The sequence below is a fragment of the Argopecten irradians genome, chromosome 3 (assembly GCF_041381155.1).
Source record: "Argopecten irradians isolate NY chromosome 3, Ai_NY, whole genome shotgun sequence".
Lineage (NCBI taxonomy): Eukaryota > Metazoa > Mollusca > Bivalvia > Pectinida > Pectinidae > Argopecten > Argopecten irradians.
This window is the reverse complement of record NC_091136.1, coordinates 55934827-56204733: the sequence shown is the minus strand read 5'-3', so window position 1 is coordinate 56204733 and position 269907 is coordinate 55934827. Positions and strand designations below refer to the sequence as shown.

At 37.6% G+C, this 269907-nt stretch overlaps 7 protein-coding genes across 7 annotated transcripts; 3 read left to right on the top strand and 4 right to left on the bottom strand.

Annotated features, from left to right (window-relative positions):
* The first annotated feature begins 23968 nt into the window (after positions 1–23968).
* LOC138319749 (300 kDa antigen AG231-like) lies at positions 23969–25287 on the top strand. Its single transcript, XM_069262882.1, has 2 exons — positions 23969–24034; positions 24580–25287. Exons 1-2 carry the CDS (start codon positions 23969–23971, stop codon positions 25285–25287), a joined length of 774 nt encoding a protein of 257 aa, XP_069118983.1.
* A 22481-nt stretch (positions 25288–47768) lies between these two features.
* LOC138319158 (peroxiredoxin-5, mitochondrial-like) lies at positions 47769–61058 on the bottom strand. Its single transcript, XM_069262101.1, has 6 exons — positions 60784–61058; positions 52012–52146; positions 51614–51745; positions 51332–51370; positions 50824–50882; positions 47769–48834 (listed from the first exon to the last, which is right to left on the bottom strand). The coding sequence occupies exons 1-6, from the start codon at positions 60877–60879 to the stop codon at positions 48729–48731; spliced, it is 567 nt and encodes a 188-aa protein (XP_069118202.1). The 5' UTR covers positions 60880–61058; the 3' UTR covers positions 47769–48728.
* Positions 61059–64412: 3354 nt separating this feature from the next.
* Positions 64413–84624, bottom strand: LOC138319157 (endoplasmic reticulum aminopeptidase 2-like). Its single transcript, XM_069262100.1, has 19 exons — positions 83419–84624; positions 79128–79713; positions 78525–78798; positions 77632–77752; positions 77151–77305; positions 74045–74158; positions 73767–73901; positions 73404–73532; positions 72865–73016; positions 71944–72032; positions 71538–71668; positions 71130–71185; positions 70880–71027; positions 70256–70329; positions 69830–69934; positions 69262–69429; positions 68483–68623; positions 68229–68310; positions 64413–66466 (listed from the first exon to the last, which is right to left on the bottom strand). Exons 1-19 carry the CDS (start codon positions 83453–83455, stop codon positions 66305–66307), a joined length of 2859 nt encoding a protein of 952 aa, XP_069118201.1. The 5' UTR covers positions 83456–84624; the 3' UTR covers positions 64413–66304.
* Positions 84625–90846: 6222 nt separating this feature from the next.
* On the bottom strand, positions 90847–135400 carry LOC138319155 (endoplasmic reticulum aminopeptidase 1-like). Its single transcript, XM_069262097.1, has 19 exons — positions 135070–135400; positions 133021–133687; positions 132543–132822; positions 129862–129982; positions 128457–128611; positions 127986–128099; positions 124132–124266; positions 123910–124038; positions 123174–123340; positions 122863–122951; positions 115940–116070; positions 115200–115255; positions 113812–113959; positions 111575–111648; positions 106205–106318; positions 101578–101745; positions 100365–100505; positions 99718–99799; positions 90847–95910 (listed from the first exon to the last, which is right to left on the bottom strand). The coding sequence occupies exons 1-19, from the start codon at positions 135104–135106 to the stop codon at positions 95749–95751; spliced, it is 2970 nt and encodes a 989-aa protein (XP_069118198.1). The 5' UTR covers positions 135107–135400; the 3' UTR covers positions 90847–95748.
* A 75-nt stretch (positions 135401–135475) lies between these two features.
* LOC138319154 (uncharacterized) lies at positions 135476–182855 on the top strand. The gene is made up of 23 exons (XM_069262096.1): positions 135476–135547; positions 139319–139354; positions 139574–139625; positions 143345–143395; positions 144456–144535; positions 148304–148347; positions 150053–150080; positions 151616–151677; positions 153429–153459; positions 153767–156936; positions 157353–157612; positions 158242–158370; positions 158832–158941; positions 172875–172971; positions 173289–173493; positions 174696–174809; positions 175248–175287; positions 175687–175836; positions 176311–176483; positions 178914–179026; positions 180529–180629; positions 181143–181265; positions 182186–182855. The coding sequence occupies exons 2-23, from the start codon at positions 139335–139337 to the stop codon at positions 182310–182312; spliced, it is 5280 nt and encodes a 1759-aa protein (XP_069118197.1). The 5' UTR covers positions 135476–135547; positions 139319–139334; the 3' UTR covers positions 182313–182855.
* On the bottom strand, positions 182592–225273 carry LOC138319156 (DDB1- and CUL4-associated factor 15-like). The gene is made up of 13 exons (XM_069262098.1): positions 225190–225273; positions 217943–218061; positions 217311–217455; positions 215843–215949; positions 194332–194435; positions 191247–192491; positions 190703–190800; positions 187747–187872; positions 187384–187472; positions 186947–187002; positions 184074–184134; positions 183598–183710; positions 182592–183466 (listed from the first exon to the last, which is right to left on the bottom strand). The coding sequence occupies exons 1-13, from the start codon at positions 225244–225246 to the stop codon at positions 183411–183413; spliced, it is 2376 nt and encodes a 791-aa protein (XP_069118199.1). The 5' UTR covers positions 225247–225273; the 3' UTR covers positions 182592–183410.
* Positions 225274–225580: 307 nt separating this feature from the next.
* Positions 225581–269653, top strand: LOC138319152 (nuclear pore complex protein Nup133-like). The gene is made up of 34 exons (XM_069262095.1): positions 225581–225754; positions 239382–239503; positions 240527–240630; positions 241298–241522; positions 241664–241729; positions 241927–242037; positions 242163–242273; positions 243003–243062; positions 243866–243927; positions 244204–244271; positions 244631–244710; positions 247556–247658; positions 247778–247834; positions 248136–248217; positions 248468–248519; positions 251002–251106; positions 252455–252599; positions 252896–253005; positions 253277–253383; positions 253638–253740; positions 254155–254274; positions 254395–254544; positions 254671–254884; positions 255533–255666; positions 256183–256222; positions 257236–257360; positions 257758–257817; positions 257935–258004; positions 263430–263491; positions 266509–266565; positions 267156–267236; positions 267475–267542; positions 267914–267999; positions 268985–269653. The coding sequence occupies exons 1-34, from the start codon at positions 225615–225617 to the stop codon at positions 269119–269121; spliced, it is 3417 nt and encodes a 1138-aa protein (XP_069118196.1). The 5' UTR covers positions 225581–225614; the 3' UTR covers positions 269122–269653.
* Positions 269654–269907: the final 254 nt, after the last annotated feature.

The following is a 269907-nucleotide window of genomic DNA, read 5'->3' as shown; positions in this document are numbered from 1 at the left end:
GCCAATACACTCAGTATACCATATACAATGTACATCACAAATGTAATGGAAGAATATCGGACTGTCTGCTGTTCGTCGATTTAAAAAACATCAAGGTGATTATATTGCCTGGTACAATGTCAATGGATTTTGTTTAGATTTTTACTAACATTTTAAGCATATCTCTTATACCACTACCAAAACTAAAATGGTTCCCAATTACTAAAGGAAGAAAGCAATATATATATATATATATATATATAATCAAGACGTTCAATAACATACTGAGTCCACTGTCGGGAGACCATCCAAAGGGAAAACGTAACAACACTTGCCAGAGTCAAGCCTGATATTTTGGTAAGCTTCTGGGCTTGTTTGATGTACGTTGATACTTTCTTCAACTGGTATAGTACTATACATCAATGGGGACAACCTACGTCATCGGAAGGGATATCGGGCACACAAAAACAATGAAAAAACGCCCGCTTCAAGATGAAAATCGGCTGAAATTATGACATAAAAGCAATGCATCTTCTAAATCTATCGTGCGTCAAAGACAGTGTATTGTTAGAGATTCTATGAAGCTATTAAATATCGTCAAACTAGCTCAGATAGTGCAAACACCTCGACACAATATTTTTCGACAGCAGGGATATCGGTCACATTTTATTCAATAAAACGTAACAAGTTGTAAAAAAATAAATTTTGCTGCCACAAAACCGTCCCATTTACTAATATGTAATATATGACTATTGAAAGAAAATATTTCATTCATTATATCTTCTAGTGGAGAAACATAGACGGTGCTTAATTAGAAATTATGAAAGTGATATCGGTCACACTTAGAACTTTAGGGGTAACGGTCACATCCAAAATTACGAAAACTGAATATTACAGCATTGTACATGTAGTCGTTATTTACGCATTCATGCAACTCCAGTGGAAAAGCGCCAATACACTTTTATTGAATTTATCTGATCTTGAAAGATGACTTTTTAACCGATTATCAGCAAATGGTTGGCGAGCTATAAAAAACCTTTCCCCCCATTGTCATCCATCCGTCTTTTGTTTCTGTTATTTCTCTGAAAGTACTGGAGGGGTTTCATATGTAGATCCAGTTATGTATAAAATATTTCGGGATCAATCAGAAATCGAGATGGGAAACAAGAAAACATCATTTGTTTCGATACAAATACATGTATTTGCCAGAGAGTATTAAGGATCTATTTTAAATTCCATGTTTAGAAAATCATCTTTCTTGATTCTAATAGTTGAACTTGCTGCTATGGTTCAAATTCCACATGTGAGCATAGTTATGCATATTTCATATTGGGACCGATCCATTGACACAATGGCCAACTGGTAGTCATCTTTGGTTTTCATATAGGAGTTATTACCCATATTTATGTACTTAATGGACCTTTCTGGAATTTTATAAGTACTATCTCTCTCTTTACCATTGTTGTGCATAATGCACAAATTAAAGCACGGTAGTCGACAACTTGAAGTTCGTTACCATGTAGACATACAATTATCAAATATCTTGTCTGATATAGATATTTTGATATTCATTTATGTCATAGGGTTGTATTTATTAATGCTCATTTTTGGGACAGATAATATTACAAAATAATGAATATTTGGCTATCTTGGAAATTTTTGACTACCACGGTGCTTAATAGCATTCATATACATGTAGATATATTTACTTTTTCACTGCAACCCCACTATTTATACTTACCAAGTGCATTTGACATTCAGGGGTGCATGATCTGCTATCCGCCTATTTTCATGTAACGTCATAATTTTTGTGCCATCGATCACATAAACTATAGTTGTTTCGTCCTTGACGATATTGCTTTTTTCCTTTACAATTGTTATCAAATGAAAATGCGTCCAGTTGACAATTAGGGGAGCATGAATGCCAACTGGACATCGGCTAATTCAACATGAAGCGCTAAAGATATTGGACCCACATATCAAAATGACTAATTTGCAAACCAATGGTAGACGTCACGATGTTTCCTGGGCCTCTTGTTATCGATTGATTTGCTTTTATAATTTGTTTGCGTATGATCATTTGTGATATTGTTGTTAAGATATATTCTATTTACCTTTTCAACCGTTATAGTGTGTTAATTTGTATAAAGCAAATTATTGAGTTGAAAATCTTTGGAGAAACTATCAGTGAACTGTCATGAAGAACTGTACAAACGCTATCAGCTAAAAACCCTCAGTGATCCTGTCTATCTTGTATTCACGTATTTTTGTTTACATCGGATGCCTTTACATCTTTAAGTTTTATGTAGTTTCTTATATATTGTCACTGCGAAGTTTTTAAATTATAATTACTTTAACACAGAAACGTACTTCAAAATAGTACAATGGTACTACATGGAGATGTAATTTGTCTTGGTAAGGGTTGCCCCAGTTCCACTTTGCTTCAGCAAGCATTCCACGCAAAGGCAATGCAAGAACAAATGGGTATGTACAAATACATGTATAGACAAAAACAAAACAATATACAGTGTACGAATAACCAAAGTATTCAGCAAAAAATAGTTACGATAATAGTTAATGATGTTTCATGTATCTCGGTAGTATTTCCTCTTGAATGATTAGATAAGGAAAACCAAGCTGCAATATTTCAGCAATCTTTACGAAGCGACAAACCATTTCAAAAACTTTGGATTTGACCGTTACCATGTGAACGACATTCTTTCAAAAACAAAACGCCAATTATACAGGTACGTCACTTTTGAAGCGGATAAAAATGAACTATAGTTACTACTTGAAATATAAGGTAATTTATATCAGTAAATAACAATAAAGTTACGAAATTTACACTTGACATATTTTCAGTGAATAAATTGTGACCGATAGCCACGCTGTCAAAACAAAAAACGGACGGATGACGAGCAATGGACGAAAGGCGATTTCAATAGCTCGCCAACCATTTGCTGATAGTGGGTTAAAAGTCGTCTTTCAAGATCAGATAAATTCAATAAAGGTATTTTTTGCGGCGTATCCACTGGAGTCGCATGCTGCTTAAATAACGACTACATGTACAATGCTGTTATATTCAGTTTTAGTAATTTTGGATGTGACCGATACCCCTAAAGTTCTAAGTGTGACCAATATCCCTTTTATAATTTCTAATAAAGCACCGTCTATGTTTCTCCACTAGCAGATATAACGATTGAAATATTTTCTTTCAACATTCATATATCACACTTTAGTAAACGGGACAGTTTTGTGACGGCAAAATTTGTTTATTTACAACTTATAACGTGTTTGTGAAAAAATGTGACCGATATCCCTGCTGTCGAAAAATATTGTGTCGAGGTGTTTGCATTATTTGAGCTAGTTTGACGATTTCTAATAGTTTCACAGAGTCTCTAACAACACACTGTCTTTGACGCACGATAGATTTAGAAGATGCATTGCTTTTATGTGATAATTTCAGCCGCTTTTCATCTTGAAGCGGGCGTTTTTTTATTGTTTTTGTGTGCCCGATATCCCTTCCGATGACGTAGGTTGTCCCCATTGATACATGCGCGTACTATTTGTTTAAAACTTCCGGTTGCGTTAAAAGGTGTCTATATTTGACGCTTGGTAATCGTTCGTTGATTCCTGTAATGTTGATTTTGTACATACATGTATACGGTACATCATGGTGACCCTATTGGGTGTTAAAAAACCTCTCCATTAAATAGTATCAAAGGTCGGCGGGAGTATATTCGAAGTTATGACCAATGCATGGAGCGGTATTATTCCCTGATTGAATAGAGCATTCGCCTATATGATGTAGATGGTGATTTAATCTAAAGGCAAATTGAATTCCTCGTCCCACTGAACAGAACAAAACAGATGAAATGATATGTAAAATGTATACACTTGTGTGGTAAACAGGTTTAATCATTTGATAGTTTATGGGCCTTTGGACGAGTCCTGTACAAAATCATAACACGCGCTTCGTAGATTTCGTATTTCAAAGCCAAAGTTGGAAAAGTCAGTTAACATGCGGGGATTGATTTACGTATCATGGTATCTAAATGAGGTTTGTAATAGGACCCTATCACAAGCTAGGGGACTTGCGTTTTGTTTTAACATTTGTATATTAGGAAAGCTTTCAGATTCCCTTGGTTGTGCGTGGTGATGTAACGTAGATCGACATCAGCGGCCATTGATCAAAACATTATTTTATAATATGACGCCGAGAGGCATTGTTGGGTAAAGTCATAATGGTTTTGACTGATAAACCATTTTTGTATCGTTTGCTTCGTCATTACATGTGAAATATATAACTGGTTTATGAAAATACTAATCATATAAAATTAATGTCCATTGATATAGATCGCTAATACTAATGATAAGCAGAATCAAAGTTTGTTTTTGTTTGACTTAACGAGTCAATCATTATGTTAGGAACCAGCTCCCAATTACGATCATACTGGTATCTTTCTACAGTGTAACCTTACTGTTAGTGACACACACTTATAATACTTATAGACACCAATCTGAAGTAAGTCACAATGACTTATAAACACCAATCTGAAGTTAGTCACACTGACTTATAAACACCAATCTGAAGTTAGTCACACTGACTTATAGACACCAATCTGAAGTTAGTCACACTGACTTATAGACACCAATATGAAGTTAGTCACACTGACTTATAAACACCAATCTGAAGTTAGTCACACTGACTTATAAACACCAATATGAAGTTAGTCACACTGACTTATAGACACCAATCTGAAGTTAGTCACACTGACTTATAGACACCAATATGAAGTTAGTCACACTGACTTATAAACACCAATCTGAAGTTAGTCACACTGACTTATAAACACCAATCTGAAGTTAGTCACACTGACTTATAAACACCAATCTGAAGTTAGTCACACTGACTTATAGACACCAATCTGAAGTTAGTGACACTGACTTATAAACACCAATCTGAAGTTAGTGACACTGACTTATAGACGCCAATATGAAGTTAGTCACACTGACTTATAGACACCAATCTGAAGTTAGTCACACTGACTTATAAACACCAATCTGAAGATAGTCACACTGACTTATAAACACCAATCTGAAGTTAGTCACACTGTCTTATAAACACCAATCTGAAGTTAGTCACACTGACTTATAAACACCAATCTGAAGTTAGTCACACTGACTTATAGACACCTATCTGAAGTTAGTCACACTGACTTATAAACGCCAATATGAAGTTAGTCACACTGACTTATAAACACCAATATGAAGTTTGTCACACTGACTTATAGACACCAATCTGAAGTTAGTCACACTGACTTATAGACACCAATCTGAAGTTAGTCACACTGACTTATAAACACCAATCTGAAGTTAGTCACACTGACTTATAAACACCAATATGAAGTTAGTCACACTGACTTATAAACACCAATCTGAAGTTAGTCACACTGACTTATAGACACCAATCTGAAGTTAGTCACACTGACTTATAAACACCAATCTGAAGTTAGTCACACTGACTTATAAACACCAATCTGAAGTTAGTCACACTGACTTATAAACACCAATCTGAAGTTAGTCACACTGACTTATAAACACCCAATCTGAAGTTAGTCACACTGACTTATAAACACCAATCTGAAGTTAGTCACACTGACTTATAGACACCAATATGAAGTTAGTCACACTGACTTATAAACACCAATCTGAAGTTAGTCACACTGACTTATAAACACCAATCTGAAGTTAGTCACACTGACTTATAGACACCAATCTGAAGTTAGTCACACTGACTTATAAACACCAATCTGAAGTTAGTCACACTGACTTATAGACACCAATCTGAAGTTAGTCACACTGACTTATAAACACCAATCTGAAGTTAGTCACACTGACTTATAAACACCAATCTGAAGTTAGTCACACTGACTTATAAACACCAATCTGAAGTTAGTGACACTGACTTATAAACACCAATATGAAGTTAGTCACACTGACTTATAAACACCAATCTGAAGTTAGTGACACTAACTTATAGACGCCAATATGAAGTTAGTCACACTGACTTATAAACACCAATCTGAAGTTAGTCACACTGACTTATAAACACCAATCTGAAGTTAGTCACACTGACTTATAAACACCAATCAGAAGTTAGTCACACTGACTTATAAACACCAATCTGAAGTTAGTGACACTGACTTATAAACACCAATCTGAAGTTAGTCACACTGACTTATAGACACCAATCTGAAGTTAGTCACACTGACTTATAAACACCAATCTGAAGTTAGTGACACTGACTTATAAACACCAATATGAAGTTAGTCACACTGACTTATAGACACCAATCTGAAGTTAGTCGCACTGACTTATAGACACCAATATGAATTTAGTCACACTGACTTATAGACACCAATCTGAAGTTAGTCACACTGACTTATAGACACCAATCTGAAGTTAGTCACACTGACTTATAAACACCAATCTGAAGTTAGTCACACTGACTTATAAACACCAATCTGAAGTTAGTCACACTGACTTATAAACACCAATCTGAAGTTAGTCACACTGACTTATAAACACCAATCTGAAGTTAGTGACACTGACTTATAAACACCAATCTGAAGTTAGTGACACTGACTTATAGACGCCAATATGAAGTTAGTCACACTGACTTATAGACACCAATCTGAAGTTAGTCACACTGACTTATAAACACCAATCTGAAGTTAGTCACACTGACTTATAAACACCAATCTGAAGTTAGTCACACTGACTTATAGACACCAATCTGAAGTTAGTCACACTGACTTATAAACACCAATCTGAAGTTAGTCACACTGACTTATAGACACCAATCTGAAGTTAGTCACACTGACTTATAGACACCAATCTGAAGTTAGTCACACTGACTTATAAACACCAATCTGAAGTTAGTGACACTGACTTATAAACACCAATCTGAAGTTAGTCACACTGACTTATAGACACCAATCTGAAGTTAGTGACACTGACTTATAGACACCAATCTGAAGTTAGTCACACTGACTTATAAACACCAATCTGAAGTTAGTGACACTGACTTATAGACACCAATCTGAAGTTAGTCACACTGACTTATAGACACCAATCTGAAGTTAGTCACACTGACTTATAAACACCAATCTGAAGTTAGTGACACTGACTTATAAACACCAATCTGAAGTTAGTCACACTGACTTATAAACACCAATCTGAAGTTAGTGACACTGACTTATAAACACCAATCTGAAGTTAGTGACACTGACTTATAGACGCCAATATGAAGTTAGTCACACTGACTTATAGACACCAATCTGAAGTTAGTCACACTGACTTATAAACACCAATATGAAGTTAGTCACACTGACTTATAGACACCAATCTGAAGTTAGTCACACTGACTTATTAACACCAATCTGAAGTTAGTCACACTGACTTATAGACACCAATCTGAAATTAGTGACACTGGCCTATAGACACCAATTTTAAGTTAGTGACACTGATTTATAGACACCAATCTGAAACTAGTAAATATCTTTAGCTTCCCTGACGTAAACCAATTGTTTACTGGTTTTGTAAGATTGTGCATTTTCTCCACTCAGCCGCTTACGGTAGTCATATACATTATTTTCATATATTCATGTTAAAAACTAATATAACCCAGTTGCTAAAATTTTGGTATTCGTTCTTTTTAAGAACCGAGTGCTTGAGTTTTAAAGGACCCAAACAGAACAAAGGTATCTTTACTGACATATAATAGATAAACCGAAAGTGCAAACGAAGTCTGTTTTTCATTTGTGTTATTAACTGTAGACCCCAGACAAGTATCTTTTATAATCCATGATTGAGCATTTCTTAGCTGTGTGATAGTCTAGCGGACAGATAATCGCTGTATTTATCTATAGGAAACACCTAGCTATTATCTTTTTTCATACTGATAGTGTCTACACATGTAGAATACAACGTGTCACTTAAAAAAAACTGTACAAAATCCGCAGATTTCAACAGCTTGGTTCACAATACGAGAAACCATTCGGCGGTGAAACCTCACTCACTGGATAAATGAAAGCATTACAGTTTGTCCATGTTTGATGATCATCCACGACTAAGGAATGGTGAAAACATCCTAGCCTTCAGTAATATTTTCGTACTCATCTTTACAATTTATATTCGAATCCTATTACAAGGAGACACAACACTGATATACCATATCCTTCAAAAACATACAGACTCATAGGAGGCTGTCCATAAATGACCCTGACTGTTAGTAAGAGGTTACACACAAGAGAGGCTGTCTGGTTACACACAAGAGAGGCTGTCTGGTTACACACAAGAGAGACTGTCTATAAATGACCCTGGCTGTTAATAAGAGGTTACACACAAGAGAGGCTGTCTGGTTACACACAAGAGAGGCTGTCTGGTTACACACAAGAGAGACTGTCTGGTTACACACAAGAGAGGCTGTCTGGTTACACACAAGAGAGGCTGTCTGGTTACACACAAGAGAGACTGTCTATAAATGACCCTGACTGTTAATAAGAGGTTACACACAAGAGAGGCTGTCTGGTTACACACAAGAGAGACTGTCTGGTTACACACAAGAGAGACTGTCTATAAATGACCATGACTGTTAATAAGAGGTTACACACAAGAGAGGCTGTCTGGTTACACACAAGAGAGGCTGTCTGGTTACACACAAGAGAGGCTGTCTGGTTACACACAAGAGAGACTGTCTATAAATGACCCTGACTGTTAATAAGAGGTTACACACAAGAGAGGCTGTCTGGTTACACACAAGAGAGGTTGTCTGGTTACACACAAGAGAGACTGTCTATAAATGACCATGACTGTTAATAAGAGGTTACACACAAAAGAGGCTGTCTGCAAATGACCCTCACTGTTAATAAGAGGTTACACACAAGAGAGTTTGTCTGGTTACACACAAGAGAGACTGTCCATAAATGACCCTGACTGTTAATAAGAGATTACACACAAGATAGGCTGTCTGGTTACACACAAGAGAGACTGTCTATAAATGACCCTGACTGTTAATAAGAGGTTACACACAAGAGAGGCTGTCTGGTTACACACAAGAGAGGTTGTCTGGTTACACACAAGAGAGGTTGTCTGGTTACACACAAGAGAGACAGTCTGGTTACACACAAGATAGGCTGTCTGGTTACACACAAGAGAGGTTGTCTGGTTACACACAAGAGAGACTGTCCATAAATGACCCTGACTGTTAATAAGAGGTTACACACAAGAGAGGCTGTCTGGTTACACACAAGAGAGACTGTCTGGTTACACACAAGAGAGACTGTCTATAAATGACCCTGACTGTTAATAAGAGGTTACACACAAGAGAGGCTGTCTGGTTACACAACAAGAGAGGCTGTCTGGTTACAAACAAGAGAGACTGTCCATAAATGACCCTGACTGTTAGGAAGAAGTTACATACAAGAGAGGCTGTCTGGTTACACACAAGAGAGACTGTCTGGTTACACACAAGAGAGACTGTCTATAAATGACCCACAGAGACTTAATAAGAGGTTACACACAAGAGAGGCTGTCTGGTTACACACAAGAGAGACTGTCTATAAATGACCCTGACTGTTAATAAGAGGTTACACACAAGAGAGGCTGTCTGGTTACACACAAGAGAGACTGTCTGGTTACACACAAGAGAGACTGTCTGGTTACACACAAAAGAGGCTGTCTGGTTACACACAAGAGAGACTGTCTATAAATGACCCTGACTGTTAATAAGAGGTTACACACAAGAGAGGCTGTCTGGTTACACACAAGAGAGGCTGTCTGGTTACACACAAGAGAGACTGTCTATAAATGACCCTGACTGTTAATAAGAGGTTACACACAAGAGAGGCTGTCTGGTTACACACAAGAGAGACTGTCTGGTTACACACAAGAGAGACTGTCTGGTTACACACAAAGAGAGGCTGTGTGTAGACGGGTTACACACAAGAGAGGCTGTCTGGTTACACACAAGAGAGACTGTCTGGTTACACACAAGAGAGACTGTCTGGTTACACACAAGAGAGGCTGTCTGGTTACACACAAGAGAGACTGTCTGGTTACACACAAGAGAGACTGTCTATAAATGACCCTGACTGTTAATAAGAGGTTACACACAAAAGAGGCTGTCTGCAAATGACCCTCACTGTTAATAAGAGGTTACACACAAGAGAGTTTGTCTGGTTACACACAAGAGAGACTGTCCATTAATGACCCTGACTGTTAGGAAGAAGTTACACACAAGATAGGCTGTCTGGTTACACACAAGAGAGTTGTCTGGTTACACACAAGAGAGACTGTCTATAAATGACCATGACTGTTAGTTACATACAAGAGAGGGCTGTCTGGTTACACACAAGAGAGACTGTCTATAAATGACCCTGACTGTTACATAAGAGTGTTACACACAAGAGAACTGACTGTCTAAGTTACACACAAGAGAGACTGTCTGGTTACACACAAGAGAGACTGTCTGGTTACACACAAAAGAGCTGTCTATAAATGACCATGACTGTTAATAAGAGGTTACACACAAGAGAGGCTGTCTGGTTACACACACAAGAGAGGCTGTCTGGTTACAACAAGAGAGACTGTCATAAATGACCCTGACTGTTAATAAGAGTTACACACAAGAGAGGCTGTCTGGTTACACACAAGAGAGGCTGTCTGGTTACACACAAGAGAGACTGTCTATAAATGACCCTGACTGTTAGGAAGAGGTTACACACAAGAGAGGCTGTCTGGTTACACACAAGAGAGACTGTCTATAAATGACCCTGACTGTTAATAAGAGGTTACACACAAGAGAGGCTGTCTGGTTACACACAAGAGAGGACTGTCTGGTTACACACAAGAGAGACTGTCTGGTTACACACAAGAATGACCCTGATGTCTGGTTACACACAAGAGAGACTGTCTATAAATGACCCTCACTGTTAATAAGAGGTTACACACAAGAGAGGCTGTCGTGGATACACACAAGAGAGGCTGTCTATAAATGACCCTGACTGTTAATATGAGGTTACACAAAAGAGAGGCTGTCTGGATACACACAATGTCTGTTAAAACACTGTCTGGTTAGAGAGACTGTCTATAAATGACCCTGACTGTTAATAAGAGGTTACACACAAGAGAGACTGTCTGGTTACACACAAGAGAGGCTGTCTGGTTACACACAAGAGAGACTGTCTGGTTACACACAAGAGAGACTGTCTATAAATGACCCTGACTGTTAATAAGAGGTTTACACACAAGAGAGGCTGTCTGGTTACACACAAGAGAGACTGTCTGTTAATAATGAGGTTAGGACACAAAGAGAGTTTGTCTGGTTACACACAAGAGAGACTGTCTATAAATGACCCTGACTGTTAATAAGAGGTTACACACAAGAGAGGCTGTCTGGTTACACACAAGAGAGGCTGTCTGGTTACACACAAGAGAGGCTGTCTGGTTACACACAAGAGAGACTGTCTGGTTACACACAAGAGAGACTGTCTGGTTACACACAAGAGAGGCTGTCTATAAATGACCCTGACTGTTAATAAGAGGTTACACACAAGAGAGGCTGTCTGGTTACACACAAGAGAGACTGTCTGGTTACACACAAGAGAGACTGTCTGGTTACACACAAAAGAGGCTGTCTGCAAATGACCCTCACTGTTAATAAGAGGTTACACACAAGAGAGGCTGTCTGGTTACACACAAGAGAGGCTGTCTGGTTACACACAAGAGGGCTGTCTGGTTACACACAAGAGAGATGTCTATAAATGACCACGACTACTATTACACAAAGAGAGACTTTTGGTACACACAAGAGAGGCTGTCTGGTTACACACAAGAGAGACTGTCTGGTTACACACAAGAGAGACTGTCTATAAATGACCCTGACTGTTAATAAGAGGTTACACACAAGAGAGGCTGTCTGGTTACACACAAAGAGAGGCTGTCTGGTTACACACAAGAGAGGCTGTCTGGTACACACAAGAGAGGCTGTCTGGTTACACGACGAGAGGCTGAGGTTACACACAAGAGAGACTTCTGGTTACACACAAGAGAGACTGTCTGGTTACACACAAAGAGCTGTCTGGTTTCACACAAAGAGAGGCTGTCTGGTTACACACAAGAGAGACTGTCTGGTTACACACAAGAGAGGCTGTCTGGTTACACACAAGAGAGACTGTCTGGTTACACACAAGAGAGGCTGTCTGGTTACACACAAGAGAGGCTGTCTGGTTACACACAAGAGAGACTGTCTATAAATGACCCTGACTGTTAATAAGAGGTTACACACAAGAGAGGCTTGTCTGGTTACACACAAGAGAGGCTGTCTGGTTACACACAAGAGAGACTGTCTGGTTACATGACACAAGAGAGGCTGTCTGGTTACACACAAGAGAGGCTGTCTGGTTACACACAAGAGAGGCTTTCTGGTTACACACAAGAGAGGCTGTCTATAAATGACCATGACTGTTAATAAGAAGTTACACACAAGAGAGGCTGTCTGGTTACACACAAGAGAGGCTGTCTGGTTACACACAAGAGAGACTGTCTATAAATGACCATGACTGTTAATAAGAGGTTACACAAAAGAGAGGCTGTCTGGTTACACACAAGAGAGACTGTCTATAAATGACCATGACTGTTAATAAGAGGTTACACACACAAGAGAGACTGTCTATAAATGACCATGACTGTTAATAAGAGGTTACACACAAGAGAGGCTGTCTGGTTACACACAAGAGAGACTGTCTATAAATGACCACGACTATTAAGAAGAGAGTTACACACAAGAGAGACTTCTGGTTACACACAAGAGAGACTGTCTATAAAGACAGACTATTAAAAGAGGTTACACACAAGAGAGACTGTCTGGTTACACACAAGAGAGACTGTCTGGTTACACAAAAGAGAGGCTGTCTGGTTACACACAAAAGAGAGGCTGTCTGGTTACACACAAGAGAGGCTGTCTGGTTACACAAAAGAGAGGCTGTCTGGTTACACAAAAGAGAGGCTGTCTGGTTACACACCAGAGAGGCTGACTGGTTACACACAGGAGAGGCTGTCTGGTTACACACAAGAAAGATTGTCTATAAATGACCCTGACTGTTAATAAGAGGTAACACACAAGAGAGGCTGTCTGGTAACACACAAGAGAGGCTGTCTGGTTACACACAAGAGAGGCTGTCTGGTTACACACAAGAGAGGCTGTCTGGTTACACACAAGAGAGGCTGTCTGGTTACACACAAGAGAGGCTATCTGGTTACACACAAGAGAGGCTGTCTGGTTACACACAAGAGAGGCTGTCTGGTTACACACAAGAGAGGCTGTCTGGTTACACACAAGAGAGGCTGTCTGGTTACACACAAGAGAGGCTGTCTGGTTACACACAAGAGAGGCTGTCTGGTTACACACAAGAGAGGCTGTCTGGTTACACACAAGAGAGGCTGTCTGGTTACACACAAGAGAGACTGTCTATAAATGACCCTGACTGTTAATAAGAGGTTACACACAAGAGAGGCTGTCTGGTTACACACAAGAGAGGCTGTCTGGTTACACACAAGAGAGACTGTCTGGTTACACACAAGAGAGGCTTTCTGGTTACACACAAGAGAGGCTTTCTGGTTACACACAAGAGAGGCTGTCTGGTTACACACAAGAGAGGCTGTCTATACACACAAGAGAGGCTATCTGGTTACACACAAGAGAGCTGTCTGGATACACACAAGAGAGGCTTATCGTCTGGTTACACACAAGAGAGGCTGTCTTGTTACACACAAGAGAGGCTGTCCATAAATGACCCTGACTGGTTAGTAAGAGGTTACACACAAGAGAGACTGTCTATAAATGACCCTGACTGTTAATAAGAGGTTACACACAAGAGAGGCTGTCTGGTTACACACAAGAGAGGCTGTCTGGTTACACACAAGAGAGGCTGTCTGGTTACACACAAGAGAGGCTGTCTGGTTACACACAAGAGAGGCTGTCTGGTTACACACAAGAGAGACTGTCTATAAATGACCCTGACTGTTAATAAGAGGTTACACACAAGAGAGGCTGTCTGGTTACACACAAGAGAGGCTTTCTGGTTACACACAAGAGAGGCTGTCTGGCTACACACAAGAGAGGATGTCTGGTTACACACAAGAGAGGCTGTCTTGGTTACACACAAGAGAGGCTGTCAGGTTACACACAAGAGAAGGCCTGATTAACTGGTTACACCACAAGAGAGGAAGTTCTGTTACACACAAGAGAGGCTGTCCTGGTATTACACACAAGAGAGGCTGACTGGTTACACACAAGAGAGGCTGTCTGGTTACACACAAGAGAGACTGTCTATGAATGACCACGACTATTAAGAAGAGGTTACACACAAGGAGAGGCTGTCTGGTTACACACAAGAGAGGCTGTCTGGAAACACAAAGAAGTTACACACAAGAGAGGCTGTTCTGGTTACACACAAGAGAGGACTGTCTGTTAATGACCACAAGACCTGTTCCATAGAGGTTTTCAGGTTACACACAAGAGAAGCTGTTGGTTACACACAAGAGATAGACTGTCAATAAAAAGACCCTGACTGTCTAATAAGAGAACGTTACACACAAGAGAGGCTGTCTGGTTACACACAAGAGAGGTTGTCTATTTACACACAAGAGAGATGTCTGGTTACAGACACAGTGACTGTCTATAAGAGGTTACACACAAGAGAGGCTGTCTGAGTTACACACACAAGAGAGACTGTCTGGTAAATGACCCTGACCTGTTAATAAGAGGGTTACACAAAAGAGAGGCTATCTGGTTACACACAAGAGAGACTGTCTGGTTAACACACAAGAGATGCTGTCTGGTTACACACAAAGAGAGACTGTCGACTGGTTACACACAAGAGAGACTGTCTATAAATGACCCTGACTGTTAATAAGAGGTTACACACAAGAGAGGCTGTCTGGTTACACACAAGAGAGACTGTCTATAAATGACCATGACTGTTAATAAGAGGTTACACACAAGAGAGGCTGTCTGGTTACACACAAGAGAGGCTGCCGGGTACACACACATGAGGAGAATGTCTGGTTACACACAAGAAGATATGTCGTGGTTACACACAAGAGAGGCTGTCTGGTTACACACTCAAGAGAGATGAGGCTACATTACACCAAGGATAGGCTGTCTGGTTACACACAAGAGAGACTGTCAGGTTACACACAAGAGAGGAGCTGTCCCTGGTTACACACAAGAGAGGTGTCTGGTTACACACAAGAGAGAGGCTGTCCTGGTTACCAATCACAAGAGAGACTGTCTATAAATGACCCTACGACTGAAAGAGAGGTTACCCCAAAGGAAGAGGCTGTTACACACAAGAGAGGTTTCTGGTTAACACAAAGAGAGGCTGTCTGGTTACACACACAAGAGAGACTGTCTGTTACACACCACAAGACCCTGACTGGTTAACCACAGAAGAGGTTACACACACTAAGATTAGGTTATCTGGTTACACAAAAGAGAGGCTGTCTGGTTACACACAAGATGAGGCTGTCTGGAGGTTACACAAAGAGAGATGCATAAATGGTTCAGACTGACTGGTTACACACAGGAGAGGCTGTCTGGTTACACACAAGAAAGATTGTCTATAAATGACCCTGACTGTTAATATAGAGGTAACACACAAGAGAGGCTGTCTGGTAACACACAAGAGAGGCTGTCTGGTTACACACAAGAGAGGCTGTCTGGTTACACACAAGAGAGACTGTCTATGAATGACCACGACTATTAAGAAGAGGTTACACACAAGAGAGGCTTTCTGGTTACACACAAGAGAGGCTTTCTGGTTACACACAAGAGAGGCTGTCTGGCTACACACAAGAGAGGCTGTCTGGTTACACACAAGAGAGGCTGTCTGGTTACACACAAGAGAGGTTGTCTGGTTACACACAAGAGAGACTGTCTATAAATGACCATGACTGTTAATAAGAGGTTACACAAAAGAGAGGCTGTCTGGTTACACACAAGAGAGACTGTCTATAAATGACCATGACTGTTAATAAGAGGTTACACAAAAGAGAGACTGTCTGGTTACACAAAAGAGAGGCTGTCTGGATACACACAAGAGAGGTTGTCTGGTTACACACAAGAAAGATTGTCTGGTTACAGACAAGGGAGACTGTCCATAAATGACCCTGACTGTTAGTAAGAGGTTACACACAAGATAGACTGTCTATAAATGACCCTGACTGTTAATAAGAGGGTTACACACAAGAGAGGCTGTCTGGCTACACACAAGAGAGGCTGTCTGGTTACACACAAGAGAGGCTGTCTGGTTACACACAAGAGAGACTGTCTGGTTACACAAAAGATAGGCTGTCTGGTTACACAAAAGAGAGGCTGTCCGGTTACACACAAGAGAGACTGTCTGGTTACACAAAAGATAGGCTGTCTGGTTACACAAAAGAGAGGCTGTCTGGTTACACACCAGAGAGGCTGACTGGTTACACACAGGAGAGGCTGTCTGGTTACACACAAGAAAGATTGTCTATAAATGACCCTGACTGTTAATATAGAGGTAACACACAAGAGAGGCTGTCTGGTTACACACAAGAGAGGCTGTCTGGTTACACACAAGAGAGACTGTCTATGAATGACCACGACTATTAAGAAGAGGTTACACACAAGAGAGGCTTTCTGGTTACACACAAGAGAGGCTTTCTGGTTACACACAGAGAAAGGCTACTGGGTTACACACAGAGAGGCTGTCTGGTTACACACAAGAGAGGACACACAAGTTAATACTGAGGTTACATACAAGAGAGGCTGTCTGGTTACACACAAGAGAGGGCAAAGAGGTTACCATACAAGAGAGACTGGTCTATGAATGACCACGACTATTAAGAAGAGGTTACACACAAGAGAGGCTTTCTGGTTACACACAAGAGAGGCTGTCTGGTTACACACAAGAGAGGCTGACTGGTTACACACAAGAGAGGCTGTCTGGTTACACACAAGAGAGACTGTCTATAAATGACCCTGACTGTTAGTAAGAGGTTACACACAAGAGAGGCTGTCTATAAACACCCAAGAGAGGCTATCTGGTACACACAAGAGAGGCTTACTGGTTACACAGAAGAGAGACTGTCTATTACAAACAAGACCCTCTATGAGCGGACCACGACAGATTAAGAAGAGGTTACACACAAGAGAGGCTTTCTGGTTACACACAAGAGAGGCTTTCTGGTTACACACAAGAGAGGCTGTCTGGTTACACACAAGAGAGGCTGTCTGGTTACACACAAGAGAGGCTGTCTGGTTACACACAAGAGAGACTGTCTGGTTACACACAAGAGAGGCTGTCTGGTTACACACAAGAGAGACTGTCTATAAATGACCCTGACTGTTAATAAGAGGTTACACACAAGAGAGGCTGTCTGGTTACACACAACAGAGGCTGTCTGGTTACACACAAGAGAGACTGTCTGGTTACACACAAGAGAGACTATCTGGTTACACACAAGAGAGGCTGTCTGGTTACACACAAGAGAGACTGGGTTACACACAAGAGAGGTCCTGTCTGGTTACACACAAGAAGAGAGGCTGTCTGGTTACACACACAAGAGAGAGGTCTGTCTATAATTACACACGACTATTAAGAGAGGCTGTTAATATAGGTTACACACAAGAGAGACTGTCTGGTTACACACAAGAGAGACTGTCTGGTTACACACAAGAGAGGCTGTCTGGTTACACACAAGAGAGGCTGTCTGGTTACACACAAGAGAGGCTATCTGGTTACACACAAGAGAGACTGTCTGGTTACACACAAGAGAGGCTATCTGGTTACACACAAGAGAGACTGTCTGGTTACAACACACAAGAGAGGCTGTCCCATAAACAACCCTGAGGTTAACTGGAAAGTTACACACAAGAGAGGCTGTCTGGTTACACACAAGAGAGGCTGTCTATGTTACACACAAGAGAGACTGTCCTATAAATGACCCATAGAGACACATAAGAGAGGCTGGGTTACACACAAGAGAGGCTGTCTGGTTACACACAAGAGAGGCTGTCTGAGGTTTACACACAAGAGAGGCTGTCTGGTTACACACAAGAGAGACTGACTATAAATGGTTACCATGACTGTTAAGGGCTGACATGAGGTTACACACAAGAGAGGCTGTCTGGTTACACACAAGAGAGACTTGTCTGGTTACACCCAAAGAGAATGTCTGGTTACACACAAGAGAGATCTGTCTGGTGTTACACACACACACAAACAGGAGAGACTGTCTATAAATGACCATGGCTGTTAATAAGAGGTTACACAAAAGAGAGGCTGTCTGGTTACACACAAGAGAGCTTTTCTGTCTACAAATGACCCTGATTGTAAGTAAGAGGGTATACACACAAGAGAGGCTGTCTGGTTACACACAAGAGAGAGACTGTTATAAATGACCGCTGACTGTTAATAAGAGGTTACACACAAGAGAGGCTGTCTGCAAAGGCTGTCTGGGAGTCTACACACACAAGAGAGGCTGTCTGGTTACACACAAGAGAGGCTGTCTGGTTACACACAAGAGAGGCTGTCTGGTTACACACAAGAGAGACTGTCTGGTTACACCCAAGAGAGAATGTCTGGTTACACACAAGAGAGACTGTCTGGTTACACACAAGGAAGACTGTCTATAAGTGACCATGACTGTTAATAAGAGGTTACAGAAAAGAGAGGCTGTCTGGTTACACACAAGAGAGGCTGTCTGGTTGGTTTACACACAAGAGAGACTGTCTGGTTACACACAAGAGAGGACTGGTCTATGAATGAACCACGACTATTAAGAAAGAGGTTACACACAAGAGAGGGCTGTCTGGGTTACACACAAGAGAGACTGTCTGGTTACACACAAGAGAGGCTGTCTGGTTACACACAAAAAGAGACTGTCTGGTTACACACAAGAGAAGCTGTCTGTCATACAAGAGAGACTGACTGTTAAAAAGAGGTTACACACAAGAGAGACTGTCTGGTTACACACAAGAGGGGTTGTCTATAAATGACCCTGGCTGTTAATAAGAGGTTACACACAAGAGAGGCTGTCTGGTTACACACAAGAGAGGCTGTCTGGTTACACACAAGAGAGACTGTCTGGTTACACACAAGAGAGGCTGTCTGGTTACACACAAGAGAGACTGTCTGCAAATGACCCTCACAAAGAGGTAAGAGGATGGTTGTACACACAAAAAGAGAGGCTGTCTGGTTACAAACAACAGAGGACTGTTAGGAAGAAGGTTACACACAAGAGAGGCTGTCTGGTTACACACAAGAGAGGCTGTCTGGTTACACACAAGAGAGGGACTGTCTATAAATGTTACCCACAAGAGAGGTTACACACACAGAGAGGCTGTCTGGTTACACACAAGAGAGGCTGTCTGGTTACACACAAGAGAGGCTGTCTGGTTACACACAAGAGAGACTGTCTGGTTACACACAAGAGAGGCTCTGTTACACAAATGACCTGGTTACACTGTTAGTAAGAAGTTACACACAAAGAGAGGCTGTCTGGTTACACACATGAGAGGCCTGTCTGGTTACACACAAGAGAGGCTGTCTGGTTACACAAGAGAGAGGCTGTCTGGTTACACACAAGAGAGACTGTCTATAAATGACCCTGAACTGTTAATAAGAGGTTACACACAAGAGAGACTGTCTGGATAAAAGAACCCTGACTGTAAATAAAGAGGTTACACACAAGAGAGACTGTCTGGTACACAATGAGAGACTGTTTAATAAGAAGTTACATACAAGAGAGACTGTCTATAAAATGACCCTGACTGTTAAAGAAGAAGTTACACACAAGAGAGACTGTCTGGTAATGGTATCACCCTGACTGTACAACATAGAGGCTGTCTAAGTAAAGGGCTGTGCTGTTACAGAAAGAGAGGCTGTACACACAAGAGAGGCTGTCTAGACCCTGACTGTAAGTTAAGACTGTTTACATAAATGAGGCTGGCTGTTAATGAAGAAGTTACACACAAGAGAGACTGTTGGTTACACACAAGACCCTGGCTGTTTAATTAAGACACACAATGAGAGGCTGTCTGGTTACACACAAAAGAGACTGTACTGGTTACATACAAGAGAGGCTGTCTATAAAAGACCCTGGTTTAGGACTGAGAGACTGTCTGGTTAACAACAAGAGAGGCTGTCATAAATGACCCTGGCTGTTAATAAGAGGTTACACACAAGAGAGACTGTCCATAAATGACCCTGACTGTTAGAAAGAGGTTACACACAAGAGAGGCTGTCTGGTTACACACAAGAGAGGCTTTCTGGTTACACACAAGAGAGGCTGTCTACAAATGACCCTGATTGTTAGCAAGAGGTTACACACAAGAGAGGCTGTCTGGTTACACACAAGAGAGGCTGTCTGGTTACACAAAAGAGAGACTGTCTGGTTACACACAAGAGAGACTGTGACTGTCCATAAAGATGACCAAGAGAGGCCACGGCTGTCTATAAATGGCCCTGGCTGTTAGGAAGAAGTTTACATACAAGAAGAGGCTGTCTATAAATGAGCCCTGGCTGTTAGGAAGAAGTTACATACAAAGAGTAGAGGCTGTCTCGGCTAACACAAAGAGAGGCCTGTTTGGCTGTTAGGAAGAAGTTACATACAAGAGAGGCTGTCTGTCTATAAATGAGAGGGCTGTTAGGAAGAAGTTACACACAAGAAAGACTGTCTATAAATGGCCCTGGCAAGAAGGAAGTCTGGTTACATACAAGAGAGGCTGTCTATAAATGGCCCTGGCTGTTAGGAAGAAGTTACATACAAGAGAGGCTGTCTATAAATGGCCCTGGCTGTTAGGAAGAAGTTACATACAAGAGAGGCTGTCTATAAATGGCCCTGGCTGTTAGGAAGAAGTTACATACAAGAGAGGCTGTCTATAAATGGCCCTGGCTGTTAGGAAGAAGTTACATACAAGAGAGGCTGTCTGGTTACATACAAGAGAGGCTGTCTATAAATGGCCCTGGCTGTTAGGAAGAAGTTACATACAAGAGAGGCTGTCTATAAAAATGTGAGAGGCTGTTAGGAAGAAGTGGTATACATACAAGAGAGGCTGTCTATAAATGGCCCTGGCTGTTAGGAAGAAGTTACATACAAGAGAGGCTGTCTATAAATGGCCCTGGCTGTTAGGAAGAAGTTACATACAAGAGAGGCTGTCTATAAATGGCCCTGACTGTTAGGAAGAAGTGAGAGCTGTCATAAATGACCTGACTGTTAGGAAGAAGTATACATACAAGAGAGGCTGTCCTATAAATGGCCCTGGCTGTTTTAGGAAGAAGTTACATACAATAGAGGCTGTCCTGGTTACTACGAGAGAGGCTGTCTATAAATGGCCCTGGTGTTAGGAAGAAGTCTTACATACAAGAGAGGCTGTCCTATAAGATGGCCCTGGCCCTGTTAGCAAGAGATGTTACATACAAGAGAGGCTGTCTGGTTACATACAAGAGAGGCTGTCTATAAATGGCCCTGGCTGTTAGGAAGAAGTTACATACAAGAGAGGCTGTCTATAAATGGCCCTGGCTGTTAGGAAGAAGTTACATACAAGAGAGGCTGTCTATAAATGGCCCTGGCTGTTAGGAAGAAGTTACATAGAAGTTACATACAAGAGAGGCTGTCTGGTTACATACAAGAGAGGCTGTCTATAAATGGCCCTGGCTGTTAGGAAGAAGTTACATACAAGAGAGGCTGTCTGGTTACATACAAGAGAGGCTGTCTATAAATGGTCCTGGCTGTTAGGAAGAAGTTACATACAAGAGAGGCTGTCTATAAATGGCCCTGGCTGTTAGGAAGAAGTTACATACAAGAGAGGCTGTCTATAAATGGCCCTGGCTGTTAGGAAGAAGTTACATACAAGAGAGGCTGTCTGGCTACATATACAAAAGAGGCTGTCTATAAATGGCCCTGGCTGTTAAGAGGAAGAAGTTACATACAAGAGAGGCTGTCTATAAATGGCCCTGGGCTGTTAGGAAGAAGTTACATACAAGAGAGGCTGTCTATAAATGGCCCTTGCTGTTTAGGAAGAAGTTACATACAAGAGAGGCTGTCTATAAATGGCCCTGGCTGTTAGAAGAATTACATACAAGAGAGGCTGTCTGTTACATATAAGAGAGCTGTCTATAAATGGCCCTGGCTGTTAGGAAGAAGTTACATACAAGAGAGGCTGTCTATAAATGGCCCTGGCTGTTAGGAAGAAGTTACATACAAGAGAGAGAGTCTGTCCCTGGCTGTTACTTACATACAAGAGAAGAGAGGCTGTCTATAAATGGCCCTGGCTGTTAGGAAGAAGTTACATACAAGAGAGGCTGTCTGGTTACATACAAGAGAGGCTGTCTATAAATGGCCCTGGCTGTTAGGAAGAAGTTACATACAAGAGAGGCTGTCTATAAATGGCCCTGGCTGTTAGGAAGAAGTTACATACAAGAGAGGCTGTCTGGTTACATACAAGAGAGGCTGTCTATAAATGGCCCTGGCTGTTACAAGAAAAGCTGTCTGGTTACATACAAGAGAGGTCTGTCTATAAATGGTCCTGGATGTTAGAAAAGTTACATACAAGAGAGGCTGTCTATAAATGGCCCTGACTGTTAGGAAGAAGTTACATACAAGAGAGGCTGTCTGGTTACACACAAGAGAGACTGTCTATAAATGGTCCTGGCTTTTAGGAAGAAGTTACATACAAGAGAGGCTGTCTATAAATGGCCCTGGCTGTTAGGAAGAAGTTACATACAAGAGAGGCTGTCTATAAATGGCCCTGGCTGTTAGGAAGAAGTTACATACAAGAGAGGCTGTCTATAAATGGCCCTGGCTGTTAGGAAGAAGTTACATACAAGAGAGGCTGTCTGGCTACATTCAAGAGAGGCTGTCTATAAATGGCCCTGGCTGTTAGGAAGAAGTTACATACAAGAGAGGCTGTCTATAAATGGCCCTGGCTGTTAGGAAGAAGTTACATACAAGAGAGGCTGTCTATCAATGGCCCTGGCTGTTAGGAAGAAGTTACATACAAGAGAGGCTGTCTATAAATGGCCCTGGCTGTTAGGAAGAAGTTACATACAAGAGAGGCTGTCTGGTTACATACAAGAGAGGCTGTCTATAAATGGCCCTGGCTGTTAGGAAGAAGTTACATACAAGAGAGGCTGTCTATAAATGGCCCTGGCTGTTAGGAAGAAGTTACATACAAGAGAGGCTGTCTATAAATGGCCCTGGCTGTTAGGAAGAAGTTACATACAAGAGAGGCTGTCTGGTTACATACAAGAGAGGCTGTCTATAAATGGCCCTGGCTGTTAGGAACAAGTTACATACAAGAGAGGCTGTCTATAAATGGCCCTGGCTGTTAGGAAACAAGTCTATACAAGAGAGAAGTCTGGTTACATACAAGAGAGGCTGTCTATAAATGGCCCTGGCTGTTAGGAAGAAGTTACATACAAGAGAGGCTGTCTATAAATGGCCCTGGCTGTTAGGAAGAAGTTACATACAAGAGAGGCTGTCTATAAATGGCCCTGGCTGTTAGGAAGAAGTTACATACAAGAGAGGCTGTCTGGTTACATACAAGAGAGGCTGTCTATAAATGGCCCTGGCTGTTAGGAAGAAGTTACATACAAGAGAGGCTGTCTATAAATGGCCCTGGCTGTTAGGAAGAAGTTACATACAAGAGAGGCTGTCTATAAATGGCCCTGGCTGTTAGGAAGAAGTTACATACAAGAGAGGCTGTCTATAAATGGCCCTGGCTGTTAGGAAGAAGTTACATACAAGAGAGGCTGTCTGGTTACATACAAGAGAGGCTGTCTATAAATGGCCCTGGCTGTTAGGAAGAAGTTACATACAAGAGAGGCTGTCTATAAATGGCCCTGGCTGTTAGGAAGAAGTTACATACAAGAGAGGCTGTCTATAAATGGCCCTGGCTGTTAGGAAGAAGTTACATACAAGAGAGGCTGTCTGGTTACATGAAGGCTGTCTGGTGAGGATGGCCCTGGCTGTTAGGAAGAAGTTACATACAAGAGAGGCTGTCTATAAATGGCCCTGGCTGTTAGAAAGAAGTTACATACAAGAGAGGCTGTCTATAAATGGCCCTGGCTGTTAGGAAGAAGTTACATACAAGAAAAGCTGTCTGGTTACATACAAGAGAGGCTGTCTACAAATGGCCCTGGCTGTTAGGAAGATGTTAAATACAAGATAGGCTGTCTGGTTACATACAAAAAGAGCTGCTCTGGTTACATACAAGAGAGGCTGTCTATAAATGGCCCTGGCTGTTAGGAAGAAGTTACATACAAGAGAGGCTGTCTATAAATGGCCCTGGCTGTTAGGAAGAAGTTACATACAAGAGAGGCTGTCTATAAATGGCCCTAGCTGTTAGGAAGAAGTTACATACAAGAGAGGCTGTCTGGTTACACACAAGAGAGGTTGTCTGGTTACACACAAGAGAGGCTGTCTGGTTGCATACAAGAGAGTCTGTCTGGTTACACACAAGAGAGGCTGTCTATAAATGGCCCTGGCTGTTAATAGGAGGTTAACGCGTACGTTCTCTCAGACAAAAGTTCGTGTTTTATTGACAAAGCAGAATATCAACCCGTGATACAATCGACCGCGGAATTATTACAAAGCAGTGTAATCCTCTGTAAAACAGGCCATTCTGTGACTACGGTTAACCCATTAAAACAGAATGACTCTGTAACCACGGTTAACCAAGTAAAACATAATGACTCTGTTACCACGGTTAACCCAGTAAAACAGAATGACCCTGTTACCACAGTTAACCCAGTAAAACAGAATGACCCTGTAACCACGGTTAACCCAGTAAAACAGAATGACCCTGTGACCACGGTTAACCTAGTAAAACATAATGATCCTGTGACCACGGTTAACCCAGTAAAACATAATGACTCTGTAACCACGGTTAACCCAGTAAAACAGAATGACCCTGTGACCACGGTTAACCCAGTAAAACAGAATGACTCTGTAACCACGGTTAACCCAGTAAAACAGAATGACCCTGTGACCACGGTTAACCCAGTAAAACATAATGACTCTGTAACCACGGTTAACCCAGTAAAACAGAATGACCCTGTGACCACGGTTAACCCAGTAAAACAAAATGACCGGTACCCTGTGACCACGGTTAACCCAGTAAAACAGAATGACCCTGTGACCATGGTTAACCCAGTAAAACATAATGACTCTGTAACTACGGTTAACCTAGCTGCAATATTGTAGCTCAAAAGACTTTTTGACAGAAAATGGTGTCGTCTTTAGAGCTACAATTGGTGCCTATTACTGCTAATGGAGCAAAGTTATGATTATGCAAACCATTATAAAACGTTTGTTTGCATTTTTATCGTACTTGTCTGATATCGCTTACCTACTAGGCAATAAAACGGGACCACATAAGATATCAAATTTTCATCGAGGGATTATTATTTTTACATAATACATATGAAGGTCTTTCTGAAGGGAATTTATACGGCAAGTCCACAAATTGTGAATTTGACGTCATGTGAGCGGTAGGGTAGATATTCAGAATGGTAGTTATGTTTGTTTTAGAAAAACAAAAAATATGTAAATGCATGTATACGCATAAAATAATTGGAAACCTACAAAAAAGTATAGAAAACTATGCCCGAGTGATTTTCGGAGGCAGTGCTCCACTACGACACATAGGGACCAATTCGTCCTCGGCCGAAAGGTATAGAAGGCCGGGTACGTATATTCGTTCAACGGTTAACCCAGTAATACAGAATGACTCTGAGATTTCGGTTAACCCAATAAAACAGAATGACCCTGTGTCCACGATTAACCCAGTAAAGCATATATTTCGCGTTTTCTGCTTACAACAAAAAATCGAGATATTTAATGTCTATGTTATTGTTATATAACACGTTATCGATAGCACATATTGTAAACACTCCGAGATACCCTATGTTTGATCAGGCCACTGTCTGACATGTCTCTTGAGAGAGAAATTGGGCTATGCCATAATCACAATGATTATACAGATTCATTCAACAGCAGAAGTATAACGAGTAGTAATATGAATCTTTTTCACGATTTAAATATTTGACACCATAGAGCATTTAAATAGAACGCAATTTCTGTTTAATGATTTTATCGAATTCTATTCACAGTATGATATTGCATAGCTAGGAATGAAAGACTTTACAATATATATACAGGTAACTTATATCTAAGAAAGTAGAAACATCAGTGTCTTTCTTAGCTGCTGTCAGAAAGATTCCAACCATCGAGATACTATGCTGTTTATCAGGTTCATTATGATAACAAGGTACTCGTATTTGTGACAAGACAAGTGATGATTATCCCAAAGTTATATGAATGTATCCTAGTATATGAAATGGTCGTCTGATATGGCAGATGATTTCAAAGGAACTTGCCTACAATCCATCTGATGACACAGAAATCTTCAGACTAAACTGATAACTCAGGTTCTGTTGTCAAGTAATATAAAAAGCAAGAATAAGAAATGTCATGTCAGGTTGTCAGAATGGTATCATTAGCATATTTTATCTGCAGCACCGATTAGATCACAAGGAAATGATATAACAATAGGAGATATGAGTTATCACCCCTGATAAATCATCGTTTTATAGCAATACCTGGTAATTAATGTTTTGTACCAAAACTATGTCATTGTATCGAACGTTTTATTGGTGAAGCATTGCAAGTCCTGTACTGGTCATTAAAAGTACAGGATGTTATTGCCATTTGATATCATACCTTCATTGTAATATATATATCACTTGTCCGCAACGTCACGTATATTTTGGTTTATTGTAATATATATGAATGTTATCGCGTATCGTTAAATCTAAATTACACTTATCTATTACATAGTATTAACAAGGCTTATATGTTATCAAACCAAATTTCTTTCATATAACAATATACAAATAGCATTGTTATCCTACCAAAAGAAGTATGCATTACCAACGTAATTAGCTTCGTATATTAGTTAATGCCATCCGATCGACTTGATCTCCAAATATATCTTTTTCTCTAACAACGACTTCCATTTTTTCATCACTTGTTCTTCTTTTGGAGCCAAATAAATTATCTTTAGCCTTTAAATGTTCTCTCCTGGATCAGTGCTACAAATTAGTGAGACATGATGTTGATTTGTGGTATTTGCGGATGGTATAATGAACATTAAAATAAGAATGAAACGTTACAAATTACTGCTGATTAATAAATTAAGACCAATTATTTAACTGAATAAAGAAGCTTGAAAAGATACAAATAACTTTTCATTTTTTTCATCAGTCATCACCTCTCATACTCTATCAATACCAGAGGCGGCAATCCGCACCATTTATTATACACATCATAACACATCCGGTTACTGTGCACGCCAGATGGCGGTATGGCAGTAAACAAATTACACGTTACCGGCGCTTGTCAAAGTAAACACGTGGAAAATGGACGATAATTGTTCATTCGGATTATCAGAAATAAGACGAGAATGCTGTAGTTTTGGGATTTATAACAAATGTGTTCAGCATTCTCACGGTATTAATTTAGCGTTTAATGTTTCTGATGGAATGTCAGATATTTATGTTAAATAGCACAACATTTAGATCTATATTAACATATTTCACCATTTCACCCAAGTCTTTAGCTTAAAAAAAATTGCTGGTATCGTAATCACGAAAAATACAGACTCATTAGATGAAAATGAACAGGAATGTAAAAAATATCGTAGAGGAAAGTAGTCAAATTTCGGACACCTTAATAGGAAAACCTTTGTATGCTTGAAACCTACTCCAACAATGTTAGAGGTATAGCACGACGAGACACTTTTGGAACATTACGTCGTGTCTAACCTCTAACTTCCGATAGGCCATTTACCCGATGCTGAGGGTAACATTTTCAAAGTTTGGATTGTGACAATATAAAACGTTTAAATCATATTTAAATCGTCATCAATGTCAAATACCTACCTCTTTTTCATAAATCAACATTTTTTTTTTGACAAAATCAGCTGTAAAATCCATCTAAAACAAATATTTACATCTCCTAACGTAAACTTTCATGACCCAGACAAAACTTCATGATGAAAGCGATCCGCCCGGTAAATAGAAAAAACGAATTGCAAAGTCCCCAAAACGCTTGATTTGCCTTTACTTTTACTTGCGTTCTGCCCGCTTGAATTCACGTTCCGTTTTTTGTAGTAACCAGCCGCCATATTTAAAACTAGGTCAAAATGTTACGGAAGAGATTCATCATATCTAATCCGCTAAAATACTATTTTATGAGGCCACAAATTATGGGTTTCCTTGATAAATGGGATAATTAATACCTAAACTATAAGTACACATCAATGTTATCACTGTTAGAGCAAGAAATATTGATATTATTGCACTTTTCCTTCCGCCTTCATCTGACGTCGGAAGCTGCATCAAAGAAATGGGCCTTCGGAAATGAGAGTCGACAGTCAGCAAAGTAACGTCCGATGAAAAAACGGCTGACCAGTCGACTCTCATGTTATGGGAGTAGCTTGAAACCTAGCCACATACCCCCATAACTGAGGTATGAGCAGAAAGAGAATTTTCTTTTCTTGCATTTATCACGTGAAACTCGACACAGATACTAAATTTGTGTTATACCAGGCAAAAGTAATCAGCAATGTATAGCTGTTCGAATTTCAGACAGGGGTGTTCTTAATTCGGACATAGGGTGTTCAAATTTCGGACAGCAATTAAAAACCAATTAAAATAAGTATGATTTTCATATAAAACATATATATTGTTACATAATCATGAATTTCATGTGAGCAAATGTATATGCATTGAAATAAAAAGTTTGTTGAGTTTGTTTAGTTAATATAATATATATCTTTTGTAACTTTCATCATATATACCCAGATTTTGGGCTCAATGTGTAAGAACCCTTAAAGGTTTTAGCTGATAAACATGTTCCCTTGTCTACTTGCACTTTTATTTCTAGGATATAACTGGTTACCCTAGTTACTACTTCTACTTTAATTTTTACTTTTAATTTTATAACTAAGGAAAGCTCTGAATTACTAAAATCCATTCAGAACTTTACAAATGTTACGAAAATTGAACAATATTTAAGTATTTATCGATTAATTTGGACTGTTCCAAATAAGGAAATTTTCATATTAGTAATGGGTGTTCAAATTTCGGACACCAAACTTTATATAGGTATAGTGATACAATTTCCACTGTATTGTTTATTTTTTACTCAAAATACAATAAAAGGATGTGTTTAAACAAAACAAAAACAAAAGTTTAATGAACACAATGAATAAGACATGTTTGACATGGAGTTCCATATTGTGTCACTTGACCAGTTCATTTTTGTATATTCAACCGCAGGAAAGGTCGCAGTCACATATTCACATTCAAACTTACCATACAAAATATAATGCTCACATATCTGTTCTTCAATCTTGTTAATTTCCAATTTGAAAGTAAAGCATAGGTCAGTTACAATGACTTTTTATTAAATATCTGGACTATTTCATGAGTTTTTAAGTATTTTCTAATTACTGTCCGAAATTTGAATCCGTCCGAAATTTGACTACTTTCCCCTAACAAAGATATTTTTTACAGATGCAAAAATTAAATGTGAAAATTTGAAATAAAAAAGGAAATGCACAAGATAAAATTAAGTCAATCAAATGCAAAACGAGATTCTTTTTATATTTTAAATTATTTTCATTTAAAATAGTGTGATAAATGTATCGTGTCCCGAAATGAGGAAAAATGAAAGAATGGAACGCTACTACTGAATTTGTGCCTTCACCTCACCTATATTCATGGCATTTCATATACATGTAGATCAGGAAAAGTTTTTTTTAAATGTTTTAAAAGTATTATCAAGATGACAACACTTCTAAATATGTAGTTATGTATTAAGAAGTTGCTGTGAGTAATGTAGCAACTGTCAAACAATTTTGAAATTGCCTTGATTTTTCAGAATGAACGAGATCAGTACAGATTTACCACTGAACTGAATTACTAGGACGTGAAGTTTCTTTGTGTTGATATCAAAGCCATATTGATTACAAAAGAACTTCAGAAAAGATAATTCTCTATGTAAAACAGACTATATCCGACTCCGAGGATAAACTCTTATATTGACAATATCAACAAGCAGAAGTATGTCATCAATGTGTATCAGTTAAGAGGATATTGACAGACTTATCACACAAAACAGGAACCTTTTTCCAATTGTCACATCAAAAGTCTTGTACTTTTACAACCATTTGTCATTTGATTTGAAGAATTTTCTGGCAACGTTTAAAAGCTGTTAAGATACCATCAATACTGTTGACGCTGCGTTTATGTAGGAGCATTTGGAACTCATCTATCAACAGATTGGTTATTTTTCCACAAACTCTGACAAATATCACAGCGCAAAATGCTCAAATTGAAATCTAGATCACGTAGTTAGGAAATCACCAGTTACATATTGTCTTATACCCACGAACGAAAACCAATATTTTTGTAACGGTACTCTCACACAGCTCAATGTTTAAATTGTTAATGAGCTCTTTCTACCTCAACCCAGCACTAAGTGTGTATGGAGAGGAGCTCTTTCTACCTCAACCCAGATCAAAGTGAATATGGAGAGGAGCGCTTTCTACCTCAACCCAGATCTAAGTGTGTATGGAGAGGAGCTCTTTCTACCTCAACCCAGCACTAAGTGTGTATGGAGAGGAGCTCTTTCTACCTCAACCCAGATCTAAGTGTGTATGGAGAGGAGCGCTTTTCTACTCAAACCCAGATCTAAGTGTATATGGAGAGGAGCTTTTCTAACCTCAACCCAGCACTAAGTGTGTATGGAGAGGAGCTCTTTCTACCTCAACCCAGATCTAAGTGTGTATATAGAGGAGCTCTTTCTACCTCAACCCAGATCTAAGTGTATATGGAGAGGAGCTCTTTCTACCTCAACCCAGATCTAAGTGTGTATGGAGAGGAGCTCTTTCTACCTCAACCCAGCATTAAGTGTGTATGGAGAGGAGCTCTTTCTACCTCAACCCAGATCTAAGTGTGTATGGAGAGGAGCTCTTTCTACCTCAACCCAGCACTAAGTGTGTATGGAGAGGAGCTCTTTCTACCTCAACCCAGATCTAAGTGTGTATGGAGAGGAGCTCTTTCTACCTCATCCCAGATCTAAGTGTGTATGGAGAGGAGCTCTTTCTACCTCAACCCAGATCTAAGTGTATATGGAGAGGAGCTCTTTCTACCTCAACCCAGCACTAAGTGTGTATGGAGAGGAGCTCTTTCTACCTCAACCCAGATCTAAGTGTATATGGAGAGGAGCTCTTTCTACCTCAACCCAGATCTAAGTGTGTATGGAGAGGAGCTCTTTCTACCCCAACCCAGCAACTAAGTGTATATGGAGAGGAGCTCTTTCTACCTCAACCTTGCTATAAGTGTGTATCAACCAGATCTAAGTGGTTATGCTCTTTCTACCTCAACCCAGATCTAAGTGTGTATGGAGAGGAGCTCTTTCTACCTCAACCCAGCAACTAAGTGTATATGGAGAGGAGCTCTTTCTACCTCAACCCAGCACTAAGTGTGTATGGAGAGGAGCTCTTTCTACCTCAACCCAGATCTAAGTGTGTATGGAGAGGAGCTCTTTCTACCTCAACCCAGATCTAAGTGTGAATATGGAGAGGAGCTCTTTCTACCTCATCCCAGATCTAAGTGTGTATGGAGAGGAGCGCTTTCTACCTCATCCCAGCACTAAGTGTGTATATTGCGAGGAAAGCTTTCTTACCTCAACCCAGATCTAAGTGTGTATGGGAGAGGAGCTCTTTCTACCTCAACCCAGATCTAAGTGTGTATGGAGAGGAGCTCTTTCTACCTCAACCCAGATCTAAGTGTGTATATGGAGAGGAGCGCTTTCTACCTCAACCCAGCACTAAGTGTGTATGGAGAGGAGCTCTTTCTACCTCAACCCAGATCTAAGTGTGTATGGAGAGGAGCTCTTTCTACCTCAACCCAGATCTAAGTGTGTATGGAGAGGAGCTCTTTCTACCTCAACCCAGCATTAAGTGTATAGGATGGAGAGGAGCTCTTTCTACCTCAACCCAGATCTAAGTGTATATGGAGAGGAGCTCTTTCTACCTCAACCCAGCAACTAAGTGTGTATGGAGAGGAGTGCTCTTTCTACCTCAACCTAGATCATAAGTGTGTATGGAGAGGAGCTCTTTCTACCTTCAAACCAGATCTAAGTGTATATGGAGAGGAGCCTTTTCTACCTCAACCCAGCACTAAGTGTGTATGGAGAGGAGCTCTTTCTACCTCAACCCAGATCTAAGTGTATATGGAGAGGAGCTCTTTCTACCTCAACCCAGATCTAAGTGTGTATGGAGAGGAGCTCTTTCTACCTCAACCCAGATCTAAGTGTGTATGGAGAGGAGCTCTTTCTACCTCAACCCAGATCTAAGTGTATATGGAGAGGAGCTCTTTCTACCTCAACCCAGATCTAAGTGTGTATGGAGAGGAGCTCTTTCTACCTCAACCCAGATCTAAGTGTGTATGGAGAGGAGCTCTTTCTACCTAAACCTAGATCTAAGTGTGTATATGGAGAGGAGCTCTTTTCTACCTCAACCCAGCACTAAGTGTGTATGGAGAGGAGCTCTTTCTACCTCAACCCAGATCTAAGTGTGTATATGGAGAGGAGCTCTTTCTACCTCATCGCAGATTTAAGTGTGTATGGAGAGGAGCTCTTTCTACCTCAAACCAGATCTAAGTGTGTATGGAGAGGAGCGCTTTCTACCTCAACCCAGATCTAAATGTGTATGGAGAGAAGCGCTTTCTACCTCAACCCAGTACTAAGTGTATATTGCGAGGAGCTTTTCTACCATCAACCGGATCTAAGTGTGTATGGAGAGGAGCTCTTTCTACCTCAACCCAGATCTAAGTGTGTATGGAGAGGAGCTCTTTCTACCTCAACCCAGATCTAAGTGTGTATGGAGAGGAGCTCTTTCTACCTCAACCCAGATCTAAGTGTGTATGGAGAGGAGCTCTTTCTACCTCAACCCAGCACTAAGTGTGTATGGAGAGGAGCTCTTTCTACCTCAACCCAGATCTAAGTGTGTATATGGAGAGGAGCGCTTTCTACCTCAACCCAGATCTAAGTTTGTTTGGAAGTGTGTATGGAGAGGAGCTCTTTCTACCTCAACCCCAGATCTAAGTGTGTATATGGAGAGGAGCTCTTTCTACCTCAACCCAGATCTAAGTGTGTATGGAGAGGAGCTCTTTCTACCTCAACCCAGCACTAAGTGTGTATGGAGAGGAGCTCTTTCTACCTCAACCCAGATCTAAGTGTGTATATGGAGAGGAGCTCTTTCTACCTCAACCCAGCACTAAGTGTGTATGGAGAGGAGCTCTTTCTACCTCAACCCAGCACTAAGTGTGTATGGAGAGGAGCTCTTTCTACCTCAACCCAGATCTAAGTGTGTATATGGAGAGGAGCTCTTTCTACCTCAACCCAGATCTAAGTGTATATGGAGAGGAGCTCTTTCTACCTCAACCCAGCATTAAGTGTGTATGGAGAGGAGCTCTTTCTACCTCAACCCAGATCTAAGTGTGTATGGAGAGGAGCGCTTTCTACCTCAACCCAGCATCTAAGTGTGTATGGAGAGGAGCTCTTTCTACCTCAACCCAGCACTAAGTGTGTATGGAGAGGAGCTCTTTCTACCTCAACCCAGCACTAAGTGTGAATGGAGAGGAGCTCTTTCTACCTCAAACCAGGATCTAAGTGTGTATGGAGAGGAGCTCTTTCTACCTCAACCCAGCACTAAATGTGTATGGCGAGGAGCTCTTTCTACCTCAACCCAGATCTAAGTGTGTATGGAGAGGAGCGCTTTCTACCTCAACCCAGATCTAAGTGTGTATGGAGAGGAGCTCTTTCTACCTCAACCCAGCACTAAGTGTATATGGAGAGGAGCTCTTTCTACCTCAACCCAGCACTAAGTGTGTATGGAGAGGAGCTCTTTCTACCTCAACCCAGATCTAAGTGTGTATATGGAGAGGAGCTCTTTCTACCTCAACCCAGATCTAAGTGTGTATGGAGAGGAGCTCTTTCTACCTCAACCCAGCACTAAGTGTGTATGGCGAGGAGCGCTTTCTACCTCAACCCAGATCTAAGTGTGTATGGAGAGGAGCTCTTTCTACCTCAACCCAGCACTAAGTGTGTATGGAGAGGAGCTCTTTCTACCTCAACCCAGCATTAAGTGTGTATGGAGAGGAGCTCTTTCTACCTCATCCAGCATATCTAAGTGTGTATGGAGAGGAGCTCTTTCTACCTCAACCCAGATCTAAGTGTATGGAGAGGAGCTCTTTCTACCTCAACCAGCATATAAGTGTGTATGGAAGAGGAGCTTTCTACCTCAACCCAGAGTCTAAGTGTATATGGAGAGGAGCTCTTTCTACCTCAACCCAGCACTAAGTGTGTATGGAGAGGAGCTCTTTCTACCTCAACCCAGCATCTAAGTGTGTATGGAGAGGATAAGCTCTTTCTACCTCAACCAGATCTAAGTGTGTATATGAGGAGCTCTTTTCTACCTCAAACCCAGCTAAGTGTGTATGGAGAGGAGCGCTTTCTACCTCAAACCAGATCTAAGTGTATATGGAGAGGAGCTCTTTCTACCTCAACCCAGCATCTAAGTGTGTATATGGAGAGGAGCGCTTTCTACCTCAACCCAGATCTAAGTGTGTATGGAGAGGAGCTCTTTCTACCTCAACCCAGCACTAAGTGTATATGGAGAGGAGCGCTTTCTACCTCAACCAAGTACTAAGTGTATATGGAGAGGAGCGCTTTCTACCTCAACCCAGATCTAAGTGTATATGGAGAGGAGCTCTTTCTACCTCAACCCAGACCTAAATGTGTATATGGAGAGGAGCTCTTTCTACCTCAACCCAGATCTAAGTGTGATATGGAGAGGAGCTCTTTCTACCCTCAACCAGATTCTAAGTGTGTATAATGGAGAGGAGCTCTTTCTACCTCAACCCAGATCTAAGTGTGTATGGAGAGGAGCGCTTTCTACCTCAACCCAGATCTAAGTGTGTATGGAGAGGAGCTCTTTCTACCTCAACCCAGATCTAAGTGTGTATATGGAGAGGAGCTCTTTCTACCTCATCGCAGATCTAAGTGTGTATGGAGAGGAGCGCTTTCTACCTCATCCCATATCTAAGTGTGTATGGAGAGGAGCTCTTTCTACCTCAACCCAGATCTAAGTGTGTATGGAGAGGAGCTCTTTCTACCTCAACCCAGATCTAAGTGTGTATGGAGAGGAGCTCTTTCTACCTCAACCCAGATCTAAGTGTGTATGGAGAGGAGCTCTTTCTACCTCAACCCAGTATCTAAGTGTGTATGGAGAGGAGCTCTTTCTACCTCAACCCAGATCTAAGTGTGTATGGAGAGGAGCTCTGTTCTACCTCAACCCAGCACTAAGTGTGTGAATGGAGCACTCTTTCTACCCAACCCAGATCTAAGTGTGTATGGAGAGGAGCTCTTTCTACCTCAACCCAGCACTAAGTGTGTATGGAGAGGAGCTCTTTCTACCTCAACCCAGATCTAAGTGTGTATGGAGAGGAGCTCTTTCTACCTCAACCCAGATCTAAGTGTGTATGGAGAGGAGCTCTTTCTACCTCAACCCGATCTAAGTGTGTATGGAGAGGGAGCCTCTTTCTACCTCAACCCAGATCTAAGTGTGTTGGAGAGGAGCTCTTTCTACCTCAACCCAGATCTAAGTGTATATGGAGAGGAGCTCTTTCTACCTCAACCCAGATCTAAGTGTATATGTGTAATGTCAATCTACAACAGACAAAAAACGATTCGGCCCCCCCGTCAACAGAACAAACGCGGGAATGTGTAGGGGGGCAGCTGACAGTTTCTACTGCTATAAATGTTGATAGACTTGAATTAGAACTTGAAAAATACCCAGATCGTGCGTTCGTACATAACCTGATTTCAGGCCTTCGCGAAGGTTTTCACACAGGCATTTCAACTCTCCCAGCAAATTCTATAGAATGCAAGAACTTGTTTTCCGCCAGATCTCAACCAGACGTGTTTACAGAATTAGTTTCGAAAGAAGTCAACAAAGGATTTCTCGCTGGCCCATTTCCTAACATTCCTTTCGATTCGTATCGGATTAATCCTATTGGTGTAGCAACTGGCAAATATTCGCAAAAGAAACGATTAATTGTCGACCTTTCGGCGCCTCATGATGATCCAGATAATCCTAGTTTAAATGAACTGATCAACAAAGAAGAATTTTCTCTACAATATGTTACTATCGACCATGCCGTTAGAATTATTAAAAATTTGGGAGCTGGTAGCTTGTTGTGCAAAACAGATATTTCCGACGCTTTTAAGCTCATACCTATTCACCCTTCGCTCTGGCCTTTTCATGGAATCAAATGGAATGGAAACTATTATTTCTACACCAGACTAGTGTTCGGCAGTAGATCAAGTCCGAAGATATTTGACCAGTTATCTATAGCAGTATGTTGGATCGCGCAATATCGTTACAACATCACCAACATCTTGCATTTACTGGACGATTTCCTCACTATTGATGCCCCTAGTTTCCCGGCTCAAAAGACCATGGATAGACTTTTAAAAGTATTTAAAAATTTAGGTATACCAATTGCGATGCACAAAACTGAAGGTCCAACTATTTCCTTAGAATATTTGGGAATTGTGCTAGATTCCAAATTAATGCAAGCTAGGTTACCTGAGGAGAAAGTTATCCGTATTAGAGAACTTTAGGTGAATTTAAAAGCAAACCGTCTTGTACTAAGAGAGAACTGCTGAGTTTACTAGGGCACCTAAATTTTGCTAGTCGTGTTATTCCACATGGACGTTCATTTGTCTCGTATCTTATTAGCTTGTCTACCAAAGTTCGTGAATTGCATCACCACGTCAAGATGACTAAAGAATGTCGTTTGGATATAGATATGTGGCATGTGTTTGTGGAACGGTGGAACGGAGTGTGTCTTTCTTTCTACACGACAACATTACTCTAGCGGCAGACATGCATCTTTTTACAGATGCCACAGACAAAGCTTTCGGTGGATTGTATGGGAACAAGTGGTTTCAGGATACATTTCCAAGTGACTTAGCTAACAATAAAGAGAAAATATCTATGGCGTTCTTGGAATTATACCCGATTGTTATGGCATGTGTGCTATGGGGACATGAGTGGTCAAGACGCAGAATACTTTTCCATTGTGATAACATGTCAACAGTAGAGATTATTAATCGGGGTAGATCAAAAGTCAATCTTATCATGAAACTTATGCGTAAACTAACTTTACAGTCTGCTTTGTGTAATTTCACGGTACATGCTGAACATATTCCTGGGAAAAATAACTCTATAGCAGATGCTATATCTCGTTTTCAGATGGTGAAGTTCCGTGGCCTGGCTCCAAAGACAGATTCTCTTCCTACTCCGTGCCTGAATCCTTCTCACCTGATGACACTATGAGAGAGGAGGTAGATAGACTGTGGGACATGTCAATCAGCCCCCAAACAGCACAGACTTACCTCACAGCAATACACCATTTGTTGCGTTTTGCTGCCTTATGGGGCATTATATTCGTTGGACAGCTTCCACCACTGACTGAAGACACTCTTATATACTTTGTGTCGTATTGTCATCACAGACTTGGTAAGTGTACAGTATATTTTAGATACTTGGTAGGTATAGAGTATATTTTAGATACTTGGTAAGTGTACAGTATATTTTAAATACTTGGTAAGTGTACAGTATATTTTAGATACTTGGTAAGTATACAGTATATTTTAGATACTTGGTAGGTATAGAGTATATTTTAGATACTTGGTAAGTGTACAGTATATTTTAGAAACTTGGTAAGTGTACAGTATATTTTAGATACTTGGTAAGTATACAGTATATTTTAGATACTTGGTAGGTATAGAGTATATTTTAGATACTTGGTAGGTATAAAGTATCTTTTATATTCTTTGTAAGTATACTGTATATTTTAGATACTTGGTAGGTATAGAGTATATTTTAGATTCTTGGTAAGTGTACAGTATATTTACGATACTTGGTAGGTATAGAGTATATTTTAGATACTTGGTAAGTATACTGTATATTTTAGATACTTTGTAGGTATAGTGTATATTTTAGATTCTTGGTAAGTGTACAGTATATTTTAGATACTTGGTAGGTATAGAGTATATTTTTGATTCTTGGTAGGTATAGAGTATATTTTAAATTCTTGGTAAGTATACAGTATATTTTAGATACTTGGTAGGTATAGAGTGTATTTAAGATTCTTAGTAAGTATACTGTATATTTTAGATACTTGGTAGGTATAGAGTATATTTTAGATACTTGGTAGATACTTGGTAAGTATAGAGTATATTTTAGATACTTGGTAAGTATACAGTATATTTTAGATACTTGGTAGGTATAGAGTATATTTTAGATTCTTGGTAGGTATAGAGTATATTTTAGATACTTGGTAAGTATAGAGTATATTTTAGATACTTGGTAAGTATACTGTATATTTTAGATACTCGGTAGGTATAGAGTATATTTCAGATTCTTGGTAGGCACCGTAGTATAGAGTATATTTTAGATACTTGGTAAGTATACTGTATATTTTAGATACTTGGTAGGTATAGAGTATATTTCAGATTCTTGGTAGGCACCGTATACAGTATATTTTAGATACTTGGTAAGTATACAGTATATTTTAGATACTTGGTAAGTATACTGTATATTTTAGATACTTGGTAGGTATAGAGTATATTTTAGATACTTGGTAAGTATACAGTATATTTTAGATACTTGGTAAGTATAGAGTATATTTTAGATACTTGGTAGGTATAGAGTATATTTTAGATACTTGGTAAGTGTACAGTATATTTTAGATACTTGGTAAGTATACAGTATATTTTAGATACTTGGTAAGTATACAGTATATTTTAGATACTTGGTAAGTATACAGTATATTTTAGATACTTGGTAAGTATAGAGTATATTTTAGATACTTGGTAAGTATACAGTATATTTTAGATACTTGGTAAGTATACAGTATATTTTAGATACTTAGTAAGTATACAGTATATTTTAGATACTTTGTAAGTATACAGTTTATTTTGGATTCTTTGTACTTATAAGTATATTTTAGATACTTGGTAAGTATACAGTATATTTTAGATACTTGGTAAGTATACAGTATATTTTTAGATACTTGGTAAGTATACAGTATATTTTAGATACTTGGTAAGGTATAGAGTATATTTTAGATACTTGGTAAGTATACGTATATTTTAGATACTTGGTAAGTATAGAGTATATTTTAGATACTTGGTAAGTATACAGTATATTTTAGATACTTGGTAAGTATAGAGTATATTTTAGATACTTGGTAGGTATAGAGTATATTTTAGATACTTGTAAGTATACTGTATATTTTAGATACTTGGTAGGTATAGAGTATATTTTAGATTCTTGGTAAGTGTACAGTATATTTTAGATACTTGGTAGGTATAGAGTATATTTTAGATACTTGGTAGGTATAGAGTATATTTTAGATACTTGGTAAGTATACTGTATATTTTAGATACTTGGTAGGTATAGAGTATATTTTAGATTCTTGGTAAGTGTACAGTATATTTTAGATACTTGGTAAGTATAGAGTATATTTTAGATACTTGGTAGGTATAGAGTATATTTTAGATACTTGGTAAGTATACAGTATATTTTAGATACTTGGTAAGTATAGAGTATATTTTAGATACTTGGTAAGTATACAGTATATTTTAGATACTTGGTAAGTATAGAGTATATTTTAGATACTTGGTAAGTATACTGTATATTTTAGATACTTGGTAGGTATAGAGTATATTTTAAATTCTTGGTAGGCACCGTATAGAGTATATTTTAGATACTTGGTAAGTATACAGTATATTTTAGATACTTGGTAAGTATAGAGTATATTTTAGATACTTGGTAAGTATACAGTATATTTTAGATACTTGGTAAGTATAGAGTATATTTTAGATACTTGGTAAGTATACTGTATATTTTAGATACTTGGTAGTATAGAGATATTATAGTTAGATATATTGATACTGGTAAGTGTACAGTATATTTTAGATACTTGGTAAGTATAGAGTATATTTTAGATACTTGGTAAGTATAGAGTATATTTTAGATACTTGGTAAGTGTACAGTATATTTTAGATACTTGGTAAGTATAGAGTATATTTTAGATACTTGGTAAGTATACAGTATATTTTAGATACTTGGTAAGTATAGAGTATATTTTAGATACTTGGTAAGTATACAGTATATTTTAGATACTTGGTAAGTATACTGTATATTTTAGATACTTGGTAAGTATAGAGTATATTTTAGATACTTGGTAAGTATACTGTATATATTTTAGATACTTGGTAGGTATAGAGTATATTTTAGATACTTGGTAAGTATACTGTATATTTTAGATACTTGGTAGGTATAGAGTATATTTTAGATACTTGGTAAGTGTACAGTATATTTTAGATACTTGGTAGGTATAGAGTATATTTTAGATACTTGGTAAGTATACTGTATATTTTAGATACTTGGTAGGTATAGAGTATATTTTAGATACTTGGTAAGTATAGAGTATATTTTAGATACTTGGTAAGTGTACAGTATATTTTAGATACTTGGTAGGTATAGAGTATATTTTAGATACTTGGTAAGTATACTGTATATTTTAGATACTTGGTAGGTATAGAGTATATTTTAGATACTTGGTAAGTATACAGTATATTTTAGATACTTGGTAAGTATACAGTATATTTTAGATACTTGGTAAGTATACAGTATATTTTGGATACTTTGTAAGTATACTGTATATTTTAGATACTTGGTAAGTATACTGTATATTTTAGATACTTGGTAGGTATAGAGTATATTTTAGATACTTGGTAAGTGTACAGTATATTTTAGATACTTGGTAAGTATAGAGTATATTTTAGATACTTGGTAGGTATAGAGTATATTTTAGATACTTGGTAAGTATACTGTATATTTTAGATACTTGGTAGGTATAGAGTATATTTTAGATACTTGGTAAGTGTACAGTATATTTTAGATACTTGGTAAGTATAGAGTATATTTTAGATACTTGGTAGGTATAGAGTATATTTTAGATTCTTGGTAAGTATACTGTATATTTTAGATACTTGGCAAGTATAGAGTATATTTTAGATACTTGGTAAGTATACAGTATATTTTAGATACTTGGTAAGTATAGAGTATATTTTAGATACTTGGTAAGTGTACAGTATATTTTAGATACTTGGTAAGTATAGAGTATATTTTAGATACTTGGTAAGTATAGAGTATATTTTAGATACTTGGTAAGTATAGAGTATATTTTAGATACTTGGTAGGTATAGAGTATATTTTAGATACTTGGTAGGTATATTTTAGAACTTGGTAGTATAGAGTTATATTTTAGATACTTGGTAAGTATACGTATATTTTAGATACTTGGTAGGTATAGAGTATATTTTAGATTTGGTAAGTATACTTGGTATATTTTAGATACTTGGTAGTATATATATTTTGATACTTGGTAGGTATAGAGTATATTTTAGATACTTGGTAAGTATACTGTATATTTTAGATACTTGGTAGGTATAGAGTATATTTTAGATACTTGGTAAGTATACAGTATATTTTAGATACTTGGTAAGTATACAGTATATTTTAGATACTTGGTAGGTATAAAGTATCTTTTATATTCTTTGTAAATATACTGTATATTTTAGATACTTGGTAGGTATAGAGTATATTTTAGATTCTTGGTAAGTATACTGTATATTTTAGATACTTGGTAGGTATAGAGTATATTTTAGATACTTGGTAGGTATAGAGTATATTTTAGATACTTGGTAAGTGTACAGTATATTTTAGATACTTGGTAGGTATAGAGTATATTTTAGATACTTGGTAAGTATACTGTATATTTTAGATACTTGGTAGGTATAGTGTATATTTTAGATACTTGGTAAGTATACAGTATATTTTAGATACTTGGTAGGTATAGAGTATATTTTAGATTCTTGGTAGGTATAGAGTATATTTTAAATTCTTTGTAATTATAAAGAGTATATTTTAGATACTTGGTAAGTATACTGTATATTTTAGATACTTGGTAGGTATAGAGTATATTTTAGATACTTGGTAGGTATAGAGTATATTTTAGATACTTGGTAAGTATACTGTATATTTTAGATACTTGGTAGGTATAGAGTATATTTTAGATACTTGGTAAGTATACTGTATATTTTAGATACTTGGTAGGTATAGAGTATATTTTAGATACTTGGTAAGTATACTGTATATTTTAGATACTTGGTAGGTATAGAGTATATTTTAGATTCTTGGTAGGTATAGAGTATATTTTAGATACTTGGTAAGTATACTGTATATTTTAGATACTTGGTAGGTATAGAGTATATTTTAGATACTTGGTAAGTATACAGTATATTTTAGATACTTGGTAGGTATAGAGTATATTTTAGATACTTGGTAAGTATACTGTATATTTTAGATACTTGGTAGGTATAGTGTATATTTTAGAATTCTTGGTAGAGTATAGAGTATATTTTAGATACTTGGTAAGTATACTGTATATTTTAGATACTTGGTAGGTATAGTATATTTAGATTCTTGGTAAGTATACTGTATATTTTAGATACTTGGTAGGTATAGAGTATATTTTAGATACTTGGTAAGTATACAGTATATTTTAGATACTTGGTAGGTATAGAGTATATTTTAGATACTTGGTAAGTATACTGTATATTTTAGATACTTGGTAGGTATAGAGTATATTTTAGATACTTGGTAAGTGTACAGTATATTTTAGATACTTGGTAAGTATACTGTATATTTTAGATACTTGGTAGGTATAGAGTATATTTTAGATACTTGGTAAGTGTACAATATATTTTAGATACTTGGTAAGTGTACAGTATATTTTAGATACTTGGTAGGTATGGAGTATATTTTAGATACTTGGTAAGTGTACAGTATATTTTAGATACTTGGTAAGTATACTGTATATTTTAGATACTTGGTAGGTATAGAGTATATTTTAGATACTTGGTAAGTGTACAGTATATTTTAGATACTTGGTAAGTGTACAGTATATTTTAGATACTTGGTAAGTATACAGTATATTTTAGATACTTGGTAGGTATAGAGTATATTTTAGATTCTTGGTAAGTATACTGTATATTTTAGATACTTGGCAAGTATACTGTATATTTTAGATACTTGGTAGGTATAGAGTATATTTTAGATACTTGGTAAGTGTACAGTATATTTTAGATACTTGGTAGGTATAGAGTATATTTTGGATACTTGGTAGGTATAGAGTATATTTTGGATACTTGGTAAGTATACTGTATATTTTAGATACTTGGTAGGTATAGAGTATATTTTAGATTCTTGGTAGGTATAGAGTATATTTTAGATACTTGGTAAGTATACTGTATATTTTAGATACTTGGTAGGTATAGAGTATATTTTAGATACTTGGTAAGTATACTGTATATTTTAGATACTTGGTAGGTATAGAGTATATTTTAGATACTTGGTAAGTGTACAGTATATTTTAGATACTTGGTAGGTATAGAGTATATTTTAGACACTTGGAAGGTATAGAGTATATTTTATATACTTGGTAAGTATACTGTATATTTTAGATACTTGGTAGGTATAGAGTATATTTTAGATACTTGGTAAGTATACAGTATATTTTAGATACTTGGTAGGTATAGAGTATATTTTAAATTCTTGGTAAGTATACTGTATATTTTAGATACTTGGTAGGTATAGAGTATATTTTAGATTCTTGGTAAGTATACTGTATATTTTAGATACTTGGTAGGTATAGAGTATATTTTAGATACTTGGTAGGTATAGAGTATATTTTAGATACTTGGTAAGTATACTGTATATTTTAGATACTTGGTAGGTATAGAGTATATTTTAGATACTTGGTAAGTATACAGTATATTTTAGATACTTGGTAGGTATAGAGTGTATTTAAGATTCTTAGTAAGTATACTGTATATTTTAGATACTTGGTAGGTATAGAGTATATTTTAGATTCTTGGTAGGTATAGAGTATATTTTAGATACTTGGTAAGTGTACAGTATATTTTGGATACTTGGTAGGTATAGAGTATATTTTAGATACTTGGTAAGTATACTGTATATTTTCAAACTATGTTTTATCCTCATAGGACCACGTTGGAACCCACTTTGAAAAAATGACGTTCTTTGAAAAACAAGTGCGCTAAGTATGGTGCAGGTTTAACTTACCTTGAAAAACATTTTTATTTCACTTTGGGTTATTATGATACATTCCAACGCACTTTGAAAAAAAATGTTTTACATGTATGCACAAATCAAATTTCACAACTATAATACTTCGTAAATGTACTAAGATAAACAATATTTTTTTACAAATCCTACAGATTTATGAGTTCATGCAATACATGTAGTATTTAATAACTGTTATGAAATATAGTGTTTTGTGGTAATGTCTAAGGCAGTTGCCTTTATAAAGCAATACGTTTGTAATATCACAGGAAATTGTTTGAAATAATGTTACAAATTTAGATAACTTCATCTTTTAGTCATAATGCATGCAAACAACTATGATAATTTTAAATGATGGGCAATTGATGAAGGTAATGCAAGCTTTGTACTCATAATGCACACTTTGTATGTTTGTCAACTAGACAATTAATTTAGGTATTTGTTGAGGTCAATGTTGGACACCCTAGGGACGTAGTTCATTATTTTATCGATTTAATTACACCATATTGAGCAAATCAAGGATTCTTGTTTTTAAGTCAACGCAGTTTGAGAATACTTTTTCGAAGTGCAATGAAACTGCGCCATATTTAACGCACTTTGAAAATATTTCTTAAAGATGCTCCACCGCCGACAGAGCATAACTGATACTCATCATTTGGACAATAATTGGCGTTTAATCGTGTATATGTATGTCTTATCAACACAAAAAAATAATATAATTTATTTTGCTTTTAGTGCATGCACAATCAGTACTTCATTCCATACAGGATATAGTGCCACGGAATTTTTTCGGGATGCAATTAATTAGTTTTTATATTTTCAACTTGAAGTAAAATTAGAAGCTCAAACTTTTCAATGGTGGTTATAGTGTAAAGTAAGTAACTTTTGTAACTGAAGAAAAATACTAAATCACCTGCTCCTGTTTTTGATAGTGAAAAAAATGCCATTTGTCAGCTGTGGAGCATCTTTAAAGTGAATAGTCGGGCAAAGAAAACCAGTCTAAATGCGGTCATTGGCCTTCCAAAAGTTCTCACATATTAATACGACGGTCAAGTTCTGCTTAGTTTCCCAGTTCTGGCCATTAAAGTAAAGAAAAGTTGAAAGCATTGAAAGCGAGGCTGCGTGGAAATGAAACCACGGACATAGTGAGCCGGGAGGATGTTTTAGAATTCACAAACTTTAAATCAATTTCTTCGTACGCAGACAGATTTTGACGAGAGATTTTATTTTTCCATTTCATAAGAAATTATACTGGATACATTCACACCATTTTTACCGACTTTAGCCATCCTCTCCCGACTGTTCACTTTAAGTGCGTTATTTTTTCAAAGTGGGTTATAAAACAGATCAGAACAAATACTACCTACGATTTTTTATATACAAAACATTATTAGGAGTAAGATAAATCTGGCAATGATCTATTCAGTGTGTGCTATAGTTTTAACCATATTATTTTAAATACTTTCCATGGTCTTGAAATGGTGTCCGACTTTTGTTTGATTCCATTTTATCTTTACGGCTAAAATAAAGCTTTTTAAGGGAGTAGTAGATAGGTGAAAGTGGAATAAGGCAAATCAACAAACATCACCGTGTGAAAAGTTTAAAGATATAAGTTGAATACACGTGTAAAATAATAATATACCAAGAGATATAACGAGTTTTCATAGTTCATACTAAATGCAATTGAAAATGTACATTCAGAATGACCAAATCCAAAAAAACCAAGAGATCCAAGAGAGATCTTGGCGCCAACCAAAGAATGATCTATGTCTAGCAATGGAAAGATGGATCTTTTCTCTTTGGCTAGTTGGCGGCCATCTTGTTGATCGATTGGTCCCAAGTCGCAATATGAACAACTAGGGCCCTAGGGGAACCTACATATGAAATTTGAGAAAGATCACTGTAGTACTTTGTGAAAAATTGCGATAACAAACTTTAACTATCAAAATCCGGGATGGCTGCCTGGCGGCCATCTTGTTGACCAATCAGTCCCAAAACGCAATATGCACAATTAGGGCCCTAGTGGAACCTACATATGGCTTTTGAGGCAGATGACTTCATAACTTTGTGAGAAATAGCGATAACAAACTTTAACTATCAAAGTCCAAGATTGCTACCTGGCGACCATCTTATTGACCGATCAGTCCCAAAATGCAATATGCATAACTAGAGCCCTAGGGAAACCTACTTATGAAATTTGAGACAGATCCCTTCGGTACTTCCTGAGAAATAGCGATAAAAACTTTTAACTATAAAAATGCAAGATGGCTGCCTGGCGGCCATCTTGTTGACCGATCGGTCCCAACACGCAATATGCATACCAAGGTCCCTAGGGGAACCTACATATTTAATTTGAGACATATCCCTTCTGTACTTTGTGAGATATAGCGATAAAAAACTTTAACAATCAAAATCCAAGATGGCTGTCTGGCGGCCATCTTGTTGACCGATCGGTCCCAAGTCACAGTATGCACAACTAGGGCCCTATGGGAACCTACATATGAAATTTGAGAAAGATCCCTGCAGTACATTGTGAAAAATTGCGATAACAAACTTTAACTATCAAAATCCGGGATTGCTGCCTAGCGGCCATCTTGTTGACCAATCAGTCCCAAAACGCAATATCCACTATAAGGGCCCTAGTGGAACCTACATATGAAATTTGAGGCAAGTGCCTTCATAAATTTGTGAGAAATAGCAATAACAAACTTTAACTATCAAAGTCCAAGATGGCTACCGCACGACTATCTTATTGACCAATCAGTCCCAAAATGCAATATGCATAACTAGAGCCCTAGGGAAACCTACTTATGAAATTTGAGACAGATCCCTTCGGTACTTCCTGAGAAATACCGATAACAATTTTTAACTTTCAAAATCCATGATGGCTGCCTGGTGGCCATCTTGTTGACCGATCGGTCCCAAGTCGCAATATGCACAACTAGGGCCCTATGGGAACCTACATATGAAATTTGAGAAAGATCCCTGCAGTACATTGTGAAAAATTGCGATAACAAACTTTAACTATCAAAATCCGGGATGGCTGCCTGGTGGCCATCTTGTTGACCAATCAGTCCCAAAACGCAATATGCACAACTAGGGCCCTAGGAGAACCTACAAATGACATTCTATCCATTTCTTCAGATAGTCGTGGTGTTTTTACTTTCTAGCGACTGTCTTCAGATAGTCGTGGTGTTTTTACTTTCTAGCGACTGTTTGTGAAACTTCCACTAAACACACATTATCACTGTAGAGTATGCAGCATTACTTGGCAAGTACAATATCTAAACTACATCTATATTATGAACAACAGAAAATCACAACTTTTTATTACTGTTTATTCTTTTTCACACAGATAATACTTGTAGTGTAGAACAGGTACACTCTACAATGTGTGCGATTTCCGCTTTTCACATCTAGTTCAAAACAAAATATAGATTTATTTAATATCATGCTTGCGTATAGGTAATTGCCTAAAACAAATCTCTACTGAACGTTTGATTTGTACATTGTTCAACAAGTCAATACAAAACAAAACATTGAACACAACAATGTACCTAATAGTGGTGGATGCCCACGATTTCATCAACTCAACAATAAGTAGGACTGATTTGCTAGAGTCAACATGACTCTGCCTTCACCTTACACATGCTTGTCTGCATGAGAAATGATCTTGGCAAGAACATTGATATATAATCTCAGAAGAAATCGGTTTTACACTTACCAGGCACAGTTAGAAAACTGAACGGTCAAGACACATTCACAGTTGCCTCAAAGGAGTATTAGAATGGGCAGATGTTAGTAGAGTATAATCATTAATTTACAATTGTACATTAACTGTCAGGTTCGAGGTGGCTGATTAAACATATTACTGTTTACCTATAGGTGAGCTTTTTCTGGAAGTTATATTTGTTTCCAAAACAAAGGAGAAGTGTGTACATGTTAAGGTTTATTACTCTACTCGTTAACTTTTCACTCTCATATTACATTCTTTTCTACAAAATTTTTCAAGCATGTGTTAAAGCCATCGGTAGTATACATACATTAAACATATATCTGATTTCTCACCATATCCAGTATGATAATCCATTCATATACTTGATCAAACACCATAAAATAGTAAAAATGTCCTTTTTTTCTGGTTTATCAAATTCTGTCGTATTATTACATGGTTCTCCTTAACAGTCAAGAAAATAACAAATTTGACAAACATGTAAAGCTACGGCAAATGAAAATACAATCACACACTAGTCGCATGACCATGTAGTCCAGTGTAGGGCGGTCACAGTTCATCGCACAGACTGGTAGACAGGCTACAGGTCAGCCCCGTACCATCAGGTTCAACATTCAACTTCTCAATCTTCCCGTCATTCACAACCATTGCAAACCTGCATTTAGATAGAGCAGATGTATACAGTATCATACTGTAGAGTTACACTTTCCTGACTAAATACTGTCACTATACAGACTAAATACTATCACTATACAGACTAAATCATGTGACTTTACAGACTAAATACTGTCACTATACAGACTAAATACTATCACTATACAGACTAAATCCTGTCACTTTACAGACTAAATACTGTCACTTTTCATTCTAAATACTTTCACTTTACAGACTAAATACTGTCACTATACAGACTAAATAATGTCACTTTTCATTCTAAATACTGTCACTTTACAGACTAAATACTGGCACTATACAGACTAAATAATGTCACTTTCCATTCTAAATACTGTCACTATACAGACTAAATAATGTCACTTTACAGACTAAATACTGTCACTTTACAGACTAAATAATGTCACTTTTCATTCTAAATACTGTCACTTTACAGATTGAATACTGTTACTTTACAGACTAAATAATGCCACTATACAGACTAAATACTGTCACTATACAGACTAAATAATGTCACTATACAGACTAAATACTGTCACTATACAGACTAAATACTGTCACTATACAGACTAAATACTGCCACTATACAGACTAAATACTGTAACTATACAGACTAAATAATGTCAATATACAGACTAAATACTGTCACTATACAGACTAAATACTGTCACTTTACAGACTAAATACTGTCAATTTACAGACTAAATACTGTCACTTTACAGACTAAATAATGTCACTTTTCATTCTAAATAATTTCACTTTACAGACTAAATAATGTCACTATACAGACTAAATACTGTCACTATACAGACTAAATACTGTCACTTTTCATTCTAAATAATTTCACTATACAGACTAAATAATGTCACTATACAGACTAAACAATGTCACTATACAGACTAAATAATGTCACTATACAGACTAAATAATGTCACTATACAGACTAAATACTGTCACTATACAGACTAAATACTGTCACTTTTCATTCTAAATACTGTCACTTTACAGACTAAATGCTGTCACTATACAGACTAAATACTGTCACTATACAGACTAAATAATGTCACTATACAGACTGAATACTGTCACTATACAGACTAAATACTGTCACTAAATACTGTCACTATACAGACTAAATACTGTCACTTTTCATTCTAAATAATTTCACTTTACAGACTAAACAATGTCACTATACAGACTAAATAATGTCACTATACAGACTAAATAATGTCACTATACAGACTAAATACTGTCACTATACAGACTAAATACTGTCACTATTCATTCTAAATAATGTCACTTTACAGACTAAACAATGTCACTATACAGACTAAATAATGTCACTATACAGACTAAATAATGTCACTATACAGACTGAATACTGTCACTATACAGACTAAATAATGTCACTATACAGACAATAAAAACTGTCATTTAAACAAACATGCATGTACTGTTAACCAACTTTCTTTCATGGATACTTAATTTTGCAATGTCTTTATGATTTCTGAAAACAAAGTCATGAAGAGTAACTTTTATGGATTTAAAAGGTAAATGGAACTATCTATCAATATAAACTATGTTCACAAATTTACTAAATTGTACCTGACAGAAAGCTGGTTTACAGCAATCGATGATGGTACCTTGAAAAACGATTATTTTAGTGTGAATATACAAGATGTCACCAAATTCTAAACCCAAAACATTATTATTATCATTCAGTTGAATATACAAAGGGAAATAACTCCAGTAGCCATCGACAACTGATAGTGCTGTGTAATCCAATCAGGATAATTCCTATAAAGTAGTAAGAAATGTGAAGAAATGTAAAGTTTATTTCTCATGCTCACTTAGGTGCTGTTGTGAAAATATTCCAAAAATAAATGCCCTCCTCCTTTTCTAAATTATCACGGTGACATGTGTAAAAACATCTTACTTTGGGTAACTATAATGCCCAAACACAGAAACTTACCTCTTACATCTTACATTACCAAGTACATCTTTTACAGCAGGTAAGTCAAGGCCAAGTTGCTGTAAAGGAAATACAGATATAAGAGAGTAATGGAAGATTATAGTAAAACTATAGGTTTTAGGAACCAATTTATGTGGTAAAGCACATAGGAAAGGCTAACAAAAAATGTAATTGTCTATGAAATAATATCTTGAAAAATATGTATGACATTTTCTTGGACCTTGAAGGTTACAATGGCAACAGATACATAGGGCATAGAAGATGACTATCTCAGGGTACTAAACATAGATACAAGGGGAAGGGAGGTAAATCTTTTAGGGTACCAAGAGAACAGATACAGGGGGCATGGAAAGGTTCCAAGACAACTAAAAACACAGTGTACCATACATAGGAAGCATGGTAGGCCCTTTGAGTAATGATGGTGTAGTTTTGTACAAATAACATCGTAATCTAAGACAGTAAAGCTTTAATCCTTTACTCATTCAACTAAAATGTTGATTAGACTTACACTTGTAAAGGCCCCACATGTGTCTGCTAACATTCTGACCTGAAAAAAAAACCAAATGATTTAAACTTTATTCCTTTTAAGGACTTCAAAACATCACAACATAAACACCATATCTTGTATGTGCCATAATTTAAGGCGACAGGTTAAGATTTTATAAAGAAAATTAATGTTTGCCAGGGTCAGCAAGTTGGCAAATATGTAGGTATTGAACACGTTAGTCATTTTACAGTAATAGAGTTGTTAACAGTAAGTCAAAGGTCATGGTCAAACAAGATAGGTTACCTTGCCAGCTGCTCCTTGATTTTCACCCCAGGCTTGCATCACAAACGGGTCATTAACAGAAACACAGTTAACAGATTTTACACCCTTGGCCTCTAGTTTTGAAAAGTCCTCAATGTAGCCAGGAAGGTGAGTCTGAAATTGTATATCATACAAATTAAAAAATTGTCTCAAATAGTAAATTTAACATATTAGTAGTCTGAAATAGTGCATCATGAGATCTTGTCTGAAATAGTGTACGTGTATTATACAAATTAATAATGTCTTAAATAATACATCTTAGAAGTTAAATCTGAAAAAAATTAATTAAATAATTTGCCAGTTTTAAAATTTATAAAGAAATGGTAGAATATTCCATGAAATTATGAATTAAAGGACTTAATAAGTAAATTTATAATTACTTTGGAACAGCCAGGTGTGAAAGCACCAGGTACGCCGAAGATGATGTGTTTTCCAGATGCGAAAGCTTCTGCAGTATTAACCTTGGTTCCTGGGTCGTTCTCAAATAGATCCACACTTGGGAGACTGTCACCTACCTAGAAAGAGAATAAAAAATCATGTAGGCACCAGTCTAAAGCAAACACTGAATCATGTGTTCCAAAACCTTGTGTGCTAATTGGTTCAGCATGTGAAATGTGTAAATGTTAGGTTTTATCTCGCAGTCACCTCTTCTGGTCAATGCCCTAGTATTGTTGTTAATCAGGCCCTAATTTCTCGAAACAAAAGTACAGACTTAAGTCAAAAACTTAAGTTTTTCTCGTTATGTAACTTATATAAAAATTTATGACTTAAGTCAGTTTTTGAAGTTTGTTTCGAGAAATTGAGGCCAGATGTCTTTTTAATAAACTGTTCTATGCCCTGTGCCTTAATTATAACACTTTCCTAGTGAAAATTAAACATTTTCAAATTTTGGTACCAACTGGTATTTATTGGCTTTAATTAAGGTGTACCAGGTATAGTAAAGGGAAGCCAGAGTACCCACAGAAAACTGACCTAAGCTCAGTGCCTTGCCCATATGGCATGTGAGATTCTAATTCCAGCTTCTTGGAAGGAGCTAATGATACAATGTCAGGACACTATAACCAGCTGTACTAACCAGTGTAATCGGCCAGTAGGAAACTGGGGTCTGTTGGAGATTAATTATAATAGAATCTTACATGGGTCTGTCAATGGAATTCTATGTAAAGTATGGGAGATATGTTTAATTTCTTATTTAAGTCATGGATTTTCTTATAGTTGTTGTTGTGTTTAACTTACTCTCATAGAAGGAACATAAATCATCAGTATGTCAAAGTATACATATAACACATAACAGCTTCCTGTTCGACTTACATACAGGAAGGATACAAGCTCCATCATCTAGGTTGTACAGATTATGTTATTTCCATAGAAAGATTGTGTATAGAATAGAGAAGAAATGTCAGCATACATTTCACAGAAAAATAAGAAAACAACATGGATTACGCTCACCTACCCACAAGGGAGATAACACTGTAACAGATAAGACTGTAGGGGCTATATTGCTTTAATGTTATCAAGGTAACATTAGTTTAATATCCAAAGTATATATGGTCATATACATGTACTGAAATTGAATGTTTACCCATGTCAGACAGATTATACTATTTCAGTCATTCAACCTTGGGGCAAAGCCTACCTGTCTGTACTAATGAAAAGGCTATCCAAACAAATTTAACATGGTTATCTGACTGTGAACCACTGGCCCATAGAATAATAGAATAAGATGTATGTATGATGGAGGCCTCCTGGAGTTCAAACTCTCTGACAGACAAACAAGTGTGCATGGACATCAATCTCTGAATACCTGTAGGACTTTTAAGTCTGATTTGAGGGCAAGAGGAAACTCAGCCATTTATATCATTGTGAATCTGCCATATCAATGATTATGAGAATTCATAATAGCAATTAATTAATACTAGTGGATTTTGTATAAATATGGGATCAATATTACTAGTAAGTCACCAGGATCAATATTACTAGTAAGTCACCAGGATCAATATTACTAGTAAGTCACCAGGATCAATATTGCTAGTAAGTCACCAGGATCAATATTGCTAGTAAGTCACCAGGATCAATATTACTAGTAAGTCACCAGGATCAATATTACTAGTAAGTCACCAGGATCAATATTACTAGTAAGTCACCAGGATCAATATTACTAGTAAGTCACCAGGATCAATATTACTAGTAAGTCACCGTACTAAAATATATAACTGTACATGGACATATTGGTACATAATGTATACTTGGGTACACATATAACACATAAATTATTACAGATCGGAATATATCCTTTCTTTTCTTGAAAAAGTTTTATACCCCCCCCCCCAGTTTTGTACCAAAGAGGCAATCATTCTCAAAAGTCCATTGTCCCCCACCCCCACCCCCAAACTTTCTTGCATGGGGTATAATTAAAATAACCAATAGATTTCTACATCTACCAAGTAATCGACCTACTTCATCATATTGAAGATCATGTCGATATTGTTGAAGGTGTAGCTATGAGCAGGGGAAGAGAAGAAAATAATTAATTTAGAGATGAAAGACAAGTTTTGAAGGAGTCAAGTGACTTTGAGATTACAAGATCTTGCGGAAGAGAGTTCCAGTCTTGGATAGTGCGGGGAAAGAAGGAGTGTTTGCGAGAATCAGTTCTACAGTAATGTATTTGGTATGCAAGTGTATGGGAGTGTCTGGTAGGGCGTAACTGTGAGGTCAAGTATTGGTCTTTATTAATAGCTACTATGCCGTGAGTGATTTTGAAAAGCATAGTAAGCCGTGCGTTTTTCCTTCTAGCCGATAAGCTAGGCCACTCTAGGTGTTCAAGCATGTCACTAACGCTTGAGGTGTTATGGAATCTGTTAGTGACATATCGAGCAGCTCTGCGTTGGACCATTTCTAGCTTATTAATGTCTCCCTTCTGGTATGGGTCCCACACTGTACAGGCATATTCAAGTGTGGGAAGTACTAAAGATTTGTATATGCTTGTTCTTTAATCTTTTTTTAATTAATTTTGAGGTTTCGTCTAATAAAGCCAAGGGTCTTATTGGCTGTGCAGGTGATGTTGCTGATGTGGGAGTCCCATTTGAAGTCGTGTTGGATTGTTACGCCCAGATATTTTGCCTTATCAGTGTGTTCCAAACAGTGACCATGAAGATAATAATTATGTTTGATTGAATGTTTAGTCTTGGTAATTGAAAGAACATTACACTTCTGGGGGTGGAATTCCATTTTCCACCTTTTTTCCCAGTCAGCAAGATTTTTAAATATAATTGTTCATTCATGATCTCTGACAAATCAATCTGTTGGCATGACGACTGGGTTTGAGTAGCTTATACTGCACAACATTTATTCTGGGAAGCAAACCTATACAAGATCGTTTGTGCATAGCCAGAGGTCTGACTAACAACCCAAAAACTAAAGCCATTGTTAATTAAGCATTTCAGTTTGTGTAATTGATATCAGTCTACTCCACCCCATAGCTTCTATTACATGTATGTAGGCCCATAATTACCACATCAATTCTAACTATAAGCATTCCGATATAGACTAAATAATGATGTGTATTAGCCTTCATTGTAAGTTTTTCATTACCTCATATTATCCTGCTAATTTCTTATAATGCATATCCTTAAACAAGTGTGACCTGTATGTATATTACCAGAATAGTGACTACTTACAAAATCCTATATTATTGACTTTAATTGGCTAAGATATCTAATAATGTATTCAACCTAATATGCATCCAGGGCATTTAAAGACATAGATAGGCCTTTAATACGACCAAATTTTGCTAACACTTTACAAAATCACTGCACAGAGTAAGATTATTAATCAATTTACAAAAGAAATCAGATTGAGAACCCTACATAGTTTTCAAAGTTTCAGTCTGTATTAAGCTCTAGGTAACTTACTGTAAGTGAAATTGAGGCCTCAAAGAGGGGGACAGGAGTTTAAACATATGGACAGGGTGCCTATTGGTTCAAATACACTATTACTTTTCTGACATCAGACTATAACTTGTCATCATGTTGTAATGTCCTTAATTACCTGCCGTTTGTATCTTTGTAATGATATAATGGCTTAGCTTAATGAAATAAAATTATCCCCTGCGTGTTTTCCATACACAAGATTGATATGCAAAACCAATAAAAGCCACAGATTTAAATCTGCTTCCACAAACATGATCACTTGACTTCACTCAACACCTTGAGCATGCATTGTTGGTCCTGTAGTCTGGTTTACATAGTACCTATTGAGGCATTTATAAAGGTCCATGTCAGTATTTCCTGACATGCACTTGTTTGTATATCAACTGATTAGGTATTGGTGATTGTAACATTAACTTTGATTACAAATATGGGGTAAAAAGTCTCTGATAAAGATTTCAAGCTAACAAATCATGGCTATAGGACTTTACCTTTAAAGGTATAACTGTTTAGACCTAGACCCTGAAACTTTTTCAGAGAGCAATAGAAATCAAATGCTGTAATAAATCATTTTCAAGATAATAAAGTTTAGATATCACTCTGTTTTAACACTGCCAGAACACAAGTTGTTTACCTTGGACATGAAATATTATCATTTTGACATGGATAATCTGTAAATTGTAATGAACATTTTCTATGCACAGCAAGGGATTGCCATACATTGCTTTAAAAATTATGCCTGAAGCTGTATCATAAGATATGGGAAGTACAGATTCACATTTCAAATTCACATGAATCCAACATAAATAGGAGTGTATGCTTTCTGTTTGATACATGTGGCTCTGTAGATAAGTGTGGGCCTAATAAGTAAACCACACTCTATCACTGGAGAGATCAAGTGTCTTACAACAAGGAAGTAGTGGTACTGTGACGTAGGTAAGATGAATGTCTATCCTAACACTTGTGTAATAAAATTAAACCCAATGATGCCCAACTTTTCTCTTTTCTTTATAAATAGATTCAGTGTCCAAAGAAAAAAACTCTATTAATTGAACTTTTACCCCAAAGGCAGGTTCATTTTAAGGCTGTCTATATTCAAATCTAGCAACATGTTAGACAAAACTGAGGTAGAGTCTATCTAGGATAATGCAACAGAACAGAGATATAAATGATTCAACAAAGTACCTGGTAAAAATTACGATTGAATCAAGAAAGTACAAATTATGTATGAATCAACAAAGTATAAATAATGTATGAATCAACAAAGTACAAATTATGTATGAATCAACAAAGTACAAATTATGTATGAATCAACAAAGTACAAAAAATGTATGAATCAATAAAGTACAAATTACAAATGAATCAACAAAGTACAAATTATGTATGAATCAACAAAGTACAAATTACAATGAATCAACAAAGTACAAATTACAATGAATCAACAAAGTACAATTTATGTATGAATCAACAAAGTACAAACCACAATGAATCAACAAAGTGCAAAATATGTATGAATCAACAAAGTACAAATTACAATGAATCACCAAAGTACAAATAACAAATGAATCAACAAAGTACAAATGAATCAACAAAGTACAAATTATGTATAGAAATTATGATAACTAGTGTTTCCCACAGGAAAAAAAAGGGCATGGTGCTGGGTTTTGAAAAGGGCACTTTGACCGCGATAAATAACCATCAAAAGGGCACATAGGTTATATCGACAACTTCCAAGGAAAAATCTTTAAAACTGTCTTGTTGTTTATTTAATTCTGGTTCAACTTAATATCATTTAAATGCTTTAAACTCTCTTGAGTTGCTAAGTAATATCAGGGCATATATTTAATTATTCTGAGTGAAAAAAAAATGATTTTGAAAATTGTAATCTGCCGATCATATGATCATGACTATAATTTATTAACAAGAAAGATCTAAATTTCATTTATATTAATTAAAAGAATGGGGAAAATGCAAAATATATTCCTTTATTTCTATCCAATAACCTTTATTCTAATATATATCTTTATTTAAATATTAAAAATACTGCATTAATTTGAATAAGATAACATGTTTCATAATAATGGGCAATTAATTAAAATAATGTTCTAAATTTACAAGCACTAAATTAAGAAAATACAGATAATTGTTAGAGTAGTATTCAAAATATTTCAAATTAGTCTGATAGAGAAAAAAAGTTGATTTCTTTTTAATTTGATTTATTTTAATTACTTTGCTATTAATAATTTTATCATATCTTTTCTAAAAATAAATTCACAACGAAATTCTAAAAAAATAATACCGTTTTCATTTTTAAAAACGTGAACTGCTAATTAGGGCCACTGGGGTGTTGGTCAGGGGGTCAGGGAGTGGTCACACCTCTTTTGTTTACTTAATTATCAAGTCACTGCCTGGTATTTTGGTAGTTTAGTAAAAGTGTACTGGGGACAAACAAGGCATGGCGTTAGGTTATAGGGGCATGGCGTCAGGTAAAAAGGGCACGGCGCGGCGCCATGCTAATCGGGGCTGTGGGAAACACTAATAACAATGTAGTTATTCGGGCCCCTACTAACCATGCTTTTAGTCTGTCTAACTATACTACACAAAATTCAACATCAAATTATGTGCAATTTCTACACATAACATTAACTCTGAATTGCTTTGCAGATTTGCCATTGATAATATGTAGATATCTACAAAATGTACTAATATATATATAAATGTTGTAATGTACATGTACTTAGTTAAAACATGTAATAATGATTGGTATAATAAAAAAATTGCAAAACGTGCACAATTACTCAAACTTGCATTTTTAGCTGATTATAGCATACAAGGACTTATAAGATCTACCATACAGCCTCTTTGTTAAAAAGTCCTGTGAATGAGGAAAGCTGGCTTGATAAATGTAAGTTGTTGTTTTAAGGGCTATTGGACTTGACTATGTCAGTTGGTATGCGGGTATATGCAGAATACCTAAAATGAGACTTTTAACTTAAGAATTCCAATTATTAGCACACCATATGTCTAAAATCAAGTAAAGAACATAATGGTGTTGTGAAAAAAAAAAATATATATTCCAATTTAATGTTAAACTAATTAAATTCAAATTCCAGAAATGTACGAAATTATGGTCTAAAATGAAAATAATTTTCCTATCATATCTTCAATCTATGCTATTTACTTTAAGAATTTAATGATAACACCATATACTAAAATAACAGACCTAAACTTGAGCCAAGTATCTGTCTGAAACAGCTTCACGAAACAGACATGTTGTTTCCATAAGAATAGTTCGTATGAGGCCATTTAGGGTAAATTGCGTGAAGAAATTTTAACAAAAACCAATAACCCTACTTTCTAAACTATTAGCGATGATGGTATTGATACATTAATGGGTAAATATATTGCAAAACACGAAAATACCGCTCCCTACGTTTTCAACACACAATCATAACCTGTGGTACACCCTTGGAAATGTCGACAACGCACCTGTCACATTTCTGTCATTTTGACGACGAGCTTAACATTTTCTGCTGAATGTTGGGAAATATGGCATGTGATTGTTTGCTTAATCTATGCATGACAAACATATACTTAGAAGTCAATTGTCATGTTACATAATGCCTCGCCATTAAAATCCGTTAGATCAAAAAATACAATTTGTAAAAATTTTAAACCGAAAGTACGTAAACCGGAAATGGCTGCCCAATATGTCATCGCAAAAATAAGATCAAGTATTATTGATAAAATCATATCGGGTTAACATTTGACGCTAAAATAATGTTATGTATAAATAAATAAAACACGGTAAATAAAAATGTAGCTGTGATGAGTCGTTTCACTGAATATTTCCCTTCGAAGACTCCGCCGTGGCTTAGTATTTTTAATGACATAAACGGCAAGATGGCGAGAAGAAAGTGAAAGTAAAAAGCATGCCGACGACAGACACGTAATTGTGGATGCCGGCATGTGTTGATTGCGAGGTATTTACGTTATTTGTTATCTGGAAAATGTCATCCTTTGATATGGCAAAGGATTTGTTCGAGACTGGTATAGTTTAATTTCTATAAGGTTTTTACTTCCAGCCACGTTTTCCGTCCCACATTGCTTGATTGTAGGCAAATGTGTCCAAAAGTCAAACTAGTAAACAAAACTCGGTAAAAACGTGTAACCACAATAACACTGCACATGTATAGAAGGGTTTTTGTTTACAAATATGCATTATTATGATGAATTTCAAACAGTTCTAAACATCGACAAAAGTTAGATTTTTGTTGTTACAAAGTATTTTTTTTCATAAATGTCGAGTTTCAACGTTTATATATGTATTTAATACGATTTAATACGACATATAATGGATGCAGGCTTTTAGCCTCTATATACATATCAATATTACATGAATTCAATGATACAATACTACTTTTACGTCTTTTAGTGTAATTATAAATGTTCTTTGTATCCATATTCTTCTAATTGATTCCAATGTATTTTAAACGAAGTGAGGAAAATATTAGAGCATTCCGTGCAGTTAATAGCTTGTTTGACAAATTACATTTCACAACCTCCAAAATGGCGATAGTGTCGCCCAATAGCCATAAATCTACTGAGCGTTACGTATGTTTTGCTACCGACCCTTTTTGTATTATGGATGCTAGAAGTCCTTGTTGTATAGTATCTAAGTAGATTACATATACATAAACATTATAAATCAGATATAGGAATCACATGTATATGCATTCGTACGCATTCCAATTTATGTACTACTACACTTTATATACATGCATGCCCGTCGGTTAATTTTTTAACAAACCGAAAGTACAGACACGTGGTCGATTACGTAATACTATAAGATGGCGGGCGTATAATTAATGCAGTGGGAATACACTTGACACGTCATATGACAAATGTAAGGCTAAGTGTTTTAAATCCCAGCAATCTTCTTCGTAAAATGACAAATGTCGAGAAATAAAGTGTATCTACAACGCATGTCATGCATTAGGACTTATATAACCTCTAGATAGGAATCATACACCAGTACATCCCCATGTCATTTGTACTTTCTTTCCGCTGGGTGCCGGCACAGTAATTTGTATATAGACGGCATATGTCTCGTTCTCGATATATAGATCAACATAACTAATGTCTAATCATTACATGAGGTCAACATATACCAATTACATTTGTCATACAGAGAACTTGTCCAGACTGACTCTCCCAAGGACTTACCTTAGCCGACATGTTGACTGCGCTTGTCCTACTGAAGCATCTGCCGTAGTTCACTGCTCGGCACACGGCCCGGACACGGAGACACGTTACACTCATTTTCCTCTACAGCTTAGGCCTAGAGTATTACACAACTTTTCTTCTCTCCTCGATTGGAGACGTATAGGTCAGTGTGAAGGAGAAAATAGAAGGGCGAGACTAAATTAAAATCAGACCAAAATCAGTTCCGGACACGATGCATTTAAAATGCACTTTGTGTAATTTGGGCACTAACCAGCTAACAGGAAGTGTCTTGTCGACATTCCCCGGCTTCTTTATTGATATGCGGATAATGGGGTCTCTATCGGGTTGATAAATAACCAGTTGTGTACGTTGGTATAAGATTAGTACGTACAATCAGAAATTTTGTTTCTGATATAAATCAGACCTAAGTACTGTGGCCATCCCGATACACATGTGCTTGCAGTGCATCAGTTCGTCACATATATCTATATCTGTATGAATCTTTCCATTCATCTCTTGATATATTTTTACGCAATTATACACATTACATGATGCAAGAAAAAGTGGATATTGTTGTATTATCTGATTTACAGTGAACACAAAATGTTATATTATATGCAATCATATACAAATTTAAATTGTTTTATTATATACATGTACATTTATATATGGGACAAGGAAGTAGTTCCAACCGTGTGGACAAAAACAACAAATTGTAATTTTCGAGGCGATCTGCCCCTTTATCAAGACATTCAAAACGAACACGATTACATAATAGGATACGAACAGTAATGCGGGACAAAGTAGATATGATAAACACATGTACATGTATTTAACTATAGAGCACAATGGAGCGCAATTTACCCTTCGGCAAGTGGCACAAACATTGGGTGTTTTCAGTTACGCAAAAATGATAGTTTTTATTCAGAACCATTAAGTATTTTTTTAGCCCACCATCATCAGATGGTGGACTATTCAAATCGCCCTGCGTCCGTGGTCCGTCGCCCGGCGTCCGTCGTCCGTCCGTAAACAATACTTGTTATCACTTTTGTTCAAACTTCACATGGAGGGTCCCCTTGGTCCATAGTTGTGCCATACAGATTTTGTGGCTGATCGGAAAAACAAGATGGCCGCCAGGCAACCATTTTGGATTTTGGCAGAAGAAGTTTGTTATCGATATTTATAGAGAACTACTGAAGGGATTTTGTTCAAACTTCACATGGAGGGTACCCTTGGTCCCTAGTTGTGCCATACAGATTTTGAGGCTGACTGGGAAAACAAGATGGCCGCCATGCAGCCATCTTTGATTTTGGCAGTTGAAGTTTATTATCACTATTTCTTGAGAGAACTACTGAAGAGATTTTGTTCAAACTTCACATGGATGGTTCCCTTGGTCCCTCGTGTGCCATACAGATTTTGTAGCTGATTAAAAAAACATGATGGCCACTAGGCAGCCATCTTTGATTTTGGCTGTTGAAGTTTGTTATTGATATTTCTTGAGAATTACTGAAGGGATTTTGTTCAAATTTCACATGCAAGATCCCATTGATCCCTAGTTGTGCCATACAAAAAATGGGCGCCAGCCAGCCATCTTGGATTTTGGTATCGCTATTTCTTGAGATTTACTAAAGGGATTTTGTTCTGTTAACAATGCTTTGTAACAAATTATTTCTGACTCTGAAACTTATATAGTTACAATAATGATTTGTGAATCCTGAAGTTTTATATTGCAATTTTCAAGATTAACATATCAAATTTTATTTTGCACTTTCTTGACAAATGCTTAAAATATATTCCACTCACGTCAAATGAATGGTAACGAGAGAAAGAAGAGAAAAGAACAAAAAAAAATCCTGATTCATTTGACTAACATAAAACATACAATGGTGGGCGCCAAGATCCATCTGGGATCGCTTGTTAAATGTTTCAAACGCTTTTTTTAAAACCTGTTTCGATGACAAAAGGAAGCTAAGAATATAATATGGTGTAAATCTCATGTTATTGTGAAACTTTTCTGACGGACGGATGAAGGAGTGGTAATTGGCGAACTACAGTCCACAAACAGAACATACATTTGGAGTATAGACAAGGACGTATAATGATGAGACTTATAAATCCTTGGTATAGACAACGGAATATTGTCATGTATTAAAATACCCACACACCCATTTACCTTCTCGATAAAGTGACCTCCGTGTCACATATAATTCTACCCTCTTACCTGTACACGTGGAGTTCCCACGCAGATTGCTAGCAGACACATCACACATTCCCCGGCCAGGGTTGATAAGCCTGGTATTGACCACGACCTCGTTCTCTGGAGGTTAACAAGTCTGGATTTGGCCGGCCATGTCGTCGGTTACCACATTATAATCCCCATCGGTTAATGATGTCAGTCTGGTATTCACCACGATGGCGATTGACAGAATCTGTAGAAGTTATACATTTTTTGTCTTATGATACTCGATATCGAATACCAAAATATCCAGATATTATTCATGAACAGTTTGGTAAAGCATCATCCGCGATACCCCAGGGGTTACTATCACTGATGTTATATCCACCCATGGACTATCTGATAGTAAAACTGAAGGCAGTTCAAGAAAAAAAAGACTGATCACAGATCTGTAAGACTGTAAATTCCTTTGAGGACTACAGAGAGAGCAATGCCCAACTTCAAGGCCACACAGTCAACCACAGTGCACTGTTCTATATTCTTTTGATGTACATCAAAGGACTAAATTAAATATTCTGTTCTATTGTCTCCATTTTTCAGAAGTGGATGTAACGACAGTAATAGTAACCCCTGGAATATTGAGGATGGTAAAGCCTCGACGTCGACGAGTTGTAAATTTCATTGGAAGGATACGAGAGGAATAAAAGTGATATTTTAACCTTAAATAATTTTGGATTTTATTTCTTTTCATCATCTTTTCTAAAATCATTCTCCCATCAAATGTGACATTTTATATTGCCGAAGCTTTGAGGAGTATTCACTAATTTGAAATGTACTTTTGGTTCTGTCCCCCCGGCACTATTGACAAGAGTTGGACAAACAAAATGGTCTACGAGACAAAACCCAAAATTATATAAGTCTGATGGTGTCCAGAGATACAATATATAGCTCTATTTCGCATTGCTTTGTATTGAAGCCTTTAAAGTTTGGTTGTAGTCGATGTAAATTTCTGAACAAATATCCCTCTGGTGGTGTACATATTGATAGCAGCTACATTTTTAAATTTCATTGAAACGACATCTTTGTTCAGTTTGGTGGTCAAATCTTCTAGAGTTCCCTAACTCTGTTGACCGCTCTGGTTTTGTTGAAGAAAAGTTATATCAGAACGGGGAAATGAGAGATAATATGATCTCTTTTACCGATAATTTCTAAAGTTAATGTATAAAGATAATATCCCCCATAAATATGCAAAGATGGTAATGTCAGTATGCGCCGAGAAAGGTGAAAATCTACGACACCGAAAGACTCTTCATTACACCTTTCAGTATGTCTTACAACATATATGTATAATTAGCATACTGATTTCCATTTCATTCATCAACGATCGATTTGTTCCAGTCATCACGATATTTGTGATTTTCATGGCAAACGCTGTCTGCTGACGAATAATTTCACAAATTGGCGTTTGAGTAAAGCAAATTGGTAAAGACTGTGGTAGAGTATTACATTAGAAAACATGATCTTTTTAGGAAAAACTTTAGGATGTGAGAAACCAGACGGTTTGTTTTGAATTATTTCTCGTGTTTCCATTGTTGCTACTCGATTCTTGTTTGAGACCACAATTTTACCCAGATTGGTATGTCATGAATCAGGGAAAGCCTCCTCTTCAGGGACATTATACAATGTATTTAATTTTTTCAATAATCTCCGTATTTATAATATGAATTGCTTTTATGTTTGCCATAGTCGAAACAACTATGTACTCGACAGACATAAAAGATGATAGTAGCCAACGAGCTCCCACTACACCAGAGTGTACGCATTTTTTCCGAGACCAGAGATGAATGGTTTCACATTATGTGTTTAAAAAGATAAATAACACCAATCTCCTTCCAACATGGTTCTGATACCCAGATATACCGGTTTTCCACTGCAGTTAAAATTTCTTGATATTAGAAACCATCGTTTTAATCCCACGCTTGCTTACATTTCTTCCAGCTCATATTTCTAAATATCGGAGTCCATCCACCATCTAGCCGCCCATATGTGTTTGAAACATTCTTCTCATCTGATTTTTTCTAAATGTGAATTGCCATTGTCAATAAAATTTATTTTCTAGTTTGAGGTTAGCTTTATCGGGAGAAAACATAAAATGTATAACATATATGAATGTACTTTTATTTGTTTTGAAGAATAAAATTTGTTGTGTAGCGTTTTAAGATTCGATAAGCAATGGAAATGCCTAGACTCCTTGGTACATATTTTTGTTAAATCTGATGATAATCTTTTCACAGATCAAACAAAAACTATTATAATGAACATCCAATTTCAAGAAATCAATATCGGATGACCAAAACTAATTGATACTAACATGAGTTTCAATATCTCGAAGAAGATAACTGAATTTATCTAAAGCCATGCAATGTCCTCGATCTCTTACCATCTTACTGGCCATGTAGTTACTAAGAGGCCATTGCGAAATTGAATTGAAGATAATTTGACATTTTCTTCGGTCTTGTCTCTACAACAATTAATTAGGAATTGCATGAATCAATACAAATACTAAAATACAATATTCATCTTAAAACTCTTGATCTTTGTCATGGTAACCGACGACATGTTATGTTGCTATGTGAACGTGGTATTGTTCAAAACAAAAAACACCTGGTACATTGATTGAGAAAATCTTAATTTAGATTAAAAAATAGACAAAGAAAAAACTGATGAAATATTTTGTAATATGAAATCTAGGCATTGCCACCTTTCATAATGTAGAGCTTATAATATAATAAGCAGTAATTATACTTATCGTATAATACGTCCGGTATATTGCTTGGTATTTTCATGCGATTTCAAAGTTTTAGTTACATGTATATCAAAATAATCATTCATATCCATCCGATTAATATTATTTATCATAATCAAATATCAAATATGGTGATATATTTTACTAAAACACAGTTTTATCATATGTATATACATACAAATGTATATCAGTTGTTTTATTTGTATTTAACCAAGATTGATTTGATTAGTTTTACGTCATATTAACAGTCAGGGTCATGTGAGGACGTGTCAGGTTTGACCAGCGGTTAGTACCTGGCAACTGCCCCACAAGGGATTCGAACTCGCAGCACAGAGGTGGAGGGCTTGTGGTAATATGTCAGGGCATCTACACCGAACTGCAACAATTACAACGACTCATTAAAATCATAACGATTTAAACTTCATAGATAAACAAACACATTCCATATACCCTTAACCCGAATCAACACTCATGTACACACAAAACCTTTGCACGGGCATAAAATTACTTTAATAACGATGAAACATTCTGACATGTCATTACACTCTGTTTGGCAATATATTATCAGAACTGCCAAACCATCCATTAACTATATGTTCATTAACCTTCAGCCAGTTAATATTCATCTGGATTCGCTCCAGACTAGCTTTTATATCTCTCTCACAACCAACCGTGTCGACCGAAGCGAAGAAGTTCTGCACCTAGAAAAGCAAATTAATTATCATTTCAGTTTTAACAATTCCTTTGCAGTATTGAATAGAGCTTGCATTACAGTTTATCCTTGATTAGGCGAGGGAAATTCATATCGTTTGATAGTTCGAGAAAATGTCCAAGACTAAATAAAACTATTTCCTATTAATATTCAAGTATTTAATTTGACTAAGTTGGTAATTGAATTAGATGACAGATATAGCCTATCTTAATTCTCTCTTCATACAGGTGATACAAACAAACAAACAAAAACAGGAAACCTATATACATGATAATATTTATGAAAGGGTAAGAAACTCCCTGAAACTCCCTAATGAGAAAGGATATTTACGTTATCCCTAATTATTGCAATTCTATCTCAGTAAATTTTCAATTTGAATATTTGATAGTTTGTTTCCCAAAATGAAATAGTACTGTGGTTTCTAATTCTGCTTGATGGTATGTCTATTTGGTGATGTTAGATCTAGTTACAAAATACATATAACGTCCTTTAAAAGGCTACAAAGAAATCCGTGATAAAAGTATTCAAAACTTAGATGTCAATGAAAAAAATAACGTCTTTGGAGCGGAAAACATACAAAGAATAGTAAAAGATAAGTAACAGAGGTGGGCTAGGTTGAAATATTTTTCGAAAAACCATTACTATTAATGATGTACTCCTCTGAGAAGTCAAAATTTTCTTGTATTAAACGTTTTTTTTCTCATATAGAATTTTAGATATTTTAATGATGTACTCCTCTGAGAAGTCAAAATTTTCTTGTATTAAACGGTTTTTTTTCTCATATAGAATTTTAGAAATAGAAGATCATACCATAAAAGAAAATGGACGAAAAAAACATATGTCCGTGTGCTCGTTTTTGAGCTATTGTCACTCAATGATACCTAGTTGACAAAATATTGGATTTCATGGGAATTTTGTCGTTTTGACCATATACACGAGATATTAAAGCCGTAATTTCCTAATGAGGTGTTTGATATTATGGATATTTGTAGAATTCATTTTCCAGTAGTCTTTAAAAATATACCAGTTATGATTAATAAGACTCATTCTTTTCTCAGAATAACAACATATGCTACCCCTATCCCTACCCCTTGAATTTCAGCTACAAAATGCACCACATACAGCCATTTTTACCAAATTAAACCCTTTATAGAAAAAGTTCTGGTATTAAACTTATGTCAATATTTTGCATATCAATAGGAAAAGGGTTGTTCTTTCTAAATCAGGCAGAAAAATGGGGGGGGTTTTTTTTTACTCAATTAAAATATTTGTTATTTTTCAACATTTTAGATTAAAAAATAAAAGTGCTCAAATTACCATTGAATGTAAAAATAAAATGACAAAAACGTATCATTTTACACATTAATGCTCAATACTTTGATTACCACGAACCTAGTTAAGATTAACAAACAAAATAGCTCGATGCAGCTAAAAATACTGGCGCAGTAATGATTTAAGTGAAAACAATTTAAGTAAAAAATGGTAAAACTGTGTTTCTACTCAATGCAAAAATGGCCGCCAAATGGGCCATTTCTTAAAATCCCCGTATAAAAAATCTACTAAAAATAGATATGTATTTTTTGGACAAAATTTGCAAGTGGCAACTTGCTACAGATATTGATAAATTGTATTTGAAAATCTCATAACTTCTTTGATCTTTGTCGAAACGAGTCTTCAACAGGACTGAAACCTCAGAAGAACACATCCTTAAATCATATCAAAATAAAATCAAATAAATAATGTTAGTATACCTCTATATATTGTTCCTTTGTGGAGAAAAATGACGTGGAACTTCTTATTATCTGGGGTAGGAGGAACATTGAACTGGAAAACCTGCGTAAAATACAACGAAAGTGTAATACAATCTAAAAACTAGACCTTTAGCAATGATTAAAAAATAAATATCCAAAGTGTTTTCAAAAAGCACTTTGATGTACATATGTATGTGTCTTGGATCCCTACCTTTTTATGTAGTTAGATTTAATTTACACAACATCTTTCCTACCATTTGACTATGTTGTCCCAGTGTTTCTTGACGAATTGCCAGACAAGTTGTTGTCCTTTGGGATTAGAGGATAATTGTCCGATAACAGTGCTAAGATCCTGGTGTCGTATAACTTTGTCTTCGGCAGCAGATTCCAATAAGCTGATGACAAAGAGACAACCTTACATTTTGTTAATAACATTGAGAAAGGCATAATACTGTCTTACAATGTAAAGCATATAACTGGCATATGCTTGACAGAGCAATAGTGTAAAATTTCGTACGAATCAAATGGATACAGATTCATCGAAGAGAAATATAGAATGTTCTGGAGTTCGTCTTAATCGTTATCAGCTTTTGTTGTGAGAAGACCGAATCACTCACAATATGATAACTATTGAAATAATTGTAATGTGTTAAAAAGATCCCTATAGACCAGAAGATAACAATAAAACACACATTTTCTCTCCAATCTTAAAGAATGTTTAGCTCGGTTGAAATAATGTTTCATTCCGTGCGTATGGTTTGATGCGTTAACTGCCTACTAAAATCATATTATAATATAGAATTAGCATATTATTAAAAAAAAGTCGTTTTACAGAAACAACATTTATTACGTGTCCATTTATTATGTGTCACAGTTCGATGACTTTGCTGTATAATACATAATTGTGAAAGTGTGTGATATCGCTAGAATATCCCAAGATCACTCTTGACCATTATAAATACCCCTTTAAATCATTAAACACCAAGAAAATAGATATTAGTATGTAAAACTATTTTGCTGAATCATTCCTTACCGTTTGATAACTTGCGTCTGACTTGTATAACACAATGCCATCAGAAGCGCGCTCTTCTCTGATGGAACATGCGCTTCCATGTATTTTTTAAGCAAAAAGTTCGATTCCACTTCTCCGCCATACTGTGCACCCGATTGGTAGATCTCAGCCTTCAAATTTATATTCACACTAAAACATAAAAAAGATCATCTAAATAAACAAAACAGTTTTGCGATTCTATTGTATTGAACTAGGTTCTCTTCACAAAAATATACATTTATAAACATATTCATTTGAATGACAAGGTTGCAAATATACGTACATACAAACTATGATCTGAAGTCAAATTAATCATGCACACTGTTCTAATAACATATGCTTGTTTAATAACGAGTATCTGCTAAATACACGCTTGTTTCGACACGACAATAAAATGATGTTTTTATTACTCAAACTTCTCAACATAAGGGACCTCATGACATTATAGATACGACCAAAAACGACACAAAGTATCATAACACGTGATACGACATGGTGTTTTAGTATAACGAAATCCAGAATAACGTAAAACCATGATGTGCTAACTTACATCTTTCCAGTCTGCATCCAGATATCGAAATTCTTTTTTCCCTTTTTAATAGTCGCTGGATGGCCAAATACTAGTCCAAATGAAATTGCAGCTGCCCGCAGAGATCTAAAATTAACAAATATCATATAACCGGAATACGGTATGTATACTATGATAAAAAAAGTGGTTGTTTTCCTGGAACACTGGGTATTAAAAAGTAAACAGTAATATCTCGTCGATTATCTAATTCATTATTAGGAACATTAATGCATATATAATTTTGTCAGTAACTCATCCTCAATTTTTTACACCGGAATTATAATAAGTGTTAACTGGTTTGATTTCATGTTTAACATCATAGTTCCGGTTTTATAGCTCTTGTTTTTACAACGTTGAAAAAGAAAAGTTATATTAACGTTATGAATTAATAAAAGGAGATATAGTTACTTCTCCGGATGCGACCCGGTATCATCCCATCCAAGTTTGGTAAGTATAGGACTTGTTAACTTCTCTGTGTATTTCTGTGAAGATAATCACCTTGGTCGTTATACAAACGTGATGATGATAATTGGGTCTATCATAAACACTTATAAAACAACACCACAGTCGCACCGTTACAATCAGCCCCCGTAAAATCCATACATACCATCTAAAATTGACAAAGTCTAATCATAACCATCTATTTCGCTACTAACTTTAAAAATGATAACACTGTGTTCAGAATCCCTCATAATTCTTTAATAACCATTAATTGCCATAATTCTTTTTGACACGATCCGATCCCACTAATAAGGTTCCAATGCAGAGAAATTATTATTCTAGACTTTTAAAAAAAAATAAACTATTGAAAATCCTTTCATGGATATTATCTTGGCCGTGTATATCAAATTGTAAAAGACGAATGTTAATTTCTAATCAGTTACTGTTGTAGCGGGAAAGCATATAGCACTTCTGATAGTAGCTGGTGCTAAATAGGATTTTAACTTTTGAAATCTTTCCATGGTGAACAGTTATCAGATACAAGATGGTTTCTATTGAAACTTTACATGACCCTCGAAATTTTCTACAAACCTGTATTTTGCCATAGACATCTTTATTTCTTATACGATCCCTGATAAACTCAAGACAGCTAAACGCTACACTCCAGGGGAGGTAATCCTCTTCATTCAACAGGTATTTTGTCATGTCTAACGCTGTAGTCTGTGATACCTTGTCGTCTCTTGAGCAAAAAGACACGATAATATGAATATTAAAAAATGACATTTGTTTACTGTCCTGTAAGTACTCATGAGATGAAAAGTTGTAATTGATATATAATTACCTGGCTAGATAAAACACATCATCGAGAAGACCTGCTCGATCAGCAGCACTGAACACCTACAGCAAACAGAAAATCATCATTAGCATGATCAACCAGACATTCAAGGAAGTTATTACCTCTAAAATTCAATAACACTTGATTAAGAACGTTAAAATTTCTTCTAAAATTCCATAACACTTGTTTAAGAACGTCAACGAAACTTAGTTCTAAAGAATCCTTGATGCATTGTCATTAATATTTCTTAAAATCCACCCACCAAGACATGTAAGCTGTTGTATACTACGATTCAGCATTATAGTAAAAGTGATACATACAAGAAAACTAGTTTTCATTCGTTTTTGAGTGACTAACTATATATACAAGGTATCATTTGGCCTCCCGTGGGCTTCTTTACTAACAGTAACCTACCGTATGTTCTTCGATGAGTTGTTTGATAAGAGCTCGCCAGTTTCTCTCCTCGTAGTTAACACGATAGTACCCATACATCCCATAATTTCCTTTCACCCATTTCACTTCGTTCTGATCAACAGGAAAGTTTACTACAACCAAATCAACAGTGAATGATCAACGTTATCATAGAAAACATTTTCTACCTTTGAAACTGCATAGTTAAGTTTGTGTAGTGTTTGTGCCAAATCGTTCTCAATCACTTCTGATGTTACACCCATTTCCATTATGATTCCTAGATCTGGTGACATTGAACCAAAGTTGGAACACGATGCAAACTACAATAAACATGCATACAATGAACACAAATCATGAAGAAATAGCCTCAAGAGATTACACTGAATACACGTCTTTAAGTTGGACTGACCTTCCGAGTCGGGATGTATGATGAGCAGCTTGTCGGCGATGCCATTTGTCTTTCCTACCGCATATCTGAACGGTATGTACCACTTATAGCTGTAAGATTTGTGAAAATTTCAGAGAGTAGAAAAAAAGCTACATAACACTACAATCATTTGGTAGACAGAAATGGTATTGAAGATGTCGCAGGTCCAAATTATAATTTATAATGCCATGGCCTATTGCATTGGTAGCATAAAACGGCAAATTCAACAGCATGAGATACATGTATATTATTTGATATTCACAGATATCTAGTCTGTGCAAAATACATGACTTATCCTTTTGACTATTTTCTTTTCTTACCAGGGTAGACGCGCACATTTGCAATTTGTATTGGTTTTATTTTTTATATGATCTATGATATCACATACAACTTAAAATATGAAAATATATATAAAACATAATTTTTTAAGGGTTTCTTTTGTTTTGTCAATAACATATTCCGAATTTGCATATTACAGATTTATCTGCACTTGCGGGTAGGTAATGATTGTGACGTCATGTGTTTTCGATCGTAACGTCATACGTTTCGGAGAAAACAACGTGAATTGTACTCACAAAATAATGACATAACAATCGCTATCTACCCGCAACTCTGTATTATGCAAAGACGGAATAAGTCACTGTAGCAGTTTTAGTTCGGGAAACCCCTACAAAACGTTCCAAATGGTTCAATGAGGCAAATTTGTGGTCATTGCGTGAATTACAATGTATATACTTGATTCAACAAACTGCATTTTTGCTACCCAAATAAAATCAATTATGTGTTTGATATATATCATATAATTTAATTTACTTTGATAATTCATTGTTAGGGCAGGAGCAGATCAATATGTGTAATTAGTCAATTGTTGTAAAGGAATGAAATCAGTACGGTATATTTTACCTGGACGAACTTTTTGGTCCGTCTCGACCAAGAAGGAAGCGTTCCTGTGACACATGTACAGAGTCTCCCTGCCTGGTCATCGTGACGACAGGATAGCCCATCTGTTTGGTCCACGTGCTCATTAGGGTGGGTACATCCACTTGTGTGAAATCCTTCAAAGAATATATTGGAAAATATCCATTAGATATAATCTCTTTAACGATGATTTTGTCTAAATAGTACTCTAAAGGAAATGCCCCATTGTTTATAAAACGCTACAGTATATAATAAATGTATGTATGATATTGTGTAATAAAAGAATCATAAGAAGCACTTATCTTGTCAGTAACGTTTGTTTCGGACATCATTGATTGAAATTGTGTTGTATATGCAGCCAAACCTGTCTGTAAAGATCACCCAATGGAACAAAAACAATGTCTTCATAGCAAAGCAGTCTTTATACACAAGTCAAAATGTGTTAAATTGACCATTTGGGACACTGATAAGGTCTTTATTTATAGGTGGTCGCTAAGGCAGGTTTAACTGTCAAAGTAACTCACCTTAAACATATTCCATAGATCCTGTGTTCGTGCATTGCTATACATGTACTTGTTGAGGTAAGTTTTAATGCCAGACCAGAATTTTTCCTCGGCAATAAAGTTACTCAACATACGGATTAATGACGCACCCTAGTTACCAAAGAAAACAGCGTTACACAATTAACGAAAAAATCCAAACAATGCTGGTTTAATCGACGTTTTACAAACTGGTAGATCAATCGTTTCATTGTTATTTCTCCATTCTTACTTATTGGACATTATTCAAGTGTTCGAATTGAATTTCTCAGCTTTTGGAACAAAATATTATTTTTTTACGACAATAAAGGGAATCAATGACCTATCGATCCAGATTTCTCTACACACCTTGCTGTAAGATATTGCATCAAACAGGGTCCCAATCTCGTTAGGGTCTGACACCTCTGCTGTGATGGGATGGGAGTTATCTATACAGTCAGTCGCCATCGCACGGAACATTTCATTTTGTACAAGTCGATCCATCTAACAAGAACAAGATGAATTATGAAAAAAATGTTATATACAGGATTTTTTTGTTCTACCATAGATTTCAGTTGTACCAGTGAAACAATAATACGTTTGAGCGGAATGATAGGAAAGTTAATTTACTCCAAAACAGGGCTTACCGATAAAAGGGTAGGATCAACTTCATTCGCCCCAAAATATTCTACAAAGGTAGCGAATCCTTCATTTAACCAGAGGTCGTTCCACCATTTCAATGTCACCAGGTTTCCAAACCACTGCAAAAGACAACGGGTATGGTTCACAACACTTTACTTTATAATGCATTTTCAAGACAAAACAAATACAAAAATATTTAAAGAAAAAAATGGAAAATTATTTCAAATAGTTTTTACTTCACAGTTAGTTGTGTGATATTTTATGTTATGTCCAACTTAGTCGTACGATGATCCATGTTGTGTTCGTGTTAGTTGTGTAATGATCGATGTTGTGTTCGTGTTAGTTGTGTAATGATCCATGTTGTGTTCGTGTTAGTTGTGTGATGATCCATGTTGTGTTCGTGTTAGTTGTGTAATGATCCATGTTGTGTTCGTGTTAGTTGTGTAATGATCAATGTTGTGTTCGTGTTAGTTATGTGATGATCCATGTTGTGTTCGTGTTAGTTATGTGATGATCCATGTTGTGTTCGTGTTAGTGGTATGATGATCCATGTTGTGTTCGTGTTAGTTGTGTAATGATCCATGTTGTGTTCGTGTTAGTGGTATGATGATCAATGTTGTGTTCGTGTTAGTTGTGTAATGATCCATGTTGTGTTCGTGTTAGTTGTGTGATGATCCATGTTGTGTTCGTGTTAGTGGTGTGATGATCCATGTTGTGTTCGTGTTAGTTGTGTAATGATCCATGTTGTGTTCGAGTTAGTTATGTGATGATCAATGTTGTGTTCGTGTTAGTTGTGTGATGATCCATGTTGTGTTCGTGTTAGTTGTGTCGATGATCGATGTTGTGTTCGTGTTAGTTGTGTGATGATCCATGTTGTGTTCGTGTTAGTTGTGTGATGATCCATGTTGTGTTCGTGTTAGTTGTGTGATGATCCATGTTGTGTTCGTGTTAGTGGTATGATGATCCATGTTGTGTTCGTGTTAGTTGTGTGATGATCCATGTTGTGTTCGTGTTAGTTGTGTGATGATCCATGTTGTGTTCGTGTTAGTTGTGTGATGATCCATGTTGTGTTCGTGTTAGTTGTGTGATGATCCATGTTGTGTTCGTGTTAGTTGTGTGATGATCCATGTTGTGTTCGTGTTAGTTGTGTGATGATCCATTGTGTTCGTTTGTTGATCATGTTGTTCGTGTTAGTTGTGTGATGATCCATGTTGTGTTCGTGTTAGTTGTGTGATGATCCATGTTGTGTTCGTGTTAGTTGTGTGATGATCCATGTTGTTTCGTGTTAGTTGTGTGATCCATGTTGTGTTCGTGTTAGTTGTGTGATGATCCATGTTGTGTTGTTGTCGTGTTAGTTGTGTGATGATCCATGTTGTGTTCGTGTTAGTTGTGTAATGATCCATGTTGTGTTCGTGTTAGTTGTGTGATGATCCATGTTGTGTTCGTGTTAGTTGTGTGATGATCCATGTTGTGTTCGTGTTAGTTGTGTGATGATCCATGTTGTGTTCGTGTTAGTTGTGTGTTGTGATGATCTGTTCGTGTTAGTGTATGATGATCCATGTTGTGTTCGTGTTAGTTATGTAATGATCCATGTTGTGTTCGTGTTAGTTGTGTGATGATGATCATGTTGTGTTCGTGTTAGTTGTGTGATGATCCATGTTGTGTTCGTGTTAGTTGTGTGATGATCCATGTTGTGTTCGTGTTAGTTGTGTAATGATCCATGTTGTGTTCGTGTTAGTTGTGTAATGATCAATGTTGTGTTCGTGTTAGTTGTGTAATGATCCATGTTGTGTTCGTGTTAGTTGTGTGATGATCGATGTTGTGTTCGTGTTAGTTGTGTGATGATCCATGTTGTGTTCGTGTTAGTGGTATGATGATCCATGTTGTGTTCGTGTTAGTTGTGTAATGATCCATGTTGTGTTCGTGTTAGTTGTGTGATGATCCATGTTGTGTTCGTGTTAGTTGTGTAATGATCCATGTTGTGTTCGTGTTAGTTGTGTGATGATCCATGTTGTGTTCGTGTTAGTGGTGTGATGATCCATGTTGTGTTCGTGTTAGTTGTGTGATGATCCATGTTGTGTTCGTGTTAGTTGTGTAATGATCCATGTTGTGTTCGTGTTAGTTGTGTGATGATCCATGTTGTGTTCGTGTTAGTTGTGTAATGATCCATGTTGTGTTCGTGTTAGTTGTGTGATGATCGATGTTGTGTTCGTGTTAGTTGTGTGATGATCCATGATTGTGTTGTTATGTATCCATGTTGTGTTTGTGTTAGTTATGTAATGATCCATGTTGTGTTCGTGTTAGTTGTGTAATGATCCATGTTGTGTTCGTGTTAGTTGTGTAATGATCCATGTTGTGTTCGTGTTAGTTGTGTGATGATCCATGTTGTGTTCGTGTTAGTTGTGTGATGATCCATGTTGTGTTCGTGTTAGTTGTGTGATGATCCATGTTGTGTTCGTGTTAGTTGTGTGATGATCCATGTTGTGTTCGTGTTAGTTGTGTAATGATCCATGTTGTGTTCGTGTTAGTTGTGTAATGATCAATGTTGTGTTCGTGTTAGTTGTGTAATGATCCATGTTGTGTTCGTGTTAGTGGTATGATGATCCATGTTGTGTTCGTGTTAGTTGTGTAATGATCCATGTTGTGTTCGTGTTAGTTGTGTGATGATCCATGTTGTGTTCGTGTTAGTTGTGGTATGATGATCCATGTTGTGTTCGTGTTAGTTGTGTAATGATCCATGTTGTGTTCGTGTTAGTTGTGTAATGATCCATGTTGTGTTCGTGTTAGTGGTATGATGATCAATGTTGTGTTCGTGTTAGTTGTGTGATGATCCATGTTGTGTTCGTGTTAGTTGTGTGATGATCCATGTTGTGTTCGTGTTCGTGTTAGTTGTGTGATGATCCATGTTGTGTTCGTGTTAGTTGTGTAATGATCCATGTTGTGTTCGTGTTAGTTGTGTGATGATCCATGTTGTGTTCGTGTTAGTTGTGTGATGATCCATGTTGTGTTCGTGTTAGTTGTGTGATGATCAATGTTGTGTCCGTGTTAGTTGTGTGATGATCGATGTTGTGTTCATTTATTTGAGGATGAGTTATGATATTTCCGGATTACCTGATGAGCGAGTTCGTGAGCTATGGCATGGATGACATACTCTTTGTCGGTGTCAGTGGAACGTTCTGGATCGTACAGAAGAGCAGTCAGACGGAAAGTTATCAAACCCCAATTCTCCATTGCACCAGCCGCAAAGTCAGGAATTGCAACAAGATCTGCGTGAAAACGGTAAATGTGCATCAAGGTTCAAATTTTCTGTTGGAAGTATACCTTTTTTGAAGGGAAACTATCTTTCAATATTCTTGAAAATGTCAATTTTATAGGAATAAGACTTCCATTATAGGTACAGGATAATGATGACTAACGGAAGTCATGATTTGCTTATCCTAGTTATAAAATACAGTTTTGTTGACCCCAGAACAGTACGTATATGACTTGTTGTAGAGAGGATGTGAGGCCCAAGATTTATATAGTGTGGTATAGGTTCCAGTGTAAGGTAAAGGAACTGAACTATACAGGTCTCAGAAAGGAATATACTTACCTTGTTTAGGTAGAGGATAGTTGATACCAAACAACCTGTTGTAGAAGTTGAGAACTTTAATGGCGGTCTCCAGTGCAAAGGTTGCCTGGCTAATTTGGTGTGATGGAGCATAAACACTCACCTTTATAAAACAACACAAGATCAATGCATCCATCAATATAATAAATAGGGTTTTTCTCATTTTGTTTATTATGTTAGTGTTCGCGCTCCACAACAGTCTCATACTGAATGGAAAAACGATGTCTATTCATTAGCAGTTAGTTTCGATAACGAAATATCACGTCCATTTTAAATGCATGTGATAAATAACGAGATATCATAGCAATCACGATAATAGAGTCATTATTCTGTAATTGAACCACCATGATATTTGACATTACCCTGTGAGCCTCTACTAACCTTCACGTATGAAAAATAATGGGCATAATACTGCACACCCGGGAAGTAATTTTATGAACACATAATATTAATTGCCTTAGTCAACTGATGTTTCAAACCAAATCTGGTTATAATCCACCTGAGAGTTCAGGAAAAGTAGGATTTTAAAACAAAATTTCAGCAAATGTTCACTTTGGTGGCCACCTGTCTGTCCCTGTGGGTCAGACCAGGATCATTTATATACTAAGATATGAGTGTCCTGTCTCAATGATACTCCACACCAAATGTGATAGTGGTGTTACGGAACTTTTGAATAAAATAGCATTACGCACGATCCGTATTTTGGACAGATGGCTTAAAAAGAAAATATCCCATTTCTGTCTGACATTTTGGAAACTGAACATAAAGCAGTTGTATCGGTATTTCTTATCTTCATGGAAATAACATCTACCTTTTATATCGTCCTAATACGTTAAAGATAATTTTAGACCTTTACATAGACAATACGAACTTACCTGTGTTCCCTGTGAGGTAATTCCCGTCACACTATCATAGTCACACACGACAAAAGCCACTAAATATGTGCTCATATCCACAGTCTGTTGGAAGGTGTCCACAAAGAGATCCTTTTTGAACTCTTTTGAAGTTTGTAGCGGCATATTAAATAAAGCGATATAATTTCTAGACCGCACAATGGATAGGTTAAACTTGGCTTTCATGTCTGGTTCATCAAAACAGGGAAATGCTTCTCTCGCTCCTGTTGCCTCAAATTGTGTCGTAGCAAGATATCTTAAAACAAAATGGGAAGCACATGTTACAGACTTATGCGAATGTAAAATCACTTTCTTAATTCGTTCCTGTTGCTGCAATCTTCAACCTTATTGTTAAAATAAATAAATTAATCAACCAAGTATACAGTGAATATGTGTGTCCGTATTACTTTACTAGTAATGGTGTTAATACGTGGCTACAAGAAATACATTCGTTATGTGACTTTTCGGTATTTGTAGACGACAGTTGTAAAAAAGTGGTTTAAACATTAATGATACATGAAATGTCCTTTTGTTGTTGCGAACCTATCTGCTAGTATGCACGATTCCTCTAGAGAATGAACTCACTTAACATCTCCTTCAGGTGTAGTATAGTTGCTAAGATAAAGCCCTGATAGTTTTTTCTCCAGTTTACCCTCGAATTTCAAGGTTATATTGACATTGTTACTCCTCCTCAAAGTTTCTTCCATCTCAAGGGCATACATCTGGAGTTTCCGACTCACGGATATCGCCTTCACCTGACGGACCGTAGAGGTGAGGCCTGATCCATCCCAAACCATCACCTTAGTATCCACTATTTCTAAGCCTGAACCGTGCAATACAATAAAACTTGTCTGTTCCTCAATAACAGCTCTTATTTCCACTATTCCATCGAATTCCCCTCTGTGTATTTGTGGATATATCAAGACGTGGTACTCCAGTGGACGAACACTCATTGGTAGTCTAATGCTCTGCCAAGGGAACGCCTTTCCTGTGGTATCCAGATACTTGGGTGTGTCTGTCGATCGTCTTCCCTTTTGTAAAGGAGAGAGTAGTAGGTCATCCCTCACAAACACAGCTATAAACGTAACTAAGAGGACGAAGAAGGCTGTGACAACAACATGTCTGTACCTCTGTATATCATGTGATTGTTCGCTATCCTTCATCCTCAAACCTGTAACATAGACACAACGTTTTTAGATAGTATCTTGGTTTGAAAGTTAATCACCAATCATTACAGGTATTAAGTTTTTATTTACATTTGGAAATGAATTTTACATTTCGGAGTATTCATTAATATAACATCCAGAAATGGAGTATCAGTAAATGTAGTGGGTAAACTCTGTATATAAATCCGTAAATCTTCCAAATCTACAGTTTATACCGGCATCTACAGCATGTGTCAGTTTATACCGGCATCTACAGCATGTGTCAGTTTATACCGGCATCTACAGCATGTGTCAGTTTATACCGGCATCTACAGCATGTGTCAGTTTATACCGGCATCTACAGCATGTGTCAGTTTATACCGGCATCTACAGCATGTGTCAGTTTATACCGGCATCTACAGCATGTGTCAGTTTATACCGGCATCTACTTCATGTGTCAATAACTTACTGTCATCTACTTCATGTGTCAATAACTTACTGTCATCTACAGCATGTGTCAATAACTTACTGTCATCTACTTCATGTGTCAATGACTTACTGTCATCTACTTCATGTGTCAATAACTTACTGTCATATACTTCATGTGTCAATAACTTACTGTCATCTACTTCATGTGTCAATAACTTACTGTCATCTACAGCATGTGTCAATAACTTACTGTCATCTACAGCATGTGTCAATAACTTACTGTCATCTACTTCATGTGTCAATAACTTACTGTCATCTACTTCATGTGTCAATAACTTACTGTCATCTATTTCATGTGTCAATGACTTACTGTCATCTATTCATGTGTCAATAACTTACTGTCATCTATTTCATGTGTCATAACTTACTGTCATCTACTTCATGTGTCAATAACTTACTGTCATCTACATGTGTCTATAACTTACTGTCATTACTTCATGTGTCAATAACTTACTGTCATCTATTTCATGTGTCAATGACTTACTGTCATCTATTCATGTGTTCAATAACTTACTGTCATCTACTTCATGTGTCAATAACTTACTGTCATCTACAGCATGTGTCAATAACTTACTGTCATCTACAGCATGTGTCAATAACTTACTGTCATCTACAGCATGTGTCAATAACTTACTGTCATCTACAGCATGTGTCAATAACTTACTGTCATCTACAGCATGTGTCAATAGCATGTGTCAATAACTTACTGTCATCTACAGCATGTGTCTATAACTTACTGTCATCTACTTCATGTGTCAATAACTTACTGTCATCTACTTCATGTGTCAATAACTTACTGTCATATACTTCATGTGTCAATAACTTACTGTCATCTACAGCATGTGTCAATAACTTACTGGCATCTACTTCATGTGTCAATAACTTACTGTCATCTACTTCATGTGTCAATAACTTACTGTCATATACTTCATGTGTCAATAACTAACTGTCATCTACAGCATGTGTCAATAACTTACTGTCATCTACAGCATGTGTCTATAACTTACTGTCATCTACTTCATGTGTCAATAACTTACTGTCATATACTTCATGTGTCAATAACTAACTGTCATCTACAGCATGTGTCAATAACTTACTGTCATCTACTTCATGTGTCAATAACTTACTGTCATATACTTCATGTGTCAATAACTTACTGTCATATACTTCATGTGTCAATAACTAACTGTCATCTACAGCATGTGTCAATAACTTACTGTCATCTACTTCATGTGTCAATAACTTACTGTCATATACTTCATGTGTCAATAACTTACTGTCATATACTTCATGTGTCAATAACTAACTGTCATCTACAGCATGTGTCAATAACTTACTGTCATCTACTTCATGTGTCAATAACTTACTGGCATCTACAGCATGTGTCAATAACTTACTGGCATCTACAGCATGTGTCAATAACTTACTGGCATCTACAGCATGTGTCAATAACTTACTGTCATCTACTTCATGTGTCAATAACTTACTGGCATCTACAGCATGTGTCAATAACTTACTGTCATCTACTTCATGTGTCAATAACCTACTGGCATCTACTTCATGTGTCAATAACTTACTGGCATCTACAGCATGTGTCAATAACTTACTGGCATCTACAGCATGTGTCAATAACTTACTGGCATCTACAGCATGTGTCAATAACTTACTGTCATCTACTTCATGTGTCAATAACTTACTGGCATCTACAGCATGTGTCAATAACTTACTGTCATCTACTTCATGTGTCAATAACTTACTGTCATCTACTTCATGTGTCAATAACTTACTGGCATCTACAGCATGTGTCAATAACTTACTGTCATCTACTTCATGTGTCAATAACTTACTGGCATCTACAGCATGTGTCAATAACTTACTGTCATATACTTCATGTGTCAATAACTTACTGTCATATACTTCATGTGTCAATAACTAACTGTCATCTACTTCATGTGTCAATAACTTACTGTCATATACTTCATGTGTCAATAACTAACTGTCATCTACTTCATGTGTCAATAACTTACTGTCATCTTCTTCATGTGTCAATAACTTATTGTCATCTATTTCATGTGTCAATGACTTACTGTCATCTATTTCATGTGTCAATAACTTACTGTCATCTATTTCATGTGTCTATAACTTACTGTCATCTACTTCATGTGTCAATGACTTACTGTCATCTATTTCATGTGTCTATAACTTACTGTCATATACTTCATGTGTCAATAACTTACTGTCATCTATTTCATGTGTCAATGACTTACTGTCATCTATTTCATGTGTCAATAACTTACTGTCATCTATTTCATGTGTCTATAACTTACTGTCATCTACTTCATGTGTCAATAACTTACTGTCATCTACTTCATGTGTCTATAACTTACTGTCATCTTCTTCATGTGTCTATAACTTACTGTCATCTACTTCAAAGGTAATGAAATAGTCTTCTTAATTGGAGAGAATACTTTCAATTATCTTTATATAGGTCTACGTAACAGCATGCATGATATAATAATGGTTCGTTCATTACCCTAATTGTGACCGTTATTTCACACATCTAACGAAACAGGACAATTTAGGGGTCGTACGTGCGTCACATGCAATCCTTTTATATTCAATTATAGTGATTTTTGGGCGAAATCTTGATAAGCGGTCAGCACCGGTGACTCTCATGCAGGCCTCAAAATAACGAATGTGGAGTACATTCACTGAAAACGCACATTATATATATACACCGTTTACACAATCACGGTCCTGGTTTGGTGGAATCACATACCGGTATCAGACTCTCAGCGATTTCAACTTGCAATCAGAGAAATGACACCACAAAGTAGCCATTACATTGAGTGTGTACAAAGAGTAAAAAGTCATTATTGGCTCAAATAACTGTCTCACATACCATAAATAAGTCATCGTTTGTACAGCACAGAGATAAATACATATGAAATGACCTTTTTATCTGTTAAATCCTACTAAAATACATGTGAAATGACCTTTTTATCTGTTAAATCATACTAATATGACAACTCAAGAATTTTTTTTTTGTTTTTTATTTATTTGTTCTTAAAATGTGTTTTATTCATTACACTACAAAAGGTGTTATGTTTTTAACTGTAGACCAATAAATAGTCAATTCATTTCAGGTATAACGCTAATAAAAACAGAAAACGTAAACCACGCCCCACACCCACCCTAAAGAAGGGGTAAAATAATAATAATAATACTGCCATTTCACCAACCTTTAACAGGTGCGTCATCGTTAGAAATATCAGACATCGCTGTTTCTAGTTATCCCACACCAGCCGAAACAACTTTCTCTTGGTGATACAATGCGACATTATGACAGAACACCTGGAATTATACACCACACTAACTTGGTCATAAACTGTTAAACTTGCATCTACAATAATCGAAAGTATGGCTAATGATATCGCAGGTACTCATCTAACACATCACACATCCCAACAGATCCTGGTAAGGGCACAGATAGAAGTCTGTGATAAAACTATTTTAGATGTGTTTCATCAGTGTTATGTTATATGGAGACTCGTGTGGGAAGTTGCACGCAACAACAATTTTATTTTTGATCAAGAATATTTGTATACGAGAGCGACATCTGTCACATCAATGGTGCTGTACATGTTTGTAGCATCATTAAATCGATAGTTAACATAGATAACCAGGCTCGGACCCGCTGTGGCCTTATAATCAGCCCGGGATATACTGTCAAACTATCTTCTAACAAGTTTATCAGATATATTAATCCGTGATTCACAGTTTTCATTTTGTCCCAATCAGAAGGAATCTTACTGAATATTGATGATATAATTTAATCGTCAAAGCGCGGTATAACATTGCTCACATAAATCATCTACTAATGCAATGGTTGCGTTGATGGATGAACCTTTCGAAATAACAGAGACCAGTTTTATCTGGCTGTCAAACATAATGCCACCTAAAGCATTGAAATATGAAGAAGTATCAGTTTCACAGAGATTACATTTCTATCCCACAAGGGTCCAGAAACTCGATGGTATATCATATTGTGGTAAAATATCACCCAAGTACTGTAAATGTTGGCATTTTCACGAGTGGATATTTTCACTAATTGAGCTTTCGAACGCGTCGTGCATCTATGGTCTAATTATAAGTATACTAAAAATTGGCGGGAATATAATGGATGCGAAATCATCGAAAATGTCCACACCGCGAACAACTTAATCAATTAATCTCTTAACCATTTGCTTAAAGTAATTCAACAGAAAATCAGAGTCCTTTTGTTAGTGGATTAACTCTATCATACACAGTTCGTTCCTTTTGTTAGTGGATTAACTCTATCATACACAGTTCGTTCCTTTTGTTAGTGGATTAACTCTATCATACACAGTTCGTTCCTTTTGTTAGTGGATTAACTCTATCATACACAGTTCGTTCCTTTTGTTAGTGGATTAACTCTATCATACACAGTTCGTTCCTTTTGTTAGTGGATTAACTCTATCATACACAGTTCGTTCCTTTTGTTAGTGGATTAACTCTATCATACACAGTTCGTTCCTTTTGTTAGTGGATTAACTCTATCATACACAATGCGTTCCTTTTGTTAGTGGATTAACTCTATCATACACAATGCGTTCCTTTTGTTAGTGGATTAACTCTATCATACACAGTGCGTTCCTTTTGCGGATTCGTACCGTTAACTCTATCATACACAGTTCGTTCCTTTTGTTAGTGGATTAACTCTATCATACACAATGCGTTCCTTTTGTTAGTGGATTAACTCTATCATCATACACAATGCGTTCCTTTTGTTAGTGGATTAACTCTATCATACACAGTGCGTTCCTTTTGCGGATTCGTACCGAGGGGCCGCATGTATTTCCATCACGCGTTAAGATTTTCATTTCCATTATGAATTTTTTAACTTATGGTCAACTTGTTTTTATTTCCATTACGTGCAGTCCCCTAGCCGTGCGTTATGACGGCGAGAAATCGGTCAGAATTCAGCATTAGGTAGCTAAAGTGGCCTAGTCCATTTTGATAACTTTGAGGGAGTTATCAGTTGCAACGTTTACATGTTTTGTATCTCTTAACTGTAAAAGGAGAAGATTTTACATTAAACATGCTGCTTACGGATACACGATGGACAACGAGGGAAAGAAAAGGATTTGTCTCAGATTTTAAAGTAAACAATACTTTACCTTTAAAGTAAACAGTACCTTTTGGTATTTGATGAATGTGTTGTCACGTTGGGACATCCTATACGTCTATCAGTACTCCAGTGTGTAAAAAAGGGTACACATGTACCCGTGTATAATAAAATGTCTAACCACTGTCGAGCTGGTTAACTGTCTAGGGTGGATTTCGGAATGTCTAGTTAACTCTCTTACAATGAAAGTTATTGTGATATGGTTTATTCTTCGCTTTGTGACAATTGTCATTGTTCCAGAAGGAAAGTATTATGTTGATTGTATAGCTTGAAGGGTACTGTATAAGTACTGGGCAATAGAAATACATGACTTTTGATTACACCGTGAATGGTTATCGTGGAATACAAGTAAGTGGATAACTAAATAAATAATTGTATTATAGTAAACATAAATGTGGCATAAATAAGACAACATCCTGATCTAGTATACCTCCGACAGTTCATGTAGACACAGTACTCTTTACCTAATACAAATGCTATTCTATAACAATAATTCAATTTGCTTGTTACGAGCATCTTCATTGGTTTAAAAATTTACTTTATCAGCCCATAAAGGAAAAAATGCGTCGCCGTTTGTGACGTTGCTTCTGATTGGCTGAGATGACGGCGTAATGATTTCATAGACAAAAGAGTCCCAGAATGAATTTTGAGTATGAAGAGATCATCTTTAGTAATTTGAATTATAAGGATTAATTTGAATAGATTTTTTATGTTATGGAGATATAACACAAAAATCTGAGTGTACTCTCATCATAAACCGCTTCGCGGTTTATTTAGAGTACACTCAGAATTTTGTGTTATATCTCCATAACATAAAAAATCTATTCAAGTTAATCAAATATTCCCAGTAGCGTTGGTATTTTTTAAATAGATAAAGTGTACTTTCATAAAGAACCGTAATCACCACGAAAACTAACAAAGTTGTTTACATCCATTTCCCGCGCCATACTTGTAAGACTGGTAGTTGTCCTCATAAGTGTAGTTATTTTTCTAAAAAAACATTTTATATGGACATTCAACACTTCCCTGGTGTCAGAGAGAAGTGTTGTAAAGAGAACAGTGCAGTGCAGCGAGATAGCAGAAGGATACATGTCCGCTATCTGTCTGGAATTTTTATTTATTAATATTTTACCATTCAACTTATGTTTTTGTTTCCTTTCCCCAATTTACATCTCTTCTGATATCCACAAAGGTAAGACAGCGGTTTAAAAAAAAAAAAAAAAAAAAAAAAAAAAAAAAACCAAGTTTTACCCACGCTTCTAGGATATGATTATAAAACATAGGAATATAACTGTAACATTGTGGCAGAATATTATCAGTAAATAGTCCCCAAACGCGAGGAATATTTCGCAAGGAATTATTTTCCAGTTTTCGTCTGAATCGCTAATTAATCGTTTTACCCACTTAACATTAAGCATTTAGCAGTTTATAACGACCAATTAGTGTTCTTTTTTTAATATTTTTTTTTTATTTTGCTAATTCCTCTTTTTTTCCATCCGAAAAGAAATGATAAATGTCTTAGTGATCTTTACATTGTGCATTCGCAAGATACACAGGAAAAAAATCCTTACCTGAAATTGTCCAAAATTTCGCTTGGAATCTTTACCAAAGATTGTTGAAACAAGATGGTCGCCAAAGACACTGAGGATGTACATTTTTCAAGAAGACATACGCAACCAACTCTCGCTAAAGTACGTCCACATGTATGAACAAGAGATCCCAGAGGGATCTTGGCGCCCACCATAGAATGATCTATCTCTGACAATGGAAAGAAGGATCTTTTCCCTGCTTTTCAAACTTTTTCAAATATACAACATATGACATTTAAGACAAATCGCTTTATTGCTTTCTGAGAATCAGCGGTGAAATCCAAGATGGCGACAGGTTGGCCATCTTGTTGACCAATCAGTCCCAAAGGTACTATGCACAACTAAAGCCCAAGGGGAAACTACGCATGAAATATGAGAGATATCCCTTCAGTAATTGCAGACAAATAGCGATAACTATCAAAATCCAAGATGGCTGCCTGGCGGCCATCTTGTTGACCAATCAGTCCAAAAATGCAATATGTACAACTAGGGTCCTAGGGGAACCTACATATGAAATTTGAGAAAGATCCCTTCAGTACTTTCTGAGAAATAGCGGTAACAAACTTTAACTATCAAAATCCAAGATGGCCGCCGGTCGGCCATCTTGTTGAGTGATCGGTCCAAAAATGCAATATGCACAACTAGGGTCCTAAGGGAACCTATATATGAAATTTGAGAAAGATCCCTTCAGTAATTTCTGAGAAATAGCGGTAACAAACTTTAACTATCAAAATCCAAGATGGCCACCGGTCGGCCATCTTGTTGAGCGATCGGTCCCAAAATGCAATATGCACAACTAGGGTCCTAGAGGAACCTACATATGAAATATGAGAAAGATCCCTTCAGCACTTTCTGAGAAATAGTGGTAACAAACTTTAACTATCAAAATGCAAGATGGCAGCCGGTCAGCCATCTTGTTGAGCGATCCGTCCCAAAATGCAACAAGGGGAACCTACATATGAAATTTGAGAAAGATCCCTTCAGTACTCTCTGAGAAATAGCAGTAACAAACTTTAAGTATCAAAATCTAAGATGTCGCCGGTCAGCCATTTTGTTGAGCGATCCGTCCCAAAATGCAATATGCACAACTAGGGTCCTAGGCGAACCTACATATGAAATTTGAGGAAGATCCCTTCAGTAATATCTGAGAAATAGCGGTAACAAACTTTAACTATCAAAATCCAAGATTGCCGCCGGTAACAAGAATTGTTAACGGACGGAAGGACGGAAGGACGGACGGACGGACGACAGACCACGGATGAAAGGCGATTTGAAAAGCCCACCATCTGATGATGGTGGGCTAAAAAGACACATCAAGCGCAGTTCGTATCAATAAGCGTTCGATAGCATCCTAAAGAGGTGGACAAGACAGTGATTCAATTTAGGCTAATCACCTACATCCTTTATCACACTGTCAAAACCGAAAATAGCAAGCGTGTCATTATTCGTTGTAACACACTGCCAAACAAACGCAACATGAATTACCGAGCCACAATCATCAACATCCTAAATAAGATATACAGCTGTATTAGACATACAGCACCATCCTACTTAATATGTAACGTATTGCGAAATGTTTATTTGAATTGGTGTGGTAATATTTCCTAAGCAGCTGATGTGGTTGGCAGTGGAAGTGCGAGTTGGAGCTTAGGAGTGTGGATTACCTAGTACTTGGCCTTGAAATATGGTTTCATCACTATTTCATACTTCCCATGGCATTATCCATTCAGAGATGCTACATATAGTACTTTAGCATCATTGGTAAATTCTAAAGGATAAAATAGATACTTGATGCAATATAGTACAAGCAAGATACATACATTGTTTGTATGGCTGTTCAGAGACTATATACATTTTATCAGGTATCTGAATGATTTTGTTAATTCATTTTGATTTCCCTTCATCTATCCTTCTCTGCCAGACACTCTTCAAGTCAACAGAAAGATAATATGTATTCGTTCCTCATCCAAACTATTGCTTCCTGTAAAGCCAGTGGAGATATAGCTACGTATTACGTTACTGAATTGAGAACAACATTTTACATATGTATAGAAGTTTAATGTAACAACAGTATAGACAGCTAACACAGTAAGCATATCAACATATAACATCACAGCTCACATCAATGATATGAATATTATCATGTTACCGTTCTTCGTATCTAGTTCAACAGCTGTTTATTACATTTGAGTTTAATTCACTATAATGGCACTCTGTATATTTATGTATAAACTCGATCAACTTATTTCAGGTGGAGACAACTCACACCACAATTTTGATCAAGTTAACACATCATCCTTCTCTCTATATATATTAAATCATGAACTTTTAAAATAATGTTAAAATTTGTGACCTTGTAAGACTAATAGAGTATTTTTCAAAATGAGAAAAGAGCATCATACATTTGGTGTATACATATCCACATCTATAACAAACACACGAGATTGTCTGTTATCTATTGAGTGCTGCTGTAACAAGTGAAATCAACAAGGATTCACAACCATGTCAAACAAGTCCAAAATCACCACTTACAGCAATATTATGGATGTTTCGGCGATATGTATTGTAGATTTGAGACTGAAACACTAGGTTTCCCAACACAAACCTTTACATTCAAACTTCATAATACACAAACATATGCTCACAAACAACAATTTAACCATTATACAACATAGCAGAAATACAACAAATTACTGATTATCAAATTTGACATGAAAGATAAACTATAAAGAAATTTATTAGGATTTGATTTGCTAGTGCAGAAAAATTATTGTGATAATGTCAGATACTGTTGACTGAATACCAGTCAAGGGTACATAGCAGGGCATCCAGTAGGATCAAAATCTCAAGAGTCAGTGACCCTTGGCTGTAAAATCCTGAGGGTCAAATCAAATTCCTGAGGTCAAAATATTAAACTTAAGGGTCAATTATTAATCACGTTAAAATTCAGTTATATTTAAATATTAAATTTTATAACCAATAACATTGATAATGGTTAAAAAAGTTAATATGACTTATTATGTTTCTATAGAATAAGTAAAAAAAAATGATAATAATTATTGTATAAAATATTGATTAACTTCAGTATTCATGTAAATATTTTAAATTTTTAATTATATTTGATTATCTAAATTCTGGAATATTTAAAGGACAGTTTTGAGCTTCTGATCATAAATCTATTATTTAATCAACAACATCATTTTATAAAAAAAAAAAAAAGATTTTTTACAAAAAAAAAAAAGGTCTGTTTTATAAATCATAGTTACGACTGCTATTTTTTGTTTGAAATCAAATGTTATTAATTCAATGTATTTCTAAAACGATCTTTTAAAAAATAAAGAAATTGTTTTTATTTATTTTGTGTTGCGTTTCCACGTCAAACCACTTTTCATATTTGCCGCCAAAAACAAATTAGAAACTGTAACAGGAACGATTTACGCTTCTCATACTCCAACACCGATGGTTTGTGGGTAATGTACATGTAGGGTTATTCAGGTTAACAACAAAATGGCTACTGCAGCATGCATCAAACTAGGCATATCTACGATCTCATCTCTGTTGTATACCTGCTTACAACTTATATAACATTAATTTATTGCAATTGGAATCTAATATAGCTTTGATTAAAATGTGATTGCTGATAAGAATGTGCAGTTTTAGCGGATTGGAGGCGGGTAGGTACTCAGTACAGGTGTGACTTCTTTACCTGTGCTCCAATTAGCAAATTACGGTCGGACTATGTCACAGTTGAGTGAATCTTTTAATTGGCTTGGGGTATTCTACCAATTAGTGTCACTGACCCTTGCTAATATACACTTTATTGAGGGCTGAACATCACATAATACACACATACACAAGTCTGATGGGGCACTGTTGACTGAATACCAGTCAAGGGTGTACATAGTATGATGTAATAGTTTGATGTACCTTTTCCACAATCTATTGGTAGACAATGAGTTATCTACATCTATCGGTAGACATTTAGTTATCTACATCTATCGGTAGACATTGAGTTATCTACATCTATCGGTAGACAATGAGTTATCTACATCTATCGGTAGACATTGAGTTATCTACATCTATCGGTAGACATTGAGTTATCTACATCTATCGGTAGACATTGACTTATCTAGTTTAGGACAGCCTCCTCCTAATGATGGATATGTGTATGTATAGAGTGTATGCCTGTCGGTATTCAAACCTACCTGGTCACAGTATATGGACTGAAAACTTCTATATTTGTGAAGCCCTAAGCAAAAATACCAACCACCATAACTCTGGAATGTTTTACCTAGTGTACAAAGCTTTTCTCACAGTGCTGAATAAAGTGAGACATTAGGTAGAAAGATAAGATAAAAGGGAAGCTAAGAAATTCAAAATGTTGGTCGCCTCTAATGATCACATAAAGGTTACCACAGAATATGTTATTAACTCAGGTTTTAATGGAGAACTCACAACAGGAACTGGGGATACCAAGTGGTCAGGGAAACAATGTAGTAAGTGGATTCTCAACACATTACATATATATACATGTATTACAACAGTTGATACTTAAAATTGAATTACATATATCCTGTACAGATCACTCAAGTGTAGAGTTGTGAGGAAAAAAGTGTAAATATTCATATTTATATCTATATAAAGAACATGGATGACAAAATCAATATTATAAAATAAAATCATAACACAACCGTCCAATATACAAGGGTACTAATTACTGTTTAAACCAAGAGTAGATAAACGGTTTAAAATACTGAATGAAGACGACACTATGACATAGAAAATACACTGCACCATTAACAGTTTCAATTGTGGAACGTTGCCATAAGGTTGTGGCAGTATTTAGGGGCATAGTGACATTGTATAATGGTCATAGAAGAAGTGTAATAACTACAGTTGCAGTGTATTGGGAGCATACATAGCAACATGGTTCTGTGATCAGTAATTTCATGCATCACTGACTGTACCCGGCCCAACATTTGAATTATAACAATTTCACGCTTTCATTTCAACGATTGTTAAGATATTGTATCAACACCAAACCGTCAGCATAGTTTGCTATAGTATAGTTATATAGCAAAAATGTTGTGCTGAATTGAAGAGTGTGGTGCAAAACTACATATATATATGTGCAGCATAAATGTAGCACGGTCGTAGTAGCAGTCACACTTAAGACATTTTTCCCATCTTTACACGACCCCACCACAGGATAAAGGTTGTGGATGTTGGGGAGAGTGTAGCAGGGTCTTCATTCAGTATGAAGAGGGACTTAATGATTTACCAATAATTACTTAGAATAAAATATCCTCTATACAATATTTACTTAATACCAATTATGCAATATATACAATAACATCCAATACATTTCAGTATTTAATATTTGCACAATTTCTTGAGAACACAGAAAAAACAAAGAGACACAGTACAACCTTCTATTATGCTAACAAAATAAATGATCTCTAAAAGATATGTCAGAAATTAAGCCTGGACAGCTATGGGACTCTAATAAAAACAATGAACATTAATTATGTTTTTTTCTTTTTCTCCTTAATCTGTAGCAGTACAGATAGCTCTGTATTATAAACTGATAATTATAATTTGTCAAACAATTACAGCTTAAACGTTGAATTCTTCTGACACATAATTAAGACTGACATTAAATACTCTCCATATTTACACATTATGGGTGTAAGATCATACGCTTTCATCATAATTATAGTTATAATATCAAACTATTTCATCTCATGATTAATTATATTGGCAAAGAAAGTATAATTCATATATAATGGTATATTTATTTTGAATAAGTGATCCAAGAGGGATCTTGGAGCCCACCAAAGAATGATCTACGTCTGACAATGGAAAGAGGGATCTTTTCTTTGCTTTTCAAACTTTTCCTACATATTACTACTCATGAAATTTGAGATAGATCCTTTCAGTACTTTCCGAGATATATAACAGTAACAAACTTCAATTATCAAAATTCAAGCTGGCTACCTGTCAGCAATGTTGTCCACCAATTGGTCCGAAAATGCAATATGCACAACTAGACCCCAAGGGGACCCTACACATGAAATTTCTGATAGATCCCTTCATTACTTCCTGAGAAATCACGGTAACAAACTATAATTGTCAAAAGCAAAGATGGCATCCTGTCGTCCATCTTGTTCAATGATCGGTACCAAAATGCAGTATGCATAGCTAGGGACCTAGGGGAATCTGCACATGAAATTTGAGACAGATCCCTGCATCACTTTCTGAGAAATAGATATAACAAACTAAAAATTGTCAAAATCTAAGATGGCGTCCTATTGGCCATCTTGTTGTCCGATTGGTACCAAAAAACAATATGCATAACTAGGGACCTAGGGGAACCTGTACATGAAATTTGAGACAGATTCCTTCATTACTTTCGTAGAAATAGCGGTAACAAACTTCAATTGTCAAAATCCAAGATGGCGTCCTGTTGGCCATCATGTTGACCGATCAGTCCCAAAAAGCAATATGCATAACTAAGCCCCTAGGGGAACCTACATATGAAATTTGAGAGAGATCCCTTCAGTACTTTCTGAGAAATAACGGTAACAAACTTTTAACTTTCAAAATCTCAGATGGCTGCCTGGCAGCCATCTTGTTGACCGATCGGTCCAAAAATGCAATACACATATGCACAACTAGGGTCCTAGGGAATCCTGCACATGAAATTTCAGAAAGACCCCTTCTGTTCTTTCTGAGAAATAATGGTAACAAGAAATGTTAACAGATGGACAACAGGCCACAGACGAAAAGTGATTTGAATAGACCATCATCTGATGATGGTGGGCTAAAAATTCTAAATGAACTATATGTATAACATTTTTTCAACAAATAAAAATTCAGGTACTTCTGAAAAAATTATTCTATGGTCTATATATCTACTAGTAAAGACATATCATGGACGTTTTCCACATAACTTATACATGTTTAATCAAAAATTTGAATCTCTGTAAGTATAGTATAGAACATGCTAATTTAAAAAAACAACGGGAAAATCTTTCAAACACTTTCCCATGAAATATTAAATAGATATTCAGATCTTGGATAGTGTATAAAATTTTTTAAAATGTTGGGTTAAATTTAGTTAATGGCTACATGAAATGGATTTACAATTTTACCATGCAACTTTGAAAGGACTTAATTAGGTACAAAACACCATAAGATGCTAAAATTAGATTTATATAAATAAGTAAGTTTTATATACATACTTTACATAATTTTGATAAAACAACGGATTTCAATATATTAAAAAAACACAAATATTTCTTGTAAATCAAATCATTGAGGGTTAAGTACAGTGATAATTTATATGGATACTAATTTGCTATTTATTGAGATCAACCCACTAGAGTATTCCAGTGTTAACACTACCATAAACTCCCAGCTTTATATCATCAAGGTAAAAAGAAATCACAATCTTGGTTTCTGGTCAACATAATTGAACTGCATTTGTGGGCTTTAATGACTACCTGAGAATTGTTTATTATGTATAAGTAATGGCACTAATGCCCTGTGGCCTTCATTAGAACAATTCTTCACCCCATGGAGCTCCTCATTCTTGGACACCCTTGGTTGATTGCACTATAGGTTACACTACACTTATCATAAGTGTAGGGCAGTCAACCATGGGTCTCCATGGATGCTCCTAATCACATGTTAGTCCTTTAGCAATTATGACTTATTCAAACAAACTTGTTAACTGTTCACTCTAGTATGCTATGGACTCGAATTGCTATTATTGAGAGAGAATTGCAATGATGACAGATGGTGCATGTTGACAGACTGAAGTTAATTAGATAATTGAATATGTCACTTAAAACTTTAGGTCACTTATACAGGGGTCATACAGAAAAAGGTTACTTACAAAATAAACACCTTTTTAGCATTTAATAACTTATTTATAAGCACCTAAACCATGGTAGGAAATGTGTCATGCCGTAACAAGAAGAACTATAAAAATTGAAATATATTCATCAATATCTAATGAATAAAAATGGTGGGTATTTTTATCAAGAAAATTGATGATGGACCAATACTTTTTTCAAAATTGTTATTCTTTTAACATAAATTGAATTCAATTTGAATGAAAAAGACATCAATTAAAGAAAAATAAGCACTTTACAAACCTGATATTTGTCATATCTAAGCACTTTCTAAGAACAGAACATTTTTTCTAAGTACACACCTCAAGAGTATAAGTACTTTCTAAGGTCTGTACAAACCCTGTTATTCAAATTAATACAACAAAACCAACAAAAGAAGAAAATGAAAACACAAAATCGGATAAAATCCCTTCCAATAATGGCACAAACTAATAAAACTTAAAAGAAACCATCAACAAAACAAAAAAGTTGAAAATAAAATTAAACAATGCCACAGACTCAGCTGTTAGACTACTGAATTACTCAAATAACAAGATGTCAAAAGAAATTGCACAAAGGTAAGGGAAAAATGTCTACGAGTAGACCAGTCAAGTTTTGGTTACTCTCATTTTCATATCAGGACAAATCTCAACAGCCAGAGAGAACATTGCAATACCCAATTATATTTACAACAAATACATCATGTAACCTTGTTTCCCCATTTGAATGTATAAAGATTGATTAAAGTATGTAAAATAGATAAGATATGGTCCCCTATCAATTAACCCTTTGTGATTGTCATCTTCCTCTATTGCAGCTGTCTTTGCAATCCTTTCTCTCAGATCCTTGTGGTCCATTCCCTTCATCTCTTCAGATTTATTTGCTTTCCGGGAGGATGTTTTTAGGGTTATTTAACCAAGTAGTCACAATGTCTTCATTAGTATCTAGCCATTCAATATTCATGCGGATTCTCTCCAGAGTTGTTGCTACAGCCATGTTTACTGACGTAGATTCATGGGTCTTGAAGAATGCAGATACCTACGGTGTGAAAGGTAAATATGTCCTTTATTTATCAAAGGCATAGTGTGTCCCCTATTTATCAAAGGTAAATATGTCCTCCATTTATTGAAGGTAAATATGTACCCTATTTATCAAAAGTAAATATGTCCCCATTTATCAAAGGTAAATATGTCCCCTATTTATCAAAAGTAAATATGTCCTCCATTTATCAAAGGTAAATATGTCCCCAATTTATCAAAGGTAAATATGTCGTCTACTTATCAAAAGTAAATATGTCCCAAATTTATCAAAGGTAAATATGTCCCAAATTTATCAAAGGTAAATATGCACCCCATTTATCAAAGGCAAATGTGTCATCTATTTATCAAAAGTAAATATGTCCCAAATTTATCAAAGGTAAATATGTCCCCTATTTATCAAAGGTAAATGTGTCATCCATTTATCGAAGGTAAATATGTATCCTATTTATCAAAAGTAAATATGTCCCCCATTTATCAAAGGTAAATATGTCCCCTATTTATCAAAAGTAAATATGTCCCCTATTTATCAAAAGTAAATATGTCCCCCATTTATCAAAGGTAAATATGTCGTCTATTTATCAAAAGTAAATATGTCCCAAATTTATCAAAGGTAAATATGTCCCAAATTTGTCAAAGGTAAATATGCACCCCATTTATCAAAGGCAAATGTGTCGTCTATTTATCAAAAGTAAATATGTCCCCCATTTATCAAAGGTAAATATGTCCCCTATTTATCAAAGGTAAATATGTCCCCTATTTATCAAAAGTAAATGTGTCCTCTATTTATCAAAGGTAAATATGTCCCCTACTTATCAAAGGTAAATATGTCTCCTATTTATCAAAGGTAAATATGTCCTCCATTAATTAAAGGTAAATATGTCCCCATTTACCAAATGTAAATATGTCCCCATTTATCAAAGGTAAATATGTCCCCTATTTATCAAAAGTAAATATGTCCCCCATTTATCAAAGGTAAATATGTCCCCCATTTATCAAAGGTGAATATGTCCCCTATTTATATGTCCCCCCTATTTATCAAAAGTAAATATGTCCCCCATTTATCAAATGTAAATATGTCCCCCATTTATCAAAAGTAAATATGTCCTCTATTTATCAAAGGTAAATATGTCCCCATTTATCAAAAGTAAATATGTCCCCTATTTATCAAAGGTAAATATGTCCCCTATTTATCAAAGGTAAATATGTCATCCACTTATCGAAGGTAAATATGTATCCTATTTATCAAAAGTAAATATGTCCCCCATTTATCAAAGGTAAATATGTCCCCTATTTATCAAAAGTAAATATGTCCCCTATTTATCAAAAGTAAATATGTCCCCCATTTATCAAAGGTAAATATGTCGTCTATTTATCAAAAGTAAATATGTCCCAAATTTATCAAAGGTAAATATGTCCCAAATTTGTCAAAGGTAAATATGCACCCCATTTATCAAAGGCAAATGTGTCGTCTATTTATCAAAAGTAAATATGTCCCCCATTTATCAAAGGTAAATATGTCCCCTATTTATCAAAGGTAAATATGTCCCCTATTTATCAAAAGTAAATGTGTCCTCTATTTATCAAAGGTAAATATGTCCCCTACTTATCAAAGGTAAATATGTCTCCTATTTATCAAAGGTAAATATGTCCTCCATTAATTAAAGGTAAATATGTCCCCATTTACCAAATGTAAATATGTCCCCATTTATCAAAGGTAAATATGTCCCCTATTTATCAAAAGTAAATATGTCCCCCATTTATCAAAGGTAATTATGTCCCCCATTTATCAAAGGTGAATATGTCCCCTATTTATCAAAAGTAAATATGTCCCCCATTTATCAAATGTAAATATGTCCCCCATTTATCAAAAGTAAATATGTCCTCTATTTATCAAAGGTAAATATGTCCCCATTTATCAAAAGTAAATATGTCCCCTATTTATCAAAGGTAAATATGTCCCCTATTTATCAAAGGTAAATATGTCCTTCATTTATCAAAGGTAAATATGTCCTCTATTTATCAAAGGTAAATATGTCCCCATTTATCAAAAGTAAATATGTCCCCTATTTATCAAAGGTAAATATGTCCTCCATTTATCAAAGGTAAATATGTCCCCATTAATCAAAGGTAAATATGTCCCCTATTTATCAAAGGTAAATATGTCCCCTATTTATCAAAGGTAAATATGTCCTTCATTTATCAAAGGTAAATATGTCCCCTATTTATCAAAAGTAAATACATTAGAACTCAGGTAATATGAACTTCAAGGGACCAAATTAAAACCTTGAGTTATCCAAGTGTTCGAATTAAGCGAGTTCTCAAGTCTTCTGACAATCTCTTTACTTAGTACATAAATAGATCTACTAGTTCCGTATCGTAAAACAATGTAAGCAATGAAGATGTCAAAATAGTCGATGGTGGTTGTAAAATAACAATAAAATCGAAATATATCCAAAATATTGATTCATCAACAATAGTCACAACAAATTTTTCATGTACATATAAATAGCAGACATAACTTACGTAACTGAGACACATTTATTCATATATAACTATAGGAAGTTATACAGGAAGTAACTATGCACATGTCAACTCAAAGGCTGGTGAGCGTTGTAAAATCTATTTGCCGAGTAAAATGTTCAAAGCACTAACATTGTTTACACCTAAACAATTGTAACCGCTCTAAAAAAACCAGTGATCATGTACAGCTACAAGTTGTGATTGCATTTGTAACACAGTACCATGTGGTCAGAGATTAGTGATCACATGATATAAGTGACAGGCGGCTGAGAGCACCTGTTTTTTATCTTGTCGCCATGTCAGTCTGGATAATGCGTATGTAATGTAAGTAATGTACATGTACGAAAGCTTTAAAATTGATGATCGCTAATGATTGTTGACACAATATACCTGGTAACTTAGGATAATTGCTAAACATTAAACAAATTTTCCGTGCTTTGTAGTTGAAAATGGCTTCTGAAATGCCATTCTACGACAGATATATGAAAAAAGAAATCAGCATTTTCGGCGATCTCATTGGTTAAAAAATCTCACTTTTAGTTATACAAATATTTTATGTATGATTTTTGTAAATTTGGACCAAAAGTTTTTAATACTTTGTATTATCAAATTTTTTTAGTTTTCCTATTTCAAATTTTCTGAGTTTTTTTAACAAAGAGAAAGAGAGAATTCAGCTGGGACCGGAAAAATACTTCGTATTTAGCTGGGTTGTCGAATTATCCAAGTTTGTATCAACCAAGTTCAACTGTATGTCCCCTATTTCTTAAAGGTAAATATGTCCCCTATTTATCAATTCAAAATTGGGGCCATGCATAGCTAAAATTACCAAATAACAATAGTAGTGTCCATTAGTTGAAGATTCACACATATTTAGTTGATTACATTACCAGGAAAATTTTAAGATTTTAAACATTATTCCTATACAAGTATTGATGGTAAAATCAACATAATTTTCCTTTTATATTAATGAGATTATTGCTCACCAGTTATGGGTTTTATAAGTACATGTACATAACATGTTTTGTGAAAATTTTCTTCTGTCACTGGTTTTAAGTCATGGTCCTGACAATATTTATAAGATGAAGTAGCCTTCAAATTAAAAAAATAACTTCACACATATATAACAAGTATGGTCATTAAAGTGATGTTCATTATGACTGTCTTCTCTCGAACATAATAATAATTTCCATATTCTACAGTTGTACAGCGTGTCAATAGTAACTTTTGTTATCAACATATGATATCGTGATATTGGTAGAAAAACACAAGTATATAAATAGCCTACCTCTTCATAATCAAATTCAGTTGAGAAAGTTGATGTGGTGCTCTTTACTAATTTTGGGAGGATAAATGATGAACTGCCGAACCTAGGCAATACAAAAACACACAGGTAATAAGAATAGGAAATACACACATATAATCAAATATAAATCCTTTAATCACTATTTATAATGTTACTTAATTATACAAGAGTATAGCAAACAACTACATTCATTAATAAGATCAAGATTACAGTACCTACCCAAGGTAATTCAAAGTGAAAATTCAGAATCCAGAAATGGAACAATACAAAGCCTTAACAATATGCCAATAATTATCTGTTAAGTATTATTGTATTGATACACTAAGTCTACTTATAAGAATCAGATTTGGGTTTACCTAACTCAGCCACATGTGTCTGGTTATGTTTTTAGAAAACTTCAGGTAAAAAGGTATCAAAACGTATCTCATAAGAGTCAATGTTATTGTTATAAGTGACTTACCGTACTATACAAGATATAATACTCAGTGACACATTTAAATTTTGGACAATCAGAACCAGAAACGACGCCTGATTTACAAATTACATCTGTGCTAAATTTCTACATCTGCTAATCGATAATGATCAATTGATAAATGGAAAATGCATTTTTTTTTCTAAATCATTCTTACCACTTGACAAATTTCTTCCAGTTGCGTTGTACAAATCTCCAGGCAAGGATACGCCCGTTAGTGTTATAGGAAATTACACTGACTACAGTAGTCAAGTCCTGGTGACGAATACTTTCTCCCTTCGCAGCCTCATCTAGAAGTCTGTAAACACAGCAGTTATTGCTTAAGAAAGTGTATAAGGAACTAAATAGAAAGTCATAGGGACTTGATGCTCACCAGACTCTCCCATGTATACCTTTATGCTACAACACACAAACTCTTTTATCAGATCAAGTGGTACCGAAAACAAGAAGGAGTCTTTGTAGAATGATTTGAAATACAGCAACAATCAGAATCATTGCAGGCAAAAGTTTAGGCTAAATTCCACAATATCTGATTGAAAAGGTGTCAAAAATAGATACTGTTCTAAGACATTGTGAAAGAAAAATCATGTTACAAAATGGTCAGTGTAGCTGAGTGGTTTCGATGTCCTGACATATTACCACAAGCCCTCTACCTTCGAGTTTGAAACCCATGTGAGACAATTACCATGTACACAGGTTGGTGGTTTTTATCCATCTCTTATAGATCTACCTGGTATATCCTTAGATGATATTGGCTGTAAGGTCCAAACAAACCAAACACAAAAAGGCAGACATAACAGCCAAGTCAAATGTTTCCCATGGTTGAACATCACTTTATGGATGATGTTACCAGTAACCTCCTGTACTGGCACTTGTTTGAAATGGGTTTTATCAAGACAGGGTTTCTATCTATCGTTCCTGTACTGAGCTGAAACACTATTTACCTGTAATTAACCATGTGAAATATTATTTACCTGTAATTAACCATGTGAAACACTATTTACCTGTAATTAACCATGTGAAACACTATTTACCTGTAATTAACCATGTGAAACATTATTTACCTGTAATTAACCATGTGAAACACTATTTACCTGTAATTAACCATGTGAAACACTATTTACCTGTAATTAACCATGTGAAACATTATTTACCTGTAATTAACCATGTGAAACACTATTTACCTGTAATTAACCATGTGAAACACTATTTACCTGTAATTAACCATGTGAAACATTATTTACCTGTAATTAACCATGTGAAACATTATTTACCTGTAATTAACCATGTGAAACATTATTTACCTGTAATTAACCATGTGAAACATTATTTACCTGTAATTAACCAGACAAAACACCATCTAAATTTACCTTGCCAGGTGATCGGTGTTCTGTGTGCGACAGAGTGCAATTAACAGTTTTTGTTTCTCAGATGGTACTGTAGCATCAAGATACTTTTTGTAGACATGGTTCCATTGTAGACTTCCTCCATATTGTATTCCAGCTCTGTATATCACACTCTTCAGGTTTACACTCACACTGTAACACAAATGACAAATGGACTTCATTCTATTGCTTTAGATCAAAAAGGGCTATCAACTATCATATAGCAGAAATCAGAAAAACGTTTCTGTACCTGTCAATTTTGAATGTTGAAATATCCGTAATGATTACACTCACTAAGATCCATATTTATTTCTCCTTTTTATAGATCTATACATTACACTAGAAAGTCTGTAGTCTGGAAAATGGTTCATGTATAAAATATGTCAGTAAGTTGAACAAGACAATTTTTCAAATGTAAGATATTGACAGAACTCATTGATGGTTGGAAACAAGCCATTATACAATGGAAGTAACAGTATTTAGTAATTACAGCTACTGAATGTTTTGAAATCTCAATATTTTTTCAAGCCAACTGCATATTATGTACACATACAAACACATTGTCTTCATAAGTATCTGATTTTAATGTTGAAATAGTAGTATATGTGTAACATTTGATATGTACAAACAGGTAGTTTGTAGTAACATTTAAAATGTACAAACAGGTAGTTTGTAGTACCATTTAATATGTACAAACAGATAGTTTCTAGCAACATTTAAAGATGCTCCACCGCCGATAGAGCATAAATGATACTCATCATTTGAACAATAATTGGTGTTTAATCGTGTATACGTATGTCTAATTAATACAAAAAATAATATAAAATAATTTGTTTTTTGTTTTTGGTGCATGCGCAATCAGTACTTCATTCCATATAGGATATAGTGTCTGGGATTTTTTTCAGGATGCAATTAATTATTTTCTATATTTTAAACTTTAAATAAAATTAGAAGCTCAAACTTTTCAATGGTGGAAATGGTGTAAAGTAAGTAAATTTTGTAACTGAAAAAAATACCAAATCGTCTGCTCCTGTTTTTAATAGTGAAAAAATACCATTTGTCAGCAGTGAAGCATCTTTAAAATGTACAAACAGGTACTGGTAGTTTGTAGTAACATTTAATATATACAAACAAGTAGTTTGTAGTAACATCTAATATGTACAAACAGGTAGTTTGTAGTAACATTTAATATGTACAAACTACAAATAGGTAGTTTGTAGTAACATTTGATATGTTCAAACAGGTAGTTTGAAGTAACATTTGATGTGTACAAACAGGTAGTTTGTAGTAACATTTGATATGTACAAACAGGTAGTTTGTAGTAACATTTAATTAGTACAAACAGGTAGTTTGTAGTAATATTTAATATGTACAAACAGGTAGTTTGTAGTTACATTTAATATGTACAAACAGGTAGTTTGTAGTAACATTTAATATGTACAAACAGGTAGTTTGTAGTAACATTTAATATGTACAAACAGGTAGTTTGTAGTAATATTTAATATGTACAAACAGGTAGTTTGTAGTAATATTTAATATGTACAAACAGGTAGTTTGCAGTAACATTTAATATGTACAAACAGGTAGTTTGTAGTAACATTTAATATGTACAAACAGGTAGTTTAATATGTATAAACAGGTAGTTTGTAGTAACATTTAATATGTACAAACAGGTAGTTTGTAGTAACATCTAATATGTACAAACAGGTAGTTTAATATGTATAAACAGGTAGTTTGTAGTAACATTTAATATGTACAAACAGGTAGTTTGTAGTAACATTTAATATGTACAAACAGGTACTGGTTGTTTGTAGTAACATTTAACATGTACCAACTACAAACAGGTAGTTTGTAGTAACATTTAATATGTACAAACTACAAACAGGTAGTTTGTAGTAACATTTAATATATACAAACAGGTAGTTTGTAGTAACATTTAATAAGTACAAACAGGTAGTTTGTAGTAACATTTAATATGTACAAACAGGTAGTTTGTAGTAACATTTAATATGTACAAACAGGTAGTTTGCAGTAACATTTAATATGTACAAACAGGTAGTTTGTAGTAACATTTAATATGTACAAACAGGTAGTTTGTAGTAACATTTAATATGTACAAACAGGTAGTTTGCAGTAACATTTAATATGTACAAACAGGTACATTTGTAGTTTGTAGTAACATTTAATATGTACAAACAGGTAGTTTGCAGTAACATTTAATATGTACAAACAGGTAGTCTGAAATAACATTTAATAAGTACAAACAGGTAGTTTGTAGTAATATTTAATATGTACAAACAGGTAGTTTAATATGTACAAACAGGTAGTTTGTAGTAACATTTAATATGTACAAACAGGTAGTTTAATATGTATAAACAGGTAGTTTGTAGTAACATTTAATATGTACAAACAGGTAGTTTGTAGTAACATCTAATATGTACAAACAGGTAGTTTAATATGTATAAACAGGTAGTTTGTAGTAACATTTAATATGTACAAACAGGTAGTTTGTAGTAACATTTAATATGTACAAACAGGTACTGGTTGTTTGTAGTAACATTTAACATGTACCAACTACAAACAGGTAGTTTGTAGTAACATTTAATATGTACAAACTACAAACAGGTAGTTTGTAGTAACATTTAATATATACAAACAGGTAGTTTGTAGTAACATTTAATAAGTACAAACAGGTAGTTTGTAGTAACATTTAATATGTACAAACAGGTAGTTTGTAGTAACATTTAATATGTACAAACAGGTAGTTTGTAGTAACATTTAATATGTACAAACAGGTAGTTTGCAGTAACATTTAATATGTACAAACAGGTAGTTTGTAGTAACATTTAATATGTACAAACAGGTAGTTTGCAGTAACATTTAATATGTACAAACAGGTACATTTGTAGTTTGTAGTAACATTTAATATGTACAAACAGGTAGTTTGCAGTAACATTTAATATGTACAAACAGGTAGTCTGAAATAACATTTAATAAGTACAAACAGGTAGTTTGTAGTAATATTTAATATGTACAAACAGGTAGTTTAATATGTACAAACAGGTAGTTTGTAGTAACATTTAATATGTACAAACAGGTAGTTTGAAATAACATTTAATAAGTACAAACAGGTAGTTTGTAGTAACATTTAATATGTACAAACAGGTACTGGTTGTTTGTAGTAACATTTAATATGTACAAACAGGTAGTTTGTAGTAACATTTAATATTTACAAACAGGTTGTTTGTAGTAACATTTAATATGTACAAACAGGTAGTTTGTAGTAACATTTTATATGTACAAACAGGTAGTTTGTAGTAACATTTAATATTTACAAACAGGTAGTTTGTAGTAATATTTAATATGTACAAACAGGTAGTTTGTAGTAACATTTTATATGTACAAACAGGTAGTTTGTAGTAACATTTAATATGTACAAACAGGTAGTTTGTAGTAATATTTAATATGTACAAACAGGTAGTTTGTAGTAACATTTAATATGTACAAACACGTAGTTTGAAATAACATTTAATAAGTACAAACAGGTAGTTTGTAGTAACATTTAATATGTACAAACAGGTAGTTTGTAGTAACATTTAATAAGTACAAACAGGTAGTTTGTAGTAACATTTAATATGTACAAACAGGTAGTTTGTAGAAACATTTAATGTGTACAAACAGGTAGTTTGCATTCATTGCACATCTGCTGCTTACACCTGGTATTCCTAATTCAGATTTTGGGAAAACATGTTTAAAACAAACATGGTCACAATGAATCCATGGTTATAGCAGCAATTTTTCATTCCCTGCTAATGTTCCTATAAACAACCTATGCTCATAATGAAGTACTATTGTTGGTCCCTATAAGTTCATAATAACTGTGTCTTACTCTACATATTAAACAAAAGACATCAAGTTGACAGTCAGATTAAACTTTTAATGAACTGACAGGTTTTAATAAATATCTATATAATATGAAACAGGAGGCCTATGGGCCTTAATGGTCGTCTGACTATTGGCACAATACAACACCTAAATGAATATAGTAGTGGCAAACAATGAAGGCAATACAACAGAACTCTTTTGATAGAAGTTCAGGTTTAGATATATCTGATGAATTAGACCATAAATGAAGGTCCCATGATCCCCACCTGTCCAATATCCAGTCTCTTGGCCTCTTAGTTATCTACAAGAAGACCTTTAAAGATTTTAGCCTATTTGACCCCTGTGACCTTGAATGAAGGTTAAAGTCATTCATTTGGACAAACTTGGTAGCCCTTTATCCCAGCATGTCACAGGGCCAATATCAGGTCTTTAGGCCTCTTAGTTATTCACAAGAAGCCGTTTAAAGATAAAAGCCTATTTAACCCCTGTGGCCTTGAATGACGGTCAATGTCATTAATTTGAACAAACTTGAAGTCATTTAAATTAAAAGTTTACGCACATCGCACAGTGCACTGCAAACGGCGGACGGCACACGACAACAGACGGTACATGATAACAATAGGTCATCTTGACCCTTTTGGGTCAGATGACTCAATAAATACAGAATATCATAGTCAATCAAATTAACTCTTTTCAAAAAGAGAAATTTCAAGAACTGCCAACTTACTTTCCTACGTGCCCATGAGGATACATCCAATGTTCAAAGAAAAGTTTTCCATTCTCAATAGTTGGTTTGTGTTCAAATGCTAACGCTTGGTTAAGCACCAGGGACCGTAGAAATCTGGAGAGACACAAAAATTAAACAAAAAATGATCATGACAACATCATGGTGGGTGTAATGCCTTTAACCCTGAATCATACCTTTACTTTATATTACGTCATCATGACGTTTATGACATTTCAATTCATTAGTATTCGGCACTTCTTGGCAACTTCTACTGAAGTGTGTAAACCAATCGAGGCACTCATTACTTCTCCCCTCATATGTCTGTATATATGTGTTTAAAAACAGACGGAACCACACCAAAAATCAAATAGTTTAATCATTAGTTGATCAAAACAAAATTAATTCATTCTTTGAAATATGTTATTTTAAAACTAAAATGACTGCATTCATTTGCTACAATGCATTATAATTATACAGATGAAGGAGATTCTTTCACATCTATATAAATGATAGAAGGTATAACAAAACATTTGTTGACTTAGTTTTCGGTCAACATGTGTTATGTTGAACTATGGGCCTCAGGCAACAGCTTGGTCCCCTAGTTCAACATAGCCTTAGGCAACAGGTTGGTCCTCTAGTCCAACATGGCCTTAGGCAACAGGTTGGTCCTCTAGTTCAACATGGCCTTAGGCAACAGGTTGGTCCTCTAGTTCTGCATGGCCTTAGGCAACAGGTTGGTCCTCTACTTCAACATAACACATGTTGACCTCAAACACTGTCAGCAATTTGTTTGAATCAATTTACATCCTATTAACAGTCAGAGTCATGTAAGGATGGTCTCCAGTGTATGTGGTGTGTAGCGTGTATAAAGTGTGCCGTGCGTGTTTTGGGAGACTACAGCATTTTCGTGTTGTGTCTTCTAGTATATTGGAACTCTTGTCCTTTTTATAGTGCTACATCAGTGATGCATGCCACCGAAGACACCAAGCAGCACATCCCATCTGTTCACATTATACTGACAACAGATGAACTAGTCGTCACACTCCCGGTATGCTGAGCGCTAAGAAGGAGCAGAAACTACCACTTGCAGTACTGTCAACAAATGTATATTGTTGAACAGTTTCTACATATGGACAATGCCATCATCAGAACAATGATACATACATTTAATTGGATATCGTTAATTATATAGATTAACCAATTGTACATAGTTCATTTTGATTACTCCTGATCTACATGCTTGACTCAAGTATTCCTTGTCAGATACATAATAATGATAATAATGATGTTCAAAAGCCCATGAATAACATTGTTACAAAGGACAATACTTGTACGGTTACAGTCAAATCAATTCCAACTCTTTAGAGACTTCACTGAGATTAGGTTACAAACAAATTAAATTAAATTTAGCTTGGTCAATATACATAAAATTTCACAAGGAAAAGTTAATGGATGAGGCATGAAAAACGCTTATTGCAATAGGCAATTTTTTGAACCTGTGTCCTGTCGTAAGCAATACATACTTACTTGTTCAGCTGTGGACCTGTCTCCTGTTGTTAGCAATACTTACTTGTCCAGCTGTTGACCTGAGCTGTCTCCTGTTGTTAGCAATACTTACCTGTCCAGCTGTGGACTTGTGTCCTGTTGTTAGCAATACTTACTTGTCCAGCCGTGGACCTTTGTCCTGTTGTTAGCAATACTTACTTGTCCAGCCGTGGACCTGTGTCCTGTTGTTAGCAATACTTACTTGTCCAGCTGTGGACCTGAGCTGTCTCCTGTTGTTAGCAATACTTACTTGTCCAGCTGTGGACCTTTGTCCTGTTGTTAGCAATACTTACTTGTCCAGCTGTGGATCTTTGTCCTGTTGTTAGCAATACTTACTTGTCCAGCTGTGGACCTTTGTCCTGTTGTTAGCAATACTTACTTGTCCAGCTGTGGATCTTTGTCCTGTTGTTAGCAATACTTACTTGTCCAGCTGTGGACCTGAGCTGTCTCCTGTTGTTAGCAATACTTACTTGTCCAGCTGTTGACTTGTGTCCTGTTGTTAGCAATACTTACTTGTCAAGCTGTGGACCTGTGTCCTGTTGTTAGCAATACTTACTTGTCCGGCTGTGGACCTTTGTCCTGTTGTTAGCAATACTTACTTGTCCAGCTGTGGACCTGTGTCCTGTTGTTAGCGATACTTACTTGTCCAGCTGTGAACCTGTGTCCTGTTGTTAGCAATACTTACTTGTCCAGCTGTGGACCTGTGTCCTGTTGTTAGCAATACTTACTTGTCCAGCTGTGGACCTGTGTCCTGTTGTTAGCAATACTTACTTGTCCAGCTGTGGACCTGTGTCCTGTTGTTAGCAATACTTACTTGTCCAGCTGTGGACCTGTGTCCTGTTGTTAGCAATACTTACTTGTCCAGCTGTGGACATGTGTCCTGTTGTTGTTAGCAATACTTACTTGTCGCTGAGCTGTGTCCTGTTGTTAGCAATACTTACTTGTCCAGCTGTGGACCTGTGTCCTGTTGTTAGCAATACTTACTTGTCCAGCTGTGGACCTGTGTCCTGTTGTTAGCAATACTTACTTGTCCAGCTGTGGACCTGTGTCCTGTTGTTAGCAATACTTACTTGTCCAGCTGTGGACCTGTGTCCTGTTGTTAGCAATACTTACTTGTCTAGCTGTGGACCTGTGTCCTGTTGTTAGCAATACTTACTTGTCCAGCTGTGGACCTTTGTCCTGTTGTTAGCAATACTTACTTGTCTAGCTGTGGACCTGTGTCCTGTTTGTTAGCAGTACCACTTGTCCAGCTGTGGACCTGTGTCCTGTTGTTAGCATACTTACTTGTCTAGCTGTGAACCTGTGTCCTGTTGTTAGCAATACTTACTTGTCTAGCTGTGGACCTTTGTCCTGTTGTTAGCAATACTTACTTGTCCAGCTGTGGACATGTCTCCTGTTATTAGCAATACTTACTTGTCCAGCTTTGGACATGTCTCCTGTTATTAGCAATACTTACTTGTCCAGCTTTGGACATGTCTCCTGTCGTTAGCAATACTTACTTGTCCAGCTGTTGACCTGAGCTGTCTCCTGTTGTTAGCAATACTTACCTGTCCAGCTGTGAACCTGTGTCCTGTTGTCAGCAATACTTACTTGTCTAGCTGTGGACCTGTGTCCTGTTGTTAGCAATACTTACTTGTCTAGCTGTGGACCTGTGTCCTGTTGTTAGCAATACTTACTTGTCTAGCTGTGGACCTGTGTCCTGTTTGTTAGCAATACTTACTTGTCTAGCTGTGGACCTTTGTCCTGTTGTTAGCAATACTTACTTGTCTAGCTGTGGACCTGTGTCCTGTTGTTAGCAATACTTACTTGTCTAGCTGTGGACCTGTGTCCTGTTGTTAGCAATACTTACTTGTCCAGCTGTGGACCTGTCTCCTGTTGTTAGCAATACTTACTTGTCTAGCTGTGGACCTGTGTCCTGTTGTTAGCAATACTTACTTGTCTAGCTGTGGACCTGTGTCCTGTTGTTAGCAATACTTACTTGTCTAGCTGTGGACCTGTGTCCTGTTGTTGCATTTAGCTTGTCAGCTGTGGACCTGTGTCCTGTTGTTAGCAATACTTACTTGTCTAGCTGTGGACCTTTGTCCTGTTGTTAGCAATACTTACCTGTCCAGCTGTGAACCTGTGTCCTGTTGTCAGCAATACTTACTTGTCTAGCTGTGGACCTGTGTCCTGTTGTTAGCAATACTTACTTGTCTAGCTGTGGACCTGTGTCCTGTTGTTGTTAGCAATACTTACTTGTCTAGCTGTGGACCTGTTGTCCTGTTGTTGTTAGCAATACTTACTTGTCCAGCTGTGGACCTGTGTCCTGTTGTTAGCAATACTTACTTGTCTAGCTGTGGACCTGTGTCCTGTTGTTGTTAGCAATACTTACTTGTCTAGCTGTGGACCTGTGTCCTGTTGTTAGAAATACTTACTTGTCTAGCTGTGGACCTTTGTCCTGTTGTCAGCAATACTTACTTGTCCAGCTGTGGACCTGTGTCCTGTTGTTAGCAATACTTACTTGTCTAGCTGTGGACCTGTGTCCTGTTGTTAGCAATACTTACTTGTCTAGCTGTGGACCTGTGTCCTGTTGTTAGCAATACTTACTTGTCTAGCTGTGGACCTGTGTCCTGTTGTTAGCAATACTTACTTGTCTAGCTGTGGACCTGTGTCCTGTTGTTAGCAATAATTACTTGTCTAGCTGTGGACCTGTGTCCTGTTGTTAGCAATACTTACTTGTCTAGCTGTGGACCTGTGTCCTGTTGTTAGCAATACTTACTTGTCCAGCTGTGGACCTGTCTCCTGTTGTTAGCAATACTTACTTGTCTAGCTGTGGACCTTTGTCCTGTTGTTAGCAATACTTACTTGTCTAGCTGTGGACCTTTGTCCTGTTGTTAGCAATACTTACTTGTCCAGCTGTGGACCTGTGTCCTGTTGTTAGCAATACTTACTTGTCCAGCTGTGGACCTGTGTCCTGTTGTTAGCAATACTTACTTGTCTAGCTGTGGACCTTTGTCCTGTTGTTAGCAATATACTTACTTGTCCAGCTGTGGACCTTTGTCCTGTTGTTAGCAATACTTACTTGTCCAGCTGTGGACCTGTGTCCTGTTGTTAGAAATACTTACTTGTCTAGCTGTGGACCTTTGTCCTGTTGTCAGCAATACTTACTTGTCCAGCTGTGGACTTGTGTCCTGTTGTTAGCAATACTTACTTGTCTAGCTGTGGACCTTTGTCCTGTTGTTGTTAGCAATACTTACTTGTCCAGCTGTGGACCTGTGTCCTGTTGTTAGCAATACTTACTTGTCCAGCTGTGGACCTTTGTCCTGTTGTTAGCAATATTTACTTGTCCAGCTGTGGACCTGTGTCCTGTTGTTAGCAATACTTACTTGTCTAGCTGTGGACCTTTGTCCTGTTGTTAGCCATACTTACTTGTCTAGCTGTGGACCTTTGTCCTGTTGTTAGCAATACTTACTTGTCTAGCTGTGGACCTTTGTCCTGTTGTTAGCAATACTTACTTGTCCAGCTGTGGACCTGTGTCCTGTTGTTAGCAATACTTACTTGTCCAGCTGTGGACCTGTGTCCTGTTGTTAGCAATACTTACTTGTCCAGCTGTGGACCTTTGTCCTGTTGTTAGCAATACTTACTTGTCCAGCTGTGGACCTTTGTCCTGTTGTTAGCAATACTTACTTGTCCAGCTGTGAACCTGTGTCCTGTTACTTGTCTAGCTGTGGACCTTTGTCCTGTTGTTAGCAATACTTACTTGTCCAGCTGTGGACCTGTGTCCTGTTGTTAGCAATACTTACTTGTCCAGCTGTGAACCTGTGTCCTGTTGTTAGCAATACTTACTTGTCTAGCTGTGGACCTTTGTCTTGCCATCCAAGACTTTCCAGTACATGTCTCATTAATCCTATTGTATATTTCTGCAGTATACAAAACACATCAACTATTACAGTAGTACCTTTTGTAATTCTATCCTTCTCTGCTTTATACAATACATAGAGTTTCAATCAAAATTCCAAGTTTGGTTTTTTTTGTATTGTAGGTGACATAAGTACAGTCAAACTTCATTGACCTCAGTAATACAAGTTTTAGGTTCAATTATATCTATGAATTTTTAACACATTATTAAAATGAGGTACTAATCCCTTCCTTACATATTTGTACATAATAATCATATAGCTAAGCATTTCACCACCACTTCACAGTAATACTATATAATTAGCAATAGGGAATAAGTTAACTAAGGACTCAAACCAATCTTGTATAATTTTTATACAGTTTTCGTGTATAAAATAGTATGGTCTAATGTAATTTTTTTATTCTGATTAGCACCATAATTTTTAGGTAGACGTCCCTCTTGGTTTCCTCTGAAGATTAGAATTTCGTTAATTTTTCTGTATTTCATTTTTAGGCAAACCCTCATACAGAAAGCTCATAAAAATCATATGTCATCATGTTAATTTTTCTTTCAGGGTTGTTTAAAGATATGAACTAATGATTTAATATTTCGGATTTTAAGGATATTGAATAAATAAGATTTTCTCCATGTAAATTTCTTTAGTATATAAAAAAATTGCCAATATCATGTTCAAATTGAATACATAACTATATCAAATAAGCTGAGTTTTCCGCAATAAAAACCAAATATTGTTATTTTTCAAATGAATCAAATTTGCATCAAAGTGGTCATATTTTCTTTTTTTTTCTGAAAAAATGATCTGAAGAAAAATTGAATTCTTAGAATTTTCATAAAGATAGATGTATTTACAACAAAAGCCAATAAAAAGTATACCTCACCATCTTATTTTTCAAAATACATGTTTGACCAATTTGCTTTCTAATACCCCTTAAATTTTACTCTGAAAATGCTTAAATATGCGAATCTGTAGCACTCTTTGGAATGTTATGTTATTCATTAACTCTTGTTAATTTTTTATCTTTATTCTATCTTTGGAGCATAAAAAAATAACATAAACAAGAGGCCCACAGGGCCTGTATTGCTAACCTTTTTTTTTTTTTTGAAATTTTTTTTTAACTAACTATCACAAAAACTGTTTATAATCAGTAAAAGCAAAATTGACCAGACGATTTTAATTTTGAATCCAAACCATATAATGTCAATATCATATGACTATGAGTGTTAGTCTAAGCTAAGTTTCAGAGAAGAAGTTGTTCATATGAAAGTCACCATATTGATGCCTTTTGCTCCCCCCTCAGGCCCATGTGGGGTTAACCCCATCATTTGTATAATCTTGAATCCCCATCCTACAAGGATGCGTAGTGACAATTGCATTAAGAGTGCTTTCCCATGCTTAGTTTCAAAGAAGAAGGTGTTTATACAAAAAATTTCAAATTGACTGCTTTTGCCCCGCCTCCCTGGCCCCCAGGGGGGTCAGCCCTATCATTTGTACAATTTTGAATCCCTACCCTATATGGATGCTACCATTGCAATATGAGTGCTATCCTATGCTTAGTTTCAGCGAAGAAGTCATTTGTATGAAAATAGCCAATTTGACCCCTTTTGGTCCCGCCCCTCAGGCTCCCGGGAATCACTTGTTCAATTTTGAAACCCTACCCTATGAGCAGGGGTTTCAATATCAGGCGGTACCCGGTACTTTTTGCCGGTTGAACCTGGCTGTGGTACCGCCTGATTTGGGCTTAATTACATTAGATAGCATACAGATGGTATAGAAAAATACCTCCTGAAATTGCAATTGTACCGCCTCTCCTGAAAGATAATGAAACCCCTGTATGAGGATGCTACCATTGCATTATGAGCGCTATCACATGCTTAGTTTCAGAGAAGAAGCTGTTTATATAACAAGAATTTTATGGAAGTGGATGTGGTGCATCACAGCCCAACCATTTGTACAGTTTTCAGTCAGTACCCTGTAAGGATGCTACCAATTAAATCTTGTTAAATTTCAGCCAGCGGTTATGGAAAAGGAAGAAGTCGATTGTTGACAGACAGACAGACAAACAGATAATGGACACTGTGGTCTACGTCAAAACTGAATTTGACAGCCCTAATAACATGTTAAGTTATCAATATAGAGTCAGAACAGGAAGTAACAGATACCCACCTGGAGCTGATCAAAAACAGCTTTATTGTGTAATCGATCTCCAATGTAATTCAGACAATCCAATGCAACCTTCCAAGGGAGATAATCCCGCTCGTTCAACAAGTACTTTGTCATGTCTAATGCGAGGATGAGAGGTACTTTTTTAGCCCTAAAATGTGAGAAAATAAATGTAATGAAAGTGAGCACATCATCTAGCATGTGATTTACATCTCTTACCTCGCTAGATTACACATATCATCTAGCATGTGATTTACATCTCTTACCTGGCTAGATTACACACATCATCTAGCATGTGATTTACATCTCTTACCTGGCTAGATTACACACATCATCTAGCATGTGATTTACATCTCTTTTCTGGCTAGATTACACACATCATTTAGCATGTGATTTACATCTCTTACCTGGCTAGATTACACACATCATCTAGCTAGCATGTGATTTACATCTCTTACCTGGCTAGATTACACACATCATCTAGCATGTGATTTACATCTCTTTTCTGGCTAGATTACACACATCATCTAGCATGTGATTTACATCTCTTACCTGGCTAGATTACACACATCATTTAGCATGTGATTTACATCTCTAACCTGGCTAGATTACACATGTCATCTAGCATGTGATTTACATCTCTTACCTGGCTAGATTACACATATCATCTAGCATGTGATTTACATCTCTTACCTGGCTAGATTACACAATCATCTAGCATGTGATTTACATCTCTTACCTGGCTAGATTACACATATCATCTAGCATGTGATTTACATCTCTTACCTGGCTAGATTACACATATCATCTAGCATGTGATTTACATCTCTTACCTGGCTAGATTACACATATCATCTAGCATGTGATTTACATCTCTTACCTGGCTAGATTACACACATCATCATCTAGCATGTGATTTACATCTCTTACCTGGCTAGATTACACACATCATCTAGCATGTGATTTACATCTCTTTTCCTGGCTAGATTACACACATCATCTAGCATGTGATTTACATCTCTTACCTGGCTAGATTACACACATCATCTAGCATGTGATTTACATCTCTTACCTGGCTAGATTCACACATCATCTAGCATGTGATTTACATCTCTTACCTGGCTAGATTACACACATCATCTAGCATGTGATTTACATCTTACCTGGCTCATTAGCTGTGATTTACATTATCCTGGCTAGATTACACACATCATTAGCATGTGATTTAATCTTTATACCTTACAACTCTTACCTGGCTAGATTACACACATCATCTAGCATGTGATTTACATCTCTTTTCTGGCTAGATTACACATCATCTAGCATGTGATTTTACATCTCTTTTCTGGCTAATTACACACATCATCTAGCATACGATTAAGAAGTCTTACCTGGCTAGATTACACACATCATCTAGCATGCCTGCTCGATCAGCTGCAGAAAATACCTGGCAAATAAAAAACAAATTAATGTCAAATTCATGTTTACTTGATGTATCTCTAGGATAACCAGGACTGAAAACATCTTAACATATTTTATTTTATATACAGGCAAATACTACAATGTAACACCCTACAATGTAATCACTGAAGAGTTGTAGAAAAAGGAATCTGAATAGATTACAGGTCCTGACAATTGTTCTATTACACTCAGCATACTTGCAAATCTAGTCATCGAAACAGTTAAGACCAATTGTCTCTAAATCATAGTTTACCATTTATACATCTTAACTTTTAGTAAAACTAGAAATGTTTATAAGAACTATATATAAGCTCCTGGGCTTCCATATGAAATCAGAATGGGATGCTGTGGCATGGAAAATAACACAAGAAAATAATAGTATTTTGATAATAACTGTTGGACAGATGTGCAAAATAGCTTGTAATGAAAAGTAATGAATTTTGTATTATGCTGGATACAAACTCCTACTTGCATGATCATGAGTCTCCATCAAAATAAGTACTACAAAATTTCTTGAACAAGTACCCCTAACTTAACTTTGAACTAATTGACTTTCCTAACCTACACCCACTTCATTCTTTGCTAATCAGAAGGGTACTAGTTCACCTTTTAGCTTTATTGGCTTCAACATTTGATATATGATGTTGACTCTTTGCTTACAGTTACCTACCTTATGGTCTTCGATAAGTTGTTTAATAAGAGCTCGCCAGTTTCTCTCCTCGTAATTAACACGATAATATCCATACATCCCCTGATTTCCTTTCAACCATTTCACTTCGTCATGATCTGCTTGAAACTTCACTGTAAAATCATATAATAAAGAAATAATCTCAACACCATCTCATCTATGAAAGCATTTTTGGAGCACAGATATTCATTACAAAACATGCATGTATGGGGATATTTCTAACCCGGTATTTCTAGTCTGGTGGATTATGTTATTCCGTGGGTTTTTTCGTGATGAAGTTTGACACCATACATCAAAATGTTCAGTAGGCCACTCTCTTTCAAAAAAATGATGATGTTGATTTTTTTTTGACCAAGTGGAGGGTCAAGGTCAAAGGTCAAGGGGTTTATTAGCTGAAAAATGGCAAAAACCTGACGGGAGTGTGATTTTATTTTGACTTTCAGAGCATCTAACTTGACTTTTCTTCTTCAATATATATCATATATAACTTTTCACTAAAGACATTCTAGTTGGTTCTCAATGGGAAATTTTTGGAAAATGTCAGATGGAGTTAAGGTCAAAAGTCATTTGCAGCTGGTTTCTTTCATACCACAACAAGAGGCCCAGAGGGCCTGTATCGCTCACCTGGTTTGTAATGCCAAGTAATGTTCTGAATACAGGTTCAATGTTTCTTTTCTGAAGGAATTTTAATATCAACCTCTAAATCCGCTATTGGGCCCCATCCCTCCTGCCCCCAGGGGGTTAGAGCCAAAATTTATACAAGTTCTGTTCCCCTTACCCCAAGGATGTTTATGGCCAAATTTGGTCACAATCCAAGCAAAACACTACGACAGGTAGCGATTTATAGGATTTACCTCTATTTCCCCTATTGGGCCCCACCCGTCCTGCCCCTGACGGACCAGAGCCAAAATTTATACAAGTTTTGTTCCCCTTCCCCCAAGGATGTTTGTGGCCAAATTTGGTTACAATCCATGTAGAACTCTATGACAAGTAGCGATTTAAAGAATTTACCTCTATTTCCCCTATTGGGCCCCGCCCCTCCTGCCCCCGGGGGATCAGAGCCAAAATTTATACAAGTTCTTTTCTCCTACCCCCAAGGATGTTTGTGGCCAAATTTGGTTACAATCCATGTAGAACTCTATGACTAGTAGCAATTTAAAGGATTTACCTCTATTTCCGTTATTGGCCCCCCTCCTTCTGCCCCCGGTTGGCCAGAGCCAAAACTTATACAAGTTCTGTTCCCCTTCCCCCAAGGATGTTTGTGGCCAAATTTGGTTACAATCCATGTAGAACTCTATGACTAGTAGCGATTTAAAGGATTTACCTCTATTTCCCCTATTAGGCCCCATCCCTCCTGCCCCCGGGGGGGCCAGAGCCAAAATTTATACAAGTTCTGTTCCCTTCCCCCAAGGATGCTTGTGGCAAAATTTGGTTACATTCCATGCAGAACTCTAGAACAAGTAGCGATTTAAAGGATTTACCTCTAATTCCCCTATTGGGCCCCACCCCTCCTGCCCCCAGGGGGTTAGAGCCAAAATTTATACAAGTTCTGTTCCCCCTCCCCCAAGGATGTTTGTGGCCAAATTTGGTTACAATACATGCAGAACTCTATGACAAGTAGCGATTTAAAGGATTTACCTCTATTTCCCCTATTGGGCCCCGCCCCTCCAGCCCCCAGGGGGTCAGAGCCAAAATTTATACAAGTTCTGTTCCCCTTACCCCAAGGATGTTTGTGGCCAAATTTGGTCACAATCCAAGCAAAACACTACGACAGTAGCGATTTATAGGATTTACCTCTATTTCCCCTATTGGGCCCCACCCTCCTGCCCCCGAGGGACCAGAGCCAAAATTTATACAAGTTCTGTTCCCCTTCCCCCAAGGATGTTTGTGGCCAAATTTGGTTACAATCCATGTAGAACTCTATGACTAGTAGCGATTTAAAGGATTTACCTCTATTTCCCCTATTGGGCCCCGCCCCTCCTGCCCCCGGGGGATCAGAGCCAAAATTTATACAAGTTCTTTTCTCCTACCCCCAAGGATGTTTGTGGCCAAATTTTGGTTACAATCCATGTAGAACTCTATGACTAGTAGCATTTAAAGGATTTACCTCTATTTCCCTATTGGGCCCCCCCTTCCTGCCCCCGGTTGGCAGAGCCAAAATTTATACAAGTTCTGTTCCCCTTCCCCCCCCAAGGATGTTTGTGGCCAAATTTGGTTACAATCCATGTAGAACTCTATGACTAGTAGCGATTTAAAGGATTTACCTCTATTTCCCCTATTAGGGCCCCATCCCTCCTTGCCCCCGGGGGGTCAGAGCCCAAATTTATACAAGTTCTGTTCCCTTCCCCCAAGGATGCTTGTGGCAAAAATTTGGTTACATTCCATGCAGAACTCTAGAACAAGTAGCGATTTAAAGGATTTACCTCTATTTCCCCTATTGGGCCCCACCCCTCCTGCCCCCAGGGGGTTAGAGCCAAAATTTATACAAGTTCTGTTCCCCTTCCCCCAAGGATGTTTGTGGCCAAATTTGGTTACAATCCATGCAGAACTCTAGGACAAGTAGCGATTTAAAGGATTTACCTCTATTTCCCCTATTAGGCCCCACCCCTCCTGCCCCCGGGGGGGGGGTGGTGGTCAGAGCCAAAATTTATACAAGTTCTGTTCCCTTCCCCCAAGGATGCTTGTGGCAAAATTTGGTTACATTCCATGCAGAACTCTAGAACAAGTAGCGATTTAAAGGATTTACCTCTAATTCCCCTATTGGGCCCCACCCCTCCTGCCCCCAGGGGGTTAGAGCCAAAATTTATACAAGTTCTGTTCCCCCTCCCCCAAGGATGTTTGTGGCCAAATTTGGTTACAATCCATGCAGAACTCTATGACAAGTAGCGATTTAAAGGATTTACCTATATTTCCCCTATTGGGCCCCATCCCTCCTGCCCCCAGGGGGTTAGAGCCAAAATTTATACAAGTTCTGTTCCCCTTACCCCAAGGATGTTTATGGCCAAATTTGGTCACAATCCAAGCAAAACACTACGACAGGTAGCGATTTATAGGATTTACCTCTATTTCCCCTATTGGGCCCCACCCGTCCTGCCCCCGAGGGACCAGAGCCAAAATTTATACAAGTTTTGTTCCCCTTCCCCCAAGGATGTTTGTGGCCAAATTTGGTTACAATCCATGTAGAACTCTATGACTAGTAGCGATTTAAAGAATTTACCTCTATTTCCCCTATTGGGCCCCGCCCCTCCTGCCCCCGGGGGATCAGAGCCAAAATTTATACAAGTTCTTTTCTCCTACCCCCAAGGATGTTTGTGGCCAAATTTGGTTACAATCCATGTAGAACTCTATGACTAGTAGCAATTTAAAGGATTTACCTCTATTTCCGTTATTGGCCCCCCTCCTTCTGCCCCCGGTTGGCCAGAGCCAAAACTTATACAAGTTCTGTTCCCCTTCCCCCAAGGATGTTTGTGGCCAAATTTGGTTACAATCCATGTAGAACTCTATGACTAGTAGCGATTTAAAGGATTTACCTCTATTTCCCCTATTAGGCCCCATCCCTCCTGCCCCCGGGGGGGCCAGAGCCAAAATTTATACAAGTTCTGTTCCCTTCCCCCAAGGATGCTTGTGGCAAAATTTGGTTACATTCCATGCAGAACTCTAGAACAAGTAGCGATTTAAAGGATTTACCTCTATTTCCCCTATTGGGCCCCACCCCTCCTGCCCCCAGGGGGTTAGAGCCAAAATTTATACAAGTTCTGTTCCCCCTCCCCCAAGGATGTTTGTGGCCAAATTTGGTTACAATACATGCAGAACTCTATGACAAGTAGCGATTTAAAGGATTTACCTATATTTCCCCTATTGGGCCCCGCCCCTCCAGCCCCCGGTTGGCCAGAGCCAAAATTTATACAAGTTCTGTTCCCCTTTCCCCAAGGATGTTTGTGGCCAAATTTGGTTACAATCCATGCAGAACTCTATGACTAGTAGCGATTTAAAGGATTTACCTCTATTTCCCCTATTGGGCCCCGCCCCTCCTGCCCCCGGGGGACCAGAGCCAAAAATTATACAAGTTCTGTTCCCCTTCCCCCAAGGATGTTTGTGGCCAAATTTGGTTACAATCCATGTAGAACTCTATGACTAGTAGCGATTTAAAGGATTTACCTCTATTTCCCCTATTGGGCCCCGCCCCTCCTGCCCCCGGGGGATCAGAGCCAAAATTTATACAAGTTCTGTTCCCCTTCCCCCAAGGATGTTTGTGGCCAAATTTGGTTACAATCCATGCAGAACTCTATGACTAGTAGCGATTTAAAGGATTTACCTCTATTTCCGTTATTGGCCCCCCTCCTTCTGCCCCCGGTTGGCCAGAGCCAAAACTTATACAAGTTCTGTTCCCCTTCCCCCAAGGATGTTTGTGGCCAAATTTGGTTACAATCCATGTAGAACTCTATGACTAGTAGCGATTTAAAGGATTTACCTCTATTTCCCCTATTAGGCCCCATCCCTCCTGCCCCCGGGGGGGCCAGAGCCAAAATTTATACAAGTTCTGTTCCCTTCCCCCAAGGATGCTTGTGGCAAAATTTGGTTACATTCCATGCAGAACTCTAGAACAAGTAGCGATTTAAAGGATTTACCTCTAATTCCCCTATTGGGCCCCACCCCTCCTGCCCCCAGGGGGTTAGAGCCAAAATTTATACAAGTTCTGTTCCCCCTCCCCCAAGGATGTTTGTGGCCAAATTTGGTTACAATACATGCAGAACTCTATGACAAGAAGCGATTTAAAGGATTTACCTATATTTCCCCTATTGGGCCCCGCCCCTCCAGCCCCCGGTTGGCCAGAGCCAAAATTTATACAAGTTCTGTTCCCCTTTCCCCAAGGATGTTTGTGGCCAAATTTGGTTACAATTCATGTAGAACTCTATGACTAGTAGCGATTTAAAGGATTTACCTCTATTTCCCCTATTGGGCCCCGCCCCTCCTGCCCCCGGGGGACCAGAGCCAAAATTTATACAAGTTCTGTTCCCCTTCCCCCAAGGATGTTTGTGGCCAAATTTAGTTACATTCCATTCAGAACTCTATGACTAGTAGCGATTTAAAGGATTTACCTCTATTTCCCCAATTGGGCCCCGCCCCTCCTGTCCCTGGGGGATCAGAGCCAAAATTTATACAAGTTCTGTTCCCCTTCCCCCAAGGATGTTTGTGGCTAATTTTGGTTACAATCCATGCAGAACTCTAGGACAAGTAGCGATTTAAAGGATTTACCTCTATTTCCCCTATTTGGCCCTGCCCCTCCTGCCCTCGGGGGTCAGAGCCAAAATTTATACAAGTTCTGTTCCCCCTCCCCCACGGATGTTTGTGGCTAATTTGGTTACAATCCATGCAGATCTGTAGGAGAAGTAGCGATTTAAAGAATTTACCTCTATTTCCCCTATCGGGCCCCGCCCCTCCTGCCCCCGGGGGGTCAGAGCCAAAATTTATACAAGTTCTGTTCCCCCTCCCCCAAGGATGTTTGTGGCCAAATTTGGTTACATTCCATGCAGAACTCTAGGACAAGTAGCGATTTAAAGGATTTACCTCTATTTCCCCTATTGGGCCCTGCCCCTCCTGCCCCAGGGGGGTCAGAGCCAAAATTTATACAAGTTCTGTTCCCCCTCCCCCAAGGATGGTCAGGCCAAATTTGGTTACATTCAATGCAGAACTCTAGAACAAGTAGCGATTTAAAGGATTTACCTCTATTTCCCCTATTGGGCCCCACCCGTCCTGCCCCCGAGGGACCAGAGCCAAAATTTATACAAGTTTTGTTCCTCCTCCCCCAATGATGCTTGTGGCCAATTTTGGTTACAATCCATGCAGAACTCTATGACTAGTAGCGATTTAAAGGAAATATTGACGGACGGACGACAGACGACGGACGCCGCGCCATGACATAAGCTCACCGGCCCTTCGGGCCAGGTGAGCTAAAAATTAGCCAAATTGACCCCTTTAATTTGTTCAATTTTGAATCCCAACCATATAATCATGCTATAGATACCATACCATACAAATATGCTATCCAATACATAGTTTCAGAGAGGAAGTAATTTATATGAAAATAGTAGCCTTAATTGACTTTTTTGGCCCTGCGTCTAAGGCCCCCGGGGGTCAGCCCTATCATTTGTACAATTTTGAATCCCCACCCTATAAGGATGCTACCATTGCATCCTTTGTACAATTTTGAATCCCCACCCTATAAGGATGCTACCATTACATTATGGGTGCTATCCAACGCTTTGTTTCATAGAAGAAGTCGTTTATATGGAAATAGTCAAATTGACCCCTTTTTGACACCGCCCGTCAGGCCCCTGGGGGTCAGCTGCATCACTTGTACATTTTTCAGTTAGTAGCCAATAAGATTTTTACCAGTCAAATTATGTTGAAATCTGACCGGCGGTTATGGAGAAGAAGTCGATTGTTAACGGATGCCGGACGCTGGACGACTGACGACTAACGCCGGACGCTGAGGTATCCCATAAGCTCACCTCTGTCCTTCGGACCAGGTGAGCTATTAATGGTGGCATCAATGCTTAATATGCTCAATATATTACGTCAAAATATTGAAAATTAGGTGTCAATTGTACAAAAATGTATTACACATGAATGATAGTCTTATTACAGTCGATTTATTTAGAAACTTATCAAAATGACCCCCCAGCAACTGATTTTATACCCTAGTAACCGAAAACCAAACTTCATTCTAACCACAGAAAACAGACTTGATTTGTAGCTCTTCTGTTTCCAGAAGTTCTTCTATCTATAGGCTGAAAAATCTAAAGAGAAGAACTAGAAGAGTGCAAATCAAGTTTGTCAATCAGTGTTATTGTTAATTTCCCTTGTACATGTCGACTATCTCTGTAAAAGTGTAAGTTACTGACCTCCCGAGTCTGGATGTATGACGAGAAAGTGGTCAGTGATACCACTAGTCTTGGCTACAGCATACCTGAACGGAATATTCCACCTGTAACTGCAACAATACACATGTTAAGTAAACTTTAATCAGTCAACCATAACTGTAATAAGTGATCATACACCCAGTAAGTTTTGCATTATAAACTTGATATTGGGAATGTTAAATAGTATGTGATTGTGACATAAAACTGAAACAAGTTGGTGAATACGGACAAATCATATATCTTTTTTTCCTTAAAATACATGTAAAATAATATAAATAAAATATTCTTTTTACTTGAAAGGACTTGGGTATTTTTCTTCTGTCTGTACATCTGATTTGAGAAGGAATCGCTCTTGTGTGACCTGTACAAACTCTCCTGTGTGGTTCATTGTTATGACAGGGTAGCCCATCTGTCTGGTCCAAGTGTCCATTGTTGTGGACACATTTATCTGTGTGAACTCCTGAAACAGTCAGAATATACCGGGTAGTATATATGTTTATCTGTATGAACTCCTGAAACAGTTAGAAAATACCGGGTAGTATATATGTTTATCTGTGTGAACTCCTGAAACAGTTAGAAAATACCGTGTTATAGACATGTGCATCTGTGTGAACTCCTGAGACAGTCAGAAAATAGCAATGCCTGTAAGATATAAATACCCCTATCTCCATACATCAAGGACAGGGTCAGGACAGAATGAGAAGAATAGTATGGAGAGAACAGTAGGATGAGTAGGAATGTATGTAGGCAATAACCTGCCCACCACTACCCCCTATTTCAAAGCAGGAGGCATACAAATCAATATAATATGAGTTTAAGTGAAGTTTTTATGTGATGACTTCAAGTTTAATGTCATGTTAACCTTTGCCATCATGAAGTACCGTCAATCTGACACCTGTTTATAATGGTTTGACTCATTAACCCCTTTGGTAGTGTACACAACCAACCTAAAGATCACAGGTCTATGAAAGACATTTTTGTTATGTCTGTTTGGTGTCATTTATAGACAGGTTTGACTTAATAACTTACTGTGAGGATAGCCCACAAATCTTCAGTTCTAGCATTGCCATATTTGTATGTGTTAAGGTATTTCTTTATGCCAGCCTGAAAATTGTCCTTTCCCATGAAGTTATTCAGCATACGAATTAATGATGCACCCTGAAAAAATGAGAAAAATAAGTTTCAGTGCTAGATTTTACCAACAAAATATCTTAAATTGGTAATGTGCAGTATGACACTGATTCTTGTTACCTTGCTATAGGAGATGGCGTCAAAAAGTTCATCTATCTGCCCTGGATCCTTGACATCAACTGTGATGGGATGCGAACTCTGGACACAGTCTCTAGCCATGGCTCGCATCAGGTCACTCAGTACAAACTGGTCCATCTACACATAAATGTACTCGGTATAAACTGGTACATCTACACATAAACGTACTCAGTACAAACTGGTCCATCTACACATAAATGTACTCAGTACAAACTGGTCCATCTACACATAAACGTACTCAGTACAAACTGGTCCATCTACACATAAACGTACTCAGTACAAACTGGTCCATCTACACATAAACGTACTCAGTACAAACTGGTCCATCTACACATAAACGTACTCAGTACAAACTGGTCCATCTACTTACAAACATCTACACATAAACATACTCAGTACAAACTGGTCCATCTACACATAAACATACTCAGTACAAACTGGTCCATCTACACATAAACATACTCAGTACAAACTGGTCCATCTACACATAAACATACTCAGTACAAACTGGTCCATCTACACATAAACATACTCAGTACAAACTGGTCCATCTATACATAAACATACTCTGTACAAACTGGTCCATCTACACATAACATATCTGACAAACTGGTCCACCTCATACACAAACTGGTCCATCTACACATAACCATACTCTGCACAAACTGGTCCATCTAGTCCAGCTACAAATAAATGTACTCAGTACAAACTGGTCCATCTAAACATAAACCTACTCAGTACAAACTGGTCCATCTAGTCCATCTACAAATAAATGTACTCAGTACAAACTGGTCCATCTAAACATAAACCTACTCAGTACAAACTGGTCCATCTACACATAAACGTACTCAGTACAAACTGGTCCATCTACACATAAACATACTCAGTACAAACTGGTCCATCTACACATAAATGTACTCAGTACAAACTGGTCCATCTACACATAAATGTACTCAGTACAAACTGGTCCATCTACACATAAACGTACTCAGTACAAACTGTCCATCTACACATAACTACTCATGTACAAACTGGTCCATCTACATATAAACATACTCAGTACAAACTGGTCCATCTACATCTACAAATAAATGTATACTCAGTACAAACTGGTCCATCTAAACATAAACCTACTCAGTACAAACTGGTCCATCTAGTCCATCACACATAAATGTACTCAGTACAAACTGGTCCATCTACACATAAACATACTCAGTACAAACTGGTCCATCTACACATAAATGTACTCAGTACAAACTGGTCCATCTACACATAAATGTACTCAGTACAAACTGGTCCATCTACACATAAACGTACTCTGTACAATCTGGTCCACACATAAACATACTCAGTACAAACTGGTCCATCTAAACATAAACCTACTCAGTACAAACTGGTCCATCTACACATAAACGTACTCAGTACAAACTGGTCCATCTACACATAAACATACTCAGTACAAACTGGTCCATCTACACATAAACATACTCAGTACAAACTGGTCCATCTACACATAACCATACTCAGTACAAACTGGTCCATCTACACATAACCATACTCTGCACAAACTGGTCCATCTAGTCCATCTACAAATAAATGTACTCAGTACAAACTGGTCCATCTAAACATAAACCTACTCAGTACAAACTGGTCCATCTACACATAAACATACTCAGTACAAACTGGTCCATCTACACATAAATGTACTCAGTACAAACTGGTCCATCTACACATAAACGTACTCTGCACAATCTGGTCCACACATAAACATACTCAGTACAAACTGGTCCATCTAAACATAAACCTACTGAGTACAAACTGGTCCATCTACACATAAATGTACTCAGTACAAACTGGTCCATCTACACATAAACATACTCAGTACAAACTGGTCTATCTACACATAAACATACTCAGTACAAACTGGTCCATCTACACATAAATGTACTCAGTACAAACTGGTCCATCTACAAATAAATGTACTCAGTACAAACTGGTCCATCCACACATAAATGTACTCAATACAAACTTGTCCATCTACACATAAACGTACTCAGTACAAACTGGTCCATCTACACATAAACATACTCAGTACAAACTGGTCCATCTACACATAAATGTACTCAGTACAAACTGGTCCATCTACACATAAATGTACTCAGTACAAACTGGTCCATCCACACATAAATGTACTCAATACAAACTTGTCCATCTACACATAAACGTACTCAATACAAACTTGTCCATCTACACATAAACATACTCAGTACAAACTGGTCCATCTACACATAAACGTACTCAGTACAAACTGGTCCATCTACACATAAACATACTCAGTACAAACTGGTCCATCTACATATAAACGTACTCAGTACAAACTGGTCCATCTACACATAAATGTACTCAATACACACTTGTCCATCTACACATTAATGTACTCAATACACACTTGTCCATCTACACATAAACATACTCAGTACAAACTGGTCCATCTACACATAAACATACTCAGTACAAACTTGTCTATCTACATATAAACGTACTCAGTACAAACTGGTCCATCTACACATAAATGTACTCAATACACACTTGTCCATCTACATATAAATGTACTCAATACACACTTGTCCATCTACACATTAATGTACTCAATACACACTTGTCCATCTACACATAAACATACTCAGTACAAACTGGTCCATCTACACATAAACATACTCAGTACAAACTTGTCTATCTACATATAAACGTACTCAGTACAAACTGGTCCATCTACACATAAATGTACTCAATACACACTTGTCCATCTACATATAAATGTACTCAATACACACTTGTCCATCTACATATAAACGTACTCAGAACAAACTGGTCCATCTACACATAAATGAACTCAGTACAAACTGGTCCATCTACACATAAATGTACTCAATACACACTTGTCCATCTACACATAAATGTACTCAATACACACTTGTCCATCTACACATAAATGTGTGTTTATTACATTCACTTATTATATATCTGCAAGTATAACAGATAATTATAACAACTACCATAACAATTACATTATCCAATCCTGTTTTAATGTGCATGTTCATTTGCTAAAAAAGATAAGTTATAGATAAGTTAAAGATAAGATATTTTATCTTTTGTAACTCAACTTCTAATTGGCTGTTACATACAACAGCATAATTATTTCTAAAAAGAAGAAAAGGAGTCCTTCATGAATTTCACTGGATTACATTCGATTGAATTAGGCAAAAAAAAAAAAAATAATATATATATGTCTGTTTACAGTTACATTGGCTTAAAAAATAGGGTTGGTATGTCGGGATTTTTTCTTTTTTCATATTTTTTTTTAGTGTCTTTTACTCTAAATTAATGAACGGAACCAGAGTCTGAGATCGAAATTCCGACTTTTAATTTTTTTTGTGTAGAAAAGTGTAAACAAAATTAGGGTCGGGGGTAAACATTTTTAGGTTGGTCGGGTAACTTAGGCTAAAGAGACATTTTTTTTGGCCTTATACGGATTGACATTAATAGATATTTTTACATAATAAAACTATTCGAATAAGTCGTAAAAGAACATATCAATATCATAACATGGACTCAAACATCTACAAATACAATTACCGGGTAGCAATTATAACAACGGTTTAAGCATCTACAAAGATATTCAATATACAAGTATCTGAAACAGATATCAAGGAGAATTGTATTCAATTATCTGAAACACCTGTGTTCTGGTCCTACCCCACAGGTAACTAAACTATTTCAGTGTCAAAGGAAACTAAAGCTAATCCAGAGAGTTTACCATGGGGAAGGAGACCTACCATGGAGAAGGAAGGGTCAGTTTCATTAGCTCCCAAATATTCTACAAAAGATGCAAAACCTTCATTTAACCAAAGGTCATTCCACCACTTCAAAGTCACGAGATTACCAAACCACTGAAATGGAAACAAAAATAAGATAATCTATAAATCTGAATGTAAGTGCACAAGATATATGTACAAATATTCACAAAATTAATACATGTTTTGAGCTTGAAATCTCAAGATAATTATACAGTGAAATTTGATACAACTATCGTTATGAGTTTTGCATGCTGTATGTCTACCATTTGACAGGTGTTGGTTATTACCATTTTATGGTTAACTTTATGTATGTAAAAGAGAATCATCTAATATGAAGCTAAATAAGTAATGGTATTAAATGTATAATAAATACATGTAACTCTTATGTTTTGTTGAAATGAAAGCAAAATATAATGTTGTTGTGAATATAGTTAAAAGAAGGTAGTTAACCTGGTGAGCTAGTTCATGGGCAATCACTACGGCAACATATTGTTTGTCACGAGCAGATGACACATTTGGATCGTATAGAATAGTGGTCAGACGATAAGTAATTAAACCCCAATTCTCCATTGCACCAGCTGCAAAGTCAGGAATGGCTACGAGATCTGTAACAAAGTTGAACATTGTACAACAAGGAGAATAAGAACAGTGTCAATATCTATTCCCCATGGTGTTCAAAATATAACATGCTGATTGGTCAATTGTTCAGGGAATACCAGTATTATCAATTTCAGTAATGGAGACATTTACATTTGACCTTATGTAAAAGAGTTTCTATCACGCAGAGGTTCATCTATTCAAGCAAACATTATGTTTCGGTTACATATTGTATTTACTGAAATCAATTTGAAAGAGAAAAAACCACAAGAGATGATAAACACACATATCCCAGAGGGATCTTTGTGCCCACCAAAGATTTATCTATGTCTGACAATTGTAAGATGGATCTTTTCTCTAGCTCTTCCTTTTAAACTTCAACATCAAAATCCAAGATGGCGGTCTGTCCGTCATCTTGGTCCCAAAATTCAATATGCACAACTAAGGCCCAAGGAGAACCTACATATGGAATTTGAGACCAATCCTTGCAGTACTTTCCCAGAAATAGTGGTAAGAAACTTAAATTATCAAAATTCAAGATGGCAACCAGTCAGCCATCTTGTTGACCGATTGGGCCCAAAGGTCATCATGCACATCAAGGGCCAAAAGGGAACCAAAAGGTGTTATTTGAGAACGATCCCTTCAGTACTTTTTGAGAAATAGTGGTAACAATTTTTACTACCAAAATCCAAGATGGTGGCCTGGTGGCCATCTTGTTGACAGATTGTTTACAAAACACAATATGCAAAACAAGGGCTCTATGGGAACTTAAATATAAAACTTGATAATGATCCCTTCAGCACTTTCTGAAAAATAGCTATAACAAACTTTAACTATCAAAATCCAAGATGGCTACCTGGTGGCCTTCTTGGTAACAGATTGGTCCCAAAATGCTATATGCACAACAATGGCCCTAGGGGAACCAACATATCAAATTTGAGAATGATACCTTCTGTACTTTCTGAGAAATAGCGATAACAAATTTAAGTATCAGAATCTAAGATGACTGCCTGGCAATCTTGTTAACTGATCGATCCCAAAATGCAATATGCATAACTAGGGTCATAGGGGAACCTACATATCAAATTTGAGAATGATTGCTTATGTACTTTCTGAGAAATAGCAATAGCAAACTTTAACTATCAAAATCCAAGATGGGTGCCTGGCAGCTAAGGTTTGTATACCGGTAGTGTGGTATAAGTTCCAGTGTAAGGTAAAGGAACTGAACTATACAGGTCTCAGAAAGGAATATACTTACCTTGTTTAGGTAGAGGATAGTTGATACCAAACAACCTGTTGTAGAAGTTGAGAACTTTAATGGCGGTCTCCAGCGCAAAGGTTGCCTGGCTGATCTGATGTGGTGGAGCATACACACTCACCTTTATAACACAAGACAAGATCAAGACTCTCATTCAAATTTTGGTTATAGTTCTTTGCAAAGACAAGTAATTTCAATGTAAAAAGACTGCAGTGGAAAAAGAATTATATTGAAACATTTTTATATATTTACACTTGCTAGGCTTGTTCACTATACGCAAGTACTAGCCGATTTTGTTTACCATAAATGCATGGTAACATTGAACTTTGAACTTGCGTATGAAAATGTTCTATGCAACGTAAAGGGGCTACTTTTTTTTAAAAGAAACACATGGCGTTGTTTACATTTTGACGTAACATTACGTGTGTATTGCTGTTTTTCATAGAACTTGGGGAAAATGTAAACAATACATATATGTTTTATATTTATATATGATACAAACATTTTTGAAATGAACAATTGTATAAAGAAACAGGAAAAATTATCCCGACCGGGGTGACGTGCAGCCAGCGTTCGAAATTAACGCCTGTCCGTCTGCCCGTGACCAGCAATTTTATAGTCGGGCAGACAATTTTTACCGTGTAGCTGGTCCTTTGACCGGCAACTTTTGGTCCAGATAGAAGATATATATACAAACAAAAATGGCTGTAGAATTGTAGAAAGGTCGAAGATCAAACTGTACAAAACTTCATTTTAGAAAATTTTCCGCTGCGCGGTGAGTTTACTAAAACATTCAAGACGTTCAATACACACGAACTAGACTAAAAATGTCCATCAAGGGATTATACTATTTATACTATGCTTCTTAAAAGATTAATTTGTTTATATGTGTTAGCAAGAAAATCAATTCATTATTATTTTGAGTTAAACAACAATAAATGTGCCGATGGTGTGAATCCAGTATTTCAGATCGAGCTGGGTTGCATAATGGTATGACGCCATTCACAATTTTCATTTCTAAATGCAGGTAACTTTAAATCGAAAAATTACCGTAGTAAGAACGCTTTAAAATCTTTAGGATACATGGTAAAACGCATCTCAGCCATTCCAAATCGTAATATTTGTTCTCAGGGGCGACCCCCTGACCTCCCAATCACCAAAATCTCGTGACTTCGGCGCTTGCAAATTCAGCAAATCGTAAAACTCATCTCAGTCATTCTTAATCGTCAATTTTTTCCCCGGGGGACCTTCCTCCCCCCCACCCCCACCCCATTACATTTCATCTTCCTACGCCACTGACTTTGTTGAGAGCCTACGATAGTAATCCGGATATGCAGATATATTTTGTTAGTAAAACTATTACTTTGCTAGTAATTATATAAACTACAAGGATGAATTGTAACTTTGTAAGGACCAGTAACTTTCAGTCAGGACCGGTTACTTTTAGGGTCAGCCGGTCCTTAGGACCAGCAGGAAAAAATCCTTAAGGGAGAACACTGCGTGCAGCGCTTTCATTTTTGTTAAAAATGATGGATGTCAAATGTAAACATTACCTCTGTGTCTGTGTCCTACGATCGAGTCTTTGGGGTTGACGGGCGTGAGACCCTCTGACAGAGCTAGGTCAGTTATAAACATATTCTTTTGTAATAGTTCTTTGAGAATTTAATCATGTGTATTAAAAAACATGCACCGCTAGTAATCCACGTGTTGACAGTCACACGTCAAAACAAATACAATGTATCCATCGAACACAAGTGAAGTTGTTCCATCTGTAGATGGCGATGGATCTAAGCGTAGATTATATAATCGCATGGCTTCGAAGGATGTAATATCGTCAAGTCAGATGACAATCTCAAACAAATTTAGCTAATTGAACATCGGTGTTTTGACAACTTCGGAAAACTCCAGTGTGTAAGCGTGCGTCAGCCTCGCCTCGCTGCACAATAACGGTTACCGAGTTCACACGAGTGGCCGAGTACAAATACTTTATGTTATTACGCTATATATTAACTTTTAGCAAAATTGAATACCTATTTAAAGTTCTGATATGATTAAATAAAATTATCTCTGAAATTTACTTTGTTTGTCATGTTTATTTTACACTAAAATATTGATTTTTTTTTCGTCGCGGATGAATAATTCTATCTTACGTGAAGAGTCATCATTCGCTGTTCAATTGAGTAAGCTCCTCCCACTTTTGACCGACTTTTATTGAATAATTACGTCACTTTCAAATGACGATTTTATTGCATAAAATGTAAATAAAAAGTCGTGTGAGTGTAAATATATGGATTGGATTTCGTTTTTATGTTAACCATGCTTGTATGGAGCAATTGCTCCATACAAGCATGGTTAACATAAAAACGAAATCCAATCCCTATATGGAGTTTTTACTTATGTTACTCTAAACCAGTTTTCTTTTGCCGCAATTAAATTTCATGGTTTTCATTTCACAACAAAAATTAAAGAGTTAAATGGAAATTCCTATGAATACATATGATGTGAATGGTATTTCACAGAGATAAACTTTCGCAATTTACTTGGATCGCTAAATTCACAAAAGAAAATTGCATGCGAACCAAAATTGTTTACAGTATATTCTAAGAGTGGCACAGTTCTCTTCAGTAAAACAAAATCCATGTTGGTTTTATCAAGCACACCCTCTAATGTTAACACATTACCTTTGTGCCCTGCTCTGTTGTGCCATTCACTCTGTCATAATCACACACGATGAAGGCAACAAGGTAGGTACTCATGGCCACGCTCTGCTGGAACTTGTCCACAATCAGACCCTTGGACTTATTGTATGGGGTTGAAGTGAGGCGTGGCATGTTAGACAGTGATACCTGATTCTGGTCACGGACAAGGGATATAGTGAACTTAGCTTTCATATCAGGTTCATCTAAACAAGGAAATGCTTCTCTAGCACCTGTTGACTCAAACTGAGTTGTGCCAAGGTACCTAACAAAGTAATAAAGCATCAAAAGTAATTCAGTGTGGAATACAAATACGTCTACTATTGTTCAATCATCAACTCATTCTATACGGTTTACATATTTTATGAAAGTTAAAAGGCAAAATTTATACATATGTGTTTGAATACTAATTAATTTTTGACACATCATTAACAACAAGAATGGAAGCTAAGCACATGCTTACTTTACTTCTCCCCCTGGTGTTGTGTAGCTACTAAGATAAAATCCTGATAGCTTTTTTACCAACACACCATCAAACTCCAAATTCACTGTCACTTTGGTCCCCTCCATCAGTGTTTCAGCCATCTGCAGCACATACATCTGAAGCTCTTCACATTTAAGCTGCATTTTGACATCACATTTACGTAGCATGCCCCCACCATTATGCTGAATCTGCACAGAGACATTTGTTATGGTTAAATCTTTTACATGGAAAATAATCATCTCAGTCTTTTCCATTACCAAGGCCTTGATTTTGACAACACCTTTGAATGTTTTCCTTTCACTGAGGAAGTCAGGATTTATCATCACATCATATTCCTTGGGGATGATGGACCTAGGCAGTCTAATCTGTTGCCATGGAAACACTTCTCCATCTGTTGCCAAGTACTTGGTGTTGTTGGGTTTTGGGGGAACCTGGGGTTGGTCAGTGGATGGAGCAGCCTGGGGCTGGAAGCAGGGCTGAGGAGGCTGGGATCCAGGCCTAGCAAACGCAGCAATGAGTGTGATCACAAGAATGAATATCCCAATGCAAACAACTATTGCTGTAGCTCTTCCCTTGCCCAAAACCAACTGACGACACTTTTGTTTTACAGATGGCTCATAAACAGCTTTACGGTGAAGACTGTCACCTGAAACACAAAACTATGTTTTATCAGAGAAGTCAACTTACCATTTTGAAAAGATATGTAATAGTTGTCTTTACAATTGTATGAACAGGTTATTCCGTGCTTCATCAAGAAATCTGTGCTACAATTTGTGGCTTAGAGCCCAAGTGACTATTGCTAGATGATACCACACTTGAGACTTTTCGATAGATATAATCTGCTGTGAACACCAGACATCTATACATCTGTCAAAATAGGAACTCTGGCTAATATGTAGCATGATATCATCTAGGAGAAATGGTTTGCTAGTTACATGATTTCAATGTCTTCTTCAGTTTGGAAGTGAGTAGGGGTGAATCAGAGGGACAAAGCAAAATGGTTTATAGGTCATTCTGGCCTTTCAGATGATAATTGGTGGATATACTTCTTATCTATCACTCTTAGAAGAGTAACAATGTATATACTTTTTTCTTTTATGTAAATCACCATTTTTATGCATGTGTAACAGGAGAGGAAAAAATGTAACAGCCAGACCGGGATTTGAACCTGGGACATCTGAACACAAGCCGAATGCTCTAACCGAACAGGCTACCTGGTCACCGATGATCAACCCAGTCCATATCCCACTACTCTCCTCCCTCATTTTTCAAAGTCGTCGCCATAGAAGACATAACGTTACCAGACCCTGATACCTTGACCGTGGGTATTTTAGTTGGGTGCCAATTTTGTAACAGGAGAGGAGCTACCTGGTCACCAATTATCAACCCAGTCCAATCCCGCTAGATATGCATAAGTTGCTAGTGCAACTATGATGCGATGATATTCGAGAGGCAGTTTTTGCTAAAACAATTCAATAACCATGACATATGTCTATGTACATGTACACTTACGAGGATTTATGATGTTCACACTGGATATAAGCTAGCTTTAGTTATTGACATTATTAGCATCTGTGAATTCATCTTTTCACCAATTCATGTAAAGGGCAGCAAGTAAATTGTAATGTAAGCAGGCTGACAGGTAACTTATAATAGGGCCTAACTGTCTCAGCTTAACGTAGACCGTCCCTTTTGTGACGTCATACGTTTGTAACTTTCTTCTATTTCTTCATACTTAACTATTTAAATATCGCTGGCGGATAGGAGGATGTTAAAGGGAGGAAATATTACTTAGAATCTATTTTAAAATCTGGAATATTAAGTCAATAGTACATATCTTGTGCATAACCCTGGAAGAAAAAAAAATCACCTGGTGATATATGCTTTTTATGTGCTTTTTGTGATCAGGGTATACCTAAAATCAATATATAAAAAAATAAACGAAATCCTTCAGAGGAAACCAGAAGGGACCTTATCAGCTTTTATACAGCCTAAAGCAGAAGGGAAAGCAGAAAGAGCAAAACGAACCTGGCAGAAACGACACATCTTCAACATCATCCGACATAGTTACAGAAAATCTAGCTAGTATTCACTGTCTTTGCAACAAAAAGTAGTTTTTTCTTCGAAATGAGAAATCAATGACTTGCGTTGACCGACAGCTACATACTGGAAGCGAAGTTTTAATAATATGTTTACATCTGCAGACTCAGCTTCCGGTAAACAGTAGTCTTAGGTGCGTTCGCTTCGTACGGTGAATGGGCTAATGCATTTACAATTACATGTATTTCAGTGCAATTATTGATTTCAATTCCGCTTTAAAAATATGCATTATTATATTGAATTTGATAAATCCACATGGTTATGTTGGAAATTTTGTAACTCTAAATTATTTCCGATCCCAAAAACCGGAAGTGCTGAACACTAGTCAACCGCCAGAGGGCGCACATTAGGCGGGCAGCTCAAACTGCAAAACAATATGATTTGTGCATTATTGCTGAAAATATAGGTAGGCCTATGAATGACATAATTGATTCAACATGCTACAATATCAGATAAAGCGTTGATCTTTATTTCAGTGCAATTCATATCTTTGAGCAATAAGGCTTACAATGCTAGCAGCGAATTCTAGACGTTCCGGTAAATCTCTAGTAGAATTTTGTAACATAATTTCGTCGTGAAAATAACGCTACCGAAACGACTTTTCTATTTGCAGCTGCTGAACTAAGCCTAGGCTAAGCAGAGTTCAGAAGGCCTACCGTCTGACACTATAGTGTGCACATACATGAATATATTATCATGCGGGGCGGGTGTGTGTGTGTGGGGGGGGGATAACTAAATCGCTGAAATCTCAACTTTTGGTATATTTAAAAAAAAAATCGCATCAATAACCGTCATATGCCAAGATAAAATGCAATTTACTAAAATTTGTGCAGTAGTAGCGTTTGTTACGTAGAACTTGATGCACTTTTCTTAAAGTATTGCATGATTCAAGGATGTATATATAAATCCTTCATTGCATCTATTTTCAATACTTTACAATATGCAAATGAATCTAGAATCTAAGTTTTTAATTTGTGTACTGTTTCATATATTGATTGAATGTATTTTATGCGTAAGTGCTCCTCGGAAGAAGTGTATTTATAGCTTCTGCTATTCATAGCGGCTATTAAAAGATACATTCAATCCATATTATTAGCTCACCTGGTCCAAAGGACCGAGGTAAGCTTATGGGATACCGCAGCGTCCGGCGTCCGTCGTCCGTCAACAATCGACTTCTTCTCCATAACCGCTGGTCGGATTTCAACAAAATTTGACTGGTAGCATCCTTATGGGCTACTAACTGAAAATTGTACAAATGATGGGGCTGACCCCCCGGGGGCCTGAGGGGCGGGGCCAAAAGAGGTCAATTTGGCTATTTCCATATAAACGACTTCTTCTCTGAAACCAAGCATGGGATAGCACCCATAATGCAATGGTAGCATCCTTATAGGGTGGGGATTCAAAATTGTACAAATGATGGGGCTGACCCCCCGGGGGCCTGAGGGGCGGGGTCAAATGGGGTCAATTTGGCTATTTCCATATAAACGACTTCTTCTCTGAAACTAAGCATGAGATAGCACTCATAATGCAATTGTAGTATCGTTATAGGGTGGGGATTCAAAATTGTACAAATGATGGGGCTGACCCCCCGGGGGCCTGAGGGGCGGGGTCAAAAGGGGTCAATTTGGCTATTTCCATATAAACGACTTCTTCTCTGAAACTAAGCATGGTATAGCACCCATAATGCAATGGTAGCATCCTTATAGGGTGGGGATTCAAAATTGTACAAATAATGGGGCTGACCCCCCGGGGGCCTGAGGGGCGGGGTCAAAAGGGGCCAATTTGGCTATTTCCGTATAAACGACTTCTTCTCTGAAACTAAGCATGGTATAGCACCCATAATGCAATGGTAGCATCCTTATAGGGTGGGGATTCAAAATTATGCAAATGATAGGGCTGACCCCCCGGGGGCCTGAGGGGCGGGGTCAAAAGGGGTTAATTTGGCTATTTTCATATAAATGACTTCTTCTCTGCAACTAAGCATGGTATAGCACCCATTATGCAATGGTAGCATCCTTATAGGGTGGGGATTCCAAATTGTGCAAATGATGGGCAGGCCCCCCGGGGGCCCTGAGGGGCGGGGTCAAAAGGGGTCAATTTGGCTATTTCCATATAAACGACTTCTTCTCTGAAACTAAGCATGGTATAGCACCCATAATGCACTGGTAGCATCCTTGTAGGCTGGGGATTCAAAATTTTGCAAATGATAGGGCTGACCCCCCGGGGGCCTGAGGGGCGGGGTCAAAAGGGGTCATTTTGGCTATTTCCATATAAATGACTTCTTCTCTGCAACTAAGCATGGTATAGCACCCATAATGCAATGGTTGCATCCTTGTAGGCTGGGGATTCCAAATTGTGCAAATGATAGGGCTGACCACCCGGGGGCCTGAGGGGCGGGGTCAAAAGTGGTCAATTTCCATATAAATGACTTTTTCTCTGCAACTTAACATGGGATTGCGCTCATAATGCAATGGTTACATCCTTATAGGGTTTGGATTCAAAATTTTGCAAATGATGGGGCTGACCCCCTGAGGGCCTGAAGGGTGGGGTCAAAAGGGGTCAATTTGGCTATTTCCATATAAACGACTTCTTCTCTGCAACTAAGAATGGAAGAGCACTTATAATGCAATGGTAGCATCCTAATAGGGTTGGGATTTGAAATTGTACAAATGATAGGGCTGACCCCGGGGGCCTTAAACGGCAATAGATGCGAGGTCAAAAAGGTCAACTAGGCTACTATTTTCATATAAATTACTTTGTCTCTGAACCTATGTATTGGATAGCATATTTGTATGGTATCAATAGCATCATTGTATGGTTGTGATTCAAAATTCAACTTTGGGAGTCAATTTTGTTTATTTTTCTAATTGTCAGAGTATTGTGATAATTACTAACAAAAAACCAGGTGAGCGATATAGGCCCTCTGGGCCTCTTGTAATCCATAGAATAATTTATGAAAATAAAAATATTGAAAGGTTATTATATTATATTTAAAATTATGACACCCATACACGACGAGAAACGAGATTAATGGAACAGCTTGATGACAAAGTCGTTCCACAACGTTACATTTTCAAGCTTCCGCCTTCCGGTCGCCTTTTTTTTTTTTGCAAATGATAAATGATAAACAAGAAATATGGTTAAAATAAGATTTGATTGACTTATAACAGTAAACCGTAGTTGATTCTATATCAAGAAACACATTAAAGATTTTACATTAAAATATTGCGGGGAAATATTTTTTATTGATATGAAACTGGTGTGAGAATCGTTGTATTCATAGTGTATTCATAATGTTTTCATAGGCAAATGTTTGTTTTTCATCAGTTGGTTGGTTCATATAGAGACGAAACACTCAGAATGTAAATATGGTGAAATAAATGTGATTTGTGAAAATGTTTGGAGAAAGTTCATTTTAAAGTATTTTTATTTATTTTTAGTAACAAATCTGTACTCTAATTGGGGTATAATACTCCAGTTTGGGTATAATAAGCAAGTTAGTGGTTTTCACCAACCTGATCATGACCGGAAGGGTCAGGATGACCTAAAGTCATCATGTTTCGTCCGTTGTTGTGCGCCGTGCATAAACTTTTCACTTTTTGAACTTCTTCTCAAGTTCTACAAGTACGATTTGGCTGAAACTTCCCTGAAATGATCCTGATATGGTCTCGACCAAGTATTGTTATTTTTGGGGTCAATCCAAAATCCATGATGGCCGCCACAGCCGCAATCTTGAAAACACATTTTGAACTTCTCAAGTTCTACCAGTGGGATTCAGCTGAAACTTGCCTGAAATGATTTTGATATGAGCTTGATAAATTGTTACATATCTGGTTGATCCCAAATCCAAGATGGCAGACTACTGTGACACCATATCTTATTAGTTCCCAAATTACTATTGCCAAGGTAGTCAGATGACCCTTGGGCCTCTGGTTTTAAATCATCAAAAGACTATAACTTAGAGTGCGAAGGCTTTCATGAAATAATATAATATGCATTATGCAACCAATCCCACTTATCTATATCAGATTATTGGTCCACACAATATTCTTTGATATACCTTGATTTTAGTTACATCAAGAAATACTAACAATCCGGGTCAAATCTAACTTGACTTTTTTATGCTAGTTACATATAGTGTGACTTTAAAGGAAGTTTCTTCTCTTTTTTTCCCCAGAAAATCAATATAAATTATGGAGGAAGATACAGAGCGGTAAGAGAAGTTTATTTCTTTGAATTCTGGAGTCATTTATTACATTTAAACCTTGAATAATCATGCAGTTACATAGAGTTTTAACATTGGCTATTGTCCCAACTTAGAGATACATGTATGATAATTATGTAGTAAGAAATGGCCATTTAATTCAATACCCTGATTGATTTTTATTTATGTTGTAGATTATATCTTGGTGAAATTTGTCTTTTCTTTCAGGCTTACATTGAACTTGAAACCTAAGAGAAAGTCTTTAAGGAGATCTTCATCTGTGAGTATATATAATTACTGTGTTGTGTTTTAAGGGATGTGTTAGTAATTGATGTAAGACCATTAAACATTTGTATAGGATGCAGTGTTTATAGTGTTTTATTGTTAGTGCCCCCATTATAAAAACTAGGGTTGGATCAAAATACTACCGATACTGTACTCGCTGTATTGTTTCATCTAGCCATCCTATTTTCGTACTTTAGTAATGAATTTCAGTCCAAATTTATCACATAACATATTGTATGCTCTACGCTCCAATACAAGATCTAACTAAACAACTCTGAACCCAGTGCTGAGCCAAACAGTGTGTCGCCTATGAATTCTTTGGTGTGGTTGAATCTCTCAAAAGTATAAACGGAAACTACCGGTATATATTAAATGACTGGTTGGGCTACAGTCCGCTGTCACTGGGTAGCTGCAAGTTACTGGACATAATAATGTATTATGTGTTGAAGACCTGACCGGTTTCATTTTCTAATGAAAACTCCTCAGAGGTAACGAGTTGAGTGTGAGCTCCCCTTTATATATCCTAAGGATAACCGGTAGCCTATAGCCGGTAGCCTGTAGCCATAGCCGGATTCCCGTTTTGGGTAACCGAAGACCATTAGCCGACAGAAAATGGATGGTTGGTGTTAGCCGGTATTGGTAGCCGGTAATGTGGTGTTTCAGCTTCTGCTGGCATGTTGCCAGCGGTGAATAGCTGATATACGGTATCTTTTATTAGAGTACCTGTTAATAATTACAAATGGTGGCTGGCTAGCAAATAGGGGGATGCTTGGAGTTTATATTGTGATAAACTAAGGAATCTCTATTTGTAAGAGGACAAAGGATAATGACTCAACAATATGGATAAAGTAGCTCTGGTAACTCTATATAAAAAAAGCCTTAGCAAAAGTTGCTAAAACCTTTCTTTTTTCTTTAGCAAAAAAGAAATGTTTTTAAGCAGAGCATACTTAGTGCCCAACAAAGAAACTTGTCTTTTTAAAAATTATGATATCTACAATAGCACATAGGGCAACATTTGCAATGCTTTTAATTGCTAAAAGTAAACTAAGAAAATAATAAAAGAACATGATATTTTCATACTGTTCCACTTATTCCTCCCTATTCCTCAAGGCCATAACCAGGCCATTATTTTTTCAGTGTAACACTTGGAATGACAAATGTTTAGGAACTTGAATTCCATCTTGAATCATATGGATTTGATAGCTCAGGTATTTAGAATGAAAAAAGAAATGAAATTACAAATTTATTTTCTTATTCAGCAAAAAATAAAAGGCTTAGCAATAAATGCTAAAACGAATATTTTTATTTTAGCAATTAGTGTCTTCCATTAGCAAAATGCCCAAAATGCTATCCATAGAGTGAGCACAGAGTAGACGATATCTATTACACGATACGCTATACAATGATCTTTCGATTTTATGTTAGAATCCATGTGTTATACAATTGATGATTGACGAGTCATTTCAACGTGTGTTCAAAAGTGTGACAAACACATGAGAAGATTGTGCGTCTAGACTCGTGACAGTAATTGTGGACCCTTGGGTTTTCTATCTGGTGACAAGTCATCGATACTATTCAAATCGATCCTGACCCTTCCTCCTCAACATGTATTATTAGAGGTAGGGAATACAACTGGATAAACCAGTTGCATACATCAGATCGTGTCGGGATCAATGCCTTTGGATAAAACTAGGATTCCCAGTGATTTTATTTATTCTATAAACGGAAACTAGTATATCCCAAGATGTTCCAATTTTATGGCAGGGGTCATGCTGAGGTGAACCAAAACACAGAGTCGACTTAGATCTTGTATTGGAGCGTTTTGTAGAGCATCATAGTGGAGTGGAATTACAAGTCTAATTCTAATTAGATTGGATTTGTTATGTGTTTGTCATAGTGTATGTCTGTTCTGCAAATTTTATAATTTAGATTCTACCTCCAATATTTCTTGTCTTTAGAGTATATATATGTGAGGCAATATGATTGTGATATGTACCAAAACCAAAAATGGACACAAAATTAACATCTAATGACTGATTGCAATTTATAGTATACTAATCATGACTTTGTTAAGTAATGTTCAGTTATTGGATACTAAAACTAGGCTAGCTATCCCTAGTGATTCAATATTGGATAAAAGTCAGGTGACCTGTAATGCAATTTATCGCACCTCGGACAGAAATGTCCCCAAATGATTGGCGGAGAGCCGTCACGTGGTGACCCCCTTATACTTTATAGGGGGTCAGTAAATTTCATTATGGTGCAAGATGGCGGCTGTCGCCCTCGCTTCAAAATTTTAACACATTCTCTTCAAATTAATATACCATTTCTTTACCGTAAAAATATATTTTAGTTATTTTTTTTTGTAAAATTCATTTAAAGATGCTCCACCGCCGACAGAGCATAAATGATATTCATCACTTGAACAATAATGGGTATTTAATAGTGTATATATATGTCTAATTAACAGAAAAAGTAATATAAAATAATGTATTTTGCTTTTGGTGCATGCGCAATCAGTACTTCATTCCATATAGGATATAGTGCCGCGGAATTTTTTCGGGATGCAATTAATTATTTTTTTGTAATTTTAACTTGAAGTAAAATTAGAAGCTCAAACTTTTCAAAGGTTATAATGGTGTAAAGTAAGTAACTTTTGTTACTGAAGAAAAATACTAAATCGCCTGCTCCTGTTTTTGATAGTGAAAATATACCATTTGTCAGCGATGGAGCATCTTTAAAATCGTTTTAATACTTCAAATTAAATGAAACGCATTTTTTAAATACGAGTTGCTTCCCCTACGCCAGTTCGAAAGTTGATGACGCGCTGAAAGTCAAACGTAAGAATTCAAGCGTTTTCTTGACTGCGACCATAAACAAATGGAGGGGTTCGTATCTTAAGATCTATCAACCCTCACTCTACAGCTAATTTATCGGCATTACTTTAAGTGATTATCTCAGCGAGAATGCAGAAATGATCATGAGTCTGCGTTATAAATGTTGGATGGATGTTTGTGTCACTTTTGTTTGTGATGCTTTCAATATACAACCAGTCTGATGTCGCATTGAGGTAGGCCTATTGTGCACCTGGAATGTCGAATTATTGTTGATTTATGAGTTACTCAGTATTGTTCTTCAGGTTCCTTATACAGTTATTTGCAGATTCCGGAAAGAAATACATAAATAAATATGTAGGCCTACTGTAAGCCAAATATTTAAAAAGCGGCGATTGTTGTATACTTCGCCAGCATGGTTCAGGTTTGATACAACGGATTCTTGAGAAAACAAATAGAAAGAAAAGATCTAATGAAACAAATAAATGGTCCTCGATGCGATAAATTCGTTATATAGTCAGTTACTGACCCCCTATAAAGGCATAGAGGGTCAGTAAGAAGTATAGGAGGCTCGGGCTACGCCCTCGCCCCCTATAAATCTTACTGACCCTCTATGCCTTTATAGGGGGTCAGTAACTGACTATATAACTAATAATATAGCATCATTTCTGAAAGTAATGAAATTAAGCAACACTTTATGGTTTGACATTCTTAACTTGTTATATTGTTTTAAATTCCAAAATTTAACTTGAAGATTTTACTTTTATGATTACATTGCTTTTTATGAACTTTGTTGTTCATAAGACTGTCCAATGTTTTACTTATAAAATGGCTTTAGGAAAAGTTGATATAGAATATACATATATATGAACTCTTTCAGATTTTGAAAACCACTGGAGGACCATTACTGGACATTGATCCTAATCAGCAAGTAAGACAGTTTTTTGTACACCTGGTCCGTGATTGAAATGTGTTTGTTTACTAAGTAAGGATGAGGAAATGTATTACTGTTGTATAAGATTATGTCTGGAAAAAAATTAAAAAGTTACAAAAAAAAGGGGTGGGTGGGTCAATTTGGCTATTTCCATGTAAACGACTTCTTCTCTGAAACTAGGCATGGGAGGGCAATCATAATGGAATGGTAGCATCCTTATAGGGTGGGAATTCAAAATTTTTCAAATGATGGGGCCGACACCCCCGGGGGGCCTAAGGGGCGAGGTCAAAAGAGATCAATTTGGCTGTTATATAAACGACTTCTTCTCTGCAACTAAGCATGGGATAGTACTCATAATAAAATGGTAGCATACTTATGGGGTGTGGATTCAAAATTGTTCAAATGATTAGGCTGACCCCCAGGGGGCCTGAGGGGCGAAGGTCAAAAGAGGTCAATTTAGCTATTTCCATATTAACAACTTCTTCTGAAACTAAGCATGGGATAACACTCATAATAAAATGGTAGCATCCTTATAGGGTGGGGATTCAAAATTGTACAAATGATGCAACTGACCCACCCCACCCCCGTGGCCTTAGACGCGGGGCCAAAAGGGTCAATTAGGCTACAATTTTCCTATAAATTACTTCCTCTCTGAAACTATGTATTGGATAGCATATTTGGATGGTATCTATTGCATCATTATATGGTTGGAATTCAAAATGAAACAAATCTTGGGGTCAATTTTGCTAATTTTTCTAATGGTAAAAGTCTTTGTGATAATTACTAAAAATCAGGTAAGAGATACAGGCCCTCTTGATTAACATTCTTATAAAGGTACTTTGTCACATAAGTAATAAAAGATAACCTTTTTCAACGAAAAAAAAATCTGACTTCGGAATTCACACATATATAATATAAAGTTACTTGAAAATATACTGAAAAGGGTATGTGATTTTAATTGGATTCTTCATTCTTACTGTACCTTTAGGTAACATATGTACAATTTCATACCTTGAAACATAAAACCAATATCAAATTTTCCTTGTTTACATGACAGGATGGATGCAGTGTTCCAATCAAGAAATCTAGACCATCTTTATCTAGAAGAGTCAGTTTTGCTAAACTTCTTGAAGTCAAGTAAGTTGTTCAAAGGGGACCCCTAATAATATAAACACTGATTTGAGTTGTGACTGAAAGATTTGAGCTATGAGCAGACCTACTTAAAGTTATCTTTACCTAAATCCTGGTTTTCTGAAGTTACCCTATTTTTCATTGTCAACTAGGCATCACGTTTTAAGATTGTTCAAGTGTACTAGGTGTACTAATGTTATTATACCTCCCCACCCCCCCCCCCCCTCCCAAAAAAAAAAAACAAAGTTAGGGGGGTATACTGGAATCGGCTTGTCTGTCTGTCTGTCTTTCCATAGAAAAAAAATTTGTCTGGACAACTCCTCCTAAACTACTGGACCAATTTTGATGGAACTTGGCAGTATTGTTAAGGACCATTTGAAGATGTGCATGCAGGTTTTAATTTGTCGAAATTTTGGTTATCATGGTAACCAGGTCACTATACACAGGTTGATTTTGTCCAGACAACTCCTATTTAACTACTCGACTGATTTCAATGAAACTTGGCAGTATTGTTGGGGACCATGTGTAGATGTGCATGCATGGTTTTGTTGTTGAAATTTTGGTTGCCATGGTAATCAGGTCACTATGTACAGGTTAATGCAGAAAACTTTAGTCCGTACAACTCCTCCTAAACTACTGGACTGATTTCAATAAACGTGGCATTATTGTTGGGGACCATGTGTAGATGTGTATGCAGGTTTTTGTGTGTTGAAATTTTAGCTCGCCTAGTCCAAAGGACCGAGGTGAGCTTATGCAAAACCGTGGCGTCCGTCGTCCGTCCGTCAACAATCGACTTCTTCTCCACAACCGCTGACCAGAATTTAACAAAATTTGACTGGTAGCATCCTTATGGGCTGCTGACTGAAAATTGTACAAATGGTTGGGCTGATGCCCCAGGGGCCTGAGAGGCGGGGGTCAAAAGTGGTCAATTTGGCCATTTCCATATATATGACTTCTTCTCTGCAACTAAGCATGGGAGGGCAATCATAATGCAATGGTAGCATCCTTATAGGGTAGGGATTCAAAATTGTACAAATGATGGGCCTGACCCCCCGGGAACATAACAGGCGGGGCCAAAATGCCATGGTAGCATCCTTATAGGTAAGGGCTTCAAAATTATACAAATGATGGGGCTGACCCCCTTGGGGGCCTGAGGGGCCAAAAGGGGTCAAATTGGCTATTTTCATATAAACGACTTCTTCTCTGAAACTTAGCATTGACTAACACCCATAATCAAATATTATTGATAGCATCATCATATGGAAATGGATTTAAAATTAAATTAATCGTTTGGTCAATTTAGCTATTTCTGATTGAAAGCATTTTGTGAAATTAGTTTTTGAAAAAATGCAGGTGAGCGATACAGGCGTCTTAGCCTCTTGTTATTGCCATGGCAACCACGTCACAATACACAGGTTAATTTTGTCTGGACAACTTCTCTGACACTACTTTTCAATGAAACGTGGCATTATTGTTTAGGACCATGTGTAGAAGTGCATGCAGGTTTTCATTGCCGAAATTTTGGTGCCATGGTAACCAGGACACTATGTATAGCTAGGTTAAGGTAGAAAACTTTTGTCTGCACATCTTCTAAATTGCTGGATCCAAGAACAAGTCAGACACCTCCAATAAGAGGAGGTTGGGGGTATTAGTCAGACATTGGCTTACAGTTGTAGTTTTTATTAGGTCACCTGAGACGAAGTCTCAAGTGACCTATTCTAGTCGCCTTTTTGTCCGTCGTCGTGCGTCGTCCGTCGTATGTCCGTAAACAATTTACATTTTCAACTTCTTCTCCAAAACTGCTGAAGCAATTTCAATGAAATTTTGCACAAACCTTCTAAGGCATAAGGCCAATCAAAATTGTGAATTATATGGTCCTCACCCCCCAGGGGGCTGTGGGAGGGGCCAAAAGGGGTAAAATTGAGTAAAATTTCAAAAATCTTCTTCTCTACGCACAGATGTGTTAGAATCAAATACTCTTCATAGATAGAAAGGTCTTAAGGTCCTTTACAAAAAGTGATTGTGAATTATATGACCCTGGGGTCTCTAGTTTCCCCCTGGGGAGGGGGTTAAGTTTACTATACTTTATATTGAGAAAACACATTTTTGCGCATTATTTGGTCATTTGTAATAGGAAATGAGTCAAATGTTGTCAGAATTATCAGTATGAGATGGCCATTTAATCCTATTAACAAATTTTCTATGACTGACCCCCAGGGGCCTTAGGGGCGGGGTCAAAAGGGGTCAAATAGGCTAAAACTTCAAAAATCTTCTTCTGAAATTCTGGAAATGGTAGAATCAAATACTTTTCATAAATAGAAAGGTCTTAAGGTCCTTTACAAAAATTGTGAATTATATGACCCTGGGGTCTCACGTTTCCCCCTGGGGAGGGGGTCAAGTTTACTATAGTTTATATAGGGAAAACACATTTATGAGCATTTTTTGCTCAATTTTCATTGGAAACGAGTCAAACTTGGTTAGAATTATTAGCCTGAGATAGCATTTTAATATCATATCCACATTGGTTCTGGCCGACCCCCTGGGGGCAGAGGGGCGGGGCTAAAAAAGGATCAAATAGGCTAAAACTTCAAAAATCTTCTTCTGAAATTCTGGAAATGGTAGAATCAAATACTTTTCATAAATAGAAAGGTCTTAAGGTCCTTTACAAAAATTGTGAATTATATGACCCTGGGGTCTCACATTTCCCCCTGGGGAGGGGGTCAAGTTTACTATAGTTTATATAGGGAAAACACATTAATGAGCATTTTTTGTTCAATTTTTATTGGAAACGAGTCAAACTTGGTTAGAATTATTAGCCTGAGATAGCATTTTAATATCATATCCATATTGGTCCAGGCCGACCCCCTGGGGGCAGAGGGGCGGGGCCAAAAAAGGTCAAATAGGCTAAAACTTCAAAAATATTCTTTTAAAATTCTGGAAATATGGTATAATCAAATACACTTTATAGATGAAAAGGTCTTAAAGTTTGTTTATAAAAATTGTAAATTATATGACCCTGGGATCTCCTGTTTCCCCTTGGGGAGGGGGTCAAGTTTACTATAGTTTATATAGAAAAAACACATTAATGAACATTTTTTGCTCAATTTTCATAGGAAATGAGTCAAACTTGGTTAGAATTATTAGCCTGAGATAGCATTTTAATATCATATCCACATTGGTCCTGGCCGACCCCCTGGGGGCAGAGGGGCGGGGCTAAAAAAGGGTCAAATAGGCTAAAACTTCAAAAATCTTCTAAAATTCTGGATATAGTAGAATCAAATAATTATAGATGGAAAGGTCTTCAGGTGTTTTATAAAAACTGTGAATTATATGACCTTGGGGTCTCACGTTACCCCCTGGGGAGGGGTCAAGTTTACTTTAGTTTATATAGGAAAAACATATTTGTGAACATTATTTGCCCAATTTTCGTAGGAAATTAGTCAAACTTGATTAGAATTATTAGCCTAAGATATAGCATTTTAACATCCATATCCGTCCTCGATGACCCCCTGGGGGACCAGAGGGGCAGGACCAAACAGGGTCAAATTGATTAAAATTTCAAAAAATACCTCTAAGTTCACAGGTTTGATGGAAGCAAATACTCTTCATAGTCTAAAAAGGTCAAATTTATAAATCACTGACCAACTTCAAGACCCAGCATATAGTGTTTATATGTTTCATTATTTGTTTCATTATATATTCTAACTCAGGTGACCGTTAAGGCCCATGGGCCTCTTGTTTAGCATTAAATTGTACTTGTCTGTTGTTTTTCAGAGAATTCCCACGTGATTCACCCCGTAGGTGGTTGGATTCTCCAGGTACAGTGAAATAATTCTACTACCAGGGATCACAATATCTATAGTTTCATGTTTACAAATAGACATTCATCAATGCACTTGTACGGTAAACCTTCGGTTAGTTCGAACAAAATTAAATAAATATTGATGGACCAGTTCGAATTATCCGAAATTAAGCTTCAGGAAAAAATCGTAAGTTCGAACTATCCAAGTTGAATTCGGTAAAAAACAGTTTTGAGTACCGATGTACCTGCCATAAGCAATGTAAGGCAGAAAATCTATAGGAAAAGTATTTAGTTTCCTTAAGATATTATATTCAATAATTTTCTCGTAAACATGAGCAATTAATTTGTGAATTTATAATTAATTGCGTAGCAGAAGCCCATGCATATGTGCACGTGGACAAGGCCCCCAAACAGCACCGTTCACAATCGCAAGGGGCCTAGAATTTACATCGACGTCCGTTAACTTAGATAGAAACTTTTTTTAAACCACAGTAAATCTAGTTAGATCTTTGTTATATTTCGTAAAAAACGTAAAAGAAAGTCCGGTTGCATTTACGAAACTGCTGAAAATATTTGTTTACATTCAGTTCGTAAAATAAGGTCACAATCGCACTGTGAATGTCAGATTGTTCAAAACCCGATTGCATATTGTCTGCTTCTAAAATTACGTAACTAGTTTTAACCTAGTTTAAAAGCTACGTATACTGCGTATCTATTGTTTAATTACCCAACACGTGGATTGTTTTGGCTGGAGCTGAATATGTAATCACACCCACTTGCTGTGACCCAGCGGCTGGCTTTTGATGCTCGCTGTGACACCCCGTAACTGGCCTGCCCAAGCCAGCGTTAGGCACATGTTTACAGGTAATTTAACACCTTGATCGGCTGACTATAGATAGACTGAATGCATATTTTAATGTCGACTTTAACTGATATCTGTATCTAGATTGGACTTAACAAACATTGGCGATTTCTTCCACGTGTTTCCATCAGGTACAGCGAATTTACAGAATTTAAATATACATTGTCGGGGCCTAAGATTAAACATTTGGCCTTGCTGCTTTGTGTACAATATATCGGCATTAATAGTTTTTATTCATGACTTAAAATGTTCATTACTTATCTGTCGTATGGTCATTATAATGATCATTTATACAATCTTTATTCCAAACATCAAAACTGTTGCAATATACAAAATATATCACCATTTTTGGGGGCCCCATTGCGCTGATTTGCCGACAAAAATCTTGCTTTTACGTTCATAATTTGACGTGTTCGAACTATCCAAAATAGGATTGATTATAAAAAGTCAGTGTTCGAACTATCACTAGCTAAAAAATTACCGTTTTTCTGGGAAAAATTGCGTGTTCGAACGATCCGGCGGTTCGAATTAACCGGAGGTTTACTGTATATGCTTAATAGTAATTTGAAAGACAAATACAAATAGTGATCTGGTGTACTCAAAATTATCACAGGTAGTGTTTAGGAAGTAGTGTTTACAGTTGATTAAGTGTGGTGATTTCCTCATGGAACTTTTATTGATGTGCTGAATAATGTCAATGTTTCATATTGAATTATTCTTAAAAGTGTGACAATTTCATAGAATAAAACTATGAAAATTTAGTCAGCTAGCTAGATCTCAAGCAGTTTGGGAATTGGAATTAATTGAATTTTAATAGTATACAAGACACTCAAAATTCTTGTTTTTTTTTATCCAATAGCTCAACCAGAGCCAGTACCAGACACAAGGTATGTTTAAAAATCACTTCTAATGCCAATGTTCCTGATATTGATTGGTGACTAGAGGGAATTCTAGTCATGAGGCAGTACTGCTATAACAACAGCACAGACAGTTGTGTGTGCTGAAGGTGCCAGGTTGAACCCATGGAAGCTTGTGTTGGTTGATACATGGAAATGGGCATTTCAGCTGCAAAGTCCAATAGCTAACTTATGGGGCTTTGCAGATGAGTGTCCACTGGTTTGGGCCCCAGTCTGTGTGGAGTCTGTGTACATCCACTATGTGCAGATTCCACCTGCGCACGCGATACCTGAAGTCACTGTCTTATACTGTTTAATAGATTTCGCTGTGATTTAGTGACACCAACCTTTCAAAAATAAGAGATACCTGTAAGCTATGTTCTACTTTAAATTAACAAAAGTGACATTAGACAGTGCTTAACACATTCGTTTTGTGCAAAGTTCAAGCGGCATATTGTACAAACCCGCTTGCCCGGGCACTATTGCAAATAGTAGCCATGTGTGTAGCCAATCAGAACATAGTATTCTGTCACGTGATGTACTAATGAGCGATAGTGCTACGTACACCTATTGCCAGGGATGATTTCATAAAGGCTTGTGGGTATATATATGTGGGGAATTCGTTAATTAGATGTTCCAGTTTTGTATGTGCAAAATATCTCTTAGCAGGAACCTTATAGATGCATATTGTTATGGAAATTGAGGTTTTAGAAAGTAGTTAGTGAGCACTTAATGCCTCTAATAAGGACGCCAAACATTTTTTGCTGAAAAAAGTCCACTAATTTCATACAATTTTTGTTCCAGATTGTGACAATTTGTCTTTGCAGATGCTAATAAAATACTGTTTCACATTAGTTTGATGCTTAACATATATTTGATCATCTTGTACAAGAACTAAATTTATGACATTGGACAACTTATATAATAAGGACTCTTTGCCAAGTGTTTACACATAGAAACGGCAAGATTGCCATGTTCAAAACAAAACATGTCACTTGAATGTCCCACACACGTATGTTGATGAAGACTAACTGGCAACAACATTTTAGTGATGTCTATACAAGTTTTATGAATAATTACTGTACATCTATGTTAAAGGTTCCTAAATATCAGGAATGTTATCACGTATTAGAGTTGGGCATATATCAAGTTGATACGTAGTCTCCAAGTGTGATACATGTCCTCTGAATCTCTTGTTTCAAATCATATTTTGGAAATATGTAGGAAAAAGGACCAAATTTCATCTTGCATGTGAAGAAAACTTTTGAAAACAATACATTCCCGAAGTCTTGTGAAAATAATAGAAGAATATCACGTAGAAGATAAGCTTTTGTGATTTAAAGGAAGAACATTGAGAAGTATCCTGAGATAAAGGACCTTATATTGACTCTTATTGCTCTGTCACTGGTAAAGATAGATGTTCTAAAGTAGGAACATGAAGATTGGTCAAAACTGAAAAATAAAAAAAAAAAAAAAAATTATTGAGTAATATTCTGACATTGGTTCTATTTCACTTTCCTCTTCAGAAATGACACAGCACCTTTGGCAGTTCCTGCGACACTTGAGCAGGACCAGCAAGTCCAGCATGGTAACTCTTCAACTTATTATTTCATTACTGGTGTAGATTTTGCATATATCTGACAGTACATTAACAAACAAACTAACCATAAGCTAGTATAAATTTTACCAGGAAAATATTTATTGTAATAAATCATGTGATAGGATTTCAAAACTGAAGGCCAACAGTAGCTAGGACAAGCTATTGTATGCCCATGCCAAAATTTTATCATACTGAGAGAAAGATGTTGCTTTTCTAGCATAAATATTTTTTCATATTCAGTCTACTTTTGACAAAGTTAATCACATCCAATTTTAAACTGAAACAATTGGAAAAATCCAATTTTTAAGTGGTACTGATATTTGAAGGTCATTTGAACCGAAGGGTCAGAATGACGTATCCATTGTTTGCGGTGCGTAAACTTTCATTTAAACGACTTCTTCTCAATAACCATAATGTCCAGGGTACTCTGTTTAACTCATATTTGGCCTGTAGCATGCTAGATGAAGGGCTATCAAAGATGTGAAAATGAATGACCTTTACCTACTTTCAAGGTCACAGAGGTTGAATAGGCTTTTTGAACAACTTCTAACAAACCGAGAGGCCCAATATACTCATATTTGGCCTGTAGCATGCTGAGATAAAAGGCTACCAAAGTTGTGAAAATTGATGACCTTGTTCTACGTACTTTCAAGGTCATGGATGTCAAATATTCTAAAATCTTGAATTTTGAACTTTTTCCAAAGTTCTACCTGTGTGATTTAGCTCACTGTGTATTAGCTGAAATTTTCATGAAATGATCCTGACATAGTCTCGAGCAAGTGTTGTTATTTTTTGGGTCAATCTGAAATCCAAAACGGCTGCCACAGCTGCCATCATGAAAATAAAATTACAACTTCTTAAAAAGTTCTACCATTGCGATTTGGCTCAAACTTGCTTAAAATGATCCTGACATTTCTCACATTGTCCTGACAAAGTGTTGTTATTTTTCGGGTCGATTTGAAATCCAAGATTGCCACAGCTGCCATCTTGAAAACACATTTTTAACTTCTTCTCAAGTTCTACAGTGAATTTGTCTGAAACTTGCATGAAATGAACCCGACATGGTCCCGAGGAAATGTTGTTATTTTACAAGTCGAAATGAAATCCAAGATGGTCGCAAACAGCCGCCATCTTGAAAACACATTTTGAACTTCTTCTCAAGTTCTGATATGATCTTGAAAAAGTGTTGTTACATCTCTGGTGATCCCAAATTGAAGTTGGCTACCATGACTACATATTTAATTTATTGCCTATAGCTGCAATATTGTACCTCAAAAGACTTTTAGACGGATAAGGGTTTCGTCTTTAGAGCTAAAATTGGCGCCTATTAATCCTAATGGAGAAAAGTAATGATCGTGCAAATCATTATAAAAACATCTGTATGCATTTTATCTTAATCGTTTTATATCACTTATCTACTAGGCAATTAAACTGAACCGTATAAAATATCAAATTCACAGCGAGACATTATTTTTTCACATATAACTATGATGGTCTTTTTCGAAGGAAAATTATTCGACAAGTCTACAAATTTTGAATTTGACCTCTTGTGAGATGTACGGTAGATATTAAGAATGGTTGTTATGTTTGTTTTGGACAAAAGTATTATATAAATGCATGTTTACGCATAAAATAATTGGAAACCTGCAAAAAAGTATTCAAAATTAAGACTAAGTCTAAACATGTTTTTTCTTCTTTTTTTTTTTAAATTTTTTTTTTATTTTATTTTTTTATTTTAGTGACACATGTTGCAGAAAACCAGCATAGAAGGTAAGAGAAATATTCTTTTTTAATCATTGTAATTATCATAGTGCTCTTTTTTGACATGATTTATATGCAATTTTGATATCAAAGGAATTGTAATTTTCTTGTATGAATTATTATTATATAGCGTTTAATTTTCTGAGCACAGTAACACACTACTTCATAAAAAGAAAAAAACAATATTAATTGACTGAATCAACTGATCATGATAAGTCAATGATAAAAAACCTTGACTGACCAGTAGGCATCATCTACTATATAAATCTATGTAAAGAAATATTACTTTTGAAAAGTTTCTTTAAAACCTTTTCAGTTCTCTGATTCCTATTCTACCAAGTACATCTGCTGCCCATACAGAGAATGCCTTTGCTGCCAGCTATGGCCAACAGCAGCAGTGGACACAAGAGTCTATGATTGATGGGAATTCTTTACTGAAAACATTATCAGAAATGCTTACACCATCCAGTGAAAGAGTGGGGTTAGACTGCCACACACAAAACATCCCAAGTCTGAGATATGATAGCAGTGACATGAAAGTTGATGGCATGGCTTTGCTACAAGCTCTTGATGGTGATAAACCTGTTAAACAAGCAGCCGGCAACACCATGTTTTCAGAAAACAGATACACAAACCAAACTGAAACACTGAAAGGTCTGAGGGAGCGCACACCACTGATGGCTCTGAATAACCAGGCTGCTGATGATGTCCGTTTTGAAGAACTAAATGATGATCTAGGTGAAAAGACCATTGTGTTTTCACAAGGTGATGACATGCAGCAGACAGAAGTACTGCCAATGGGACTAGACCTTAACTCTGGGCTGTGTGAAGGGGACTGGGGTGGTCTGTCAGGGCCTGTTGACAGACAGAGTCTGCTACAGTCTTTAGGAGGGTCTGATGAAACAGACAGTCCTGAAGTATTATTTGCCAAGAAATTTGAAACAACAAATACAAATAGACAGACGATCATTGGAGAGGGTAAAAGTTCAACGCTTCATCAGAATTTTGAAGGATATAATATAGCACATCAGAAAGAGCCAACAATTGTATTTCAACAAGGACTTGGAATGGAGGAAACAGGAGTCATAAATATGCCTATTGATGAACAAGAAGGATTCCCATGTACAAATACCCCTGATAATGGAAAAGTGAAGTTTTACCTTGGAAGTGACTCGGGAGAATTGAAAGACATGCCTATGTACAGGCCAATGGAAAAAAGCAATGCTGAACAAACAATAATTTATCAGGATGGAGCAGACATAGAACAAACAGAGGTCCTGGATTCAAAAATAAACCGCAGATCTCTGACGCAGCCTCTGATAAACCAGTCCTTAATGTCTAGAGGCAGCATGGAGACAGTGAGGAGCTTACCACATAATCCATATAGATCAATGCTACTCCACTCAGACGGTACAGAAATAGAACAAACTGGAGTCCTCACTAATACAAACACTACAAGACTAATGCAAAAATCTGTAAATCAAACCCTGATGGATGGAGCAACCATGGAGGAGACTGCTGTTATTGATAGTACCATTAACAGACGATCAATTACACGACCTGTTAACCAAACCCTGATAGATGGAGCGACCATGGAAGAGACTGCTGTTATTGATAGTACCATTAACAGAGGATCAATTACACGACCTGTTAACCAAACCCTGATAGATGGAGCGACCATGGAAGAGACTGCAGTTATTGATAGAACCATTAACAGACAATCAATTACACGACCTGTTAACCAAACTCTGATAGATGGAGCGACCATGGAAGAGACTGCAGTTATTGATAGTACCATTAACAGAGGATCAATTACACGACCTGTTAACCAAACCCTGATAGATGGAGCGACCATGGAAGAGACTGCAGTTATTGATAGTACCATTAACAGACAATCAATTACACGACCTGTTAACCAAACCCTGATAGATGGAGCGACCATGGAGGAGACTGCAGTTATTGATAGTACCATTAACAGACAATCAATTACACGACCTGTTAACCAAACCCTGATAGATGGAGCGACCATGGAGGAGACTGCTGTTATTGATAGTACCATTAACAGAGGATCAATTACACGACCTGTTAACCAAACCCTGATAGATGGAGCGACCATGGAAGAGACTGCAGTTATTGATAGTACCATTAACAGAGGATCAATTACACGACCTGTTAACCAAACCCTGATAGATGGAGCAACCATGGAAGAGACTGCAGTTATTGATAGTACCATTAACAGACGATCAATTACACGACCTGTAAATCAAACCCTGATAGATGGAGCGACCATGGAAGAGACTGCATTTATTGATAGTACCATTAACAGACAATCAATTACACGACCTGTTAACCAAACCCTGATAGATGGAGCGACCATGGAAGAGACTGCAGTTATTGATAGTACCATTAACAGACGATCAATTACACGACCTGTAAATCAAACCCTGATAGATGGAGCGACCATGGAAGAGACTGCAGTTATTGATAGTACCATTAACAGAGGATCAATTACACGACCTGTTAACCAAACCCTGATAGATGGAGCGACCATGGAAGAGACTGCAGTTATTGATAGTACCATTAACAAACGATCAATTACACGACCTGTTAACCAAACCCTGATAGATGGAGCGACCATGGAGGAGACTGCAGTTATTGATAGTACCATTAACAGACAATCAATTACACGACCTGTTAACCAAACCCTGATAGATGGAGCGACCATGGAAGAGACTGCAGTTATTGATAGTACCATTAACAGAGGATCAATTACACGACCTGTTAACCAAACCCTGATAGATGGAGCGACCATGGAAGAGACTGCAGTTATTGGTAGTACCATTAAAAGCCAAACTCTTGCCCAACCTCTCAATAGATCTTTGATGAGTGAAGTAGAGATGGAACATACAGAAAGGATCGAAAGTAATATAACTAGAAGTTCATTTAATATCTCTGTTAAAGAGACAGCTTGTAATGTTCCTGAAGAAGTGTCTGAGAATAAAACAGTTGTCTTCCAAGAAAGTGGAGACTTAGAGGAAACACATGCTACCACATGTAACATAAACATATTTGCTAAAACTAGTAACCCAACACCATCCAAAAAGAGAAACACAGATCTATATGTTACCAAAACGAATACCAAGTCATCACTCTTGACATCAGCACGACTGAAAAGATTGTCTGCACGATTAGGTGGTGATACTGGTCGATTGAGCCTGGGTACAGATAATTTTACCAACCGCTTGACAGGAGAGTCTGAGGTAGACGATAACCAGACCTCAGCCATCCCAAGAAACACCATACGATTGACAGCAACACCCAGGAAAGGCAGTGAAGGAACTCCTGGTCATTCAAATGATGCCAGTATAGCTGACCTCCCTACAAAGGTTGAGAGTGAAGTGGGGCTTCAAAAGGCGGCAGAACAGGTAGAGAATAAATCACAGACCATGGAAACGGAGGAGACATGTTCTGATATCAAACAAACTGGTAAGAAAGCAAATCTATTTTATAGTTGAGTTTCTATCATGCCTTAATATGAAATAATTCTTGTTGAAGCAATGACTTTTCAACCAAAGATAAAGATTTTATATTTGCTATACATATCACCCTGATTCTTAGTTGAACATTGCAATTAAGTAAGTAACCAAGTGATTTTAGTCCTCACTTCATGTATCGCAGATAAAGAAATATTGAAAATGGTCTTCATCAAAATGATCTTTCCTCTACCTCTAACCAAGTTTTCTTCAAGCGCGAAAACAATGCCTTTCTTACTCGAAGTGTTATTAACTTGAAATTAAGACCTTTTATTTTATTATCCGAAATTTAAACATTACATGTTTAAGGAGTTATTAGCTGAAATTTGATTTATTGTTGCTCTGTAAGTAGATATTAAACTGTTCTAGGTGAGATGGCTGATGTAGGTATCACAGAGATTCTGCCCCCGCTGGACCTAGGTATGACGGACATGCTGCCTCCTGATGATATCATCACCAACTCACTCCATACATCCATCAGGACAGACCAGTCTTTCCTAAAGAAGGCTAGTTGTGCTCCAGTAGAGCGTAAAGATAGCAGTGGCAGCGACTCGTCACAGTCCAGTTCATTGATGAGTTACAGCCTAACCAATAACTACAGCATGACTGAGTCGATGCTTGAGAACACGGTATGTATATAAAATACATGTATTTGTTTATGCATAAATATTTACATTTTGACACATTGACTCCAATTACTCTAAATGATAATCATCATCTGCTTTATGAGTCAATAAATGCAGCCTAGACTTTGTGTAGAAATTCCTATATATATATATATATATATGAATGGGAGTCCAGTTTACTGGCACCAAGATAGTCTGCGCGGGGAAAATTGGCAAGCTATTGAAGCTATTGAAAAACATTGAGCTTTTATATCAGTATCTGCCTTACATAAGCCTTCGCTTTTTAGCATCCTTTAGAAAAATTTTGTTGCATTTTCAAATTTTTCCTTGGCATCTTGCAATCTGAATGTTTTACTTTGAAATAAAAAACAAAATGTAAACATAAAAATTAAAGTAACATGCTCAATAAATATTTATCTGCCATCCAGATTGCATTTTTATCTCCAATAAATGCAATTTAACAATCCTTTAATTGTTAAAGATAGGTTACACAGAGGGTGATTGTTGGATATGGTATTTATTTCACACAAATGAGATATTTTTTAATGTTATAAAAGGCTAAAGCGATGTATTGTGGTAAGAATAGTGTTAATATTTGCACTGTATTGATTAGACTATTTTATCATTGGTAGAGGCGAGAAGTAGATGGTCCACTCACAGTAAAGAAGTTATGCTTGCTGCTGGACATACCATGCTTCCGGTGGTTAGAGGATAAACCATTCGTGGTTAGGAACAACCGTTGTAGCATTTTGCCAGGGGAGGTAACTTACCGACATGTACCATTTTCATATGATATATAAAACACTACAAATAATGAAAGAAAATACTAAGAGCAGAATCCATAGCATTGCTGTGCATTTGTTTTTACAAATTTGAAATTTTTACATAACCTTTTATCAAGGCACATGAAGGCTTGATCATTAAACTTGCTATGACCATGCAAAAGAAAAAATTGTTTCTCGTAACCCTACTGAACCCATAGAATCTGAATTAAAAAATAGGGTGAGATGGGCTGCTTATATACCAACCATTCTACCCAGTGTTACCTGAAACACATTTATATAGCATGGTTAGTCGCATATCTATCCTATGTTGTTCTAGAGAGGTGTTGTGACATGCCGCCAACACTGAAGGTGTTTCTCTGAAATCTTAACTTATATTGAAATAGACAATAGATTACTCGGTATAATTGTTGATTCATGATTTAAAACATTTCTTGCAGCAAGTGGACCCATCTGACATGAGGAATGTATTAGGAGCCTGTGCAGTACAGTGTCCATTTTATCTGGTACATTCCCACGTCTATACCCAGGCTGTCAGACAGGCCGACCTGTAAGTATATAGTGTCCCTTACCACTCCCCACACCTATACCCAGGCTGTCAGACAGGCTGACCTGTAAGTATATAGTATCCACCCTACCCACTTCCCTACACTCCCACACTATACCCAGGCTGTCAGACAGGCCGACCTGTAAGTATATAGTGTCCCTTACCACTCCCCACACCTATACCCAGGCTGTCAGACAGGCTGACTTGTAAGTATATAGTGTCCCCTACCACTCCCCACACCTATACCCAGACTGTCAGACAGGCTGACTTGTAAGTATATAGTATCCCCTACCACTCCCCACACCTATACCCAGACTGTCAGACAGGCCGACCTGTAAGTATATAGTATCCCCTACCACTCCCCACACCTATACCCAGACTGTCAGACAGGCCGACCTGTAAGTATATAGTGTCCCCTACCACTCCCCACACCTATACCCAGGCTGTCAGACAGGCCGACCTGTAAGTATATAGTGTCCCCTACCACTCCCCACACCTATACCCAGACTGTCAGACAGGCCGACCTGTAAGTATATAGTATCCCCTACCACTCCCCACACCTATACCCAGGCTGTCAGACAGGCCGACCTGTAAGTATATAGTATCCCCTACCACTCCCCACACCTATACCCAGACTGTCAGACAGGCCGACCTGTAAGTATATAGTGTCCCCTACCACTCCCCACACCTATACCCAGACTGTCAGACAGGCCGACCTGTAAGTATATAGTATCCCCTACCACTCCCCACACCTATACCCAGACTGTCAGACAGGCCGACCTGTAAGTATATAGTGTCCCTTACCACTCCCCACACCTATACCCAGACTGTCAGACAGGCCGACCTGTAAGTATATAGTATCCCCTACCACTCCCCACACCTATACCCAGGCTGTCAGACAGGCCGACCTGTAAGTATATAGTATCCCCTACCACTCCCCACACCTATACCCAGACTGTCAGACAGGCCGACCTGTAAGTATATAGTATCCCCTACCACTCCCCACACCTATACCCAGGCTGTCAGACAGGCCGACCTGTAAGTATATAGTATCCCCTACCACTCCCCACACCTATACCCAGACTGTCAGACAGGCCGACCTGTAAGTATATAGTATCCCCTACCACTCCCCACACCTATACCCAGACTGTCAGACAGGCCGACCTGTAAGTATATAGTATCCCCTACCACTCCCCACACCTATACCCAGACTGTCAGACAGGCCGACCTGTAAGTATATAGTATCCCCTACCACTCCCCACACCTATACCCAGACTGTCAGACAGGCCGACCTGTAAGTATATAGTGTCCCCTACCACTCCCCACACCTATACCCAGACTGTCAGACAGGCCGACCTGTAAGTATATAGTATCCCCTACCACTCCCCACACCTATACCCAGGCTGTCAGACAGGCCGACCTGTAAGTATATAGTATCCCCTACCACTCCCCCCACACCTATACCCAGACTGTCAGACAGGCCGACCTGTAAGTATATAGTATCCCCTACCACTCCCCACACCTATACCCAGACTGTCAGACAGGCCGACCTGTAAGTATATAGTATCCCCTACCACTCCCCACACCTATACCCAGACTGTCAGACAGGCTGACTTGTAAGTATATAGTATCCCCTACCACTCCCCACACCTATACCCAGGCTGTCAGACAGGCCGACCTGTAAGTATATAGTATCCCCTACCACTCCCCACACCTATACCCAGACTGTCAGACAGGCCGACCTGTAAGTATATAGTATCCCCTACCACTCCCCACACCTATACCCAGGCTGTCAGACAGGCCGACCTGTAAGTATATAGTGTCCCCTACCACTCCCCACACCTATACCCAGACTGTCAGACAGGCCAACCTGTAAGTATATAGTATCCCCTACCACTCCCCACACCTATACCCAGACTGTCAGACAGGCCGACCTGTAAGTATATAGTATCCCCTACCACTCCCCACACCTATACCCAGACTGTCAGACAGGCCGACCTGTAAGTATATAGTATCCCCTACCACTCCCCACACCTATACCCAGGCTGTCAGACAGGCCGACCTGTAAGTATATAGTGTCCCCTACCACTCCCCACACCTATACCCAGACTGTCAGACAGGCCGACCTGTAAGTATATAGTATCCCCTACCACTCCCCACACCTATACCCAGGCTGTCAGACAGGCCGACCTGTAAGTATATAGTATCCCCTACCACTCCCCACACCTATACCCAGACTGTCAGACAGGCCGACCTTAAGTATATAGTATCCCTTACCACTCCCCACACCTATACCCAGACTGTCAGACAGGCCGACCTGTAAGTATATAGTATCCCCTACCACTCCCCACACCTATACCCAGACTGTCAGACAGGCCGACCTTAAGTATATAGTATCCCTTACCACTCCCCACACCTATACCCAGACTGTCAGACAGGCCGACCTGTAAGTATATAGTATCCCCTACCACTCCCCACACCTATACCCAGACTGTCAGACAGGCCGACCTTAAGTATATAGTATCCCTTACCACTCCCCACACCTATACCCAGACTGTCAGACAGGCCGACCTGTAAGTATATAGTATCCCCTACCACTCCCCACACCTATACCCAGACTGTCAGACAGGCCGACCTGTAAGTATATAGTATCCCCTACCACTCCCCACACCTATACCCAGACTGTCAGACAGGCCGACCTGTAAGTATATAGTATCCCCTACCACTCCCCACACCTATACCCAGACTGTCAGACAGGCCGACCTGTAAGTATATAGTATCCCCTACCACTCCCCACACCTATACCCAGACTGTCAGACAGGCCGACCTGTAAGTATATAGTATCCCCTACCACTCCCCACACCTATACCCAGGCTGTCAGACAGGCGACCTGTAAGTATATAGTGTCCCTACCACTCCCCACACTAACCAGTGTCGACAGGCGACTGTAAGTATATAGTTCCCCTACCACTCCCCACACCTATACCCAGGCTGTCAGACAGGCCGACCTGTAAGTATATAGTGTCCCTTACCACTCCCCACACCTATACCCAGGCTGTCAGACAGGCCGACCTGTAAGTATATAGTGTCCCCTACCACTCCCCACACCTATACCCAGGCTGTCAGACAGGCCGACCTGTAAGTATATAGTATCCCCTACCACTCCCCACACCTATACCCAGACTGTCAGACAGGCCGACCTGTAAGTATATAGTATCCCCTACCACTCCCCACACCTATACCCAGACTGTCAGACAGGCCGACCTGTAAGTATATAGTGTCCCCTACCACTCCCCACACCTATACCCAGACTGTCAGACAGGCCGACCTGTAAGTATATAGTGTCCCCTACCACTCCCCACACCTATACCCAGACTGTCAGACAGGCCGACCTGTAAGTATATAGTATCCCCTACCACTCCCCACACCTATACCCAGACTGTCAGACAGGCTGACCTGTAAGTATATAGTGTCCCCTACCACTCCCCACACCTATACCCAGACTGTCAGACAGGCCGACCTGTAAGTATATAGTATCCCCTACCACTCCCCACACCTATACCCAGACTGTCAGACAGGCCGACCTGTAAGTATATAGTGTCCCCTACCACTCCCCACACCTATACCCAGGCTGTCAGACAGGCCGACCTGTAAGTATATAGTATCCCCTACCACTCCCCACACCTATACCCAGACTGTCAGACAGGCCGACCTGTAAGTATATAGTATCCCCTACCACTCCCCACACCTATACCCAGACTGTCAGACAGGCCGACCTGTAAGTATATAGTATCCCCTACCACTCCCCACACCTATACCCAGACTGTCAGACAGGCCGACCTGTAAGTATATAGTATCCCCTACCACTCCCCACACCTATACCCAGACTGTCAGACAGGCCGACCTGTAAGTATATAGTATCCCCTACCACTCCCCACACCTATACCCAGACTGTCAGACAGGCCGACCTGTAAGTATATAGTATCCCCTACCACTCCCCACACCTATACCCAGACTGTCAGACAGGCCGACCTGTAAGTATATAGTATCCCCTACCACTCCCCACACCTATACCCAGACTGTCAGACAGGCCGACCTGTAAGTATATAGTATCCCCTACCACTCCCCACACCTATACCCAGACTGTCAGACAGGCCGACCTGTAAGTATATAGTATCCCCTACCACTCCCCACACCTATACCCAGACTGTCAGACAGGCCGACCTGTAAGTATATAGTATCCCCTACCACTCCCCACACCTATACCCAGGCTGTCAGACAGGCCGACCTGTAAGTATATAGTATCCCTACCACTCCCCACACCTATACCCAGGCTGTCAGACAGAAGCCGACCTGTAAGTATATATAGTATCCCCTACCACTCCCCACACCTATACCCAGACTGTCACAGGCCGACCTGTAAGTATATAGTGTCCCCTACCACTCCCCACACCTATACCCAGGCTGTCAGACAGGCCGACCTGTAAGTATATAGTATCCCCTACCACTCCCCACACCTATACCCAGACTGTCAGACAGGCCGACCTGTAAGTATATAGTATCCCCTACCACTCCCCACACCTATACCCAGACTGTCAGACAGGCCGACCTGTAAGTATATAGTATCCCCTACCACTCCCCACACCTATACCCAGACTGTCAGACAGGCTGACCTGTAAGTATATAGTGTCCCCTACCACTCCCCACACACCTATACCCAGACTGTCAGACAGGCCGACCTGTAAGTATATAGTATCCCCTACCACTCCCCACACCTATACCCAGACTGTCAGACAGGCCGACCTGTAAGTATATAGTATCCCCTACCACTCCCCACACCTATACCCAGGCTGTCAGACAGGCCGACCTGTAAGTATATAGTGTCCCCTACCACTCCCCACACCTATACCCAGGCTGTCAGACAGGCCGACCTGTAAGTATATAGTATCCCCTACCACTCCCCACACCTATACCCAGACTGTCAGACAGGCCGACCTGTAAGTATATAGTATCCCCTACCACTCCCCACACCTATACCCAGACTGTCAGACAGGCCGACCTGTAAGTATATAGTATCCCCTACCACTCCCCACACCTATACCCAGACTGTCAGACAGGCCGACCTGTAAGTATATAGTATCCCCTACCACTCCCCACACCTATACCCAGACTGTCAGACAGGCCGACCTGTAAGTATATAGTATCCCCTACCACTCCCCACACCTATACCCAGACTGTCAGACAGGCCGACCTGTAAGTATATAGTGTCCCCTACCACTCCCCACACCTATACCCAGGCTGTCAGACAGGCCGACCTGTAAGTATATAGTATCCCCTACCACTCCCCACACCTATACCCAGACTGTCAGACAGGCCGACCTGTAAGTATATAGTATCCCCTACCACTCCCCACACCTATACCCAGGCTGTCAGACAGGCCGACCTGTAAGTATATAGTGTCCCCTACCACTCCCCACACCTATACCCAGACTGTCAGACAGGCCGACCTGTAAGTATATAGTGTCCCTTACCACTCCCCACACCTATACCCAGACTGTCAGACAGGCCGACCTGTAAGTATATAGTATCCCCTACCACTCCCCACACCTATACCCAGACTGTCAGACAGGCCGACCTGTAAGTATATAGTGTCCCCTACCACTCCCCACACCTATACCCAGACTGTCAGACAGGCCGACCTGTAAGTATATAGTATCCCCTACCACTCCCCACACCTATACCCAGACTGTCAGACAGGCCGACCTGTAAGTATATAGTGTCCCCTACCACTCCCCACACCTATACCCAGACTGTCAGACAGGCCGACCTGTAAGTATATAGTATCCCCTACCACTCCCCACACCTATACCCAGACTGTCAGACAGGCTGACCTGTAAGTATATAGTATCCCCTACCACTCCCCACACCTATACCCAGACTGTCAGACAGGCCGACCTGTAAGTATATAGTATCCCCTACCACTCCCCACACCTATACCCAGACTGTCAGACAGGCCGACCTGTAAGTATATAGTATCCCCTACCACTCCCCACACCTATACCCAGACTGTCAGACAGGCCGACCTGTAAGTATATAGTATCCCCTACCACTCCCCACACCTATACCCAGACTGTCAGACAGGCCGACCTGTAAGTATATAGTATCCCCTACCACTCCCCACACCTATACCCAGACTGTCAGACAGGCCGACCTGTAAGTATATAGTGTCCCCTACCACTCCCCACACCTATACCCAGACTGTCAGACAGGCCGACCTGTAAGTATATAGTATCCCCTACCACTCCCCACACCTATACCCAGACTGTCAGACAGGCCGACCTGTAAGTATATAGTATCCCCTACCACTCCCCACACCTATACCCAGGCTGTCAGACAGGCCGACCTGTAAGTATATAGTGTCCCCTACCACTCCCCACACCTATACCCAGGCTGTCAGACAGGCTGACCTGTAAGTATATAGTATCCCCTACCACTCCCCACACCTATACCCAGACTGTCAGACAGGCCGACCTGTAAGTATATAGTATCCCCTACCACTCCCCACACCTATACCCAGACTGTCAGACAGGCCGACCTGTAAGTATATAGTGTCCCCTACCACTCCCCACACCTATACCCAGACTGTCAGACAGGCCGACCTGTAAGTATATAGTGTCCCCTACCACTCCCCACACCTATACCCAGACTGTCAGACAGGCCGACCTGTAAGTATATAGTGTCCCCTACCACTCCCCACACCTATACCCAGACTGTCAGACAGGCCGACCTGTAAGTATATAGTATCCCCTACCACTCCCCACACCTATACCCAGACTGTCAGACAGGCCGACCTGTAAGTATATAGTATCCCCTACCACTCCCCACACCTATACCCAGACTGTCAGACAGGCTGACCTGTAAGTATATAGTGTCCCCTACCACTCCCCACACCTATACCCAGACTGTCAGACAGGCCGACCTGTAAGTATATAGTATCCCCTACCACTCCCCACACCTATACCCAGGCTGTCAGACAGGCCGACCTGTAAGTATATAGTATCCCCTACCACTCCCCACACCTATACCCAGACTGTCAGACAGGCCGACCTGTAAGTATATAGTATCCCCTACCACTCCCCACACCTATACCCAGACTGTCAGACAGGCCGACCTGTAAGTATATAGTATCCCCTACCACTCCCCACACCTATACCCAGACTGTCAGACAGGCCGACCTGTAAGTATATAGTATCCCCCCTACCACTCCCCACACCTATACCCAGACTGTCAGACAGGCCGACCTGTAAGTATATAGTATCCCCTACCACTCCCCACACCTATACCCAGGCTGTCAGACAGGCCGACCTGTAAGTATATAGTGTCCCCTACCACTCCCCACACCTATACCCAGGCTGTCAGACAGGCCGACCTGTAAGTATATAGTATCCCCTACCACTCCCCACACCTATACCCAGACTGTCAGACAGGCCGACCTGTAAGTATATAGTATCCCCTACCCTCCCCACACCTATACCCAGACTGTCAGACAGGCTGACCTGTAAGTATATAGTTCCCCTACCACTCCCCACACCTATACCCAGACTGTCAGACAGGCCGACCTGTAAGTATATAGTTCCCCTACCACTCCCCACACCTATACCCAGACTGTCAGACAGGCCGACCTGTAAGTATATAGTATCCCCTACCACTCCCCACACCTATACCCAGACTGTCAGACAGGCCGACCTGTAAGTATATAGTGTCCCCTACCACTCCCCACACCTATACCCAGACTGTCAGACAGGCCGACCTGTAAGTATATAGTATCCCCTACCACTCCCCACACCTATACCCAGACTGTCAGACAGGCCGACCTGTAAGTATATAGTATCCCCTACCACTCCCCACACCTATACCCAGGCTGTCAGACAGGCCGACCTGTAAGTATATAGTGTCCCCTACCACTCCCCCCACACCTATACCCAGGCTGTCAGACAGGCCGACCTGTAAGTATATAGTATCCCCTACCACTCCCCACACCTATACCCAGACTGTCAGACAGGCCGACCTGTAAGTATATAGTATCCCCTACCACTCCCCACACCTATACCCAGACTGTCAGACAGGCCGACCTGTAAGTATATAGTATCCCCTACCACTCCCCACACCTATACCCAGACTGTCAGACAGGCCGACCTGTAAGTATATAGTATCCCCTACCACTCCCCACACCTATACCCAGGCTGTCAGACAGGCTGACCTGTAAGTATATAGTATCCCCTACCACTCCCCACACCTATACCCAGACTGTCAGACAGGCCGACCTGTAAGTATATAGTATCCCCTACCACTCCCCACACCTATACCCAGACTGTCAGACAGGCCGACCTGTAAGTATATAGTATCCCCTACCACTCCCCACACCTATACCCAGACTGTCAGACAGGCCGACCTGTAAGTATATAGTATCCCCTACCACTCCCCACACCTATACCCAGACTGTCAGACAGGCCGACCTGTAAGTATATAGTATCCCCTACCACTCCCCACACCTATACCCAGACTGTCAGACAGGCTGACCTGTAAGTATATAGTGTCCCCTACCACTCCCCACACCTATACCCAGGCTGTCAGACAGGCCGACCTGTAAGTATATAGTGTCCCCTACCACTCCCCACACCTATACCCAGACTGTCAGACAGGCCGACCTGTAAGTATATAGTATCCCTTACCACTCCCCACACCTATACCCAGACTGTCAGACAGGCCGACCTGTAAGTATATAGTATCCCCTACCACTCCCCACACCTATACCCAGACTGTCAGACAGGCCGACCTGTAAGTATATAGTGTCCCCTACCACTCCCCACACCTATACCCAGGCTGTCAGACAGGCCGACCTGTAAGTATATAGTTCCCCTACCACTCCCCACACCTATACCCAGACTGTCAGACAGGCCGACCTGTAAGTATATAGTGTCCCCTACCACTCCCCACACCTATACCCAGACTGTCAGACAGGCCGACCTGTAAGTATATAGTATCCCCTACCACTCCCCACACCTATACCCAGACTGTCAGACAGGCCGACCTGTAAGTATATAGTATCCCCTACCACTCCCCACACCTATACCCAGACTGTCAGACAGGCCGACCTGTAAGTATATAGTACCCCCTACCACTCCCCACACCTATACCCAGACTGTCAGACAGGCGACCTGTAAGTATATAGTGTCCCCTACCACTCCCCACACCTATACCCAGCTGTCAGACAGGCCGACCTGTAAGTATATAGTTCCCCTACCACTCCCCACACTATACCCAGGCTGTCAGACAGGCCGACCTGTAAGTATATAGTATCCCCTACCACTCCCCACACCTATACCCAGACTGTCAGACAGGCCGACCTGTAAGTATATAGTGTCCCCTACCACTCCCCCCCACACCTATACCCAGGCTGTCAGACAGGCCGACCTGTAAGTATATAGTGTCCCCTACCACTCCCCACACCTATACCCAGACTGTCAGACAGGCAGACCTGTAAGTATATAGTGTCCCCTACCACTCCCCACACCTATACCCAGACTGTCAGACAGGCCGACCTGTAAGTATATAGTATCCCCTACCACTCCCCACACCTATACCCAGACTGTCAGACAGGCCGACCTGTAAGTATATATAGTGTCCCCTACCACTCCCCACACCTATACCCAGACTGTCAGACAGGCCGACCTGTAAGTATATAGTGTCCCCTACCACTCCCCACACCTATACCCAGACTGTCAGACAGGCCGACCTGTAAGTATATAGTATCCCCTACCACTCCCCACACCTATACCCAGACTGTCAGACAGGCCGACCTGTAAGTATATAGTGTCCCCTACCACTCCCCCACACCTATACCCAGACTGTCAGACAGGCCGACCTGTAAGTATATAGTGTCCCCTACCACTCCCCACACCTATACCCAGACTGTCAGACAGGCCGACCTGTAAGTATATAGTATCCCCTACCACTCCCCACACCTATACCCAGACTGTCAGACAGGCCGACCTGTAAGTATATAGTATCCCCTACCACTCCCCACACCTATACCCAGGCTGTCAGACAGGCCGACCTGTAAGTATATAGTGTCCCCTACCACTCCCCCACCTACAGCAACGCATAAAATTCCTACCACCCCACACCTATACCCAGCTGTCAGACAGGCCGACCTGTAAGTATATAGTTCCCCTACCACTCCCCACACCTATACCCAGACTGTCAGACAGGCCGACCTGTAAGTATATAGTATCCCCTACCACTCCCCACACCTATACCCAGACTGTCAGACAGGCTGACCTGTAAGTATATAGTGTCCCCTACCACTCCCCACACCTATACCCAGACTGTCAGACAGGCCGACCTGTAAGTATATAGTATCCCCCTACCACTCCCCACACCTATACCCAGACTGTCAGACAGGCGACCTGTAAGTATATAGTTCCCCTACCACTCCCCACACCTATACCCAGCTGTCAGACAGGCCGACCTGTAAGTATATAGTATCCCCTACCACTCCCCACACCTATACCCAGGCTGTCAGACAGGCCGACCTGTAAGTATATAGTATCCCCTACCACTCCCCACACCTATACCCAGACTGTCAGACAGGCCGACCTGTAAGTATATAGTATCCCCTACCACTCCCCACACCTATACCCAGACTGTCAGACAGGCCGACCTGTAAGTATATAGTATCCCCTACCACTCCCCACACCTATACCCAGACTGTCAGACAGGCCGACCTGTAAGTATATAGTATCCCCTACCACTCCCCACACCTATACCCAGACTGTCAGACAGGCTGACTTGTAAGTATATAGTATCCCCTACCACTCCCCACACCTATACCCAGCTGTCAGACAGGCCGACCTGTAAGTATATAGTGTCCCCTACCACTCCCCACACCTATACCCAGACTGTCAGACAGGCCGACCTGTAAGTATATAGTGTCCCCTACCACTCCCCACACCTATACCCAGGCTGTCAGACAGGCCGACCTGTAAGTATATAGTATCCCCTACCACTCCCCCACACCTATACCCAGGCTGTCAGACAGGCTGACTTGTAAGTATATAGTGTCCCCTACCACTCCCCACACCTATACCCAGGCTGTCAGACAGGCTGACCTGTAAGTATATAGTATCCCTTACCACTCCCCACACCTATACCCAGACTGTCAGACAGGCTGACCAGTAAGTATATAGTGTCCCCTACCACTCCCCACACCTATACCCAGACTGTCAGACAGGCCGACCTGTAAGTATATAGTGTCCCCTACCACTCCCCACACCTATACCCAGACTGTCAGACAGGCTGACCTGTAAGTATATAGTGTCCCCTACCACTCCCCACACCTATACCCAGACTGTCAGACAGGCCGACCTGTAAGTATATAGTATCCCCTACCACTCCCCACACCTATACCCAGACTGTCAGACAGGCCAACCTGTAAGTATATAGTGTCCCCTACCACTCCCCACACCTATACCCAGGCTGTCAGACAGGCCGACCTGTAAGTATATAGTGTCCCCTACCACTCCCCACACCTATACCCAGGCTGTCAGACAGGCTGACCTGTAAGTATATAGTGTCCCCTACCACTCCCCACACCTATACCCAGACTGTCAGACAGGCCGACCTGTAAGTATATAGTATCCCCTACCACTCCCCACACCTATACCCAGACTGTCAGACAGGCCGACCTGTAAGTATATAGTGTCCCCTACCACTCCCCCACACCTATACCCAGACTGTCAGACAGGCGACTGTAAGTATATAGTATCCCTACCACTCCCCACACCTATACCCAGACTGTCAGACAGGCTGACCTGTAAGTATATAGTGTCCCCTACCACTCCCCACACCTATACCCAGACTGTCAGACAGGCCGACCTGTAAGTATATAGTATCCCCTACCACTCCCCACACCTATACCCAGGCTGTCAGACAGGCCGACCTGTAAGTATATAGTGTCCCCTACCACTCCCCACACCTATACCCAGACTGTCAGACAGGCTGACTTGTAAGTATATAGTATCCCCTACCACTCCCCACACCTATACCCAGGCTGTCAGACAGGCCGACCTGTAAGTATATAGTATCCCCTACCACTCCCCACACCTATACCCAGGCTGTCAGACAGGCCGACCTGTAAGTATATAGTATCCCCTACCACTCCCCACACCTATACCCAGACTGTCAGACAGGCCGACCTGTAAGTATATAGTATCCCCTACCACTCCCCACACCTATACCCAGACTGTCAGACAGGCTGACCTGTAAGTATATAGTGTCCCCTACCACTCCCCACACCTATACCCAGACTGTCAGACAGGCTGACTTGTAAGTATATAGTATCCCCTACCACTCCCCACACCTATACCCAGGCTGTCAGACAGGCCGACCTGTAAGTATATAGTGTCCCCTACCACTCCCCACACCTATACCCAGGCTGTCAGACAGGCTGACCTGTAAGTATATAGTATCCCCTACCACTCCCCACACCTATACCCAGACTGTCAGACAGGCTGACCTGTAAGTATATAGTGTCCCCTACCACTCCCCACACCTATACCCAGACTGTCAGACAGGCCGACCTGTAAGTATATAGTATCCCCTACCACTCCCCACACCTATACCCAGACTGTCAGACAGGCTGACCTGTAAGTATATAGTGTCCCCTACCACTCCCCACACCTATACCCAGACTGTCAGACAGGCTGACTTGTAAGTATATAGTGTCCCCTACCACTCCCCACACCTATACCCAGACTGTCAGACAGGCCGACCTGTAAGTATATAGTGTCCCCTACCACTCCCCACACCTATACCCAGACTGTCAGACAGGCCGACTTGTAAGTATATAGTATCCCCTACCACTCCCCACACCTATACCCAGACTGTCAGACAGGCTGACTTGTAAGTATATAGTGTCCCCTACCACTCCCCACACCTATACCCAGACTGTCAGACAGGCCGACCTGTAAGTATATAGTGTCCCTTACCACTCCAGACACCTATACCAAGGCTGTCAGACAGGCTGACCTAAGTATATAATATACTCTATTTGAGATGGATTGAAAATGAGCATGTATGCATGGTAAAGAGTAATCAAAAAAGAAAAACAGTAAAACATTAATCTTTTATTTGACTGAAGTAGACCTTTTGATGATGAGGCACCATGATCCCTTCTCTTGTTTTTAATTTTTCTTTTTTTTTTTTTTATCTTACTTTTGAAGATAGTTGAGAAAGGTGAGACCAAGGTGTTGTTTTCCTTGGCATCAACATTTTTGTTAGTCCACTTTTGACTAACAGGAGTTAATTACATATAATTCAATTGAAATTTATTCTTTGTGTCAGTCAGAACACCTCAATGGAGATAAAAAAGTTGTCCTGTTATTTTGAGTTACCGTATTTGACCCAATAAGCACCCATGTCCCTGTAAGCGCCCCTCCCCCTATTTGAGGCCTCAATTTCAACTGCCCAGGCATAAATAAGGACCAAAACTACATTAAACGGTATAAATTTGCAATAATTTGACTTATTAGCACCATTTCATTTTTATCAATTTTTTAAGCGCCCTGGGCGCTTATTGGGTCGAGTACGGTAATAAATTCCAAGTGTACTGAATCTTGGTTAAGATACTCTTCACATCCATCAGAACACAAGACAAAGATTGAGGGCGATATATTACACATGTAGTTCTAGTCCAAGTTCTTACCACTATCATTATACATACATATGATCAATGCCATGGAGAAATGTTTGTCCTGTTTGTCTTTTGTAAAATGGAAACTTAAAAAACAGGATTGGCAGGACAAAAAATTACATGTATTTCTTGTTTGTATGTGTATTTAATAACACTATGCCTTCTAAATTTTCATGTGAATAGGAAGAAATCAAAAACTGAGGAGCTTGATGTTCTATTCACACAAGAGGAAAGCAAACCTTTTATGTTCAAGGCTGTGAAGCAGAGTTCAGAACAGCAAGTAAGAAAGTAGTAGCTAGTGTTGGAGAATTAGGATTACTATACTTTTGGTAATGTCCTTGGCCCCTTATTATGCCAGCTGTTCTTTGAGTAGGATTTAGAAGGCATTGGCTATTGGGGAAATATTTCATTGGAAAGTTTGTAATCTGAAGTTCTAGTTCTAAATAATTGAAATACTGAGAATGGTAAAGAGAAATTAATTATTGGCATGAGACAATTTTTAAATTTTGACAACGAAAGTTTGCTATTAGCTCCTTTCCTGTTTAAATACGGTCAACCCTCCTTTAACACAAAATCTTTTTTTTTTTTAATCATAAGAGAACCAAGCTCAGGGAGAAAGTTCTTGCATGCTCAAAAGTGAGTTCACAACTTGGTAAAGCTGAATGGAAGAAAGTGTGTGCTCAGGCTACTGTCCAGTACCGAGAGACCCTGAAGGGTCAGTACAGTCGACTACAGGACCAGGCTTCAGATATTAACATAGCACTACATCAGACCAACGACCTTCTCACAGCCTTAGATACAGGTAAATATATCAACATAACACTACATCAGACCAACGACCTTCTCACAGCCTTAGATACAGGTAAATATATCAACATAACACTACATCAGACCAACGACCTTCTCACAGTCTTAGATACATGTAAAGATATCAACATAACACTACATCAGTCCAACGACCTTCTCACAGCCTTAGATACAGGTAAATATATCAACATAACACTACATCAATCCAATGACCTTCTCACAGCCTTAGATACAGGTAAATATATCAACATAACACTACATCAGTCCAACGACCTTCTCACAGCCTTAGATACAGGTAAATATCTCATTATAACACTACATCAGACCAACGACCTTCTCACAGCCTTAGATACATGTAAATATATCAACATAACACTACATTAGACCAACGACCTTCTCACAGTCTTAGATACATGTAAATATATCAACATAACACTACATCAGACCAATGACCTTCTCACAGCCTTAGATACAGGTAAATATATCAACATAACACTACATCAGTCCATCGACCTTCTCACAGCCTTAGATACAGGTAAATATATCAACATAACACTACATCAGCCCATCGACCTTCTCACAGTCTTAGATACAGGTAAATTAATCAACATAACACTACACCAGTCCAACGACCTTCTCACAGCCTTAGATACAGGTAAATTAATCAAAATTGGACAAAAATGTACATTATTTAATACATGATTAAGTTGTTTGTCATTAAAAGCCAAAAAAATAATGCGAAATTATTTATTTTGCTTTTGGTGCATGCACATTCAGTACTTCATTCCGTATAGGATATAGTGCCTTGGAATTTTTTCGGGATGCAAAAAATTATTTTTAAGTGAAATGAGAAGCTAAAACTTTTCCATGATGGTAATGGTGTAAAGTAAGCAACTTTTGTAACAGAAGAAAAATATGCTCCTGTATTTGATAGAGAAAAAATACCGTTTGTTAGCGGTGGAGCATCTTTAATTCATGAAATATGTCATGACTTTTACATAAGTTACATTTATTTATTTTTTAAATAAAATTAAAGTAAGTGTCTGGCAACATCAGTGTGATATTAGGATAAATAGGGATATTTGGAAATTACAAACTATTTAAGATTGTAGTACACAATTCAGCTATATATTTTTTATGCTATTCAGGCTTGCTTGTTAACATATTGACTAAATAAAGGGTTTTGTCTTACATCAGCTTGGACAGAACTGGAAAGAGATGAAACTGATCTGGAGAACACCAGATTTCCTACAGAAGAGGATATTCAGCAGTGGAAAAAAGCTCAACAAGAGCTATCTGAAAAGGTAGCAGGTGGGTATCAATAAGGTCTCAAAATCACTTTAATTATAGGCATCTTGATATATTCCCTGGAGTCTTAATTTATATATGTACATGTAATTAGTACTAATCCTGTTCACAGACAAAATGCAAATTCATCATGTAACCTGCTTTTTATCCACCCAGTTTCATATATTTGCATGTGGCAATGGTTAAATATAAGTTGTGTCAGGCAGATATTTATATTGACATCTTTACATGCCAAGAAATCACAATTTAAAGCAAAAATAGCTCCACATTCTTTTGTACATGTATATGATTATTAAAGTCTTGCTAAAATGTAGATATTTTTGCTTCCCATAGTTTGCTAAAACAAAAACTTTGAAGAATTGATTTATGATATCTCAAATGATACTGGAATCTGAAGATATGCATCATTAAAAACCTGATGTATATTTATCATATTTACAGAACTGCAGCATCTTGAAGAGGAAGAGAGCAAGTTAACAAGGTACTTGACCCTATTGTATACTTCTTCCATATTATGGTGTATGTCAACCAATCTGAAGCAGTTTCCTTCAAACCATATTCTTGAGTCCCAACTTAAAATGCAAGTTTAAATTTACAACTTAGGGAAATCATGTTTCTGTTAGGGTAGATAATGATCCCACAATATTTGCCTGCGTGTTGATTGTATTTGTTTTTCACTCTGTTATTTTTTGCAAAAGTTTGAGAGACTCTGTTATTTTTTGCAAAAGTTTGAGAGAGAAAGTACCTGATACTGACACATTATCAACACTGAAATGCACACAAATTCTATGGAACCAGTGACTAAATGAGACTAGGTAGGGTAATGTTATATATGATCGGGTCAGTAGTTTATTAATCAGTGAGGATTGACTTTTTACAGCAAGCGTGACAGTATCCAGGCAGAACTAGCAATACTCAGGGACCGTGATCAGCAGTTTGTCAGCAGTCAGAGACAAGACGTTCAGCAGGTATTGGAGAAGCTGAAGTCAGATGACGCAGAAATTAAAACTGATCTTAAGTGGATGAAAAGGTAAAGCTAAATATTAACATTAAAGTCCATTGTTGTGATTAATATGATAAAAACTTTAGGTTGAAGCTGATAAAAAGATGTTATTTATAATTGTATTAATGTAATATTACTGTATGTATATTATACTTGAATTAGCGCAGTCAAAGGTAAACTCCCTGAGGGGGTATTGAATTCGTGCAACCACTTCATTTAAGTATCTACTTTTTATATGTATTCAGAATGACATTTCAGACAAATTTTAGTGCTGTACTTGAAATAGTTCAATGCCATGAGCACATAAGGTGCTAAAATTGGAATACTGCTGTTGACCATTGAAGAACCAGAAATGTCCTTAAAGGACATACACATACTTTTCCTTTGTATCACAAACCAAATATCAATAGCCATGTCACTGATCAAAGAAATACTGAATATAGCAGAAATAACAATTTCTATTAGAATTTTAGAAAAAGTTTAAAAATGGAATTTTTTTAGATGCCTTGAGTGGAGGCCTGACCGTGTTGAGACGGAGGTTGTATCCTATCTATTTTATAACGACACTCTCCTGTTAGAAACTACCCTAGATACCAGTCTCCATCGACGCCTTCAATCAGCAACTCTCACATCCAGCCTCCAGGATCATCCCCCCAAGTCTGTCGGTCATCTAGGTAGGTCATGCAGGTCTTGATAACACATTCCTTGAAGGAGTTTAATTCTTATCTCAATCTGTAAAGGTTCTCCAACATTTTGTGAACAACAGTATAGCATTGTAAATTTATAGCCTTCATTGTCTTCATTTTTTCACCCTTTATTTTTAACATTTCATCTAAATGTATTGTTATTTTGAACAACATTCTTGTGATTTCTATATAGATCCCCACCTTTCTGTGTGTCCCTAAGCAGGGGGTCAAACGTGTCTTGGTATGTGAAGTTGTAATTTGGTATGTGAAGCAAATATGGCGTTGAAAGCTCCGCTTCAACATTCACTTGATTAAAGAACTATTACGTCTTTATTTTAGATATTATAATTAATCTTCACATTTCTAGTCAAATTGCACATGAAACTCCAAAAGCAAATCTAGCAATGCTCCTTACGTAGGGAACAGCCTGACTGCAGGCCGTGTGCAAAAAGTCAAAACACACATGGGATTTATAAGATGCCTAAACTGACCTATATTTAGGACTTTCAATAAGTGGTTTGCAATTTTATTACTGCAGAATTAACAAGCTACAAGGTTAGTGACATTTTCAACCATATTGTTATAGATAATTAGCCATCAGCTTGGATCTGGTACCGTACAGGTAGGGCACTGTGATTGTTGCAAGCTAAGCTACGTATCCGCTAGCTGATTGTTGTTAATTGTTAATGATCTCAAACACACTAATTACTTATTGTGACAATTTTAAGTATATAGATTCTACTCTTTTCAAATATTCCTGTGTAATATCTCAAAACATTGACATGTGCACAGACCAGACCGCCGATGTTTTGGACATCTGCTGACATTTCAGTTTCAGATTATGGTGGCCAATAAAAGAAAACAAACACAATGCGGTTTTAATATGTTATTTCTTCTAAATACAACACTTCTTTTGTGCAAGTTGTGAAGCATTTATGGGGAATTATTTGCATTGAAATTGTCACCTTCATATATCGATTTTGGGACTCTATGGACATCGTTTTTCCCAAATTTTTTGATGCACAAAACATTTTCAGCCCTAAAAAGTACCTGCGCAAATTACACTGTTGCGCAACTTATACCAGTTTTTACGGTAGGTAAAACATAGGGAGGGGTCAAGTTTACTATAGTTGATATAGGGAAAACTCATTTTTGAACATTATTTGGTAATTTGTGATAGGAAATGAGTCAAAATTTGTAAGAATTATCAGTATGAGTAAGCCATTGAATCCTATCAACAATTTCCCATCACTGATCCCCAGGGTCCCTAGGGGTGGGGCCAAAAGGGGTCAAATAGGCTTCAAAAATCTTCTTCTGAAATTCCAGAAATGGTAGAATAATAATCTTCATAGATGGAAATTATGAAAATTGTGATTATATGATCCTGGGGTCTTACATTCCCCCCTTGGGAGGGGGTCAAGTTTACTTTAGTTTATGCACAAGTAAGGAAAACACATTTTTGAGAATTATTTGACCCTTGTTGACAATATTTCTCTGACACTTAGGGGTTTGAGAGGTGGGACCAAAAGGGTTTACATTAACCTTTTAAACTTTAAAAATCTTCAAAAATTTCAGAAATGGTATAAACAAATACTTTTTATGATCCTTTACAAAAAATTATATGACCCCAGAGTCCAGCGTTGTCCCCTGGGGGAGGGGGATCAACATAGAATTATAGTTTGTGTAGGAAAAACATATTTTAAGTCTAATGTGTATTCCTGACATAGGGGAAAGGTTATGTAATTTTGGTTTTGTTGCTTAATGTTGGCAAATAAAGCAAATTGGAATTTTAAGCATTAAGTTCAGTAACATTTTTTTCTTCTAATTTTTACCATTATATAATACAGTACAGTAACTATCAAAAAGAAAAAAAAAAGTGAAAATTCTGATATGAACGTCCAAATTTAAAATTTAATTTAATTCATAAATGCTTTTTACAGATTTGAACCAACTTTGCAATGCTCTTTTTGAATCAGCACTCAGGTGACCATCAAGGTCTCTTGGGTCTCTTGTTTAGATATATACGATTGCAGATTAAGACAAACTTGATAATAATGCTGCACTCACTGCCACTAATGGTGAACTTGGTGGAGTAGAGAGTCCGTCTGATTGATGTCAGTTCTCATGTTTACTTTGGTAATAACAGTTCAGCTGTACTCTACAATATCCTAATCTTATTGAAATAGACTTGTAATTCAGCTCCACTACAGTGCTAACCAAAGAGGTCATGCTGAGGTGACCTTGAAGAGGGCATTGTTAGACCTTGTTTTGCAGCGTATCATAGAGCATCGTAGTGGAGTGGATTACAAGTCTAATCTGAATTAGATTGACAATGTCCATTCTTTTTGATGTGCCTTATTGATAAATCTGTTATGTATATGTATATCACCCATTACAAAATGTGATTCATTGCTTCAGCTGACAAATCTGAGGACATCATGAGTCTGATGCATCGTCTGATAATTAGCAGTATCAAGGAGCAAAACATATTAACCAAGTTCATAGGAACGCCACTCAAGGAACTATTCAAGGTAGGCATCAAGGAACAAAAGTACTTGCTAAGGTTTACTGGTTAAAAAATAACATTCTGACCAAGATAAAGATAAGGAATAGAACATTTGGACAAGTTTCTATACTTATCAGAACATATATACGTAGCTATACTGGAGTGCTCTTTTTATGTTAAGGAGAGAAAACTGTACTATGTGTGAGAAGGTACAGCTACGAGACCCGTTAGGATAGTTATTTGTGTGTTGGTAAACTGAGTAACATGTGGGAGTTGATCAACCCCAATAAAGAGTTTATGAATTCATAATTTATGTCCATCGGATTTACAAGAATATACTCCAGCTTTTCTTTAACAGCCGTAGCTGGATCTATATAATTTAAGCGTGAATTTGGAAAAAGGGTTGAAATCCAAATGACCAAAGATCAGCCACTGTTGTTTATTAATATACGTGCGACATGGCACACGCGCTTTACTGCATGGGACGTAACAGTGGATATTCATTCCTAAAGATTATTAGAATTACCATCGAAAAATAGTGCATGATGCATATAAGTTTATTTTCAAATATGAAATTAAAGGGACAATTCATTCTACGAGAACATTAAAATTTGTATATATATCGGAAAATCCCCAGTTCTAATGGAAATTTGATCAGTCGGTACTGTGATATGTCAGCAAATCCCATGGTGGTGAAATGCGTGTGAAATGTTCATACTCACTCGCTGTCCGCCATTACACATTGTGGTTGAATATCTTGTATGCCAAACCCAGTCCCTTGCTCGTAGAGTAATGCTACTTTTGTCTAGAACTGCTCAAATAGCTCTGACAGAAGTGTGTTTACCTTATTAGATGAATTGTCTTGCCTAAAAAATCATTATATCACCTCCACAGTGGTTATGTAGTTCATTCATTTAACATGCTTGACTTTGGCTCGGATATTGGTACAGCGTACATATTGTACCTGCTTAATCATATTGATCAACGATTTGTAATTACAACGGTATTAATTGAATACTAAACAATGTCATGGAATTTGTCAATATCTTATTTTATATGTTTCATAAGAAATGTAGAACAATACATTTATGCCATATTTTGCTTCTTGGTTATATAAAAGAAGAGTGAATTGTCCCTTTAATACCTTTAGCTTGAAATTCTGAATACGGTCTAGATCTATGAATCATTCATTGAATGATATGTGTATGTTGTTCAAGATACATATTTGTGATAAAAGTGCTTTAAAACTCTTCTGAAATTGTTTATACCTTGACACTTTGAGCTGTGCTCATGATTTACCTATAACTGGTTTACAAGTGACTGCCCAAAAAACATTCACATATAAACCGCGCAGCGATCCATAATAATATAAACCAGCTAGACCAGTTATAGGTACACATTCTGTACATTCCATGAAATATAACACAAACAGAAAGAAAAAAAATAATTTAAGCTGTGTTTCAACTCAAAATATATTGATGATGCAAAGTTATATACATTGTACACACATTTTGTTTTATCTTGCAGTTCCTGCGTGCAGTGTCTATGGTAGTGTGTACAGGTCGATGCTTGGCTCAGGAGATCTCCAGAATAGAGTTAAATAATTGGGTTACCATCAAAAAGAAAGGGTGAGATTCCCTTTTACAAACTGAAAATATTCATGTGTTTACTTAAGTTATGGTAGTGTGTACAGGTCGATGCTTGGCTCAGGAGATCTCCAGAATAGAGTTAAATATTTGGGTTACCATCAAAAAGAAAGGGTGAGATTCCCTTTTACAAACTGAAAATATTCATGTGTTTACTTAAGTTTTTACTGTAGACCACTTTCTTTCCTAGTAAAGTATGCAAATATGACAATTATTTTTCGTTTAGTCAACCTGGTTCAAAAATTTCTCTAGACAACATGATTTTGATTTTACTTTGAAAGTATTTTGGCCTTTTATTTCGGATTATTAATATACTAGCTTTATACCGTTTTTACCTCATTACAAAATTTCTCTCTTATTTCATTTTATTTATTTTAATATTTAATATTTGTAAAATGACATCTTTTAGAATATGCATGTCTTTAAATGTTTGATGTAGAATTGTTTTCAAAAACAACGTGTTGTCAGTATATAAATTCTTCATTTGCTTTACAGGTTGACTATTGAATTTTGGTGTGATCAAGCAGGGAGAAAAATTGATGTAGACTTTGATCTGAAGCTGAAATACAGGGATTACTGTGCAACACCAACTGTGAAAGTGGACATCGGCAATTTCAGGTAAGATAACCAAAAGGTTTGTGATCCTACATATAAAACCACAAAAATATTGCACACAAGTCTGTAATGCTTCCAATTATCCATAAAAAGAGGCCTAGAGGGCCTGTATTGCTCACCTGCTTTGTAATGCCAAGCTATGTTCTGAATACAGGTTCATTGTTCCTTTTCAGAAGGAATTTAAATATTTACCTCTAATTTCCCTACTGGGCCCCACTCATTTCTGCTCCTGGGGGCAGGGCCAAAATTTATATAAATTTTGGTCCCCTTTGCCAGAGAAGATGTTTCTGGCCAAATTAGGTTACAATTCATGTAGAACTCTATGACTAGTACCATGACATAAGCTCACTTTGCCTGAAAACCATTAATCAAACTTATCTCTAGTTCTGGGTTTATAACATGAAGAGGAAAATTTGTTAAATGGTTTAAATATCGAAAGGATTTCATAATCAAAATGCATGAAGATTAGCAATCAGATTAAAATACAAATCCACTACATTGTAATATATTGAAGTTACATCTGGCGGTGGCCAATACCAGGGCATGTTCAGATGGCTTTGGTTAAAAATTCTTAAATTGTTGATGATTTGCAGCTTATCACAATGTGAAAGTGGCTTTCGATCATATCACTGTCTACATTTAGTCTTGATGTCATAAAAAAGAGAGAACAATTTGTCATAGCAACTGAGATTTTGTTTCTGATCATCTGGGGAAAAAAATCCCAAATGTTTATCATTGAGGTCACCTGAACTTATCGCACGACAGTTTTAATCAGATTGTCATATCAAAATTGTAGGACAGTTAATTAACTTAACCAAGACTTGTTGGATAAAGTATATATTTATAAAACTAATTGAATTGTGAAGCATATCCAGTCTCAAGGCTAAATATTATTAACTTGTTTTTTTCCCTCCCTTCTACAGACCTGAAGATGTGTTGAAGCAAATGAGTGCAGTACCAGATGTAGGATTTCGATATTTGGAGAGGCTATGTGAAGCAATAGATTTGAGCGATGTGACTGTTGTTCCAGTGTTAGACCACTGTACATAACACTAAAGGAAATACAATCGAGATAGCTCTTCTTTTCTTGTGACATCTATTACGGCAGCATATTTCATAACTTCTCTTGTAGCAGCAGGATCATTGTGTTTCCAGGTTTAGAAATATATAATTTTGATGTACAAGTATTGAATAGAAAATCATGTTAGAGCTAGAGTTAAAATTAGTAGGCATGGCTGGTTTAGTTGATGGATGATATTTGTTCAATGATTTATCAGATAAAAAGAGTCAAGCCAATTAATGTAAATCAAAATATAGAAAAATCAAACACAATTTTCAGAATTAAATTTACTATCCTCATACATAAAGGTATCAATTGTTCACGATACACACACATTTTACACTTTGATTCCCTATTTATAATATGTCATCACTTAACTAAAAAAACCAACTAAGAACTTGATGTAAAATTGCCTATGCTTCAAATAAATATAAAATTATACATGTATGACACTGATTATCTTTTTTAAAATAATATTTTTAATGTATTTAAATAGTGTACCTTGATGATACCCTATTAAAAATCCACATGTACCTCATGTGTTCAATTTGTTTGTTCATATATGGATACCCTGTTCTCAAAGTTTTGTGCACTCTATTCAATACATTCATAATGCTTGGGTCAGATTGAATTATAGTGACACTAGTAGGTAGTTCTTTTATATAATATTTATACACCAAATAACTGCATGTTGAGATTTAATGTACGTAAAATGTAAAATGATTCAACCAGTCATTCACAATATAAAATGTACACATTTACATGAATGAATCTGCTAACATTATTTTTCATCATGTATATCACAAAGTCTACTCTTACTGTCCTACACATTCAGATAACATCTAAAACTGCTCTCCTTCACTGACTGAAACCTATTACATTGAGTAACACTAACTGGAAACTCCTTGAACACAAACATCCTGACCAGAAGTAAAAATTGCATAATAAAATGACATTTACATGTTACAATTAAAACATTTAATGATAATATGGTCTATCAATGATCCTTTTGTATAGAGTTTTACTAACTGCTCCTTCACAACTGATGAATGAGATTCTGGCTTTGTGGTCCTGAACACTTGGTCCTTTTACATCACTATGGCGACGTGGAGGTGGGGTGAGATGATCATAGAAAGAGATTGACCTGAAAAGATAGTCAACATTATGTATAAATCACTTCTCTCATTCATACAATGTAATTTTAATATAGCTCTACAAGTTTTATCACTGAATTTCACCAAAATCAGGCATTCACAGAACTACATAAGTACGTACCTTGGAATACAGATTCATTAGACAACACATTAACATTTCGCTGTGATGACTGTGGAATAAAAAGCTGACGTCTCAGTGAGGAGCACTCTTTATGACCTGGCTTCCATTCTTGTCTGAAAAAGAAATGAGGTCCATGAGGATGTCATGGTCACCATAGTTATAAAACATTACAGCTGTAAATTAATACTCATAAACTTGTCTATCAAGATTAAGTTTCCAAAATATAGATGAGAAGATGAATACACAATTGGGTTGATGGAGCAAGATTGCAATATAATATATGATAATTGTAGTACAGACAGCTTTACAGATGTGGTAATTCCTCTAAATATTCACAACTACTCTTTGTAACAGTTACAGTAAGTGTGCTGGGTAGATGAGAAAATTTGATAGCTATCATCAGATTATTTACACATGATGTACCATAGATGCTGAAATAAAGCTTAATGTTGAATACAGTGCAGTATCTTAATTACCTTCTGATATTTAACTCATCAACTTCAGTAAGATTGTCAACACTAAGGGTGTCAAATCCTCCTGAAAATAGAACAATAAAAAGTAACATGTATACAATAAAAGCATTCAATTTATTACACTGATTTCTTGTGCATACTGCAAACCCACAACACAGATACATTTTTATGTCTAGGATAAGCAGACACCGTATATGAACGAGATATTCTGATATTTGTATAAAATGCCCCTAAGGGGGCCTTTACAATGCCCCTAGGGCACATTTGTATAAAATGCCCCTACATGCCAGGGGCCTTAGGGGCGGGGTCAAAAAGGCTATAACTTCAAAAATCTTCTGAAATTCTGGAAATTGTAGAATCAAATACTCTGCATAGATGGAAAGGTCTTAAAGTCCTTTACAAAAAGAGTGAATTATATTACCCTGGGGTCTCATGTTTCCCCCTGGGGAGGGGGTTAAGTTTACTTTAGTATATATAGGAACAAGAGGCCCAGAGGGCCTGTATCGCTCACCTGGTTTGTAATGCCAAGTAATGTTCTGAATACAGGTTCATTGTTTCTTTTCTGAAGGAATTTTAATATTAACCTCTAAATCCCCTATTAGGCCCCACCCCTCCTGCCCCCAGGGGGTCAGAGCCAAAATTTATACAAGTTCTGTTCCCCTTCCCCCATGGATGTTTGTGGCCAAATTTGGTCACAATCCAAGCTAAACTCTAGGACAAGTAGCGATTTATAGGATTTACCTCTATTTCCCCTATTGGGCCCCACCCGTCCTGCCCCTGGGGGGCCAGCGCCAAAACTTATACAAGTTCTGTTCCCCCAAGGATGTTTGTGGCCAAATTTGGTTACAATCCATACAGAACTCTATGACTAGTAGCAATTTATAGGATTTACCTCTATTTCCCCTCTTGGGCCCCGCCCCTCCTGCCCCCCGGGACCAGAGCCAAAATTTATACAAACTCAGTTCTTATTCTCCCAAGGATATTTCTGGCCAAATTTGGTTACATTCCATGCGGAACTCTGTGACAAGTAGCGATTTAAAGGATTTACCTCTATTTCCCCTATTGGGCCCCGCCCCTCCTGCCCCCGGGGGGGTCAGAGCCACAATTTATACAAGTTCTGTTCCCCTTCCCCCAAGGATGTTTGTGGCCAAATTTGGTTTCAATCCATGCAGAACTCTATGACTAGTAGCGATTTAAAGGATTTACCTCTATTTCCCCTATTGGGCCCCGCCCCTCCTGCCCCCGGGGGGTCAGAGCCAAAATTTATACAAGTTCTGTTTCCCTTCCCCCAAGGATGTTTGTGGCCAAATTTGGTTACATTTCATGCAGAACTCTATGACTAGTAGCGATTTAAAGGATTTACCTCTATTTCCCCTATTGGGCCCCGCCCCTCCTGCCCCCGGGGGGCCAGAGCCAAAATTTATACAAGTTCTGTTTCCCTTCCCCCAAGGATGTTTGTGGCCAAATTTGGTTCCAATCCATGCAGAACTCTATGACTAGTAGCGATTTAAAGGATTTACCTCTATTTCCCCTATTGGGCCCCGCCCCTCCTGCCCCCGGGGGGCCAGAGCCAAAATTTATACAAGTTCTGTTCCCCTTCACCCAAGGATGTTTGTGGCTGATTTTGGTTACAATCAATGCCAAACTCTAGGACAAGTAGCGATTTAAAGGATTTACCTCTATTTCCCCTATTGGGCCCCGCCCCTCATGCCCCCGGGGGGTCAGAGCCAAAATTTATACAAGTTCTGTTCCCCCTCCCCCAAGGATGTTTGTGGCCAAATTTGGTTACAATCCATGGAGAACTATAGGACAAGTAGCGATTTATAGGAAATGTTGACGGACGGACGGACGACGGACGACGGACGACGGACGCGGACGCCATGACATAAGCTCACCGGCCCTTCGGGCCAGGTGAGCTAAAAACACATTTATGAACATTATTTGCCTATTTTTCATACAAAATTAGTCGAACTGGGTTAGAATTATTAGCCCGAGATAGCATTTTAACATCATATCCATATTGGTCATGGCTGATCCCAGGGGCCAGAGGGGTGGAGCCAAAAGGGGTCAAATGGTAATTTCAAAAATCTTCTTTTTAAATTCAGATTTGATGGAACCAGATACTCTTGATAGATTGGAAGGTCTTAAGAGCCTTAGGGCAGGGCCAAAAAGGGTCAAATTGGCTAAAACTTCAAATATCTTCTTCTGAATTCACAGATTTGTTGTTTAAAGATTTTAGCCTATTTGACCCCTGTGACCTTGAATGAAGGTCAAGGTCATTCTTTTGAACAAACTTGGTAGTCCTTCCTCCCAGCAACCTACAGGCCAAATATGAGTACCCTGGGCCTTCCAGTTATTGAGAAAAAGTCGTTTGAATGAAAAGTTTACGGACGGCATGACGACAACCCAAGGCTAACTTACGACATTATTGAATATCTCAGTTACAACTTTACAAATCAAAGATTTATTTCTTCTTAATCTGTTGGGAGAAATGTGGATATGTGTGAATTTATTTACTGTGAAAAAGACTGAGACTTACCGGTATATAGATATGTTTGATAATACCGATTAAAAAGATGTGGCAGTGTTGTATGTTGTTGCTATTTTCTGAATTTAATCTCTCGCGAAAGATTGTTCTTTGTATTGTAGCCACGCCCACGGAGCTATTCCAACCAATCATAGCAGAGATTACATACTTCAATTGTTTAATTGCTGTATCGGTCACTCACCTATCATGGTAGCTACTAAGCTGCGATGTCAGTAGATATGTCACGGCCGATACCAATACTTGTTGTATTTTGTCAGTAAGTCTGAGAATAAGATGTAAAACTTAACAAAATATTTATTTGTCCTAATCTGTTGACATTGGGAAATACCTGTGGTTAAACTCCAGCTGAAGCAAAAGCTAGTCTGGTACAACTTTACTGCTTGCCTGTCAACAAAATAAAGGTTTGTCTCAATGTAAAGGGTATTCATGTTTGAAAACTGAAGACGAAATGTACTGAAACTTGTTATTTCCGTGAGTAAATATTTTCGTAATTCAACATTTAAATCAGATTTATCCATATCTTATTATTTAACAGTTTTGAAACCGATATAATGTCCTTGAAATAGTGATCAAATATGTTAAAATTACAAACTATACCATTATCAGTTATCATAAAAAAACCCACAGAAGCAACTCAAATAATGATCGTAAGTTGTTAGTACCAATGGTATAACCTGATAAATTTATACCGGTATATCAAAAAAGATCAGCGAAGGTTTCAGAATTACGAAAACAAGTTGTTAAGCCGATGCATGATGGATTTACCTCCTTTTCCTTTTTGGATTGTCCGACTCCTCTCTGGCATGAATGAGTACAAATACTTTGCCAATAACAGCATTGGTGTCTGGACATACCTGTATAATGACCAGCATCATTTGCACATAAAAAAGAAGAAGAAAAAAAGCAGCTCATAGCTTATCTCTTATCTCCATACAAGCAATAGGTCAATACATTCCTTTTATTTTTTTTCCCCTTTTTTCATGTTACCTTTGTTGTGTAATTGACTTGTTGGTTTTCTTTTTAAAAGAAATTTGGATATTATGGACCCAGTTCTCCCCTAAATAATAAAGTAAAAGTAAATCTGAATTATTTGTCAGTTTGAAGAGGGTGATTTCAAGCTGATCTTACATCAAGTATCTGGAGGTCGTAGTTGGTGAAGGCCACATATCGATGTCCCCAGCTAGCAGTGTGACCAATTATCTCCTCAAGGTAGTGTTCAACATCAAAAGTCATCTGTGTGGTCCGCAGGCCCTCCTACAGTATACAGCAATACACTCATACAGGTAATTCAAATGGTCGTCCAACAGTATACAGCAATACACTCATAGAGGTAATTCAAATGGTCGTCCAACAGTATACAGCAATAAACTCATACAGGTAATTCAAATGATCGTCCAACAGTATACAGCAATAAACTCATACAGGTAATTCAAATGGTCGTCCTACATTTACAGCAATAAACTCAAAGAGGTATTCAAATGGTCGTCCTTCAGTATACAGCAATAAACTCATACAGGGAATTCAAATGGCCGTCCTACAGTATACAGCAATAAACTCATACAGGGAATTCAAATGGTCGTCCAACAGTATACAACATTACACTCATACAAGGAATTCAAATGGTCGACCAACAGTATACAGCAATAAACTCATACAGGTATTCAAATGGTTGTCCTACAGTGGTTGTCCTACAGTATACAGAAATAAACTCATACAGGTAATTCAAATGGTCGTCCTACAGTATACAGCAATAAACTCATATACAGGTAATTCAAATGGTCGTCCAACAGTATACAGCAATAAACTCATACAGGTAATTCAAATGGTCGTCCTACAGTATACAGCAATAAACTCAAAGAGGTATTCAAATGGTCGTCCTTCAGTATACAGCAATAAACTCATACAGGGAATTCAAATGGTCGTCCTACAGTATACAGCAATAAACTCATATACAGGTAATTCAAATGGTCGTCCAACAGTATACAGCAATAAACTCATACAGGTAATTCAAATGATCGTTATACAGTATACAGCAATAAACTCATACAGGTAATTCAAATGGTCGTCCTACAGTATACAGCAATAAACTCAAAGAGGTATTCAAATGGTTGTCCTACAGTATACAGCAATAAACTCATACAGGTAATTCAAATGGTCGTCCTACAGTATACAGCAATAAACTCATATACAGGTAATTCAAATGGTCGTCCAACAGTATACAGCAATAAACTCATACAGGTAATTCAAATGATCGTCCTACAGTATACAGCAATAAACTCATACAGGTAATTCAAATGGTCGTCCTACAGTATACAGCAATAAACTCAAAGAGGTATTCAAATGGTCGTCCTTCAGTATACAGCAATAAACTCATACAGGGAATTCAAATGGTCGTCCTACAGTATACAACAATACACTCATACAGGTAATTCAAATGGTCGTCCTACAGTATACAGCAATAAACTCATACAGGTAATTCAAATGGTCATCCTACAGTATACAGCAATAAACTCAAAGAGGTATTCAAATGGTCGTCCTACAGTATACAGCAATAAACTCATACAGGGAATTCAAATGGTCGTCCTACAGTATACAACAATACACTCATACAGGTAATTCAAATGGTTGTCCAACAGTATACAGCAATAAACTCATACAGGTAATTCAAATGGTCCTCCTACAGTATACAACAATACACTCATACAGGGAATTCAAATGGTCATCCTACAGTATACAACAAGAGGCCCAGAGGGCCTGTATTACTCATATTTTTTTGTTTTTTTGTTTTTTTTTTGAGTAATTCTTTAATTTAGTAATTAGTGATTCAAAAATCACAATGACAAATTGACCCCACTTTTTGTTTAGTTTTGAATCCCAACCATATAATGATACTATAGATAACATACAAATATGCTATCAAATCATAGTTTCAGAGAGCAGGGCCCCTGGGGATCAGCCTCATCATTTGTACAACTTTGAATCCCCACCCTATAAGGATGCTACCTTTGCATTATGAGTGCTCTTTCATGCTCAGTTGCAGAGAAGAAATCGTTCATATGGAAATAGCCAAATTGACCACTTTTGACCCTGCCCCTCGGGCCTCCGGGAGGTCAGCCCCATTATTTGTACAATTTTGAATCCCCACCCTATAAGGATGCTACCATTGCATTATGAGTAATATCCCATGCTTAGTTTCAGAGAAGAAGTCGTTTATATGGAAATAGCCAAATTGACCCCTTTTGACCCCGCTCCTCAGGCTCCTGGGAGGTCAGCTCTATTAGTTGTATAATTTTGAATCCCCACCCTATATGGATGCTACCATTGCATTATGAGTGCTATCCCATGCTTAGTTTCAGAGTAGAAGTCGTTTATATGGAAATAGCCAAATTGACCCCTTTTGGCCCTGCTCCTCAGTCTCCTCGGGGGTCAGCCCAATCATTCGTACAATTCGGTCAGTAACCCATTAGGATGCTACCAGTCATATTTTTTTGAATTCCGACCAGTGGTTATGGAGAAGAAGTCTATTGTTGACAAGACGTCCGGACGCTGAACGATGGACAATGGCCACCGGATGCCGGACGTACGCCACAGTATGGCATAAGCTCACCTTGGTCCTTCGGACCAGGTGAGCTAATAATACACTTAACAGGTAACTGAAATGGTTGTCCTAAAGTATACTACAATACACTCATAGAGGTAATTCAAATGGTCGTCCAACAGTATACAGCAATAAACTCATAGAGGTATTCAAATGGTCGTCCTACAGTATACAGCAATAAACTCATACAGGGAATTCAAATGGTCGTCCAATAGTATACAGCAATACACTCATACAGGTAATTCAAATGGTCGTCCAACAGTATACAGAAATACACTCATACAGGTAAATCTAGTAAAAATATTTACCAGAACTGAGGCTGCAATCACTTTTTTTGGTTGGGTTATCATTACCCTCTAATGTAAATCATTGAGGGGATATGTTGATGGTGCCCCATACATCATTGTCTTTATGTTAACAAATGACAATGGTGGAGAGGAGAGCTGGAAACATGAGTGTTTTTCTTATTTTTTTCTGAACACTTACCTGACAATTGTCTGAAGGAAGAGCTGGACACATTGGGTTGTTATCTCCTGACACTACTTCGATAGGTAAGACACTACGGTAGGCGAGGTCAAGGTCATCTAAAACAAGAAACAACACACTTTAATGTACGCATCTGATATTACAAATGATGCAAATTGATGCAGATTTATAAGCTATTTAAGCTTATCTGAAGAAAAAAATATACATGTAGATACAATATTTATTGCAACTGAAAGAAACATTCAGTCTTCAGATCATAACTATTTGTGACACTAATTCAGATTGGAAAAGTGATGTCAACAATATAAGGAAAATTAATGTAAAATTTATATACATGTTTGGGCTGTAACATAAACAACCTGTAGGGTTTACCCCATTTGTTAAGACTGAGATCATGCAGACATCACAAAGACGATACCAAGGTAAAAGAATTTTCAGCAAATGGCTAAATGATATAATAATAAAATAATATCTATTTTATCAAAAAGGAAAAATTGTATTAATCTAAAGCAACAGAGTATTATGTAAGCATCTGACTACTAACCATCTGTTGGGACAGCCCTGTCCTGGTCACCTGGTACGTCCATCTGTGTAAACGTCCGCACCATGTACGACACCGTCTTAGATTCGTTTGTTTGTAGGTAGATACTGTCTGTACTACGCGGGGTACCACTGCTGATGGAGGGTGACCAGAATGATCTTTGTGACGTCACAAGGGGAGTGCCACCGGTATTACACGTTCCTGAGAGAATGATTCTATTTTGAGGTGTGCCTGTTGTGTTACTTAGTCCTACTCGGTTCCCTGGTGTAGTGTTCCCTGGGCCTCCTGATCTACCACCATGAGTCACCCCTAGGACTGTGGGAGCCCCACAGGCAGGGCAGCATCCATCTGTTAGCACTGAAAGGCCCTTTCCTTCAACAGCATTGGCACGCGGACTTGTGCGAGGAGTACAATTATTAATACTAGAGTTATCTGACTTGGGTGACATAACATTTTTGATATCCGGTGTATTGTTTGCTGCATTGTCCATTTTAGGTGACATGACATTCTTGTAATCAATACCCTGTTGTTGGTAAGTGTTCCTGCTGATGCCACGGTCCCGTCGACTTGGTCCTATAGAAGGTGACTCACAAGAAAAGTCAAAACAATCCGGTGAGGTTGCATCACAAATACCTCCATTTTTACGCTCCACATCAAGGCAATCAACATGCTTGTTTTCAGCTTTGGGAGATAATACATGGAACTCATTATTCCATTCTCCACAACTTGACCTTGGAGATTTTCCCTGATGTTCACTATACCAGTCAGCAGCAGAACTCGGTTTTGGAGATCGTCCCTGGATATCAGAATGACCTGGACTAGGTTTTGGAGATCGTTGTTTGAAATACTCTTTTAAAACATGTTTTTTGACATTTTCTTTCTGACTGTCATCGTTCTGCTCCCAGTTTTCTGAATCCTGAATTCTACACCCACATTCACTACATACTTCTGACAATGTACTTTCTGACCTTAGTAACACAGGTCGTTCTGTTCCTGAATTGCTTACCTTGGGGTCTCCTTCGGTGGTTTTTTTCAGACTCAGAACCTCATTAGCTGCCAGGTCAGTACTGTTGCCTATAGCCACATGCAATGCTATGATCGAGTCACCTGTGTTAACCACTGCCACACCATTGATCTTCAGCTGAGTTCTTGGTGCAAAAGGAGGAAATGGTGGAGTCAATTCAAACTTTGTATGGACACAAAATCCATGTTGAAGACAATTTTTGGGTGAAGATGCATCTTTTTTAACTGAAACAAGAAGTTACAACATTTCTCTTATAACTTAATGTTGTCACAAGAATTCTACAGAAGCAAATGTATTGCCTGTATAGCAGTTTAGAACATCTAAACAAATTTCAGTCAAAATATTTATACAAGAGGTCCTTGGGCCATATTGGTCACCTGAAATTTGATAGAAATAAATTAGTTATGTAATTTACTAGCCAACTGATGTCTTTTCTTCACGAAATAGGAACATACATCTAATAGGTCTACATACAAATTTTTATTAAGCTTGGTGCATATTTATCCACATTACAATGTTCACAAGATTCGATTATTATCATTGCAATGGGCAATAACTCCGGAAATAAGTAAGAGTCGAATCAAACTTATTTTCAAAGTTAGTCTATATGCAAAGTTTCATATTAAACTCAGATCATATTTACTCAAGTTATCATGTTCACAAGATTCAATAATTATAATTGCAAAGGGCATTAACTCCGTAAGTTACAATTGTATCAAGCTGATCTTTTTAAAACTTGACCGAGATCTTTTCAATGGTAGTCTACATACAAAGTTTCTCAGTGCATATTTACCCATTTAATCATGTTCACAAGTTTCAATAAGTATAAATGCAAAGAGCAATAACTTCGTAATCTACAATCTAATCAGGTCGCTTTTTTAACTTGTCAGTGATCTTTCCAATTTTAGTTTAAAAGCAATGTTTTGTGAAGCTGAGTGCATATTCATTCAAGTTGTCATGTTCACAAGATTCAATAATTATAATTGCAAAGGGCAATAACTTTGTAAGTTACCATCTAATTATGTCGCTTTTCAAACTTTTTCTAGATCTTTCCAATTTTAGTCTAAATACAAAGTTTCATGAAGCTGAGTACATATTTATTCAAGTCATTGTATTCACAAGGTCCAATAAGAATTATTAATGCCAAGGGAAATAACTCTGTAAATTTACGTTGAATCAAGCTGATTTTAGAACCTGTCTGAGATGTTAGTCTACATACAAGCTCGATTTATATTTACTCAAGTTATCGTGTTCAGAAGGTTCAATAATTATCATTGCGAAGGGCAATAACCCCATAAATTATGATCGAATCAGGTCAATTTTTCCAATTGGTCCAAGATCTATTTAATGTTAGTCTACATACAAAGTTTCATTAAGCTCGGTGCATATTTACTCAAGTTATCATGTTCACTATGTCCAATAATAATTATTAGTACAAAGGGCAATAACTCTGTAAATTACTGCCAAATAAATCCAATTTTCGAACTTGCCTGAAATATTTCTAATGTTAGTCTACATACAAAGTTTCATATATCTCGGTTCAATATTTACTAAATTTATCTTGTTCACATGGTCCCAAAGTAATTATTAGTGCAAAGGGCAATAACTTCCTAAATTATTGTCGAATCATGCTGATTTTTAAACTCGTCCGAGATCATTCCAATATTAGTACATGTGTTTCATTATGCTCGGTGAATATTTACTTAAGTTATTGCTTTCACAAGGTGACCTAAAAAGTAAAGTGAAAATATGAATAATGACAAATTTGACCTTCGAATCTTGAAAGCAATTCAAAGGTCAGGTCTCTTTAAAGTTTTAGTACAATCCATTCAAGGGAACTTACCTTTTGGACACAAAAGACCTATTTCTGGACCCCTTGATTTCTGACATTGCAATATTTGTATGTCACATTTGAAATGCAGGCAACACAAAAACTATGACAAAAATTCACAAAATTATTCTATTCTAGCAGAATATCTATACACTATGATTTAGATATTGATAATCAATAATAAATTTGTGTTTGATAAAGAGGTCAACAAGAAAGTGTTTGTATTTACTTACCCCCTGGTCGGAGTTGTTGACAGACCAGACAAGTGGTCGTGGCAGGGAATGATGTTATGGTGAAGTAACACTGACAACAACTGTCTGGATCCTCAGCTGGCAAGCTGTAACAAATCCAACATACATACACAAACAATAGTGGCAGCTTCTCAAGTCTTATGGCTTAAAGAATGCTCATTCGAAAAACAAAATGATGTATAATTAGAATAGTTACCATAACAACTTCAGCTGCATTGATAAACAGCCATTATAACTGTTCCTTCAAAAAGGAAAGAACCATATATATATACCAGTCCTTTGTTTTGCAAGTTCAAAACAGCTGCATTGTGATTACCATGTACTGTATTTAACCTGAAGAGAGCGCCTGCTGTAATAAGGGCACCCCTGCCTTTTTTTATTTTTCTTGGCAATCTTGTTGACCGATCAGTGGAATTTGCGACAGATCCTTTCAAAACTTTCTGAGAAATAGTGGTAACAAGAGGCCCAAGAGGCCTTGACAGTCACCCGAGTGCTGCTACAGAAAGAGCATTGCAAAGTTGGTTCAAATCTATAAAAATTATTTACGAATTAAAATAAACTGTGTATTATGTTACCAAACCTTATGCTTAAAATTCCAATTCGCTTTGCCAACGTTGAACAACAAAAGCAAACTAGAAGTCAGTCAGTGTCAGTGATTTTATAAATTTTTTTTTTTTTTTAATCCATGGAGATTATTTGGTTCCATTAAACCTGTGAATTAAGAAGATTTTTGAAATTTTAGCCATTTTGACCCATTTCGGCCCCGCCCCTCTGGTCCCTGGGGGTCAGCCATAGCAAATATGGATATGGTGTTAAAATGCTATTTCAGGCTAATAATTCTAACCCAGTTTGACTCATTTCCTATTAAAACTAAGCAAATAATGTTCATAAATGTGTTTTTCCTATATAGACTATAGTAAATTTGACCCCCTCCCCAGGGGAAAATCTGAGATCCCAGGGCCATGAAATTCACAATTTCAGTAAAGGGTCTTAAGACCTTCCAATCTATGAAGAGTATTTGGTTCCATCAAATCTGTGAATTCAGAAGAAGATTTTTGAAGTTTTAGCCTATTTGACCCTTTTTGGCCTCGCCCCTAAGGCCCCTGGGAGTCGGCCAGGACCAATATGGATATGACGATAAAATGCTATCTCAGGCTAATAATTCTAACCCAGTTTGACTAATTTCCTATGAAAAATAAGCAAATAACCTTCATAAGTGTGTTTTTCCTATATAAACTGTAATAAACTTGACCCCCTCCCCAGGGGGAAACATGAAACCCCAGGGTCATATAATTCACAATTTTTGTAAAGGAGCTTAAGACCTTTCCATCTATGAAGAGTATTTGATTCTACCAGTTCCAGAATTTCAGAAGATTTTTGAAGTTTTAGCTTATTTGACCCCTTTTGGCCCCACCCTTAAGGCCCCTGGGAGTCAGTCATGGAAAAAATTTGTTAATAGGATTCAATGGCCATTTCATAGGGATAATTCTGACAACATTTGACTCATTTCCTTTTACAAATGACCAAATAATGCTCAAAAATGTGTTTTCCCTATATAAACTATAGTAAACTTAACCCCCTCCCCAGGGGGAAATTAGAGACCCCAGGGTCATATACAGTAATTCACAATTTTTGTTAAAGACCTTTAGACCTTTCTATCTATGAAGAGTATTTGATTTCATCACATCTGTGAGTGGAGAAGAAGATTTTTAAATTATTATCAATTTTACCCTTTTTGGCCCCTCCCACAGTCCCCAGAGGATTGGGGACCATATAATTCACAATTTTGATTGGCCTTATGCCTTAGATGGATGTGCAAAATTTCATTGAATCTGTTTCAGCGGTTTTTGAGAAGAAGTCGAAAATGTAAATTGTTTACGGACATATGACGGACGACGACGGACAAAAGGCGATTAGAATAGGTAACTTGAGACTTCGTCTCAGGTGACCTTATTAAATGCTGCAGTGTCCAGCTATTATAATAACGCATTTACCTTTCTTTAGATTTTCATTTGCTATCCAATTTACAGAATAATCAAAGTACTGTAAGTACTGAACTGAAAAAGCATTGATGTAACAAAAATTTAGTTCAAAGAAGGCAAATATATTATTAGTAACATTTTAGGGTGTGTATTTTCTTGCAAGTCTCATGTCATTATCTAGTTGGGTTATTTATCTTCCAAGTATTCATGTAATTAATTTTGGATAAATTGTTAAGATTGCAGACAACCGTTCCTCCTCATATCTAAAGATGAATCTAAAAATTATGAGAAGATTTTAAGAAAATGCTAGAAAATTTCTTTTAGATTTGAACTTTGAACCTATCTTGAATTCAACAGTATCAACAAATATTTACAGTCAGTGTCATGTGACCTTTTCTCTAATGTTTGAATATGAAATGAGAGACGTAAGGTGCGATAACTGAGTTATCGTTCCTTCGGAACGAATGTTAACCACGACGATTTTAACCTACCAACACGCTTATAACCGCAAGTTGGGTAATAAGGAAATTGACAGAAAGTTTTTAATGATATTTTACTGTTAAGTAAATCCAGGCGTGATCTATCTTCTGAGATAGTTGTTGACTCTGCGAAAATTCATTTGAGGGAGAAATTTAGGGTCAAACAGGCAAAAATCGACATTTTCATCGCTAGTTTCTGTTAAATTCGTCCTAGCAAACAAACGCTCATAGTTGACAAATTGAGATTTTACACATTAATTGTACAAGTAATTCTGAACAAAACGGTATTTTTGGTTTTTGAAAATATTATAAAGAACGACCACAAGACGGTCTTGGAAATTGGTGGTATTTCACAGGTTCTCAGTAAATTTCCACAGCAGACGATATATTTTGGGACTTGTGCCGCCTTCCTTCAAAGCTATTCTGACCGATTGAATCGACGAGTGAACCATTCACAAATGGGTCGTATTAATGAAAAATTCTGTTTATTTTATGAAATAATTACTTAAATTTATAAAACGTTTTACAAGTCTTGCAATGATATCCAAGTATATATTTGGGATTGCGTGTGTGTTGTTTTGGGCATTCAACCGCACAAAGAAATGCCAACGGCAAGCGCCATCTGGTAGGAGGAATGTGTTGTGTCACTTGTGTATCCGGTTTGAACCGGTTTGTGTTGATGTTGAAAGCCGCCTCGCTTTTCAAGTTGCAATCGTCAATATCAGGTAAGTAGGCTAGTTGTGTATTTTACTTGTTAGGCTATATCACGATCGGCGGATGTTAGTATCTTTATATTATATTTGAGGTTGCTGTTGTCCGTTATAATTGTTTTTGGCTTAGGCCTAACGTTACTGCAGTACCGAGTCATGACAGCGACTGAATCATACGTGTAGCAGTTAGATATGAATAAAAAATAACTCGTAAATTGACAGTCTATTGTGTAGACTCTGAGACAGATGCCGTTTGAATATGTTTCTCCTAATATATTGCTTGATTATAAATGTTTTAATTGCTACCTACTGCTAATATAGTTAAGATGACACATGATTTGTTGTCAGCTCTTTTTGTCTGCAGTCTAAAAATAGACTTACCGATCGCGCGAGCATATGACACGTCCATGCAACAATGTCAGACAAGAGATAACTGTAAACCAAATATCATGAATACAGGCTTATAAAGTGACAACTAAAGAAGACAAACCTGAAAAATCTGGTAGTTTGACAATGGATATGATTAACATTATATGCACTTAGTATGACACGTACCCTACATGTATGTACATTGCCTTGTACTGTAAACACTTGTGTAATTTGCGCACTTTTTCTGCGCAAAAATAAAATTTGAAGTTGGGGGTGCGCAAATTACATTGATAGAGGAGATTTAAAAATTTTACGGGGGAAAAATCTGTCCATTCTGAGGGACTGACGATCTATGAATGTTGAGGTATCGCTCTGTGGAAGGTAGCCATTTTATATGATAAAAGGTATTAAAGATTGTAAAAACAATGCCTCACCTATTTAAGTGGATTATCTAAGGCTAATTAAAGTGTTAAGTTATGATCACATTGTCTTGTTTCCATTTGCCCTGAGAATTCAATGGCGACTGACTGAGAGCATGGCTTTTACTGACAACAAGAAATGTATACCCTGTACACCTCGTAGTATACCCCAGCTGCAGGCCGTGTGCAAAAAGTCAAAACACACATATATTTATAAGATGCCTAAACTGACCTACGTTTAGGACTTTTAATAAGTGGTTTGCAATTTTATTACGGCAGAATTAACAAGCTGCAAGGTTAGTGACATATTCAACCGTATTGATAAATATAATTAGCCATCAGCTTTGCACATGAAACCTTACGTAGGGCCCAGCTGTAGGCCGTGTGCAAAAAGTCAAAACACACGTGGGATTTATAAGATGCCTAAACTGACCTACGTTTAGGACTTTTAATAAGTGGTTTGCAATTTTATTACTGCAGAATTAACAAGCTACAAGGTTAGTGACATATTCAACCGTATTGATAAATATTATTAGCCATCAGCTTGGATCTGGTACCATACAGGTAGTGAGTTTACTCGCAATGTGATTGTTGCAAGCTAACATACGTATCCGCTAGCCGATTGTTGTTGATTGTTAATGATCTCAAACACACTAATTACTTATTGTGACAATTTTAAACAAATAGATTCAAATATTTTTAAATGTTCCTGATTACTATTCATGTGTAATATCTCAAAACATTGACATGTGCAACCGGACCGCCGATGTTTTAGACATCTGCAAGATATTTTAGTTTCAGGTTAAGGTGGCCAATAAAAGAAAACAAACATGATGCGATTTTAGTATGTTATTTTTTCTTAATACAACACTTCTTTGTGCAAGTTGTCAAGCATTTTAAAGGAATATTTTGCATTGAAATTGTCACCTTCATACATCGATTTTGGGACTCCCTGGACATCGTTTTTTCCCAAAATTTTTGATGCGCAAAATATACTGATAGATTTTTTTCAGCATTTTCAGCCCTAAAAAGTACCTGCGCAAATTACACTGGTGTAAGTTTTTACGGTAAGTTACTGTTTACTTAGAATAGAGGGAGGGGGTGGGGGCATAGTTAACAACAGTTTTTTTTTAAATTAATTGTACTGAATGTCAAACATTCAACAGCCTCTTCAGTTTCGAGCATTTCAGAAACCAACTAAATTTTTAGGCTAATTGATTTTTTTTATATTAAAAATTAATTATAAAAAATGTTCTCTAATTTGTGGAAAAAGGCGCGAGCAGTATATAATGGAGTACATGTAGGTTGGGGTGATTCTCCTCTGGGACGGGAAACAATTTCTATATTCAATTTCCAACATTCTAGTGAATTTTGGTACTGAATTTGCAGATCTAAAAGCATCCATTTTATCTTCCTCAACTAAATATGTAGTACATGTCTGAAATATAACAGGGCTACTGTACTTTGACATTTTGGCAGCCTGATTTTTTTTCATCAGCCCCGGGCTGCCAGGCTACTGTTAGTATCGACCCCTGAACATGTAAAGGCTATAATAATAAGGCTAAATAATAACAAAAAAAAGTATCTAAATAGTTCATTTCTGTGTCTTATGTACCAAGAATTTAGTTAATTGATTTTCATATCCTTGACAATAATATATATGTGTTTCGAATTCGGATGTACAAAAGAGGTCCTACAGAAAAAAACCACTAACCAACAGTCAGCGCTTGGAAATGCGGTCTCGTAAATGTCATGTTTCAGAGGGGAAAGAACAAAATTAGAAAGATGGACACCTAGCCATGCCCACCTCAGAATTTTTTCAGTAGCATTATAATTATACATCTTATCAATTACAAGTGTATTCTGACAATATCTGCTGTAATCTGATGCATGTATACATTCAACGTATGAAAAATGACAGCTGACTTTGAAAAGGTTTGCTTACAATTAAATACTTCATTCTTTACATGTTCACATAAAAAGTCTTTTAATACTGGGATTGAATAAAGGGAGGTAATTTGTCTATTTGTTCATTTTCTAGCATAATGCTTAATACAATTAAAAGAATAGGCAATATATGGAAATGTATGTAATTGGTAACATATTTCTTGTTTAGCCAGACCGATATTGTCTTATTACCATTCTCTTATTCATATGAGGAAAAAAAAGTTTCTTTTTGATGAGGGATAGCGGAGACTTTTACATGAGTATTAGTTTAATCACAGGTGTTCGTTTCTAATATAAGTATAAGTATAATACTGGGTCAAGGTTTATAACTTGGCCGGCCATATAACACTACCCAATTTCAGAAAAAGTATGATTATTAATCAACAGTATAGGATATGATAATATGAATACTCTCAATCGACAGCCAGATAATTTATCTTTAATTTGGTATATGATACAATATAAATCATGCCGTATAAATGTCACTAGGTATCCAGAAACATCGGAAAACAGCCAGATTTCAACTGGTCGGACACTGTGGTGTCCTCCGATAAACACGCCAGGGCTCTAATGGGTAGCTCAAAAACCACTGCATGTCAACACTTCAGCATCATAAGAATGAAAGTTTGGTAGAAAACAAACTTATACTTATATTAGAAACAAACACCTGTGGTTTAATGTCCTATTAACGGCCAGGGTCATGTAAGGATGTGAGGTTTGTTGGTGGAGGAAAGCCAAAATGCTCGGGAGAAAAACCACGGACCAGTGGTCAGTACCTGGCAACTGCCCCAAATGGGATTTGAACTCGCGACCCAGAGGTGGAGCTAGCTATAGGCTTGTGGTAATAATTATGTCTTTATATCTTAACCACTTGGCCAACGTGGCCCAGACTTTTACATGGTTATAATATTCAAGATTGGTTTATTTGTTTAATGTCCTATTAACAGCCACGGCCATGTAAGGACGTGCCAGGTTTGTTGGTGGAGGAAAGCCGGAGTACCTGGAGAAAAACCACCGACCGGCGGTCAGTACCTGGCAACTGCCCCACGTGGGATTCGAATTCGTGACCCAGTGGTGGAGGACTTGTGGTAATATGTCGAGACATCTTAACCACTTGGCCACCGCGGCCCCCTAATATTCAAGACATTTCAAAATTGTTAATGTCATGCCATTTTAATATCTAAATTGAATATCAGAATAAGTATTAATTGCAAGGTCATTTAAGGAGATGATAGAGGAAAGTTGGAGTACCCAGAGAAAAATCACTGACGAGCAGTCAATACCTGGAATCTACCACACATGGGATTCAAACTCGTAACCCAAAGGTAGTGGGCTGGTGGTAAATATGTCAAGACACCACTTAAGTCAAACACACAATGATTGCATAATATTTGTCCCTGCAAAATGACTTTATGATCACTTTAATTTCAACTTTCTGATTAATTTTCTTTGCCGTCCTTTCATCAGTATTGGTCACGTATATTAGAACGCACTGTTTTAAATTATTCAGAAGGTGAAAAAGATGGAGTAGCTTGTTAGGGGCTGTGGGTACTGAGTGGTTAAAATTGCAGGTATAAAATAAGATTTTCATCTGGAATAGGAAAGGGGAGGTAATTGGCTGATTGCTCACGTTCATGCATTCAGCTAACATTCATTGCAAAACTTCCCGGTACCTCTTAATAACTTGTTGGGTGTCATACAATCCATATTACATGAATTCTGGATATTAATTTAATGTGTAGCATTACAGTGTAATTATGTGATTCTCTATTATATGATAAAAAAACAATGTTAAACAGTTTAATCTTGTTCTCTAAAATGTATGTATTTGTAAGGGATTGAGTGTTCGACGAGGACGATATTGTTTATTATTACCAATTTCATTTTCTTATTTATATGAGGAAAAACAGTTTCTTTTTGATAAAATGGGTATAGGGGAGTTTTTTCATGATTATTCATGAACATCAAGGATTTATAAGTGAGAAGGATTCGTGTCTGTCTCTTTACATTACTAAACACCACGCGAGACGCCTATGAACCGGGAATAAAAACCGTTTTTCTCAACAAATACTTGTCTTATCAAGTCAAACGAAACACCATTGTAAAGTTTATTAAATTTCACGACGTTTATAACTTGCTTTAAAGACGGAATATTTAGGGGATATGTCTTAAATTTTTGTTAAAAAAATCGACAGCTCATGAAATGACAGCACCGCTATGAAATGACAGCACCGCTTCAGAAAGTAAGACGGTAACCCTCGCACCCGCAAGCTACATCAAAGGCTGTGCCGGCGGATATCAAAGGAAAATCAGTCGTCGCCCAACGTCACGGTCAGTGCACAAACACAAAAGCGCCTGCCTTGGACTTCCCCAAAACCCAGTGTGACTTATCCTTCTCATATACGTCCTTGTGAACATGCATATTTTCAGGGTACATGTAAGAACACAAAACTTCCAAGCATAATGCTAAATATTTAATTCTACTATAACCGCTCCTCTTTCACTGAGTTATATAATAAAATGTTTGTCCCCGGAGACAGTGTGATATGAAGGTTAATTTACCCTAAGATGTAATATTCCTCAGTAAATAATTCATCTTCAGATAAATAAACCTTCATATCACACTGTCAAAGGGTCCACAAATGTACAGTAGTGTATGTAGAATTGATGAAAAATAATTTGGTAGACCCATACCCAAGGCAGATTTTCATAGGAATACAAAACATTAAATAGTCATTCTAATGCTACTTTTATTAGGGAAAGTAACCTAAGACAAAATAATGCATCTTATCTTAACAAGTACATACATTATTCACCAAAAAGGTATGTGAATGTGTACATTCAGGTGCTTTTTGTTAGGAAATTAAGATATTTTTCGAAGATTAGGATGAGACGTGAAAGAATAGGCTACCTTCCGAAGAATTGGTAAGTTGTAATAGAATCGGACTATCTTCCCAAGGTTAGGATAAGTCTTAAAAGAATCAAACTACCAGTTTTGAATTCGGAGTGCCTGTAACATGCTGAAATCAAATGGAAGGCTACAGAGTTTGTTCAAATAAATGGACTTGACCTTAATTTAAGGTCACAGTGTCAAATGAGCTTAAATCTTTAAATGACTCCTCTATCAATAATTGACTGGTCTGATGTAGTCATATGCATGGTACATGTATTACGTTTGCAGCATGCTGGGCTGAAGGGCTACCAATTCTGATTTTGATCAAAAGAATGACCTTGACCTTCATTTAAAGTCACAGCCACAGGGGTCAAATAGACTAAAATTGTAAAATTAGTGTTTCCCACAGGAAAAAAAAGGGCATGGTGCTGGGTTTTGAAAAGGGCACCTTGACCGCGATAAATAACCATCAGAGGGGCACAAAGGTTATATCGACAACTTCCAATACATGGGGAAATCTTTAAAACTGTCTTGTTGTTTATTTAATTCTGGTTCAACTTAACATCATTTAAAAGCTTTAAACTATCTGAGTTGCTAAGTAATATCAGGACATCTATTTATTTATTCTGAGTGAAAAAAAATGATTTTGAAAATTGTAATCTGCAGATCATATGATCATGACTATAATTGATTCACAAGAAAGATCTAAATTTCATTTATATTAATTAAAAGAATGGGAAAATTCAAAATGTATTTCTTTATTTCAATCCAATTACCTTTATTTTAATATATATCTTTATTTAAATATCAAAAATACTGTATTGATTTGAATAAGATAACATGCTTCATAATAATGGACAATTATTTAAAATAATGTTCTACATTTACAAGCACTAAATTAAGAAAATACAGATAAGTGTTAGAGTACTATGCAAAATATTTCAATTTAATCTGATAGAGAAAAAAGTTGATTTCTTTTTAATTTGATTTATTTTTATTACTTTGCTATTAATAATTTGATTATTATTAAGATATCTTTTCTAAAAATAAATTCACACCAAAATTCTAAAAAAATAATACCGTTTTCATTTTTAAAAACGTGAATATTAGTAAAATCCTGAAATTCAATACCTCCGGATCTACTATTACAATACACCCAAAATGGCGGACATTACGATTGCAAATCTTGTGACATCCATCCGATATAGATAGGCCTATTAAACATTAAAAACGTGAGTAAATCATTTACAGTTGTAAGCAGTATTTGTTTTTGAAGTAGTGCTCACTAGCTGTAGTCATAAAACTTATTGAAAGGCCAGCTGATTGTTTTCTAGGCTGCCGATCGGCTGCTTGACTTCAGCTTACGTAATACACAGACCTGAAAGTGACACCACAAGCCAAGGTGGAAATAGCCCAAGGCTGCTAATTAGGGCCACTGGGGTGTTGGTCAGGGGGTCAGGGAGTGGTCACACTTCTTTTGTTTACTTAATTATCAAGCCACTACCTGGTATTTGGTAATTTAGTAGAAGTGTACTGGGAACAAACAGGGCACGGCGTTAGGTCAAAGGGGCATGGCGTCAGGTAAAAAGGGCACGGCGCGGCGCCATGCTAATCGGGGCTGTGGGAAACACTAAAAATGACTTTGAATTGTTGGATATTGTTTCCTAAGCTTATGAAACCGCTCTCTTTTAAGAGTAAAAGCAAGAGTTATATCCCTTTTGCGACACTCCTTCATACAGACAAAATAGATCAGAGATATATGTAACATGACCCCTTGTGCGTTATTTTTCATTTAATTTCCATACACGTATGCACCGTATACATGTACATTTATATGCATAGCACATATTTTGGAGAATTATCACGAGTTATTTGGTCCTTTTCATCTCTCATTTCATCTGCAACATCCCTTAAGGTGTTGCCCCACTAGTATAATTGTCTGAATAACAAAATAAAGAAAAATTTTGTAGTTATGATTATTTGATAATTGATCTTGAGGACAAGGCCATGGAGACCTACAGCTAATAACAATCTGCAGTAAAATGACAACAAGGGAAACATTAAGAAAGTATAATCTGACACATGGATATCCTTTGATGGCATTTTTATAAAGTTTGTGGCTTATGCTGCAAATGCTGTTTACAGACCTCATTTATAAGGAACTACAGAGGATTCCGCTTATTTGAATAAGTCATTTTCCAGAAGAAAATATGCAAATAACCGGAGTATTCGAATAGGCGGAGATGACATTTTGCACCTTCGTTTGACCTCACACATATGTATGTGAACAGGTAAATAGATATCGTTTCGTTTACTTGATAAATACATAAATTATTTACACTTAAAACGAACAACAAGTAATTATTTTCGAAGTTGTAAATTGATTTTACTTGTTTAATAACAAAAAATATTCCAATATTAGATTCTTGTTTACGTTAGATCGACACGTGAATATTTGAGAAACAGCTAAACGATCAATATCAAATGAAATTAATAAACAGGATTGCATTTGTGTCTACAATTCTGAACCTAAATAATAAACAAATTTACGTACATTTCACTGGACCTAAATGTGTTTTGAGAATTCTCTCTGTATTGTTGATCTATACGGCGAATAGCTTGATAACATTTCAGAAATTAATGCATATTCAAGTAGCAATGAAACAACGTAGCAAGTATCTTTTGTATCCTACATACTGTACGAAACTTGCGGTAGTCACTGCACGCCGACTTTGCATGCTTTTATGTCTCGTTCAACGAGACGCTTGATTCACACATGTCTGTCGTAGTCAACAAGACTCTGGTTTAACAAGACTACTCATGAATGGCGATTGTTGTAAGGAAGCATGGTTTCTCCAACCGATCGCGAACTAAGGTACGTTACGTTAATAAATAAACATATTTGAATGTGCAAATGCTTTAATTAGATGTTTGAGTCAGTGATTGTACTAAAGTTATGATCAACCGCTGCTGATGTAAATCGTAACAGCGTCAAATACCTTTGCAGGTTCATGCATAAAATAACAAGCCATACGATAACGTTAATCTGTCACCATGATGATTTCTAGTAAAAGCGAAGTATCTTGAAACATATATCGGCCAATTTCGCTAAAAATATATTCGATTTTATTTTTAGAATTTCCAAAATATTTTATTCAAATAACCGGAGGTCATGTAAAAGTCTATGCAAATACACGGAGTTGAAAATCAAAGATAAAGAAGAATAAAAATCAGTACCGCAGAATTTTATGCAAATAACCGAAATATTCAAATAACCGTTATTCGATTATATGGAGTCCTCTGTATGTGCAATGCATATAATATACAAGTATATTTTTTTCCGATGAACAATGTGGTACAGATCTACTACAGGAGGAAAGGGCAAAAGGCAATTAATTAGATAATTATCAAGAGAAGAAATGAAATGACAAAAACTAAGGGTCAAATGTTCATTTAAAGAATTGGTTACTGCATCAAAATCAAAACTGAATTGTTTTGAATTATGTTTATTCAAAAATACTTTAATACAAACATGAAACAAGGACATAGTCATTCAGATCCCCCGCCAATAGAGATATCAAAGCTGAAGTAAGTTTGATTGTGGAGACCTATGTGTATGAAAAAAAAAACAGGAAAAAGAAGTTGAGCTAAAGAAAGATGGAGTATAATTCAAGTAGAGCGGGGCTGCAATTGTTGAATCAGGTATACAGCCTTGACATTTATATTAGACTATATACACAGAGATGGGTGGAGTTTTGCAAAAGTAACATTTACCATTTACCATGATATTTTCAGCAATGTTTCCATGGTAACGGAAAAAGCGCAAAAAATGAAAACCTAAAAATAGCGAAAGGTACTACTAGACCATAAAAAGAATGTGTCTATGAAGTTTCGTGGAAATATCTCTGCTAGTTTTAGAGTTATGCTCCGGAAATGAACCTGCTACAAAAATATCATATTTTCAGCAATGTTTCCATGGTTACGGAAAAAGTGCAAAAAATGAAAACCTAAAAATAGCAAAACGCACTACTAGACCATAAGACCAATGTGTCTATGAAGTTTCATGAAAATATCTCTGCTGGTTTGAGAGTTGTGCTCCGGAAACGATTCTTACACAAAAATCTGCCATTTTCAGCAATTTTCCATGGTTACAGAAAAAAGTACAAAAAGTGAAAACCTTAAAATAGCAAAAGGCACTACAAGACCATAAGACTTATGTGCCTATGGAGTTCTGTGCATATATCTCAACCGGTTTTCCAGCTATGCTGCGGAAACGAACCGGGTACAAAAATATGATATTTTCAGCAATGTTTCCATGGTTACGGAAAAAGTGCAAAAAATGAAAACCTAAAAACAGCAAAAGGCACTACTAGACCATAAGACCAATATGTCTATGAAGTTTCGTGGAAATATCTATTCTGGTTTTAGAGTTATGCTCCGGAAACGAACCTGGTACAAAAATATGATATTTTCAGCAATGTTTCCATGGTTACGGAAAAAATGCAAAAAATAAAAAACTAACAAGAGGCCCAGAGGGCCTGTATCGCTCACCTGGTTTTTTGTTAGTAATTATCACAAAACTCTGACAATTAGAAAAAGAGTAGCCTAATTGACCTTTTTGACCTCGCATCTATTGCCGTTTAAGGCCCCGGGGGTCAGCCCTATCATTTGTACAATTTCAAATCCCAACTCTATAAGGATGCTACCATTGCATTATAAGTGCTCTTCCATTCTTAGTTGCAGAGAAGAAGTCGTTTATATGGAAATAGCTAAATTGACCCCTTTTGACCCCACCCTTCAGGCTCCCGGGGGGGTCAGCCCCATCATTTGCAAAATTTTGAATCCAAACCCTATAAGGATGTAACCATTGCATTATGAGCGCAATCCCATGTTAAGTTGCAGAGAAAAAGTCATTTATATGGAAATTGACCACTTTTGACCCCGCCCCTCAGGCCCCCGGGGGTCAGCCCTATCATTTGCTCAATTTGGAATCCCCAGCCTACAAGGATGCTACCATTGCATTATGGGTGCTATACCATGCTTAGTTGCAGAGAAGAAGTCATTTATATGGAAATAGCCAAATTGACCCCTTTTGACCCCGCCCCTGAGGCCCCGCGGGGGTCAGCCCTATCATTTGCACAATTTTGAATCCCCACACTATAAGGATGCTACCATTGCATAATGGGTGCTATACCATGCTTAGTTGCAGAGAAGTCATTTATATACCATACTTAGTTTCAGAGAAGAAGTTGTTTATATGGAAATAGCCAAATTGGCCCCTTTTGACCCCGCCCCTCAGGCCCCCAGGGGGTCAGCCCCATTATTTGTACAATTTTGAATCCCCACCCTATAAGGATGATATCATTGCATTATGGGTGCTATCCCATGCTTGGTTTCAGAGAAGAAGTCGTTTATATGGAAATAGCCAAATTGACCCCTTTTGACCCCGCCCCTCAGCCCCCTGGGAGTCAGCCCCATCATTTGTACAATTTTGAATCCCCACCCTATAACAATACTACAATTGCATTATGAGTGCTATCTCATGCTTAGTTTCAGAGAAGAAGTCGTTTATATGGAAATAGCCAAATTGACCCCATTTGACCCCGCCCCTCAGGCCCCCGGGGGGTCAGCCCCATCACTTGTACAATTTTGAATCCCCACCATGTAAGGATGCTACCATTGCATTATGGGTGCTATCCCATGCTTGGTTTCAGAGAAGAAGTCGTTTATATGGAAATAGCCAAATTGACCCCTTTTGGCCCCACCCCTCAGGCCCCTGGGGGGTCAGCCCCATCATTTGTACAATTTTCAGTTAGTAGCCCATAAGGATGCTACCAGTCAAATTTTATTGAAATCTGACCAGCGGTTATGGAGAAGAAGTCGATTGTTGACGGACGCCAGACGACGGACGACGGACGACGGACACCGGACACTGCGGTATCCCATAAGCTCACCTCGGTCCATTGGACCAGGTGAGCTAAAAATAGCAAAAGGCACTATTAGACCATAAGACCAATGTGTGTATGAAGTTTCGTGGAAATATCTCTACTGGTTTTAGAGTTATGCTCCGGAAACCATTCGTACGGACCGACGGACAGACAGACGGACGGAACCCATTTGTATATCCCCCGCCAACTTCGTTGGGCGGGGGATAATAACATCACAATACATTATTTTTTTCTAGTTCTCTTCTGTGATACACACAATGTATTCAGGCATATTAGTAAGTAATGAGCAGTTCTTGATACTTTGCTGCAATATTGAAGAAAAGTCAAATCAAAGCCAGATTCAGTATGATACTGTCTCTATATAATGCATAAAATGGACACTGAGGATACTTAACAGCATATTAAAACAACCATTTTCAAAATCAGTGTGTTATTTGTATACATTGACATGTACATTGGACCCTCGATAATCTGGACACCTTCGTTCCCAGCCTAAACCGTCCAGATTACAAATTTTCCGGACTGCCGAATTTCGTGTACCCTAGTCAATTTTGAAATTGTCATGTACACATTACTTACAAATGTTTATACATGTATTGGTAACAAGTTCAGAAACAGTTGTAAAAACATTTGATAGAAGCATCAACTAATGGGAACAACCAATGGGCTATGTCACCAGAAGTGTTAAAATTTCTGCACAAAGTCAACAAGTAAAACTGTTTAATATGTTTCTGTTGTAGCAAATAAATGAATGTCATTCCATATACAATGTACTTATATGGCCGTGTCACAGATGTGAATCATTGAAATATAAATTGTAGTAATGATAATTCAAGCGTGATGATGGGTAAATAAACTATCAGTTTATATTATAAATGTAGGATATTTCTATATATATCTAAACGCAAAGTTACTCGACACTCACTAATTGTCATCACTTGATGTTTTGCAACATTACAGTCAATGGGACAGAATTGTAGTTCTGACAATGACAGTCTGTCAGAACATATATAGTGTGTTTCATTCAAGCCAAGAAAACTCTTTTTTGTTTGTTTGAATTTTACAACAAAACAGAAAGACTAACACGTGAGTCAGTCTGTGAAGTTAAAAGTTTAAACACCTTCTATCTCTCCACAGATTGATAACAATCGGCAGTATGTCAAATGGTGACAACCCTTTGCAAAAGTTGCAAATATACTGGATTTACTTTTTTGAATTTTGGTGTTTTAATTGGCACTATGAAACAATGCAAATGAGAAGCGCCAACTCATATGCCTGTTGTCCAGAGCTACATGTATGTTGTCGCAGCTAGTTTAATATATGCCTGGTAGTCATCCTTTGAATCATTTCACTGCTTCCAAAGTAATCCTGATAATCTCCAGTCTTCAACAATTATGAAACTGCTTCAGATGACTAGCCAATGAGTCCTGTAATTATAAAATTTAACATATATATCAATATTCTTAATTTGTTATAAACAAAGTTACAGAAATCATCTAACAATGACAAAAGGAAGAAATTGGACTCGTGTATACAAGTACTTTGAGTTAAAGATGCTCCACCGCCGACAGAGTATAAATGATATTCATCATTTGAACAATAATTAGCTATTTAACACAAAAAATGATATAAAATAATTCATTTTGCCTTTGGGTCAGAGCAATCAGTACTTCATTCCATATAGGATATAGTGCTACGGAATTTTTTCCGGATGCAATTAATTATTTTTTTTTATATTTTTAACTTGAAGTGAAATTAGAAGCTCAAACTTTTCAACGGCGGTAATGGTGGAAAGTAAGTAACTTTTGTAACTGAAGAAAAATTCTAAATCGTCTGCTGCCGTTTTTGATATTGAAAAAATACCATTTGTCAGCGGTGGAGCATCTTTAAATATATTAGCATCATAATTAGTTTGTCTCCTATAACTGATACACATTCATAAAATACAATGTTTTTTACTGTAAGCAAAACTTACTTTAAACCAAATACTGTAATATTGAGCAAGTGTAAATTTACCATGTATGATATATATTACAGTGCACAGGTTATTGTTTATTTTGGTAAGTGTTATTATAAATTCTCTGAATCCATGAAGTTACATATGTAGTGACTGTTTAATCGATGTTTTAAGTTCATACTGCCAATTTCGAAATCCCAGATATTAATTGTCTTAAATAAATCTAGCATTACAATTCTTCTATCTATCTAAAGAAATTCTGTAATCACATGTGTATTACACACATATGTACGTATTGTGTATGGATCTATATCATGCATTGTTTTGCCTACAAATAAACACATGCTTTGTGATGTTTATAGACATATTGACAATCTGGTAAATTGACTCTATGCATTAATATTAAATTTGATGTCATCGCATTAGAAAATAATACCAAAAATGAATCTTGTCAACTGTTAATATAACAACAACAAACTACTTCAAATTTAAAGTGATATTCAATTTTGTTCGTTGCGTTGTAATAAAATAAAACATCGATTATATGGATGTTAGCAGGAATTCACACATACTCATGATGTTGTAAGTTCACTTCATGTGCCGATGTCTGTCAAATAGTTCATATAATAATATACCGACCCATAGGCATGATAGGCAAAGAGGGTCACACTTAATAACGACAACAAACGACAACAAACGACAACACGTTAAATACAACGATTTAACGAAAAGTTAGTGACAACACGAGATATGTTATTCAGTACATTAAAATGAATATTTCTACCAAGTTTTATGAAGATTGGAGCAAAAATGAAGGAATTAGAGCGATTTGAATATTCTGAAATCGGCTGCTGGTCAACGATAAATCGAGTGACAAGAGGTTTGCCGTCACGGTATGCTGACAACACGTTGTAACATCGAAAATGTTTCAAAAGCCTAACGACAACAGAAGATATGTTATTTGTCATACTATAATGCATCTATGTACAAAATTTCATTAAGATTGGAATAAAAATGAAGACTTTATTCCTGTTTTAATGTTACGAGATCGGTACTGGTCAGGTTTATATTGTGAGTGTTTATGTTCAGTATTACCGTATCACGCTCTAATTCCTTCACTTTTGCACCAATCTTCATAAAACTTGGTAGAATTATTCATTTTAATGTACTGAATAACATATCTTGTGTTGTCAATAACTTCTCCTTGTATTTAACGTGTTGTCGTTTGTTGTCGTTATTAAGTGTGACCGGGCAAAGAAGCAAAACAAAATAAAACTTACGATTTTCACTGCTTCTGTCTCCAAATACGAAAAGAATTCCGTAGTTTACTAGCAAGGTGGCTTGCAACATGCAGTGTTCAAATATTCTTCGGTGTTTTTCAAATATGAGAATGCATTTATTACGCTTGAAAAATATCTCTTGACTTGCAAGTTTACATCACAGGTCCGCTTTGCGTAATGACGTCTTTGTTTACATTCGGCCGTTTACACTATTGCTGAGTGTCACTATATTTCATTGTATCTGTATCCATGTATTAAATATTCCCTCGTTAATGAAAGGAGGCGTTAGTTGACAATCCGTGCGAAATGATAAGGAGCCAGCGTAACTCAGAATTTATCGTGTTTGTTAGCTTCTGCATAGATCACCCAGACGCTTGACGCGTACGTAGTTAACAAGCGTCTGTTTGAGTGAGATTTGGTAAATTCAGTGGGCCATCATAATGACATGATCACAATACGAACGTACCTGTTCTCCAAAATGACTATCAATATAATACATGTAAAAACAAACAACTTTTGTATCTTTCTTACGTCACAATGAATTCAAAAATTGTCATTATATAATAGATTATGAATGTATACATCAAAGTACAAATAGATACATTCATACCAAAATCCTGACAATTCCTTTATTTAGTTTAGTGTTACCCAAACCAGATGTTTACATAAATATATGCAAATGACTGGCGAGAATTAGGCCACCGATCGCTACCACTGATGCAAATTATCCTCACTATTTTTCAATTATAGACGTTCATGCTATAGTTTTTGTAGACATGTTTGAAAATATTCTATTTAATGAAATACCACAGAAGTTGTTTATTACAATTAAACTGCACAATAGCAGCATATTTGTTCTAGAAAGAGGAAAAGAGAAAAAATCGCATGCAAATGAGAGGTCAATCGCATTTAAATTAGTAGGTCATCCGGGCCGTAGCAATACTGCAAAAACAAGCTTTTTCAGTAAAAAACAGCCACATATTTATCTGATATTCGATAGTTTGAATGTCAATGACCTGGACTGACACATTCGTAGTAGTCGTCACCCATATCATCTATATCACTGTTAGAGACGCTGCTTTCAGATAACTCAATGTTAACATTGTACACATCGGGTCTGGTGTATTCATAAACTGCTTGAGAAACATCAATATTGTTCTGATTAAAACTTTCAAACATTGGTTCATTTTCACATTCTGGGTCAGGGTCAGATTTGGCCATGAATAAATCGTCTTCTGTACCATCTAACACATTTGTGATTCTGCATTTTTTTTTAATGATTTCTTTATGATATCTGGTGTAATCGAAGGCCAAGACTCCTTGATCCATCTCAGAATTAGTTTTTTGGGAGGTGGAGGTCGATTCCCAAGATTAGTGAGACTATCCTCACTGCTGAATAACCAGTCGTCATATTTTTCAATGAAATCCGATTTAAGTGGCCTATTTCAAGAGACATCAGTAGGCTGTAGTCGGCTGGTACATCCACCCAGAATATAAGCAAAATCTGTATTACGTTTTTTTATCTTGCCTTTTACTTCTTCAGTTCAGTGTCCCCTAAACATGTTCCACATGAGCAGTCTTTTCTCTGTGTCTTTTCTACCCCATATTTCAGCCATATAGAAATCGTGGTTTCATCCGCCCAAGACTTTTTTCACTCCCCCACATGTACGATGATCCCATTGGGAATATCAGGTTTTTGGAAGGAGTTTCACGCCTGGTAACAATACAAACGGCGACATTTTAGTACCATCAGCGTAGGTAGATAACATCACTGTAAGTCTTTCTTTCTCGTGTCCAGTAAATGTGACACTAACACTTTTACTTCCTATGGTATCAAGGGTAGATTTCCAAGCCATTTCCATCCAAACAGGTGACTCATTCTTGTTTTCAATATATTTAAAATCATAATTCCGAGAATACCCCATTCTATATTGGCCATCGCTGAACACATTTTTGGTTAACTTGGAAATGTTTTGAAGCCTTAAACTTATTCTGGTAGCTTTTCATTGTGACAGCTGACAGGTTGATGTGTTCCCTGTTCCCTTCCACTGATTGAAGTCCTTGGTGTGTGTTGCCAGAATTCTCTCTAGACGACAGTGTCCACATGCTAGAAAACATCAAAGGATTTTCGCGGGGAAACTCAGTCTGTTTCGAAGTTTGTGGCAGTTACCTTTGAAGTGACAACCATCTAGCAGAAAGCTTTTGGTATACAACTCTATTTCAGATAACATTAGATACAAGAGGCCCAGAGGGCCTGTATCCCTAACCTGTTTTTTTTTAGTAATTATCACAAAAACTCTTCAGGGATTAACATTAATTTTTGGACAGAGGTAAATTCACTTGTCCGAATGAAATAATCACTTATCCAACACAAATTATTTTGATATTTTTAAGCAGTGCTATGCACATTATGTATGACAAATTGACACCTTTTGGCCCCACCCCTCTACCCCCTGGAGATCAGCCCCACCATCTGTAGAATTTTAAATCCCCAACCCATAAGGATGCTACAAATGCAATATGAGTGCAATCTTATGCTTATAGATTCAGAGAAGAAGTCGTTTATATTAGGGCTGTTACGAGTACCCGAGTACACGGTTACGGGTCGGGTCGGGTTGGGGATGTAACCGGGTCAAAAAAAAGTGTACCCGGGTACCTGTCAAAATAGGAAAATTCGTCTGGATGTCTGTAAACAAGTCTAGAACTTCAACTCATTTGTTTTGTTTTCACTCATAGATCTGTGTTGAGTACCTGGGTACGGGTCGGGTACTAAAATTTGGGTACTCTGGGACAAAATTTGGGTACCCGGGGACAAAATTTGGGTACCCGGGGACAAAATTTAGTACCCGTGACAGCCCTAGTTTGTATGAAAATAGCCAAATTGATTCTTTTGGTCCCGCCCCTCAGGGCGAGTCCCACCATTTCTATAATTTTGAATCACCACCCCATAAGGATGCTACCATGGCAATATGAGAGCTATTAAATGCTTCGATAAGGAGAAATAGTTGCTAATAAGGAAAATGCTAAATTGGCCCTTTTGGCCAAGACCCTCAGGCCCCTTGGGGGTCAGCCCAATCATTTGCATAATTTTGAATCCCCACCTCATAAGGATGCTACCAATGCAATATGAATGTTGACCAATACGCTGTTTCAGAGAAGAAGTCATTTGAATAAAAACAACCAAATTGACCCCCTTTGCCCCGCCCCTCAGGCACCCGTATAATTTTGTATAATTTTCAGTTAATACCCCATATGAATGCTACCAGACTAATTTGGTTAAATTCTGATCAGCAGTTATGAAGAAAAAGTTGATTGTTAAAGGATGAATGAACGCCATACAACGGACACCAGACGCTGCAGTATCGCATAAACTCACCTTGGTCCTTCAGACTAGGTGAGCTAATAATGAACTCAATAACACCAGTTCCTGCGTCCAGCGCCTAGCCTCTGTTATTTGGATTCTGAATAGATGAGGATTGAATAAGAAATTTCAAAGATGTGATCCTTACCTGTGACCAAACACTAGTACTTTAGAGTGGTCCTGGGGCCATTCACAGAAGGAAATATAAAGGTCCTGAGTAATATCTTCTTCACCAAACAACTTCACCTCACTAGTCTGAAGTATCAAACAAAACAGACAGTAGTATTAAACATTTAAAAACAAAATTTCTGATAGTTGGTATTAGGTTAAAAGGTTATACCCGGTAATTACAAGAGATACCAGAGGGATCTTGGTGCCAAACAAAGACAGATCTATGTCTGACAATTGTCAGATCTTTTCTCTACTTTTCAAACTTCAACTAGCAAAATCTGTCGGCAATCTTGTTGACCGATCGGTCCCAAAATGCGCTATGCACAACTAGGGCCCAAGGGAAACCTACATATGAAATTTGAGACAGATCTCTTCAAAACTTTCTGAGAAATATTGGAAACATTTTTTTTTACTTCCAAAATCCAAGATGGCCTGGTAGCCATCTTGTTGACTGATTGCTCCCAAAACGCAATATGCACAAATATGGCCCTACAGGAACCTACATATGAAAATTGAGGATGCTCCCTTCAACATTATCTGAGAAATAATTATAACAAACTTTAACTACTAAAATAAGATGGCTGTCTGGTGGCCAATTTGTTACCGATCAGTCCCAAAATACAATATGCACAACTAGGGCCCTAGGGGAACCTACATATTGTAATATAAGGTATTTGTCATTGTTTGTATGTATAGAAACGCAGTAGTTATTTCGGGTTTTGGTCGCATAATTCTTATCGTGTGTATTCATGCGTATCAAACACCCTTCACATTCATTTTATTATTAACGTCCGAAATATTTAGGTTATCATTCATCATATAAGGACCAGGCCGATAGTTTACGGGCTCTCTTATTACCTGTCCAAGGCCACAGTCCACATACGTAAACACTAATTATGTCATATACAAGGACCTCGTCGAGGTTGGTGTGACGGAATTGCCGGCGTTGGGAAACTAGGGAGTTAGAGGGCAACAGTTTGACTTAGAGCGGCATTAGTTACGCTGGAGCGGTGCGCCGGCAGGGTTACGCCGGTGCAGGTTGCTCAAGTAGTTTCCCGGCAATTCCGCCACGCCGAGCGAAGCGGCGGTCACACAGTCAGAGGTGTGTGTGCCATTGTAAATACATCCCGCTGTAAACAAATATTCTGCATTAATTTATTCTTGGAAACTGCTGTCAGAGTTATCGTCATATATCTGCCAACTTAGCCGAGAAGAACCCCGAGGTGCGTTACAATATGAAATTTGAGAATGATCCCATCAGCATTTTCTGAGAAATAGTGATAAGAATTGTAAACAGACGATGGAAGGACGGTCGCAGACGGACCATGAACGAAAGTCGAATTGAATAACCCACCATCTGATGATGGTGAGCTAAAAAGAAAACACCAACACATGAGCAATGGACAGACACTCCCTTTTATGGATCAAGATTGCGTATTACCAACCTTTATAAGTGGTGAATTTGGGATGAAATTCCACCATTGCAGTGCATAGATGTAGGACGGAAAGCCAAGGTGTTCATCAGACGTCATCTGACAAGAATAGGACACCACAAACCGCCCACACTTTGTGAACCCAAGGAAAACATGACTGAAATAGAAAGGACAACATCTGTTACTATTATCTTACTATCTATTTACAGCTAAATTGTAACACATTTCAATGTCTTAAATCTTTTCCAGAAATTAAGTGAAAATAAGCTAATGACTATCTTATACCCATCCTCAGGACCATGTAGCTGTTCACTAAACATTTAATCCTCAGTAAATAAAGTTTATCTAAACAAGAGTTGAGTTGTACTTGGTTAACCCTCAAAACAACATGAACAATAATCCTTCATACGTTTTCAGTTACCTTCATTTTCATTTGTTGGTAACTATGGTAACCAAATCTTGCTATATTGAAAACTATAATAATTGCAATTATCATCCTTCAAAACTCTTGTATAGCAGTTTTCAACTTTTTTGGACAATATAATATACACAACAATGAACATTTTGAGAAAATGACATGTAATCTTCCTGCTGGCGGGAAAGTCTATAGAAAGGTTTTTTGTCCTATTGTTATTAATGCTTACCCTTCCTCCAAAATGTCTTGGGAAACAAGAGACTTTAAACGATAACAAAGTCTTGCTGGTATTCTAGAGAATATTCGTTGATGAAAGGATCTTCGATGTCTTTGAAAAGCGCCAAATGTCTGAAATACGAAAACAACATTTTTAAACAGACTACTGTGGCAGAAATTCATCAATCTATGAACAAACATATTCCTTTTTATAAATTGTCATTCTCTTCACATGAGAGCCCCTGGTCAGTGAATTTGTTTTAAGTTATTGCACTTTACTATGGCTCACATAAGCAAACAGATATTTCTTGTTGATGCTGCTGGATTAGCAGTCCAAATTATTTTGCTATTGTATCATCTTTTTATATAGGCCTTGAGCTGATGAGCAGAGGGAACACCCAGCTATTTCTTTGATGGAGGAGCAGTTATGGTTATACTTAAATGTGACAATAACAATACACATTTAAACACTTAAAAAACAAATGGTAAGGCTGGATATTGGAAAACTAAAACACATGTCATATTGCCAATACACTGAATCAATACATTACACACATTGATGATACAGTGAAGCCAAGTGATTTTTAAAAGTTGAATTGACCATTATATTTTGAATATTACAAAAATTAAACGCATTTTTCATGAAACAAGAGGCCCATGGGCCTTAACGGTCATCTGACTATTAGTACAATACAACATAGTCGTTTAAAGATTTTAGCTTATTTGACCCCTGTGACCTTGATTGAAGGTCAAGGTAATCCAATATGAATAAACTTGGTAGCCCTTCATCCCAGCATGCTACATGCTCAATATCAGTACCCTGGGCCTTCTGGTTCTTGAGAAGAAGTCATTTAAAGATTTTAGCCTATTTGCCGCCCGTGACCTTAAATGAAGATCAAGGTCATTCATTTGAATAAACTTGATAGCCCTTCATCCAAGCATGCTACATGCCCAATATCAATACCTTTGGCCTTCTGGTTCTTGAGAAGAAGTCATTTAAAGATTTTTTCCAGTGACCTTGAATGAAGATCAAGGTCATTCATTTGAACAAACTTGGTAGCCCTTCATCCCAGCATGCTACAGGCCCAATATCAGTACCATGGACCTTCTGGGTCTTGAGAAGAAGTTGTTTAAAGATTTTAGCCTTTTTGACCCCCATTACCTTGAATGAAGATCAAGGTCATTCATTTGAACACTTTGATAGCCCTTCATCCAAGCATGTCAAAGGCCCAATATTAGGTCTCTAGGCCTCTTAGTTATTGACAAGAAGTTGTTTAAAGGATTTTAGCCCCTGTGACCTTGTCCTTCATTTGAACAACCTTGGTAGCCCTTTATCCCAGCATGCTGCAGGCCCAATATGAGTATCCTGGGCCATTTAGTTCTTGAGAAGAAGTCATTTAAAGATGTAGCCTATTTGACCCTTGTCACCTTGAATGAAGGTTAAGGTCATTTATTTGAACAAACTTGGTAGCCTTTCATCCCAGCATCCTACAGGCCCAATATCAGTACCCTGGGCCTTCTGGTTCTTGAGAAGAAGTCATTTAAAGATTTTAGCCTATTTGACCCCCATGACCTTAAATGAAGATCAAGGTCATTCATTTGAACAAACTTGGTAGTCCTTCATCCCAGAATGCCACAGGTCTAATATCAGGTCTCTAAACCTCTTCATTATTCACGAGATGTTGTTTAAATTATTACAGCCTATTTGACTCCTGTGACCTTGAATGAAGATCAAGGTCATTTATTTGAACAAACTTGGTAGCCCTTCATTCAAGCATGCCACAGGCCTAATATCAGGTCTCTAAACCTCTTCATTATTCACAAAATATTGTTTAAATGATTATAGCCTATTTGACCCCTGTGACCTTGAATGAAGGTCAAGATCATTTATTTGAACAACCTTCGTAGCCCTTCATCCCAGCATCCTACAGGCCAATATCAGTACCCTTGGTCTTCTAGTTCTTGAAAAGAAGTCGTTTAAAGATTTTAGCCTTTTTGACCCCTGTGACCTTGAATCATTCATTTGAACAAACTTGGTAGCCCTCCATCCCAGCAACCTACAGGCCAAATATGAGTACCCTTGGCCTTCTGGTTATTGAGAAGAAGTCGTTTGAATGAAAAGTTTACAAACTGCGGACTGCGCACGACGACGGACGGTGCATGATGACAATAGGTCATCCTGACCCTTCGGGTTAGATGACCTAAAAATACTATCATCTGAGAGGTATTCAGTTGTCAACCCCATGTGTAATGCTCTGTCAATTCTTAGTTACCACAGTACATTTCCAGTCCATCTAGGTGACATAGATGCATAACACATCTTTTCATTTCATTTAGATCATTTAGTGACATGATGTTTGAGAACAATTTGGAATGGAATTGATATTTGATAAAGAAAACAGTGGGTTGAGTTGTTAAAACTATAATGCAATAAACGTATTGAGAATTGGTATGCTGCTGAAAACCAGTTTGTACCAGAAGATAGTATAGGTCTACTGATCCAGCCCTATATATTGGGAATGAGAGGCGTTATACGTCTAAAATAAGCCTTGAGGCAATTAACTTAAAAGGACAATTCACTCAGGATAATTCTTTTACATAAACAAGAAGCAAAATATGGCATAAATGTATTGTTCTACATTTCTTATGAATCATATAACATAAAATATTGACAAATTCCATGTCATTGTTTAGTATTTTAATTGATTCTGTTGTAATTACAAATCGTTGATCAATACGATTAAGCAGGTACAATATGTATGCTGTACCCATATCCGAGCTAAAGTCACACACGTTAAACAGATGAACTACATAACCACTGTGGAGGTGATAAAATGATATTTTTAGTCATGACATTTCACCTAATAAGGTAAACACACTACTGTCAGGACGATTTGAGCAGTTTTAAACGAAAGTAGCATTACTCTAAGAGCAAGGGACAGTGTTCGGCATACAAGATGTTCGACCACAACGTGTAATGGCGGCCAGCGAGCGAGTTTGAACATTTCACACGCATTTCACCACCATGGGATTTGCTGACATATCACAGTAAAACCGATTGATCAAATTTCCATTAGAACTGGGGATTTTCCGATATATATACAAATTTTAATGTTCTCGTAGAATGAATTGTCCCTTTAATTTCATATTTGAAAATAAACTTAAATGCATCATGCACTATTTTTCGATGGTAATTCTAATAATCTTTAGGAATGAATATCCACTGTTACGTCCCATGCAGTAATTTCCATTAGAACTGGGTATTTTCCGATGTATGTACAAATTTTATGTTTTCTTAGACTGAATTGTCCCTTTAAGGATCTTACTGCACAGCAAGGATTTAAAAGCCTCATTAAGTTATTTGTACAGGCATGGATAATTAATTAGAGTCAACTTCATGGATTAAAATTCTACTATTGTAAGATTCTTACCTGGTTTAAAACCAAGCAAAGGATTTTTAAGTTAAAGAACACAACCCATTGAGTGTCGTCAACACCGTAATTTATTTTCTCGCGACATGTAAATTCTGAAATCATCACTGTAATCAGGAAGTGTCAGCAATTTCCATAAATGGTGACGTCACGCGTATGTTATGTAACGACGTCAAAAGATATGCCATCGATTCCCGCTTGTATATTTGCCAGCACCTGTTCAAGCAAGGCGACTCAAATGAAATTTGTTTACACAGAAAATAAGCTAGTCTTAGTAAACATGACAATACATTGAAACTAGCCTATATCAGCAAAGCCAACACATAAAGCTGTATATTAGGCCTACACTTGTTAAAAATCTACATGTTCATGTATAGTATGAGTATGGACAAAACGCCATATTTTACTATAGCCTATATTTCATGCATGTGTGACTAATTTTCAATTGTTTTTTTTTATCGTGTATTGGACTGGGTCGATCATCAGAGATCAGGTAGCTCAGTGGCAGAGCATTCAGCTAGTGTTTGGAGGTCCCGGGTTCCAATCCCAGTCCAGCCGCTACATTTCCTCCTCTCCTGTTACAATTCTTTATCATTGGTAACACAAAGTTGTGATTAACGAGAAGCACATAAATGCCCGGCCCAAATTCTATATGAAAATTGAAAAAGTCTGTAGTGTAAATAACATGTATATCGTACGCAAACTACATACACATTTTAGATGAAAAAGATAATTTATATAGATCTACTCCAAAAGAAACAACACTAGATTTATCAATGTAAACCTTTTATTCAGGTAGTAAACAATATGAAGATACATGTAGGAAAACGGTATGAGTATTACCATATAATAAGAGCGAAGCGCATCGAATATCGAAGTTCTGTTCAGGTAACATGTACGTAAGCAAAAGTACATATTGAGATCAATGACCTGCATGCATGGATGGCTAAAACTTCCGGTTTAACCTGTTCCAGTTGTGCGTTGCTCAGGTACTAATGCAAATGCATAACAGGAGTAATTTAACATTTTTATTATTTTTTAAATATCAATAACACTTTGAAAATTAAAAGTTATGGAATGCAGTCAAAATATCCACCAAGCGATGACATACATGCTATACCTCCCGGCGTGAGACAAAACCTCTCGTTTTTTTAAAGCCTTTTATTGTCTCCCGGCAGGAGAGTCTAAATTCCCGTATTCTGTAAACCCCTCCGTTTTATTTTTGTCGCCACATTTGTGTACATGCTAGGTTAATTTTAGCATGAGAGTAACCACTCCCTGACCCCCTGACCAACACCCCAGTGGCCCTAATTAGCAGCCTTGGGCTTTGCAATCGTAATGGCCGCCATTTTGGGTAATTGTAATAGATGATCGGGATTTTATAGAATTTCCGGATTTCCTAATAACCAAGTTAAAAAATGGAAAAGGTACTATTATTTTTTTTTAGAATTTCTGTATGAATTTATTTTTAGAAAAAAATATATTAATAATAAAAAATTATCAGTAGTAACTAGAGCTGTTATCATATATCGGCATCGCGATATATCACGATTGTAGAGAAGAGACGACGATATCGTTAAAAAAATTATATCTACGATATCGTCGTCAGCCGTAACACACCATGTGTTAGTTGGAAAGGAAACAAAAACATTGCACTGTCGGACACAGACAGAATCTGATTGACTTGTAAACAAACATCTAATTAAAAGTATCACAAATAAACGTTTGTTTTGATTAGGGTTGTTATGAGTACCCGGTTACGGGTCGGGTTGGGGATGTAACCGGGTCAAAAAATGTGTACCCGGGTACCCGTCAAAATAGGACAATTCGTCTGGATGTACGTAAACAAGTCTAGAACTTATTTTAAAAGTATTACAAAATCCAACTAATTTGTATTTGTTTTCACTCACCAAGGATGAAACCTTATCTTTTCAATACATTTTAATTCTCATTACCGTCTTTTGATGCGAGAACAATCTACTTGACGGACATGTGCACTTAAATAGGTCACACTATAGTCATATCAGATAACACAAGAGACCGTCCGAATGTAGTACTTCCTGTTGCGCATGTGCAAAAACGTTTCCTCTGGGACTGGTATAGCTACAGACACGCTGGCTAGACTGACACTTTACGGCAGCTCATTAGCAATTATGAAAGTCAAATAGAAATGAAGTAGACACTTAACGACTGAAGCTATCTTTACTGAACTCACATATGATTTCATCGAATCTCCGTCGATCAACCAATCTTTCCAAACAACAAACACAACGTAACCCAATTTGTTACAAAAACAGTAGATCTGTGTCGAGTACCCGGGTACGGGTCGGGTACTAAAATTCGGGTACCCAGGGACAAAATTTAGTACCCGTGACAGCCCTAGTTTTGATGAATGTTTCACTTTATTTATTTACAAATTACACTCTATATTGTACTTTCATGATTGGTCCCCCAAACATGACTTATATTTCCATAAATTTCTTTCATATTTCACTGGGCAAAAATCGCGATATTATCGTGACGATATCGTCAAATTTTGACGATATCGCGATGCACATTTTCTCTACGATAACAGCTCTAGTAGTAACTGAATTTAAATAAATCAAATTTAAAAGAGATTTACTTTTTCTCTCTCCCAGATTAAATTACATTTTGAATACTACTGTAACAATTCTCTGGGTTTTTTTTTGTTTAGTGCTTGTAAATTTAAGAACTTTATCTAAGTTAATTATCCATTATTGTGAAAGATTATTAAAAAGCCCAGTTTAATATTTTGAACAGCTCCAAAACTGGGTGTATAAATAGGGATGTGACTACTTTTGCAAAACCACACATTCCTTTATTTCAGTAAAATTCAATATGAATGCAGACTGTTTCAGCTACACTCTGACTAATGCTGTATTACAAAAAGCAAAGAAAGCAAATGCAATGTTAAAAATGATAACTAAATGAAGCAAAATTGTTACAGAACATGAAATTATGCGTTTGTGTTTATTTTGCAAAGAATTTCATCATAAAAAAGCAGATATTAAATTTATCCATATATGTCGCGCGTATACCTCCCTTATTTGAGACCAAAATCTCTTAAAATGGTTATCAATCTCCCTTACCACCCCTAGAAAAATATGGCATGTATGCGATGATGAGCACAAGGAATCATGACGTCACATCATGTCAACAAAATCCAAATCTTTTGAGTTCTGTTTAAATTAAGTTTCATTATGCTAGACAATTATTATATCATATACTTCTATAGTTTAAAGTAGATCTACATCCTTTTATTTCTAAATTATGTCTTCTAGCTTCTACATGAAATAGAAAATAAAATAAACAAGTAAAAATAAACAAATAGAGTTTCGCTCTTTCCATGCTGTGCATGATTCATATTATGTACATGCAACTTGTTTGCTACATTTATGTAATTACATGAGCTGCGCTCTTACAAGACTTTGCCTTGAATTCATATTAGTGTAAAGTAAGTAACTAAAGAAAAAGACTTATTCGTCTGTTCCTGTTTTTTATTAAGAAAAAAATCCATGTCAGCCGTTGAGCATCTTAAAGCATAAACTCTAAGGCTACTTTATTACTCAATGTAACTCAACTGACAAAATATATAACTGGTAAGGATGGTGCAATAATTTATATTCATTTGAACCCATACATCCAAAATAGCATGTTGAAGTGCACTTTGGCAGTAGGCCTAATCAGCTGGTAATCGTTAAATTGTGTATTCTAGTACATTTTGTTCGCTAAACAAAGTATCCCGTTTAACGCTGATGCCATATGTAGCATATTTGTTTGAAATCTGAAACTATTTGCGAAAGCTTACCTCTCTCAAATGCAATTTCGCACAAATGTTTTTGTTCAATTTCGCTGTTGACGCCATTTGTTTTCATTTCGCGCTTTGGATTCGTAATCTGTCTTATTCACAACTTTGTTTTTACCACGCGTTGAACCACGTATATCAAGCACACAGAAGACGAAGATCAAATTTCAAAATTAAAACCAATTCTATTCAATTATCCGGAAAAATAATTTCATTGTTTTTTCTTATAATTAATACTTTCACTTTAAAATGGATTTCTCATTATAAAGACAGATTTATGTTTAGATTAAATTGTGCAGTATGGAGTGGGATTATATCTACTGCCAATAAAACAAAAATGATTTTGAATGATATGTTTATTGCAGATTTCCCGCTATTGGTTTCAAAATTAGTATCAAGAAACGGAACTAGAAATAGCCAAAGAGAAAATGTTCACCCCACGGGGAGCAACAACGCGTTCTAGGGCATCGCCCTTTACCCCTACACCACAGTCTACACGACAACAGAGCAAAAGAATGTCAAATATTGGTTATACACCGAAAGGAAGAACTTCTATGTATGGACATAAGTGAGTATCGCATAGACTACTGTACGGCCTGACAATGGTCGGTCGTCCTAGCCTGTTCACTCACTTTTTAGCCGATCACTGTTGGATCGCCCACATGCCTCGTTTTCTTACAGACAATAAACTTTGTTATCTGTTTAGGTCTATATATAATACTTTGTAGAACCCGATTCCGGTTTTAACACAACGGTAGAGAGTGGATCTTACAGTGCATGTTTGAAAGCCTCCAACACATATTACATATTACATATTACAATGTTAGAGACACTTTTGGAACATTACGTTGTGTCTAACCTCTAACTTCCGATAGGCCATTTACCCGATGCTGAGGGTAACATTTTCAAAGTTTGGATTGTGACAATAAAAAACGTTTAAATCATATTTAAATCGTTATCAATGTCAAATACCTACCTCTTTTTCATAAATCAACAAGTTTTTTGACAAAATCAGCCGTAAAATCCATCTAAAACAAATATTTGAATCTCCTAACGTAAACTTTCATGACCTAGACAAAACTTCACGATGAAAGCGATCCGGCCGGTAAATAGAAAAAATGAATTGCAAAGTCCCAAAAACGCTTGATTTGCCTTTACTTTTACTTGCATTCTGCCCGCTTGAATTCACATTCTGTTTTTTGTAGTAACCAGCCGCCATATTTAAAACTAGGTCAAAATGTTACGGAAGGGATTCATCAATTCTAAACCAGCTATAATACTATTTTATGAGGCCTCAAGTTATGGTTTTCCTATGTAAATGGGATAATTAATACCTAAACTATAAGTACACATCAATGTTATCACTGTTAGAGCTATAAATATTGATATTATTGCACTTTTCATTCCGTCTTCATCTAACGTCGGAAGCTGCATCAAAGAAATAGGCCTTCGGAAATAAGAGTCGACAGTCAGCAAAATAACGTCCGATAAAAAAACGGCTGACCAGTCGACTCTCATGTTATGGGAGAAGGGCACATACTACCTTATCCTCTAAGTGGTTCCAGTCAATGTCTAGTTAATATCCCTACTATATCAGTGGTTGATACAAGACACTTATAACATGAATTAAGTCAAAATTTTAGGATAAACAGGTAGGGGACTCACTAAATCTGACTATTATTGTACAACGATACATATATGTTTATCTACAGTTACATAGCATCTACAATACCAATAATAATAAACAATACATGTTATATTCAACAAGTTTACTCACAGTGGTAAACACGTGTGTATAGTTCAGGAGTTGTAAAGAGAGAGAGCAATTCGCGAACGCCACGTGACCGCGTCCGTACACATCGGTGACGTCATCAGATCTGCGGTTCACAACACTCATCCCCGTTTTGTGGAGCTCCCTCTTAGGATGATAATGTCGGTGGTCCTGCTGATGGCTCACGAGGTCCGATCGCCAGTAAATATATAGCGCTTTAATTGTATTCCGGATTTAGTTTACCGGTGCCGTATCCGTTTGTAACGTTTTACGTCACCCTCTCTCTTTCCGCCTGTTTTTCTGAAGTAAACAACGTGTGTGTAACTGTGGCTTCCTTTTGTTACTTACTGGCGTGGTGGCAGCGGATTTCGGACTACACGCCTAACAGAAGAGTTATAGGTATCAATGGTATAATTATTGACAATTAGGCCACATATAAATGATAAGAATTTTAGAGTTTGAAATTTGGACTAATATATAATTATCCACATATATCTTTCATGTACGGGGTATGTTACACTGTGTAGGTCAAGCACATGTGTTTCATATTTACAATAGTATATGTACGTGCATGTAAAGTCTAGTGGAAACCAACTTCTGTTAGGGTCATTGTATAACTACTAATTACCTAGCCATGTTATTAATTATGATACATGGTAAGTTCTAATGAGTAACCATGTTTCCCTATGTAATACAGCAACTACGGTGGTATGAATTGTTCCAGGTATTGGCTTTCATACCCAAATATTGACATATGTTATCCTGATGTACTGCTATATTAACTCGCCAATAATCTCTGTACAGAGTCGATTCCTAAGACTCCAATAAACGTATCGTACCATTCACTGAATCTGCGTTGGAGTTCTACATCTATACACACCACAACAACCTACGAAACACACGAAGATAAAAACATGGTAGTGACATTTCTACGGGTAATTACACATCGTTTGTTGTTATTTTTCACCGTGAATAGAGCACTGCAACAAAAATGAACACTTACCGTGCACCGAAACAGTGGTGCCTCAGTAAAACTGAGACAGTCAACTCGTTTGAGAACTGGCGGCAGAACATTTTATATACTTTGTCATTGGATGCAAACTTTGCTCCATTCCTGAGTGATGGTGTGAGATGGGAAAAAAAGTCTAGGGCAGCACCTCATAGGGGGTTCACCAATGATGCCCACCCGATACCAGAAAATCAACGTCGAACGCGCGAGCAAAAGGTTGCTCATCTGGAGCTTATGCTCGGCCAAATAGCAAATTATTGCCCAGTGATATCGCGAAACACACTCATTAAAAACTCCACGTCTATGGACTTTATTTGGCAGCAAATAAGATTACATTTTGGCTTTCAATCAACCGGGGCCCATCTCATAGACTTTTGTGATATCAAGTTGGAACCAAACGAGCTACCGGAAGATCTGTATCAACGCCTTATGGCATTCTCTGAGGACAATCTCCTTCGTAGAGATCTTGGCATTTTACATCACGGCGAGCAGTTACAGGAGGACGAGGAAATGACTCTGTCGTTAGAAAACTTTATCGTTCTCACATGGTTGCGCCTCATACACCCTGATCTGCCAAAATTGGTAAAGCAGCGTTACGGCACGGAATTACATACACGTACATTAGCATTCATAAAACCTGAGATATCCCAAGCGTTTGATTCCCTCCGTGAGGAGCTACAGTCAACTGAGGAAGCCCGTGCCATGAGGGCATACGTGCTAAAACCGAAACGCGATCAACACCCCCCGTCGAAGGCAAAACGAGTGTGCCCACTGTGTAAGGAAGCTGGAAGACCAGACAATCATTTCCTTAGTAAGTGTTCTTACCTTCCGTTCGATGATAGGCGGTTCATTGCCAAGGCTCGTCAAGTTGCAGATTGCGAGGAAACCGAAGACCCTGGCAACATCCCATGTAATTCCACCCCGCTGATCAGTGATAGTAGTAAGGTCAATCGCGTGGCAATTCGGCAATCCCCGTACCTCGACGTTTTCTATGGACATCATACTGTCCGGCTTACCATCGATAGCGGTGCTACAGGGAACATGATGCGACTTTCGTGTGCTCAGCGGCTAGGTGCGAAAATTGCCTGTAGTTCCCACTCTGTCAGTCAAGCGGATGGTTCGTCGCAGTTAAAAGTGGTCGGCAAGACACGCTTATCATTCTCACACGAAGGACATGATCTTTACTACAAAGGCATCGTAGTGGAAAACCTTGACTCTGACGTCTTAGCGGGTATACCGTTTATGGAAAAAAATGACGTTTCCGTCCGACCGGCCAAACAACAAATCCTCATTAGCTCGTTAGTGTGTTCGTATGGCTCGACCGGTACACCAGCTGATGGATTTGCCGTAAGACGTGCGCATGTTCTCCGATCGTCAGCAAAGTCTGTAATTTGGCCTGGTGAATTTGTTGAACTTGATCTCCCTGACGATCTGGTTTATTATGAAGGAGAAGTCTCAGTCGAACCTCATGTCGCGTCAGAGTCGTGGCCGTTCCCGTCTCTTGTGTCTAGTGTCGCAGGTAAAATTCGAGTCCTGAACCTCACCAGTGAACCACAATCTATTGGAAGGAACAAACATGTTTGCAAGGTGCGATCTACATTCATACCCGCAAAACCGGACACTCAGCCTGCTAAAATTCCGAAACTCGTAAAGTCGCATGCTAAAACTAGACACTCGGAGCACGTTAAACTCGACCCCGATGGTATCATGACCGCAGATATGAAAAGAAAATTTCGTGACGTGTTGACGGAATTTGACGAGGTGTTTAACCCCAGCTTCCATGGATATAATGGTGCAGTCGGTCCTCTACAAGGTAAAGTCAATATGGGTCCGGTCCAGCCCCCACAGCGAAAAGGGCGCGTACCGCAGTACTCCAAAAATCAGTTGGACGAACTTCAGTCTAAATTCGACGAATTGGAGGAAATAGGTGTCTTTCGTCGACCGGAGGATGTTGGTGTGTCCGTTGAGTACGTGAACCCGTCATTCCTAGTTAAAAAACCAAGCGGTGGTTTTCGCCTTGTAACCGCGTTCGCCGATGTTGGACGCTACAGCAAGCCCCAACCATCTCTGATGCCGGATGTTGATTCCACTCTACGACATAATGCTCAATGGTCTTACATCATCGCGACAGACCTGACGAAGGCATTTTACCAAATTCCACTTGCAAAAGAGTCAATGAAATACTGTGGGGTCGTTACCCCGTTCAAGGGTGTAAGAGTTTACGCGCGAACTCCTATGGGCATGCCCGGTTCCGAGACCGCTCTCGAGGAGTTAACATGTCACGTACTAGGTCACCTGGTACAAAAAGGCGTCGTTGCCAAAGTCGCTGACGACCTGTACTGTGGAGGAAACTCAGTCGATGAGCTACTCTCAAACTGGAAGGCCGTGTTACAGGCCCTACACAAATCTGGATTGCGTTCATCCGCGTCAAAAACCATCATAGCTCCACAACAGACAGTGATTCTAGGCTGGGTGTGGCGCTTGGGAACCTCCCAGGCTAGCCCACACCGCATCGCTACACTTTCAACATGTCCTATACCATCGACTGTCAACGGTCTCCGGTCATTCATTGGAGCATTCAAAGTACTAGCACGTGTCATTCAGAACTGTTCGACGATCTTGTCTCCTCTTGACGACATGGTTGCCGGTCGCGAATCAAAGGAAACTATGCATTGGTCTGATGAACAATTGACGTCTTTCGAGAAAGCTCAAAAGTCCCTCAACAACGCACGCTCCATCACGTTGCCCGGCGCTACTGATCAACTGTGGATAGTAACCGATGGTGCTGTTCGTAGTCCTGGAATCGGCGCCACGCTGTATGTTACTCGCAAAAACAAGGCTCGTCTGGCTGGATACTTCAGCGCTAAGCTCCACAAAAATCAGATAAATTGGCTTTGTGCGAGATTGAAGCTCTTTCTATCGCGACAGCGCTGAAGCATTTCAGCCCGTATCTGATTCAGTCATCGTTACAACCGTGCGTACTCACTGACAGTAAGCCCTGTGTGCAGGCATTCGAGAAGCTTTGCAGAGGTGAGTTCTCTGCTAGCCCACGAGTGACATCATTCCTGTCTACGGCAAGTCGCTTTCAGGTGTCTGTTCGTCATGTTGCTGGCTGTGCGATTCTCCCATCTGACTTCGCAAGTCGTAACGCTCCACCGTGTGCTGAACCCACCTGTCAGATTTGTACGTTTATCAGCCAAGAAATGGACTCTGTTGTTTGATCGATCAGCACAAGTGACATTCTCGTAGGTAACGCCAGGTTGCCTTTCACAAGTCGGTCTGCGTGGTTAGGATTACAGTCCGATTGCTCTGATATTCGTCGCACGTGTGCTCATCTTCGACAAGGTACGCGACCGTCAAAGAAAATCACCAACGCCCGTGATGTGAAGCGCTACCTAAACGTCTCGTCACTATCAGCCGATGGTCTCGTAGTCGTTAAACGAACGATCCCGTTTCACATTCGTCCGAGCTTATAGTAGTCCCTAGACAGGTCTTGGACGGTCTTCTGACTTCTCTCCATGTTAAACTCGACCATCCTACATGTCACCAGTTGAAGACGATCGTACACAGATATTTCTATGCTCTTGACATGGATGCTGCAATCCAACGTGTCAGTGACAATTGTCATCGTTGTGCATCTCTGAAACATGCTCCAACCTTCGTACAGACTCAAACTTCCAGCGTTCCTCCGGTAACTGTAGGTAGCCAGTTTGCAGCTGACGTTATAAAACGCGAAAGACAGCTCATTCTTGTAGTGCGCGAATGCGTAACGTCGTATACAGAAGCCATGCTACTTGAAGACGAACGTCGCGATACCCTCCGGGATGGACTTATTCGCTCGTACATTAACCTTCGTCCAATGGACGGCCCGTATGCCGTCGTGCGTACTGACTGTGCTCCAGGGTTTCGTGCTCTTTTCAACGATGAATTTTTGTCCCGTCATCGGATTTCGGTAGAGCTAGGAATTGGAAGAAGAGATACTCCGACAGGACTCGTCATCGCGATCGGTATCTCCCCTGTCGCTATCCTTAGCAATCAACCGTTTGAATTCGCGTATACGAAAGAGCGGTTTATCATCCAGAGAAATGCTAACACAACGGGACCAATTCGATAATAACCAAATACCCATTAACGATGAATCTCTGATAGCGCAACAGCATCAACGGCGACAACTCAACCACTCGTATAGTGAAAAGTCCAAAGCACCTTCAGGGCGACATCCCGTCAGTCCGGATATACATGTCGGCGACCTTGTATATTTATACAGTGATAGAAACAAGTCGTCTGGCCGTGACCGATACCTCGTAACGCACGTGGATACAATGTGGTGTAACATTAAAAATTTGTGGGAAATCAACTTCGCGCTGCATCTTATCGCGTCAAACGTTCTGACTTATATCGTGTGTCTACAACTGCTGATGAACGCACTAGGTCTCCCATGGATTCGCTCGCACTCGTTGATATCGATGATAATTCTGATACCGACGCATCGCCGGCCAACTCGCCACCGCAACCTCCAGACATACCTAACGTTATATCTGTTCCTCCAGCTCGCGATACGACTCCAATACTTTCTCCTGCTGTTGATGATGTTCCTACCTCAGATAGTAATCAGCTAGCATCAGACACGTTTGAATCGGACTCTCTAACCAATGATTCCTTTGACTTTGGTAATGATGATGATGATCTGACTCCTTCGATGGAACCTCCAAGGCGTTCTTCATGACCATCTGTGACCCCTCGGTACCTCAGTGACTATGTTCGGTATTAGTTAATGAGTTTCTCAGTTAACATTTCATGTGTTATTATAGTTATTAGTTTCTAGTCAAGTTTACAGTAATTGAGCACTTCTAATAGCTTTATAATGTATACCTAGTGATGTTACATTGTATGTACTGATATTTGAGAGACTGTTAAATCTGATCAGTCAAGTGAATTTAAAGTTTTCTAAGAACTGGAACTTTGTTTTCAAAAAGAAAAAAGGGTAGCGCCAGTAAATATATAGCGCTTTAATTGTATTCCGGATATAGTTTACCGGTGCCATATCCGTTTGTAACGTTTTACGTCACCCTCTCTCTTTCCACCTGTTTTTCTCAAGTAAACAACGTGTGTACAACTGTTGCTTTCTTTTGTTACTTACTGGCGGATGTTGTCTTACGAGGCGTCGAGGTCCTGAAGTTTGTACTTACAATCCGGAGTGCAGGGGCGCTAACTCCCAGAAACATCGCTTGTAGGGAAGATGACCAAACTAAATATCTGTTGTTCCTTTTTGTCTGTTCTGCGTGGTCATGATTGTTTTATTACATGTAGAGTCTACTGCCATTTTAACCGAAGGAACTTCCTGTCTGAACGGCAAATTAGATCTTATATACACTATACAGTTGTTCAACCGACCCTGCTTGGGAACATTTAGCGGGTCGGTGCAATTTAGGTACCAGATGAAATGGTGCCACATGTGGCGCCATTTTCCTTACTTATAATCATGCATGTACAAAAACATTGTAGATACTGAGTTCATTTCTACGGTTACTTTTGGTACCTATTAGTCTTTCTGCACAGGCCAGTCCTAAAAGTATCTGTTACTCAATATTCCAGTATTTACTTCAAACATTTTGTGCACATATAATGCTATTGTTTTCCATAAACCATTCCTTGGTCTATGGATGAACGGTGCTATGAAGGACACCTGCTCTCTCATTAGTAATTTACAAACAAGTCTGTGCGGCACCACATGTGGTGCCTGCAACAGTATGAAATCCCTTATTCATATATACATATGACGGCGGCGCGAACCCTGGCACCTGCCTTTAAACATTATATGGAGATCGATTGACTCCCTATGGCATTACTAGTAAACTAACTACAACTAACTGGTATGTCCATTGTAACATTTTGACTGATTCCCACCCCCCTTTTGTTACGACTATTTATAGGAGGGGTGGACCACCAGACCGAGGAGCGAGGCCTCAGTAGGGTATTGGTCCTGAGCCAGCCCAGAACATGTCTACAATGTTCCATTGTATTTGCAGGCTGACGCACATGGAGTTCCTCTATCCCCATCTTTATCACTCGGTCGGTTACAAAGTGGAGCCGACCGTATAGGATAGCGCGGTTCCCTTGCCAACCGGGTTGATTCCTCCCAGGGAATAATCCAAACAGGAGGGATTATACCCCACACCCCGAGGTTGGCTCTAAAGGAGTACAAGCTGAGACTGATCCCTGGAGATTGTATTGATTCTATATACGGAGTCCTGAATAGATTAGAAGGACTGGGCGATTCTTCCGACCTCTTTAGACAGTCGGGAGCAGGGGAGGATGGATATGAGATGACCGGGAGCTCCCAAGGAGTGACCTCCATGTCAAGATCATGTTTAGCAAATGCTTGCCGTTGGGTTTCTGAGAGCTCCCCCGACGGTCTCAAGATAAGGTCATTCAAAAACTCAGGGACTTCCCTATATGCCGACCCCCTCCCCCTTCAGTGGAAGTGACATTGGCTTGAGAACAGTCGTGGGTATTGTCTAAGTTAGCCCTAAGGAGTTCAACAGGTTCCAAAATTCCTACTTGAGTACCTGCCCTCAACTTAATTGGGCGGTCGGTATCATTTATCACTTGCATTATCGTGTGCTCGGTATGGGGACGAACCAAGGTGTTGCCTAATAGTGGGTCGTCGGTGTTAAAGACGGGTTGTACCATGGACACCTGGTCCGGCTTGCCCTCCCATTTTACTGGACAGTAGATGACAGTATTCGGCTTTAACGTCGAAGACTGCAACGCTAATACCGCACACGACTAGGAGTGATGGTTATTGTCTCCTCACCTATATGCATTTTTACCTAAGTGTAAATCTAACACACAGTTATTTGCTGCTAAGAAGTCAACCCCAAGTAACACGTCATCGGCAATTGGTGCCTAGCACGCTGTCCATGGTACTTCTATGCTGCCTACGCCCATTTGTAGGTCTTTTATTTCCCACACTTCAGTCACATCCCCTGTAAAACTGCGGAGTCGGATATGATTACCTAAAATTAAAGGTCCCTTAAGCTTGTCCAACAGTCCCCGTCTTACAAGCGTCATTGTCACCGCCTTATCTACCATGGCGGTAACTAACGTCCATTCACGGTCACTGGTATGTACAAACTACTACCCTCACTGAGTACCAGATTGATTTCTCGCTCAGGTGACTGCCCTCTGGTGGGCGTACCTGCGCTCGATGAGGGTGACGAAGAGAGGAAGATCGAGCACCTCCCGAACGGTTGTCCCGCACAGGAGAAGCCGGATGAGGATTATTATTGCGATTACTCTGGGGGCCGATAGTCCCTACGCTGTTGTGGCGGCCCCCGAATCGAGACTACATTCGCCTGCGGAGGGGGGCCAGTCTGCTGGCTGTACTGTCTGTCTTTGGATCGCGCGCCTGAAGACGCAACGCATCTGGCATGTAATACGACGGTGGATAATAGACTCCACTTTGTGGTTCCGAATACCACGGCGGGGGCGGTGACCTAGCTCGCGTCTCTTGAGGGAAGTGTTTCTTGAACTCATTTCTGATAGTTTGTGCAATCAACTCCTGCGAAAGCGGAGTGTTATTGCCTTCTTTAGTGCCCTCAGCAAAGTCTACCTGGCGGCTAGGAAAAGTACTTGAGCGGCTCCCGAATAGAGCACGCTGATTGGCTAAATAGGCGCGAACATATTTCGAGGCTCAGAAACTGTTTTCGGATTCTTATCCATAGCTTTTTGTGCCGCCTTACGATCTCTACAGCTGTGGAGAAAAGATTCAGTACCTAATTGGTTTAGAGTAATCTTGTTAGCTTCCTCATAACCATCTTTAACTACCGTTTGAACTCTCTGCGCATACTCCGTTATTGATTCCGTTTCCTTCTGTCGGAGATTCGAGGCCTCTCGACGGTTCATGACAGCCTCTTGTTTAGAGCTGAATCTTTCCTTCATCTTTTGTTTTAAACTCCTATATGAAGTATCGCGTGGAAGCGTCTCCGCATACTCCAACGCGTCATCTTGTAAACAGTCAAAAAACCGTCTAATGGACTTCTCCTCTGTCCAGTCATTTTCATCGGCAATGCGATCAAACTTTAGCACAAGCGGTTCCCAGCGGCCCTTACCGTCAAATGTTGGCATTTTGTGCCTTTGCAGGCTCCTATGATCAGGCTCGTTCCTGTTAAGAGTCCTAGCAGTATCACGCGGATTACGCGGCTGATTATTCTCGTTTGCATCAACACTCCCTGTTCTCTGAGCTGGCATGGATTGTACATCAACATTACCCACAACAGCCTGTTGTGGATTATTGATGGCCAATCCATGTGGAGACATGCCTGGCAGTACAGGTGTGATAACCATACGGTTGCCTGGGCGGAACACCTGAAAATTGAAACATTGTAGGCGGTGCGTAAAATCTGCCTGGAAATGGGGTGGCTAATGGAGGTGGAGTGAACTGGTTTAGAGTCATCTCTACTGGTTGACCCTGTCCCCCTTGTTGAAGATTATTCCCAACAGTGTTATTAGGATGCAGAGTCTGCTCCTCCAGCTGATTACCAGTGTTACTTACCTGGGAGCTGTTTCCCTGTGACCCCCTTACATACATACCATCCTTAGGTATCACAGCCTGTATGTTTGATAACATCTCATCAGAAGTTGATGTTGTTGTCTCTAGCGGTGGCTTGACGGCATCAGGTGATACAGTGTCAGACACCTGCCAGGAGCTGTTGTCAGACTGAACTAATGATGGTTTATTATCATCTAATAAACCAATGATTTGCTTAATTTCCTCGTGTTCCTTACGTACCTTTATTTCTTCAATCCCCTTTCTTTAATTCTCTAAATTCCTCCCTCCACAGTTCATCCCTATCCATATTAAATGGAGGAATGGGGGGAGCCGTCATGTCGACGGCAGTTATATGCCCCTCCAACATCCATGTTACCCATACATCACGTTTTATGATAGATATTTCACTTAGCTCATCAGGAGACAAGGGGGCGCCTTTTTGTTCTCTTTCATGAATGATATTGTTAGTGGTTGCTTCTCCAACCCCTTGTAATGTCTTTAACTGCTGCTTAGTCGCAGTGAAGAGATTAATACATTCAGACATTATCTAACTATATACTAGTACGGCTTAAAAAGAACTCTAAGAAATAACAACACTATGGCTGACAAGCCGTTTACATGTAAGAAACAAGTCAACAACAGCCGAGAAATTGTCAAGATTTTTTTCCTTTTCTTTTTTTTTAAACAGCAACAAAAAGGCCGAAATTATCCTGATAAGAAATAAAATCAGGCGCCCGTAGGTATAATAAATGTCAGAGACTGAAAAGAGAAAGAAAAAAAAATATGGAAGCCAATCCCGCTACCGTGAACACGTGGTCAGTAGCGGAATTACGCAGTAGAGTCGAAAATACAGCCAAATTATTTTAAATTCCAAAAAATACTGAAACGGTTTCTTAAAAAAAACCTGCTTCAACGATGACTCTAATACAAAGTTATCTATGATATGAATGACAAAGTTATCTACGAAGTATTAAATTACATAACAAGTCAAAATGGCTACCCACGTGCGCGGTTATCGAGAGACCCGAGGTCCGAGAACATGAGAAAATAAATCAAAATATGGCGTGGAGACGCTCACAATTCTGACACCAGTATTGTAAGCTGTAGTCTACAACGATACATATATGTTTATCTACAGTTACATAGCATCTACAATAGCAATAATGGTAAACATGTGTGTATAGTTCAGGAGTTGGAAAGAGAGAGAGCGATTCGCGAGCGCCACGTGACCGCGTCCGCACACATCGGTGACGTCATCAGATCTGTGGTTCACATATATATGAATCATGCACGGCATGGGAAGAGCGAAGCTCTACTTGTTTATTTTATTTACTATTTCATGTAGAAAAACATAATTTAGAAATAAAAGGACGTACTTTAAACTATAGAAGTATATAACAATTGTCTTGTATAAACTCAAAGAAATGAACTCAAAGATTCTGATTTCTCTGTGTCCATGCGAGGCCTGGAGTGCCGCGTATGCGAATCCTATGATTTGTTGACGTGATGTGACGACATGATTCCTTGTGCTCATCTCCGCTTGGAGTATATTTTAACTGCTTTCAATAGCTTTAAATTTTCAAAGTGTTTTTATTATTTAAAGATGCTCCACCGCTGACAAATGGTATTTTTTCACTATCAAAAACAGGAGCACAATTAAGTATTTTTCTTAAGTAACAAAAGTTACTAACTTTACATCATTACCACCATTGGAAAGTCTGAACTTCTAATTTTATTTCACGTCAAAATTATGAAAAATAATTAATTGCATCCCGGAAAAATTCCGTGGCACTATATCCTATATAAAAGGAAGTAGATTGCACATGCACTAAAGACAAAATACATTGTTTTTTTTATTATTTTTTGTGTAAATAACACATACATATAAACGATTTAACACTAATTATTGTTCAAATGATGAATATCATTTATGCTCTGTCGCCGGTGGAGCATCTTTAAAAAATAATAAAAAATGTTTAATTACTCCTGATATGCATTTGCATTAGTTTCATATATATTTACTGGGGAGATCAGTACTGGAGCAACGCATAAACCAGGACAGGTTAAACCAGAAGTAGGAAAATCTTTTAGCCATCCATGTATGCAGGTCATTGATCTCAATATGTACTTTTGCTTACGTACATGTTACCGGAACAGACCTTCAAATTTCGACGCGCGAAAGAGCTTCGCTCTTATAACTAGATTTGACTATAAAGCCAAATCTGACTACACTTGTAGTGGACAAATGTAAACAAGCAGGTGTGGTCTGGTCCAATTTTTCTTGTGCAGTATGAAAGCATGGATGATGAAACATGCAAATTTGTGATATGAATAATGTTTGCCTACTTGTTCATTTAAGGGCGACGTTTTAAAATTCCATCTTGCAATTATTTAGTATTCATTATCACTATTCCCGGTAACAAAATATATAGCAAGGCGATCCAATATGGCGTTGTTGTGTCGTCTGCAGATAAGCATCCACCTGATGAAGATTTGGGCAACAGGTGCACTTGAAGCATGCAGATCCTGTGCAAAACTGACTATGTGCAAAAAGTGCATAGCCGGATAATAAACAACAAGATATCTGTCATATTTCAAATGGAATGTTTGCATTTTATATCTTTTTTCATCAAAAGATGAGGTTGCAACGACAGAATATTAAAAAATCACCAGAAATTATCTTGGATGACAAAAATATTTTGCTTTTTGCCGTTTCTCAGTATTCGTCATTCCATTTTCGATGTGTATGCTGATTGTGTGACCAGGTATGTCACTTTTGTTGACATTTGTCCACTATATGTGTTGTCAGATTAGACTGTATAGTCAAATCTATCTATAGTACAATTTATTTTTTTCCACAGAAGCCAAGGAAACCGTAGTTTGCAGACATCCCAAATTTTAGAAGAGGCAGGAGGTCACCGAGTGGAGAGCTATGGGTTACCTCTGCCTGTCCTTATCACAGAGGCTTTATCATTAGCTGACCGTAAGTTAATTGTGAAATACTGATCTGAACTCCCATATCATATAATCTACCAAATAAACCCCATACACTTGTGTTCACTAAGGTTAAGGGAAAGTTTTTAACTTTTATTTGTAAACACCATTGACTTCTCCATACTATAACTGAAATTGGTGATTCAGCAGAGAAAACATATGAGGGCTAATATGTGAACTAGGATTTATTTTCAAATAAATACAATAAATTACTTATGCATAAATATTAATTAACAACCTTTGTTGAGGTCGTTATGGTGTTATATCGCCCAAGTAGAATAAATAACGAATAAGGGTGACTTGGTGTTTCTAAACATGGAAATATTGAATCAATATGCTTTCTAAAAATGGAAACATCCAGTAAATATGCTAAATATTGCCTTCCATAAATGATATACATCATTTGAACAATAATTGGTATTTAAACGTGTATGTATATGTCTAATTAACACAAAAAGTATAAAAGATAATTTATTTTGCTTTTGGTGCATGAGCAATCAGTATTTCATTCCATATAGGATATAGTGACACAGAATTTTTTCGGGATGTAATTAATTATTTTTCTTATATTTTTAACCTAAAGTAAAATTAGAAGCTCAAACTTTTCAATGATGGTAATGGTGTAAAGAAAGTAACTTTTGTAACTGAAGAAAAATACTCAATCGTTTGCTCCAATTTTTAATAATGAAAAAATACTATTTGTCAGCAGTGGAGCATCTTTAATACATTTTTTTTTTATTACACTTTCAGGATCAGTCAGTTTAAATTATCATCATAGTCATTAAATGTTACTTAAGTTGCTTTTACATTTTTTCAGAATCAGTTTAATTTATAGCCATGATGAGAGAAATGTGATAACTTTTAATTACATGCAGTGCAGTTTTAATGATAATTGATAATATTTTAGATTATAAACTCTTTCATTTTGGAATTGAAAATTAAGCACCTTTTCAAGTCTGTACAATTATTAATCTTATATACAGTATACATTTGCAACTTTTCTTTTGTCCAGGACACACAGAAATTACAGTGAGAATTGATCCTTCGGGATGGTCATGGCTGGTAGGCGGACGGAAATTGTTCATATGGAGACACATACAATCTCATACAGCTAGGGTATGCCCATTCTCTGTGTTAATTATAATCTCTCCTCTCAGATATGTTCAATATTTTTGTTACAATATCTTCTTGAAATATTTCTGTTTATATATTTTCTTTCTTTGTAACTCATTCACCCCTGCAGACACCTTTGAACATTTCCAATTCAAAGGCTGAAAGAGTTCATTATGAACTTTCAGGGATGAATGAGTTAAAATAAATGTTAATTTTTAACCTCAATTTGTTTTATAAACTTATTGTTTGTAGAGATTATTTTGTAAAGAGTTGACCTTCAAAACTTAACATTCATAGCGGTTTGCTTTATAAACTTACAACTTTATTTTATTGAGTAAAGAATTGATGGTCCCTCCTACCAGTAACTTGTACCTATTTTTCGCTATTTGTAGGGAGTGTTCTGTAAAGAGTTGATGGTACCTCCTACCAGTGACTTGTACCTGTTTTTCGCTATTTGTAGGGAGTGTTCTGTAAAGAGTTGATGGTCCCTCCTACCATTGACTTGTACCTGTTTTTTGCTATTTGTAGGGAGTGTTCTGTAAAGAGTTGATGGTACCTCCTACCAGTGAATTGTACCTATTTGTTTTCGCTATTTATAGGGAGTGTTCTGTAAAGAGTTGATGGTACCTCCTACCAGTGACTTGTACCTATTTCTTTTCGCTATTTGTAGGGAGTGTTCTGTAAAGAGCTGACCCTCCCTCCCAGTGACCTCGCCCACAATGCAGACCGTGTCTGTGTTGTTCCCAGCATCACTGATGCCCAGTCGGCCTCTTGTGTAGCTGTGTCACCTGAGGGTATTGTACGCTATTGGGCTAATGTGGCATATGAAGGGTCTTCATCAGAAATTAGTGCTGAACTTCGAGGAGAGGAATGTGCATGTGTCATCAACTTTCAGGTAATGGAAGTAACAATTGTAAGTAGATAATGATATTACTTACAAATCTCAACTCTTGTATTTTCCATATGTGATGATATCAACTTTCTTTCAATGAATTGATTCAAATTTTACTTGTATGTAATATTTGTATCTCCACAGCCATATGGATGTCTTCTGGCAACAACCACAAGCTCCCTTGTTCTTCTTGCTCACATTCCTGGACAGGTTTGTACTCATGTTTCCACTCGAGACTTTTGTTTCTCACCTTTGCACTGACCTGTTCAAAATCAAGTTTGCAGTAAAATTTGGTTGTGCCAAAATAAATATGATTACGATATTGCTTTCTTCTTCATTGATTTAGTAGATTTTTATATACAAGGAATATGTTGGATGTAAAATTGTATTAAATTGACTTACTCTAGACTGGTCCTGTGTGCTACCCACTGACAGCTTCACAGGGAATGTTTGCTGGTATTGGTCGCAGAATGTCATCCTTCATCTTTGGGGCTTCTCCAATGCAACCGTCAGGCGCAGTAAGTTTCTATGAAATGTTTCACATAAAGCTTCTTCATTTATGTATACAAACTGTTTTAAAAGTCTATATTTCTTTTTTATTTAGAATTATTTATGCTTTTGATCTTTTTTATCTGTTCTACAGACATTGCAGGCCATTGTACCTGGTTGTGAGGAGGAAGAAGAGAGGCCATTTTTTGTGCTGACCGGGACTCAGCTCCAAAAATGGACGGTTTCAGAAGGGAATACAGAAAAGGTGTGACCTAAGATTATCTATACCATAATTATGTTTAAGTGTAAGGAAATAAAAGGAGGGATACGCCCATGGTAGTTGTAGACTCTATTTCTTTAATTCTGGAACCACCCTGTATGTCATCCACAAATATTGCCTGAGCAATTCTTCCTAAACTACAGGATCAGTTTCAATGAAACTTCAAAATGATGTTAAAGACCTTATGAAGATGTGCAAGAAGGCTTTTGGTTTCCATAAATTTTGGTTGTCATGGCAACCAAGTCACTATATCCAGATTTTGAAAAATGACCAATAACTTGTTAGTCTTTGGATCAATTTTGTTCAAACTTTGTCATATTCATGAATCATATGAATACCTATAATTTGAAACATTACGTGTTTTAATAATGGTTATCATGAAACTTGGCTGGTTATTGTGTAAGAGTTTGAAGGATGGCCACAATATCAAAACACAGATATAATTTTGTTGTCATGGTTACCAATTGAAATGTCAAAAGAAGCGTAGAAGAATTTTGGTATAGATCATTGCATGGGAAAGAATATTGGTTTACTGTAATTTGCTGTGATTTCAAGACTATCAAATTACCTCAATATGAAAGGTTTTGATTGATTAATTAAGGGGAGGTAATTCTAATACTTTGATGTACTATACTTAGTCAATACCATCTATGTAATTATATTTCAGTTGTGAGAACACTGATTTCCAACATAACATATATGCTTTGGTTTTAGTTGTTTTACCAGATTGATGTTGACAGAATGTTCAGAGAGGCCTTGGCCCGTAAAGTCTGGGTAAGTCATAGGTTTTCACACAATGTTATAGGTACAATGTATTCACACAATGTTATAGGTACAATGTATTCACACAATGTTATAGGTACAATGTATTCACACAATGTTATAGGTACAATGTATTCACACAATGTTATAGGTACAATGTAATTACACAATGTTATAGGTACAATGTATTCACACAATGTTATAGGTACAATGTAATTACACAATGTTATAGGTACAATGTATTCACACAATGTTATAGATACAATGTATTCACACAATGTTATAGGTACAATGTATTCACACAATGTTATAGGTACAATTATTCACACAATGTTATGGGTACAATGTAATTACACAATGTTATGGGTACAATGTAATTACACAATGTTATAGGTACAATGTATTCACACAATGTTATAGGTACAATGTATTCACACAATGTTATAGGTACAATGTATTCACACAATGTTATAGGTACAATGTATTCACACAATGTTATAGATTCAATGTATTCACACAATGTTATAGGTACAATGTGTTCACACAATGTTATAGATTCAATGAATTTACACAATGTTATACGTACAATGTATTCACACAATGTTATATGTACAATGTATTCACACAATTTTACAAAATTTCAAAAGGACAATATCAAAAATAATGCCTCAACCTGAAATCAATGCATCAATCCTTTTGAGACTTTTAGATTTTGATAAATTTGAGTAACAACTGAAAAACTTACTTTGTCCATATTGTTATGTTTTGTTCACAGTTATATAGACAATATTTTGGACATGATGTATTCATTGTAGGACCAAGACTCACTGCATCTTACTCAGCTAAAGACATGGCTAATTGACATGCAGACCACAAGGTATGGATAAAATTGCACCTGACAAAACCAAAAGTGTATTTGCATCATGGAACAATATTTACAAGAAACAAATCATGTCGGATGTGATCTGAAACTCCATAAAATTAACTTTTTTAAATACTATACTATAGGGAGTGTTTCCTCTTAATAGCCAAGACATTTGCCTCCCAATGCTAATAGGATCTATCACATTCCTGTGTTCACATATTTTGTTCATTGAAAATGAATACACATTAAATATTTAGTTTACTCTAATGATGATATTCTATGTGACAGATCTGGTGTGTTGATCCTTGGAGTTGGTGTCAACATGGAAGCATCTTTGACAATGCATTTTGTATTAGGTATGTATTAGACTTACTGTACTTTGTATTCGGTATGTATTACACTTACTGTACTTTGTATTAGGTATGTATTACACTTACTGTACTTTGTATTAGGTATGTATTACGCTTACTGTACTTTGTATTAGGTATGTATTACACTTACTGTACTTTGTATTAGGTATGTATTACACTTACTGTACTTTATGTTAGGTATGTATTACACTTACTGTACTTTGTATTAGGTATGTATTACACTTCCTGTACTTTGTATTAGGTATGTATTACACTTACTGTACTTTGAGTATGTAAACATTTACAAGGTGAATACATTTTGTTTCTCAGTGTTACTGCACACCATCATTATAATTATGTTTCAGCTACCATAGATACTGACATTAATGGCACACCAGCTGGATTTGAAGACTTACTCATCCTAGACCACAAAGAAAACTACACAGTAAGTATAAACAAGATTATCAAGAATGCATTTGAACTGAAATCACACTTTATGCTACTTGATCTTAGAATATACTTACTGTCAAAATACAAGGTGTTGGGGATGTCACTGATGTTAGCGCTCGCTCTCTGGCACAGTCGATCACACAGCAGGTGTATGATGCTGTGAGGTACCTAGCGCCATAAGTAGCAGGACCTCTCATTGGCTATTGCGATGACTGAAAAGCGGGACATATGTTACCTTGCTCTGCAGTTTACCTTAGTCCGATAGTGTTTCAAGCCCCGATCCGTGCGATGTAATCCATATTCATGCTGATACAAATACATTTTTTGATAATACCCATATGTAAATGTATTATACTAACAACTATGATGAATTTTCAAATACTGTATTGTCGTCTAGTGCGCAGGTACGTTTTTGAGTTTTATTTTTACAAAAAAAAAACTTACACAAAAAATATCTAATTTTTTCATCTTCATTCAAAACGTTTTGCATAGGCTCCAAACACTCTTTAAGAACAAAATCAAACTCTTCCTAGTTTATCAGTGCCTAAAACAACCTTCTGTTCATTAAAATTAACTGGCGAGAGGAGTTTGACACGATGATTGACACTTTGTATACACAGCACTAGCAAAAGGCCTAGTTAGCTTGTGAATTGCCAGTGACACTATAATGAGGTCTCAACAACGATGTTTTTACAATCAAATAATTAATCATACCTTGTGTAATGACAAGTGGTATGAATCAAGTGTATTGTGTATCTGATGGGCATTTAGATTTAATTATGTCCAAGATATTAGCTGGAAAGCCGACCGAGCTAGGCTAATCAACCACAGGTGGCTGCCATATTTGTGTACTGACTGCACACTTTCGTATTCTCAATTATTTCAATTAGTATTGAAATAAAGATGAGATTTTACAGAACCATTTCAAAAGATGGTAATAAGAGTGTATTTGACAGCAGTACCATCAATTATAGTGCCGATTGGTCAGTTTTAATGTAAAAAGGTTTTAGTTTTGTATTTAATTTGCTAACTCTGCATGTGGCCATTACACTTACTTCCGTAAACATTTGCAAGTTCAAAAGTTTTCATATGCTGGCAAAACATATTTATAAGGTAATCAGTATAATGTGACGAATTAATTACACACTTATACATTATTATAATTATTTCAAGCTCCAGACAGTATTCATTTAGCCATTTAGATTTGGAGATACCTTAGTGAAGATTCACGATCGTAACATGTGTCCGGTCATGAACATATGTGCTCCCAAAACAGACTTTCAAGAAATTAAAGATATAAATTTCAAGTGAGCTTTTTATTTTATATTGAATATATGCATTGAATATTGACTTGAAGTATCAAGTATTTAATCATAACTCTCAATATGCACAAAATGTTAGGCTACTGCACTCTTTAGCTTGGACCTGCCGGTCAGTCATTATGACCCAGGGCCTGTACTTGCGTATAGTGCGCACCCCAACTTTTCACTTGATAATTTATGAAAAAAAGTGTGCACTGTACACGCAAAAATATGGTAAAAATCTGCGGATTATAATGTTCTGTCAACTATAAGTGGCAAAATCCAAGGCAAATACATTGCCAATTTTATTTACGGAAAACCATGATGAAACAAAATAATCAACAAGTAAAAAGTTTTGAAGTTTAAAAAGTCAACAAACTCAGGATAAACATCGTGAAACTTAATAAATACCAGTATCATTTGGAATTTACCCAGACTGATTTTTCAAATTCGAGTTAAAAGTCTATGAGATCATCTTTCGTAGTAAAAAATTGTACAATGTAGGTTATTCCAAATATAGTAAAGTAATGAGAAGCATCATGACGGGCAAGTGAAACGTGTCGAAACATAATTTAGAATTGTATATTTTCACCGCTGGATGGGTTGCAACACTATATGGTCAATGGGAAGGTATAGTACCTCTGAAGACAACTTCTGTCCCTCGTTCAGAGCTACGTTGTTGTTGCCAGGCTTTAGTTTGTTTTATGAATATTAGTCTCCGGATTTAATGTAGTGGAATATGTATTTCGACTCATGAGACACGGATTACAGAAAAGCCCATGGTAGGACTTTACTGAATAAAGCAGTTACAACTGCTATCATAGAAATCTAAAGATTCATTTCGTCCTAATCTGTTGGAGAAATTTGGGTATGTGTAAATTTATTTACTATGGAAAAGACTGTTGCGAGTGAGACTTATATAGAGGTGATATGTTTGATAATACCGATTAAAAAGATGCGGCAGTGTTGTATGTTGTTGCTATTTTCTGAGTTTACTCTCTTGTGAGAGATTGTCCTTCATATTGTAGCCGCACCCACGGAGCTATCCCAACCAATCATAGTCGAGTTTACATACTTCAATTGTCTAATTGCTGTATCGGCTCGCTCACCTATCACGGTAGCCACTGAGCCACGACATTAGTTGATAGGTCATGGCCGATACCAACACTTGTTTTATTTTGTCAGTAAAGGATATCTGAGTACTGTACCGAAATCATTTCTTTATCAACTTCCGCCATGTTGCATATATTTTTAGAGAATTGAAAAATCAAGGATACATGTGAGTTTCATGATTGTCAGGTTAAGGTAAAGGTCAACATTAGTAGTTTTAGACAATTATTGTCTGGACTCGAGTGGTTTCTTTTCTTTGTTGACTTCTACAGCACAACTTGTAGCTACAGAGGATCTGGGGCAGATAAATTGCTTCAGCTATACTCAGAATGTTTATTCCATAAAAGGTAATGATATAATTACACCATACCATGTTCCGACTTAGAAGGCATGGGTTTGATATTTGGTGGTTATACCTCTTTGTTTTAGGAGGAAATGGAGTTAAAGTTACAAAACCTGAAACTGCTGGTGCCTGATCCTAGTTCTGGTGTTTCCTATGTATATGATGATGAACGAGTTCTGTTAAAATCAGGTATGACTTAAAATCTTACAATTGAAAATTTACCCAGTACATGTGCATTTTGATTTCAGAGAAGGACTTTGGTAGAATATTCTGACTTTTTGTATCATTGAATTATTTGACTGTTTTAGGAGAGTCTTCAGAAGTTACAGAGTTTCATTCGCCAGGCGGAATGATTATTGGTGCTGGTAAGTCAGATTTATTGACTTAATTCTGGAAAATATATAGATTTTATAAACACCACTTTCAATTTGAAATCAAAAATTTGATTGCAGTATAGTATAGAAGATCAAACATTTGCAATGAAGTGCTATTCTTGCAACTGGGTAAACATGTGTATATTTATAAATAACTTCTAATAATATCACAGAAATAAAACAAAATCTTTAATCCGCAGTGAAAGCATAGTCACAGTGAATAAAACAGTTAAAGTTAATATTGAACTCTTGTGTAAACAAATACATGTACTTCTATGTACTCCTTATAAAGGAAATAGTGATGGAGCTGGAGTGTTTTTCTCAAGCAGCGTGGGAATGTTCTGTTTTTCTTCTAACAACAAACAGAATGTCAGGTATGTGTCATTCTTGACATGAGCTTTTAGAATCATGATATAGTAATGATAATTATGTTACATATAACAGGGAAGTACCATTTTACCACAGTGAGGTTCATTCCTTCTGGAAAAAAAATGTACAGATATCTATCTATTCCTTTATGTCATAGGCTGTAAGGCACTTTAAATACAGTTACATAACCAGACATACAAGATCATGTAGCCAAAGGAAATTTGATAATTACTTGAAAAAAATTCTCTTTTCCAGTTTACTTGCTGATACAACAATGGACTATCCAAGTATTTCCAATGCTGACATGGTAATTTTACAAAGAAATGTTTGATTCCTTGCTATTAGATTTTAAGCTATGTAAGCTGTTTAACTTCATGATATTATTTGATGTCTTAGTAATTACTCTTATTTTTCTCTCTTAACTATGAAACTCTGTAGTTTATAATTTTTCTTACTACAATCCTTTGTAGTGTATAGCAGATTCTCTGCTGTCAAGCTCTTTGACTTCATATTGTATTTTGTTTTGGTTTTAATTTTAGTCTATCTTAGCTTTGTATATAATTGATTTTTCTGTATTTGGTTTACATCTCCAAGCTTAAGATGGTTCGATACAGTTAGGCCTAAAACAATTCCCCTCGTTTAATTTTCTTTAAAATTTGCTCACTGAAGGATTGGTTGATACACTGTTTATTAAGGCTTTTATTTTAAATTTGTCCGAGTGGTTTTGGAAATATTGTACTTTCAGTAATTCTACTTTACAGTACAAACAAAATACAATTTTACACATATATGTTCAAAACATGGTAATTGACTGAAATATTATAAACAACAATATTTTTTATCTTTGATATGCAAGGTTATATGGCTGTCAATGACCTCAATGTCATTTCCACCCTTAAAAATATCATAATTGTGATTTTTACGAGAATGCCTATAAATGAGGCCTAAAAAAAGGCTAATTTTTACATTTGAATTTCAACTTGAATACTAAAAATTGTCGTTTAATTTTCTTTATTTTTTTCCAGTCCACTTAATTAGACAGTTTGAGTTACAATGATAGAATATGAAAAAAATTGACTGCAGAATTTATGAATTAGCCTTTCTATACCCTTACCCCCTAAAAATTACTCTTTTTTTTTCACAATTATATGTAATTAGACCAAATTTGTGCAGTAATATTTTTTTAAAGTACATCTTATATATTAAAATCATAAAGTGTAATAGTCTGATAATTTAAATTGTTTTACAATAACTGTAACTGTTAATTTTATGTCACGATGCCACCAATTTGATGCTCTACGAAGCTAAGAAATGGCACAAATAAGCCATCATTTAGCCTGGATATAATACGTATCTGAAAAATAATTTTGGAAAATTCCATGTAAAGATTCCACTTCATTGACCATTTGACAATCCATGATTTAGGTTGTTTTAACGGGAAAATATTTTATCAAAATCTATCTTTCCATCTAAGATATCTTAGCTTCAATAGTCATTTGTGGCAGATGTTCAAGCATTAATTTGAATTTGGCACCAAAATTGTAGCCTTGAAATGTGTCTTCGTGACATCGATGGAAGTTGATAACTTCAACTCAATCACAAAAATGTCAATAAAATTGATGTCATCATACACAACTGTATGTCTTCATATGCTTTTTTGAGGAGATATCTGCATATCTAATACACTAGATATATATAGATTATCCAAATCAAACTAAAACAGATTTTGAGATCCACAAGATTACCTGTACTGTAAGTGTAAGTGTAAGAAAAAATCTCTTATTCTGAATCCTTGATCTACGTTCAGCTGATTTGATAGGGAAATAATTAGTCTTCTCTATGCTTACATATACATGTCTAGTTTCTATATTATCACAGATATAATACTGTTGTTGACACTAGCTTAAATGTGTTAGTAAGATAGTATTTGATCAACTGAAACAGAGTACTTTCACGATTTTCTCAAAACAGGAAATACATGCATCATATAAACACAGTAGTTATGTCTTATTACACATGTATACAGTAAATAAAGTCTTGTTTCCCGAACATGTAAGTGTTTATTGAAGATCATATTCACTACATGTGCAATATTCATGAAATATACTTGTACAAATTGAACAAAAAACAGGAGTGGGGCAATGGAAAGATGAAAATATTTCTGTATCTGTAGCTGATTTTATACTAGAGGATTACTCGGCAAAATTGGAATATCTTGATTTAATTATGCATCTTCTTTAAAACACATACATGTATATTAAGTGTCAAATGCTCACAGTTTAATGGAGATAACAAAAAAATGTTTTAATCACTTGGTATGAAATCCTGTTTTATTCAGTAGAAGAACATATCAGCATATATCAGTCCGTTTGTATGAGTTATGTAATTTGCTTCACAAAAGATACATATAGTTTCACGTTATATTAGCCTGGCCAAATTAAAAAATCTGACAATATCATTTTTTTCTAGTTTGTCAAAGCTAGGTCCTACACCTTCTGTATAAACTTTGATTTTCACCTGGTATCAAGCTTTCGGTATACCGAACTATGTACAATCTGGACAAATACGCCGCTTATCAACTATAATATCCTGATTTTAATGTTAAAAGATGATATGATGTTAGGCGAATAACAAATAGTTACTACTCTTAAAATACTCTTCATAATCTTAGTCACATAAATGTTTTCATGTGCAGTTTCGAATGCACTTATTGACCCGAGGAGGCCTGTGCGAACGGCACATTCGATCACTGTTCAGAACGTCCTCAACTCTTTGCAATTTGGTTTCAGTCTGCCTTAGCTGCAAGTTCCTCTCAGATTCATGAGCTAAGTCTGAGCAAGGACAAAACATCACGTCTAAAGTCAGCTTTCCTTTCTGCCATGAGGGGTGATATGGTAAGTTTCTCTTTAGGCAATTCTCCTGTTAGCAAAGGAACAATTGTCAATTTTTTAAAAGGAAGTGCATTCCAGTCAATTTTTCAACTGGGTACTGAAACATTAAAAAATAATGTAAACTTTCCTAGTCTTTATATATATTGTAAAGATATTTACACAAGTGATGAGTATAATGTACAGTTGTAACTGATCTGATCAGATCAATTGTAACCAGATAAATTAATCAATAGAAAATCTGACTAGTCCAGGTTTGAAACCCCTTCTGGCCAATTTTAACTTGTTGTATATAATGCCTGTTTTTGTTTTTTGTTTGAGTGAGTGTACTCGTACTATTAGTTTCCTGTCGGGTGTAAAGTCAGTGTACATCCCCTATGCGCAGATTCCAACTGCGCACGCGATACCGGAAGTCAGTGTCAAATAGCGTTTAATAGATTTCGCCATGATTTAAAAAACATATATTAAGATATACTTGTCAGCGATAATCTACTATAAATTAACAACTACAATGACATTACTCAGTGCTTAATGCATTTGTTTTGTGTAAACTTCAAGCAGCGTATCATACAAACTCTTGCATCGGTCACGATATTCTAAGCATCTGATCGACTTTGGAAACTTCTGGAACAATACAATGCAATTCATGTTTATATAGTCAATAAAAGAAAGTGACGAAATGGATAACTTTTAGTACCGGCCACATATTTAATTTATTTCACATCATCCTAGTTCCTAGGTGTACGTTGCACTATCCCTTTCTAAACCCTGTGACCATAGACCGCATTTGCTGCAGTTCTAATCAATAATTATAAAATTACACAACTTTGCGTAAGAGAAACAGAATAATAAACACATTATAAAATATCAGTCTGAGTATCTGAGATCTAGATATTATGTACCCCAGAAAGGCGTTCAAGCATGACACAGGTAAGTCACTATGTGCACAGAGACTGGATGGTGTTCTAGCGGACGACTATTTTGAAAAGCGAAACAAGTGTATCGTATCAATATCAACATGATAATAAACACACTTTTATGTTACAAAGAACTTCAAAGTAATTTCACATTTAAAGTTCTGATGAAGTAAAGGAAAGTATTTATTACAATGCACAAAGGGCGTAAACCATCTCCTTGCAATAGTCCCAAGGATAATGAGCGAAAGTGCAACGTACACCTGTTTCAGAGGATGATTTCATAGCGGAAATTATGGTTAGGAAGTATTTAGCGAGTACTAAATGTCTAACAGACATATTTCTAGTTTTAGTTTTTTAAAGAAATACTTATTTATTGTTATATATATTTCTGTTAAGAAATTTCTAATTGCTAAATAATTATAAAATCTGATAAACAGGACCTTGCACAGGCCGGAGTGGATGAGTTATTCCCCTTGTCTGATAATACCAACACAGATATGAACGAGGTTGTGGTGGCAGTAAGTCTTGACTTGATTGATGATTACCCTGCCTCTGATCCCAGGTGGGCGGAGTCCAGACAAGGTAGGTATCTATAAGGTTTTTGTGCAAGTGTTGTAATACTGTTATCTGTCACAACTGACATTGATTTCTATAATGATTTTGGATTATAATTGTTTGTGATGGGTATGGACAATCATTTAAAGTTCGAAAATGCTGAATTTTGAGAATTTCAAGAGGCCCAATGGCCTGAAAAGTTAAGGTATGTAACGACACTGCTATATTTTATAATACTGGTAATTTACAAGGAATCTGAATGAAATCAACAAAAATCCAGAGGCAAGCTTTGCTGTTCTCAAACAGCTCTTGTTACTTTGTAGACCCCTGTAGCAGCACAACATCCCTGATTATTCTGAATCAGCTGTCGGATAAGCTTAGAGCTCATGACTACATTATCAGTTTCCTAAAGAAAGTAGGCCTGTGGAAAAGGGTAAGACCAAGCAGATGTCTTATTGGATTTTAATGCACTTAATTGTATATAATGAAATTGTAATATAACATAAACTCAGATTACTTTGATAGTGTCCAGTCTGGCTTTTAACCCCCAGCACTTAATATGGTGGTTGCATGTTGGGCTTTTGCCTAAGGTATAACTGCCACAAGTAGATTGTCCTCCAGGAACTCTGGATTTATTTCATCTCTAAATGTTGACTTTTTTTCACCAACTCATACTTGTTAAAACGCTTCTTTATTTTATACAGCTTAGTACTGTGACATCTCGAGACCATCAAATGTTGACCCATGATGTTCTCTGTGAACATGCTGAGAAGGTGACAGCTGCGATGGCCCTTCGACAACTGCACTCTGAGTATGTAAATTAATAGGATGTCAATCTTTTGCAATCAGAGAATTGGATTCTGATTTCCATTCAACTATAAGATATTGATATGTGATTTTACCTAACATATCCGCACGCTGCTGTCAAAGTCTTTAATTATACTGTAATAATATTTGTCATGAATTTTCTGTCAATTGAGTCTGCGTCGTGAAACTGAGATATTTTTTAGGTTATTTACATTGTGACATTTATTGTAAAGCTTTTTTACCATTTCCTGCTGATAGATACACAGGAGTGATTGATGCAGCTATCAAGAAGGTACTGGAGAAACGCGATGCTAACTCCACAACACAGGGGCTATCTCCACAAGATGTGTTCTACCGAGAGGTTTGAAGCCTTGTTAATGTAAACTGACAATGTTATAGATTATGTTAAAAGTATGAATATATTCTGTTATTCTATTCTGTTACATCTATTATGACATCATAGTTGGTTTTTTTTTATCTATTCCTCTTTTGCAATTACAATGTTTCTGTGATTATTAAATAAGGAGTCGCAGGAACCGACTGGTTAAGATGTCCAGACATATTACTACAAACCCTCCACCTCTAGGTCTCAAGTTTGAATATAATGTGGAACAGTTGCCAGGTACTGACCACTGCCATGATAAGCAATTTTCTTCTAAACTATTACTTGCTCGTTTAAGAACACTTTGTTTTTAGTTTTAATGTATGATGTGTTTATAACAAGGTTTCCAAGACACACGTTTTTAGTTTCAATGTATGATGTGTTTATAACAAGGTTTCCAAGACGCATGAAATCCTGACTGCCCTCCTGGAGTATGAGGAGGAAGTTCTGGCGGCTGATGTGACTACCCCCGAGATACTGGCTGTGGTAGCTGGTGTTAATGCTGTTATGGAGGTGAGGTGTGATGAAACGAAAAATTCAATAAACAAGATTAGTAGATTAGTGGACTTTCGATTGCCTTGAAACTTGAACTTGGTCCTGTACTCTGTTAAAAATATCTGATTTTACCTACAGGCAATGCTTCACAAAGCCCTACAGCACAGACATGCCAAAATATCAGTTTACCGGGAAGATCTAGAGCCTTCAGCATTTGTACAGCTCGAGTTCCTACCATGGACGTCTCAAGAAGGGGACAAAGGCACTCGTAATATCCTCTTAAGACAGGTTAGTATATTACTTTATTTATAATTCTCTTGCCGAGCTGCACTTGTGTTTGTACAGTACTATAAACAGTGAAGTATTTTGATAGAGGTGCTGTTTGAGGTATAACCTTTGACCTGTATTTGACAGTATGCAGTGACCTTGGACAGTACCATGCCAGAAGTGACAGATACAGACACAATGTCACTGTTCTGCCAACAGTTGGCTCAACTCGCCGATATAATTCTAGAAGGCTTCAGTACTCAACTGGAGTCTTTACTCCAACAACCAGATCGGATGGGTCACTACCGAGAATTGGACAGGAAGTACCAGCTCTGTCGACAGCAGCTTATCACCCCGCTAAGTAAGTCTTTATCAGAAACAATATACCTTTATAAGTAAACTTTAAAGGTCTGGACATGAGAAAATGTTCATTTTTCCAAAAACATTGTTTGTTGATCAGTTTCAAGAAAAAAATTGCTTGCAAACTATTTGCTCACAAGTTTGTGAATATTTTTTTTTCATAACCTCATGAAATTAAAAAATACTGACATCAATACTAATATTAAATTAATTTTTCATACTAGTTTACCATTGATTGCGTTTTAAAGGGACATTTTTTCACAAATAAATATGCAACGCCACTATCTCTCTTGTGATGCCACAATAAAGTTGCTCTTTGTACTATTCTCCTTATTTTTTTCAATGAGATATGGAAGATAAACAATATCCTATTTGAATGCTGCATTCTTCATAGGAACATAGGAACAATGAAAATATTATTATAAAAATTTGAAGAAATGTAGATGGAAATGTTCTTTGGTTAGTAAAAAAACCATTTTAGTCTTTTCCTTCTATGAATTACTGAAGAATATAAGATAGGTAAAACATGTACTGTATGTATATGTGTCATAAAAATACATCCTATGCCTATATATATATATAAATGTTATTCTGACACTGTGCATTTGTCTCTAATATATGTATATACAATTGTTTTGGTGATTTTCAGTGGAGAAAGATCACATGGAGCTTGCTGCATCACTGGCTGAGAAGTACTATGATTTTGATATCCTCATTCAGTTGTGTGAACAGATAGATAATGCTGATCGAATAGAGCGATACCTGACTCAGTTTTCAGACAAGGTAAGATTTACGATGTTTATTAACAAATATCTCTGCGGTATCTTAGAGTAAAAACATCTTCTTTATGGAGACACAGTGACATACTAAACGAAAGTTTAAGGTCAGAGTAAGATTTAATGCACTGCACACTGCATTATTTTGTGAATGTAAATTTTTGCAAATTAAGCTGGATTCAAGAAAATTATTTTGATTTTTTTCTTATGGTAAAAAGAAATTAAGTTTTTGCTTTTTCATGATGTGTACATATAATTAACCATTTATCATATTTTCACAAATTTAATTTTCGCAGCCTTAATCAGGTACCCTCATGAATATCCCCACGAAAACTAATGGCCTTACAGTATTTATAGCAGAAATTTGCTTTATATATCAAGCCAAAGATGTTACCTCTTCAGGGAAAGATGGACTGATTGAACACATGATCATATGAAGGATATTCTCAGTAGTTATGCCGATATAAAAACTGCCCCGATATTTGTTTACATTCTTTGATGAATCCATCCTGTCTATTCACAGGGGTTTGCTGATATCTTATATGCTTGGTATATGAAAGAAGGTAAGCTTTTCCTGTTTGTTATATCACATGTCTCTTGCTAAATCTCTGGGGGCTGTTTTATCTAGAAGTATGTAAAAATGGAAGTGATAGAAAGAAAACTACTCTGTACTCACCAGCATGCTACTCTTATCTAGTATTTGTGTCAAAAGATTTTACCTCAATCTACTCAGTGAAAACTAGTCTTTTTGAGACTTACCGTATTTTCCCTATTAAGAGCGCCTCCTCTAATAAGGGCGTTCCCACGTTTTTTGCTGAAAAAATAAACTAATTTCATACAATTTTTGTGCCAGATTGTGACGATTTGTCTTTGCAGACGCTAAAAAAATACTGTTTCACATCAATCTGATGCGTAACAAATATCCTATCAGCTTGTATAAGCACTAAATTTATTACATTGGACAACTTAGGACATCTTTGCCAAGTGTTTACACATAGAAACAGCGAGAACGCCATGTTCAAAATAAAACGTATCATTTGAATGCCCCACACACGAGTATGGATGAAGACTTACTGGCAACAACATTTTAGCGATGTCTATACAGGTTTTATGAATACTTACTGTATATTTATGATAATGGTTCCCAAACAACAGGAATCTTATCTTTTGTAAGCATTTTATTGTGTGCTCTTGTCGGTAATTCCCATTTGCCATCAAACGAAAGGAGCAATCGAAAGCACGGTCTGCCATTTTGTGTAGGCATGGTAAACAAACAGGCTAGCTTGAAATGCCAAAATTTCGTGAAACAGACATATTTAACCACTGTTTAATACTTCTGGTGCATAGATTTCTTCATAATTATGTAATTTCAATACTTACTTGATTTCAGAACGTAAGTTGGTTATAGTAAGTTTCAGGTTTGATCCCCCCTCCCAAGAAATCCAAGAGGACACCATGAATCCCTGAAGGGGTTCAAATTACACAGTGTATTTTAAAAAGCATTTTTTGTCAATACCGATACTATCACATGTTTTGAGACAACAGTTATCTATTCCTATTCATAATATTTATACAGGGAAACTAGGGAAGCTTCTATCTCTGCCTGCTCATAGACACCAGGAACTGGGACAATTCTTACAAAGCAAGGACATAAAGTATCTGAGCTGGTTACATCAACTACAGACCAATAATTACACACAGGTAGGTATACACACTCAAGACGTGCTCTGGATGGTGGCCACTGATCTCCATATTTATGTTCACGTTTGTATCCAATAAGATGGCCACCAGTGTTAAACGAGTTATATAGATTTGATTATGGAAACAGAGCATTAGACATATTTCATTTAATAAAATCTCGTTATTCTGACAAAAATTGAAAAGCAGCTGATTTTAATTACACTAAATGCACCTGTCTCTTTCTTACAGTTTAGTGCCTCACTCTTTTTGATTGCTCCATCAAAGGTTCTTACTGACTCCATACTGGCAAGCTTTGTTTGGCTACTTGCTCTTATCCCTCTTCACCTATGAACCTTACACTATCTTGTTTGAATGCTGTAAATGGTCACAAAAATAATCCTCCTATTTTGTATTCCAGGCTCATGAATCTTTGCTTGAGCTTTCACGGATGGAAACCAACTCCTTATCAAAGAAAAAGGTATGTGAAACTCTAACACAGTTTTGAATGTATTGGTTGCAATTAAAATGATTTTTGCAGGATTGTGTCAAGCTAGTAAAACCTGCAGTAAAACAGTGATCTTTTGTAATTTTGTAGACATTGCTGAGTCTCAGTAAACTAGCTGGTCTGGCTTCAGACGACAATGAGGAGGACATCAATATCACTGGTAAGGATAAAGTGATGCATTATCCTGTACATTCTTTTAATGTTATGCAGTATGTCAAAACCTCAATGGAGTGCTGGTTTGGTCAATTTACTGCAAATTTGCATGGATGTGTATTTTAAGTGGTAATCATATCTTAGCGCTTTGGCACCAGGCATTTTACACTAAAATAGGATTGTACTGTGAAATCATTTATTTTCGTTGGGCTCAATTTTCGTCGATTCTAAAATTTTACAATTTCGTTGGCACTTAAATTCGTGGAGGAGACCTTATTTACACATCACTGTTAAAAATACACAGTCGACACTGTCACCTGTACTGTGTGATCGCTCAACCGGAACTAAGCTCTACCACACAACACAGTTACAATCACAAGCTAGAGTCGGTACTCAGCCAGTGTTTTTACAGATGTGTCCAACAAACAATTATCGTGTCACATTTATAGATTCATGATATACTCAATCAATTATTTGTTGGTACATGTTGATGAAGTCTATGAAATTCTGAAAACTATCTTTGTTTGAACAATATTTCCCCGAAATAGATTTTATGTACATGTAGTGAGGTACTAATCATCCTACAATGTATGAACGCATGAACTTACATGACATTGGTATAGGTATATATATTTTCGTGGGGATGTAAATTCGTTGACTTTGGTCAAAAAACGAAATCCACGAAAATTAAACCCCCACGAAAATTAATGATTTCACAGTACTCATATTAGATCAGCACTTCATCACAGAGGCTGTGAAATGATCAGCACCTCATCACAGAGGCTGTGAAATGATCAGCACGTCATCACAATGGCTGTGAAATGATCAGTAGCTCATCACAGGGGCTGTGAAATGATCAGCACTTCATCACAGAGGCTGTGAAATGATCATCAATTCATCGCAATGGCTATGAAATGATCAGTACCTCATCACAGAGGCTGTGAAATAATCATCAACTCATCGCAATGGCTATGAAATGATCAGTAGCTCATCAAAGAGGCTGTGAAATGATCAGCACCTCATCACAAGGGCTGTGAAATGATCAGCACCTCATCACAAAGGCTGTGAAATGATCAGCAACTCATCGCAATGGCTATGAAATGATCAGTAGCTCATCACAGAGGCTGTGGAATAATCAGCACCTCATCACAAGGGCTGTGAAATGATCAGCACCTCATCACAGAGGCTGTGAAATGATCAGCACCTCATCATAAAGGCTGTAAAATGATCAGCAACTCATCGCAATGGCTATGAAATGATCAGTAGCTCATCACAGAGGCTGTGGAATAATCAGCACCTCATCACAGGGGCTGTTAAATGATCAGCACCTCATCACAGAGGCTGTGAAATGATCAGCACCTCATCACAAGGGCTGTGAAATAAATTATCAGCACCTCATCACAGAGGCTGTGAAATAATCAGCACCTCATCACGGGGGCTATGAAATGATCAGCACCTCATCACAGAGGCTGTGAAATGATCAGCACCTCATCACAAGGGCTGTGAAATAAATGATCAGCACCTCATCACAGAGGCTGTGAAATAATCAGCACCTCTTCACTGGGGCTATGAAATGATCAGCACCTCATCACAGAGGCTGTAAAATGATCAGCACCTCATCAAAGGGGCTGTGAAATGATCAGCACCACATCCCAGAGGCTGTGAAATGATCAGTACTTCATCGCAGAGGCTGTGAAATGATCAGCACCTCATCACAGAGGCTGTGAAATGATCAGTACCTCATCACAGAGGCTGTGAAATGATCAGCACCTCATCACAGAGGCTGTGAAATGATCATCAACTCATCACAGAGGCTGTGAAATAATCAGTACCTCATCACAGAGGCTTTGAAATAATCAGTAGCTCATCACAGGGGCTGTGAAATGATCAGCACCTCATCACAGAGGCTTTAAAATGATCAGCACCTCATCACAAAGGCTGTGAAATGATCAGCACCACATCCCAGAGGCTGTGAAATGATCAGCACCACATCCCAGAGGCTGTGAAATGATCAGCACCACATCCCGGAGGCTGTGAAATGATCAGTACCTCATCGGCTGTGAAATGATCAGCACCACATCCCAGAGGCTGTGATATGATCAGTACCTCATCATAAAGGCTGTAAAATGATCAGCAACTCATCGCAATGGCTGTGAAATGATCAGTAGCTCATCACAGAGGCTGTGAAATAATCAGCACCTCATCACAGGAGCTGTGAAATATTCAGCACCTCATCACAGGGGCTGTGAAATGATCAGCACCACATCCCAGAGGCTGTGAAATGATCAGTACTTCATCACAGAGGCTCTGAAATGATCAGCACCTCATCACAGAGGATGTGAAATGATCAGCATCTCATCACAGAGGTTGTGAAATGATCAGTATCATCACAATGGCTGTGAAATGATCAGTACCTCATCACAGAGGTTGTGAAATGATCAGTACCTCATCACAATGGCTGTGAAATGATCAGCACCACATCCTAGAGGCTGTGAAATGATCAGTAACTCATCACAGAGGCTGTGAAATGATCAGTACCTCATCACAAAGGCTGTGAAATGATCAGCACCTCATCACAGAGGCTGTGAAATGATCAGCACCTCATCACAGAGGCTGTGAAATGATCAGTACATTATCACAGGGGCTGGGAAATGATCAGTACCTCATCACAGAGGCTGTGAAATGATCAGTACCTCATCACAGAGGCTGTGAAATGATCAGCACCTCATCACTAAGACTATGAAATGATCAGTACCTCATCACAGAGGCCGTGAAATGATCAGCACCTCATCACAAGGGCTATGAAATGATCAGCACTACATCCCAGAGGCACTGAAATGATCAGCACCTCATCACAGTGGCTGTGAAGTGATCAGTACCTCATCACAAAGGCTGTAAAATGATCAGCACCTCATCATAGAGGCTGTGAAACATAAGGATGCTGAACAATAACTTTAATATTATGCTTTTTAGGCCATCTGGCCTTCAATAACCGCAAGGCCCAGGGTACTCATATTTGGCCTGTAGGTTGCTGGGATGGAGGCCTACCAAGTTTGTTCAAATGAATGACCTTGACCTTCATTCAAGGTCACAGGGGTCAAAAAGGCGAAAATATTTAAACGACTTCTTCTCAAGAACCAGAAGGCCCAGGGTACTGATATTTGGCCTGTAGGATGCTGGGATAAAGGGCTACCGAGTTTGTTCAAATAAATGACCTTGACCTTCATTCAAGGTCACAGAGGTCAAATAGGCTAAAATCCTTTAAACAACTTCTTGTGAATAACTATGAGGCCTAGAGACCTGATATTAGGCCTCTGGTATGCTGGGATGAAAGGCTACCAAGTTTATTCAAATAAATGACCTTGATCTTCATTCAAGGTCACGAGCGTCAAATAGGCTAAAATCTTTAAACGACTTCTTCTCAAAAACCAGAAGGCCCAGGGTACTGATATTTGGCCTGTAGGATGCTGGGATGAAAGGCTACCAAGTTTGATCAAATTAATGACCTTAACCTTCATTCAAGGTCACAGGGGTCAAATAGGCTAAAATCCTTTAAACTACTTCTTGTGAATAACTATGAGGCCTCGAGACCTGATATTAGGCCTCTGGCATGCTGGGATGAAGGGCTACCAAGTTTGTTCAAATAAATGACCTTGACCTTCATTCAAGGTCACGAGGGTCAAATAGGCTAAAATCTTTAAACAACTTCTTCTCAAGAACCAGAAGGCCCAGGGTACTGATATTGGGCCTGTGACATGCTGGGATGAAGGGCTACCAAGTTTGTTCAAATGAATGATCTTGACCTTCATTCAAGGTCACAGGGGTCAAAAAAGCTAAAAAATTTAAACGACTTCTTCTCAAGAACCAAAAGGCTCAGGGTACTGATATTGGGTATGTAGCATACTGGGATGAAGGGCTATTAATTTTGTTCATATAAATGACCTTGACCTTCATCCAATGTCACAGGGGTCAAATAGGCTAAAATCCTTTAAACAACTTCTTGTGAATAACTAAGAGGCCTAGAGACCTGACATTAGGCCTCTAGCATGCTGGGATGAAGGGCTACCAAATTTGTTCAAATGAATGACCTTAACCTTCATTCAAGGTCACAGAGGTCAAAAAGGCGAAAATCTTTAAACTACTTCTTCTTAAGAACCAGAAGGCCCAGGGTACTAATATTTGGCCTGTAGGTTGCTGGGATGGAGGCCTACCAAGTTTGTTCAAATGAATGACCTTGACCTTTATTCAAGGTCACGAGGGTCAAATAGGCTAAAATCTTTTAACGACTTCTTCTCAAGAACCAGAAGGCCAGGGTACTGATATTGGGCCCGTAGGATGCTGGGATGAAGGGCTACCAAGTTTGTTCAAATGAATGACCTAACCTTCATACAAGGTCACAGGGGTAAAATAGGCTAAATTCTTTAAATGACTTCTTCTCAAGAACTAAATGGCCCAGGATACTCATATAGGGCCTACAGCATGCTGGGATGAAGGGCTACCAAGTATGTTCGAATGAAGGACCTTGACCTTCATATAAGGTCACAGGGGTCAAATAGGCTAAAATCCTTTAAACAACTTCTTGTGAATAACTAAGAGGCCTAGAGACCTGATATTGGGCCTTTGACATGCTTGGATGAAGGGCTATCAAATTTGTTCAAATGAATGGCCTTGATCTTCATTCAAGGTCATGGGGGTCAAAAAGGCTAAAATCTTTAAACAACTTCTTTTCAAGACCGAGAAGGCACATGGTACTGATATTGGGCCTGTAGCATGCTGGGATGAAGGGCTACCAAGTTTGTTCAAATGAATGACCTTGACCTTCATTCAAGGTCACAGGGGTCAAATAGGCTAAAATCTTTAAATGACTTCTTCTAAAGAAATAGAAGGCCAAGGGTACTGATATTGGGCATGTAGCATGCTTGGATGAAGGGCTATCAAGTTTATTCAAATGAATGACCTTTATCTTCATTTAAGGTCACGGGCGGCAAATAGACTTAAATCTTTAAATGACTTCTTCTCAAGAACCAGAAGGCCCAGGGTACTGATATTGAGCATGTAGCATGCTGGGTTGAAGGGCTACCAAGTTTGTTCAAATGAATTACCTTGACCTTCAATCAAGGTCACAGAGGTCAAATAGGCTAAAATCTTTAAGCAACTATGTTGTATTGTACTAATAGTCAGATGACCGTTAAGGCCCATGGGCCTCTTGTTAAATAGATCTATTTGTCAAAGTCTGTCTCATATTCACACCTGAAATGCAATTCACATGATGTCTTCCTGTTGATCAGTGGAAAAATTACACAATTATCACACATCCATTTATTTACCAGTTCCAATTTCTGGAAACCAATCTCATCCAGACCATAATAAGAATGAAAAAAATAGCAACATAAAGTTCAGGTGAGACAGATGATTATGTTAAAAATTTTCAGGTATAAATGAAGAACTGGACTTGATTACCCACCAGGAGCAGTTACCAGCCCACGTATTACATGTAAGTTATTTGGATAATCATCTTCAATTATCAATATGAATTACAGGCCTAAGATGTTTTGGTTTTTCTTCATAGCATAGCAATCACTATTTTAGGTCACCTGAGACGAAGTCTCAAGTGACCTATTCCGATCGCCTTTTGTCCGTCATGCGTCCATAAACAATTTACATTTTCGACTTCTCCAAAAATCCTGAAGCAGTTTCAATGAAATTTTGCACAAACCTTCTAAGGCATAAGACCAATTAAAATTGTGAATTATATGGTCCCCAACCCCCAGGGGACTGTGGGAGGGGCCAAAAGGTGTAAAATTGACTAAAATTGCGAAAATATTCTTCTCCACTCACAGATATGGTGGAATCAAATACTCTTCATAGATAGACTTAAGGTCCTTTTCAAAAATTGTGAATTATATGACCCTGGGGTCTCTCATTTCCCCCTGGGGATGGGGTTAAGTTTACCATAGTTTATATTGGGAAAACATGTTTTTGAGCATTATTTGCTCACCTGGGCCGAAGGACCGAGGTGAGCTTATGGGATACCGTGGCGTCCAGCGTCCATCAACAATCGACTTCTTCTCCATAACCGCTGGTCGGATTTCAACAAAATTTGACTGGTAGCATCCTTATGGGCTACTTACTGAAAATTTTACAAATGATGGGGCTGACCCCCCGGGGGCCTGAGGGGCGGGGCCAAAAGGGGTTAATTTGGCTATTTCCATATAAACGACTTCTTCTCTGAAACCAAGCATGGGATAGCACCCATAATGCAATGGTAGCATCCTTATAGGGTGGGGATTCAAAATTGTACAAATGATGGGGCTGACCCCCCGGGGGCCTGAGGGGCAGGGTCAAATGGGGTCAATTTGGCTATTTCCATTTAAACGACTTCTTCTCTGAAACTAAGCATGAGATAGCACTCATAATGCAATTGTAGTATTGTTATAGGGTGGGGATTCAAAATTGTACAAATGATGGGGCTGACTCCCAGGGGGGGCTGAGGGGCGGGGTCAAAAGGGCTCAATTTGGCTATTTCCATATAAACGACTTTTCTCTGAAACCAAGCATGGGATAGCACCCATAATGCAATGATATCATCCTAATAGGGTGGGGATTCAAAATTGTACAAATAATGGGGCTGACCCCCCGGGGGCCTGAGAGGCGGGGTCAAAAGGGGCCAATTTGGCTATTTCCATATAAACGACTTCTTCTCTGAAACTAAGTATGGTATAGCACCCATAATGCAATGGTAGCATCCTTATAGGGTGGGGATTCAAAATTGTGCAAATGATAGGGCTTACCCCCCGGGGGCCTGAGGGGCGGGGTCAAAAGGGGTCAATTTGGCTATTTCCATATAAATGACTTCTTCTCTGCAACTAAGCATGGTATAGCACCCATAATGCAATGGTAGCATCCTTGTAGGCTGGGGATTCCAAATTGAGCAAATGATAGGGCTGAACCCCGGGGGCCTGAGGGGCGGGGTCAAAAATGGTCAATTTCCATATAAATGACTTTTTCTCTGCAACTTAACATGGGATTGCGCTCATAATGCAATGGTTACATCCTTAAAGGGTTTGGATTCAAAATTTTGCAAATGATGGGGCTGACCCCCCCAGGAGCCTGAAGGGTGGGGTCAAAAGGGGTCAATTTAGCTATTTCCATATAAACGACTTCTTCTCTGCAACTAAGAATGGAAGAGCACTTATAATGCAATGGTAGCATTCTTATAGGGTTGGGATTTGGAATTGTACAAATGATAGGGCTGACCCCCGGGGCCTTAAACGGCAATAGATGCGAGGTCAAAAAGGTCAATTATGCTACTATTTTCATATAAATTACTTTGTCTCTGAACCTATGTATTGGATAGCATATTTGTATGGTATCAATAGCATCATTGTATGGTTGTGATTCAAAATTAAACTTTGGGAGTCAATTTTGCTTATTTTTCTAATTGTCAGATTCTTGTGATAATTACTAACAAAAAACCAGGTGAGCGATACAGGCCCTATGGGCCTCTTGTTTAGAATTATTAGCCTGAGATAGCATTTTAACATCATATCCATATTAGTCCTGGCCGACCCCCTGGGGGCAGAGGGGCGGGGCCAAAAGGGGCAAATAGGCTAAAAGTTCTAAAATCTTCTACTGAAATTCTGAAAATGATAGAATCATATACTTTTCATAGATGGAAATTAAAGGTCTTGGGGTTTTGTGAAAATTGTGAATTATATGACCCTGGGGTCTCTGGTTCCCCCCTGGGGAGAGGGTCAAGTTTACTATAGTTTATATAGGGAAAACACATTTATAAGCATTATTTGATCAATTTTCATAGCAAATGCATTAATTTTGTTTAGAATTATTAGCCTGAGATAGCATTTTATTTTGAACATCATATCCATATTGTTTCTGGCCGATCCCCTAGGGGCAGAGGGGCGGGGCCAAAAGGAGCAAATAGCCTAAAATTTCTAAAATCTTCTTCTTAAATTTTGGAAATGGTAGAATCAAATACTCTTTATAGATGGAAAGGTCTTAAAGTGTTTTGTGAAAATTGTGAATAATATGACCCTGAGGTTTCACGTTCCCCCTAGAGAGGGAGTAAAGTTTACTTTAGTTTATATATGAAAAATACATTTATGAACATTATTTGATCAATTTTCATAGGAAATGAGTCAAACTTAATTAGAATTATTAGACTGATCGAGATATAGTATTTTAACATCCATATCAGTCCTCACTGACCCCCTGGGGGACCAGAGGGGCGGGGTCAAACAGGGTCAAAATGACTTAAAATTTCAAAAAATCTTCTGAGTTCTTGGGTTTGATGGAAGTAAATACTCTTCATAGATTAAAAAGTCAAATTTATAAAATCACTGACCGACTTCAAGGGCCAGTATGTAGTGTTTATATGTCTTTGTTTCATTCTAAACAAACTTAGGTGACCGTTAAGGCCTACGGGCCTCTTTTATATTATACAATGTAGTTTAATTTGGACAGCTGATGATTTTTGTATGTTGTTGATGACAGGAGAGAGGCCTAGACCCAGAGGACATGGCAGTCCTGTCGCCGGAGCAACTGATTGAGGTTAGATATTTTATGTTATAACCTCATAAGTCAGACTCATATAGCTAATTACCTAGCTTAATTCAAAGTATTTTATTGCTGCCAACCACACAAAACCTTTAATTACACTAGTACTGTATATGTATTGGGATTAGTTTTATCCCGGTACTGTCAGTGTTTGACAAATAACTTGTAAAAGTATTAATTGTAGCCAGTGTGATTTATTCATCTTTTATATAGTGTATCCTTGTAGTAAATGGTACAATGGCAGGTTTCCTACACCATGACATTGTAACTTTAACCCACATCTGCTGTCTAACTAATATTGGAGAAAGTCTTATTTTGCAAAAGAAAATGTCATGCTGGTTATTTTTTTTCTGTGCTAGTATGTAATTTTACTTAATGCTCATTATAAATCTTTCATATTATGATTTGTGAACTGAGATCGAAACATGAATGAATATTGTGTATAACAATGAAAATAAGTTATGTTGATATAGAATGTATAGTTTGTGAGTTAGTTTACAACTAAAGTCTCATTTATTTGCCAACAGTTTAGGAATTACTCTAGCTATATCCTTAACCACTAATGTTTTCTGCTGTTAACCCAGTTGTATGTCAGTGATATGGGAGTGGAGGACCAAGAGCTGAACTTTAAGAAAGCATTAGACCTTCTACAGTACATAGACCGCGTGAGTAAATACTGTGTGACTTGATAACTGCTATAAAGATGGCAATCACATGCTCTGTGGATCCCACTTAAACGAAAAATGGTTATAAAATTACTGGGTTTAGTATAGAGAGAGTGAGGATTGTTTATTATACCTATCAAACACATCTTTGGAGACATCCTGATGATTGATAGATTCCCTCTGAATATTGTTACTCTGCTATTTGGGAGGTTTAATGACTGAACTGTGTTTTTTCCAGACTGACCCCAATATTGATGTAGAAGCCCTGAGATATCAGATTTGGGCCAAGGCCATCCTGAGAAACAGGTAAGACATTAATTAGTCTTTACTTTTCTTTAGCATGTCTTGATAGGATGCAGATGGCAAGTTTGATTATTACAAATGGTGTAAACTGGCATGTTAGTAATAAGTCACCACATTTGTGTGGTGTATGAAATGGTCCGGAGACTCCAATTACAATAAACTAAATTAATTCATTACCATTCAAATGAATAAAAGAAAAAAATTAACATTCAGTTTCCTGTATTGAATGTTCTCTATATCAGTAGAAGTATTCATGTTTACTGATAAGTAAGATACAAGTTTCTCAAATTAAAATATACTAGCACTAGATTAAGTTTCATCTTGGTAAATAGTGTATGGTTCTATATCATGTATTGACCCTGCTTGTTGTATAGTTGGGCTGTGGACCAGTCAGGAGAACCTCTAGAGACAATCAAGGACACCATCTTCTTCAAAGTAGCCACTCTGGCATATAATGAAGGTAAGAATAAGTAAACTTTGATGTCCAACTTTATCTTGTAATCTGTATCAAAGATAAAGGAATTGGAATATTTCAGGTATAACACTTGTTCTGTTTTATATCAACATAAATGTTACTGAAACTTATATATCTAAGAAAATATGCTGAGAGACACATTTATAGAGAAAAAAAATTGTCTTTGTTTTTGTCCTACTTGTGACCATCCTGGATACTCCAGGGGTTCCAATCACTTACGATCTCTACACCCCTGTACTATCTCATAGTAAAACTAGAGGCAACAGAATAGAACAGGTAATTTAGTCATTTGATGTACATCAAAAGAGCCGTATAACGGTACACTGCGAGTGACTGTGTGGCTTTGATGTTAGGTGTTGCTCTCTCTGTAATCTTAGAAGGAAATTTTTGCTAGCCTGTGATTGGTCAAATGTTTTCTGCTGAGCTGCCTTCAATTTCACTATGAGATAGTCCAGGGGTGTAGAGATCGTAAGTGATCGGAACCCCTGGAATATCGAGGATGACTTGTGACAAAAATCGTGAGAGTGAGACTATGGTGTTACTTTTCAACCGACGGTGTCAACATCCAACTGATGGTTTGCATTTATATCTTTCTCAAAAAGCTAGAAGCTTGGAACTGAACATCATGTCCATGCACTGCTGAATTTTAACTTCAGGTATAGGATTCAGTAGCTTTGAAACTAAAGGATGCTGATCCGCAGTTCACCCATCTTTCAGTACATCAAGAATCTTTGAATTTCTTGACGCTGCAATCAGTGGAAAAGTAACGCCATTAACGCACATTGATTTATTTGCCACTACCAAATTCTGGAAACATATCTCAAGTTTACTGAGATAAAAATAACATACGAACAAAAAACAGTATAGGTAAAATGGATAATTATGTGTAATTCCTGTTTTTAGTTAAGTTCAAAGGTAATATATCCTCAACTGAATATTTTTTCTGTACGTGAAATTTTTTGTTTTTCAGGTATAGATTTATCTGAATATCTACCACAAATTGAATTATTACTACGATGTGAGGATCTTGGTTTACTTCAGGATGACAGGAATTTCCAGTACTTGTTACGTGTTGGCTATGAGCATATCCAGCAAACTCTTTACTGACCTGTATCACTCTACTGTACTGTAACACTCAACTGAATATTGTCGCTCTATTGATCAGCACTTGTCTACTGAAAATTGTCGCTCTACTGATCAGCAACTCTCTACTTACCCTTGCCATGCATTCTTCTTGTTGCCATACAACTTGTCATCACAGAATTGTTGTTTTTTGTGCAGACATGACATGTGCTGAAGAAAACCTAATTTCACTTTGGAATCGTTATATATGTGTCCATCATGTTATGATAAGCCAATAACAAGAAGCCAATAATATAAAGGTGCTGACAGTTATTTGACATACAGTGTAGTTTTTCACGCCATTAGAACTAATGTGTGCTGTAAATGCAACTTATTTGGATTGGATGGAAAGGATAGTGGTAAATAATAATTTCTTGGAAAAGAGAAGAATCAAGTAAACCATAAGTTAGAAAGGCAGAGGATATGGATTATTATTTTGACCAGTTGAAGAAATGCTTTGAATCATTTTGATTGTCTGTTTATAAAAATATGAATTAAAGACATTGTAAAAATTTAATTATTTTTTGTTGTTTTTTTTTTTTTTTTAGGTCACATGAGACTTTGTAGACACCTATTCTAATCACATGTAGTCTGTCTTCCTTCACCGTGTGTCTGTAAACAATTTGCATTTTCAACTTCTCCGAAACTACTGAAACAAATCCAATAATATTTTGCACAATCCTTCTATATCGTCTAAAACCAAACAAAAGGGTGAATTATCCATCAGGGGACTGTAGGACGGGCCAAACAAAGTCAAATTGACCAAAATGT

What these genes read in the sequence shown, in the direction of transcription:
- LOC138319749 (XM_069262882.1), top strand. Translation starts at nt 23,969, where the DNA reads ATGGCCCTGGCTGTTAGGAAGAAGTTACATACAAGAGAGGCTGTCTGG. An exon ending in GGTTACATGAAGGCTGTCTG is followed by an intron (nt 24,035 to 24,579) that starts GTGAGGATGGCC and finishes GGCTGTTAATAG; the next exon opens with GAGGTTAACGCGTACGTTCT.
- LOC138319158 (XM_069262101.1), bottom strand. Translation starts at nt 60,879, where the DNA reads ATGAGTGTAACGTGTCTCCGTGTCCGGGCCGTGTGCCGAGCAGTGAAC. An exon ending in CATGTGGGGCCTTTACAAGT is followed by an intron (nt 50,883 to 51,331) that starts GTAAGTCTAATC and finishes TTTCCTTTACAG; the next exon opens with CAACTTGGCCTTGACTTACC. An exon ending in GGTAATGTAAGATGTAAGAG is followed by an intron (nt 48,835 to 50,823) that starts GTAAGTTTCTGT and finishes ATCTAAATGCAG; the next exon opens with GTTTGCAATGGTTGTGAATG.
- LOC138319157 (XM_069262100.1), bottom strand. Translation starts at nt 83,455, where the DNA reads ATGTCTGATATTTCTAACGATGACGCACCTGTTAAAG. An exon ending in CTATCCTCTACCTAAACAAG is followed by an intron (nt 77,306 to 77,631) that starts GTAAGTATATTC and finishes GTTTTCACGCAG; the next exon opens with ATCTTGTTGCAATTCCTGAC. An exon ending in AACTCATCGAAGAACATACG is followed by an intron (nt 71,186 to 71,537) that starts GTAGGTTACTGT and finishes TGTTTGCTGTAG; the next exon opens with GTGTTCAGTGCTGCTGATCG.
- LOC138319155 (XM_069262097.1), bottom strand. Translation starts at nt 135,106, where the DNA reads ATGTCGGATGATGTTGAAGATGTGTCGTTTCTGCCAG. An exon ending in ACACCAGGGGGAGAAGTAAA is followed by an intron (nt 132,823 to 133,020) that starts GTAAGCATGTGC and finishes TTACTTTGTTAG; the next exon opens with GTACCTTGGCACAACTCAGT. An exon ending in CTATCCTCTACCTAAACAAG is followed by an intron (nt 128,612 to 129,861) that starts GTAAGTATATTC and finishes ACTTTGTTACAG; the next exon opens with ATCTCGTAGCCATTCCTGAC.
- LOC138319154 (XM_069262096.1), top strand. Translation starts at nt 139,335, where the DNA reads ATGGAGGAAGATACAGAGCG. An exon ending in CTTTAAGGAGATCTTCATCT is followed by an intron (nt 139,626 to 143,344) that starts GTGAGTATATAT and finishes GAACTCTTTCAG; the next exon opens with ATTTTGAAAACCACTGGAGG. An exon ending in AGCAGAGTTCAGAACAGCAA is followed by an intron (nt 172,972 to 173,288) that starts GTAAGAAAGTAG and finishes TTTAATCATAAG; the next exon opens with AGAACCAAGCTCAGGGAGAA.
- LOC138319156 (XM_069262098.1), bottom strand. Translation starts at nt 225,246, where the DNA reads ATGGCGTCAACAGCGAAATTGAACAAAAACATTTGTGCGAAATTGCAT. An exon ending in GTACTAGTGTTTGGTCACAG is followed by an intron (nt 194,436 to 215,842) that starts GTAAGGATCACA and finishes GATTTGTTACAG; the next exon opens with CTTGCCAGCTGAGGATCCAG. An exon ending in TAATGAATCTGTATTCCAAG is followed by an intron (nt 183,467 to 183,597) that starts GTACGTACTTAT and finishes CTATCTTTTCAG; the next exon opens with GTCAATCTCTTTCTATGATC.
- LOC138319152 (XM_069262095.1), top strand. Translation starts at nt 225,615, where the DNA reads ATGTTCACCCCACGGGGAGCAACAACGCGTTCTAGGGCATCGCCCTTT. An exon ending in GTGTTAATGCTGTTATGGAG is followed by an intron (nt 254,275 to 254,394) that starts GTGAGGTGTGAT and finishes TTTTACCTACAG; the next exon opens with GCAATGCTTCACAAAGCCCT. An exon ending in ACTCCTTATCAAAGAAAAAG is followed by an intron (nt 257,818 to 257,934) that starts GTATGTGAAACT and finishes GTAATTTTGTAG; the next exon opens with ACATTGCTGAGTCTCAGTAA.